Source organism: Rhamphochromis longiceps, linkage group LG16, assembly GCF_057381845.1.
Source record: "Rhamphochromis longiceps isolate RC_006_pf linkage group LG16, R_longiceps_female_GT1.1, whole genome shotgun sequence".
Taxonomy (NCBI): Eukaryota; Metazoa; Chordata; class Actinopteri; order Cichliformes; family Cichlidae; genus Rhamphochromis; species Rhamphochromis longiceps.
In genome coordinates, this window is record NC_140572.1 from 15,658,385 (window position 1) to 15,936,958 (window position 278,574).

Here is a 278,574-nt window from a genome sequence, read left to right on the forward strand (position 1 = left end):
AAACGACAAATTAAAACGCATGGTATCAGACGTCCAACTGTCCCGCCACACTGTTGAACACAGAATATCGGACATTAACACGGCTATTGAATCACAGTTGCACTCTGACCTTCAAGCATGTGAGTATTTTAGTGTCGCATTGGATGAGAGTTGTGATATACAAGACAAGCCTCAGTTGGCAATATTTGCACGGTCTGTTTCAAACGATTGTGTGATCAAAGAAGAACTCCTGGATATTGTGCCATTAAAAGACAGAACCCGTGGCATAGATGTGAAAGAAACCATGATGGCTGCATTTGAAAAAGCAAATCTGCCCATAACGAAATTAACTGCAATAGCCACGGATGGAGCACCAGCCATGATGGGATCTGTGAACGGGCTTGTGGGGCTGTGCAAAGCTGACCAAACTATTCCTGACTTTTGGAATTTCCACTGGACAGACTGAACCTGACCCTGCAGGGTAAGTTAAAAATGCTCCCTGACCTAGTGCAAAGTGTGTTTGCGTTTGTCAACAAACTGAAGCTGTTCAAGACACATATTCAAAAGGGAGATTTAACGCATTTTCCCACTCTGCTAAAAGCCAGCGGGCAAGTCGCCAGTGCTGCCCTGAGTAAGCAAAGAGCCAGATATGCAACGCTGATTGAAAACTTGCACGAAAGCAAAAGTAAATGCTATTGTAGATTATTATATTCTTGTTTGTGGACTTGGTTGAACTGAGAGTTTGTGTGTGTGAGACAGTGCACACAATGTTCATTGTTGAAAATGACTGGCCTGTGGTTTTAGTACTGTAGGTGTCCATTTCTGTCATTATCATGTTGGTGTGTGACATTTACAATAAATCTGGCTGAGCAGAGATGTGTGTGTGTGTGAGTGAGTGAGTGAGTGAGTGAGAGAGAGAGAGAGAGAGAGAGAGAGAGAGAGAGGAAAGGATGGGTGATGTTCATGTGTGCCCATGCGTATGATGTGGCTCTTTGCGGTAACACAGTAAAAAAAAAAAAGTGGCTCTTGGTCTCTGACTGGTTGGCCACCCCTGGTCTAGTAGTTCACAGATGTCGAAAAACTGAGTGTGGTAAAGCCACTGATTTTTTTTATGTATATTTCTGCAATCTGCACATTGTACTGACTTTCATTTTAATGTTTACACCAGGGTTCCTTGTCAGCACTTTATGCTCAGATGTTTGTAAGCTAAAAATAAACTATTGTGTATGTTCAAATATACTGTTGTGATTGAAGAAGTTAAATAAAAATGTCAGTCATCAATTCATGCATCACCTCATGTCATCATAACAGAGGTCTGTCTTCCAGGAAAGAACAGTTTAAAATTAATGTAATATAGTATTGGCCATACTATATGATGTATTGCTTGTCTTTGTTTAATAATACAGAAGACAAAGACCTTAAAAAATAATCGCATATCGCATCGCAATCGCAATATTGGGGCAAAAAATCGCAATTAGATTATTTTCCATAATCGTTCAGCCCTAAACAGTGTCCACAGATGTAAGGTCTAATGGAAGCGAGTGCCACAACATGTAGTTCTATGTAAAATAAATTTGGGCAAGACAGCCACCACACTTATCAAAACTGAACGCCTGATCAAAACTATCACAGAGATTTCTCACAATTTAGAAACCTAAAGATGAATCAGATACAAGATTATCAGTTTGTGTGGAAACGCAGTTGTCTGGGACAATATTTACAGACAGATAATTATTTAGCATCCAGTTCTTTATACCACGAATGCCGTCCTGAAGAACAGACAGTAACAGTTTCACGATGTGTCCAAGCAGAAGCTTATACAAGGCAAGCAAAATGGAGCCCGGGACTGAACCTTGAGGCACACCGTGACATAAAGCAGCAGAAGAAATCACAAAAATTAGCAGAAGGAAGTAAAAAAGTGAGGAGAATCAATCCTGAGCCGACCCAGAGATGTCCATTCAACGTCTAAGTCTCTGAATCAGGATCCTATAATCGAAGGCAGCAAAGATCCAATAGTCCAGCGCTGAATTGTCTTTTTTAGTTTTACTCTAAATTATTCTCATAATTTGCTAAATGAACCTCATGCAATATCAAATAAAGCTAGAAATCTAGTGATTATTAGCATAAGCTCATTGGGAAGATGTTTACAGGTGAGAAGTAGGGTCATCGTTTCCTCATAGATTTGTGGTCACTCAAACATCTTTTGCAATCAGACCAGTCGCCCCCTGCTGGCTGTTAGAAGACTGTAGCCTTAAGGCACTTTTACACATTACTTCACTTTTCACACATGTGAGATATGCGCATGTTTTATCTACAGCCGGTAACTGTGGCAACAGAAATATTACAATAATTTAAAAAATTGTAAAATGCAATTATATATTGCATTTATGTCCGTCTATCAGCACAGTACAGACTTCCTCAATGAAAAGTCCTACAGTGCTGTAGACAATTTCAAATTCCACCACAAGACTCCACATAGCACCGAGGTCAAACTTTTAAAGAAAGAAACTTACAATTAGATCTTTTGCCCTTGCTTCACCTTTTTGTAATATCTTGCTGACAAGCAGCACACAGCAGTGCTGATGACATGTAGCATCCTGTGTCTCCCCAGAAGGGCGAGACCAAAAGTACCACCATGCAAGGCTTCAGCTGATACTGGATAAACATCCTAATGCTGGTGTCACCAACGCTGTTGATATATTTTGTTAAACTCGATTTTGATTTAGCGGTAAAAACAAAGCAGAGTATGTTCTGATGTTATCACACCGTAGGGGCAAACTTAAGGGTTTATCAAAGTTAGACACAGAGATCATCATGATACTTTAACTGTGGAGCCACCAGGCCCTGAGGTGAGATCTATCAGAAAAGCACAATGTCTACAGCCTGGATGTCAAACTCTCAAATAGCTCTTGAGATATTTTACCCTGGAGACTGACGCTGCAAATTTTGCAAAATAACTATTTGATGTGACGCGTGCGCATTTTAGACATCTGGAAAAAGTGACCCACACATCACAGACAGAATGAATAGAAAAGGATCTTTCCTGTTCATTTATTAAAACTATTTCTTTCTGAGCGTGTGCCTTCACAGGTGGATAATATGGATGAATGCAGGGAGGAGAAAGCAGTCTGGTACGACAGGAAAGTTCAGAGACTGTTGCTGCTTGTGGAGAAGTGCAAACATCAGCATGTTGTGAGCTGACAATACGAGAGGGAGATGTTTATTGTAAACACAAATACTGCTCTCCCTCTTAAAAAACGTTTGGTTCTGTTGCCTTTTTCTTTTTATAACAGGTTACATGTCAGCTAAAAAAAAAAAAGACGAATGAAATAAAGTAAAATAAAAAAGCCCTCAGTGCTCTCGGTGTTACTGAGGTTTCGTTTGCTCCGAGGGCTAGAACGTGTGTAAATGCTTCATCAATCCTGTTGTGCTAGTTATGAGATTGACCTGCAAACGTGCACGGCAGCACAGAGAAAACATAGTTTGGTCTTTTGCGTTTTGAGAGTGAAAAAATGAGGACAGTAAAAGTGTTGAGCGATGGGTCACAAGTCAAAAGAGTTCAAACAGGTACAGGTTATAAAAAACATCGAATGCAACTTTAATGGGCTTTTTTTTCATTAAGTATTTCATTAAAAACAACAAAAATCAATAATAAACAGACAGAATGGAGAATGGGGTCAGATCCACAGCACCACAGTTTGGGCTGAGGTACAGAGGGGTCACAGAGGGGTCACAGAGGGAAAAGACTTAAAGTCATTAGTCCATCACTGCTCCCGCGATGAAGACTTATCTCCTCCTCCTCCTCTCATCTCTCTCTCTGTTCCGGTCTCTGTTCTCTTTATTCCTCTCTTTGTCCCTCTCCCTATCCCTCTCCCTTTCTCTCTCCCGCTGCTTCTCGCGCTCCCTCTCTCTCTCTGCCTCATTCTCTCTCTCCCTCGCTCGCTCCCTCTCTCTCTCTGCCTCATTCTCTCTCTCCCTCGCTCGCTCCCTCTCTCTCTCTGCCTCATTCTCTCTCTCCCTCTCTCTCTCCCTCCCTCTGTCTCTCTCCCGTCCGTCATCTCTTTGCCTGTCCGTTTTTCGTCTCCTGTCCTCCACCGCCGCTTCCTCCTCCTCTTCCGATCTGTCGTCTCGTCTGTTCCGCCGGGCGCCGTCGCGTTCACGCCCCTCCGGGTCATGTGCGCGCCCCCTGTCGTCTTTCTTCGCCCGCTTCTCGCTGTCGCTGTCCTCATCTTTGTCTGCTCCGCGTCCAGCTCGCTTCTTGTCTGAAGATTTCTTCTTCTTGTCCTTCTCTCTCGTTTTCTTCCTCCCCTCATCACTTTGTCCTTTCCTCTTCTTCTGCTTCCTGTGTTTAGAGTCCGAGTCTGGAGGACAAAAAGTAGAAAGAAAAAAAACAAACAAATCACACGTTGTCTTTTCTGAAGCAGCAGCTCACATAAATGAAAAACTGTAAAAATTCAGACATTCAACTGAACACAAACATGGGTTTAATAAAACAGAAGGAGACACTCCTGACTACGTTGTTTTATAACAGGAATATTATATTAATGTTACAATATTAAACCTCCCAACTACTGCAGCACTGCTGTGAGCTAGAACAACAAACTGACAATAACACAATGTGCCTGCGTATAAAAGTGAAATAATGTGATTTTCTGAAAGTAAATCTTTAGGTTTCAGTCAGGCGTACCCGAGCTGCTTGAGGAGTCTGACGAGTCTGAATCTGACTCGCTGGATGAGTCGGAGGAGGAGGAATCTGACGAAGAAGAAGACGAGGACGATGTCGAGGAGTCCGATGATTCGACTTCCTGGTTCTGAGTCATGATCATCTTTGGCGCGTTTTTCAAATGTTCCCTCAGCTCATCACTAGGAGAGAAAACGATGTGGGAGAAATGTGAGAGTTCAGTGTTTCTGTGTGAACGTAAACTGCTACATTCATCATCCAATGACATTTTAGATGCAGCGAGAGTCCCACACTTTGAGGCCAGCAGAATTTAACAGAATAAACAACCATTATTTATTGCATATATTAGGAAAGCACTTTACAGTGCAGTTTATTCCAAACCTAACACAGTTAAGCTAAAAGTTTTCTGATTCTGTTTGTAAAAAAATGTGACAGCCATGTTTCTGTGTTTATGCTGTTTCTTGAAGTGTGGCCCTTACGTGAGTCCTCCCAGTCCAATAGAAGTGAAGAAGTTGATGGCGAAGCGAGTGTTTCTGGGATTATCACGAGGAAAGAGACCTTCAAAGAACGGCTGCAGGGTCCTGTAACACACGCAGAGGTCATGATTTATTGTTACGTCCTACTTCATTTATGGGCTCTTTAATTATCACTAGGAGCAACAGTAGCCAAATAAGAGCAAGAAGTCGCATTTTTCTAATTACGTTTCCTTAAATTTGATTTATTACCTCACTCGACTATATCATTAACATTTAAATGTTTTCTGAGTAAAAACTTTGGCTGCCTCTGCAGCAGCTTTAGTAAAGTACAGTTTGAGTGTTGTGCGTGGCTGTGGTGGGAGTGTGGGTTTTCGTACTGGTCTTTCAGCCTCTGGTTAAGTTTTGGCAGACCCATGTAGGCACAGAGCTCTTGGAATAGGATCTTTACAAAGATCCTGCTGGACGACGTTGTGGTGTCCTCGCTCATCTTGATGCACTCCAACACCTGTGTGAGACACATTCAAAAGACAGAGAGACAGTCTAACCAGAGTGGAATGAGTTTCATGGTCACGCTGGGGAGGATCTTTTTTTGTGTCCTTACACTCCACGGCACAGAATCTGTGTAGAGCAGGTGAGCGAACAGTCGCGCCACGTTCCTCAGTTTGTTGGTCTCCAGTCGGTGAATCGTGTCATACTGCTCCGAAAATATCGCCTCGAAACTCTCCATGTACTCCTTCTTCAAGAGACAGAACCTCTACACACACACACACACACACACACACACACACACACACACACACACACACACACACACACACACACACACACACACACACACACACACACACAGTTAACAGATAGAAGCAGTGCTTCGCATCAAAATCAGGTTGAATGCTCTCTTTAGTTAAATTAACTACAGTGAAACTTAAGATAACAATAACAAAAAAGATCTGAGGTAAACATGACACATGGCCAATAAACATAAAAAGCTTGAGCACTTTCTTTTAGTTGTTCTTTTCTTTTAAAAAGTGCACAACAAGATTTATATGCACCTCAGTGAAATGGTGACATTCATCGTGCAGAGAATAGAAATACCTAACAAATATCTATGAAGGGAAGATGGAAAACAACCGACTCTTTGAAGCAGGTTTCCCTAAAGCACCACTGTTCGCACGATTGTGGAGATGAAGAGTGTGTGTGTGTGTGTGTGCGTGTGTGTGTGTGTGTGTGTCTGCGTGTGTGTCTGCGTGTGTGTCTCACCCCAGCCAGCAGGCCAAAAAACTTCTCGTAGGTCCTCTGCTGAGCGCAGCAGTCCAGGATCATGTTGCACAGCTCCTTCTGTTCATACAAACACAACTCTTTCATTAACTACAGTCAAACTACGGCAGTCACATCAACTTGCAGGCTGCGGCCAAGCTGTCAGTGGTCCTATTAGGAGTTCATTTAACATTTGTAGACTTTTGATAGTGTAGTCAGAAGGTCTCTGTGCACTCTGATGTTTCTTATTATTTATGACCGCACTGTTTCAGAGACACAGAGGAGACACATCTAAAGATAACATCCGTCAATAACAACTCGTTACATTACTGTAAGTGTTTTATTGCTGGATGATTTTCATTAAATGGCCTGCATTTGTATAGCGCTTTTCTAGTCCATAGGACCCCAAAGCGCTTTACACTACATTCAGTCATCCACCCATTCACACACACATTCACACACTGGCGATAGCAAGCTACATTGTAGCCACAGCTGCCCTGGGGCGCACTGACAGAGGCGAGGCTGCCGGACACAGGCGCCACCGGGCCCTCTGACCACCACCAGTAGGCAAACACGGGGTTAGTATCTTGCCCAAGGATATTTGGCATGCAGCCAGGATGCAGCCTGGGATCGAACCACCGACCTTCTGATTAGTGGCTGACCTGCTCTGCCACCTGAGCTACAGCCACCCCATTAGTGAAATTTTGTTTAGTTTCATCTGCTACCACTTTTCCAGCGTGCTCTTAGGCAGTGTAGATATTTTTATGCCTTTTTCTCTCCTCTGTCTCACCAGAACAGCACCTCCTCTTTGTTCCAGACTTCCCGTCATACAAATTACAGCTTTCCTCTCCTGATTAACAAAACACACACTTTAGCAGTGTGAAATGGTGCAGTGTCTCTCTCCATGTAGCATCAGAGCTTGTGAGTGAGTGGGGTTAGGCTGTCATGCTGCATTTAAGCCATTGTAAGGGAACAAATGCTTATTTATAGGGTTTCAAAAATTACGTTTACCTCCTATAGTGGTTCTTACACCTGTATGGCCTGCTAGTAATGCAGTTCTAGAGACTGCCCTACTAATCCACCACGATGTAAACAACACAGACCAGCTGAGAATTATCATCTGGGTTTTTGTTCAGATCAATTTACAAATGATGCCTTTAGACTTCTAATTCTGCCATGAAAGCTGTGAAATTGAATGGAAATATGTTTTTTTCTTCAACAGTGAACTGAGTCAGTGCTTAATATCTCGGTTAGTTTAGGTCCAGACTTATATTCCATCAGCAGCTCAGTCACGTTTCACCTTCACCTTACTCTGGATATGAGATCGAACATTTCAGCCTGCATGCCAAAAATATACTTTTGGTGGAAAGGGGAGCAAACCACATTCGTCAAGTTTCAAAGTATTAACATTCTTAGGCTGGTAGGCTGACTGAAAATAACAATCTTTAACACTGGACCAAAGGCAGCCAAACAAAAGGTAATTTTTAACCTTTGGACTGTATACCATCTACAGTATGTTAACTACCATCAAAAGCTCCTTGATGCTGTCAGGTTCAATCTCATGTCCAGCTTCTTACTATTAAAACAATAAAAGACAAGAATGCTGCCTAAGACACAAGTACATATAAACACACTGTCATCACTTTCATTACATGACTAACAGAACGAGACGCTTCTTTTTCAGTCTCTTACAGGTTTCGACCACCAAAACACTGGTTGTGACAGTGATACAAACAAACACACACACAGCTGATTGTCCTCTGTAAGAGTTTCTCACCACATCCACACACACAGCTGACCTGCACCTGTCACCCTATGAAACCTACTACACGTAATTATCAGCTCAACCTCCATTACAGGAACACAAAAACGATTACAGTGGTCCCTCGAGTTGCGTTCCAAAATTAACCCGCGATAGGTGAAATCCACAAAGTGGCCAACTTATTTTTTTCTTTTTACAATTATTATAGATGTTTTAAGGCTGTAAAACCCCTCACTACACACTTTAAACATTTTTCTGACAGGCATGAACATTTTCACACTTTTCTCTCTTATTTAAACACAAAGTTCAAACCCTCGTAGAAAAAAAAAGTCCAGTATTATAGAAAGAAACCCGCGGCTGCCTTTGACGGTGCAAAACCCCACGGTTTCAGCTCAATTCTCATTTTTGATGGCTAGCTGAGTGTTCAACAGCTAGCCATCAAAGGATGCACGCCAAGTTTTCACCCAAACTTCAGTATCACGATAGTTTTAGATTAATCCTCTGTGGACAAACTCACAGCGATGAAACTTTACAATTGTGCGTTTTCAGTGTAAGTCTGTTTGTGGACTCACCGTTTGGCTTTCCGGGAAATCCATCTTAATCAGTTTGTGAGCACACTCCTCAAAGTCCAAGCTGCAAAAACAATCAATCTATTAATCAATCAAACAATCGATCACAGGTGTACAATTGTGAGCTCATGCTGGTGTGTTTCTGTTTGTGTCGTTTAATCAATCGGCTTCACTTTTTCATCCTGTTGTCCAAGCTTGTGAACCGTTCTTCAGTGAAACCATGGTAACGAGGTTGCTCATACACAGGTTTCTATAGCTGTCTTTGTGAGCGCACTCTGTGGCCTAATACATTTCCTAGCACTAAACTCTTAACCAGCCTTGAACAGGCTTTTTGAAGGGAGGATTAGTCAGAGTCCTCCCTCCTAAGGTTTTAAATTCAAACAGGTCCTCAGAAAGACACACGCACGCACACGCACACACGCACGCACGCACACACGCATGCACAGCCTTAATTATCAGTCCAACTCCATCAAATATAGTGGGAGCTGTAAATAACTGCCAACACCCGCAGAGAAAACTACGTCACTCACTGTATGAATGTGTATTTTTAGGAGTGTGTTCCACCGTGTTTGTGTACCTGGACTGGATAGCGAGGTAGATGGTTCTTCTGAAAGCAACCAGGTTGACTTCTGTCTTATCAAAGATGGTGACTTTCTCGTCTTAGAGGGAGACAAACACAAAGGTCATCTTTAAAAGGGAGCTGATTGGATGTGTTAAATGTGTTAAAATCAGAACAGGAAAAATGTTTAAAAATCAAAATAGTTCAATGTAAACACAATCAGTTCTTAATGAAATGTCACCTGAGTAATTATCGTTCATTAGTGCAATATAGGATTTACATGAACCAATGATGCAAGTAATCTAGTTTAATTGGGGTCACACAGCATGCACTTCACTTTTAATTATACTCAAACTTAGTAATTACTTGCTTATTACTTGTCTTGATGTAACGGCATTAGTTACATCAAAGGTGCCACCAAAAGTGAGTCAGTGACTCATGTTAAAATGGCCACATTCACACATGAAAACGACATATTTACAGTGTGGTACAATAACGGTTCATATATAGGTTACGTATTATTTTTGTAACTCATACATTTGGATAAAGTCCAGGCTAAAAATTTGTGGTCTGGTTCTTCAGTTTGATAGTCAGCTGCAGTTTGCTTTCTTTTAACAACTTTTGCTAATCGGAGCTGAAATTAATTTAACCAAATTAACTAGCAGGTATTTCTGTTTGTGTAACACCCATACAGTTTATGGATGAAGGTTGCTAGCACACTCTTGTTTAGATATAGTCACTCCTGGGCAGGAAAAAAACGACAGCATAGCAGCGCCTAAAATGCTCATTGACTCATTGATGTTATGTTTTTAAATGCTTTACTGTCCGTTCTCCTGTAGCTGCTGTACTCAGAACTATATTTAGTTAGTGCTAATGCTTTTAGTGTAATGCAGTCACAGGAAAAAAATGTATTAAAAAAATTACTCCGCTGCTTTTACTGGCAGCTAATTGTTTTAAATATTCCAAGAGGTAATGAGCCATTCGATGAAAGTCTGGAGGCAAAAAACTCCAAACAAATTTCTCAGCAAGCTGGCCAACTCCTTTTACAGAGCTCTGCTGTGTTTGGAGAAAAAAAGCCTTAAAAGTGAAAATAATCTGGACTGTCCAAGGCATGACAGATAATTGGAAATTACAGAAAGATCCTCAGTACAACAGTTCTGTTAGCTGGTTACACTAAAGCTGAATCTGGGCTGAACATCAAGCTATATTGCCCTAGATATTTGTCTTTGCTTACAGCCCTGGAGTCAGAATCTCCCTCCATTTTCAAGCTTATAAATTATATTTCTGAAAATGTAAAAATAATTTATTATGGAACAGACTTGGGGGTTATTTCATGATACCATCTCTCAAAAAAGTCTTTAGTCTAACTATTTATTATTTGTGATGTTTAAAATAAATATCACTGTGTTATTTTGTCAGATATCAATACAACTGTTTTCACAGGCCAAGTGTTTAAAAAACAATCAAAAAAAGCAGACTGACTCTTTTAGGCAAGAAAGCCTCAGCAGATTAACGTATTTGTCTCACCATCTCCTTCCTCCTCATTCTCATCTTCCTCATCATCGTCGTCATCATCACTGCCATCTCCCTCCTCCCCTGAATCGCTGCTACCCTCATCCAGGATATCTGAAATGATGCACCATCAAACTTTGGTTAAGCTGTAAACGAGCAGACAGGTGATTGGACAGTTCAGAGTGTGATGATTTCTTACCTCTTTTAAGAGTTTTATATTTTTCCTCATTCTCCAGGAAGTCTGGATCCATCTTAAATACATCTAAGTGAACAAACACACAAAGACTGTGTAAACATTTCTGAAAAGTCCCATGACTCCTCCCTTCCTCCCACTCTCCCTCAGGTCTTACTGAGGATGTCCTCGGGGTTGTATTCGTCATCTAGCGGCAGCATGTGAGTGAACTGGTCATCCTCATCCACCAGATCCAGGCCTTCTGGGATTACTGGATGATCTTTGAAACCATCCTTCCTGATAGCAAACATCACCTCTATCATGTACTGGACCCTTTTGTCAATGGTCGACTCATGGAGGACATTCCTAAGACGCTCAAATATGGCTGGAAAGAGAAACAGGGAGAATGTGCATAAACTTTCTGAATTCTGAAATTCAGAAAAATTAATTCTCACAAGTATTTCAAGAGAAAAGAGATGACAACGCGAGGAGAAATAAAGTCTCTTAGCAGTTAATACTGTTGTAATGAAGCAAGAAAACGCCACTTTTTTGTGTGAAATCACAAAGGCAAAAGTAAATTCTCCAGTTTTCAGGGCTCAGCCATGTTTGAAATGGCTGCAATTTAAAGTTTTAAGTTGTTATCATTTGTTGTTCTAATTAAAGAGCTCAGCCTACACCATCACCTCCCACCATGAAGAAAGAGACAGTTATAAAGCTGCTGCTTCAGCGTACCGTTGATTCCTCGAGGGGACACTTCGGTCAGCTTGAGACCACATTCCTTCAAGAAGGAAATGGCGACCTCCACACTGTCATCAGTTGGACGCTCGAGCAGCAGAGTGAGCATCTCCAGACACAAAACCTCGTGGGCCTGAAGGCGAGTGACATCAGAGCAGAAAGGGACAGAAAAAGCACGCACCCAATTAGAATCTGGACGTCAACCCTCGAGCCCTCGGTCAGTATTTAACTTTGAAATCGGGACCTACCACGTTCTGGTTGATGAGATGAGCCACGAACTTCGACGCGGTCAGGCACTGTTGCTAGAAAACAAGATGAAGATTTTAATGCATGACTACTGCTGATAATTACTCAAACACATTTAATATCAGTGTCATAAAAAAGACATTTCTGCCTGTATTTGTTACAGACAATTTAATTTTGTACAGATTGTTCAAGCCTTCAAGAGATCATACTAAAATTATCCACAGCAGGTAGAAACACACTCTGGACTGCGTTCACAAGCTTCCAGCACTGCCAGTTATTTCTCTTATTTAGATCCAGTTTCTTTTTTATCTCAGTAATTTGGACACATGCGGCATCAGTCTGCTCAAATTGGAACATTTCCACCTCTGTCACTTGAGAAAGGACTTTTAGATTCAGACTGATTCTCATTCAAAACCTATTCTCAAATTAATAAACAGAAAAGGAGGCCTATTTTTAGCCTCTTACTCCAGTAATACGCAAAAACAAGCATAAAAAGTAGAATATGCAAAGTCCAACTGATGAAGGTCAAACAGACATTTGAACTGCCTCATGTCCCACCATAACACACATGCTCACAGCGCTTGCTGTTTGTTATAATACTGTAGACAGAAGTTTCCAAAGTAATCAATTTTAGTCATTAATATGCAAATGAAAGCAGCAAGGTGCTCTAATATCTAATCAGATCATCTCCTCCACATGCAGCATCTGTGATTTATATATGATATGCTATTCATGAGTCACTGTGTTTAGCAGTGGCAAGATATAAAAAGTTATATTTTTAATACCAGAATGACAGGTGCATCATTTGGAGGCATCTTATTCTTTGTCTTTATGAGAAGAATGACATGAAGATGACTGTTAAGTGTTATTAATGTTTTGTCTTCTGCTGTAATTTTCCTAAAGTCACCGTCCTTCAAAACACAAAAGTGAGCCTTTGGAAGTTAAACAGACTGCGCACAGGGTCATCCAGCCTCAATAAGTTTCTAAAGTGCTGCAGTGTGTATTGGTCAGATGATCTTGTTTACAATGTTCAGATGTTATAAGTATCTGGGCGTCTACGTGTGACAGTAACACTTCACTATCACTGTTTGTGGATCACTAATCAACGGCGACAGACAGATGGGTACCTTGAGGTTGCGGCGGTAGCTTCTCCTGAAAGTCAGGATGAGACGTTTAAGGATCAGCTCTCCGATCTGAGGGAACTTTGAGTTGATGATGGCAACGACAGCAGCGTAGACATGAGTGAAAATGGGAGAGGCCGTCTGAGCCTGCAGTATCGAGCGAGCCAGCAGTCCCCTGACAGGCAAAGAAGCAGTTACAGGGAGTGCGTCAGTCACGAAGGTCTTTTTTCACTCTCTTTAATCAATCACGCTAATCTGGAAACTTGAAACTAATAAGGTGTTTGATGTCTGTGCAAAAATTACAGGCCTCTGCTGCACAAAGCCTTATCGTAAAATGTACACGAATGAATGCATTTTCACTCTCATCCGACAGATACAACAAACTCCATTTGACTTCAAAGGTCATTGAAAATCTAACACTGACGTCTCATTGGTGTGTGTGTGTGTGTGTGTGTGTGTGTGTGTGTTCACCTTCCCCTGACGATATTTTCCTGCAGCAGCTCCTGGATGATGTTGATAATGTTGGATACGTTGACTTTGTTGATAAGACCGTTGATGGACTTCTTTAGAGCTTCCCAGCTCATCCTCTGATAGGCCAGGCTGTATAACAGACAGGGTGTCATCAATTACATGCAGTTCTTTAAATAAACAGCTTTTTTTTTTTTTTAAACTGCAGTTTTACTGCAGGTACATTTGTAATGAATGCAACTAATCTGATTTGTTTTACTACTGTCTGTTATGCAGTTAGGTGCAGGAACAGTTTATAGTTTGGCATGGTGATGTGTCCAAGTATCACAACAGAATAAAAAGAAAAAAAGTGTTTGAACACTTCTAGTGTATAAACATTTCAAAACATTCACACCTGGACTTGGACTGCAGCTTCCAGTGACACTTTCTAATCTTAGTGTATAGGATTAAAGTACTGAAATGCTCTCTTACCTGCTCTTGTCAGTGATTTGCTGCTGCATCAAGCGCAGCTTAGCGGGAGGAATATAAGCGCCTCCAGTCCTCGTCAGGATTGGATCAAGCTCCTCCTTTTTCTTTTTGACTGGCGGCTCATTGGCCGCAGCTGGTCCCCTGTCAGCCAGAGGGGAAGCGGAGCGACCCCGCCTCCTGTGATCTGAATCAGCCTCTCGATTGGCTCGTCGGTCAAAACGGCCATCTCTGTCATCGCGCCGATCATCATAGCGATCCCTGCAGCAAAGAAGAAACAAAGGAGCAGGTTACTTATTTAAGTAACACTTTTCCTTAAAAGAAAAAACTCTCAGGTCTGAATATGACTTGATTAATCCAGAGAAACCAAATCATATCAACACCGTTATGCTGAATTGGATTTTTAAAGTTTTCGTTTTAGCAGGATTTATAAAAGTTGCCAAGCAGCTGGGAATCTAATGTCTAATAGGGCTGTGCGATCTGACCAAAATCTCATATCCCGATATAAGACATCCATCGTCCGATATCGAATATAAATCACAAAAATTTAACATTTTCTGTCAGTTCTGTGAATCTCGGGCAGCTCGACATGCGTGAAGTGTTTCCAGCTGGGCGTCGTGTAGTCGAGTGTTTTAACTGATTCATGAAACTATACATTTTTAGACATAAGTTGTAACGGCCACCGTTTTCTTTGTGAGCATTTATTACACGGCGTGCTGCGAGGAAAAGCCTGTTCTAACGTTTGAGTCTAAGGTTTATTTTTTAGCACCTGGCGGCTCTTTTTTACTTCTCATCCGTAAAAACGCTCTACATACTCTTTCATGTTATTCCGTTTATTTTGAAATGTCTCAACAGGATCTTGAGCTTTATTGTGAAAGGTTTATGTGGAAAATAAACAACCAGACGTGCTACCGTTGTTGTTGCTAACGACAACGCATAAAAACAGCCGCTTGTCCGTCCGTAGTGTGGTTATATTAAATATAAGAGAAGGAGAGAACTTTAAGAAATTAATATAGCCACTACAGTGACCATCAAAACCATGAAAAAATATTGCCGTAAACTTTGTTTTGTGACACCACGAAACAAACGATAGTGTAAAATGAAACAATAGATGCTTTTATATCGTCATCCGATATATATCGTACAGCCCTAATATGTATGTATGTATATATATATAACTTGTTAACCCATATGGACTAAGGGCCACATCGGTGCTAAAATGAACACAAGCCAATCACAAAAGCTGCCTTTACCGTGCATAACGTCTTCTGTCATAACGGTCCCTCTCCCTGGATCGGGATCTGTCACGTCCTCTTGACCTCGACCTCTCTCTTCCTCTGGATCTCGACCTGTCCTGTCCTCTGGATCTTGATCTTGATCTCGCCCTCCCTCTAGATGTAGATCTGTCCTTTTCCCTGGATCTGTTTCTGTCTCTTTCTCTGGATCTATTTTTCTCTCTGGATCTGGATCTGTCCGTATCCCTGGATCTGGACCGATCTTCTTCCTTGGACCTGGATCTGTCTTGCTCTTTGGATCTTGATCTTGATCTCTGGAACAACAAATAAGCCCAGTGACAGCATTATTTTTTTTAAGTTTTCATGTGTTAAAATGATTTGGAACAATCTGAATGCAAGAATGATTTGGACAACACGGAGAACACCAGAGCAGCACAAAACCAAGCTGTCATTTTTAAAAGTTTGAGTTGAGCTGAAAAAGAGAGACAACCCAGCAATGTGAAGTCGGTCTGCCTCAGGTCCTGCATCAAGTAAAAGCCTGTATGCACCTGGGGAGCTCGTGTCTAAGCTGACAGTAATGGAAACAAAGTCCTCTTTGATTTGTGATTCTGTCAGTCAACAAGTTAAATCTTTATTCAGTGTCTTCTTCACTGGATGCACTCATAAATCAGGCCAGCTGACACTAAACATGCTACTGTGTCTTACATCGGTGCCTCAAGCTTAAACTGGGTCCTGTTCTCATGGTAACCATCTCTTCAGACCAAGCAGTTTTTCACACCAGCTGTCCAGAACTGCAGCCTGAATAATCTACTGTGCAACGTGCAGACTAATGCACAGCCACATTTTCAAATGCAACATAATCAAGTAAATAAGCCTCTTCTTCAGGTACTTTATTCAAAACTATTCTGACATTCAAGATCACTTTTAGGCAAGAATAGTAACAAAATGCTTCAGTTCCCATTTCCACACAAAAATACACCAACTGAATAAATACTGTCAGTTCCTGAACTCTTCTTTGGACAGTATCTAAAACATAACATGGATCACTAAACTCCGTTGACCAAAGCATCTGACTGCATTAACTTTTTAAGATTTTGGTGTTTCTGAATTTCTTGTTTTGGCTGGATAATTTTTATTACTGCCGTGAATCTCAACTATTGTTCGGTATAGTTGGGGAAATCAACTTACTTACTCCACCTACTACTAATGGCGTTTCTCACTCCAAACTCAACATTTTTGATTGATGAGGAATTATAATATACAATATATATATTTAGAAATATAAAAAAAGGCTTTCAGCATATGTTTCACCCTCTGTAACTGTCTGAAAGCACCCGATTCTTCCATTTCTACCGTAGTAGTCTGTACATTATGAAATGTGACAGACTAGTAAAAGCCACATTTCTTACTTTGATCTGAGCCACGCTGCTTCGAATCTTTCTCAGTGCTGATGAATGATGTTCATCCTCATCACTGCTGCTGCTGCTGTCTGAACTGCTTGAGGATGGGCTCCTGGAGGGCCTGCGGTCCACAGGACTTGGCTGAGGGGACCGTCGCTCATTGGGGCTTCTTTCAACTGAGCCAGCCTGCTGGGGTCTGCCCGATGCTGGACTAGACTCATTCTCTGAAGGTCCTGCAAAGAGAAAAACAGATCAAGAGCAGTATTAGTATATCCATTCAATATATCCTTCTTCTTCCACTTACCCAATTTAGGGATACTTTGGGGCAGAAGGCAGGGTAGACATCGAACAGGTCACCAGTCTCTCACAGGGCTAACCGGAGACCTATGCTTTGGACTATGACTATTCAATAGCTACGTCATAACCGCAAACTTTGCGAAACTTGTTAATCCATATGTCTGGTGGCCACGTAGGTGAAGGACACTCAAACAACTAAACAAATAAAATGGACACCAGCTAACCACAAAAACGCACATCTATCTGTTACCATTCGTACCATGCACCCTACAGCGCAACCTAATTACATGTTGCACCAATAGATTCTTCTCATGCATTTCAGGCTACTTTTTCACTGCAGTTTTTGAATTTATCAGTGAGAGAATAACAATCATCATCTCAACATAACAGATAATAATTATAGCATCAATATAAGGACTCACAAATGTCAGCAAATTCCTGATGGGAAATTGCCAAAACTTTTAAAATGGACGTGTAGGAATGTACAAAGAAGATGAAAAACTTGAGACAAATATATTTGCCTTTAAAAAAAATGACCACTACAAAACTGGAGGGAAAAGGTCCGTGTATTTTATTTGTTTCTATCAACTGGTACCGAATGAAAAACATGTACACACACCCACACATTAATTTAGACTTAATGTACCAGCACAAACACAACACGTAAATTATGTCGTTAGCGCTACAAAGGTTCACCGCAGAAATCTAAATCAGGTCTAACGGGTGGAAGTACACCAGAGTTCCCAGCAAGGGGTACAGAGAAAATATACAGAAAGACCCAGCTGCTGGATTCAAACCCAGGACCTTCTTGCTGTGAGGTGACAGCTAATGATTGCAGCACCGTATTGCTCAAGTATAACGGATGGAGATTAAAGCGACTCTTATTACAAGAACATTAAGTGTAGGGTTCACAGCAGCATTTACTCACCACTGTTTTCTCTCTGTGCAGGACTGGGACTTCGACTTCTGTCTGCAGAGTCCATACCTGGAAGGGAGGAAAAAAGACAACTAAGACATTCACTTTGATAGGAAAAATGCAGGTTTTAATTAAAGAAACATTTTTTTCTACAAACCCCGTTACATTAGGAAAAAAACATGTTGATGAGTTAATAAGATTTTATGAGACTTTCTGACATAGTACTCTGACACGATTAACGTATTTCTACGAAAGACTCTGTTTACAGACTTGTTGATCTGACATTAGTCTGCTCCAGATAAACTTTACATGAAATCACCAATACTCAATGCAGAACAAAGGATACATTTACTGTATATTAGCCGTTTTGTAAGTGATTAACGATAAAATAAGAGGGACGATGACTTCCTGGTAATGTTTAATCGCCGTACTGAGAGTCAAAAAATTTCATTGCCAACGGACGGAAGAGGTAACAATATGATAACTGGGCATTTCCTGAGGTAAATATTACCAAATGATAAAGTTTGTACGTCTTAATAGCCGATTAAACACATTTTGGGAAGTTTTCTTGAAACGGCAACACCACGCGTTACTAAAACGTCTTTTCAAATCAACTCCTCAGTTTTATCGCCATGTGTGTTAAGCTGAGCTAAAGTTAGCTTGTGTGCTAATGCTGTCTCGGCTACTGCGATCTAAGCTTCTCGCTACTATTTGCTGTCACTAAAACCTTTAAGATTTTATTTCCTTAACACTTTGACAGAAGGTCTGTCCAGCTAAATTGCTTTGTTTGGGTTTTAATGTCCTTACCATGCAATTTCCCGGCTTTCCTTAAATCACTGTCGTTCGTCTGGCGGAAAACTTCCTATAATAACCAACATTACTTCCGGGTGACAGATCGCTTCCGGATTTCACAATAAACGCAGCTTGTGAAGTTTGGTTTACTGTTTTTGTTGTTGTTATTTTTCTTTTCCAGTTTAACTTTGTTTCAGGATTTAACATTTATAAATAAAGTTGTAACACAAGAAATAAAGTGTATAAAATAAAATAAACACACATGGCCTTTTGTACACATGAAATTTGTTCATTTATTGTTTCATTTTGTTGTTGTTTTTTAATTTTCATGTCCTCAATTGTACACACACAAACTTCTTTTGTGTGTGTACAATTGAGTAAGTACGGGCCAGTTGCTTGAAAACAAGACAACAACTGTAAACAGTTGACTTTTTTCCTCAGAATTCTGGAAAAGAAGAAAAAAAGACGTGCGCACTTTTTTTCCCAGTGGCCCCAATCCTATTAAATAAATATTTTAAACCTTATGTTTAAAATATTTGAAGGAAGTTTATATTCTCCAGCACAGGCCTTCAGACATCAAAACGATTTGAGCCTAAACGGAGGGAATAATAACACATAAAATACAACCCTGTTGGTGTATCCATCACTCTATTGCATACAGAGATGAAAGAGGAAAAAACACATAGTTTCTGAGTTATTTATAGCAGTGTGCTCGGGTTTAAAAGGCCCCCGACGATGACGTAGTCTCCGCGGTACTTAAGCATCTAGCTAGCGCTACTAAAGAGGAGCATAAAAGGAGTAACGTGTTTCAGTTCAAACACAAAATTTATAAAAGCTCAACACGCAAACACACACTTGCTAACGGTAAAACTGGCAGAGAAAATAATAAGAGTTAAGTTCACTCAGAGATGGAGAGCAATGTAAGGAAGAGAAGACAGGAAGAATACCAAAAGGCAAGTACTGCTCAGCGGTATTTGATAAAGTGGAAATTTTAAAACCTGCATGTAATGCCCTCTTTTTTTTTTTTGAATGGCATATTAGCTTTGTATATGATATGAAGTTGTGAAACAGTCCAGGAAAACAAACTTAAGTATACTAACTTTGTGTTAGCAGTTGAGTGCAGGATAAACATGTTAGCTAGCAGTAATGGGATTTAAAGTAAAGAACAGTGTGTGTGACTGGGGCACAGAGGCTGTGGTGCTCATGGTCATATTTACGTTACATAAAAGGTAGCAGAGATTCATCTAAATGTAAGTTTATGATTGATTCACAGAATTCCACTAACTTTATACTGTCTATAAAGACGGTATAATAGGGAATGGAAGTCAACTAGGATATCTCATGAAACATCTTACATTTTGTGGGATTCAGTTGTGTAAATTCACAAAGAGCAGCAGGTCAGCTGGTCGCAGCTTGTACGCAAGGAAAATCTATTGAAGCTCACATTAGAAATGATTGTGAGTAGTGATTCTTTTTCCCTCTGAACTGAGCCACGTCACTACAACCACAGCATTAGAGTTCCTCCACTTGCTGAATCCCACTTAGTCCCTCACATTCAGGTAAACAAAAAACAAAAAATGTGTTGAGTTGTGTTCACATTATTTTACTGTTATATATTAACATAGCATGAGATTTAGTTAGCTTTGCACAACAGTAGCTGGTAGAAATGTCCTTCAAAGAGCTAGTTTTTTCTTTCTTACACGGAGTACATTTCACAGCCTGATTTTACTGATTTTCTTTTATTTGAGTAAAACAATTGATCGGTACTTAACTTTAACACAAGTATCTGTATTTTTAACTAAAGAATGTCTTTGCTTTTGCCACATCTGTTTATTTCCCAACCAAGGCCTGTGCTTTGGTGAGGGAGCTCTTCAAGATTAGAAGATATACAATCTTGTGGTTTCTAACAAAACCAACTTTTGGTCATGTTTCTTTACTTCTTGCTGTTTTTATACACCCATATAAACTGATGACTCAACAGAAGCTTGATTCCAGATGTGTTTACAGCGATGGTGGTATAGTGGTAAGCATAGCTGCCTTCCAAGCAGTTGACCCGGGTTCGATTCCCGGCCATCGCAGCTTCATTTTGTGACAGAGCAATTAGGGAGGAAAACAAACCTGTTTAATGTCAGAAAGAAGACGATAGTATACAATAAATGGGTATTCAAAGTAAAATAACAATTTATTGTAAAAAGATTTTATTGATTTTCTTTTACTTGAGCAGAGAAGTTGAATCAGTACTTTTTAAACAAAACTATCTGTACTTGTGCTTAAGTAAATCCTCTCAATATCACCAGATGCCGTGTTTCCTCCTTTGAGAAGCTCTGCTCAGCCTTTACTGCAGTCTCCTCCAGTTGTTTCTTATTTTTGGGTCCTTCTGCATTTAGTTTTGTATTTAATAACTAAATAGCACAATCTGCTTAGCTGATATCAGGTGATTGAGTTGGCCATGGAAAGATTAAGGTGGAAAAAAGGTGTTTTACTAAGTGTGCAGAACCTGATGATCTGTGAGTAATACTTCTTACTGGCCAGTAATATTGAGAGCCTAAAAAGAAGGCAATTTGACTTCTTTAGATATTTTGAGGATGTTTCACTTATCATCCAAGAGGCTTTGTCATTTATAGATCAACTGTCTAGTTTTGTCTAGTTTTCTAGGGAGGGCTGTCCCTTTGGAGGTGTCATAACCCACAAAGATGGTCGATCATAGTGGACATACACGGCCTCATTTACTGTTCTCTTAAACCAATTGTCATTGTCCAAAATGTGAACACTGGGATCCTGGGAAGCGTGTCCTTTCTTAGGTGTTGCAGGTGTGCCTCTGAGTCTTGTCCTCCTGTGTTGCATTTGTGGACACGTCTACGGCATCCACTGTTTAAGTCTATTCACATTTATGTGACATCAACAGCTCACATGATGGCGGGGTGGGGCAAGGTCTCACAGAGGTTTCAGTTGTCGGCCAGGTGATGGGAATGACTCACATATTTTTCACACCTTTGCTCATGTGATGACTCACATTACCAATAGCAGGTTAACATCCCTAGGAAGTACATCGATTTTTATATACACAGCACCCAGTTTCAGTCTCAAATTAAACAGACTAACGTCATTTTAAACATAAGGATAGGAATCCTTTGCAGTCAATGACTACTTGAAGTCAAGAACCCATGGACATCAGAGGTGGGAAGCAACGAAATACAAATACTTAGTTACTGTACTTAAGTAGAATTTTCAGGTACCTACACATTGACTTTTTATTTTTCTGATAACTTCTAACTTTTACTCCTTAAATGTTAACATGGATATCTGTACTTTTTACTCCTTTCATTTTCACAGCAGGCCCGTTACCTTATGTTTAACATATTTGAGGGAAGTTTAAATTCCCCAGCACTGCAGGCCTTAAGACATCAAAGTGATTTGAACCTAAACGCCTGGTCGCAGCTTGTATGCAAAGAAAATCTCTTGAAGCTCACATTAGAAATGATTGAGTAGTGATTCTTTTCCCCTCTGAGCTGAGCCACTACAACCAACCTTTGAGTTCCTCCACCTGCTGAATCCCAATTAATTCCTCACATTCAGGCAAAAAAAAAAAAACAAAAACAAAAAAAACCCAAAACTTTGGTGAGGGAGCTCTGCAAGATTAGTAGGATTTGACAGAAGATAAACAATCTTGTGGTTTCTAACAAAACACATTTTTGGTCATGCTTCTTCTCTTCCTGCTGTTTGTATACACCCATATAAACTGACGACTCAACAGAAGCCTGATTCCAGATGTGTTTACAGCGATGGTGGTATAGTGGTAAGCATAGCTGCCTTCCAAGCAGTTGACCCGGGTTCGATTCCCGGCCATCGCAGCCTCGTTTTGTGATGGAGGAAAGAAAGTAATTTTATATCAGAAAGAATACGATGGTATGTAATTAATGGGTATTCAAATTTAAAAAAAAGTTTGCGTTGCCTTGAAGTAGTATTACTTTATAATTATCATATTAAAATAATATGACGTTCAGTTAGTTTGCACAGAAACAGCTGGTAGAAATGTCTGTCAAAGACCTACTTTTTACTTTCCTACTCAGATTACATTTCACAGCCTGATTTTATTGATTTTCTTCTACTTGATTAAAGAAGTTGAATCAATACTTTTAAACACAATCTTTTAAACAAAACTATCTGTCCTTTAGTAAATCCTCTCGATATCACCAGATGCTGCGTTTCTTCCTTTGAGAAGCTCTGCTCAGCCTTTACTGCAGTCTCCTCCAGTTGTTTCTTATTTTTGGGTCTTTCTGCATTTAGTTTTGTATTTAATAAATAAATAGCACAATCCGAGTTGAGATCAGGTGACTGACTTGGGCATTAAAGAATATCCCATTGCTTTCCACTGAGAAACTTGGTTTTTTTTTCAGCATGCTTTGGGTCATCATCCATTTACACTGAAGTGCTGTCTATAGAGTTTGGCTGAATCTGAGCACAGGGTTTAGCCCTGTACACTTCAGAATTTATCCTGCTTCTTCTATCAGCAGTCACAGTGTTAGTAAACACAAGTTGCCTGGTTCCAACTGGAATTCCCAAGCATAATTCCCAAACAATTTATGCAAATCTTAAAAAACAATCCCCAAAGTAAAGCTGATTTCCTACACTTCAATCACATCTTAATTGTTTGTTTTCAAATCCACTGTGCTGGTGGCAAAATTACAAAAATATTGTCTTTGTCAGGCAAATTTTCAGCTTGTCTGTCTAAATATCGAGTATTTATGGGATCCTTCTGAGGTCCACACACAAACACACGGTACACCACTCCTCTGTACTGAAAATAAATACATCTTTATTTTCTCATCTCTATAGAGTGTCCCCTCCTTGCATCCCATTTAAGACATCAGTACAAAATACACATAATCATTATTAGACATTAACAGAAATGAGTAGACACCCACAGTCCGACATTAAAATGAATTAGAAGTGTGTGAAGGATTTCTCATCAGCGAGCACAGAGAGAACGTTTTCTGCAAACACAAATTCAGTAAAGTCTGAAGAGAATCAAAGGACAAATACCAGTTTAATTCATACCAGTTTGGACTGGACTAAATATTTATGCCACATGACAACATCTGAGCCACGTGCTCAATGATTATGTTGATGCTAAATGTTGCTGAAAGCTTCACATGACTAGGGAGTGCACCTTGGACCTTAGATATATTGTTTCCAAAGACAAAGGACGTACGTCCATACACACAAAGATCAGCTTTCAGGACGTAAGTTCAGTCCTAATGCAAGTATGCGTGGAAGTTCAAAGTAATCACGACAAGATCATAAAGCCAACGACATGACTTAAAAATAAAATAAAACCTAATGTTTAGGCCGTGGATGCCTTAAACACATTCAGCTCCCACATTTACATTTGTATTCATCAATAACTAATGGTACATGCAGAAAGCTGAGCGACCACATAAACAAAGGCTTTAATGCTAAAGAAAACAGGTTTGCCAACTGGTTATTAATGCTTCTGTGATCAAGCAGAAGATTCAAATTTCCCAGAATAAAAGCAGCAAGTTTCAGGTTTATCTGTATTAAGACATGCGGTTTGCATTGATCACAACAAGATATCCACAGATGAGCTCCGTATGATCAAAAATATGTTTACATTATTGCACAAGTGAAACTAACATGCCAACGCAGCTAAATCTCGCTAAGCTCTTCCCTCTGACTTGCCAATACATCATCATCCACATCATCATCACGGTCCCCATGACAACTTACAGAAATCTCTGTCATCTAGAACGTAAGCATCTCATGACTTTGCACGCTGACTCCACCTGCTCGAGCATGATCGACATAAAGAAATAAACCCAAACAAAAACACTTGAAGCAAAGACTCCTCGATTTTACAGGATGCTTTAGCTTAGCTTTGCACAAAGACTGGAAAAAGGGGCTAGCTGCTGGTGTCTCATCCAAAGAGAAACAAAACACCTTTTCTCGCAGCTCCATAGCTGTCAAATACAAATGCTTGTTTTGTGTTTTTTGTTTGTGTTTTGTTAAATAGCTGGAGGCCATGACAGCAAGGTTATCCATATAAACAAAACTTAGTGTACTCTAACATAAAATGGGTTATTATTAAAAGTACTGTGATTGGAGTTAGGTTGTTCAATATCTTTGATGATCTGATGAGCAGGAGGCAACACACAACCAGAAAAAGAAGAGCAGCAGGAGGACTATGACGACGATGATGGAGGCGATGATGATGCATCAGAAACTCTTAAATGTCTACTTAAACCCTTTTTAAGCAATTAAGGTGAAATGTGCATGGAATGAGTCATTTTAAGGTGGAAAGAATTCAGCACTATTATTAAAGATTAAGGAATGCAGATCTTTACAGTCTCTAACAGTGTACAGCCTAATAGTTGTTAGGGCATTTTCCTTGTTTTTAAGGCTCAATTCTGCCTAATTCAATAATAGAAAAAAGTCTCCTTGAGGATAAATATCCACTTTCTGGCTCCACCCCAACATTGTGTAGGACCAAAGAGTTTCACCTGTGGCGTTCATACCATAAAGAAATGTTTCAAATGTTTGTTTAGGGGGCTTAGAAGCAGCTGCTTCATGTTTAAAGCGTCCAGCTGATTTAAAAAAAAACAAAGCAGCTCCACGATGTGACAAAGTGAAACAGAGTTGAAGTCAGAAGCAACTGCTCTTCAGACATGAATTATTTTATATACTGCTGAACAGCCCGGGACTAAAATGCTTCAAGCGCCCCTGTTGTTCTTGTTTTTCCCCACCTTTCCTTTAGGTCTGTTGTATAGCTTATGTGTGAACTTGTAAGGTTTGGAAAGTTACTAAGATTAAAGTTCACATGTTTGTTGCTCATACGGTTCTTCTGTTACTGTCTAACACACTGGCCTCCCTGACAGCTGTCAGAGGACAAGTAGCTGGAAACAGTTTAGACAGTGGAAAGAGAAGCTGCAGGAATGTGCAGAATGAGTAAATACGATGTCATCTATAATATATAAAAATTTGTATGTGTTTTAAGTAAAAAAAAAACAAAAAAACAAAAAAAAACACACTATGTAAACATATTCTAATAGATCCCCCAAAATAAAATTATGAGTCTATATTATGAGCATAACATGGGCTCTTTGAAATTGAAAACTTTAAAAATACTCAGATACATAATGCCCAGAAACAGTTTTCACTGCTTTTTTTGTTTTTAAACAACTAAAAATATTCCCAATAAAGGTCCAGGGAGAATTCAGAGTAACCAAGGTGCCGTTTCACTTTCAGATTTATTAAATTTCATTTTTCACTGCTGTGATCAGCAGAAAATTAAGTTAAATTAATGCTCATCGTGGAACAGAAGCAAAAATTTCAGACGTTCTAGAAAATTCAAGAGCTTTAAAAAAATAAAAATAAAGCAGGAAGAGAGGAAATATACCCAACGGCCACTTCATTAAACCCATCTGCATAACACTGCTTTAGGTGCCCATCATTGTAATTAAAACAGCTCTGACCCACGGGGGCATGAACTCCGGGATGTTCTGTGGTATCTGGCACCAGGACACTGACACCAAATCCTTTTCTGCTGTTGTTGTTTGGCTGTGGAGTGCAGCCTAGTTTATCCTGGCAGTGTTTGCAGTGCACTTGTCACAACGTCCTCGCTGCACCGAGATGAGCGGTGGTTCTAATGTTGTGGCCGACTGGGCTGAACTAACGCTTTAACTGCTGAGGTTTTGAACACTGATGCCACAGTTGGTTACATTCAGTAATCTTACATTGTTCTTTGAAGGTGATCACGGACAAGATCATTGTGATTAGTATTATGTGCAGCTGCACAGTTCAGCTCTATGATTTCTTTAAATACAATTATCCAAACATGTCTTCTGCTAGTGTCATCTGATTTCCTGCTGGGATCAGAGGAGATTTGACAGAACTGGGATTAGTAGTGGTCATACTGGCAGGTGTGAGCAAACTAGTATACTAGTATAACTAGCATAACTAGCAAAAGTGGCAGTGGTTGTAGTTAGGTGCGTCTGCTGTTTGGTCACAACAGTTTGGGAAGGGAAGAAGGGATGTCGTTGATGTCTCTGGGTGCCATAGCCAAGAAGCATCAGACCACCACAGTAGATGCAACCAGGTGGGGGCGGGGCTATTCACATACAGGTGATGTTTCATCATCAGTGTTAGAGACGTACAGTGTACCAGACACACATTGTGTTCCACAGTGTTACGCAGCTATACAGTGATACAGACAGACAGTGGTGTCTCTCAGGCTGTGATTGAAAGGGGCGGTGCTCTGCTGTTGCTGTGACTACACGGGGGGTTGCCTGGCGGGTAGCGGTGACGGCCGTGGTGAAACGGCAGCCAAGAGCTCGCTGAAGATCTCCCGTCGCACCTCTTGCGCCACACTCTCTCGAATCTGGAAAACAAGAATCAGAAGAGGTGAAAGTGCTTAAAAACTTGACCTGATCCCTCAGATTGTTGTGGAGAATCCTCCTTTAATTTAAGCTTTTAATGCAAAGACACCTTATATAATCAGAAAACTGAGTACAACATTTTATTGTTATCTAGCTTTTATATCTCTGGAAATGTTGAGCACAGGGGGATAAGATAAGGTGTGAAAAGAACTGACGATTTTAAAAGAATCTCCTAAAAATGAGAAGAAATATGAAATGAAAGATAAGACGAGTCAAACTTAGGGAATAACTCTTGGTGGAGCCACTGTAAAGAAAGGGTTTATAGGACAACTCCACCCACTGCAATCAGCAACTAGCAGCAGATTATCTGCCATGCTAACGCTGTTGGAAATCAAATGAAAATGACTCAGTTTTTATATACGGTGTTTTATATGTAGTGCAAAGATTTATGATTTTAGCGTATTGATGGGCAGTAGGTAGGAACCTGATGGTGTCATAGTATCTGATCTAGATAGGAACCTACAAGGTGAGTGAAGGAGAAACGCTCAGTGTATCTAAGAGACACAGTGTAACTAAGAGAAGTTTCACCCGATCCAGCTTTATTAAAAATAGAAGTTTTAAGCCTAATATTCAAAATAGAGAGTATTTCTGTCTCCTGAATCCAAACTGGGAGCTGGTTCCACAGACGAGGGGCCTTAAAACTGAAGGCTCTCCCTCCCATTCTACTTTTAAATATACCAGGAACCACAAGTAACCCTGCAGTGAGAGAGTGAAGTGCTCTTTTGGGGTGATACAGTGATATGATCTTTAAGATAAGATAGAGCCTGAATACTCAAGACCTTGTATGTGAGGAGCAGGATTTTGAATTAGATTCTGGATTTAATAGGGAGCCAATGGTTGCTCAACTCTTGACTGTGTAGCCAGAAACAAAGGAAACAAACAAACAAACAAACATCTTTTGTTCGTGGTCTTTGGTTCCATGGACAAAAAATGTTTTATGGATATTTGCTGCTTTTCTCTGTAAACTGAATAGTTGGAGACAGAAAACGAAAGACTTTTGTTTAAATTTACATCTACTATTGTAGCCTGACTCCCGGATTCCTTGTTACCGGATGTGAAGATACAGGACACGTGTGTAGTCCAGAATGCCTGCTCGATGTTAAAGGACTATTTAAACCGCCTTCTATGGATTTGTGACTACTCCGCCTCCAATCCACGCGCTGCTTTGTTTGTTTTGTTGTCGTTGTCATTTGGTTTGGTTTTCCATGTACAACACACACACGTCACACTTGCTAATGCATTCATGCATCACTTCACACCCCTTGCTACTGACTTATTATTGACTTTAATAAATATTTATTAATCATTGTTAAGCCGAGAGTGCAATTACAGTCTCTGGTGAGACCTACGAGCATCTGTAACTTCATTTGTAAATGTTTTTTCCTCTATAAACATAATAACAGAAGCAGCAACACTGAGTCAACAACATTGTTTGGGCAGCTGGTCCTCGCGCTTAACAAAGAGGAAAGCTACGATATGTCGGGCAGGAATTCCAGAGTGTGATCCCAAAAAGTTGAGCTGCAAATGAATTTCCTGACCTCAATTTTGGCTTCGAATAAATTGCTTTAAACCATTACCTCTTTGATGAGCTGCTGCAGGCTATCCACTCTGACTTCCCCCGCTGCTCCTTCCTCCACCTCTGGTGCTTCTCCTCTGCCACCTCCTCCTGCTGCTAATGCTGCTCCATCACTGGCTCTCTCCTCCTCCTCAGTTTCCTCAGTGTGTACGTTGGGTCGAGGAGGGGGCGCAGGGGTTATATTAATCGATGCCCGATACATTCCTTGCTTCTGTTTGCCATCTCCTCCTCCTTGATCTTCTCTCACTGGACTGACTGACCTCGGGGAGGGGTTTGTGTAGGAGGAGTGGCGGTCAGAGCTGATCTCTGACTGCAGGAAGAGCTGCTCTCTGAGGAGGTCTGACACCTGGACAGATAGGAAAGACGGGCAGGAAAAGGTTAAGACATTAGTATTTTCAGCTTTATGTAACAAAAACATTGCGCGTGTGTGTGTGTGTGTGTGTGTGTGTGTGTGTGTGTGTGTGTGTGTGTGCGTGCGCGCGCTGACCGGCTCCATGGCTCTCAACGCAGAGGCGGTGGACAGACTTTCAACACTGAAGTCTCTGTGAAGACCCTGAGGAAAAGAACAATGGCAGTATTACAACAAACTAATATAACAGGCCTTCTGCCTTTTCTCTCAGAATCAGTTGACAATTTTTGTACAAAATTATTTAGCAAAAACATAAAATATTATGTTTATGCTTCAGTATCATGGAATATATCGTAGTTTCAGTAGCAAAACTGCACTGATTTAATGACTTTTAATGGGGTAAACTTTGAAGTGCTGTATCCTCATGTGGCTTAGGTGGCTGGTGAAAACAAGTCACAGCATATGAAAGGCCTCCTTTTTAACTATATATTTATACCAGCCTAGCTAATTCTGAGGGGGCCGGTGGGGACTTTTTAGCCCCACGTCCTTTGTTGTGTCGCTGTACTTTAGTACTCTTCCATTACACTTTTCTTTTACATATATTTGTGCCATTTTACAGATCTGATGTTTCAGGTGTTTTTTCCCCCAGAATTTAACACAAAAAGCATGACAATAGCTGTTTTACACAAATCCTCTGGTGTGCATTTACTCTGTGCTGCGTGCGGTGCGTCAGCTCCAGTCTGTCTTCCAGCTGCTGTTCGAGCTCCTGCAGTTCCTCTCTGACCGCTGACCTCAGAGATTGAAGCTGCTCCAACTCCAGCCTGCAAACAAACACACACAAACACACTCTCCAGGTTTGCTTTGCATTGCGGTGTCACGGCACCGTCACATTTCTGTTTGCTTTTGTGAGTCACCTGTCAGCAGGGCTCAGGTGATTGTAGACCGGAGCCTGCTGTCGGATGATTGCCAGCTCCAGATCCATCATCTGACTGCGGAACAAGTTCAGGCTCCGCCTCTTCTGCTGAAACTCTGCCAAAGTCTAAAACCAGAGACGGGCGCACAGTGAATCACACATTTACTGATAGTGACAACGGTCTGCTCCAGCGCTTTCTGGTTGGAAGAACAAGCACTGAAAACTAAGAGTGTGTAGGTTTTCAGTCATGCAATGGAAAATATGTAAATATGGAACACAAGGTTCTTACATGTAAATAATGAGCCAGTAAAAAAAAAAACCAAAAAACACTTGCTGCTTTCAGTGGAATCGAAAAGCAACATTTAAATACTGAAGGCTATATCCGGGAACAAACACTGTTTTATTGATTTAACATACAAACGTTCTATGTGGCCAAAATAGAGAAAGCTACGCAGGCATCAGAGGAGATGACGGTACCTGGTGATTAGGCAGAGTTGCTCTGGGCTCACTGAACATGTCTGGAGTATCGGCTCGGTTCTAGATGAGGAGAACAGCGATAACAACATAAGAAGGGAAACTCCGAATAAGAAGAAGAACTACAAACTCCAGACTAAACCTTAATTAACAGGGTGATAAGACAGTGTGACTGAGGAGGACTGACCAGACTCTGAACTGTTCCCCGGATCTCATGCAGGACTCTCCTTAGCTGCATCTCTGTGCTAGATGGGCTCTGGCCGGGTCCTGGACCTGGAGCATTAGCATCACGAAGCCCTGGATGGAGGTTGTGACCTGGGCTAAGGGCCAAACCCATGCCTATGTGGAAGCCAGGAGGAGGAGCCAGCCCTGGATGCAGACTGTGTTCTGGGGACACTGTCGGATGGAGATGGGTGTGGTGGGGAAATGACAGGTACGGGTTGTAGCCTTGATGACTAAAGTAGGGCGAGCCAAACTGTGAGCCTTGAGGAGGGAGCTGGTAGGGTTGCTGGTGACTGTATTGATGGTTATAGACCGGGTGATACATTCCAGAAGGTCCAGGATGCAAGTGACCCGAAGGGATGTGGTGAGGAGATGTGGGAGTTGAAAGAGGATGCAAGTTGGAGATGCTGTCATGCTGGGGGCCTGGGGAAGTTGAAGGCTGAAGGAGACTGGTTAGACTACAACGGTGGTTCACTGAAGGGCTGTGGTGATGGTGGAGGTTAGGAAGACTACCGTGTAGATGAGGAGGGGTGTACTGCAAAGCAGGGTTCGACATGAAGGGATGTGAGCTGGAGTTAGATCTTTGATTAAGATTTGGACTGGGACAGGGGTATTGAGCTGAACGGTGAGAATCAGAGAACAGATTCTCCTCTGGATTCAAACTTTGCTGGTTTCGGTAGGCATTCATGTTTTGCTGGAAGTGGCCAGGCTGCTGCGGATTGGACGACAAATCTGGAACACTCTGGGTGCTCCAAGATTCGGCATTTACTCCTGATGGCCAATCAGGAGGAGGGCTGGGGCTTTGTAGGGAATAGGATGGCCGCATCAGATACCGAGGTATGGGCTTAGGTGGAAAGACAGCTGGTGATTTTTTTTTGGAGCTAGATGAGCAGGCAGGATTTATGATCAGAGTTGACAGGCAGTTGGTTGGTTCTTCCTCCACTTCTTCCTCTTCCTTCTCCTCTCTTCCGTCTTCTTCTTCTTCCTTGTCCTCAGGCTCAGGGGTGTATTTAAAGGAGTACTTGGGCTGGGTGCAGGACGCCAGGCCTTGCCCAAACTGGATCCTGACAGATGATACAATCTTGCAGGGCGAAAGGAGTGAAGAGGGCAAGGAAGAGGACCTCTGCATGGAGATGCCACGTCTCTGGGAGGCTGTACGGTTCGACTGTTTGGCTCGGTCTAAAGCACTATGGACCAGAGAAGCTGGAGCCACAGGACAATGTGATTCAGCTTCATCCAAGAACACAGGCTCTACTTTGACTTTGTTCTCACCACTCGTTTTCTCTGTGGATGTATCTGTGTCTCCTTCAGTTTCTGTCGGGTTCTGAGTGTGCTCTGGTCCTTGCTCTGAATCATGTTGGGGTTCCTTTGACTCTGGCTGTGCTTGTTGTTCTGCAGCAGGCATACTCTGAGCAGACTCAGGCTCTGGATCAGGATCAGGATCAGTCCGGTCACATCTCTCAACATTCTCCTTACCCAAAGTTTCATCTTGCTGTACTTCTACTGGCCTGCTCCTGGGCAGATGGTGAGCTGTGTACTGTGGAATCTGCTCTGAAGTCTCTGTATCCATGTGCTCTTCCCTGGAGCCGTTACTTCGATCCGACTCTGCAGCTTCACCTGGCCTCGCCTCTTCCTCTCTACCATCTGGCAGGTCAAATGCTGGCTTGTCCATTGCAAGGGGAGTAGCCACGTCTTGTGAAGGGTGCGAGGTCACAGTGGTCTCGCTGTCACAGCTGTCACTACTCACCTGCACCTGATTACAATTAATTCAAATTATACTTAAATCCCAAATAATCATAAATATTGAAAAATATATAACTAATAGTGAAAGGGTATAGTATTTCCCCACAATGAAGAGGAGTAGAAACATAAAATACAGCATTACAAAATCAAATTCTCAGGTTACAGTGACTAAATTTTTGTGGTTGCAATTTTCTGATGGTTGCACTTTTGAAATGTGCTCTGCAGTAATCTTTGTAATCCAAAATTCCCATGTGCGACCAAAAGACGTATTACTTGCACACGTTTTAGTCTCCAATTAGAGTCAAAGTCATTAGAGCTGCTATTTTATTCAATCAGGACACCTTGATTTATATTGGTGCTTTCTTACCACTGAATGCTCAGTTCCTACTTGCTAAATCTGATTTATGTTAGATTACATAGGAGTACTTTTTTTTTCTTTAAATAAGAGAATAAAATAAGCGTTCTAGGCCACATTTGATTACGCTGCTTGTGATTCTTCTCCTGCTTTGACTAAGTTTTGTCTGGTTTTTCATGATTCATTTCAAATAAGTCTGAAGGTGACGGTCATGAAAAAGAAAAATAGGAGGGATGCACAGAAGAGACTTAAAAAAAAAAGAATGAGAAACAAACAAACAGACCTTAAGGTGGCTGTTGAGATCAGCAGAAGGCTCCTCAGCATAGCCGCTGCTGTCAGACTGTAGGCTGTCTCTCCTCGAGAGGTCTACTAGAAAGAGAGAAAGGGGAAATAAACAGCTTTATTTCTTCCTGCATTACCCGATCTGTCCTGCAGGTGGCAGAGCAGAATCATTCATAGAAAACATGTTAGCGTGCAACAAGAAGCTGTGTAGAAATTCTATGTCTAAAGGAAACGAGATTCTTAGTACATACCGAATAAAAACACATTAAGATGGAAAGAAAGACAAGGCTTTTAAGTGGATCAAAGCAGATAAAGAAGGGCTGCAGGAAGCTGCTGAACTCTGAATTTTAATTGGGGGAAAAAAACGACACTCCACTGGTTTGTTGCATGATTTACTACCAAGCAGTTAAAGAATTTAAAACAAAACTTTCTGACGTTCTGTTAGAAATCCTATAAATAAAAAAGCCCCACCAATTTTTTCCCCCCATTTATAATGAAAGAGTTCTTTTAAGATTTCAACAATGTTTTTCTATGAGATCTTATCATGTTGCATATTTAAAGCATCATCAGATTCAAGCATCAATAGGAGTGTTTGATTTGGAACTCCAGTGAACTATATATAGTTTTATGTACTCGATCTGGCTAGTTAAGGATTAAAAGATGGGCTCGCACTTCTTACAAACAATGGTGTGACTATATGGACAATGAAGATAAACAACAATGTTCATAACGGGCTCTAACAGAATCCACCTTAACAGGGAGTCGGTGTTAATGACAGAAAAGTCCACAGATATTTAGACAATAAAATGTTAAGAAGTGAAATTTCAGCCGTGGATTTCTTCAAAACGTCATTTTCAAGTAAAACGATCTAAACCAGGGGTCTCGAACTCCAGGCCTCAAGGGCCGGTGTCCTGCAGGTTTTAGATCTCACCCTGGGTCAACACACCTGAATCAAATGATTAGTTCATTACCAGGCCTCTGGAGAACTTCAAGACATGTTGAGGAGGTAATTTAGCCATTTAAATCAGCCGTGTTGGATCAAGGACACATCTAAAACCTGCAGGACACCGGCCCTCGAGGCCTGGAGTTCGAGACCCCTGATCTAAACAATGAAATTTTTGTATTATTCAAACGTATCTTGGTGAGTGTTCCACAAGGAATGAAATGCATTCAGTCAGTCAGCCCTCACAGACACAGTACACATTTGCATTTTACTGAAAAGCACTGAATACAAACATGACCATCTGCTTGCTTAAAGGAAAAATGCAAGTGAAACGATAAGGTCACGCAGAAACTCAAGTCAGCGCTCACCTCCCGATCTAGACGTCCTGTGTGGGTTAGCCTCGTCTTCGTTAATCTACAGGACAAAAACAGGCTGAGTTTTAGGAGAAAGAAAGAACTGAACAGAGTCCTTCCCCTAAATAAAAGCTCAGGCTTTTTACCAACTACTCCGCTTCACTGAGCAGATTCAGGCAACGTGTGTCAACAAGCTCGTTTTTCTAAAGCTGCAAAGACCAGTGGACACGGGTTCTCATCTACCTGACACCCATGTGTCCCTTTTCTGTCTTCAAGAGTTTTTTTGTTTTTTTACCCCCCCCCCCCCGATGACGTAAGCTGTTGTGAACAGCTGGTTCTGAGGTCTAAAGTATAGCCTAAATATGCATAAAATTTCACTTCTGCCAGCGTATTACAGTAAGTAGAGGATTTTTGTCTTTATTTGCATGAATTTGAATCCTAGAGTATCGTTCCAAGCCATGCCCACTGGCTAACAGCCTACAAGGGAACCAGTCTGTGAGAACCGACAGCATACATGTAAATGTGAAATGGCTTTGGTAACCTGGGACTAGGGCTGGGCCATATTATACCGTTCACGGTAATACCGGTATAATGTTAGGCAACGATAGGAAAATGAAATATCGCGATAGAATGGGAGTAAAACGCGCATGCGCAGTGCCTTTGTTTTCATACGCACATGGCCGATTGTTGAGTGAAACAGATGAACCAGAATTGGTTTGTAAAAATGGTGCAACTTCCGTGATGTGGAACTGGTTTGGTGTTTGTCCGTCAGATACACAACAAAGCACATTTTTTTGCAGAACATGCAAGCGGCCGTTCTAAGATGCTCTTAAATCTGGGAGTAATCTGGGTCCTAAACTCCGTAATCTTCAGGTCAAACAACACTGCAGCATCACTTAGAGTTAAAAACTGTCTAAATTCTTTCATCTTTAATAAAACGATCAGCATTGCTGCTTTACCAGGTGTAACTATAAAGTTTAACTTCCAGGCATCCATGAAAACAAAAGTTATTACATTTAACGGAGTTAGAAGTTAGCAGGAAGCTAGCGGAAGTTAGCTCGCTAGTTTCGCTAGTTACCTAAGCATGATATTGCATGTTCTGACTGAGAGATTTCTGAAAAAAATCAAACGTACAGCTCTGCTATCACTTCCAACATAAATGAAGACAGGAAACTAAACAGCAGTGACGTTTGTAGGGTTACTGAAGTTTGGCTAGCTGGTATATAATGATGTGCTACGTGATCGCTAGCGACACAGCTATGTTAGCATAACATAAACAGTGAAGCTGGAGGACGAACACTAACACTTTTCCACTTATAAAAGTTAACGTGAAGGTTCTTCATGGTTAGAGACAAATGCAATCGCATGGCAGGATGCTGTAAACGGACCAAACTTCAGTCAGGAGAACAACTGAGATAATCCATCCACAATACGAGGTTAGTCATTAATATACTGCAACAACATGGGAATAGAGCAGCTACCAGAGAATTCAACATTAATGAATCAATGGTACAGAAGTGGAGGAAGCAAGAAGAATGAGTTTAATAAAGTTTGATTTATCTGACTGCTTTGTTTCGCTTAATGTGCCTTATAATCCCGTGCACCTTATGGTCCGAAAAATGCGTACTGCACACTGCAGTTTAATGTTGCAAAGCACCTCTTTTTAACTTCAGTGGATATTATACATGGTTATGCTCAGGATATGTCAGCCCATTTCTACTGGAAATGCCTTTTGGTTAAACTTTCAGCAAGGAATTTGCATTTGCACTGTTACATTTTTATAAAGCTTTAATGTACATAAAAACCAGCTTCTTGTTTAAGTGAAAATAAATGGAAGGTTGTCTTTTTGCGCTAGTAATGTTGTGGAGTTGTATTTTGTCTCGCATCAATTATATCGTCGGTTATATCGTTATCGCAAATTTTCAAATATATATCGTGATAAATATTTTTGGCCATATCGCCCTGCTCTACCTGGGACACCATCACAAACACAGGAACAGCTAAATAGTAGTTGGTGACAACATTGTAACATGCCCATGGAAAGAGGTCACCCACTAATTTGACCAAGGAGTATGAAGCCCCCAGAGAAACCCGTACCTCCTCTATTTCAAAAGAGTCTGCGTTTTCTGTGCGAAGATGTGCCGGCCGTGGCGGAGCCAGGGTGTGAGGAGCTTTCTCTGGGGTGGAGTTTCTTTTCTCCACCTCTTTAACCACCTGAGTGCCTTCCCCTGTTCCCTGGTTGGTTGACTGAAGGTCTGGGTCGGTGGTGTGCTGTTCAGGTCTGATGGGAAGTAGAAGTTAGTCAACTGAGAAGTAACTGGTAGAATATTTTGTTATTCAGTTATTTATATAACCTTAGCTTGACGTCTGAGCAAACTGGGACAGTGGGAGCTTATGTATGAGTACTGCAGCTTTGGATGCATGGATTCAAGCTGGCAGTGAAGTTTCATACTTCATGAAGAGTCTGATATCGGTTATTAATAAATACATGAGAGAGATTAACAGCAGCTTACGTGTTTTGAATTAAAACACTGATGCTATGAGTAGCACCAGGATGCTAATATGACAAAAATTACATCCCAAATTTGAGGTACTTTACAAATATTTTTCTTCTGTGTGATTCAGTGAATAATACATTTTAAGTCATTCAGAGGAATAGTTTTAAATGGAAACTTTCTTGTTAGTCATTCTAGTCACTTCTATTTATAAACCCAATTACAAAAAGGGTTCATACTCTGTATGTAAATAAAAGTAGAATACGTTGACTCACAAATCTCAAACTCATATTTTATTCACTGTAGAAGATAGCTAATGTTTGCACTGAGAAATTGTGGCATTTTAGAAAAAATACTAGCTCTTTTTTTTTTTTTAAATCTGATTCTCAGAAGTAAAAAATAAGCACAGGCTAATTCTGATAATCTGCAGGAGTCTCTGTGGGCAAGGGATAAGGCCACGAGTCAATACTGAATCATGAATACCAGAAATACCAGATGTGAAATGATGCCTGCATCATCATCCAGCGCGATTATGATGGTTAATGATGGTCTTTGGAAGCCTATTCTTGGAGAGTGGTACAGATCTTTACATGCTAGCTAGGAGTACTCTGACTGCAGTTATGTGCGGGGATGCAATCCTCACATCTATTACCTGAGATGATTCAGTGACACCTGGGTTACTCCTTGTACAGGACAATGCCCAGCCTCATGTCTGCAATTCCTGAATGACAGTAACTGATGGCACTGACTAGCCGTCACATTCCTCAGACCTGAATCCAATTGAGAACATCTGAGATGTTATGGTGCATCTGAAACCAGAGACAGACCGTCTAGGAGCTCACTAATGCTCTGATCCAGATCTGGAAAGAGATCCCCAGGACACCATCTAATATCTTATTTGCTACAGGATTAACGGTAGCAAAAAGCAAAACTAGAAATGGTCTGTGGGCACCACTTGCTAAGTATTTCCCTTTTGTCTCATTTGTTGCCTCTCCATCACACCTGCTGTCACTGTTCTTTGTACTAAAGCAGGTGAAATGGATTCACAATGTAATATGATTCCTAACTGGACAGACCGATATTACTGAGGTCTGACAAAGTTTGAGAACCACTGGCTTCAATATCGATCTATATGTGTCATCCACAACTTCAAACTGGTTTATATGCATTAAGTAATGATACCTGTTGTCTGTTAGGGAACCTGTCTCTCCATCCCCACTGGTTTCCTCTGTAACTGTCGCGAGGGGACAGTTGTCTTTCTTGCGCATGTGTTTTGGGCTAACCACCTCTGCCTGGTGGTGAGAGTTGGTACTGGATCCGTCCTGTTCTGCTGACGCTGGTGCGTCAGCAGGAGCTTCATGTCCATTGGTTAGCATTTGCTGGTTAGGCGTTTGGGCTTCCGTCGACTCTGAGTTGGACGAGAACAAGTTGCGTCTGCTAATGCTTCTCGTGAGGATTTTGGCAGCGTTTATTACTGGGTCCCTCTTCTTCAGAGGAGAAGACTGCTCGTCTCCTCCTCCCTTTCGTCCTCCTTTTGCTCCTCCCTCTACTTCTCAGACGCAATTATAAAAAGTTAGAAAAAAGCCAAATCACTAACACTTTGGAGTAACACAAATATTGGTCAAACAACTACTAAAATAACTATTAAACTATTAAAAACTATTAAAAAAAAAACCCAAAAAAAACCAAACAAAAAACCACCTGTCAGGAGTAGGGATGGGTATCGTTTAGGTTTTATCCGATATCGGTGCCAAACTGGTATTTTTGAAACAGTGACGGTGCTTAAACGGTGCTTAAACCGGTGCTTAAAGAATGGAAAACACAAACTTTGTCCAAAAACCTCTCATGTTCAGCTGTTTTTTTGTAAAAAGATAACAATGTTAGCCTTTTCTGCAGCTATAGAGCATATACGGCATCACTCTTGGCTGGAAGCAGTGCTTAAACAATGGAAAAAACATAAACTTTGTCCTAAACCTCTCATGTTTAACTGTTTTCCACTTTTTCTTTGGTCATTTTAGCCTTTTTGGCCAGGGTGAAGGGAGTATCTGCCATCAAACAAGAAGACAGCTGCATGTAACTACGACGGTGTTTGCTAGTTCACCTTACATGCATTAATGTAATAACGTGGTTAGCCTACTCAGCGTAAATTACACACGAACAACATTAAGCTACTCACGCAGAGAAGAACGGCTGCTGCTGCCATCATCATCCTCATCATTTCTGCTACACTGGCAGGGCTAGGGGCCAGGACTCTACTCTTCGTGTTTTTGGGGGATGTTGCTAACTCCGGGTCCGATAACAGGCAACCCACCCGCAGTAGATGTGCTCGGTGTGAGGTCTTGCAGCAAGCTATCAAATACGGCGCATTTCTCGGCTTTTAAAAAAAACGTTATGCGTCGCCAGGTGTTTCATCAGATTTGAGGTGTTACCTCCTTTGACAGTATCACAGTATCAGCTTAAAGCACTTGTTGCAGGCTGCCGAGTTTGCATATTTTGCTGTGAAGTACAGCCATACTTTTGACCGCTTTGCCTTGGTCATTTTTAACCTGTAGCTCTGCTCTAAAAGAACGTACGTACCTGGCCCCGCCTACTATCCTCGGAAACGTAAAATGATTGGCTAGAATCCAAAGTGTATCACAGCTCAGGAAAAAAAAGCACCGAAATAAAGCACCGAAATGTGCGGTGCTTTTCGGTCTGGTTACTACCGTTTATGTCAGAACCGGATACCGGTACCCATCCCTAGTCAGGAGGCAAGGGTGCTGATCATGTCTTATTTAAAAATGTCTGTTCATCGTCTATTATGTAAAGTGATCCTTGTTAAAACATCAAGTTGACCAGATATGAATAAAAACCATATGGACTTTGCTTTCAGTATCAAGTATAGGGCTACCCAACTATTCAGCTAGTGATTTTTATCAGTGTTTTTCTAGTCTGATGACTTCAGTTAAATAAGCCCACTGTAATATATTAAGTACATTTTATTGTAAACATCCTCCACAGCAGTAAAAGTCAGATTAGTGTTTGTGCACGACTCTCTGCGCCGCTCAGCCGGTCCAGACTAAAACAGTCCTTCAATGGACTTTCTGTTGTTGTTGTCGTCATTACCTTGATCCGTAGTGCTGATCCGCTGGACCGGCTGCCCAGAAACTTGACTGTAGAGCTGGAAGAACTCGTTCGCTACTGTTGTCAAGACCTCGATCTGACGGAAACGACCTGAGAAAGAAGGCAGACAAGACGGTCATAACTAGGGATGGGTACCGGTATCGTTCTGACATAAACGGTAGTAACCAGACCGAAAAGCAGCGCACATTTCGGTGCTTTTTTTTCCTGAGCTGTGATACACTTTAGATTCTAGCCAATCTGTCTGTGAAGGTTCTCAGTCATCCAGGTCATCGTAGTCAAAGGAGCTTGCAAAGAAAAGCGTCTGGACTTCTTTAAGTTGCTTGAAGACGTTTCACCTCTCATCCGAGAAGCTTCTTTAGTTCTAAGGTCAAATGGTGGAGAGTCCCAGATATAAACCTAGTGGGAGTGACCCCTCCCCTCTGTCCCTCTGTGGGGGGTCACTCCCACTAGGTTTATATCTGGGACTCTCCACCATTTGACCTTAGAACTGAAGAAGCTTCTCGGATGAGAGGTGAAACGTCTTCAAGCAACTTAAAGAAGTCCAGACGCTTTTCTTTGCAAGCTCCTTTGACATTCTAGCCAATCATTTTACGTTTCCGAGGATAGTAGGCGGGGCCAGGTACGTACGTTCTTTTAGAGCAGAGCTACAGGTTAAAAATGACCAAGGCAAAGCGGTCAAAAGTCTGGCTGTACTTCACAGCAAAATATGCAAACTCGGCAGCCTGCAACAAGTGCTTTAAGCTGATACTGTGATACTGTCAAAGGAGGTAACACCTCGAATCCGATGAAACACCTGGCGACGCATAACGTTTTTTTTAAAAGCCGAGAAATGCGCCGTATTTGATAGCTTGCTGCAAGACCTCACACCGAGCACATCTACTGCGGGTGTGGTGCCTGTTATCGGACCCGGAGTTAGCAACATCCCCCAAAAACACGAAGAGTAGAGTCCTGGCCCCTAGCCCTGCCAGTGTAGCAGAAATGATGAGGATGATGATGGCAGCAGCAGCCGTTCTTCTCTGCGTGAGTAGCTTAATGTTGTTCGTGTGTAATTTACGCTGAGTAGGCTAACCACGTTATTACATTAATGCATGTAAGGTGAACTAGCAAACACCGTCGTAGTTACATGCAGCTGTCTTCTTGTTTGATGGCAGATACTCCCTTCACCCTGGCCAAAAAGGCTAAAGTGACCAAAGAAAAAGTGGAAAACAGTTAAACATGAGAGGTTTTTGGACAAAGTTTGTGTTTTTTCCATTGTTTAAGCACTGCTTCCAGCCAAGAGTGATGCCGTATATGCTCTATAGCTGCAGAAAAGGCTAACATTGTTATCTTTTTACAAAAAAAAAAAAACAGCTGAACATGAGAGGTTCTTGGACAAAGTTTGTGTTTTCCATTCTTTAAGCACCGGTTTAAGCACCGTTTAAGCACCGGCACTGTTTCAAAAATACCGGTTTGGCACCGATATCGGATAAAACCTAAACGATACCCATCCCTACTCCTGACAGGTGGTTTTTTTGTTTTTTTTTTAATAGTTTTTAATAGTTTAATAGTTATTTTAGTAGTTGTTTGACCAATATTTGCGTTACTCCAAAGTGTTAGTGATTTGGCTTTTTTCTAACTTTTTATAATTGCGTCTGAGAAGTAGAGGGAGGAGCAAAAGGAGGACGAAAGGGAGGAGGAGACGAGCAGTCTTCTCCTCTGAAGAAGAGGGACCCAGTAATAAACGCTGGTATCGGATAAAACCTAAACGATACCCATCCCTAGTCATAACACACCGCTCCAGAGAGAGAGAACAGCAGGAAAACAAAGAAAGAAAAGGACATGTGCAAGGCTTCCAGCCTGGACTGCTGGCACAGGACAGACTGTAGCCATGAATTTATGCTGACCCTGTTCAACAGAACAAACCACTTTTTTTTTTAAGGGCGTAAAGCATCAACCAACTACAAAGCAATGACCAATTTGCTTTTTTAAGTGAAAAAGATCTTAAAGTATAGATTTCTGTATCCTGCATAGTGCTGAGTAAAATAAAAAAAAAAAAATCATCTCAGGAGATTCACAGTTTCAGAAAACCAGACACCAGAGCTGTGACACTGCAGGAGACCAGAGACACGAACAGCAACTGCCAGAAACTATGGATTTTTTTTCAGTTTCCCCTGCTTTTGTATTGTTACAAGCTAAATGTGTGCTCTAGGCTCTAAAAATGAAACGGACATGTTTTCATCAGATTCTCAGTAAAGCTCCATAAATGTAATTTCAGCCTGTTACAGATGAAAGTTGACAGTCATGAGTTTGGCCTTTGCTCTAAAATAGAGCTCACTATACAAGTGTTTATTAGATGAGCAGAAATAAAGAAGTGAATGGTGGAGTGATTCCACAGCAGGACTTCATTCTTCAGAGAAATTGCTATTGTTAAAAATCTGGTTTTAAACAAAATGAATGTTTTGAATTGAAGAACTATTCTGAGAAATGAAAAACATCAAAAAGCTGAACACGGACGTCAGCTCCGCCACTCCTCCCTCCTCCTCCCTCCTCTTGGGGTTGTGTAAGTCGAGCTGTCAGTCTTATTTCTAACAGGATGATGACTTGCATACTTTCCTGTCTTCCCTGCTCCCCCTGCCTGTCTCTCACTGTTTAAATACTCATCAGTCTGTTATAAAAACACCGACTTCTGTCTCCTGTCTTTATGTGAACATGTTGTTTCTCGCTTTTATGTAACAACCTGAAACACAGATCTGCTAACTTATATTTCCCTCACCTCTGACTTGCAAAGCCAAAACAACAACAACATTTATTTATACTGCATCAGAGGTAAAAGTAAACACATCATAACTGGATGTGTACATTTGATGGTGCTCTCACATAAAAAGTTAAAAGCAAAAGCCAAGTTGTAGCTTAGAGTTTACTCAGCATCTCTGATGTTTTAGCTTGCTTTAGCTCCTGGGTTCTGTTTCAGTGTGCTTTCACACCTACAGTTTATTTAATCTGGTTTGAATCAGTGCATGTTCTGGACGAGTGGATAACAATGATAATTTTACTCCAAACATCCAGCCAATATTTCAGGCAAAACCATACATAGCAGGCTAGTTGCTACAGTTTCTGTACTCTGTAGTCAACCACAAAGTATACAAGGCTACTGGAAGACGTTTAGCTTGAGTCAGTCAAGGTTAGCATAAACTAACTAAGCAAAAAGACCCTATGCAATGATGCAGATGTGGACGTCGGCCTTTCCTAAAATTTGTTTTTACCCCAAAGTGGCCCAAAAAACCCAAAACCAATTAATGCACCTTTAACCTCCTAAGACCCGAACTCTTTCACGACATGCATTTTTAATTTCTCTTTGATATTTTTTTTAACCTTATTTTTGTTTTTAAGAAAAATAAGAGCCACATATGAGGATTTGTTTAAAATTTTGATAGAACAGTAGCAGTATAATGTCCTCGTAAGTGGATATCAGGCCCATGTAGAGCAAAATTGAGTATTTTAGTCTAAATAACCCAAATTGTGATGTCCACATATGTGGATACAGGGTCCGAGGAGGTTAAAATAAGCTGCAGATCAGGCTGTCACTCACAACTCATGAGTATAGAACATCCTATTACACATACAGCTGTGTGTGATGATAGTAATACTGTGCGAGTGAGTTTCCTGCTCACTGCTGACTCTGCGTTAATGCTCATTCTGAGGATCCTAATACAGGAAGTGAGGATTAAGTGAAAACGGCACACACTCTTTTTCTGTATCCATCCCTGGAGATTTCTTTCTGATGGTGAGAACGGAGCTTACATAACAAACAACAACACACGCATGTATGTCTGGGATCTAGGGAACCAGTGGACGAGTATGAGAATGTTCTGGAAAAGAAGAAAGCCTCCAGGAACCTGAGACGGGCCAGAAACTGTTAAAGGAGCAGTTCATCTTAGACACCCATCTGTAACTTTCATACATTTAGCTTTGAAATAAACATCTACTTAATCTTTTAGCTTTGGAGACCTGGACTGTCTTTTACTGTTACCATGTGCAAGTGTCCAGGTATGTGGAGGTTAAAAAAAAAAAAGGAAACGCTCCTCTGAAGTTTCATCTGTGCCTGTCATTTACAACCCTGGTCCACAAAAGTTGACATGTTGTATACAGTGAGTACATCAGCAAGGCAAAATATCAAATGTTGAGACAATACAATACACTTCCTTTAAATTTAATGCAAGGATGTTTCAAAAAACGTTGAGGGCAGAGGGACGTTTACCATTGTGTTGCATGACCTCCTTTTGCTTGATATGAGGTTTCAACAGTTCAGGGCGTTCTTTGTTGCATTTTTCCACTTCGCAATGCTCCAAATGTTTTCAGTTCATCCGTTGTGACCTTCAGAATGTAGTTTGTATCATCTTACAAAATTAAGCAAGGAAATACTTGAAAAACACCGCCAGATATGTAGCACATATCATAACATTTCCCCCATTTTCACAGGCTTAAAAGTAATTGATACAGTTTGAGGGCCATGTGAGGCCTGTCCCCTTCTTATTTAATGTCAGAATGAAGCAGACATAATATTTGAATTTGATTCAAAGGTTTTCAATCTAATTTCAAATGGGGCCCAAAGAGCTATCAGTGCAAGTGAAGGCAGGTTATCGTTAAGCTGAAAAACCAACCTATCAGAGACAGCAAAAAATTTAGGAGTGGCCAAAACAACAATCGTGAAATAAAGGAACTGATCAGCTCAGCAACACTAAAAAGACCTGAAAGATCTCAGGAGAAAAATAGCTGATGATCCGAGACAAACCTCATAAAATACATCTGCCAAACACGGTGGAGGAAATGTTATAGCATGGACGTGTATGGCTGTGAGTGGAACCAGATCACTAGTATTTATCGCCCATAGAGCAGCTATTCTCTCCTCAAATTCAGATTCAATGCTGGAAAACTTCATTTCCAAAATGAATGAATGAGCTAAAGCATAACATCGCAGAATATTTTCATCCAAATATTTAAAATAATTATGAAATTTGAAATTCTGTTTGTCCAATCACTTCGGAGTCTCTAGAAATGGGGGACCATGTATAAAAACGCTCGCAATTTCCAAACAGTTCAAGCAAAATTTGTGTTAAACCCTTCACTGGTCTAAAATCCGCTAAAAACTATAGACTTTCTATATTCATCCAATAAACTACAGCTCTAAGTGTACCGTCATGGATGCTGACTTTTGAACAAAGGGCTGATAACAGGCTCAATAGTCCATCTTTTCTTTATTTTAAAAACCCACCATCCATGATTTGAAAAAGACTTTCACACACACACACACACACACACACAAGTACAGCTAGCAGTGCCGCATGAGGGAACAGAACCGCATGGCTGGATTATGTCGAAAAAATATCATTAAACTGTTTGCCTATGCAGGATTTCATGGTCTGATAAATAATAAGCTTCAGCCGCTCTCAAATACTCTATAATGATTTCTTCACATTCTAATCTCTAATAATCATGTTGCTGATCCACTGACAGTTAATGCAGCTAATTGTGGGATGTTAATTCAGGTCTTTCCAAGTAATGTATGACTTTTTTCATTTGTTTTGTGGCAACATTTAAATTGAGAATGCACATCACTTTCTAATTCTATCGTTTTTTTTTTGCACCAGTTCAAGGCAAATACAAGCTTTTCTTTCCATTTGTATGTTGTTTTTGTATGTTACTAAAATTGTCAACGTTTCTCATTACATCGGTTTGATCTGCAGAATAATATCAGTCAGTAATAACAGTCAAAAGCTGTGACTTCTTTGTGAACTCTTAACACCTGAGAGCGTAAGCCTGGAAGAGTTGCATGATTTGTAGAGAGTCAACAGGTCTTCTGTTGACTCTCAGTCAGGGTGATGTCATGTTCACTTCTTCGCATTCATCTGAAGCGTTCAACACGTCTGATTGTGACGATTAAACTGAAATCATACTGAACTTGAGAGACTGCTGTCAGTACATTTGTGCTCTCCATTTCCACAATGAAGGCAGTGCAAGTGTCCAGCCAAGGTTCGCTGGGCTCTGATGTGTGTAATAAACAAACATTGATAAGAGAGCCACTGCAGACCTTTGGATAGTGTGTGAGAGCATTGCTAGAGTTTGTAGCAATGGACTCAATATAAAAAGCATTAGAGCAATGTAGACCGTGCTTGTGGCTGAAGAGGCACAGCTGCTCAGTCAAGACAGCTGGAGATTTCAGCGAAACAGGAAGAAGCCACTTGAAGTTGTTTGTCATATGAAATTCAATGGAAGCCAGCGGGGCCGAAATTAAATATGAGAAATAGGACTGCGCCTTTCCAAACAACACAAGTCAAGAGACAAGGTCAAAGGATTTTTATCATTAATAAATACAAAGAGGTTTTCTTTCCTGTGATATTCCCGGGACAAGTTAAGGTGCAATTATTTCTTTGCACACATAAAAGCTCACAACAATCAGCAACAACATTAAAACAAGAGCGAGTTGAATAACAATCAATCACGCCTTTATAACTTTTTTAAATATCCTGCTTGGAAACAGCGGTGTATGGCATTTATGCAGATGCTCCTTTGATTCGGATCAACTAAACAGTGTCGCAGAGCAAGCATACCCTCTTTCGTGGAAATGGTACTCCCCCAGAAAGCTATCACACCAAACCACACCATAACCCTGCTGAGGGTTGACCCGAGGACCACAGCAAAGAGCCAAAGGTGATGACTTTTATCTGCCCACCACAACTTTGGCTTTGACTCGGTTGAGTCAAGGAGCTTCAGTTTGCGTGCCATCAAACATCTTGTGACTCATATAGTTATTACTGGGAGCTAACAAGAAAATGCGGTCGTGACCCTGAGATATGCAGACAGAAATAATATATGTACACGAGCAGCCACACCCACTCTTGGTGTCCATAATGACCTGCATTAGTGTTTTAGAAAATAAACATCCAGGCCTGGGACCTTTGGTAAACTAAATGTCAGGATTTCTATTTGTTGGTGATAGAGATTACTTCATTGGCTACTGTCTGCAGCTCACACTCACAATATTAACCTTTCACACCACAACGCTCTATGTAGAAAAATCCAACAGCTGTTGAGATTAACTTTTGTTAAATTTAGTTAATTCTGCAACACACACACACACACACACACACACACACACACACACACACACACACACACACACACACACACACACACACAAAGAACAACCTTGAATGACAAGAAGAACATTGAGTCCTGCAACAGATGGCATGGCTCTCACAGAGCCCTGATCAACATCACAGAGTCAGACTGAGATCACATGATGAGACACCAGGCGCCGACATGGACTCAATTCAAAGTGTGGCATTATTCTGCAAAATGCCAAAGCCTGCATTGGCATACTGATGAGTCGGGATCAATTTAAACCAGTAATCTAAATTCCAAAGAAGTTAGGGCGCTGTATAAAATGTTTAAAAAGAAAACAAACCCAGAATGCAATGATTTGCAAACCAGATTTTACTCACAGAAGAACATAAAAACATTCAAATATTTAAAATGAGATGCACCATTTTAAGAGGAAAAATTTTGGCTCAGTTTGTATTTTGTGGCAGCAACAAATTAAAAATAAATAAATAAATAAAAGCAGGCCATGTTTACCACTGTGTAACATCTCTTCTTCTTTTAACAGCAGTCTACAAACTACAAACTGAAGAGAACAGCTGCTGGACTTTCAGAGAAAGAGTGTTGTCCCATTTTTGTCTGCTATCTAGCTGCTTAACAGTCCTGGGTCTTCTTTGTCATATTTTTTAATTTAGTGATGTTCCAAATGTTAATGCTAAACTGCCCTGCCTGCAATACAGACCTTTTCACCAAAGAGTTAAGGTCAGTGATCCTAACACTGGTTTTCAGCTTTGTCCCTTACACACAGGGATTTCTCCAATTTCTCCAAATGTGTAGGTGATATCATGCTCTGTAGATGAGTCTCTGCAATTTGACTTTTGGGACAATTATTCTGAAATTGCAGCACAGTTTGTAGATGCAGTTTTTTTTTGCAGACTGGTGAACCTCTGCACAGCTTTGCTTCTGAGAAACTACCTCTCTAAGATGCTCTTACAGTCCCAGTTACTTTTCCAGCCTTTCGTTGCCTTCTCCCAACTTTTGAGACGTATCGCTGCCATCAAATTCAAACTAAGCCAATATTTTTAATTAAATACTGAAATGTGTCAGTTTAAACATCTTATATATTTTCTATGTACTAAAATAGGGGCTTTGGAAATGCAAATCAGTGCATTCTGTTTATATTTACATTTACACAGCATCCAAACAGTTTTGGACCTGGGTTTATATTTGGCTTTTATGCAGTTGAGACAGTTGTTCATTTATCATAGTTGACACCACAAATCCGCATCTTATGTTAGCCGTTGACAAGGGTATGGCTGGTTGTGTGAAGTGATCGTGACAACAACTTACTTGCAGGTAAAAAAAAAACAAAAACAAAACTAAAACTAAAAAGACAAGACCAAAAAAGAAAACAAGGCAGAGCTCGATCGGCCGTATGAAAATATAAATCTGTTGCCTTCAACGAGCACAACAGCAACAAAGAACAGCAAACAAGAAGAAGTGAGACTTTATCATCAATAAACTGGAGCAACTAAAAAGTAGAAAAGTGACCAAAGACTCAGTTAAAGTATTCTAGAGCTGAACTAATTTCACCTCTGAAGTGATTCATCTTCAGACACACACACACACACACACACACACACACACACACACACACACACACACACACACACAGCTGACTGTCTTCTTCTTGACAGTTTAACAGTGTAAGTGCAGTAAAAAAAAAAAAAAGAAATGCTTTGCCAGATCCTGTGTGTGTGCGTGTGTCTGTTCGGTAGTGAGCCAGTACCTTCATGCAAAAACGCATTTGAAAACAAAAAGAGGCCAGGATGTTAGCGGAGCAGGTCTGTGTGCACGTGTGCGTGCGTGCGAGTGTGTGTGAGTTTGGGACAAACAGACCTTTGTCTTTGCTGGCAGTGTTGTCCAGGCAGTTGGCAGAACAGCTAAAAAAGCTGAAGGACCCCACAAAACACCACAATAATACTGGGAACAGGACACACACAGTCACCGAGCTTCACTTCCTCTGCCTACAGTTTCAGGACGTGAACCTCTGAGCTTCTCATCACTATCATGGTTAACCCTCCACCTGCAGCACTGAGGCTGTAGAAAGTAAACCCAAACACCAGAAGAGATGCAGCAGCGTTAAAAGCATGGAGGTACATACTTGTCAGGGCGTAGTTGGGGTTCTCCACCTCCATCCGCTGCAGCTGAGCTGCCAGGTAGACCTGTATATGTAACACAGGAAATAATGCCATTACAAACATTATCTGTGACTGATGGTAATACGGCAGCAGGTTTTCCCCTGCTGATAATGTTTACTTAATATAGAGGTAACTAAGAGTCACTGTGGGAATTTTTTTCCCTTTATGTTTGCATTCTGTCTGATCAATAGAGAAAGGCAGAGCTTCACTGTAACAACAGTATGAGTCACTGCACCTCGAGCTGTGGGCGCAGGTCTGTACCAATACACCTGGAAAAGTAACTAGAGGAGCTGGTTCACCAGCCCTCTCCCCGAGCACCACCAGGGCTGATCAAGACAGGCCATAACTCTGCTTAGCTATGGCTGTGCTTTGGTTGTAAAGTCTATGGCTGTGATACATTATCTTGTAATTTGGGGAAGACAAATTGCTTTGATTTGTTGCAAGTGTGCGGTAAATGTAATTTAAGCTACTCCTTAGTAAGCATCTCCGTCACTGTATCGAAGCAACACAAGTGAAATAGAGTAGAGCTTAGTTACGTGCATAACTTAAACCTCAAACGCAGCTGAAGTTTTAGCAGTAAGCAAGTCTGTAGCCACTACTTTGCCGCTCTCATTGACCACATACTGCCTTAGATTATGCTTGAAAAGAAGGACCGAGCATTGTGAGGTCTCACATTTGCCAACACACAACTTTGTGGACCACAGGAAATCCAATAATGATTCCTTGGGAATGTAAGACTTTCAGCGAGGGAATGCCAACGGGTTTTAAAAAAATTATTTTACACTCAACATCTATACAAGCCACAATTCTGCACAGTGTGAAGATCCTTGGTTCCTTGGTTCAGCGTTCCTCATTAGCACGCACATGGTAACACTGTAGATCAAGTTTTGCACACTAGTATCATGGCTGAACATCTTGTTCTGGTTTTTAGAAACCCCAATAAGAAAAAGCTTACTGCTATTTGGAGAGCTCCAATAAAAACTGGCCTACTGCTAAAAGCCAGAAATAGTATTATGCTCATGCCTACAGAGGTATTAATGATAAAATAAAAAGATAAAACATACCAAAGATATAAAAAAATATGAATAGGAATCTTTTTTTAAAAAAAAGCCAACGATAACAGTTTGACAGGGATTAAATTGTATTTTTGCACCAAGAAGGTGATTCAAGGAGATATTAGACAAAAACTTGGAATATCTCAAAATGGTCATCTTAAAAAAAAAGAGATAACGGGGCAAGAAGAAGTGGCAGAGCTAAAAACTATGTACAGCAGATGAACTGTAGCTGAAAGTCACGTCTTTAAGAAATAAAAAAACTCCAGCAGAGAGAGCGATGCATGATGATTTCCAATTTCAATAAAACACTGCACCGATTTCCCATTTTCCTGGCAAAATGTAAAGAAACGAAGGGTGGCTCAAAACATTTGCACAATACTATGTGTCAAAAAACTTTACGTCCCTGAATATGGCTAGTGTATGACTTAAAAAAAAAAAAAAAAAAAAAACCCTGAAAAATGTGAATGCTTAACGTTTTCTAATAAACCGCAAAAATATAAAGTAATCATGCAAATAAAGAAGATTTCATTGTTTTTGGAAGTATCTGGTCACGAGAGTATTAAAAAAACATTTAAATTTGGAGCAAAATAAATTTAATTCACGTTAAAGTTATTAAAAATCGTCCTGCATGAGTGAGTGTCAGAAGAATTTGCACCAGACCATCAAGTAGACTGTGAAACATTTCACTGAGTAAGTTGAAAGTTGGATCTGCTTGTGCCATTAAATGCAAAGTCAAGGATCACTGAAGTGACTTGGACGTATCCTCTGTGCTCCTGGTTCTGTGAAAGTGTTTGCAATGTACGGCCAGCGACCTTCTGATCATTCACAAGTGTGCATTATAAAAGTGCTAAACAAACTACAACGATGAACTTAAAAAAAAATCAAAACAAAAACAAATCCATTTCTTTTGCTCTGTCTGTACCTTGATGTCGATGCCTCGCGCCGAGGAGCTGCTGTTGAAGAACCTGGAGGGAATCTTTGAGGACAGGTCGGGTTCTTCTCGACCAAAGCCAAGGTTTAACAGGATTTCCTCAGGATCCTCCTCGTATAGGTCCAGCAGTTCTGACACACTGCGGAGAGACACACGTTAGAGAGAAAGTTCAGAATTAGTCTGAACTTTCTCTCTAACTGCAGAGTGACGACTGCAAATCTGAACCGCTATGAAAACACACAGCCAGCAAGCAGAGTCCTGCTCTTCAACCATTTTACTGAGACCTGAATCCTGACTAGCAGCAGAAGACTAATCCATCCCACATTTTCACCTCAGGTTTTGCCAACACAACAAGTTGCTATTTGCGTAGAGCAGACAGTGTAAAGTAGTTATGCAAAATAGTGTATTTTATATTGTATTTGGGTGATTCTAACACAGTGATACCTGCATTTAGATGAGGCTGCTGTGGTTTCTTTTTCTACCCGCTGATAACTCAGCGAGATAATCGTCTGCACTGTAAGGTGATGATGCTACTCATCTTCATAATACAGTTTCTATTTTTATGTACTTGTGAAATCGTGAGAAGCCACTATACATCATTTACCACATTTAACACCAGCTAATAACGTCAGCCGCCAGACACGCCTGCTGCTCCGACCTCATCGCCTTATCCTGTCCACTCACCACAACCACAATCATCCTGATAATTTACCCACCACATGTGTTTATAGGTAAAGGATGTGGACAGTAGATATTTCTGATAGAGCAGTGACACTGCAAGCCATTATTACTCCAACCAAAAACAATTAACCTACATTTATTTCAACACTAGAGGTTCCTGATTCTTTACTTTGGCTCACAACTTTTAAAAAGAATTAAATTTAAGTGTCTGCTCATGGCTAGTGCCCAATCAGAATTACCCTGATGGGTCTGGGAGGAGGAGTTGGCCGTCCGATTGGGGTCTGGAATGTGGGGCCTCCCTGCTGCTGCCGAGCCGGGGCAGTCTGCTTCTCCCCACCCCAGGGAAAAGGGTAACACCACCTGGGTCTGGGTGCAGTTCCCCCTCCAGGGGCAAGGGTACCTAGACCCAGGGCTTAGAGTACGCTTGGGGAGTGTGATTGTGTGTACAGCGTCTCTTTATGTCTGTCTCCACGTTGGTTGCGTGTTGAGTAATTGCATATGAGAGCATGAGGGTGGGAATGGATGTTTGTATCTGTGTGTGCCTGTATGTCTGTGTCTATATGTCAGGTTGGGTATCAGACGCCACCTCTCTGGGGACATCTCAGGCCCTCCAAGGTTTGGAGGTCTATCTCCCCCCACCACCACTTCCCCTGCCAGTGGCGGACTCCCTCAGACATCGGTGCGTTGGTGGTTCTTTGTGTCTGGGGATGGGCGTCCAGGTACACACCGGCTCACTCCTTGGCGGCCACTTATCGGGGCCTGGAGCCTGGGGCTCGCTCGGGCCACTTTGGGGGTGGGGTGCCCTCGGCCTGGGGCTCGGTCACTCAGGCACGGCTGGCTGCCGGCGGAGCTCACGGGCGCGTCACTGCAACTCCCCCTGGCTTCTGCTCCACGGCTGCTGAGTGAGCCCTCATCTGGGACTCTCCTCAGCTCTTTCCGGGACAGTGGCGCAGCTGCCCCTCTGTTGGTCTTCCTTGGTCTCTTGTGTTCTGGGGGCCTCTGGATGTCTGGAGTTTCGATCTAGGGAATCTCCTAACTACTGCTCGACATCCAAGGAATTTAAAATAAGATGGTTTTTGGACAAAAACTCTTGCACTCCTCTTGAATAGATAACACTTCCTCTTAGAAATACACCCTGACTTTGACCTTTATGGACAGTAATTTTGTTTGGCTACAAATGAAAAACCTGAAGTACCAGACTGTTTCTTAAAGTTCACCATCGGGACACTTCTTCTGAGAAACTAGTTTGAGAAATGCTGTCACTTCATTACTTGGCAGACGATTGGATGAACCATCCGTTTATCACCATCTACCATGGGCAAACTTCAACTAATCAGGTCATCAATTCACAGGATGCCGAGCGTGCAAAAGAGGACATGCTACCATATAGTTACAGCATGCAGCTGCCTATGTACTTAGAATATTACAAGATTTATTTACATTTAATTTATTTATTACTGCACTTAGGTGGTAATAAATAAATAAATTCATTGGCATGTGATTGGATGAAGCATCTGGCTAAAATAAATGCATAACTGCAGTCGCACTGGCTAGGTGCTTATTGGTCAGACTTACGTTTAACTAACAGCACAACTTAAAACCTTGCAATGCAGATACTCTACTGATTAAAATCTTCAACTCCCTTGCAAGGTAAACTAAAGAGTTCTCTGGTTTGAGATTTAATATCAGCATCTCTGAGAGTTACTTTCTGCAGATCCCTGCACAAATCTGAGTGAGAAGTGAGCAAATGAACTGACCTGGACACGGTGCTGCTTTTCCCAGATCCTGTGGAGTTCATACTCTTTCCTTTCTCTTTATATTGGCTCCTTTTCTGATCCGCCGCAAGATCAAAACTGCATATGAAGCATTAACATACAGAGAGGCATTAAATCACGCACGTGCATGTGAGAGAAGGGAGAATCTAAAGCTGTTTTTAAACATGAACTCTGGAAAACATCAGGAGAATCAAATCAAATCAAATCAAATGATTCACCACATCTGCTGCTTTACATGTTTCACATGTGTTCTCAACACTTGAAATAAACTGGTTTATGCAAGCTGCATGAGTCAAGCATGCAGGAGGCAGGGCACAGGACCACTGCTGCTTACTGTGAATTCATAGTAAGCATTCAATTACTTACTCTTTTCCTCACATGGGTGAAATTATGCATTTCATGACTCTGACAGAGCTGGATGAGACATCAAATGGCCTTTCTCGTGCCAACTCTTTAGTACAGAGTCCATCTACGTCAGGTAATGTCTAGAAAAGCTTCAGGCTTAATGCACCAACCAGCTGCCACTTTATTTACTGAATGTAGAGAGTAAAACAAATGAACTCACCAGGCTTTGGTTTGAGGATAGTTGGCTGCAAAAGAAGAACATGAAAATATTAAGTATACATCCAAATACAGAATGCTGAGCAGCATTACTGTGTCACTGCTCTGTGCCTTTAATCAATAATCTATCAGAAACTTTCCCCCTGACCAAATCAACATAACGAAAAACACAGAACAGGACAAAAAGGAAACCATAAAGTCCCAATAAATCAGCTATATAAACAAGTTTTGACTTGACCACAATCCCAGGGGACTAGAGGTTGGACAAAACTAGCCTTAAAAATGAAGAGAAAAAAAAAGAAAAAGAAAAAAGGAGTCAGGATGTGAAAGTCATAAATAAAATGAAAACACTGCATTAAAAATGGCAACAACCAAACAACAGCACATTAAAACGCACCATCAGAACATTTAAGAAACAAAACAAAACAAAAAAAGCATGACATGAGTGCACTTAAACCAAACAGCAAACCAGGGGAATATATGTGGATCTTTCAAAAGGATGAAGTATTGTCAACAACAGGGCGGTACTTAATGTGGGTGGCTGATTTTTTTTTTTTCCTGGAGTCTGGCAGCAGCAAGTGGGAAATATTTTGGTTTTAAAGGCGAGAGTAGGCGACTACGAGGAGTTAACGGGAGGATGATGCAAGTCACCTTGAGGCGGATTATGGCATTAGAAGCCTCTTTAGAGCTGCTCTGCAAAGAACAAACAGCTGCACTGGTTACCAAAGAAATACATGACTGATGTAATATGATCTGGAATTTTACTAAGCCAATACAGGAGTGATGTCTTGTCTTTTCTTTGTAGCAGCTGCATCTTGGACAAATACTAGTCAAGAAGGGGTGTAATGAGACAACTAAGTACAGGGAGCTGTCGAGTAGTCTAGTCAAGAGGTGATAAAACAAATACTGGATGAGTCATTGTGAGATAAAACTGGTTTTAATTAAGCTAAAATTCCTAAGCTGATAAAAGCTATCATTCACAGAGACCGCTAATTTGAAGAAGACATTAAAGAAAAAGATTTTTGTGTTCGTCGTGAGTAGAAGAGGAACCTTTTAAAAGGTTAGTAACTAAGCTGATTTCACTTTTGCCCGAGTTTAGCTGAAATATGTCTTTGAATATGACAACATTTGGACGGTCAAAGAGGTTCTTCAGTGAACAAACTGTTTCCACAGACTTCAGGGGAAGTAAAATTACACTTGGGGGTTGCCATATAAATTGGGGGCATCACGTAAAAAATGGTTTCCTATTGTAACAGAAGATTCCCTCTCTCTGTCCCTCAGACAGAAAGACGACAACTTTAAATTTTAGGCTCTGCAAGAAGACTTTACTCTTTAATGTGACACACAAACCTGAATAGAAAGAAAGCAGGCACTGTACATCCTGACTACAGCAACCACTACAGACAAAAATAAAAAAAACTTTTAGATAGGAGAACAAGTTTTTCTAAGACCTTTTCCAATAGGCCGTTACAACAACGTACAACAGTTATTAAGAAGGTTCAAGATGACATTTTTTTAATGAGATGCACAGCTGAATGCTTGAAACTAAATAATCAAGCAACTATTAATTATAGATTAAAAAGGATAGGAACAGTGAGTGGAACTTCAGTACAGGATACTAGTTCAGTTGGTTGAACTTGCTCGCCATTAGCCTCTCCTTTACAATTCTGTCAACCATTTGCTATAAATCTCCCAGAAAATGTAAAGGCTAAGGTCTTCCTCAAGGTCTTTTTAAAATCACCGAGAAGGACAAAAAATAAAAATCTGTGACCATGTCTTAAGAAACTAACACTAGCCTTAATCTATACCTAGCTACAGCAGAGAATATCTGCCAAGTTTTTATTTCGTAACACTTCAAAATAAAAAACTGCTTTTGCCCAACTTGGTCGGAATCAAACCAGCTGTCCTAAAAACGTTGAAGTTTAATTAATGTGCCGTTTACCACGGTTTGCTTGTACTGAGCGCTGATGTAGGTAAACTTTCATTTTGTCAAGCAACTTTAAAAAAAAACGTCATCACTTGCTGCAGGTCTGACTGCTTTTTTTTTTCCATTTAACAAGAACTTGCTGAGACATGTCGCCGTCTGTGTGAGAGCGTCTTTCTATTCCAGCTCATTTCAGATGAACTTCTTGGAATCAACAATGTTTTTCTTCTCTAACAGACCGCTGGATTAAAGCAGCCAAACGTGACAACAGTGACATCCACACGCTAATTCACCGATTCAGTTCCACACCATTCACCCCGAACTATTTAATTCACTAATTCACTTCTATCCCATTCACCCCTTAGCACTTTAATCCCTTCCTATCCTGTCCTCCTAATGTTAAACAGCATAAGAGCCAATTAGGATCTGTCCATACCTGACATCTGGAAAATCCTCCACAGAGGACATCAGCTACTCCTGTCAAATATCACTCTCAACATAATTAAGGCACATACTGTCAGGATATAACATGAAGCAGACAGAGACACTCAGACTAAAGAATCCTAATGTCACCTCTGTATAAACACAGACAGCTTATACAAAATCAAATGGTGAACACAGGCAGGCTGAGTCCTTGATGCTCAGGAAATGTTTAGTGACGCTAAACTAAATATCCTTAGACATGAAATATTTGATGCAGGTATTTTTAGTCAAATATGCATTTCCCATTTCCCAAATGTTTTATGAATTTGGTAATTTAATCAACCAAATCCTTCAAACTCATGCTAGCGTAACATTTTGAAAGTTTCACATTTGTGAAAGTGAATAGCTGCACAAACAACTGAGATTTTACTTTTAAAGACATGAGCCAATCGGTGGGAGGAGCTTATCAGGTTGGAATGTGTCACAAAAATTATCTTCAAAGAGTTCAGACTCGACCAATCCAAAGTCAGAAAGGCTGTGTGCAAACAAAAGAAAGTGTCATTAGCCTCCACAGGAGTGGTTGACTGATAAAACTCTCTTCCTGTGCAACACAGGGCAACTTCTGAGGGTTTTCAGAGTCCAGCATCAGGAGCGTAATGAAAAAATGCCAGGCATGGCTGGCCTGAGAAAACTAGGCTGCTGCTCTACAAAAACATTGCTGCTTGATGCCTTTGACTAAAGATCACATTAGAAAGCCAGAAGGCTGCAAAAACAATGCTTTGATGAGTGAGAAGAATGAATAGACTGTTTTGGTTTAACTGAGAAGCATTATGGAGAATGTAAAGGATACATGAACTGTTATTTATATAGTGCTTTTTTTACTGTGACTGAGCATGCATATTTTCACCCATTAACACACTCATACCAGCACCTTTTATCGATCACACTTGGGAGCGCTGCACAAAGCAGGGATCAAGCCATGGAGGTGGTAGCATCTGGGCCAGAACAGTTTGTGATCTTTGAACAACAAATTCTGACTTACTCCAGTAATTGCTAAAGAAACTTTTCGAGCTTGGTCCATGACTAGAATCTCAAGACAGGATGGGTCAAGCAGCTTAATAACAATGTAAAAACAAAAGTCATCAAGGGTCCAAAAAGAATAAATATCACATTTCAAAATGACCAGGTCCTAATCCTAAGCTGACAGAAGGGTTGTCGAATAGCCTGAAGTTCAACCCCCACCCTTGATACGCTATATTAGGTCATTTTCCTCAATAAATAAAACAACCAGATTTCACTGAGTGGTACAAATTGTCCTATTTGGACATCAGTGCTCAGAAAACTAAATTGATGGTTGTGGATTTTACAGAGAATTTTACGATTACCTGCCTTCAATGGAAAAAAGATGAGGCTACTGAGTTTGTGCAGCACTATAAGTGATAACAAGCTGACCTTTGAGTTTCAGGTGGAAGCCATGTGTAGAAAAGCTTACCAGCACAAGTGTACTTTTATCACAAGCTTTGAGGTTTCCATGTCAGCAGCACGTTTATGAGAAGGTTTTATTGAATCTGTACTTACATACTCATTTATTAGCTAGCACGGGCCACTGAACCTCAACAGCAAAAGCAGGCTGCAAAGTACTGTCTAATATGGAGAGACAGTCTAATATGTAGGAAAGTAGGACATGCGCGCCTTTATGACCTTCCTCATCTGTACAAAGTTAGGACTCTGAAGAAGACCCAGTCAGTTCTGGTTGATCCTAGCCACCACTTGTCTAAGATGTTCAAGTAGCTTCCATCTGGCCGGATACAGTATATCAACATGCAGGAGAGACTATGCAAACTCGGTTGTTGTCTTTTTTGTATATTTGTTGTGCGCTTTCTGCTGATACAAGGTAAAAACTTGTAGAATTAACCAATTAACACCTATTCAGCGCCAGATTCCCCCAACTGATCTCCAACACACACACACCATACATGACATTTCAACAGAAAGTCATTACAGGCTATTGTTCAGTTGGTAACATATACACTCTGCCGTCCTTACAAGATCACAAATATGATGAACACGCACACTCAGTCATGCGTGCAGCGTGTTCCCACACCTCTGCCACTGTTGACTTTTCCTTCAAGAAGAAACAAGACTGGAATGAAGATGATGAGGTATCACAAGATACTCTGTTGATTTAAGCACCGTTTTGTCAGACCTTCATCCTTCATTTAAAACACATGATCAAAAGACACGTGGGTCAAAATAAATAGTTTTATCTATATTCATTATTATTAAATAAAAAAGAAATGTCAAAAAGTCAACTGCCTTTCTCTTCTATGGGACTCCTTAGGAAGCTCTATGGGATATGCAGTCCTGTGAAAATCAAAGTATTCCCAGGACTATACAGTCCTGTAAAAACACCAAATTACACTCAATGATTAAATAAATTGCTGTGGAAATTTTTTTGGCCGACTCTTCTTCACTGAATTGCTTCGATTAATTGATGTTTGTTGGCATTTCATTTGATTTTGACTGGGCCACTGCAAGACTAGATTTCCTGCTGTGCTTTAGCTTTTCACGCTTTAGCCGTCTCACATTTGACTCTTTAATCCTTTGGTATACAAAGGAGTACAGTTGACTCAATGACTGCAACATGCCCAGATTCTTTGGTTGAAAGTCCAAATCATCACATTTCCACCACCATGCTTGACAGTTAGTATGATATGTTGTGTTTGGTTTACATTTAACATTATAGCCATACATTTCCACTTTGGTCTCATCTGTCCAAAGGACATTGTTCCAGAAGTCTTGTAGTTTGTTAAGATGCAGCTTTCCAAACCTAAACTGTGCTGCTGTGTTCTTTTTAAAGAGAAGAGGCCAAGCCAACTTGTTCCTTCTTAGAAATTTCACAGTCATGATGTCAATTAAGATTTAACATGCCAATAGGTTGCAACACTCTGCTAACACAACCTCTGAATAACTTCTGCTTTTACAGAGGTGCTCACATTTGCTGATGATCAACTAATCGAATGTATCTGAGTAGCAGCACCTGGCTCCTACTTACCTCTTATTTCCTATAGAAGCATAATGGTGCACTTAGTTTTTTCAGAAAGTTTTTTTTTTCAGTTCTCTACAATGCGCTTTGTAATAGTTTGCTGATCGTTATAGGTCATTGTTTATCCTTCTAAAAGTTGGTTTTGGACTACTGAAGTTTGTATCCAAATTTCTCTCATGACCAAGCACAAAATAACTCATACTATGTTGATGACACTACACTTTACCTCCATTTAGTTTCCTTACACAGACTTTCCACTGACAGATCCGTAATGGGAAAAAAACCAAACCTCCCACACACACTAGATAAAACTCTCAATGGACATAGACCGTGTCTATGTATTTGTGGCTTGTACACTACACAATGCAACACATTACATGATGACTGCATGACCCAAAAATTGATTCCATTGAACTAACTGAAAGTGTTGGGATAACTAGAGGGTGTTCAAAATATCAACTATTCACTTCTCAGCTCAGTAGTGATTTAGGAGCGAGATGCAACAAATCTGTTCCTGACTACAACTCATCCAAATCTAAATAACCTGGTGTCCGCTGCCTCTGTGTATGGAGTCACAGAAAACTGAGAACTAAATCCAGTTCATAAAGCCTCTAAAGACAACTATGTCATTCAGCAAAGTACTACAATTCAGAAGCTTTGTTTTTAGGCTTTGGTATCATAGATTTGAGGTGCTTTTGCCTGTCCAAATAATAGTAAACCAGATCAGACCAGAGCAACCCTTAGTGGTAATATGAGTAATTCAACTCAGGATTACGCAATTTCCTAATCAGCAGTAATCCAAGCCAGGGAATCTGGAAGCATATATCGATTTTTCCTGAAGTGACCAATGATAACTTCACATAACATTTTATAAAAGCTTTTGTAATGTTTTTTTTTTCCACAGAAGTCAAAAATGAACCACAGATGTGGTTAGAACAGAATCCAGTTTCCATCAGGTCAGAGTCAAGAACTACAGGGAGATAACAGGAAAAAAAACAACAAAAACAAAAACACAACAACTTTATTTAAACACTCCAGGAAACCAGAAGGATTTTTTCCTGGACCCTTGGCAGGCTAGCCAATGTAGGACTTCATATTATTGAACAGTAACTATGACCATTAGGATTCTGTTTGCATTAGAATTATACAAAATAAATATATTCCTGGCAACAGAAGTTTGACATCAGTCTTGATTAGTTTTCTTAACTTATGGACCATTAAGGTTTTGCGTTGGGGGCAGCTCTGCTATTATCAGCTTTCAAACTCGGGCGGAGAACACGTTACCAAAATGTCAGTGTTTCTATTTTTAATATGCCATTTAAATCAGGATTCAATTACACAATTAGCAGAAAATGGAGGGAAACCGTTAACAATGAGAAGAAATTGTAAATCTTGCGAACTGACCTTCAGCCCCCAGTGAAAGGTCATCTTCAAAGCTGCAGCCGTTCTTCAGAGGCCCTGTTCTCTCACACACACACACACACACACACACACACACACACACACACACACACACACACACACACACACACACACACACACACACACACACACACACACGGCGTGAAATGCCGTCAGTGACAACAGTGCTAAACGAAAACAAATTCAGATTTGATAGTTGTAATGACGCGGCAAATATATTCTGATGCAATAAAGTCTAGAGAGTAGAGGAGCTGTCGCCATCACAAGTTTGACGTTCTCACTGTGCTGCACATAAACAACAAAAATATGGATTACCTCTGCTTGGAGAAGCACTCTGGTCATCTAGAGAGGCTCCAAGGGGAGTTCTGGAAAACAGAGAGATGATGAGTGAAATAAACTGAACACGCACACAAAATCCAACATCAGCCACCAGTTAGGTGTGCTGCGATTAACATGCACTAAAAAGGAAATAAGAAAGTAGCATGATGTATCCACATGCTCTCTCTCTATTGGTAGTCTGTGTGCAGATTTGTACTGTGTGGCTGAAGCCACCTACCCTTAGACTACATCGTAGTAAATTCAAGACAAATCCAAGGTTAAATACCCATCTCACAAATATCCTAGATAACTGATAATAATGCTGTATGCCTTTGTATAGCAAGATATTTCCTAACTTGACCGAGCGAACTGGCTGCTTGTCTGAGGCTGAGTGCCAACTTTAAGATCTCTCAAGTCAGTAGTAGTCAGTAGTCTGGGTAACCCAGACTAACTGGCAGTCAAATAAAGGCCAATATTTCCAGTCTAAGTCAGGTCAAGATACTTATTCTGGTCAATCACATCCTATACCAATTATTCTAGGGTAAATTCTGGTTTTAGAAGCTTTCGCGGTTGTACTGACAAGACTAGTTGCTCCAGGCTAACTGGCTGACAGATTAGGCTAGTTGACAGTAGTACTGAGGTAGCGGGTCTGAGCTGCTGTCTGCAGCAGGATGCTGGAGAGACTGCTGTTACACAACCTGCAGCTTTTATCAATGGCACAAGTTCATGGCACCAAATAAAACACACACACACACACACACACACACACACACACACACACACACGGACAATTGTGTAATAGTGCGCAGTCGCAGTGTTTACTATTCCTCCCACTTGCCAAAATCAGCCATGTTGGCCCCAAGTCCCTACCCTGCGACTGTAGCTATAGTAACCTGCTTGCCATGGTGCCGTGTCATGCTGTAGACGTTTCTGAGTGACAGCGGTTAAAACTGTGCTTGTGTGATAACAATGTTGACTCAGCAGGAGGAACCCCTCCTCTGTTTGCTCTTTCTTTTTCTGCTTTTCTTTCCGTCTTCTGTCAGCTTCTTCCTGCATCTTTCTCTCCTTACTCCACTTCAGCCGCTCTGTGCACCCTATCTCTGGGCGTGGGTCTGCTGTCTTTGTCTGTGTTTGTTCCCTGTGGTTCTGTGTGTTCTATGTCTAGGCGTTGGCTGCGCTTCGGCGCTACGTCAGCAGCTGATAAAAACACCTTTAAACACACACCTCTAGACATCAGAAAACCATATCAATAACCCACCAAGCGACAAAACCAGTTAGCAAGCGTTTAACTCATGAGTCAGGCTCTAAAAGACCATAGCTCCAGCTGTTCATATTTACATTAATGACTATGTTAATCTTTCTGTACCCTCACACTGATTGTCTTATCCTTTTGATTGTAGTTAATTATTTCAGCAAAGCTTTTATCTCAAGCATCTTAGATGCACTTTATTAAAGTGCTCAAATGCCCATTTCCCAATCTTTGATTCTAAAATAATATTAAGACATATTTGTGTTCTTTAATATAGTGACAAAAACTAGGGTGATTCCCATTCCCATTTAAATAATCCCATAATCAAACAACCCTCAGCACTCATTAACTTAATTTTACTGTAATGCATGGCCTAATTAAATTCAGTAATTATCAGTCATATTTTGACTTGCATTCAAATTCATAATTCATGTATTTTTACTGTAAGTACAGGCATGAAAAAGCTTTGTGAACTATCCAGAACTTGCAAAAGTTAACAGCATGTCATGTCCGAGCCTTCAGCGTCCCATATGTGGGTCTTTTTACCTGGCTAAATCACCATGGGAACTTGGTGAGCACACAATCTGTTTGGGGATTGTTTTAGTTACAATATCCTTTAAGTGCAATACAAATGCTGTGCGGAAGGAAAACATTTTATATGTGGTCAAATGTAGCCCAGCTGTATATTTAGAGCAGCACAAACTGCATCGTCACTGGAATTTTCTTGCATTCAGATTGTTATGTTTGGTGCTAATCAGCTGCCAGGTATCTTATACAGATTGTGATAAGAACATACAGAAAAATATCTATTCAGTCAGTAAATTAATCTCACTTTCATTGGGCAACAAACCAAAAGTGATTTCCACGTTTCTGTTACTGTTTAAACATCCTTTAATTCTGAATAACCTTTAATGTGCCTGCAGTTTAAAGTTTCAGCGCTCAGATACGCAGAATCAATCCCCCTTTCAAGTAAGTGTGCAAACACACTTAAGCAGATAGCCTGGGTTAACAAAGAAAGTTGATAACCACCATCTTACTCGTAATCGCCAACTGAGGTTTTAGGTTTTGTCAAGCCAGCTAACGCAAAGAAAGCCCAGCTAATGTTGAACTTTCTTCATAGCATGCCCCTCAAAACTAGATTAGCACAGATGCACAGTTACTTTTAACCAGTCGAAGTGTCTGTACAGGTGAAGTTGTTTGTAGGAAAAATTAACAATGATAACGGCAATAAAACACAATCCAGTTTATATATAATGGAAACGTTTCCAATAATTTTTCCTGCAATGCCCCACTTCAGAAGCAGAAGAAAAAGCTCATAATGCCATAATTTTAATAAATCATTAACAATAAAAAAAAAATAAAAATACAAGTGCAATTTTAGTCAAACAAAGCTTGGAAAACAATATCCACAAACTCTTGTTTATTTTCCCTAAAAATAAGAAAGAAAATGCTGTTTTTCTAAGCCTTTCAGCTTCAGGAAGTTACAGCACACAGTTCGGTTAGCTGACCACAGCATGAGCCAAAATGACCAAAAACTGCAAAGCACTCTGTTCTCCAATGTTTGCCTTTTCTCTTGTTTTGTATATATTCCTTTTGATTGCATCCATTTCTTTTATTTGTTATTTATTCCTGCTCTCTTGCCATTTATATTTTATTCCTGCACAGTTGAAGGAATTAAATTTCTTTGTAAATGTGCAATGACAATAAGGGGCTTTTCTATTCTATTCTATTCTATAGTGTATGTCCAAGGGACTCAAAGTGTTTTTCTAAAAAGAACTCACTACAACAAAAACAGAGAAGAGCACATTTTGGTCATTATGAAGAAAAATGTGAATAACATAATAAAAGGACCTGTGGGATATGATACAAAGCAAACCTATTTTTTTTAAACTTCTTGCTTAAAAACATTCATTTTAAACTGGCATCATTAAATTATTGGACTGAATCATCTAGCATGTGTGCACTGCTTTAGCACGTGAGACATTTACTGAAAACAGGATATTTAATCAGGTGGTGAATGAATACTGTACCTGCAGTCATTCAGCCAGCTGGCGATCTTGTTGTTAGGAACTTGTCCTAGTAGAAAGAAACGAGTATGTTAAAGCAATAAAACAGCGCGTGCTGTACTGTGCAGTGATTACAACATGCTATAAAACTATTATAGTGGTGCCAGACATCAGGATATGTCAACATTACAGTAATTTGGTCTGCAGTTTGTGTTTCCACTGTTTTAGATGTAAGTGGTCCACGTCCAACTTTTCTTCACAATGCTCTGACCACAAATAATGATTCATTTTATGGTTTCCCTAACTTTACATTTTACATGTATAATGATTAAATGTCACATTATTTTAAATGTGGGCAAAAGTGCATAAAAAGTAATCCCTGTGGCCCAAAACTTTGGTGCTTTACACTCTAAATAATATGTTTTGCTGTGTTTGTTTTTTTGCAATAAGAAGGCAATCAGGCTTTTTTATATGCCTGTAAAGTGATTTGATGGTTACACTTATTAGGGCTACAAACCAAAACCTGTGAAACACAACACACACCCGACAATACTTACTGAATGAGAATTCATTTCACTTTGATCTTCTGACAAATTAAAGTGATCTCCACGTCTCCTTTAGACTGTAGGACAGTAACGTGTTTAAATGTATCCAGTTAAAAGCTGCAAAAAGACCTTGAATCCAACAGAAATCTATGGATAGAAGTCTTTGGGAAAAGTCTTTGGCTTTCTATCCTGACCTCTGCAGACGTTATTCCTGCTTTTTTCCGGCTCAGTCACATTTTGTGTCATCTCGAATAAGAATTTGGGTTTAATCTGTAACTCTCAGTCACACCATGTTTTAGAACAGAGGCTTATCTATAACCTTTTCTATTTCAAAGGTTCATAAACAAATAAAAGCATATCATTAAGTCAGCAAATGTAAAACCTTGGATACACGGGTATTTTAGGTAAAGTATTTAGCAAAAGAGGCTAAACAGTTAAGTTCAACTAACCCTGTGCTGTGGGTCCCTGTGTGTTCCCATTACTCTGGCTCGGCTGGGGCTCCTGGGGACCAAAGAGGTGTTCTGAGTTTGAATCTTGCCAGACGGATTCTCTGGTTTTGGCCCAGGCCTGACGCCTTGATGTGGGATCTACGGATCAATCAAGCATACCGTCTGTCAACATGATGGCTATTAAAAGGTTGTTAAACCAGAATTACTCACAAATGTGCGTGAACGGTTCTATAACTATATTTTCAAATTGTCAACAGTACCACATTTGTAAGAGTGTAACGGAGTCTCTGAATGCAAAGTAAGACTTGCAAATGTGTCCAGTAATCTGAAAATCTGCTTTCAAAATCAGTGTGTGTTATCAGATGACATATTTGTAAATATGTCTAGATTTTCAGCACACTTTTTATCCATTTATTTTAGCATTTTGTTCAACTACTAAGTGATCCCCTTAACTAATTAGTTCAAATGTTTATTTATTTTGGAGGTAAGATAAAAAAAAATTTATTCACCTCTAACCAATTTGAAATGATTTATTATTATTGCTTGTTATTTCAAGCGTTTAATTGATAGTCCAGTATTTCAGCTGCTTTCCCCATTATTACAGTATATTCATTCTGAATCTAAAGAAAGGTGACGCACCTAGACCAGCACTGACTTCCATTGCCAGAGCTCCACTCTCCATTTCTCTGGTTGGTTTGATGCGGTCAGTCAAAGAAGACTGACGACTTTACAGCAACATCAGCAAAAGACAACATTCACCTGCAAACACAGAAGAACACTTTTATATTTAATATGCACTTAACTCGTTCACTGCCATTGACGTCTATAGATGTCAATTATGTTTTCAATGGGAGGGGCTAGAATACAACCTCGGGCAGCTTGTCAGTGAACATCAGACTGCTTGAAATGTATTTTTCACAAAAAGCTCGTTTTCTCCCTTTTTTTGGTCAAAACAGGCATTTTTGGTGGAACCCACCCCTCTTCTACAGCTGATTACTAAAGAACGGAAAATGGTAGAAACAAGCTTTTTTTTTTGGATGGAAGAAGAGAGTCTGTTCTTCATTTTGGTAGGTTCAGCATTTATGTGATCATAACACACAGTTTTCTGTGGCTCTTCAAAAATGAGTAAAAATGCTCAAAAACCCTGGCAGTGAATGAGTTAAAACATGAATACGAATCGTTGAAAACAAAGCAACTATATAAAGAAAAGATGAATGATGTTAGTAGATAAAGGATCTGAATCACTAGTACAACTATCACTTTTGGACAGTATAAAGCACGTGTACACACAGATACTAATCCTGATTTGGTGTCAATAGGAAACAAGGGACAAGTCTCAGCAAACATCTACATCTATAAAACTAAATGGCATCATTACATCACAAAATTTGTTGTAAACTCCTAGCACGTAGCAAACAACGGTGTAGTTTAACAACAATTCTTACCTTTACTGGTTACATTTGGTCTTTGTGACTGAAATGTTAAAACTCTTATGCAAACACAAGTGACTTTGCATCTTTACTTTAATGTGCTTCCTGATAATTACTATTTGTGCAGTAAAGACCAGTTCTGGAGGAGTAAAGTTGCTTTGTAGTTAGATGAGAAGAAGAGAAGTGGCCTTTATTATTGATGAACAAGTTATCCACACTGAGACCAGCTGAGCTGAGACACACACCCACACACGCACACGTCTAAGCAGCAGAGATGCAGTGCTGACGCAGTGCAATAGTGCACTTTTTTTTTTATTCCAAGAGAGAAAATATAATATTCACAGTTAGCTTAATTGGTTGAAACTGAGTTTTCAGGGTATTAACTTTGGTTAAGAAAGAAAAAATGAGAAGTTAAAGCTGTTATCATGATATTTAGGGCCCATGCAAAAATCTACTGTCAGGGTTCACCAAAGAAGTGTAGTGTCAGTTCTGCTGACACAGGGCAAACTAATGTGATGATTCATCTGCAAAAATGTACCCAGAGGTGTAAAAAGTTCTTTGGGTGATCTACTGACTCTCTTTCAAAAATGATGAGGGACTGAGGGATTGAGTTACTTCCTAACAAAAATGATACAGTATGAAGAGAAATGAGAGGACACTGAAAAAGAATCAATATGATTTTCTATAAGGGAAATTGCAGGGACAGGGATTGCAGGAAATGGTGAGGACTGAGATTCCATCAGAGCACAGAATTTACCCAGAGCAGCTCCTCTGCACTTAACAGCCAACGCATACAAAGTGTAGAAGAACACCAGACGTTATTTGCCATGGGAGCCCAAGTCGTTTGTCTGTTAATCAAGGTAAGTTACTGCGCTAGGATGTGTAAATGGGTGCATCCGTCTGTTTTTTTCCTGCAAGCAGTGTGAGGCTGCTTGTATTTATTAAAGTCTGACACACTAACACAATCAAATTAACAGCTGCATTTTGACAGACATTTGAATATGGTATACAGTGGGGCAAAAAAGTATTTAGTCAGCCACCGATTGTCATCATTTTAGGTGGGGGAAATTGCACAGAGGTCAGTAATTTGCACCAGAGGTACACTTCAACTGTGAGAGACAGAATGTGAAAAAAAAATAAATCCATGAATCCACATGGTAGGATTTGTAAAGAATTTATTCGTAAATCAGGGTGGAAAATAAGTATTTGGTCAATAACAAAAATACAACTCAATACTTTGTAACATAACCTTTGTTGGCAATAACAGAGGTCAAACGTTTACTATAGGTCTTTACCAGGTTTGCACACACAGTAGCTGGTATTTTGGCCCATTCCTCCATGCAGATCTTCTCGAGAGCAGTGATGTTTTGGGGCTGTCGCCGAGCAACACGGACTTTCAACTCCCGCCACAGATTTTCTATGGGGTTGAGGTCTGGAGACTGGCTAGGCCACTCCAGGACTTTCAAATGCTTCTTACGGAGCCACTCCTTTGTTGCCCGGGCGGTGTGTTTTGGATCATTGTCATGTTGGAAGACCCAGCCTCGTTTCATCTTCAAAGTTCTCACTGATGGAAGGAGGTTTTGGCTCAAAATCTCACGATACATGGCCCCATTCATTCTGTCCTTAACACGGATCAGTCGTCCTGTCCCCTTGGCAGAAAAACAGCCCCATAGCGTGATGTTTCCACCCCCATGCTTCACAGTAGGTATGGTGTTCTTGGGATGCAACTCAGTATCTTCTTCCTCCAAACACGACGAGTTGAGTTTATACCAAAAAGTTCTACTTTGGTTTCATCTGACCACATGACATTCTCCCAATCCTCTGCTGTATCATCCATGTGCTCTCTGGCAAACTTCAGACGGGCCTGGACATGCACTGGCTTCAGCAGCGGAACACGTCTGGCACTGCGGGATTTGATTCCCTGCCGTTGTAGTGTGTTACTGATGGTGACCTTTGTTACTTTGGTCCCAGCTCTCTGCAGGTCATTCACCAGGTCCCCCCGTGTGGTTCTGGGATCTTTGCTCACCGTTCTCATGATCATTTTGACCCCACGGGATGAGATCTTGCGTGGAGCCCCAGATCGAGGGAGATTATCAGTGGTCTTGTATGTCTTCCATTTTCTGATGATTGCTCCCACAGTTGATTTTTTCACACCAAGCAGCTTGCCTATTGTAGATTCACTCTTCCCAGTCTGGTGCAGGTCTACAATACTTTTCCTGGTGTCCTTCGAAAGCTCTTTGGTCTTGGCCATGGCGGAGTTTGGAGTCTGACTGTTTGAGGCTGTGGACAGTAGGGGTGCAACGATATTCGTATCGATATTGAACCGTTCGATACAGTGCTTTCGGTTCGGTACGCATATGTATCGAACAATGCAACATTTGTAATTTATTTGATCAACTTTCCTTCTGACGATGCTGTCTGTGTTGAGCGCTCAGTGAATCTGCGTTCGACTACTCCGCCTAGGCTGCACTGTCGAGCGCAGATCCACTGAGCGCTCAACACAGACAGCATAGTCAGAAGGAAGAGCACAGGGCAAGCTAGCAAGACAGAAGTTAAGCTCTCCAGATCTGGCGTTTGGAATTATTTTGGTTTTCATGTGACGTATGACCCTGAAGGTAAGCGAGTCATGGACTAAAGTAAAACAGTATGTTGGATGTGCCATGCAATGCTCAATTACATGGGTGGGAGCTAGTGTGTTAGCGCAGTTAGCTCGTTAACGTGTTGGCCGTCTAGCCCCATGCACGGGGCGATCGGCGGTAGCTCGTTAACGGAGATTTGCCGTGTTGTGGCGTTAAGGTCATTTCAACGAGATTAACCTGAAAGCACTAGTGGGAACACAACGAATATGACTGCACATTTACGCCGACATCATCCTAGTGCAAAGACAAAAACAACAAGCATGCTACTAACTTTAGCCGAGTCATTTAGACAGCTGTTAGCACATGATTCTCCTTATGCTGCTGAGAATATAGCCCAGAAGAAGCGGATAGTATAGCTTTTATTTTGGAAAGAGTCATTTCTCTGTAATAAACTCTCTTTTCCAAAGATGAGTGATTCCTCAATCAGATACAGGGCTTGCAATATCGCTAGCCTGACGTCCTGGGGCTAGCGATTTTTTTCAGTCGGGCTACCAAAATCTATCTCTTCCCTGCCCGTCGGGCTATTGTAGGAAGAAAAATATATGTCAATGCTTTTGCATTCTTTCAGAAATGTAGCTGGGTAATTATGTCATTAGCATCGGTGAGCCACTGTCAATATGTGACATATTGAAATCGCGTTTGAATTTGCGCTTGTTTCTTTGCTTTCACTTTGCAATCGTGCGAACTGTGTATAGAGAGCGACAGCACTGATCTGTGAGTGATGATCATTTGTGCACCAATTCCTCTGACATAGTCTTATTAATCGTTAGCTCACTATGCAAACATGACAAGTGAAATCTCCCGCAGCAAGCTTAAACATGTGAGAGGTTGATCGCGCAGAGAATCGCTGAGCTTATGTGAGTGCGTAAAAGCAGGAGGATATATATTTCATTTCTGCTGAGCCAAATAAGACAGGTCAGGGTGAAGAAGTGACAGCCAAAGAAAAGCTTACCACAAAACGGAGAAGTTATGACAAATCAGACTATAAGGCAAAAAGAAAGTGCAGCTTCATGGTTTCATGGACAAAAGAATTTCTGTGGCTGCAATATGACGAGCTAAATAACCAGGGCTGCACATAAGTGGTCCGCAGGTGCGCATTCGCTGTCAAAATAAAAAACACGCACAAGGGTTAGGGTTAAATTTAAAAACTGTACTTTTGAGTTAAAATATATATTTATAATTTTAATAAATGACAAATTAAAAAGGCATGAACATTTTTTTGTATCGAAAAAATATCGAACCGTGACACCAAAGTATCGAACCGAACCGAACCGTGAATTTTGTGTATCGTTGCACCCCTAGTGGACAGGTGTCTTTTATACAGATGATGAGTTCAAACAGGTGCCATTCATACAGGTAACGAGTGGGGGACAGAAAAGCTTCTTACGGAAGACGTTACAGGTCTGTGAGAGCCAGAGATTTTCCTTGTTTGAGGTGACCAAATACTTATTTTCCACCCTAATTTACGAATAAATTCTTTACAAATCCTACCATGTGGATTCATGGATTTTTTTTTTCACATTCTGTCTCTCACAGTTGAAGTGTACCTCTGGTGCAAATTACTGACCTCAGTCATCATTTTAAGTGGGGGAACTTGCACAATCGGTGGCTGACTAAATACTCTTTTGCCCCACTGTATGTGCACTGTTACAAGAATATTTTTGTTCTATTGCTTTCTATTAATTTATATAATTTCAAGTTAAGCAGGACAGAGTTCTTTTAAAGAAAGATTTACTTATATTCTCAAAAGTTAAGCATGACAGGCTTCTGTTTAAGAAAGAGACCTGTTTTACTGTGTTAATGTTGTCATTTTGAGCTAAAAATAAATGGCTAAATGATCATTTGTTTCCCATATGGTCATATCACAAAGAATATGCATCTGCTTAAATCAAATTCAAGTCAAATGGTTAAAAAATAATTTCACACACAAAAAAAAGAGCTACCACACTGGGAAGGGTGAAGACAACTGGGTTGCCCGGCCCTGGCCACGATGTGTCCCTTATTTATTTTTCAGGGAGTTGGCAACCCTAGAAGAGATATAAGACGAAAGATCACAGCTTTGAGCCATCAACCTGTTACAGTTTCCCACTCGGTTGCAAATAAATGAAGAGTTCAACTGGCACAAATCCCTCAACCAACTACTTTTCAGTAGTAAAACAGACATTGCACCTCGTTGAATCAAAAAAAAAAAAAAGCCAAAAGAGGGTTTTCCTATTAAGTATTAGTAAATCTGTCCTGTTATTTAAGCATTTGACCTCATTACATGTGTATTTGTAGGATTTTCCTTTTCAGAGCTCATAAACACCCTGAAAGACAATCAAAACCTTTTTAAAGTGAGTCAATGGATTTGCAAGTTTAAGAGTTTTAGTCCAATTACAGAAATGAGCACAAGTGAAGATATGCAGCTGTGCAACAACACAAATGATTTTCATTGAGTTTGTAGATCTGAGAAGAAAACAATTTAAAAAATAAAATCTGTTAAAATGCTGCAGTTACTGGGACCCAACAATCAAAAGCATCTTAGATTAATATATGAATTTCTTAATGTATAATACTGACTTTGATAAACACCTAGCATTACATGGCATACAAAAAAAGAAAAAACAACAATGTGCACATGACATAGTTACTGTTCTACCTCAATACACGGCAGATTGGTATCTGATGGCAAATAATGTTTTGTGTTTTGTGCATACCGTACAGGTCAACTGTAACACAGATTTCAGGTTTGCAATAAAGACAGCTGCGGGAATCCTGCCGCCACACCAGCTGTCACATGACTTTAACTCTGTGAAAAGTTGCAGAATTCAAAATTCACCAGAGAATATGTAAGGAAGACAAAAGCATCAACATTATGAGCGAGCAGGCAACTATCCTGCAGGAAAGCATTAAAAAGAGGGAGGCAAGACACATCCCAAGAGAAGAGAGCTGTAAGCAGTTAGTAAGAACTGATGAAGATGATCGGACTGGTGACTATAAAAGTTTTTAAGCTCAGTTAAATAAATTCAACTTGCCAATGTGGTGAAATAGCCTTAGAAACAATTACAAATCCAAAAGTACATGTGACTGCGCACACTCAAACACTTCTTAAACAAATAGGAGTCAAACCCAAACAGCGAGTCAAAACGGATGTTGTAAAATTCTCTTTTAGTTAATTAGATCATTATCAAGCAAAATGAACACACACCGATTGTTTCTGTACTCTATGGTGCCACTTAAAAGTCACACAATAATTTGATTAAGAAGTAGACTGAATGCAGGAGTCGCTCTGGAGTTGATGTTTTGTCTACTAAAAATATATGGATGTGTGTATAGGTGGACCCGGGCCTTTCATTTTCCATTCCACGTTAGAGCAGAATCCAAAGCAAGTATGAAAATAAAACTATGCAAATTTAACTTTTCTGTGTGACACTTTGTTTTCACTTTTTGCAGCTATGTAACTATTAATATTAAAATGACCCTATAACATTTCAGCTTTTAGCCATTTCTACATGAAGGAATGGGTGAAAAACGTGACTTGCACAGCAGAATATTACATTTCTTAAAACGCTGTTTTAAAAGCTTCCAGACAATAAAGAACTAAACACATTAAAACTCTGGGTGCCAATTTAGTTGTGTTGTAAATCTTAAGGGCTTCACTAAGTGCTTTATTTGTTAGCTAGCCTACTTAGCAAAACAGCTATAACACCCAGAATGCTAACAGGCAGGTGTGCAGTTTGCTAGCAATGTGGCTAATCATCAACATAGGCAAGTTAATGAACAGCTACCTCTACATTTCACAGTAAATAATACAGCTTCAAAAGGAATTTACTGACTTTCAGAATGTAACTGCATGGTATATGTATCCTGCTGCGCAGCTATTCATTTTTTATTCCAAATACTGACCTGACTTTACTTACAAGAGCCGAGTATTCACAATTTTAACACCTAGGACTAAATTTCTAACAGTTCTTGTGCTGAGTCACTTTTACTGATAAAGTCCACTGTGTAAAAAGTTACCCACTAAAAACTAAAGCTCTGAGGTAAAAGTCAAATAGTGCTCATGGAGTTATTGAAGGGAGGAGGAGAGTGATGGAGAGGAAGAGGCAGAAGCCTGGAGGAGCATGAAGCCAAATCTAAAAGAGAACGTGTGAAACAGGAAACGAGTGTTTAGAATGAAGAACAGAACAACTTCCTGTCCGAGAGAGAGACAGACGGAGAGAGAAAGAAAGATGAGGGGTGAGCGAGGGACAACTATTTTTAGAATGCTCTTGTAAATGCAAAACAAAGTGGACAATCTGAAAACAGCTGCAAGCACACAGACAGCACAGACAGAATGAATCAGCTGCTTTAAAACACATCAGTGACACAGCAAGAGTGACACAGGAGCAGTGGCTAGCAGGTCAACCACTCTTCATCCTCCAAGTCATCTTTAACTCAGAGTGCCCTCAGTTCCTCATAATTTAAAGAAGGTCATGAAGAAATTTTAGCGTTGCCCTTTAGAGATAACAGCAGTCATTACAGAATTCAGCTTTGACATTCGCAACACTTCCAGCGACAGGCTCTTTTGAATTAAGACTTTTCTGCAAATATAAAACAATTCCATTTAAAACTCAAGACAAGCTGATGCTGTGGTCACAGAGCTTCCATTAAAGCAAGTCATACATCAGACTGAACCAGCAGAGCAGGAGTTACTGTTGGCCTAAGCCTGCAGCAGCATTTATGAAGCTCCGTCAAGTCAACAATGCAGTGATCATGACAAAAAAAAAACTAGTAAATGCTGATGCAGGAGTGCGAAGTCTACATTTTCATACACCGCATGTTGACACTTAAGATGCAGAGAAAAGGACTCTGCATCCAATTTGGAATATTAATCACTAAACACAATTTTCTACCTAGAAATGCCAACGTTTTAAAGATTCCAATATCTGACATGGTTAATTAATAAAAACTGAAATGTTTCAAAACGCTTACTTTTCCTCATATGAGAGGTTATTTAGTTGGTCCACAGTCTTAAACAAGCCATTGTAGCTCTAAGAGTCACAGCATTTTCCTCATATGACCATATTTGAAATATCGGCTCTCTGTGACATCATACAGATCCAGGAGCAGAAAAAAAAAGGCCACACATAAGCAAAGGAGGTCAACCAGCGCACACCTCACGCTTATAGACAAAAGACGATCGAGAGTTTGCATGATTGCCGCCTTTTGACGGTCTTCTTTTAAATCGCTGCTGATGACTGATTGTGAAACGTTTTTGTACGTTTTAGCATAGATTTTATATATAAACATCTTTGGCTTAACTCCATCTTTTCTTTTACCTTACAGATTGTTATTGTTGTCTTTAAGATATTCATTATACTGGAATCACACTGTATCTTATTTACATTTTGATGTCTTGACTGTCCCATCTGAATTTAGATGCAAATCCTTTTTATAATTTCCTCCCACCTTGTTTTTTTTTTTTTTTTATTCCGTGTTTCTGTGAAGCCCTTTGTAACACTGGTTTCGAGAAGTGCCGTACAAAGAGATGTTATTGCTACTTATTAACATTTACACTTCATTTCTCCCTTTGTCCAAACTAAAGATTTTTTTGGTCAACACATAAAACAAAGAAAAGCAGAGGACGACCATAAGTGAGAATCATCTGGTCATTCTGCTTAAAAAACAGCATTATCAATTAATAACGAAATCATTCAAATGGCTTTATTTCAGCTCTATGTCGAGTTTAAATACGACACTTCTTTCGCATCTGCTTCACTGTTGAGAAGTGACTGCAGCGCAGATATTAATATCTAGTCTTCAAGATCTAGTTTTGAACAGGAATTTTATGTTTTAAAAAATGACTCAAGCACAGGAAAACTGTGAATGAGGAGCTAATGAAATACTTAACACACTTAAAAATACTTTAAAAATATAATTAAGTTATTCTGGGATTTATTATCTCTATAATAAAAGTCATTTCAGTTAATATTATTTTAGGGTATTACAAGATCTGAGCTGGCCCTGGAAAAGGACGTTCTGGAAATCAAAACAATGCAGGCGACTGAATAATATATGTAAATTTATTATTGGAGAAAGGAAAAAAGACACATTTAGCTTTAAGAAATGACTCCTCTTTGAGTTGTATTACATTTCAGCAAGGGTAAATCTTGGTTGTCCAATAATCCGTTTAAAATATCAACTTTTTCTGGCTTTTCTGTTTTATCTGAAAGTAAACTAGTCATCTCTGAGAGAAGAGGATGACCCACTGACTGCAGGAATATCGGGCCTCAGTGTTAAGTTAACCTGTCGACTCTGACAGAAGCCAGACTCAGAGGTCGAACTGCAAAACGCAACACAAGCCTCCACTTTTTCCAGGATCGGCGTGGTCAGCGTACACGGCGCAATGATAACAGAAGCATTACTCTGTGGAACGCTCGTGAAGCATGTGAGGCGACAAATAAAGTCGCCATGTTCAAATTGACATATCTGTACAAGGGACAGTTGAGCATTTGGATTTCATAGACATATTCTGTAATTACTTCACTATATTTAACACTAGTTTTAATGCAAATTCAAATACTGAATACAAACTTCACAATAGTTTTAATATATACTTTTAAAAAATGATGACTGTGGTCATTTTCATGCAAAAATATCAAACATTTTATAAATCGGGGATTTACTGCTTGCCCTGAAATAGATTTACTGAATAATTTCAAGGTTTAATGCAGTGCAGGTGAGAAACTGCCATTTCTTACATGTTACCAAGCAATCGGTGAATGCATTTGGATATTAACCAGCAGCCTGACATTCAACAATGCAGAACCAGAACAGAAACCAGCTCCAACTTAACCACCTGAGTTGGAGCATAATGTGTTTAAACATGAATGCATCACTGCTAATAATAGCACGTCATACCGCCACAGGTACTTTGCCTGCTTTAGACATCTCTAGTTTTGGCACTTAAAAATCTTTTACTCAGGAAGCTTCCACCACTTGTAGCTTTGGTACTTTTACATAACTGTGAAAGCATTTCCATTTTCTAAACTAAATCACATATTTCAACCTGAAGAGCATGATGGTGAGGTTTGGTCTTTTCAACATTATTACTACTATTTGTTAATAAGTTACTATATTAGCCTGACCAACAGCATTTACAGTAATGTGGACATTTAAAAACACAAGATACATTTTTACAAACAAACCCTGAAGTTATTAACATTAAAATGATTATTAGTAGAAAAAGATAAGCTTGGTTTTTTTATATATTGCAAAAAAGTAAGTAGGTAAACCAAAGATCATTTTGGTTTAACTAAACAAAAAGGAACTTTTCATAGATAAGACTTCAACAAGGAGGCTGATGATCAGTTGGTAAACTTTTCTGCTGTGTCATGTCATAGTGAATTCTGTTATTTTGATTTTAGACTGATTGCATTTCCCAAGGTTCAAAAACACACCCGAAACTAAAACTTATTGATCAGCTCCCTGCAGGCTGACTAACAAAAACATCTGATGCTAAAGTTTCCTTCAGAAATATAAGCGTGCATTCAGCTATGTGGATTAGGTACACCTTTAAGTGATCACAAACAGCAGCAGCAGCATTTCAGAGCCCGCAATTCACTGCACAGCCCGACAGCTTGTTAGTCAATAAGCATTTTTAACACGCCACAGTTTGCAACACACTCACGCACAGATGAAGACCTATCTGTAACCCACTGAAGGGTCACTTTTCTTCAGATATGTGCGGTTTGAACACCATCCAACCGACTTTAAACTCACTTTTCAAGCCTGCGCAGCCTCTCTTCTAAATCGTCAGCAAACTTTCTTCTCCTGCTGTAAAATCAAGCCCCCTTTCTGATCCCGTTCACTCGTTCCTGCTCTGTTATGACACGAAGGACGGGGCTGACAGCAGCCTCACCAAAACTCTCAAACAGCCGCAGAGCAGTGGGCAGCGGCGCCGTGAGCGCCCCGGTCACTCACCTTCATGTTCCTCCGCAGTTTGCGCCTCAAATCCCAAAGTGTCAAAGTTGACCAAACTTTTCTAATAAACACTCCAACATTCCCGCTTCCGCTTCCTGAAACCTGCTGAAGCAGTGACAAGTAGCGTGCGAGGAGGAGGAGGACGGCGACGGGGAGGGCAGGAGGAAGGAGGTGTGTCCTCAGAAGGGTACGGCGGAGGAACAGCGACCCCTGCCGGACTCCCTTTTTCTTCACATATCCTAGCTTGTTGTCGTCTGGCTACTGTTGTCTTTAATATTTACTGACTGCACACATAATGTAATATCAGCTAGAATCCAGTGAGGTTACAAGAATCAAATGCCTTGTTTTTGAAGTACAAACACACACACACACACACACACACACACACACACACACACACACACACATATATATATATAAAATTATTTTTTAATTAAAAATATCCCCATTGCTTTCTCATATTTCTTGCTTTGCCCTCCAAAGTGTTATGCAGTCTAATCGCTATTGATTTTTTCCCCCCAGGTTTAGTTTGAAATGTAGTTTTAGTTCACTGTAGATGTGTAGCAGCAATTGAAAGGTTGCTGGTTCGATTCCATCTCAAGATAGCACTCACCTTTGAGGGTGCATTAATAAGTGCACCTGGTGTATAACCCTGCCAAATCAAACATGGAGAGCTACCTGCTGTCGTGACCCTTCGGGGTTGCCAACTGACAAACACTCCAACAGAGAGAAAACCCGTTGGTGATACCAGTAAAATTTGTATTATTTTAGCTTAATGACTGTGAACATTTAAATCAAAACAAAGTGCTTTTATTTTAATTAATCAGCTGACCACTTCATCTCAATTTTTTAAAAGGCTAATAGCAAAAACACCTGCATAATTCTTTCTAACTTCCTAAGATTTTGGTTTATGTATCCAGAAGAAAAATACAACTTTTCCTAACTGTGACTTTGGGCTGCTCCTTCTGGCATGAACACCTTGCATCCACTGAGTAAACGTGCAAAATATCAGGATAATTTCAAGGTGGCAGTTTTATGACACGAGATTTGGGTCATGAAACAAGACAAGGACCCAAAGCATGTACGCAACCAGCAACAGAATGACTGAAAGAAGGAGAAAAAGCAGATTTTCCAGACTTTACTGGAAGAATTTTGCTTTAACTATTTCTGTGACATGACCTGAATATAAGCATTTGCTTATATTACCCAGCTGGTGCTGTGACTGATCACTTAGTGTGGTGAAAAAGAGCTATGAGAAGTACACTTTAATCAGAAAGCATTTGTCAATAATTAGACTTGGCTCAAGATCAGATTGATGAGAAATCAATTCAGATACTTCTCAAGTGTTTAGATTTTTTTTGTATAAAAGTCAGTGTAGAGGCTAAATGTTCACTTCTTGTTTTTATAATTCATAGATATTCTGAAGAATTCAAAGAAATATTTGAACTTTTTAATCTGCAGTACCAACATATGAGCACCAGATGGAAACCAAACACTATTGCAGTGCAGCTGATCTGCACTGAGAGGCTTTGTTGCTGCCTGTTTTCAAGTTCTAACACGTCCCCTCACACGTGATAAGGATCCTAGATTATTTGCATTAAACTATACAGATCAGATGGAGCACACCTACGCCCATTTTAGTAACCATTAGGGTCCGACCAGGTGGGGCATTGTCACCTGTTCTCATCAATTTGTATATTGATGACCTTTCTAACAAACATGAAACAAGCATGATGCTGGATGGATGGTTATTAATGATCCTTAGAGCACTTTTTTTTTCTCTCATGGAGACTAAAGTCAGATATTTGGGTCACATAATCAGGAATGAGCTTTGTAATAATGATGATGATGATGTGCAATGCACGAGCACTTTAAAACACCTGTTTTTAGAGCTTGCTGTATTTGTGTTAAAAGCAAATGCTTCAGGTGGCATGTGATGACACTTTGAGGATCTTGCTCAAGCTTCAAAGATGAATAAATGGAGTCTGAGTATTTATAACTATACTGTTCCCAACTGTAATGCCATGCTGAGTTATTGTTTGTATAAACATACATGTCGAAGTGATTCTAAAAACACGGCCTATGCTTTAACTGGCACAAGATATTCCTCCTGCCCCTGGAAACACTGTAAACATTGCCCGTTTGTGCAGTGATCGCTTGTGATTGCATTTTTGCATTGCTGTATTCATACTGTTACTTTTTGTGTATTGAGATGCATCAGAAGTAAAGTTTCCCTATTTAAAGTTTTTAAAAATGTCAAGAATTTTTCAGCTACGCCTCCAGCAGGAATCTGCTGTTACTTTGAACGTCATGTGGGAACACGTTGAGTTATGACAGTTTGAGTCACACCTGCCAAAAGAATGAGAAAGAAAAAAACTTTTTAAAAAAATAGTGTAGGGGACTGACTGTGATTGGATGTTTGTTCTGCAGCTACTTCCTGTGGTGCTTCTGCTTTATGTCGCAACATGTTTCTAAAAACCAGTCTTCTTCCTCTTGGTGTCACGTGTAAATATGGAGCGGCCTTCAGTTTGCTTATTTATGACCATCATATTATTTTCAAATGCATTTTAACTACATTAAAGCTGAATGCAGTTCTGCTCTTGCAGAGCTGTTTGTCTTGTTTCTAGAGTTGTGCGATAATTTTATTCTCTATAATTTCTTCATTTCTTTTTTTTAAGGGGTGAACTTCTTCTTTGTTGTTATGTGTTCTAATGAATCTTTGTTGTCTGTTTACTTCTCTGTTTATTAATTCAAGTGTGGCCTGGATACTAGATACTATTGTGTGCGTTTTTTGCATGAATAAGGCAATCTGACCTTCTACATACACGCACAGACGCCCACACACACCTGGCAGTATGGAATATTGATGATTATTCAACAGTGAGTTTCTGTGCTGTTTGTGAGCTTTGCTCCAAAGAGAAAATTCATTCATTTCGGTCGCTTCTGCGTCCTGTGAACATGTCAGGTAAACATAGTACACCTTCTGCATTTAAAATGCAATAAAACTCTAAGCGCGGACCTCACTAAAATACATTTAAAGCAATAAAAATCCATCAAGCAGAAAAAGAGAAAACTTTGATTCTTTTTTTCATTATTATCACTGCTATAAATCTGATCGGATAAAGTTTCATATTTATTTAAAGCTGAACTAAGCAGCAGACAGACTGAAGCATTGATTGTGTGTTAACCATTACCTGTCAGATGGTTCAAACCGGTGGACAGACACAGGTCCTCCACAGTTACTGGGTAACCACCTAGCAACCATTCTATCATCACCATAGCAGCATCTTTACCGCACAGCAGCCTGGTCCAAAGTCCTCTGCTTTTTTCTTATTGGCCTACTGGTTTCCTCCAGCTCTTCTTCTGTTCTCTATTGACTTTGTCAAGCATGTAGTGGAAACATTCCCTATGATTATGTTTGACCAAGACTGACCTAATGCTAGAAGATACTTTTATGGGCCACCTTTGAAGAAAAAGGTGGCCCATAAAAGTTGGTCTTAAGAACATTGTTCTTAAGACAAAGAGGGGAGACGCAGTAACTGTTTAAAACAGGGATAAAGGCAGAAATTTTTAAAGACATTTCTAATGTTGCTCCAGATTGTTCAAGTGACAAGACAATTCCTCCAACCTCAATACCCGACATCTTGGGGGGCGATTGTCCCTCAAGAGTTGGGAGTTCACCATGTAATCGGAAGGTTGCTGGTTCGAGCCCCGGCTTGGACAGTCTCGGTCGTTGTGTCCTTGGGCCGTTGTCTACTGGTGGTGGCCAGGGGGCCCGGTGGCGCCAGTGTCCGACAGCCTTGCCTCTGTCAGTGCGCCCCAGGGTGGCTGTGGCTGCAATGTAGCTTGCCATCACCAGTGTGTGTGAATGGGTGGATGACTGGATGTGTAAAGCGCCTTGGGGTCCTTAGGGACTAGTAAGGTGCTATACAAATACAGGCCATTTACCATCTCAGCCTCCTCATGTCCTTCTAAGCTCTCATTAAGACTGTTGCATTCGAAAGCACTATCACTAGCCATGAGTCATAATAAACCTCTGACATCGTAGATGAACATGGCAATATTATTATGTTATATTATATTTCTGTAGAGAGTCACGGTCATGTACGTCTGATCAAGCCTCATCATTAAGGCCCTGAAGAACTAGTATAACATGTTGTCCTGATTGAACTGATTGGATCAAGTTCATGTGCCACAGTTGCAGGTCTGTACACACGCCTTTTAAAAAACAATTTTAAAAGATTTCCATTTATACTGAGTTGTATCGCGTTCACTTAGCTCTACAAACTAACTGGCTTTATAGAGTAAGACGTTGACTATGTTACTGAACAGTAATGTGGGTCTGTTGTGGAGAAGAAAGAATGTAAAGTGAACTTGTTGAATGACTCGTTGTGTGACCAAAGGAATGAGTTTACAGATACAAGTGGCAAAGAGGCCCTTTGTTACTTCAGAGGGGTTTAGAGGAGAGCTGCTACTTTTCCACACTGAGCATCTTACCAGGATGCTTCCTGGATGCTTCCCAGGTGTTTCAGGGATCTCCGGCTGCGTGGAGACCCAGGGGCAAATCCAAGGCATGCTGTAGGGAAGGTCTGAGCTGGCCTGGAAGTGCCGCGATGCCCCTCAGTGCAAAGAGCTGAAGGAGATAACTGGGGGGAGGAAATCCCAGATCTGGATAAGTGGCACAAAATGGATGAATGGATGGAAAAGGACAGAAAATTTAAACTCAACAGTAATCTGAATACAAGTAATCCAGGTACAGACAAAATATTTACAGGCACACAAGCTTTGTTCGTTCTTACAGCTATTGAGTCTTTCCTCTACATGTTTATTATATACATAAAGAATCAAACAGCACTAGGACCCATCTATGAGTATCTCCTCAGCAGGAGATTGGAAGTATTTTTGTTAATTATTCATGAGAAAGAGACGGGGTCAGTCACATTTCAACAGCTCAAGATGTTGTTACCTGTCAGACAAGTAAGCTGTGATTCAGAGCCACAGGTGAGAAGCTGTCGCCTAATCATTTACAAATCATTTACATTTAAAAACAGACAGCAATGATAAGTCTTTGAGGCCTATAGTGACCTCAATCATCACATGCAACACTTGCCTTCCAGCAGTAAGTTTAAATCTACGCATGCGTAGATGTTGTGGCGACAGATGGTCAACTCACCTCACAAAAGACAGAGAGAGGGAGAAAGAGAGAGACTGGATGGCACAAATGGAAGATTTGTCACGTGATCCCCGAGGCCGTTTTAATGACGCAAGCACCATATGGCGCGTGCCAGGAGGGCGGGGCCTCAATATGCTAATTACCCCCACCAAACCCCGCTGCGTGTGTGTACTGAGTATAAAACGAGCAGCATCCCACACACACCTCAGAAACCTCATAGCAGATCACGCACAATCACGCACGGACACGCAGACAGAGCGCGCGGGATGTGTGCGATCTGACATACAGCGGCTCATTACAGCAGGTAGGTTCATAACTGAATAATAATCAATATGCGAATTCCTCTGGTTGCTGGGTCTCGGCGTTGTCTGACCTTGGGAATGATGAATATGGTTTCTTATTTGTGATTAATTTTTTTAAATTATTTTTTAATTAATTATTAGAACGTTAATGATCACTTCACTCACCAATGAATAAAATAGCCTATTTCCTCTCATCTAATGTATAGACAATTAGAAAGGACAGTTTAAAAAAACAAAAGCAAAAGCCTGTAATTTTTGTTTTGTAATAATTAAAAACAGTTTCCTTTTTTCTTTTTTTTTGGTTTATATATTATATATTTGAGTTTTTATCCTGTTTGTTGACCAATCTGTTACACACTTTTTCCTAAAATAAAAAACGTAATTTAATTATTAATCCTTTGAGTTTCGATTGTATTTTATATTCGTGTTAGTACCGAATGTCTGCTCACCTGCAGCCGTCTGTCGGTCTGTTAAACTAAATAATTTCCCCCAGGGATCAATAAAGTATTCTGATTCTGATTCTGATTAACGGAACCAGTCAGCAGAAAGAAAGTCTTAGTATTATTATTATTTTATCACTATTATTATTGTAACTTCGCCTTATAAAAAACTACACTTTTTATCAATAAGCTGTAACACAATGCCTTTCGCATTTCGCACACTTTGTTAAATACTTTAAATGTTTTTTTAATATATATATTTATTTAGAGTTTCGATATATTTTAAACGCTTTCTGTTAAATCATTAAAAAAAATTCTGAACAGAGACGTGATTGCGTCTCTCTGGAGGCAGTTTGCGATCCTTTGCGCGGGTGTTACCGACACATTCTAATATCTAAATATGAAAACACGCCTTGTAGCTAATTGTGCAGCCATTCTTAACACCGCAGTTTTCTTTTATTACATTCTTTTTTCTTCTGTAGAGATGGTACCTTTGTCTGCACATTTTATGTTTATATTTGGCATTTATATTTAATATTGGATTCGGTTCAATAGAGGATCTTTCTTTGTGTCTTTCAGCGGGTAAATTAAAATGTCCAATTGCTCCTTTAATTTCATCGTCTTTGTTCTGTTTTATTTAAATAAAGACCGTCTAAATAAAATTCTACCCAAATGTTCTAAAGTCAGGGACTAAATCTTAAAATCCCAAACTGTTAATTGTTCTCCGTTCTGTTAAGCTTAAGTGTGACAGCAAACTTGCAGGAGTGTTTTATTATTCTTTAATATCAGCTAAAATTGTTTTCCATCAGAAATCAGCATTATGACGAGGTCTGTGCTGGAGGAGCAGATGTCAGTGGAGTCGGATGAGCAGCAGGAGCTCTGCAGCCCTGCAGAAAGAGAGAGGAGTGCAGAAGGAGTTACAGGTGGAGGAGGGGAGGAGGAGGAGGACCGCCTCCATCATCTAGAGGAGGATGAGGAGGATGATGAAGAGGAGGAAGAGGAGGAAGAAGAAGAAGACGGGGAGAGCAAACCCAAAAGGCGAGGGCCCAAGAAGAAGAAGATGACAAAGGCTCGTCTGCAGAGGTAGATTCTCTTTTCCTCTGCTTGCTCTCAGTGTGATGTGAAAGCAACACTTTCAAGTTAAACATTAAAAATCCAAAGTTGCACTAGCGGAAGTCTCACAAGGTTCAACCTCTGTAAAGCAGGACCCATTCAGTAGAAATCACTTGCATTGGATTAAACTATTAAAAAGACACAAAACCGCTTAACAGGAATAAAAATATTCAAAGGATGGTTGAAATTCTAGTTTTAATTTTGTAGTTTTCTGCATTTTTTTATGATCACACTTGTAGAGATCGATAGATAGATTTATGCTTTATAATGAAGGTCAGTGTTTTGGCTCACATACATGTAATTTTCTTTTAAAGCTCTAACTTAGTCTTAGCTCTAAATGCAGGAAATTATAGACATGAACAGGATTCATCTTTAACCAAAGAATTTTTTTTTTTTTATCACATAGTATTAACATTTACTTTGCAGACACAAACACGGCACCGGGAAACTAAGAACATTGGCGTCCTAAAAGTGTGTCTGTGTACAGTGACATCTAATAGAAAATACTTCAAATTTTTCAAACTATAAGGAAAGAAAATGAAATAAGACTCACAAATTTAGTGACTAAACTGTGCTCATTTAAAATGTCCTTTGTAAGGCAACTTTCCAAACGAATGCCGATTCTGCGTTTTCAGTCAAGAGACGTTTCTGTCATTTTGTGCAGTGCTGTTTAGGAGTAAGATAGATGTGGGCATTTGTTAAAACTTACAGGGCCTGTCAATCATCAACATTCATTCTGTATGCACAATAATTGCTTTAGCATGTACTTAGTCTCATCCTCAGCACACACACAGCTGATGTCAAAAGGCTCTGTGTGTGTGTGCTGAATCATTGAAGAAATAGCAACTTATAGCTTACAAATTAAATAGAAACATAACTGGATACATAAATAAATAGGGGGAACAAAGAAATGTGCTGAGGGTCATTTTCACAGGTTCCTCCCACAGTTTAATGAAGTCCCTCACTGAACCTGTCACTACAGGCGGCTCTGTGTTGGAGCTCATATTGAATCAAGCCATCTGCCACAATTTTCTCTGGAAACATGTTTTTGTTCAGATTTTGATTAGCAGAAAATTGTTACGTACATTTGATCAGTAAGTGCTTGCAAAATACCAGAACACAGAGTAAAATCAATGTGAGACAACATGCAACATTTTACATCTACATACAATTGTTTGCAAACTTATGCAAAAGGTTACTGAATAAAAACGAACACTACTAAGATGTTTCAGAGGAAATGAGAGATAACCCAGCTAACAATGAATCTGCTTCATGTATTTTGGAGGTTTAAGGTCCGTCGGATGAAGGCTAACGCCCGGGAAAGAAACCGCATGCACGGCCTGAACGATGCCCTGGAGAGTCTGCGAAAAGTCGTCCCCTGTTACTCCAAAACGCAGAAACTATCAAAAATTGAGACACTGCGCCTCGCCAAGAACTACATCTGGGCCCTGAGCGAGATACTGCGCTCTGGAAAGGCACCTGACCTCATGAGCTTCGTCCAGGCACTCTGCAAAGGTAAATCCCACCTAACATTAACAGACTACAATGGACTGGACCGAAGGCTGACCCAGTCTGGTCTCTGATTATGAAACATAAAGGGACAACAAGGATTTTTACCCAGGAAGCGTTTTCCCATTGGGCACAATGAGCATGTGTACTCCTTACACTCTTTAGTGTGACAGTTTAGCTGATGGTTGAGACTGTAATACAGCTTTTTTACAACAGATATTTATAAGCGTCACAGTAGGAGCAGCACAGGTAAAATTAATGATGTCTCATGAGTAGGTAGTTTTTCTAATGAATGAGTGTGGTTCAACGAGGTGAAGTCGTCAATACGTGTAATGCAAAATAACAAAATTCCTGAAAAGTTTTCATAAAGAAATTAGTTCGATAAATGTATAATGTCTCGGGTGAATGTGTTTCGTGAGGTTTGAGGTTTTTTTACAAGCCACATTTAGCTCATTGGTTCATCTACTTATTCATAGTTTACTGGTGGATGCATGCAGATTTTTCTGGGATGAGGTCATCTGATTTCATGTATAAGATTATGTCTATTAAACTAGCCCTGTATGTGTTTAAAAAAAGAGAAATTACTTGACTGCAAACAGCAGTACTAATTAGATTTTTTTAAAATAACCTTGTAGGTGTCATTATGGAACTAAATTTTGGCATAACATCTCTGCGTTTTGTTTGCTTGTGGGTTTTTTTTTACATAAAATAATAAAATTAGTTAATTAGTCACAATTTTAAGATTCTCAAAAAATAGCATTAATTATTATGTACTGGCATTTATTAACAGCTATTACAGCATACAGTTATAATATTTAAAAACAACTTAATAAAAAACAATATTACAGTACATGGATGATTAGTTAACTAGTGCTTCTATTACATTTAATAGCAGGTTAATAGCAGGTTTTATTTATTAACATGTATAAATGAACCTCGTGACAATAGACTGATACCAATAAACTGTGTTTATAGTCATTAACAAGTATTGACAAGCACTAATTATTAACTATTTAATGCTATAAAGAAACAATGACCAGCATGTATTGATCAGTATTAACTAATCATTGTCCTTCTATTGTCAGGTCTGTCTCAGCCGACCACTAATCTGGTGGCGGGCTGCCTGCAGCTTAACCCTCGGACGTTCCTGCCAGAGCAGACTCCAGACCTACCGGCTCACCTTCCCCCTGTCGGTGCCAGTTCCTACCCCGGACATTTTCCCTACCAGAGCCCCGGGCTTACGGCCGGCCTGCCCAGCCCTCCCTACGGCACCATGGACCCCTCTCACATCTTCCACCAGGTCAAAGGTCAACCCTACGGCCCACTGGAGCCCTTCTTTGATGGCGTCCTCGTGTCGGACGGCCCGGCGTTTGACCCGCCGCTCAGCCCACCGCTCAGCATCAACGGGAACTTCTCTTCGTCCTTCAAGCACGAGGCCGTCGCAGCCACCGATTACGACAAGAGCTTCTCCTTCAGTGTGCACTATGGAGGCGGGGGAGCTGGAGGACACCCTGCCATCTATGGCAGCGGGGGTTCCAACCCACGCTGTGGTGACCTACAAGTGGACGGGCTGATGGGCTTTGACGGACACTCACACCACGAGCGGCTGATGAACGCCCAGCTGAACGCCATCTTCCATGACTCCTGAGGAAGAAGAGGACGAAGGACTGAGAGACTGATGAAGACAGAGAGACCTTTGTATGGAAAGACAGTCTTGTGTACTTCTATCGTTTTAAAGCTGTCTTTCTGTCTGTCCTTGCTTTTTTTCTTTCTGTCTGCGTCAGGCTCTGCGACTCATCCTGACAACGGCGACGTCGCAAAGATGTCACCTTGATGTAACCTTCTTTGTAGCACTTCATCCTGCGGGAGACGCTCTCTGAATGTCTCGTTATTATCCATATTATCACTTAAAAATAATCAATAATCAATGAGCAATAATCTGGAGTAAACTATGCAATTTTGTTAAAAATCTGAGTGACCCTCAGTATAATAATTCCAAATGTTGAAAGAATAAAGATTTCTCTATTTTTGGGTCAGTGTGTGAGGCAGTGTTGGGCCGGTGATGGGCCGGTGATGAGCTGAAGTGTTTATGTGATTTTTACTTTTTGCTTTTTATAACATTCCTGTAGTGTTCTGTTAACATTTCATGTGACTCTTGTTCATATTTTATAAGATAGATGTTTATAAATACCTTTTATTAAAAGGGATTCAATGTGATCCGTCTCAGAGACTCTCATTATGTGCAGAAAGACAACAAAACAAATAAACACAATGTCATTAGATACAAATAACATGCCAGTTTTGGTCCTGCTGTTGTTTTAGAGCAGTATATAATACTTAGTGGTTACTTTATAAGGTATATACTGTTAAACTGCTCGTTAATGGAAATATCAGCCATATTAGCAGCAACTCCATGCATCTAGCAATTTAGACATTTTCAAGATGACCTGCTAAAGTTCAAACCAAGCATCAGCATGGCCACCACAGTCACCAGATCTCAATCTAACAGAGCACCTTTAGGATGTGCTGGATCGGGAGATTAATGTCATAAAGATGGATCTGACAAATCTGCTGCAAATGTATGATGCTGTCCTGCCAACATGGGCTAATATCTCTGAGGAGTTTTTACATATTTGTGCCAGTCCTGAAGATAAAAGGGGGGTCCAACACAGTACTAGCAATACATACCTAATAAAAGTGGCTAGTGGGTAGATACCTCAAATGAAATACATCATTATATATATATTGATGTATTTTTAAGAATTTATTCAGCCTAATTAATGTGAATAATCTTTTGTTTTCTTAGTCTTTTCTGTTGGAAACACCCTTCAGTTTCAGAAAGTCTAGACCAGGGGTGCCAAACATAAGATCAGGCAAAAGACTACAACCCAGGCCACTGGACAGGTTTATAAAATGTGTAGAAGTGCATAGATTTGGGACTTTTAACAGTATTTTCACAAGTTATACACATTTTCCTATTGACAAATACTTCCATCCCCCATTGTATCTATACTACATCAAAGTACAAGGCTTCTGTAAATTACTGAAAACTTTATATTTAAAAATTTGGAATTACAGGACTGTCTGAGCAATGACTAACCAGAACCTTCTCTGTAAGGTTATACGTTTACTGTAGTTTCACTGGTTTAACCAACTTTGATGTGAAGTGGCCCACATTTTTAAAGAGTTTGACATCCTTGGTCTAGACAAAAACACTGAAGGTTAAATTTTGGAAACCAAATCAACATCCCGAAATCTGAGTTCTTATAAGGTTGCTGTTTAAGGGGTTTAAACTGAGGTTAGGTGTTTTTTCAATGCAATGTAATGAGTGCTTAGCCTGAAGAGGAAGAAATTGGCTGCTCGCAGCTATGCGAGTATTCTTGAAAAATTCCCACAAGATCTGATGTCATAATAACGTCACAAATTTTGCATTGACCGCTGTGTTTAGGCTCCTTGCACAACACTAAACACACAAGGGAGAAATTCATATCTCCTTCAAGAGGAAATCGTGCTAATGACATTATCATGCCAAATAAAGGACAAAACTCAGATTACAGTCTCTCTCTCTCTCTCTGTGTTTGTGTGTGTGTGTGCATGTGTGTGTGTGAAGGGCACAGATGTTCGTTCTGCAAGCAAGATTTTAATTTATGAAAATGATCTTGTTTATGCATGAGAGCCCCCCTCCACACACTGCTGTCCTGCTGAGTATTGGTGTGTGTGTGTGTGTGTGTGTGTGTAAGTCAACAGGGACAATATGGTGGCCATATCCCACCATTTAGCCTTCCTGTTGGTGGAATAAATGGAATAATAATGAGAGAAACTTCAACTAAAGCATGAATAAATCCTGGTCAGAACTACAGAATTTAAACCACAAAGAAAAGATTATATAAGTAAAAAATATGTTTGGTTTTTTTTTTTACTTTCATTAGACAGGACGATGTAAAAGCAGGTAGAAAATCAGAGAAAGGGTAAAAACATGTGGCAAAGGCTCTTTTCAACAGTCAAACAGTGGAAGCTGTAATTATTGGTACGGATCCTAAATATCTGGAAGCTCTGAAAACCTCACTTCAAAATAATCATGCTTCCAGTAAAGGGACATTGTGAAGGCAAATGTGGAGCTCTGGAAAAAACCTCAATGACGGCTGCTTGTGTAAGTTGCTCACAGTGAAACTACAAATGCGTTATTACACTCAGAAGGTAGCTTTCGCTTTAGCAGCAGCAGCTGTATTATCAGTATTATTAATTAATAGTATTAGCACAAGTCTTTGTGATAGTGGTTTTGAGTTTCAGTCTGTTGGCTGATCATAACACTGATTAATGCAGCTTTAACTCAGCCATCTGTCAGCAACACACACACACGTTTGTGTTGTGGCTCATAATATGGTGTTTATACCAGAGTCACTTTCCTCTTTGATTGGCCGTCTATTATAGCATATAGGGGGACTCATGCCTTGACTATAATTAATTGGATGGATGGATGGATCAAAATGCAGCCAGTCATTTCAAAAGTATTGATGCTTTATGTTCTGTTTGCTGTTAACTGGCTTTTGCTAAATATACTATTTGTCTCTTAGTATGAGGGAGGATCTAAACGCAGCTTTTATTTGTGTCTTTAGTTACTGGAGAAGATGACAGAGTGAAAGCATCTATTAAGAGACGAATCACTTCCACTGGTTCCATTATACATGAAAGTTATATTATCATACCATATTGTGGTCAGAAATTAGCTGCAAATCTATGTTTGTGTATAGATTAAATTAGCAAGATATGCTAATATACATATTAATTAGTGAGTTTTAGAGGTGCTAGAATGTCTGTGTTTTCTCCAAGTGAACTCCAAGTCTGTAACTACAAACACATGAGAATGTTTAGTTGGCTTATTGGCCAGATGTATCACCTGTTTTGGAACAGATTAAACACCTATAGATGTGAAAACACAATAGATTAAAATGCTAACTTTACATAAAATAAAAGTTTAAATCCTCCTTAACTGTCATGTAGTACATTACAATTGCAATCAGTCTAGCTAGCCTGCGACAGTGCTAGCTTACTGATTCCCAGTTTTAAAAACAGTGAAAAATAAAAATCGAAAAATAAAACAACATGGAAACATAAAATACCAAACTCTTGAAATATCTTAACGCTATTTAAGGTGTCAAAGGTAAGGTCTACCTTTTTTAAATAATTGTTCTGCTGTTTAGCCTGCAATGTTAATTATATTTTGGTCTCCAGTGACTCCTATAAATATAATTAAAAAATTTGGACTGCCAATCACATTCACACTAAAATGCAGCAATAAACAAACCTGAGTTTTGAAGCTCACACAGGTGCGCGCGCGCGCTTGTTGATTACACACCAGTGAATCTGCCGCGTGCTCGAACTGTGCCAGTCCGCTAAACTAAAGCCGCTGCCTGTTGCCATAGCGACAAGACCCGGAAATACACCGTCATCAGCTTACTGCGTGTTTATCAGAGGGTATCAAACTCATAACGGTAGAGTTTTTGTTGTTATTGTTTGTTTGTTTTTTGTTTATTTGCTCGTGCGTAAATAAACAGTAGATATGTCGGAGCCCGAGGAGCTGCCGCAGAGAGAACAGCGAGAGAGTACGAAGAAGAAGAAGAAAACGAAGCGGAGTGGGAAAAAGAAGAAGGAGCAGCGGGAAGGAGAGGAGCAGGTGGAGTTTGAGCAGGAGGTGCAGAGGTGAGTGGTTCTTGTGGGTTTCCTCCAGGGTCGCGTTATACACAGAACCCGTTTTGGACCCACACGTGTCTCGGTTCATACAATAAAGTGACATAGCAGAGGAGAGAAAGAGCCGACTACTCGTAGTCAAAACCCGTCTCTTCAGGAAGCTTTTCAAAGTAAAAGCACAGCAGTTAAATCCTTACAAAGTCAATAAATAAATAAACGATTGTGCCAACGTGCAACTGTTACTCTTCCGGTTTAGACATGTTATTGAGGTACTATTTCCCGCAACCCAAATGATACATATTAAACATAAAAAACAATTTAAAATGGACTAATTGACCTTGCAAAGCACATGGCTGTGCACTGTGGTTATGAACAGACTCTAAACTGTTTATGCTCAATAAAATAAATGAAAATAAATTTCTATGAAGAAAAGCGAAATTGCATGCAAGTGACACATTTTAATCCTGCTAGCAAGCTATGATTGATGGACAGCAATTGGTACACTCCCACTATGTTTCATAAAGGGAGATGAAGTATGTCGACATAAATAATAATTGTTTGGCTCACAACTTCATACCAAACTAATTCTTGTTTTCAAAACGTCTTGGTACTTGGTGCATATCTTTGGTTTTCACCACAGACTTGTTTTTTCTTAGTTTTTATTCATTATTGAATCAATTTAGCTTAAGGATTCAAAGAGGAGCTAGAGAGGAAGTTTGATATTAGAGCACTTTTCAGAGAAAGTCTGATAATCAGTCCCCTTGTTTGCATATTTAATCAGGTTACTTCCTCAAACAGATAACATAGAATTAGCAAACACAAAGAAAGACTAAAGAGTAGCTCCTGTCTGTATATACACTCAGCGGGTTATTAAATTAGAAAAGCTATTTTAAAGCAGAGCAGAATGCCTGAGAGTCACACTGCATTATCTTCCATTATATTCTGAACCTTGCCTGATGTTTGTGTTGTCATTTGTAGAAATAAAGAATAAATAATGATGAAAAGGTACAAATAAGGTTGATGAAAAGGTTGATGAGCATTCATCAGAATTTACAAAAATGATGTACAATTCACAATTTCCCGGGGAAGGATCTAGAACGCATTAACAATAAAGTTACAGAATTAATATTGCATTGAAATAGACTTTTTTCTGTCTTTCTTTCTTTTATTTAACAGGGACAAAAATCTAAACATGCCAGATTATAGTAAAACTGCTAATTCACATCTGTATTCCTGGGGCAGATCACATAAAACTTTATTATAAACAATAAAAATACAGATATGTGACAAACACTTATAGAGTAAAATGATATGAAGTGTGCTGTTATGTTTACTAAACATAAACATGTTTTATATTAGAGGTGACACATCTAAGAAAAAAAAAAAGAAAGTGCAGTGACACTAGTAGCTCTTCACACTCTGTTCATACATCGTGCAGTTTATTCCCTGGAAGTTGTGTCGTCAGGTAAAAGTCCAGTATGAAGTATGGTTTATACTTCATACTTTGCGACTGGTTCTACGTGACAAATGTAATACATACAAGTAAACTCTATCCAAGATTATTGAAAAAGGTGTATCATAGGGAGGATTGCTTGGCTGTCATGCAGTTCAAATGAACAGAATTTGGGATTGCAGATGTTTAGTTCCTGTAAGGACAGCAAGACATCTGAGCAGAAACATGCTCAGAGATCTGTAGCAGTAGTAATTCTTTTTGGAACCCCGCCCCCAAAAAAACATTTTTCTGTGTCAAATATGAGAATTTTAGGTCTGTGTCTATATACTTAATATCTCTGTGTTCATACTAAAGTTGTCCCAATACTTGAATTTCAAGACAAAAAGACAAAACATTTAGATGCATTTTTAAAAAATAAAGGTTAGAAAAATACAAACAATAATATCGGTGACAACAGTACTTGTAGTGCAAAAAAATATAAACACCACTGTACTGTTATGTATATATATTTTTAGGTATTGGGTTTTTAGTGATTTGGCTCCATGTTTTGGTTGTTGAAGAAATTGTTAGTAAGATAGGTTGCCACTGTTTCTAACTCAATGTATACTTTTCTCAGCTTCAAACTTTATAATAATAATAATAATAAACTTTATTTATAAAGCACACTTAAAAACCAAGGGTATGCCAAGGTGCTTAACAAGTAAATAGAGTATAGGAGGAGGATAATAGAAATAGGACCAAAGCAAGTACTAAATATGCAAGCAGATAACTGTCACTAATACATAGGAAAGCAACAGGTACAGAGCAAACAAGAATTTAAATGAGCATAAAAGTGCATGATATAAAATCATAAAAGAAATATTAACTAGAGGGAAAGGCAAGATTGAATAAGTGGGTTTTTAATCGTGATTTGAACAGTGCAATGGAATCAGATGCGCGGAGGTCGAGAGGAAGGGTATTCCACAGTACCGGGGCAGCCAGAGCAAACGCACGGTCACCCCGGGACTTCAGTCGAGATCTGGGTTGGGTCAGAAGTAGTTGAGTGGCAGATCTGAGTGTTCTAGCAGGAGTATGTGGTTTGAGAAGTTCACTAAGATAACTTGGCGCTAATTTATTAATAGTTTTGAAAGTAAGGAGTAATATTTTAAATTGAATACGGTACTTTATGGGCAGCCAATGCAGGCTAGCTAGGACAGGGGTAATATGGCAAAATTTCCTGGTACCAGTCAAAAGGCGGGCTGCTGCATTTTGGACTGTTTGCAGTTTAAGAAGAAGAGAAGAGGGAAGACCATAGTACAAGGAGTTACAATAATCCAACCTGGAGGTCACAAAAGCGTGAATAAGCTTCTCCAGGTCCTCATGCGGAATATAATGCCTAGCCTTAGAGATAAGGCGCAGTTGGTGGAAGCTAGATCTCACTACAGCAGACACTTGCTTATCGAGTTTGAGCGAGCTATCCAGCAGTACACCCAAGTTACTGACATAGTCACAAGAAAATGACTAACATAACAGTTTTTAGACACAAATATTATCCTGTTAGAATAAGACCATCTTTTATAAAGTTATAAATGGTCAAGACTGATCATTTCTGCTCCTACATTAATGTTACCATTTTGCGATTAGCCACAGCGGCTAGCTGCTACCTTAATGATAATAGTGGTAGCAGCTAGCTAATAATGGATAATGTGGCTATCGGACAAAAGTACCTTCGGCTGCTCTCTCATTTTACAGAGGTTGCCACAGCAGATAGGTCCGCATGTTTGATTTGGTCCTGACACAGCTCTCCCGACTATTCAGGCTTGGGACCAATGTCATGCCAAAAAGTGATCATCTGCTAGCAAGCAGTTGCCAGTTTTTGCCAAAAAATTATTTTCTGTAACTGCTGTAAAAGACTTGTTGAAGACTTGTTATAATTTATCAAATATTTCTGTCTTGAATGATATAAAATAATTTTGAGTCCAGAAAGAACATTTCTGTTTCAAGCAAAAGCTGCAGCCAGTTTTTTGGCAAAGTGCAAAACAGGTATTTAAAAAAAAAAATTTAACTAGTAAACCCCCGTGCTACATGCAGGAGACAGGAAGCATACAAGCATACTTACATATGCCACGATCATTATAGTATGATATATTATATTGTGACACACCATTCTACTCTGACATTACATTCAGTGCTCAGTTGAACAGTGAAATGTACAAATATCTAAAATTGTGGGATTTATATAAAACATTTGTAAACGCAAGACAGATGTTGTCACTCATGGTGCCTGAGGCAATGTGTATGCAAAGTTTCATCAAGTTTTGTTACTTGTCTAAGAGGAGAAAGGGAACGTACAATCAGACATACAGAGATACATCTGCAATAATCACTATAGTGTTATATATAACCTCTTCATAAATCCTGTTTACACAGCCTATTTACCGATATATAAAGAAGGTTATTAGACATAGAAAACATATACAAATTGTCAGACGTTAGTAATCATCTTTTGGCGTGACATCGTGTTTGGAGTGCACTTGCTTGAGACCCCCTAAGGTTGGGTTTGTGGCTATCAGGTAACTGCTGATGAAACTAGCTAACAGTGATGTGTGTGTGTGTGCCAGGTTAACGTTTACGATAACTGTTCGGTACCTAAATTTTGTTGAAACGGGAGCCTTACTGACCTTTAAAGTCCCCAAAGTGTTGTTCAGTGTTGTGAACTTCAGCTAGGGGACAGGCTGTGTGATGGATGGATGGACAGTTGGATGAAGTTGTGTGTCAGCTGGAGGAGCCAAAGATGACAATGTTTGTATCAATAGTGTTGCAAAAGTGTCTAATCCAATAGTAATTTTTGGTATCAATTATAGTCTGGGAATCGACTTTTTTTTTTTTTTTTTTTTGGACAACCTCATTTTGAGTTATTGGCCATAGAAACCTTTACCTGGGCTATCGTAAACTCTTGTATTCACCATTTTCACTAATTTCCATTTATTTTCTGACATTTTAAAGCCTAACAGACTAAGCCGTAAAATGATGAATCAACTTGTTCTTCACTTTGCCAATTATAAACATTTGTTATATATATTTATTGACATGATTGATATCTATGACTTCCTATTGGACAAAGTAAACTGTGTGTGTTTATTGTGTGTCAGTGTCAGTGAGTGCGTTGTGCTGCACGGGATCTTCAAACTGGGCAAGAAGAGTCACGACGTCCTGCTCACCCGAACCAAACTGACCTGGACGCCTATCATCCCGGAGAACCCCACAGGTCAGTGTCCATGGTGATGGGTTGTCATGGTGTTGAGTAGACGTGGTGGTGGTGTCAGACAGACAGACTGTGGGTGTTTTTCTTTCTGTATCTAGAAGCAGCTGGTGTTGTAATGGAGAAGTTATCTTGTGTTGAGACCACCTAAAACTTGACATCACACACACGCACACACACACACGCACACACAGTTCCATTGTGACACAATTAACCCCACACCCCCACCCCGGGTACGCTCCCTAATGCTGCAGTGTGCGTTTTTTTTTTTATTTGGAGGAAAAAGTAACATGTCATGCTAACAGACTAAAGCTTTATCTTTTCAGAATTTCGTTTTTTTTTTCAGTGTGAAATTGGCTCTTGTAGTTGACTGTGGAGTATGACTACATCTTATCAGGACACTGATAAATCCAATACAGTTTGCCAGACTGAAATCTGCTGTCTGGACAAGCCTGTGTAAAATCATCAGATGTGTTTTTTGTGTATCTAACCCCTGTTTGAGCCGTTTATGTTTTAGCTTACATGTGGGTGAGAAAACAAATGAAAAAAAGACCAAAAAAGTTTTTTTTTAAATGTTTACATTTTATTCTGTTTAATTCTGTTTCCTGTGATCTTTTTGCGGCCCAATAGTTGTAGTAGGCTCTTTGTTCTGATTCTGCATTTCAAAGCTTTGAATCTTTAAGGAGTAAACATGACTTGGGATCTGATGATTTTTTTACATATCTACAGATCAGAAATTATTTTAATCAAAACTTAAAAGTGAACCTAAACGAATTACAATTTGTAGAAACATTCTTATTACTAACCAAATCTGAAGTGCAAAGTAAAATTATTTCTAAATTATATAACAGCATCCGGTGGTGTAAAAACGACAGAACTCTGTATATTAAAGCGAAGTGGGAAAAGGAGGGTAATTTGACAATTACAGAGAAGTGTTGGGCTCACGCATGCAAGATACAGTGGGCTACCACTGGGTCTAATGTTTGGCGTGAATTTTGCTGGAAAAGCATTATGAGATTTTTCATTACCCCTGCTCAACAAAGATATCAAGGAATTGGTGATAAATGTTAGAGATGTGGGGGAGATGGAGCCAACCGTTTCCACATCTTTTGGGACTGTAAAGATATTCGCCAGTATTGGTCTCTAATCCATGATCATTTACAAAATGTTTTTTCATTTGTTTTTCCTTCAACTTTTGAGACCATGTTTTTGTGCAATGCACCAGTGGATAAACTGAATTCCAACGACAGAAGACTCCTGTATGTCCTTCTGGCCGCAAGTAAAAAGCCTCTTACGAGAAGATGGCTTAAGCCTGAACCACCAACGATAGAAGACTGGATACATTCTGTACAAGAGATCTATACGATGGAAAAAGTGTCATTTTCTCTTAAACTTCAGAGGGATACATTCTACGGAATATGGTCTAAATGGACAGACTATGTTAAGCATATGAGGTGTGATTTTGTGTATGATGTTACAACCCTGAGTTCTACGTAAACCTACCTGCCCTGCTGCCTCCTAACCCTAGTTTTTTTTTGTTTGTTTGTTTGTTTTTGTTTTTTTGTTTGTTTGTTGTTGTTTTGTTTTTTTGGGGGGGGGGTGTTTTTGTTTGTTTTTGTTTTTTTCTTCTTTTCTTTTCTCTTCTTTTTCCGTCTTCTTCATTTTTCTATTATAAGTTAAAATGTGACAGCAAAGAAAATGTAAAAAGGCAAATTACGTGTTATGTTCAACAGCTGTCCCAATAAAAGAGATAATAATAAAAAAAACAATAAATGGAAGGACACTGCATTTCCCAATGAGAAACTGGAGACGTTATCTAATATATGGTATAATGAAGATAAAAGATCATAATTATACATCATGCCCTGTAACAGGAGACATTTTTAGCTTGTATTTATTTACATTTAAGTAAATTAACTATAGCACTTTAGCTATTAGGAATTGACAGCCATAATTAGAAGATTATGATTGATTATGAGATGAAGTGTATCAGACTAATAGGGCAAGAATTGATATTCACACCTATACGAGGTAGCGTCATCGTCCTGTTTGCTTAATTGTAGAGCTGATTAACCATCTTTATCTCACCTTTAATGATGAAATGGGGTTTTATTTATTTATTTATTGTGAATGCAGTTTGTCTTTAGGAGTTCTGTGTCTTCAAATGACTTTCACTGGGCTTTACACATCACTTGTTAATTCACATTTGACTCTGGCTAGAGTGATTGGATTTGTTGTCCTTCTTGTTCATAAATTCTTGAGGTTTTGAGTGAATTTTACCTTTTTTAGACAGTAGCAGTAGCAGAAAAGAGGAAATCTAGGAAAGGGAGCAGTGGAATGAAATGCAGCAAGCTCACAGGCTCAGAGTCGAATGAAGGACTCATTTACTGAGGGCATTTTTGACTCTGGGGTATGCACGCTACCCACTCTAGTAATCATGCTGTCTTTAACCTTCAGCTTGCATAGCTAAATAAATTAAATGCACCTCAACACTTGACTTAGTAGAAGATCTCTTGCCTCTTTACCCTTCCCCCCCCCCCCCCATCTTCACCTGTCCTTATATCTACCATCTATACATCCAGGCATCAGCGCTCCATATCTCAGCTACATCTCCAGTATGCAAAACCAAAAGCCAGCCCTGTGATGGCTTTAAAGCTTAAACGACTCTGCTTTATTCTTGTGTAATATGGTGGTATCATTTTGCTGTGAGATTTCTGGTTGAAAACCGTTCAAACAGAACTGGTTAGTGAAGCAGGATGAAGGTGTAATTTAAATGTGCGTGTGTTGTTGAAGCCAATCTGTTTTGCTGTATTTCATCCAAGCTAATGTCATTAAGCCAGCACTGTGTGTGTGTGTGTGTGTGTGTGTGTTGGCAGTAGTAGAGAGCAGTTGGTTCAGCCCGTGGGGGGTTATTAGAGTCTCTCAGTGTGAGATTAACACACACACACACACACACACACACACACACATATAGTCAGCCTGTCAGCATGCTCTGTGTGTGTTGATTAGATATTTCTATATAAATGGATCAGCTGTTATTGTTTGTTTCTACACATAAATCCATCCTGTCTGTCTCTCCGTGTGTCAGGGAGGTGAGATCTGAGCGATCAGACAGTTGTGTTGTGTCAAAGCAGGAACTTGCAGCTGTGCTGAAGAATTTAAAGCCCAAAATGCAGTTAGCGCACAAGAAATCAATGCACTGTTGGGAATCATTATACTGTCAAACACCCATTTTTTGTAATATTAGAAACATGTTTACCTCAAGTTGTGTTTCATGTCGTAAGCAGTGAAGTATTCGCTGGAGTCAATCCTGTGCTTCTAAAGCAAGAAAAACAAAAAAATATTCACATGAAGAAACTGAAACAATAGTGTCCAAATGATGGATGTGGTTTTTATTTTAAACAGAGGGAGGATCGCTATTGTTTTGTTTTGTCTTTACAGTGATAAGCGTAGTACGTTCAGTCAATATTACTTATACTTTATTATTGTTGATTTAACTCTTCTTTGAACTTTTTCTGTCTTTGTATAGGAAAACTGTAAATAATAGCCTTTTATAACATCATAATTATTAATTTTACCAATTATTATATTATCTAGGTCTCCATTTGTTTGCAGGAAAAGAACAGTATCTGGTTTTAAATAAATCTGTACAGTGATATGATGATACACACAGTTTAAGCACAGATTTATGTGTTCCCACTGTTTGTGAATGTGGCCCAATAATGGGATGACCTGTGTTTGACCTGATGTCAGATGTAATTTGTGTATTGGTAGAATTTAGAGTCTGTCCAGCAAATAACAAAAATAATGAAAAACTAAAAACTAATTTGAATATTATCCAGATAATATTAGGGATGGACCGATCTGATATCACGTATCGGTATCGCTCTGATACTGACCTAAATTACTGGATCGGATATCGGAGAGAAATAAAAAATGTAATCCGATCCATTAAGTATCACGAAAGCACCTCACAAAACTTGCGACATGGGGTAACTCAGCTCATAACCTCAGTACGTCAGAGCAGTATGCATCACGTGATAGAGCGGCTGTGGCGTGCGAGACCTGTCGGTGGTCTGATTGAGCATTTGGAGCCTCGCTACCAACCCGGCATTTCATCTCAGAGAAAGTTATCACAGAGAGAAGTAAAGCAAGCGTGTAAGTTCATCTCTGAATGTTTGTAAAGCATTCCTGCGTTAAGCTTAACAACCGATATATGGAGAGGCTGCCTCTTCTCTCCCCCTCCCTCTCCTGCTGCTACTTCAATCATGAAACTGATCAATGATCAGCTGATCGGCTTTTCTGTCGCAAGTCCCGTCTCTCTTGTTTGTTTTTGGCCCACTTTGCACCAGAAAGAGGAAACCAGCGGCTGAACAACAGCAGCACGTTTAAGCTTGATAAGCTGTTGTTAGAATTAGAAAAGTTGAATCAAAACGTGACAGTGAAAACAAACTTTTTGAAATCATGAAGCACAATTTACCAAAGGGGAGACAAAAACGTTAGAAGTTAACACGAGACGTGTAGAGTATTGCAATCTGATTTTGTAGACACTTCCAGAAACAAATGCAATCTTTTAATCACGTCGCCTCATTCTACTCACTTTTTTTTTTGCAAAGGTCAAATTACTCCTGACTGAGCAATCAAAGTAACTCCCTGCTTATCCCAGTACACCCAACAGTAGTAAAAATGTGGCAAAAACAGTGGTAAAAATGCACATTAATTTCCACTTCTTAAAATTGGTGGAAAACTTGTTTAAAATTTGTTGTAATTTGACTGGAAAAACACTTTAACTCTTCCCATGATACTGAAATGTCAGTTGACCAGAAGAAAGAAGATTGTAGCTGTTTAGGATTATCAAATTCGATGGTGGAGTAATGTATATTGTAGGACTCCAGGAAATGAATGTAAGTCAGTGTAATGTTCTCTGAAGTGATGGAAGCATGACTCCGATCCATAACTCCCCACAGTTACCACATGGCCTGGTCACCATGAGACTGAACTGCCACTGAGAGTGTTTGTATGTGTGTGTTTGGGCCACGCACAGGTGCTAACAATTCATTTTTCCCCATTTAAAATTATTTTAAGAATCAAATGATAGAATCCTCTGGGAAGTGAGTGGATAAATGGTTATTAAAATTAAAAGTAAAAGGAATAATTACATGACTAATGGCACATAATTTTTATATAAATATATCTGCGACTGTGTGTGTGTGCGTGTGTGTGTGTGTGTGTGTGTGTGTGTATGTGTGTGTGTGTGTGTGTGTGTGTGTGTGTGTGTGTGTGTGTGTGTGTGTGTGTGTGCGTGCGTGCGTGTGTGTGTGTGTGTGTGTGTGTGCGTGCGTGCGTGTGTGTGTGTGTTAGCACAGCAGGATGTGAGGACCTGATGGGAATCTCATCTCCATCTGGGAATGAACCAACGTGTGCGTGCGTGTTCACAGTGACTCTGTAGGTCCTGTCAGCTCAGATCAGAGTCATCTTTATCGGGTTAGATGGAAAATCATCTTCCTACCCCTGACAGTGTTCTGCTGTATGTTTTTCTATCCAGGTATGCTTTTACTGCGTCGGCAGTATGTTTGGGATCATTGTCATGCTGAAAAATTTAACCGTTTCCAATCACATGCCTTCCAGGTCATATTGCATGGTGGAACAAAATCTGATGGTACTTTTCTGTGTTGATAATTAATCAATTGAGACACAATCTCCAACACTATTGACTGACACAAATCATGACAGAGCCTCCACTGTGTTTTACAGATGGTTGTAGACAAGAACTCGACTGAAAATGAGTGAAAAAGCAGCCAATGTCCAAAGAAAAACTTTGAAAGACCTTCAGAAAGCCTGTTGCTCAAGACCACTTTAAAAATTACTGACTCTGTGGAAGTAAAATCTAAAGAAATGAGTGGTTACTTCTGTATGTATTTTAAAGTTATATGTTATGTTGCTATTTTTTTTAAAATTTATTAAATGTCTGTCTTTCTTAGATGTGAAGGAAACCGAGGATAGAGGGTGCTTGCTAATATGTTAAAGCCCCTTTGAAATAATTTACGATAATAAAGTAATTTGCCTTGACTTACTTTTCTGCTTTCAAAATCCACTTGTGTTTTTTCTCAAATTTAAAATGCATAAATGATAAAAATGGTTTTGATTCCTCACCTTTAACCTCTCGTTTGACTCAGAAGACAAATACTTTAAACGCAAATAATATTAATTGGACACAATGAATGAAGACTGAGCAACAACAACCAGATAGACTGTTGTTACACACAATGACCCTGACATATGGATGCTGGTCTCTCTGGGGAACAGGGGAGGGTGGCGTGGGCATATTTGGTGTTTGATAACAGCAGGAGGTATTTCATAGAGAAGGGGGTTAATCAGCTATCATTTATAAGCTTTATGAGCTGTTTACACTGTACTGTACAGGTGCTTTGCATCAAGTTAATATCTCTTTTTGTCTCTTTGAGCACAGAATTGATTTTCCTACTCTGGGTTTGTTATGGGGCTGCACATTTTCCTTCATGTTCCTTAACCTGTTTGAGTTCAAATTAAATGAGATGCCAAGAGGCCCCTGTTTTGCGATTGTTAGATTATAACAGTATTAAATGAATACTGTTTAAGTGCACCATTATAGGTTTTAAATCTGGGAGGATTAAAATATTCTTTTTTTGAAAATATCTCTGTAGATCTGAATGTTTCTGGTGATTAAAGTGGAGTTTGTTTTTGTTTATGTACATCTACCAGCTGTGCCATGCGTTTGTCTCTAAAGCTACACATCTAATATGGCCATTTTCATTATTCTCCCCCCAAAGGGAGGGAGTATGTAATTGGTTGTGTTTGTCTGTCTGTTTGTAAGCACAGACTCTCTCTGTGAATTATTACAAAGGTCTTCAAGTAAACTTTTATAATTCAGGCTGATAAAATGTCTATAAATTTTCTCTGATGTGATGACTTTTGAAAATTTAAATGATGCTTAATTTTAAGAAAACTAGCCTTAGTAACTGACAAAATTGGTACTGTAAATATTGGATTTTGTTTTGGACATGTCGATTGTTCTTATTTCATTTAAAAAGTTTGTTATTTTGAATTAAATATCAGTATAGACAATAAATTCTCATCAACAAGTGTGCAGTTGTTGAGAAGTTATTAAAATTCCTGCTATAAGTTCCAAAAAAAACCTTCTGGATGTGCTTGAGTTCTACTTTTGTGGAAGAAGAAAGATGTTTTAGTGAGGTGTTGCCAGAGCAGCTTTACTGCACTGTGACACTGTATCTCATCTCTGGACGTCTGCTGAAGTGAGGGAACACAATCCTTTAAAAGATAATTCCCCATTTGCTGTTTTGATGATGGTGGTGGTGTTTAACGCAGGTGTATACATGATCAGTCCTAATATTATGATCACTGACAGGTGAAGTGAATGACACTGAATATCTCTTCATTGTGGATGGAATATATTGGGTAGCAAGTGAGGATTTTGTTCACACAAAAGGAAGGAACAGTGGTGAAACAGCGACAGGGTCATTGCCGGCCAAGGCTCACTGATGCATGTAAGGAGCGAATGCTGGCTCGTGTTGTCTGATCCAACAGACTTTTCTGATAGAGAGGTACTAGAACACACAATGTGTCACAGTTTCCATGTTTGTTGTTTGAGTATGCATAGACGTAGGCTAGTAGTCCTGGAAGTGACCACTTACATCAGGATAGAAATATTTTATCATAGGATGAAGGTGATCACATCTTCTTTTAACACTAAGTATAAAAGGAGGGCTGAATCGATCATGAAAAAGGTGTTCCTTATATCCTCATCTCTTATCTGATAAATCAGAATCCAGGGAAATTGGCAAATTCTCACATTTTTTAAACTGAAACCAACCAGTTTAATTTGGTGTGAAAGCAAAAGTTTCCATAAGTTTGTTTAGAAGTTTACATACTGTAAAAGGTATTTACATTTAAGTCAAAAGCTCCTTGTGAAAAAACAACAACAAAAAAAGCACAAAAAAACTCCAAAGTACTTGCACTACTGTCATCTGCAAATGAGCCACGCACAAGCTCACTCAGACACAAAGTATTTTCTTTGTGTCTGAGTAAAATGTGATGTAACTCTGAATGGACTGTCTGAGCTATGCTAATATTATCCTCGGAGGATTAGAAGATTAATATGATGCTGGCCAATCAGGTTTCAGAATTCTTTCACGATTGTACTTGTTGATGCTGTACTTTACATTCTGCTGACAGCAGCAATGTGCAGCGTTCATATTTGATTGACTATTCAAAAGAATTTAAACATACAGTAAAACATCAATCAGACAAACTAATCACAGAGTTTGTTGTTAATGGTAGTATCCTTTTATACACTTACTTTTTCGCAGTGGATTTGAATGTTTTATTTAATAAGACTTTAGTCTTAATGTTTATAAAAAGAAAAAATGGCATTTTGACATTTTGGGTAAATCTCAGCATTTCATCTGTTCACACTGGTCAAGGATGTTTTTAGCTTAGCTTAGCACAGAGACTGGAAGCAGAGGGAAACTGTTAGCCTGGATGACTGAGAACCTTCACAGACATACAGCCTGGTCCCTTTCAAAACGTACCCAAACCTCTCAGATGTCCATCATGTACCTTGTTCATTAAACAGTGTGCTGTGTTCAAGTGCTGTTTGTTAACTACTTTTTTCTCTGCAGGTGAGACTGGTGTCCCACAGTCAGGTGAGGTGCTGCTGCAAGACATATTTGCAGTGAAGGTGAAGCGGAGGCGAGCTGCGGGCCAGGAGTCAGGGGGACCCGTGCTTGGTGTGGCTCTCTTCTGGTGTAGGAGGAATGGGAGAAGGCTGGAGGAGGACACGCTGCACCTCCACAATGCCTCCTCAGAACACACACACACCTGGTACAACACCCTGAAGGAGCTGCTCACAGGTAACACAGACATTCAGACTGTCATGCAGTTCAAGCAGCAAGCACACAAAAGCAAACCAGGAGTTTAAAGTATTTTTGTCAGTATTCAGCATCTTTGTCTTAGATGGTGGAGCTGGTCAGCCATTAACCATTTGGGGTTCATGGTTTCTGTTGTTATCCTGTTAAAATGTTGAAAGTAACACCCAGATGCTGTGAAATTGCTATGGACAAAACAGTGGAATGTAAATTTGACCAAGCTAATGGATGAGACCCAGTGTGGAGGTTCCTTGGGCCCACATTGAACATCCAACTGTGACGGACTCACTGAAAATGTGACTGGCAGTTTGTGTTACATAAGAGCTGAAACAGGAGAAACGTGAGTCAGTGCTTCAGTGAGTGTCATACTCTAAGATGATTAAACTGTACACACACACTGCTGAGTAATACTGTTATAAGTAGCACGCTTAGCATCTGTCCATTAGATGGTTTGATGAATGGAGACTTATTTAAATGGAGTTTGTCATTAAATTCACACATTACAAATTTAAACTCATATTTTTATTTACGTCATAGCTAATACAACTGTTAAATGAACGAATAAATACATGGATTCTTACTAGACATACAACATCTGTATTACTACATGTTTTTGTGCAAATGTTGTCAGTAAGGTATCCTAAAAATTGCCACACCCACAACTGTAAATAAAAGGCAACACTTTTTGTAGCATAACAAAATTCTGATGCTGGACTGTATTCTGGGCTCTGATTATTTGGTATTTTTGCTGATGACATGCTACCATAGCAAATAGTTGATTTTGGAGTCATAAAGTCTTGTTTTTGATGTTCACTTTCATTAACAAGAATGTTCTGTTTGGAAAAGCTGAAAAAGAAAAATCAAGTAGTAAAGTGTTGGAAATGTTTGCATTGTTGGAAGATTGAATTATAATACATTTTTCATTAGGCCAGAATTTTAATTTGTTATAATATCTAAAAAACGGTCATCCCCATCAGCCTCAGCTGTTCTTTGTGTTGAGTGCTCATTCAGTGAAGTCCCATTGTAACACTTCAAGCTTAGCTTCAAGCTAAGATCTTAGCTTTTTAAAACCAGACGTTGCCTTTGTTGGGTGTCTGACTTTGAAACCAAACAGTGGAGGATTCTTGTCATGTTAATCACAAGTCATTACCAAGTGAGATAACCGTGCTTCATGCTCCTTTCTGATAATAATGGGGATCATAATTTACAAAATCAATGTTTTATTGAATAAGACTTGAAACTAGCTCGTAAAATCATCAGTGTTCACAGAGGTTTCAGATCATGGAAACAGAGCTCCCCCCCCCCCCCCCCCCCCCAGAAACTTCTGTATAACTTAAAGTGTTTCTGCAACCACAGGATTTGTCCCTTGCTTGGGGGGGATCCAGGGTTAAAACACTTGTGTGTTGCCTACAATTGTCAAGTCCAAAAGCTACAAAAGCTTTTATATACAATCTGTTTTGCTAATTAACAAATGTTAGCATGCTAACACACTTAACTAAAATACTAAACATAGTAATTAAACATGTGGTTTACTGCAAGTGATTGCATTAAAACTTTGGCTTGCAAGTTAGTCTGGACCATAAACTGTTTAGATTGATAAAGCAGTTTTTTCTACAGTCTGTGGAAAGGTTGCAGTTTATTTTACTGGTTGTTCTGCTTAGATGTGCTGACACCCTGCCATTATTATAGTTCAGGGGCTTTAATGTATAACATTTCAAAACCTTATGTTATTTGGAACAAAACTGAGCTGAAATCTGTGCTGATATTTTTCTAAGCCAACGTGGTCAGTCAGCACTGCAGCTGCCCAAGATATACCAGGATTTAAAACGCACACCTTTGTGTTTTGTACGTCTGCAGATGATTTGCATGATGATGCAGTGCTAGCTGCTCAGATTAAAATTTCATTGTTTTCTATCTGTTCATCACTCAGTTTAATGAGGTGAGTCACAGTTACATCAGACCAGAGAACTAATCTGCTAATCCACAGGAACAAAGGATTACACACACACACACACACACACACACACACACACACACACACACACACACACACACACACACACACACACATTTAGCAGTACTCAGTAAAGTGCTGTCAGCAGTTAAATCATGTTGTCTGCAGGAGAGATTAGTTACTGTCTGCATGAACACGTGTGTATACAACCACTTCATATTTAGTGCATAAGAAATATCTCTGAGGCTTGGAGCTTTAGACAACACACACTGCAAGGCTGAAAGCATGGAGACATGACTTTTTTCTAGTTTCAAATTTTCAGCAATATTTCTGAATCTGCAGCTGCAATAGCTTTAGCGTGGTCTTGTTTAGGGGCTGGGCTGTTGTTGGTGTTCAAGTTCAACCAATGGTGTGCAATGTGTTTGACGTCCGAGCCTTGAGTTCAGTTCTTCTTCACCACGCTAGGAAACCCCCCCCAAAAAACAATCTTATGTCTCTGACTCAGTCTCAAGTATCAAATAAAGTGCAGAAGATGTCACAGTTGTTTAGTTTCTTTAGACATCAGTATATTTTTTCTATAGAGCATAAAGTTTTCAGAAGAATAACCTCTTCATTGCCCAACCACCTGCTGCTAAAGCTCTGGATGTTGCTGCAGTCGGACGTTCCCAGACGCTGATTTCCCAGGTGCACTGTAGTGGGCGGTGCGTGGCTGACAGTTAACACACAATAGAAATGTTGAAGTGCTTGTTGTGTGGATTTAACTCACATGGACACATTTTACATTTCAGTTCTTCTCTATTTGTCCAACCACGCCAACTGCAACAGAGACATTACAAGCTATCCATAAATGAAGAGGTCAGAGGTCACACACACATTACTGTCCTTTTATCACCATGGCATCAGTCTGACATGTTATCGCTGGTCACCTGTCTGTCTGTCCATCTGTCTGTCTATCAAACCAGATTACCCATGAGGCCCTGCAGCAAAGTCACAACTTCTTCAAGTCTTTGTCTTATGGGCTCGCACTCACACTCACAGACATGAATGGCCCGCAGGTCGTGTGTCAGCTCAAGTGGTCACACTGCACATCAAGCTGTGACGGCTTTTGTGACTTTACACACCGCAGCAGTGGAGTCTGTGTGCCTGTGTGTGTGTGAAAGGTAAACACAGTCAGTAGCTCTGCCGCTGTGCGGACATTAAGCCTATTTTCCAGCCAGAGGTCAGTGTGAAAAGCGTATTGTTGTGCGAATCATGGCGTCACCGAGCGGGCAGTCCCGCCGCAGCCGACGCCGGCACCACTTCTTAACCTTCGGGTCTGAACAGTCATCTGCACAATGGTGAGCACAGCGCAGACACTTCCTGTTTCTGGAACCTCATTTTTTGTTGTTTGCTGTGTGAAGCAGCTGCAGAATGCTGTTCAGAAAGTGAATGGTAGTCAGTGACAAAAGGCGAGAACTGCTGCTGTATAGACTCCAATTCCATACTCACAGTCAGTCTGCAGGATCGACTGACTGCAGTTGTTTAACACCACAACAGACTGACAGGTCGGTGGAAATTGCAGGACAACTGAAGTGAGCGTTCATAGGTCACCAGATGCCACAGCGACCCCTCCCAGATCTTTTGTCTTGCAGTTGCTGCTTGCTTACAGAAACCTCGGGGTCACAGTATCAGAGTAAAATGGGTGTTGTTAGTCCAGTGGTACTGTCTACTGTCATATGGTCAAAAGGACAACATCAAAATGCAAGGTTTTACCTCTAGAAATGGAGTATAGTTGTGTTTTATTAAATTCAGGAACCTGCTACCCATGCACTGTATTTTCCATCGCCTTTTATTTACATATAAGAGCTCCAGGGACTCCCAGGAGGATGAGTGTTTACCATCTGAGGTGGCTTTCCTTACACTCTTTTAGAAAGGTGTTGTCTAGATTGTTCCTCCTCAAATCCAAAATCTTGAACTAGTGAAGCATGTCATCGTGGTGGACAACCAGATATGTGAGCGTTTGAGCTGCATACTCCATGGGTGCAAATGCTCTGAGCACCATGTCACTAATAGTTTGATATTGATACCCTTCCTCCCTTTTCCTATAACCTCTGTCAGCCCGCACTGTCCACTGTGACTATCATTTATAATTAAAACCCCCTTAATTGCAAAATGTTTCAACTTGCAGTGTTTTAAAAAAAAAAGTGTAAAGTAGCACATTTTCACACTAGAGAAACTGATACAGACTGAGACTGATCTAATGACTGCATGTTAAATGCTTCGCAGAAAACTTGTGTAGGTAATGAAGCTGTGAACTAATTAAAAATGATCTAAGGATGGAAAGATTTGGATTTCCTTGAGTTTGCGATGACCTGGATGACTGAGAACATACACAGACAGGAAAAATGATGTTTGAAAGCTATAATAAGATGGAGTCTGTTTGTAAACAACATGCAGCAGTCCAGTCTTAAGTGCTCAGTCAGAAACTCAACACTACTCCTTGATGACACGGGGATTGTTTACCATGGTAACATTTCAGCAGCGCCATAGCAACCTGTCACTGGTCAAGGCTCGGAGATGATCTGATGGATACTTGACCTCTTTATATCTGTGAGTCTGTCGTCTTCTTACATTTGTTGTGAAGATAGTTCCTTTATGACAGAAAGCATCTGTTTATGCATCAACAGTGTGAGTGATTTCTGTCATTTTTAACACATTATTAGCTTTTATAAGCAAGTTGCCAGTATACACTCTCTAAAAGAAGTGTAACTGGTCTAAGTGTTAAGTCTTTATTTTTCAACATTCTGGAAAACCCACTCATTTTCAAATGCACAGATCCTTGTTTTAACCACGCCTTTGCATGGTCAAAACAGCTGCTCCTGTGTTTTAAATGCTCAGTTTAAGAAACACTGGTCAAAAGAGATTTCACAAGTGTGAGACAGAGGATACTGCAACAATCCCAGTTTAGGGTTTCCTGGTATTGAACTTACTGAACGAAATACTGACCTGATAGGCAGTTTCATAAGCCACTTTAAAAGTACTGCCAATCCCACCAAAGAATACTTCCAGATTTCAAAATAAAGGTTTGTTTGGTTTCCATTTCTCTTGTTATTAGCAGTTAAAGAGCAGAATAATCCATGCTCGTTAAACTGAAGGAGAATCAATTACAGCACACATGAATAAATATTGAAAACTAAGCAATCCAACTTTGCTCCTGATGATAGTAATGAGACCCTCTGTTATCATCACAAGGTCCTTTCTTATAATTATAAGATCAGTAAGAGATAAGGTGTCTTTTGAGGCCTTTTTTAATTGATTGCAATTTCCACATAAAACCAAAAAGAAATGTAGGTTTATTCAGGCTTGTTTGTTTAGTGCTGCAGCACAGATGTGTTGCTTAGAATGGAAATAGGCCTGAGATTTGTGGGACAACGACAGGGTGGAGATTCTGGTATTTGATGGGGGACCACTAGAGAGATGTGGAGGTGTCGGGTAGCTCCTCACAGGAGCTCCGGAGAACCTGGTCAGAGCCGTGGGGTGGAGTGATGGCAGGAGGTGCACATTGTGTATATGTGTGTGGGGGTCATTAACAGGGCGAGGTCACGGCCTTTTGGGAGCAGATTATAGTAATGAGAGGGATAATGGAGCTGGTGTGTGTGTATTGATCTGAGATGGTCCAGAGGGATTCATAATGCGGTCTCTAAATCTGCCTAATGATGCGTCATACAGGGGGTCTGTGTATGTGTGTAGTGTGTCGATATTATAAAACAACACACACACACCCATCAACCAGTGTTGTAGATGTAAACAATATTCTGATGTATCAAACAGGCCACCTCCACATATACTGAAGCAGGTGTACAGACACGTGTTATCTGTTTATTTATATATATATCTCTGGGTTAATACTTTAAATTTAGGGCATGTGGAAGTCAGTTTCTGATCCATGCAGAATTTTAAGTGAAGATGTTCTTCAGTTTGTTCAGATACTTAATGTCAGCCACGATAACAAAGTGTGTTGTGATCAGCGTTCAAGTAAGGACAGTTAGCTGTTGGGCTGTTTGTCATCACTTGGTAAGTTGATTGTTGTTTTAATTAACGCATTCAGAGCTCATATTAAAATTTTAGTATTTTTAGAAAAATATTTGCAGTCTTCCAAATCTTATTGTCCAAAATGAAAAGTTATTTAACTTCTTGAGTACACATAAATAAACATACAAAACTGCTTCATCTATCAGAACACAGCTGCAGAGGAACGTGAAGTGGAACGCTCAGCTGGCTATGATGAAAGATAGTTCATAGACATTTTATAATCCAGAACTTTATGTAATCAGCAGCAGTAATTTTTCTATTTTATCTTTTTTGTTCACTAAAAGTGGCACATGAACACATTTTTTTTCTTTCATTTTTGACTTTTAAGGGCACTATATTGTGGACCAAAACACACAGTGGCATGTGGTGTAGTTGGAAATATTACCTACAGCCAAGGAGCTATGCTAGTAGCAGTGTAAAGCCGCCAGTGTATCCCACTGCAATGGTTGCTTCACATGCTGCCGGTAACGTTATCACACAGCCACTCCTGAAAAGCAGGTGTCACTACTCAGATATTTGTTAAATGCTAATAAACATGAAGTGCAACTGAGTCTCAATAAAGGAGACTCAAAGGATCAAAAACTCATGACTGTGAACCAGTTTGCCACCAACTGGTTTGCACATCTGGGCAAAATCTCTTAGTAATGCATGGAGTCGTTTTTGATCCTCTGAAAATGGGGGGACTCTGCATGAAAATCACTGTAATTACTGAAGTGTTAATGGAGCGCTTTTGAATTAAAGCTGTGTCTACTTCACATCTACATTGTTTTGTTTAAAATTCACTGTTGTGGTATTACTGTGCTAAGATGTATGGACCTAACTATCTTTCAGTCTGTTGAACAATAACTGGCTCATAGCCCATCACTAGTGTAGCTAACCAACCATTGCAGGGTTTCATTTTCTTTCAAAATCCAACCTATGATGCACCTGCTAAATGTGTGTGTGTGCATGTGTGCATGTTTTCAGGGTTCAGCAACCGTCCTACAAATCTGAAGGTCTTCATCAACCCTAGCAGCCACAAGAAGGAGGCCGTTCACATCTACAGAGACCACGTGGCTCCTCTATTCAAGATGGCTGACATCCGAACTGACATCACAGGTTAGTCCATCCAAGTGTTTATTTTTCTGCTCAGTAGAAACACTGAAAAATTATAATTATAAAAATATAAATAAATGTACGTATTTTTGTGTGTTTATTTTTAAATATAAAACTATGTGAGGCAGGGTTTTAACAACTTGATCTTTACTGACACCAGACATGATACTGAAATCTGTGTGCGCGCGTGTGTGTGGAGGGAGTCCAAAGGTCAGAGTTAATGGCAGCTTCTGGTCGCTAGGTAACCTGATATAGGGGGCGGAGCTTAGCCCATCTGTTGTGACAGAGGGAGACAGCCTCCTCTGCACTCCTCCCCTCATCTTCTCCATCTTTTTTCCTCTCCTTTCCTGTCTCCTCCTGTTTCCAATCATTTGCTCTTGTCTCATTTCCAGTCCTTCTCCTCTCTGCTGTTTTCTTGTTTTCTTTCCACCTGTCCTCTTTTCACCTTTCTGTTTTCCTCTCCTGCCTCATATCCTTGTGTCCTCTTTCCTTCTCATTTCCTATCTTCTTGTCTCATCACTTTTCCCATGTTTCCTTTTTCTCCTCCTTTTTTCTTGATTCCTCCTGTTTGCTTCTACTCTCCCCCTCTCAGCAGATGGTGTGATATCCGCTGTCCCACTTTTTTTTTTTGGCAGTCATCAAACACACACTTCATCTGACCACACATATGCACGAACACTTTATCTCTGTCCATCTCAATGTCTCTCCATCTGCTTACTTATTTTTTCCCCCTCTCTCTGTCTTTACCTGTCTTTCTCTCTCCAGTAACAGAGAGGAAGGGTCATGCTCTCTCAGTGATAAAGGAATGCAAACTGGATGAATATGATGGGTTAGTCATCTATATCTTTTTTGCTTTCAAAATCATTGCTTGGTTGGGATTCATCAGGATTTTTCCATTAAAAAATCCAGAGTAAGAAATTATTGTAAAAATAATTTACAGTTTAAATGTAGTTTTGTTATTATTCATCCATAGATGTTCAGTATCATAATATGTTGCTTTCTGAACCAATGTGTGACTGATTACAGACAGGTGGAGCCACCTTTAATTGTGCTGAAAGTAGTCAACGCACTTGAAGATGATCAGATGATCTGCTGTATCGTGTGTAGAGGTTTCTGTTTGTTAAGCTTAAAGCAATCCGCTGTCAGCACTGTGAGATCGATGAAACTGTCTGTAGCTTTTAAACTGGATGAGTCTAAAATATGCACTTGAAGGCAAGATAAATGATCTCAGGTCCAGGTTAAAAGAAAGCCAGCTGACGATCAGCTGGTCCCTATTCCTCAAGAGGACAGGTGATAGTGGAATCTTACAGTTGGAAATAGTTGACTGTTTAATGGTAAGTGCGTTGACATGAAAGTTACCATGTTTAAATTGTGACATCATCCTGCTGCTGAACTGAGGTGAACTGGATAATCAAATAGCAGTTTACTGTCAAAGGCGGACACTGAAACACACTGACCATGACTGATCTCACACACCTCATGCACACACACACACACACACACACACACACACACACACACACACACACACACACACACACACACACACACACACACACACACACACAGGTAAGATGATCAAATACCAAACATTAACTGTTCACTTTGTTGTTAAAGTTAAAATAACTTTTCATTCCAATGATAGAACAGCAGCTACAAGTACAGAAACAGCTATCAAATTCTCATCAGTCTTTTTCTGATGGTGTGTGTGTGTGCGTGTAAGCAGCTTTTGTGCTCAGCCCTCATAAAGCTTAATGTGCTTAGAGAAGATTAGCTCCGCGTTGCTAAGCTAGCTGCTGAGTGTGGGTAGGTGGTTGGGTGTGTGTGTGTGTGTGTGTGTGTGTGTGTGTGTGTGATTTGGTTGAAACCTACATTTGCCAATTAGGTTGGCTGTCACCGTGGCGACTACAGCTCCAGGTAATCCCATACTCAGGAAGAGGGGGAGGGGGCGGAGACTGTTCACCTCCCATTTACTGCAAATAAAGACTCGGAAGATGAACCTTCTCACTTTCTCACTTTTTTTTTATTACTTTTTTTCATTAATACTAACAAACAATAACTGCCTCCCACCCTACCCTAAAATAAAATACAACTTTTTTTTTCAAAAGCGATCAAAATATGAGTTTTATCTTTCGTGTGACTCTGTATGGGTCATTAGTAGAAATGTGACTGTAAATGATTCCCTCTCTGTCTCTTTGAGCTTACCATATGATAGACTGTCCAGAGTGTATCCTTTTTCTCACCCTGTGATTGTGAGTTCTTTCTTTTTTTTTTCTCTCCATCTGTTATGGTTAAAATATTGCTCGAAAGCATTTCACACCATGAGTTAAATATAATATATTTGTTTTAGTTTTATAGTCAACTTTATTCTAAACTTACGATTTTAACACTTAACTTAAGATTCTAAAACAAGACATGGATTATACTGCTGCCTGTTAGTGTGTAGACCTTTACAAAACCCCAGCAATCATAAATATTAAAGAGTTTATGAACTTTGGTGACTGTAGGAGAGCAATTCACTGGAGCTTTTCAAAATAAAACCCATCACAGTCATTCTGAAATCCAGTTTCTGTGTGTCTACTAGTTTAGTTGTAGTCTAATTCTAGTATCAAAACTTTGGTACTGATGTTTTTCTACTGAACAAGAAATGTTGAGAAATATTTGTGCTTAATTAAAATACAAACCTTTGCAGTGAAAATACAACCTAGAGTATTTATAAATATCCATTCACCATCCTTCGCTATTCATCTATAGTACTCAGCATCACACATTCAGGACCACCCTGCACAAACATTTTAGTTAGTGCCCAAAAACATTGAGGTTACTTACCCTGTTGTATTATAAAACAAATTGTCAATTTTACTAGAAAAGCCACATCCTCTGCTGGATGGTTTTCCTTTAAATCATCAGGAGTTTGAGATCTGTGAAATGTCTTCTAGGTGTATTATACTTTTTGTGGCTGTGAGTTTGTTAAGTCCGCTTGGGTCCAAATAATGTAAATGTTGTCATTAGGTGCCAAGATTGAGTCTGTGACAATTTTTTGTGACCATGCGTTTATGGAGACTTCACATTTCAATGAGCCAACAATGGATCAACACTTCAAGCAGACCTCAAAAGTGCTATAGAGGACTATAATGTCAATGAAGTCTGTGTCCTTGACTTAGTATAACCACCTCATTTAGCGTCACAATAAACCCTTATTTAGATTTGGATGATTGAGACTGACTTGTCTAAATGTCTACCTGTCCTCACACTAGTTTTTTTCCACCTGTCCATCAGGGTGGTGTGCGTCGGTGGAGATGGTTCAGTTGCAGAGTTGTGTCATGCTCTGGTCCTCAGAGCCCAGCTGGATGCAGATTCCCCAGAAAAACCAGTGAGAGCCACACTGCCACTGGGAATCATCCCAGCTGGTAAGCAAGGGCATTCTCATATAGAACCACTGCTTTAAGGTCTCATAAGGTTTGGTATGCTGGTATGCAAAAACACGACATGAAGTACTTTTATTAACGGTCTGTCTTCACATGTTTGCAGGTTCCACAGATGTGGTTTCCTGTTCTGTTCATGGAGTCAGAGATCCAGTCACTGCAGCCCTCCACATCGTCTTGGGTAAAGCTTACATGTTGTAGATCTGTTACATAGATTGGGGTTGGTTGGAATTGTCTTTAGTAAATCTATATTTGGATCACCTAATGTCGTCTATGCCTTTTTATAAATCAGTCCAAGATTTTACATTTTCAAGGACAAAAATCTGTTCTGTTTTAATATTAAATCTGTGGCAATCATAGCCAGGTTCTTTGTGTAACAGACTAATTTCCTTAAAGCATATCACACCAAAGCTCAGCTTTTGCTAAGCTTTGGTGTGATTGGCTGAATGTCAGTCCGGCAGCAGGGACAGTGTTTAAGAACAAACAAACATGCAGACAGACGGTGAGACTGGACTCTGGAGGGAGTGAACAGACAGATGTCTAACAACAGGGTCTGTTTCACTTGAAATCACTAAATCACAGGTTTACACTGCTCGCAGCAGCCCCGCCCCCTTTGTCTCTGACCACCACACTGTCAGGTAAACACGGTAACCAATCACCCAGCAGCAGGGCGGGCAGCTGTGTTTGATTGACAGCTTATCGTGTGATGATGTTTCATTGTCACTAATTAATACTGCAAGCTGAGTTTGTATGTGTGTGAGACAGATGGGAAAATTCAATAGCCCTAATGAGACTACTTCCTGAACAATAGAAAACTGTTAAAATTCCCAGGTAGGAAGCTGTTCCCACGGACACCAGGTGACTGCAGGTGAATTTTCCTGTCTTCATAACACTGAGGTGTGCTCATTCACAATCACATGATCTCCTTGCTGGACGTTAAACTACTAACAGGGGCGGAAGCATCAGTGCTGTTGCTACGGTTACCCGAGCCTGAGCATCCCTTGAAAATAGCGGCTTAACTGTTGACCTTTTATCAACTTATGTTTGGGAGTTGCAGCTGACACTGAAAATTTTCTGTATGTGAAATGGCCTTAGCTTGTTTATAGGTGTGTGTCAGACCTTTTGTATTTCTGGCTGTTTTTTTGTATCTAAAAAAGCATTTCAGCTGTAGAGATCTACAGGCGAAAACTACAACAAATGGCTGCAGGCTGCTATCCAACAAAATAAGCATCCAAAATTAAACTAATGTTTGGAAAAGCTGTTTTTAAAATTCATTGCTCTGTTTAACAGAGGCTGGAAAATCCTTCATAAGGGGGCCAATTCTGTCCTGATCTCTAAACATAAATATATAAAAGCATGACATGGAAGTCACCACCTTGACCACTTTACAATAATCTCATCAATGATCACCTTACCTGTTTAAAGCAGTTTGCCTCGTTCATTGTTGTACGAAAAACTACTTGCTCACAGAGTTTAAATTTTTTTCCAGAAGTTCAAAACCTGCTGAGTCTTTTCTAGCCTGGCTTGTTAGAAACCTTCACTGCAACAATGAGTGGGACAAAAATAGAGACAATTTTAGCAATATGTGAATTTCTCTTTTCTGATATAGGAAAAACCAAAGCAATGCAATAGCCTATACACTGAAACTTCAGCATACTGTATCTCTAGACTCACAAACAGATTCAATATGATATTGATTAATACTCAACGGTTGGCCCTCCTGGTGTTTGGAGGGGTATCTTTGTTGGCACCGTCATCATAGCAGTAACGAACAACCAGAAGGCAAGCTGGTCGAGGTTCAAATAGCAATTAGGATTAGCCAAGCTAGCTGTCTGGGAGTAACAACGACCTGATGTAACTCATATACAACAGTCTGAATAATTCGATTTTTAACATTTTGATGCCAGAAGTACAAGCAATACGGCCCATTTACAAGTGCATAAATGAAGCATGAAACTGGTACATGTAAACCCTGCTTTACAAAAATGTGAGTCTGCATTTTTACCTGCATTTATCCACAAACCAGTAATTTTTGTGCAGGTCATCTACTAATTAGTACTGGGCAGTGTAGAAATGTTGTAGAAAGTGTAGAAAGTTTTTTGTTTTGTTTTTTCATTATGAACACTCTGTTCACTTCAGGCACATTACAGTGATTTCTGCCTTGGCACAGAATGACTATAAATCTACCTTCATTAATGATTTACTCAAGAACTTGAACATTGGAAGTTATAAGAACTTCCACAAGTCCTGAAAAAGTCTCCAAGCTTTCTCCATGAGGATGTTTCACAGCGTCAACAAACTCAACTCACAAAGCAGATGCACTAACCAGCTCCTCAGACACTGAGTCGACTCCCTGCTCGCTGTTTGCTCACATGAACTCAATAAAATAAACAAATCATTCAACTCTTCTAGAGTTTTTAAATGTTAATAGAATGAATGTTTCAAATTCTGATGATAATAGTAATTAGAGTCATTTCACTGTGACATATTACATGACAGTAATAATTTGATTTCTATGCTATCAATCCAAAAAGCCCAGCAGCCTTCTCATACAGTGACATAACAACATCTCCACAGAGAGTTGGGGTATTTTCAAAGTATGTTTTAGAAAAGCTCGTTTCAAGAGGGGGGAAATTATGGTTTAATTCAATAAAAAACAAAGTTTAAAGTTACAGCCTTGGAGCTGAGCAGCAGCCCTAAATCCTCCTACTGGTGGTTTCATGTGTCCATTTTTAGCGGTGCCCTTAAAAACGAGATGCTGCATCTCAAGGGGCTATCCTTTAAATAAATTAAAATTCATTCATGTTGCAGTTGTGCAGCAGTCTGTTACAGGTGCCATTTTAGATATATGACTTCTGACGGATGTCTTTTGTCTCCTCCCTAAATCCTTGTGTGGGATAATTATTGGTTGATTTGCATTTATTTCAGCATTTTTTAAAAATGACTTGTGTGAGCATTTTACTGCTAACAGAAACAGTCATCCAGCTCATGTGATGCTAACACAACTTTCTAATAATCAGTTGGTTTACTGTTGAATTAACTCAGTCATTTTGGTGTTTTTACTTTCACTGATTATTATATTTGTACTTAATATATATAGGATATATTAGGTACAAATATTTTTTTTACATTCAACCACTTCATCCACTATATTTTTGAATAAGAGCTACCAATATGGTATGGAAATAAATCCTAAAGGTGGATTAGGAGCCAAACAGAAAGATAATGACTTTGTGATGTAAATGAATATTGGTTGGACCTTTTAAGAAGCGCCGCAGGTTTGATCTCGGTGACACACTGACCGTCTCAGCTTTAATCCTGCGCAACACACACTGACACACAAACACACTGACAACACGCCATATGGTGAGGAAATCAGATTCTGTCCAGAGAGACAGACAGGCAGTCAGACAGACAGGTGCGGAGACAGCAGTTCAGTTCAGTAGGTTACAGCAGGTATGTGGCCAGATGGCCCGCTTAGTGCGTGTGCCTTTGTGTGTATCCATCTAAAAGCTGGTGGAGCATCTCAGTAAAGGAGCTTGATGGAAAAATCTGGTTATTTTAAAAATTATTTTAGTTATTTCTATGGTTTGTGCTGCGTTCAAAGGCTGTAGAAAAATAAAACCGTAAGCAGTGTTTAGCGTGGAAGCCATTTTTTACCACATACATAAAAAGAATCTGAGGAAACGTTGATAATGTTTCCTCAGATTCATTTCAATCCTCTGAGTTATTAATCGGCTTCACACATTCTGTTAATTAGCCGTATTTTAGACTGTGTGTATTTGTATGTCTCATTTTGTATGGATAAAAACCACAAAATGTACAAACGCATAGTAAGGTTACAAAATTATTCATTTTCAGTGTGAAGGCTTGGAGCAAGAGTTGTGTGATGTCCTCTGAAGTGATGGAAACACAGCTGTGTGTGTGCTGCATCCTAACTGTTTCTAATGAATCGTTTAAAGGGTCTTCTCTCAGTGTGCTGGTGTCTCTCTGCCTGCAGGTCACCTGCAGCAGGTGGACATGTGCAGCTTCTCGTCTCATGGCCAGTTGGTGTGCTTCGGTTTCTCTGCCATGTTTGGCTTTGGCGGGCGGAGTTTAGCGAGGGCAGAAAAGAAGAGATGGATGCCATCGTCACGGCGGCGAGAGTATGCTCTGGTTAAGACGCTGGCTAGGCTGAGGTGACACACACACATATATAATTTTTACTTTTAAATGTAAATGTGCGTTCCTAAGGCCTCAGTCACACAGACATGACTGACTGACCTCAGTGACCCCATAGCAACCACTAGTCACTAAGGAAAACTGTATTCCATGACTGTTTGGTTGCTGGAGGTTGTTAGCTGTTGCTGAGTGAAACTGGTCACAGTGCTTGTGAAGCTTTTGATTGCTGGAAGGTTGCTGAGGTCACTCGTAGTATGTATGGATGACACTGATTTGTCTGCAAAAAAATTGTCTGTTTCCTATTAGCATCCCATTTTTATCATTTCGCTAAAGCTAGAGTCTGTGTCTTCCATGTGGCAATCTGATAGCAACACAAGTAATCACAAGGTGATTTTTGGTGCATCACTTTCTTTGCCACCATTTTCACATGCTTAAAGCAAGCATCCTCCAGCAACCACTCATCACTCATAAAATACATATTTTTCCTTAGTGACCGGAGGTTGCCAACGGGTTGCCAACTGGTCTCTAAGTGTGACTGAGGTCTAGCTAGGTCTAGGACTAGCTGGTTTCTTATTTCTTTTTTTCTCTGTCTCCCTCAGACCGGAGGACTGTCAGCTCTCCTTTTTATCAGCAAGGAAGTCAAACAGCAATTTGTTTGTACAGCGGTGAGAAACACGCGCACACACAAACACGCACATACGCTCTGTGATGTTGGATGGTACATCCAAAGTGTCTTCAGACCACCATAAAAAACAATATGCATTTGTTTAAACAGGTTACAAGCACTCAGAGGAGACTGTAATTGTTCCACATCAACAGTGTTTGTTAGTTTGCTGCGCTGTTACATTTACTCAGCAGCTGAACCAGAAAGGCAAACACACCACGTAACAGCTTGTCTACTACAGAGACTTGCAGCACAAATCTACCAGAAACAAACTCAACGCAAATTTATTAAGAACAGTGTGGAGGAGAGCCTGTTTGAGTCAAAGCTGTTGTTTTACCATGATTAGTTTAATAACTGGCTCTGTGTTTGATGATATTGGTCCGTTATATAAATTTTCTCTTCTGTCATGTTTGAAAAATTAACTTGATTTCTTGCTTCTCAGAGATAAGGACCAGGACCAAGACCAGGACCCAAAGTCCGGTAAAACCACTACTTCTCTATTAAAATGGACAAATCAGATTTTAATCGCTACCAGCTACTCTCTGTCTTACTTTTTCTTTCTTTGATTTGTGTGTACAGAGGGGGAGGAGTCCTGGGTGACCAATCAGGGCCTGTATCTGAGCATCAGCATCATGTCTATCCCTTGCCTGAGTCCACACGCACCTCAAGGACTAGCTCCAAACACCAGGTACACAGTGTACGAAGATTAGCTCGATCTTCTGCTCTTTGGCCTTGAATGCATCACAGTGCACGTTAATACATGATGATGTTTCTAATAATGCTAACAGTCTCCACCACTTCCTGTTTTTGACAGTTTGGCAAATGGCAGTGCAGCGCTGATTGCGGTCGGAAACACCTCCAGGTCCGAGTTTATTAAACACCTAAAGAGATACAGCAGCTCTACTGGACAGGTGAGAACACCTGCCAGAGGTGAAAATAACATGAATCAATTTATTCCATTCAAATCCTCACTAAAACCTTTAGCAGATCTTTTAAGGCTCAGGAACTGAACATTTGCAATCTAAAATCTAAAATATTCACAACTAAGGAATGTCGGAGTACGATAGCAACCTTTTTTTCTTTACAAACTCCCAGTTTACTCAAACAAATATCCATTTTTTTCTGTCTGGTGCAGTTAAAGTTCAAGTGTTTGCAATTTCTCATTGTGAAATTGCAAATGATTTATGGATTTCATCATCTACAGTACATATTACTATTAAAAGAATTTTTAAAAATGGGGCAAATCTTTGTACACAAGAAAATAAACTAAAAACACAGAAAAACCTGCAGAAATCAACACTTCCAAGACTGTTCTGAGTGGACATTGTGCGTCAGTTAAACTCTACTGTGCAAGAAAAGCAAAGACGACATGTTGATGTTATCATGATGGGCTTAGTTTAATTGCACAGAGCTGGTGCAGTGTGTAGATTATGGTGATGACAGCCTCAGCTGTTATATATGTTTCCACCCAGATGTTTTCTACCGAAGAGAGCAATTTATTGTCGTGGGAACTCACTCTTGACTTCAGGGTCACACAAGCACTTTGACTCGGGACAATTTTGTGATTGTGTTACAGTCGATTAATGGCTGTTGATTATACCACAATCCCTCAACGTTCACAACACCTAAAGACTCTAGAAGATGGGAAAGTAGGTCCCAGTTTTAAAAATACCGCAGTTTTCCTTGAAGTTAGTGAGTAGATTAGCCTGGTTCAGCATGACCTGGTCTGGGCAGAGAGACTGCACACTAACCCACTTACTAAATATACGGGCAGTGTGGTGTTCAGACTTGGAGTAAACAGGCTGTTTACTGACTGGCCTACATCCTGCTAGCGTCCGTCCTGACATCTCAGCAGAAAGCACAGCAAAAGTGGATGCTCAAGTGGAGCTGCCCACATGTGACCCTTACAGTTTATGTCCTACTGTGGACTTTAAACCTCTCCTGTCACTTGTGTGATGTAGAGTGTGTGAAAAACTGAATACACCTTTATTAATCTGATGATTTTATCAAAATAATTTTAAAGTTTCAGTGCTTTTTGGTGCAAATCCTCCTGTGTGTTGGTATTGAAGCAGCATTAAATTGAAGTGGAGCTGCAATTATACATTAAGCTGCTGGATATTTCCATGATCAATTAATCATATCCTTTGTTTGCTTTGATCTATTAAAAAAAGCTGAAAATGTAGGTCTCCCTCTTTAATGAGATGCAATAAATTCAAATTCATATGATCAAATAGACAAAATATTAGAAACTGCTAGAGGAAAATTTTAAGCCATCAATTAGGCGTAGTGGAGTTGTAAAATATTTCTCTCTACAATTCACAGTCTCGTGAAGTTAAATCAAGTGTGTATTTAAGGACAGTACTGGAATCCTCTGGGCTCTTGTTTTAAGATAGATGTTAATCTGTCCTATAAGAACGGCTTTACTTTATGAAAGCGCAAACCTGCAGGAGAGGACAGCAGACAGACAGACAGACAGACAGTGGGACAGTCAGCTGGTCTTTGCTGCCCCCTGTTGGAGCCTCACAGCAGAGGACAGTGGACCGGAAGAACCACAGACAGATCCTGCTGCTCTCTAACAAGCTGCTTAACGGAGATCTTAATGGCTCTTTCTGACCTCATCAGCTCAGCTTTAACACACACACACACACACACACACACACACACACACACACACACACACACACACACACACACACACAGACAAAGCTCTGACTGATTATCTGTGTGCAGTTCAACTTCTCCTTCGTGGAGACGCATGCTGTGTCAGCAGTGAAGATCCGCCCCTGCTCACTGATTGGCTGTTCTGAGGATGAGAGTGAAGAGGAGGGTGACTTGAAAACCACACCCTTCATCCACGCAGAAGGAACAACCTTCCCCTGGAACATCGACGGAGAGCTGGTGGAAATTGCTAATGAAGTGCTCATCAGGTGGGACGCTCACGCCTTCGTTATTAAAAATATATCCAGATAATACAATCATTACAGACAGAGGAATTACTCTGAATTGATTAATTCAAGCACTGATTATTGATGATCAAGGCACTATTTTTCCTTTTAGTTCAGATCAATAAAATACAGCAAGAAGAGGTAAATATAGAGGATAATAATAATGATAATTATTATTAATATTATTTTGGACAATGGCTGCTCTTTCATTTATTTTCAGTCCAGTCCTTGTACCTCATCCTTTTCAGAGGTATCTTGTTTTGTTTATTAAAACATTAACAGTGATTTATGAATCTTTCAAACATAAAAAGGGACCTAACACAAGGGCTGAACCCATGTTGTGTCTACACATAACAGACAACTTAGCACGAAATAATATTTTTGCACCAACATGATGATTGTCAAAGACATATTAGCCACAAACTTGGTATGATTGGAAGAGGATTAGGGAAACTGGAAAAAATGAGGCACTTTTTTTCCCCAGAATTCTGAAATTAAAGTCAGAATTCAGAAAAAAAAAGAAGAAAAAAAGACGAGCCTACTTTTTTTTTTTTTCCAGTCGTCCTAATCCTCTTCCGTAATCTCAGTATGATGTTCAGTGAGTTCTTAAAAGATTTGAGGAAACTGGACAAACGGAAGACAAAAGAAGAAGTGACCGGCCTAAAAAACAGATAACATGATCTGAAAGTCATGTTGAAATTCTTCGAAAGAAATGGAAAAATTTAGCAAAGACCTGAAAATGCATCCGATCCATCTGCTGCTCACTGAAGCCTCATTTGAAATGGTCTCAGTTTAAGTGTGGTTGTTAAGAAGCCATTCTTCGTGAATGGAAACGTGGCTGAGTTGTGCCAAATTACACAAGAACTGGATTAAAAATCAGTGACAATAGATATTATAGGGGGATGAATTCATATTTGAATATTTGGATCAAATTTTTTTTTGTGTGTGTGTGTGGAGCAGGTCAGGAGAGAGGTACAACAGTGAGTGTCAACAGCCATCACTAAAGCAGGTGGAGGCTCTGTCATGTTTTGGTGCTGCTTTTCATCCAGTAGTGCAAAAATTGATGAAATAATGAAGAAAAGTACCAGCAGATTTTGATCCACGATGCAATTGGTTTCATTTTTCACAGTACCAAGCGACTGACTGGTCTCCTTGTCCTGGAGCTCACACTGTGTTTGTTTTTTTACATTCTGTGACATTTACATCAATACCAATCAGGCCATGCTCCTGCAACCATAGCAACATGTCTGAGGTCCTTAATATCCACCTGACTGTGTGTCTGTGTTTCTGTATGTCTTTGTGGTGCATTCAGAGTCCACCCAAGACTCATCACTCTGTACGGCGAGGAGGTGGAAGAGGCCGAGTCATCTGTCTCCTGCAGCTGCATCTGAGAACAACAAGGGGGCGCTGATCTGTGTGACACTCACCACGGTAACCAAAATGACTCAACAGTGCTCTTTGTACAGACTCTGAACTCACAATTTGAAACTTTGGTCATCAGCCCATGATTTTAACGATATATTCATAGAGGAAAAATAAATAAAATAAAAAAGCTCCTTTACTTTAAAGCCGTATTAATTTTATATTCTTTTTATCAAAGTATAATGTGAATATTTTGTAATTTTTATTCATGTATCAGCTGCAGAACTGACCAATGCACATAAAAATGGTTTAATGTTTACAATTTACTACAGTTTCATTACCCATTTCTCTCAGATCATGCGACTTTAATTTCATATGTTGCTTTTTTACATCCAGTTTTTGTTTCTGTGGCAGAGAACAAACTTGTTTAATTTGTGTTCAAAATCCAGTTTATTTCACTTCCCAAAGGGTTCATGTTTGAATAAAGGTATTAATAGGTGACTTTTCTATCTGTGCAGACGATGGTGAAGCAAAAACAGACCTGATGTATGCATGTAGATTCTCATTTTGACTCAAATCATACTGCGACTGGAATAAAGTATAAAAATCAAGATGTTTAAATAGAAAATCCTTTATTTTAATAGAAAAGTGTTGCTAAAAGCAGTGAGACTCTCCAGTGCAGAACAACTTCACATAAGAACATCAAAGTCACTTATTAAAATATTAAAACACTCTGTGTGAATCTGTGAGGTGCATTTGTATTAAACACACACCAGAGTGGAGGGCAGCAGCTAAGTGAACAGTCTAAATGGAGACCGTTAACACAATGCTTTTTTTTTTTTTAATGTATTACTTGAACCAACAAGTTATCAGTTTAAAAAGCCCAGGTGTCAATTTTAGGAAGTATGACTGAGAAAACTGACCACATCAAACATGTTTACTTAGTGTTTGTGATGTGTTTGTTCAGAAGATCATTAGGCCTCCCACCTACCTCACACTGGTAGGAGTGGTTAACCTTAAATGTGCTTTATTTAAAATGCATCACGTTTATGTTTTTTTCCTCTCTTGTTTTATTTGTATTAATTTTAATTTAAAGAACTCCCACAGGACAAACTTTTTCATGGGCATCACATTGTGATTGTTACCACATTAAAAGAGCCTTCATGCCTCATTATGTTTGATTCTGTGTGTTTGACCCTCCTGGGCCCAAAAGGAGGAGGAGTGGAGGAGAAATGCTCATTTCTAGCTGCCCTGCGTGGTGCACTTGTGCTGATCTGGCTGTACATTGTTTTCATTGTTTTTCCCTCCACATACCAGCATGGCTTCCTGTTTTCTTCTTCCCTGAATGGCTTCCAAAGCGTCAGAGAAACTGTAAACAAGTGTGAAATCAGGCTCACGGGAAGGTTAAGGAACCATAGCACCAGGAGGCAGCACAGTGGAGGATTCACTGTAGAAAGATCCTGCATTCTGCTCATTTTTCAATCCTCTGCCCTGAAATTTCTATTAATCCTACATCAAAACTGCCCTCAGGTTCCTCTATTGTGAAGCAGTTTGCAAAAGCAAAAGGGTAGGTAAAAACAGATAGCGCTAATAAGCTGATCATGTCCTCCACGTTGGAGTATCCAGCCAGTGGTCAACATTGCTGGCTCAGTGAACTAACTTTGTGCAAAACAAAAATGTGTGGATTTGCATCAGATGAGCTGATTGTGCCATAAAAATTTGCTGGTTTAAGCAGAGGAGACACATCCCAAAACAAATAGTGGGAGCCAAAAAACGGAGTGATCACCCCTGTTACCAGCAAATCCCAGCAGCCATCACCTTCTTCCTCCAGCTGGACGACATCCAGTGTGTGCCACAGGCGTCAAATGATGCAGCACTGCCAGTGAGTTAGCTCTTTGTGTGTTTGTGTGTGTGTGTGTGTGTGTGTGTTGGTCAGCAGGTGAACAAAATTCAGAAAATAAGTTACACAGACAAAAGGAAGGTTTCCCAGAGCTACGAGCCAATCAGAGGCAAAGTTTAAATCACCTGAGATCATAGAAAGTGATGTTCTTTGTTTTGTTTTCTCCTAAAAAGAAGAGTCAAAATGAAGGTCATTAATCCCAGGAAGCTCCGAGGCTTTCCAATTGGTTCAGATTTGATGACTTCCGGTTCACTTTCCTTTTAATTAATCCTCTATCCATCGAACGCTGCAGTCTTTTTTCTTTCAGGTCTTTGGATTTCTCTGGTTCCTTTTTGTGAAAGCATGTCGGCAAAATAGTTTAAAAGGTCACAGTCAGATTCAGGAGGCGTTCACTGTCACGTGTTAGACTCAAACCCTCGGAGCGTAGGCGGATTTCACTGACCGATGACGTTCACAGTGCTGCAGTAAGACCGAGGCATGATGAACACTCTTTCATAGGTACAATGTGAACTCCACCTTGGGGTCAGATCACGGGCAGAGAGAACAATCTGGGTTAGGTAGTGCTTTCTCTTTTGCTGTGCTTGGGAACGAAGTCCCAGCTGTCTCTGTTGAACTCATCCTCCTTATGATGTAATTCTCTCTTGAAGAATCCAGCCTGACGGACAAAGAGAAGAAGAAAAGGTGAAGCCTGTGTATCAACTGCAAACATTAAACTGTAACATAATGTGGTTGGTCAGTACCGCAGAACTGAGCCATGATATTTTACAAGATGGTAGATTGTTAAAATACACCAGTTATTGCTGGGAGAATTGTCACAAAAATGAGTTTATGTTGAAAGACAAAAATTGAGTACCTTCCACAGACACCAGATGAGAGCTGCCAGGATTGTTAACCCCACGGCTAAACTGACAACGACAATGAAGATTTTCACCATCGCTGAGGGTTTCTGGGTAAAAACTGCTTCCACCAATACCTGGAAATGTGCAACATACATCTTTAACATTGCTGCACCACGGCAACTGTGAAGCCCAGACTCTCGGATCACACAGCAGTGTGTTCTGATTGGCTGCAGGGGAGTTTTACCTGTGCTACAGGATGATCCTGGATCAGGATGGTGTTATTATCTTGTTTAGGTGATGACATCACTGCCATGCTTTCCAGGATCATGATCCCATGGCGACCCTGAGACACAGAGAAAGGCATCAGGGACCAGAAACTCTGGCAAAATGCAGTGAAATCAGTCGCCTGCGTGCGAGTGTGTTACCGGAGCTTGCCGTAGTACGGCAGGATTCAGGTTGGCTTCCAGTTGGATGGTGACCTCTCTCCCCGCCTCCAAATTACCAAGGCGACACACTAACCACTCACAAGCCTTATCGGTGCGGCCACAAAACTGAACATAGAGAACAAAATTAAAGTTTGCACCCTTGCATAAGCTATATCTGAGAGACTACATTTTATGTGTGTGTGTGTCTGTGTTTGAGTACCATTCTACGGGTGGAGGTGGGCGAAAAGAAGAAGATGAGTTGTTTGATGAAGGAAGCTTGAGGGGCGTTGCAGTCGTCGATGACTGAAACAGTTGTGTCACTGATGTAACACACGCCTTGAGACGACTGCAGAGAGAATTCATGTGTTAGTACGGTCTGTTCTGTCGCCATTTACGAATAACTTTTCTCACGCTCTTGGCTTGTTTCACCTCAATTCCAGCCATGACACATGAGAAATCACACAGAACCTAAGTGTCAAACCCACTGCCGATGTTTGTGTTGATGTACCTGCCAATCGACCACTTGCAACAGCCTGTGACGGTAAGGTGTGAGGATCTTCGGCAGCGCAATTTCAACCACAGTGTTGACTGACCTGCTGGGACCGGAGTTTAACACCTGCAAGGAGATGGAACAAGATGCTGAGACTCTCTAAGGCAAGGACGTGTTCATATCAAGAGCCCTGTTTATTTACCTTGCGCTTTTTCACCTTTTGATGTGTGCGCACCAGTGAAAGTAAACCAAATGAGCACAAACATAGCAACAACTTCCTGTTTGGTTCTGAACACTTCCCTTTAAAGAGTTGCTAAAAAATTGTTGATTGGCTCCAGTTTTATGATGTGCTACTACTACTAAGACCAAAGGTTCCTAATTGAAACCAGAAATGACCAACTTACAGATGACCACTTTCCTAAACTCTCCAACCAGTGTTGATGAAATTGGACTTGCTGTGAAGTTTTAGCTTCACATATGAAATTGTATTTTTGGACAGCTGCATATATTTTTTATTTTGGCCAAACTAGTCATTCTTCTATTCCATTTTCTTTGACTATATGCTGTTGAAAGTGCCGTGACACACAGAACTCGCACCGTGATCTCTGTGTTTCCTCATTTGCTGACCTACATTCTTAAATAAATAAGTTTGGTCATGCAACTAATGTCGTGACACTTCTGTGTGTCACAACATCCCACCTTGACACATCTAACTCTTCATAAACTCAGTACATAAGTCCATCCATCCTTTTCCGCTTATCAGGGTTGTGTGTGTGTGTGGGTGGAGATGGTGGAGTCAAACTCAGGACCTTCTTGCTCTTCTTCTTGGCATCAGTGCTAACCATTATGCCACCGTGCTGCCAGTACACATATAATATGTCATATTTATATAGTTTTTTTAAATATATTTATATATATAATATTTACAATATTTCTGCTAAGTTCTGCTATGTTATTGTATTTCTGCCAATATTATGTTTTCTTTACGTTATTGCAGTTCTGCTAAGTAATTACATTTTTGCTAAGTTCTTATGCTTCTGCAAAGTTATTACAATGTTTTGCTACTTTTCAGCTTTTTCGGCTATTTTTAGCAGACAGCTTCAGCGTTACAGCATCCACACAGCATTTTTGCAGGAAATGCAAATTTTTCTAGTTCTCTTTAAACTTTGCGTTTGTGATCAGCAATAAAGCTTGTCATGGTGTAGTGGTTTAAATTTGCTTAAAAAAAGATCATTGTTTGCTCTCACGAGAAGATCCGGCATTAAAAATCTGCCTAAATCAAATACACAGAGCTGCACTGTGTGACGATCCCTTGTGAATATGGGAGCAGCCGAAAGTAGCTTTTTATTGTCCTGGTCACAAAATCAAATTTTGACATAAACAGTATCATTTATGTGCTCTCTGTTGTTTAATCAGGATAAAATGGAAAAAAATTGGAAAATATCGTATTATAATGTTATACTGCCTCAGCTCAGTGACATGTTTTAACAGAACACACTCAATATTTTTAGTATTACTATAACATACATACAGGCAGACATACACATAAATCAAACTGTCTGCAAATGTGTACAAGTCTACCAAAGTCAAATGTTAAATTTAACCTCAATGAGCTCCATCTGTTACTGTTTTGCTTGTTTGGTATTTAAAGCATCCAGAAGTGTGTTTGCATCCTGTCTGATCACATATGAAAAAAAAAAAACCCTCTGAATCAGGCTGACCTACCTTGTATGTGTAATTGAAGCTTTCTGAATAGCAGTTAGTGGAAATCAAGTCTTCATCTCTAACTTCAAAAGAGGAGGGAGTCACAAAACTGTAAACAGGCAGACAGAAAGCATTGGGATTAGTTCTCCGGAGTTAAAGATATCCTTTATTTCTGCACTCTGAGGAAAAAATGTTGTTCACATGAATTTCACTGACATGGTTAAAAAAAACACCCCAAAAAAGCCTTTGACAAAGCAAATAATAGTAATGCACAACAAGGTGAGCTCACCCGTGGATGTTCACATTGACTCCATATTTGAGAGGAAGGGTGAGGCTGATGGAGTTGTCATGGAGATATTCCCTCCTCTCATAGTTATCACTGCAGAGAAAATAAATTTCACATATTTTTACTCCCTGATGGTTTGATTCAAGGTTTAAAAGTCTATAAAGCTATTTCATATTCATTATTGTTTCTTCTTCTTCTTAAATGTTCACATTAACCTGCATTCTGCATACTCCTTTTTCAATAACACTTTATCTTCATACATTTGTTTGCTTTACTGTCATAGGTGAGGTGCCCACTCACCTCAGAAAAATGATGAGGTGAGCGGAGGAGATTTACCTGCTGGTGTTGACGTGAATGAGGTTTTGTCCAGGTGTGCTGTTCTGGTTGACATCCAACAGAAAGCTGATATTCAGCTACAAGAAAAAAACATTACTTAACATCTTCCTTCTTTATGATTTTTGCTGCTAGAACTTTTTTACACAATACAGGAATCTCTACTCAGCTGCGGTCCGTTTCACCAGATCGTTTTGCAATATTTTAAACAGATAAGTCGAGGAAAAATAGAGAACTGAAAGCACAAGAACCCGCTTTGACCTTTGATATGTGGACCACAGGAAGTTGAGGACCCATAATAGCTGGCTGGAGCACGACATTCAGGTTCCTCATAATTTTAGTAAGTGATCAGTGTGTGATTACCTCCAATTAGCTCGGGCTTACCTGGGTGTGCGCTGGAAGGAGGAAGCTGGTCACACTGCAGTCAACACCCACTGTTGTAGCGTTGACTTCCTGTGTGACATCACATCTGACCACATTGTCCTCCTGGTTGAAGAGAAGCAGACTTGTTTTGGTTTTGTTATGTATTATAATTTTGACAATGATCATTTAACAGTTGTGTGACTACCTGTTTACACAGCAGTTTTAACTGTAAGACCAGCCATGAAACATACTGCTGTCCATTGTATCTGCCTATGGTTGCTGATGACACTATCTAAGAGAGCAGCAGTCTGCTGTTCATCTTCATGTAGGTTCTCAAATAGAGTTCTGTTTTTCTAAGAATGATGGCACTTTTTTCTCATTTTACCCAATCAGCATCCACCTCTGGCAGCTCACTCAGCCAGGACCATTTAGGAGTACATACATGACGGTAGGTATGTTTTTCTGCCCTAAAAACAGCCCTGAAAATGACCCTGAAACACACAAGCTACACACCATTTTATCTATTGATTCAGTTTAGTTTTATTTATATAGCTTCAAATCACAACAATGGTTGCCTCAAGGCTCTTTGTGAGGTAAAGACCCTACAGTAATAGAGAGAAAACCGAACAATCAGAACAAGAAATCAGACTTGGCGACAGTGGGAAGGAAAAACTCCCCTTTAACAGGAAGAAACCAGGCATAAGAGATTAAAATTAGTAACCGATGCAAAATTGTGTATAAACACATAAAGAGTGAGAGAGGTGAGGTGTGTAAAGAAAAACACTTGGTGCATTATGGGAACCCCTCCCTAAACCTATTGGAATTTAACTAAGGGAGTATTCAGGGTCACCTGATCCAGCCCTTACTATAAGCTTTGTTAAAAAGGAAACATTTAAGCCAAATCTTAAAAGTAGAGAGGGTATCTGAAAGTCTGACTCACATTTTGCAGTACTTTAATGTAGTGGATGTTGCTGGGCAACCGTAGCGTCAGTCGTGGCAGGAAGGCGTCATCTCCAGAGTTCAGCAGTGAGGCTTTCAACATGATAGTCTGCCCGGATCCCAGCGCAAAGTACTCCTGCTGACTGAAGACAAACACGACAAACAACAAGCATCGCTCAGAATCAAACTTTCTCTACTGTTGAAATACTTTTGATTTCTTTTTTGGTTTTAACTTGCAGATTTTTACAGTTTGATCTCAGGAGCCCAAAGTGTGAAGCTGAATATAACCAGCAACTCTGGCACTTACTAATTACAACAGCATACAGCACACATTCATTCTCTACACAAAAATATGCAAACACAACAGCTTGATATCCTTTTTTCTTCCTTTTTTTTCACGTATATTCCGGTTGTTTCCCTGTTGTTGTTTTTTTTTTGTCATTCACACACAGCTCCCTGCAGTGTGTGTGTGTGAGAGATCTTACTGTGGGAGCACTAGATGAGCTGACAGCTGCATGTTTGTCGAACAGTTCACCAGGGAGCAGGAACGAGCAAAACGAGTCTGAGAGAAAGAAAAGAAGCAGCGGGTTAGCGGCAGCCGTGAGAATAAATAAACATTTCGATCGTGTTACTTCAGTGATAAATGGTAAATGGCCTGCATTTGTATAGCGCTTTACTCAGTCCTTAAGGACCCCAAAGCGCTTTACACTACATTCAGTCATTCACCCATTCACACACACATTCACACACTGGTGACGGCAAGCTACATTGTAGCCACAGCTGCCCTGGGGCGCACTGACAAATAACATCAAACAACTTGAGAGGTTCAATAAAAACCCTCTGATGACTAACTCCACCTGTGAATTCCTACTTGTAAACTGTTCCTGCACTGCTTTATGAGTGTGAGCAACATGTGGGGGACGCACACAGCAGGAGGGTGTTAATGTGCTGAGATGCAGCTGAAAGCACATCTGGATAGGCGATACACAAAGTTTGTTGATACACAAAGGTCGAACAAAGATAAAAAATAATAATTTGCAGATGGCTTAATGTGTTAGTTTAGCAGTATGCTAAACCTATGCGTCTATGCTTTTATAGCTGATTAAGCTAATTCATTGTGTTGTAACTGCAAGTAGAAATTTTTCATTTTTATTTAGAGCAGATTTATAAATATAGATATTGATTACTGTGTGCATGATGGGCTGTTCTAGCTGTTATTTGCTGGGTCTTTGTACGTTAGCTTGATACCTGGCTGGTGATGGTGTTGCGGTGTCCTGCGCTCCGCTGCAGAATGGGTTTTAACGGAGGGAAGGATGTGGAAGAGGCTCTGCGGCTGTTTGTCTCCCTGAGACTGTAAGAAACCACAAACTGAACCGGAGTAAAAATGTCCCTCACATCTTTCTGTTGGAGGAAAGAAAAAGGGTTCAGAGGAGGAAAGATGAACATTTTAGCATCACTGCTGTTAATCCAATCAGTGCATCATATGTTAATATGACCAAAATAGACAGTGGGTGAGTATATTACCCTTTGGTAAGCCACATGGGCCACACAAGTGAGATGCCCCTGTCGTGCTCGTACACGCTCATTTGTGATATTGGACGATCCGTTACCGTGGAAATAGAACCGAGGTGGGAAGGACGGTTTATGGAGGAGGTCAGAGGTCAGATTATATTGAAGATCTGAAAAAGAGAAGAGAGAAACAACCTTCAAAAATCAGGCTGTACACTTTATGCAAAACAAATGTTGCCATTTGGAGAAGCTATCATCCAATCCCAGCACTGAAACTGCAATTAGGCACATTGCTGTTGTAGAAGAGGATAGAGGGAGAAAGAGAAAACGGCTGGAAGGTTGCATTTATGTATTTTACGATAAGGACAGTAGGAGTGTGACTCTGCAGCTTTGGCTGACCGATTACATAAAGCTGACCACTACATTCTTTTATGAGATGTTCAGATGAGTGGAAAAGCAAAGCTGTCAATTTACCAGTTAATCTATGTCCCCACCCTCACCAATGGTCACAAGGGCTGCACAGTGAAGGAGACGTGACGAAAATGAGACTGGCCTCTCCCTTAAAGATAAGGTCAGGAATTCAGGCACTCGACAGTGGCTCAGAGTAGAGCTGCTTCTCCTCCACACTGAAAGGAGGCAGTTGAGGTGGATTGGACATTTGACTAAGAGGCCTCCTCAGCGCCTCCCGGGAGAGGTGTTGCAGGCATGTTCTTCCAGGAGGAGGCCCAGGGGTAGCCTTAGGGCATGCTGCACAATTATTAATTTAAAAACTGTAAGGTAAAGACTCTACAATAATAAAGAGAAAACCCCAGCTATCAGATGCACTTGGCGACAGTGGGAAGGAAAAAATCCTTTTTAACAGGAAGAAACCTCCAGTAGAACCAGGCTCAGGGTGTGGCAAGCATTTGCTGTGACCAGTTGGGGGTGTGGGGACTAAAGACACGCTGCGGAAGAGAGCCAGAGATTAATGTACAGTTTATATCTCTCAGCTGGGCTGGGAAACCCTCGACGTTTCCCTGGATGAGCTGGGGGAGGTGGCTGGGGAGAGGGGACATTTGGATTTCTCTGCTTAGGCTTTGGGTGCCACTGGGGACAGTTGCTGCTGTGGAGTGTTTCGGTGAGTAACATCCACCTGCTGTCACTGACTCTAATGATGTGCTTGATTGGTGTTTACTTTTAAACATAGGTAGCTTTTAAATTTTATAAATTAACAGATAATACACTAAAGAAGTGCAATTAGGGCAGTACCTATGTGCCCCCTGAAATGTCTGGACTGGACACTGAAGCAGATGGTAACGTTAAAGCAGGGAGCTGGATGCTTGAGCTCTCGGCACAGCACCATCCGATCGTCGATCTGCTCCGGCAGGATCAAAGACGCGTTCACTTGAATCACTGGACGGGTCCTGCAGCACAAGCACACAGTCAGAGAAATTATCACAGCATGCAGACTGGGGTTTATGAATCACTGAAAACAACTGAAAACAAATAAAGCAGGAGGATTTTGTTATTTTCACCTTATTTTCCACAGATGTTGGGACACTTTTGGTTCTCTTGCACACTACATACATTAAAAAAACATTCCTGTTCACTACTATGAGAAGACGGTAACTACAGATGGAGTCTTTTTGGGTAAAGTTTCAACAGGAAGCTTCAGTGACGACTTACCTGAGAACCACGGCTGAGTCAGAAAGGAACGCACCAACTGCCACATCTGCAGAGACAGAGCGGGTTCAGCCTGCTTAAAACGATCTAATGAAACAAATATGGCAGAAGTTTTGGCACAGAATTGTTTACCCTTGTAACCATTATCGTCAATGTCAATGCCAGAGCTCAGTGACTGCCCGAACATCCTGAGGTCATGGCCAAGGGTGGATCCAGTAATCCTCTGAAAGCACAATGTTAGGTATACCATGGTAAATGGTAAATGGCCTGTATTTATATATGAACCATATATACCATGAAAGCTGGTGTAATGATATTACTTAAAAGCACAGGAGGATATAAGTACTAATGTAAGCATGTGCAGGCAAGTATGCCAAAAGGCCAAATATAGCAGCCAGTGGCTCTTTGCTGCATTTCTTCCCCTAATCCATTTCTGTGTCTGTTTTCCCGTCTATTCTCCTCTGTGCTATTAAAAAGGCCAAAAAATGTCTCGTAATATTCTTATACTTTGGGGGGAATTTATCATTAGTATAACTCCCACACTGGTTATTATTCTGTTAATATCTTTTCTGATTTTTTACTGATCTCAGTCTTAAAGAAAGAATAGATCATTTGTCTTGGTTTGATTTGTCCAAATTCATAGCTTTAACTCTTGGATCTGTGCTACTTTTCTCTTCTATTTTTTTATCTATTGTATTTAATTATTTATGAATCTCTCTTTGAGCTATGACTGCAAGGGGATCAGGTCAGATTTTGCATTTTTGTTAGACGTGTTATTGCACTGGTAAGTAAAAAGTAAGTAAGTGACATTTTTACCTGCACGTCATCCTCATTTATAGCCCTTGCCTGTCACTTAAAGACAGGTAAGTCCCCCACATACACGTTATTCTCTAAATTAAACAGGTGAGTTATATAACAATTTGCCCAGATATATCTTGGGGGAATTACATTTAGAGAACAAAACCTTGCTTTGTACCAAGCTGAAAACATGTTTACTTCTGTTGTAAAATTGGGACATTCATATCTTGTTTCATTTGAGAACCTGCAGTTTTTCTTTTTTTCAGCCCTGGAGGTTTTTGCTCAGTTTGTACCTGGGATGGAGTTGATGAGATGCCCTCTTTTCTGCCGTTGTAGATGTACACAGCTCCTTTAAGGTCGTCTTCATGTGGAGCACCAATCACCACATCTATACACACACACACACACACACACACACACACACACACACACACACACACACACACACACACACACACACACACACACACACACACACACAATTTTGTATTTATATACTTGAAAGGATTCTTGTTTTCACTTGTCACCAACCTACAGTGCCATGAAAAAGTGTTCATCCCCTTCCTGATTTCTGTCTTTTTTATTTTTACACTTTTGTACTTAACTTTTTCAGATCATCAAAGAGATTGTAATATTAGTCAGAGAAAACCTGAATAAACCTAAAATATAGTTTGTTTTTAACATAAATTATGATTTAATTTAATAAAGGAAAAAATTTATCCAAACTTACTTTATGTGAACAAGTAATTGCTCCCTAAGCCTTATAACTGGGTGTGCCACCCTTGGCAGCAAGAACTGCAGTCAAGCAATTGGCAATGAGTCTTTCACATCAATGTGGAGGAATTTCGATCCACTCTTCTTTGCAGAACCTCAAAGTGTCAGATTTATTCAGAATACACTGCAGGGTTTTGAAGCACGAACAGCCAAAGCATCTCAATCAGATTTGAGTCCAGATTTTGGCTTGGCCACTCCAAAAAGCCTCGTTTTGTACTTTTTGGGTTTGGTTTAACCAGAGCTGGACTTCCTGCATGTAACCGATCGTTGTCAGGCTGTGAAATGAACCATATTTTAAAATCTGCATTTGTATTTACTCTGGTTATCTTTAGGATGGGACAAATTGTTTTTCACAGCACTGTTTCAGCCTAACCTCATCTTTGATTTCTTTTCTTCAAAGTAGTCGTTGGTTCTTGTGACTTTTTACATAAAATTTTCACACGTTTTAACAAACTAATTTTTAAATTCACAGGGTAATTTTTGTCCTTTCTTGTTTTTTCAGATGGATAAAAGTATGCAAGAGTATATAAACATGAGTAAACACTAGTATGGTCTTTTAATATTTAACTAAAGTATCCTTAAAATATTGAGGTCATGGACACACTAATGCAGTCAGAGATACTTCCATTGTTTCAGCCATCAGCACACTGATTTACATTTATTTCTTGCCTTACAATATTTCCAAGTTTACTGTAACGCTAAACTTGAAATCAGTCTTCATAGTAAAATTTCATGACTATAACTTTTCCTTTTTTCTCCAAAAGTTAGGTGGGTCCACCGTGTGTGTGTGTGTGTGTTAGTGAACAGATACAGTGTGTCCCCAGACCATGGGTACACACACACCCTTTTATCTAGCTGTGGCAGATTAGAGGGCATGTTCAGTTACAGAGCAACAACAGTATGTCATTAACGTTTAATGAACATAATAACACCCTCCACCCCTCTCACAAACACACACACGTACAAACACACACACAGACACACACAAACACACAGAAGGTAGGGGTCTTGATGTATGTGTTAGGGCGTTGTGTTACTTATCAGGAAGTCTCAAGTAGTTGGTTGGCTTGTAAGGCACCTAAAATACATCATCACTACATGCATGTTTTTCTGTTATGTAGCTCAACAGCCAGTTAAGTAATGTAGTAGCATTTCTAATGTTTGTTCTAATGCAGTAGATCTGTGCAGAAAGTAAAGAGAGCAGCTCTCTAATTACCACTCTCAAGGTGCCCTGGAGCACACAAGTGAACCCACAGCTGCTCACTGTGGGTTTTTGTGCTACTGTGACAGCTACTGAAGCAACGGCAGAGCATGTGCTGTTAGCAGTAGCTAGAGCAGAAACAGTAAAAGCAGGAGTCGTTTAAGTATAGTACTTATTTGCAGTACAAAATCTTCTGTTATTTGTAGTACTAGGAATAGTTATAGTACTTGCAGGCAGGTTCACCAGCAGTAATATTAGCAGTGGGACTAGTAGTATCTGAAGCAACAGTTACTTAGACTTCACGTTTTTTGCACTAAGACAGTTAAGGGGATATTTACATTTTGCAATAGTACTGCCATCAGGATTTATCTTTATTTTTACTGGTATATATATTTCCTTTAATGTATTTTTAATACTAAAAGTATTTATAGGAGAAGTAGTCTTCAGAAGCATAAGAAGGAAGATTTTATAAACTTCTAGCATTAACTGTCACATATTCAGTACTTCTGGTTGTAGTAGTATCAGCAGTGTTGTGTATACCAAAGCTTGCTCCAATAAAAAAAAAAACAACAACTTCTAGATCAGTCGGCGTGTGATCCCTACCAGGGTAACCATCGTCATCCAGGTCTCCCAGGTCTGCGATGCTCTCTCCAAATCGGGCGGCGTAGGCGTTGCTGCCAGTCAACTGAAACTGCTCCTCTAGCTTTGCCTGAGAAAGGACACAGGACACGTTAACAGGTCATCTCAGAAAGTTTAAAGAAAGAAGAAAATAAAGTCTGTGTTCACGATCAGGTTCTTTTATTTTTAATTCACAAAGACCCGTCCTCATAGCGTCACATAAATCAGATGTTTTCATCTCTTCAGGGAAAGTTTTACTCGTTATACATGGATGTATGGAACTGTGAAATTAGGATCGACAGCAGAAACAATCAACACATCAGAGCATCACAGTAAAATAATACCATGCTCAGTGTTCCTGCCTACCTGCCCCTGGTTGATGTACACGTGGACTCTCCCTTCTTCTCTCACGTTGCCCGTTGCCATCGGAGCACCGACCAACAGGTCTGACAATCCATCGGCATTTAGGTCCACCGCACAAACACTGGAGCCGAAGTAGGATCCCAGCTACACAAAGACATGAGCTAAGTGCTAAGCAGGCGGTTGCTTTGAATGGGGAGCATTAATGCTAAGGAGCTTCATACCTCTTTTCCAGAGACTTGGGCGACAATCTGTAGCACACTGTTGTCTACTGTAAAGATGAAGACCTGCACAGTGTATACACACAGTCACTGAATTTAACATCACATCTGCTGTACATAACACAATTAAGAAATCTTTACATCACTGCACCAAAGATGCGCCGAAGGCTGGCGGTGCAGCCCTTGCAAGTCAGGTAGGTCTTACCTTTCCCTTCTGATTGTATTGTGGAGCTCCACCCACCACCTCCACACTTGCAGGACTCAGGAAGTGACCAGCTCCAACAGAATAGCCTGAACAACAGCATGGCACATGATTAATTTAGGTAAACTTTAATTTGGGTAAAGTTTCCATTCATTCTCATCTGCTTATCCTTATCAGAGTCGCAGTGGGGCTAGAGCCTATCCCAGCTACAGGTCACCAGTCTGACACAGGGCTAACACAGAGAGAGAGTGCCTGGGTGAAGTTTACTTTAATATTAATACTCCACTAAGTTTAAAAAATGTTGATATTCTTATGTTTGTCATACTCTGCCTGATAATAACAATTCTGTCCTTTTACTTAAACTGCTATTTGCACAGTGTGGCGCTTTTTCACATGACTGAGGCGTAGCTGTGGGCACAAGGATCCACACGAGTATGCAGGCATGTCACATAATTCACAAGTACACTTGTACAAGTACACATTCACTTGGTAAGTGATTCTAGAGCAACCGATTCAGGAAATGTCTTGTGAAGCAGGGAAGGAACCATTAGAGCTCTGCTCATTCATTTGGCACAAGCCTGTGTTCACAGCTAACCTATGTTGTTACGTATTTCCACCGCACAGGTGGCTGCTGGACTTCCCAGTTGAAAACTTTTACCAGATACTGTGCTTCCTGACTAAAATGTTTTCAGTATGGATCTTTAGAGAAAACTGGATATTTCTTTTACTTGTGAATAGACCTCAGCTAGCTCCTACCCCATTTATAGACTTAAATGCTAAGCTAATCTTCTGCTTCTCAGTGTAAATAAATAAATCCTTATGTCATTCATATTATTAACACTGTATAAAAACTGTTTACAAAGTGTACATCAACCTGAAACAGCAAAATAAGGTAGAAACTAGTCTGTTGGTTGACACAATTTTACCAGCAGTGGTGAAAATTTGATTTATTGGTTAAGGTTTCAGATCAGGTTTGGCATGTGGTCGATCTATACTGAGGTAAACCATTTGTGTGTGGCAATGCACAGACACGAAAAAGTCAAAAACAACCACAGGCTTAAAAAAAAAAAAAATTCCTGAAACTGTTTCCTGTGTACACACACACACACACATAACCACATACACCAGTGGCCTGAAGACAAAACTCAGTAAAGTTTCTACCCCCATCATAAGTGAGAAGAAACCATTTTGCAGTCTGAGCTTGTATAATTGTCATTTCAGCAGCTCCTCACCACTGGTAATTGTGGTTTTTACGTCCCGTGAGAACCTTGAAGATGCTTTCACCTACAGTTTTCAGAACATAGCACCTCTCTGCTTGGCTTCCTGTTTCTCATGAACGCTGAGAGGTGATGCATATGCTAAAATGCGTTCGTATAGTTTTTTCGAAGTTTTTTCTCTTGGTTTCTTAAATGAAAACACGAATAAATATGACTTATGCCATGTCTATATGTACCCTTTATCCTCCTTAACACATGGGCCAATCTGCACCAACATCCTTACAGATTAAGATCTATATGTTATTAGAAAAATATATAGATCTCAGTTCCTTTGATTTTTGTATTTACTATGTTCATCTAATCACCCCCTGCAAATGCAAATGCGATGTTATGATCTCCGTTTTCAGTTGTTTCACCTGTCAGTTTCAACATGCGTAACTTATATTGTATATTTGTATATAATCTTGTGTGCGAGTGTGTGTGTGTTTAAGTTTTCGTCATCAGACTATATACACACCTAAATTGCTCAAGGATTAATAAAGTATAGTGATTCGGCGGTATAAGGCACATATTCAGAATAACAAGATAAACTAACCATACATGTCTGTGCCATACAGGAATGATGCTACAAAGTGCAAAACAATGCATCAACACGGGATGTAAATGTGTACATGCAGGTGTCATGACACGTATTCCTGCCAATGTTTTTGGATAAGTCTGCTGATCTAAGAGGCACAAACAAAAGGAGGAGTCTACCAGCAAAGGCACTCAAGTTATTAAGCCAACATCAATGTAATAATTAGACTTTAAATTTGCTTTGCAAATATTTTACAATAAAGAACAATCAATAAATAAAATAACGTTTGGACTATGCACACTTTTTTTATACAAGAAAACTCCACAGGGCAAGTTCTCAGTTTCTCCAAAAACATGTTCACTGTGAAGCCGTGAGCTTTTTTTAGTTCCTGCAGCTATCAGCAGTGACAATGTTTGCTTTAAGTCAGATAACGTGGCGTGCCGATAATTTAGCGCCAAAATGCAAAATCAAGACTTTAAAACGAGACTCTGCAAACCAATGGGTGGCGACAGCGTGGTTATCTCTGTCGTTTATGATTATGAGGATGAGAGCACACTGTATATATATATATATATATATATATATATATATATATATATATATATATATATATACATATATATATATATATATTAGGGGTGCAACGATATTCATATTGATATTGAACCGTTCGATACAGTGCTTTCGGTTCGGTACGCATATGTATCGAACAATACAAAATTTGTAATTTATTTTATCAACTTTCCTTCTGACGATGCTGTCTGTGTTGAGCGCTCAGTGAATCTGCGTTCGACTACTCCGCCTAGGGTCGACAGTGCAGCCTAGGCGGAGTAGTCAAACGCAGATTCACTGAGCGCTCAACACAGACAGCATCGTCAGAAGGAAGAGCGCAGGGCAAGCTAGCGAGACAGAAGTTAAGCTCTTCTTGCAACATGGACCTCCCCCACCCTCATTCAGATCTGGCGTTTGGAATTATTTTGGTTTTCATGTGACGTATGACCCTGAAGGTAAGCGAGTCATGGACTAAAGTAAAACAGTATGTTGGATGTGACATGCAATGCTCAATTACATGGGTGGGAACTAGTGTGTTAGCGCAGTTAACTCGTTAACGTGCCCCATGCACGGAGCGATCGGCGGTAGCTCGTTAACGGAGATTTGCTGTGTTGTGGCGTTAAGGTCATTTCAACGAGATTAACCTGAAAGCACTAGTGGGAACACAACGAATATGACTGCACATTTACGCTGACATCATCCTAGTGCAAAGACAAGTGGAAGCAGAAAAAAAAGCAAGCATGCTACTAACTTTAGCCGAGTCATTTAGACAGCTGTTAGCACATGATTCTCCTTATATATGTTTAATATGCTGCTGAGAATATAGCCCAGAAGAAGCGGATAGTATAGCTTTTATTTTGGAAAGAGACATTTCTCTGTAATAAACTCTCTTTTCCAAAGATGAGTGATTCCTCAATCAGATACAGGGCTCGCTAGCCCGACGTCCTGGGGCTAGCGATTTTTTCAGTCGGGCTACCAAAATCTATCTCTTTCCTGCCTGTCGGGCTATTGTAGGAAGGAAAAATATATGTCAATGCTTTTGCATTCTTTCAGAAATGTAGCTGGGTAATTATGTCATTGGCATCGGTGAGCCACTGTCAATATGTGACATATTGCAATCGCGTTTGAATTTGCGCTTGTTTTTTTGCTTTCACTTTGCAATCTTGCGAACTGTGTATAGAGAGCGACAGCACTGATCTGTGAGTGATGATAATTTGTGCACCAATTCCTCTGACATCGTCTTATTAATCGTTAGCTTACTATGCAAACATGACAAGTGAAATCTCCTGCAGCAAGCTTAAACATGTGAGAGGTTGATCGCGCAGAGAATCACTGAGCTTATGTGAGTGAGTGTGTAAAAGCATTTCAGTTCTGCTGAGCCAAATAAGACAGGTCAGGGTGAAGAAGTGACAGCCAAAGAAAAGCTTACCACAAAACGGAAAAGTTATGACAAATCAGACTATAAGGCAAAAAGAAAGTGCAGCTTTATGGTTTCATGGACAAAATAATTTCTGTGGCTGCAATATGACGAGCTAAATAACCAGGGGTGCACATAAGTGGTCCGCAGGTGCGCATTCGCTGTCAAAATAAAAAACACGCACAAGGGTTAGGGTTAAATTTAAAAACTGTACTTTTGAGTTAAAATATATATTTATAATTTTAATAAATGACAAATTAAAAAGGCATGAACATTTTTTTGTATCGAAAAAATATCGAACCGTGACACCAAAGTATCGAACCGAACCGAACCGTGAATTTTGTGTATCGTTGCACCCCTAATATTAACATATATATATATATATATATATATATATATATATATATATATATATATATATATATATATATATATATATATATATATATATATATATGTAGGGCCCAAAACGCATATAACCAGATGACGTTGAAACCAAAGCTACGTGTTTGTCCCCAAATACTTAACAAAGCTTAAACTTGGTTCTCCCGGGAAGCAAAATACTGAACGCATAAAGTCTGTTTATATCAACTTACTTACATTTCCAAATTTAACTTCCACCTGGAATACTTTTATTGACTTTAGCAAAGCTAGTTCGACATTTTAATGAATGTGCAGGTTAAGTGAACTCACACTAAACTACGGTTTGTGTTTTAATCAGCTTTTGCTGTTTGGCCACTTCCTTTGCTAAAGCTGTTTACACCAACTTCAGATCTCACAAGAGAAAGAGAAAAAGCCAGTGTTCCTCTCTCTTAAAGCCAAAAATGCTTTAATTGTTAGTTTAATTTAATGGTGTTTTCTTATTGGTAGTAAGGAGGAATCATTTTAACAGGTACAGTAAAATAATGACCAGATAGAGTCTTCTCAATGTTTTTGTTTCTATTATTCACGTCTCTGTGAAAGCTCCATAAATGATGGAAGGAAATCTATGACAGTAGCTGTAACTAAAATTAAGTTGGACACTGAAGTGAAACTAAGGTGAGTATCATATTCACAGACAGAAAAAGTGCTACCTCTGTGTGACCTGTTATGATGTCTCCACAGCACACAGCATAGCCATGAGCAGCTGTACTAGTGATAGCATATCCTGGAAGCTGCTTCTTCTTGCTTTTTTTTATTTAAAACTTATCCTTAAATCTGTATAGGTTTGTCTCTTATAGACCAGATCAGACTATATTTAACAAAGCACAGAACATTTCCTTTGTTTGAGTCTCACAGCAAGGAATGAATCCCGGTGTTCAGCGGCGTTGGTGTGAAGTGGCAGGAAATGTTTGCATGAACAGGAACTAAGGTAGTCTTCTGACCAACATCAGCTTTATGTGAACACCTGTCAGTGAATCTCCTTTTGGGCGTGAGACTTTTTACCCCCACATGGTGGCTACAGCATGTGAGTGAACAGCAATCAAAGAGCTTCACCTTCACATTTTGTCAATCCAAGCCGCAGAAGGAGAATTGTGTTTAAAGGAAGGGACAGAAGCACAGACCGACTCTCTCTGATGAGGCTTGTGGTGAAAGCACAACACCGGTAGGTAACAGCTGTATTCTGGAAGCGGGCTAACATCAGCAGTGCTGGTGGAGGGCCGCGTGGACTACGTACCCAGGTAGCTTCCAAATTTGACGGCTTCAGTGTTGTCATTATCGAGGTAGGCTGAAATCTTCCCGCTGGTGCTGTTATAGACCAGAACTGAACCAGTCCAGTAAGATGTCCCTGGTGCCCCCATGATGACCAGATCCTGAGAAAGAGAGAGCCTCTATATTATAATGTGATGACTTTATTTAAGCTGCATTATATGTATAGCTGAATATCTTAGATTGACTCTTACATATGTTGCTTTAAAATTGTACTTCTGATTTGATCATGTCACAGTTTTGCTCTTTTTTAAAAAAAACTTGAATTTATACATTTTCATAGCCTGAGGAGCAGCAAGAGGAGAGCAGATGGCTTTTTAAAACATGGATGGACCACATTCAGTCTGCAAGAGGAAACGGGGATGACACGATTTTAACAAAACGTGTTGTTTATGTTACTAACCTCTGTCAGGAAGTTGGAAATACCCGCCTGACATGATCCATAATCCTCCCCAAACTTCCTTTGGTGGTCTGTAGGAGACACACAGACATGTCAAAAGGTGAAGGTGAACAAACGAATAAATCCCTCTGCAGCTGAACAGCTGCTGGTTTCACATGCACACACATTCATATCGCTACAGTCACGGTCATGGTTTTACATATCAGGACATTATTTAAAAATAACAAGCAAAATAAAAAATAGTCCTTACCAGATGTTAAAATTGGGTACGTATAACCTGAGATGTACAATAACACAACATACTGGACTGTCACATTACTTATTTAACAAAAAATGAAGACAAAATGCAGAAGCAGTGTGTGAAAAACTAAGTAAAAAAGACTTCATGAGTCTTTTTGTCTCACTCTGCTTTATAAGATGTTTCCCTTCATTGAGGTTTGGGGCGGCTGTTCATGCACAGCTCTCTTAAAGTCCTGCTACAGCGTTTCAGTCGGCTTGAGGTTTGAACATTTGGATATTGTAACACTATGATTCTTCTCCTCTGTCAGCCATGAAGCTGCAGATTTCTGTTGCGTTTGGGACACTACATGATCCAGTTTGGTACAGGCTTTAAATATAGGACAGAGGTCCACACGTTTGACTCTAGAATACTCCTACGACGTGTTTGGGCTGAAATGCTGTTTGTTTTTGCCAAACTCAGCACTGTCCCATTTTCTCTCCCTCCAAATAAGTCATCCTTGTTCAGTCTTTTTTTAATTGCACTGTTATGAACTTTTAACATACTAACTGAGGCCTGCATAGTCTGACATGTAGCTCTTGGTGTTTTTTGTAATTTCTTTGAGCATTGCACAGTCTGACCTTGGAGTGCATTTGCTGGAACGTCCACTCCTGGGAAGTCTGACAGCTGTCATGAATGTTTTCCACTTGTGAATAAACTCTCTCAGTGTAATAATAAATGAACCCTTCCCTGACTGATGGGCAGCTTCTCTAAAATCATTGTGATGTCTTTTCTCCTGAGCATTGTGTTAACACACACCTCAAAGCTCCAGACCAGCAAACTGCCGACGTCTGATGCATCTGGCTCTTAATTACCTTCTGAATTCCTATAAAATCAGGACTGTGTCTGTTTTGACTTAATAGCTGTTAAATAATTAATATCACTGTGTAATTTTAAGACGTGCCACTTTATTTGTATTATGTCCTGATATGTAAAACCACAGAAATGTCAGCAGGTGAGTTTCGTTTTACTATGACAACTGTATGTTTGTGACCTTTATTGACATCATGTAATTTGTAGTTCTTTACCCTGTTCTACAAAAGGTTGCTAGGTCAAAAAGTTGTTCTCTCTAGTAGGAAGAGAGGAATAAGTGTAACCATTAGAGCAGCATGTGTGCGTGTGTGTGTACCTCTGTAACAGGGGGTCATAGCCTTGTAAGTTTTCATGTCGCTGCCAAAACGATAACACACCCCATTCGGAAGCTTGTTGTTCTGACCATCTTTCTTTGAGTAGAAGACGTTCTTCCAGCGGTGACCACAGGCCTGAAAACACACAAACACACACACACACAAACAACATGTGACATGCACTCATTACTAAGTCACACGTTGGCAGCAAAGTGTTGTTGTTCCCATGACCTAAGTCACTGTAACAAAAACTGTGTGTGTGTGTGTGTGTGTTGAACATTATCATTTTCCTGTATGTTTCTTTGCTTCTTTCCCCCCCTGTGCTACACAGACGATCACAGTGAGGAGACATTTGGTGCTGTAAATACTTTCTCAATCACATCACTGCCTCCATTGTGTGTAACAGAAATGCCTTCAGGCTTTTCAAATGTTGCTGTCTGTTGTGCAAATGTTTCAGGCTTTCTAAGTGACTGACCTGCTGTTTAATGACTGCTGACTCTTTGTCATAAAGCTGGATGTAAAATGGATTTTTGTTTAAAAAAATAAGAGTCCATAACCTCTGAGTTTGTTTATGATACTGTTCTAACGTGCGTTGACGGTTTCTCTACAGTGACCCTGCACCTTGGATTAGTTTCTCTGAGTTCTCTAACTCCCTCTTTTTGCTTCATGTTGTGAATCATAATAGAGTAAAACAGGGAGTGCAAAGGATATTCATTTGTCACTATAATAAAAAAGAGACACATCCCTAAGTGTGCAGGATCTGCTAATAGCTCAGTGAGCGCTGAATTGTGGACATCATTGGTAATGTTACTAATCTAGTCTGACTACCTACCACTTTCCCAGCATCAAACAAACCTAACAGCACAATGGCTCCTCTGAAATGCTGAATGATACAGCGAAGTTATTTTACATAACCAGCACTAAAAGGGATTTCCATAAAAATTGTTAAAAAATACCTTTTTTATATAATTATATGATGTGCACCATGCCTTCAAAGCACACCACCAACCATCGCTAGCCCTGAAATGTTAAGCACTGCGAACTCTTATCTGCTGGCATTTGCAGTCTTTTAGATGGTGTCTGTTTTATGGCATGCTGCCCTACCTCACTGGAAATACCAAAAGTTTACAGCCTTTCTGAACAGCCACACTAAAAACCACTCTTCACCCAGAATGGTGAACAGCATTTTGTTAAAACTCGAGGTTTGTCTGACAGAACTGCCACAGGCCACGTGTTTTATGTCCAAATGGTGTTTCAGAAAGTCCACCAAGAACACCAAAGTCACAACAACGATCATGTTGAGGAAACTGCTGAACCAACGAAGATGATAAAACTAAGAAAAACGTGTTTAGTGTCGCTCATTGAGCATCAATAACATGGGGGAAAAACCTAAGTAGCACAGAGAGAGTGTGTGTGCGTTACCAGGATGTGTCCCCCTTCCTTTTCAGGTTGTCTGGATAAACTGACTCCCATCCACTGGTGATCTTGCTCGGCTTCACACGTCTTTCCACACCAAGACACATCTGCATACACATGGATACGTGGTTGACTGTCAGCATATCACCTTCACTCACCTTATATAGCATCTACAGTACATCCAGACTTATTAAATATATGTGTTTATAACACTAGCACAATAAAGGATGTTTTGGCTGAACTTGCATCTCTCATCTGAGTTTCATCTCCATCAACAGCTGGAGTAACGCAGGGGGAAAAGACTAAACCCAAAGGCTGACAAAAACACACACCAGCAGTCATGTGGTGGCATTTCCGGGGTCCAGCAGCAGCGATGCTGCAGCGGAGAACAGCTCCTGGAGACACTGAATGATCGGAGGATGTGTTTGCGACTGGCGCTCCAACTACTAACCTAAAAGAGGGAAAGAGAGGCATTTAGCACTGGTTTTGTCTTTGTCTCAAGTATCTAAATCGCATCTGTGTGTGAAGCATCAAAGAGCTGCTCTCATTGGCAAGAACTGGCTAACTGGTGTGGGCACACACACACAAAGTGATACTGTGTGAAGATGGCAGCTTACGGAGCGTTACTATGGCAATTAAATCAATTAGAATAAGACTGTAAAAACAGCTGTGAGTTATTTTACAATTTAAACTGCATGAGTGAGGTACTAGCATGTAGCATTCTTTGAAATGTAGTTTACGATGAGCAACGGCACATCAGTGGACAATCAGTAGTAGATAAACAGATCAAAAGTCAGGGTTAGGGTTGGAGGGGGCTGGTGAGTTGTTAGTAGACCAATAATGTGAATACTAGTAGTGATCCAGACCAGCTCTCTGTGTTGTGGCGATACAGCAGGACTGAGTATCCGAACATGGAGGAAGGCGGGCCTTTAAACTCCAGACTGTGGTCCTGATCCAGACTGTATCCTGCAGCAGGAGGAACCAGGGTCTGAACTAAGACCATGACCAGTGCAGACACACTGGCCGCGGAGACCTTCATGATGGAGGGCAAACTGCGAGAAGAAAACAGAGGTTATGCTGAATGAGTACGGCAATTTACATTTTATCGCTACACAGTTGGTCATTGAAGCAAATCTTTAAAGTTTCCTTTAGATTTTTCCCAGATTTTTCTTTTCACAGTTTAGTTGTGTCTGAGTGGGATTTATGTGACGATTGCCCAAAATGTGGCATTCCACAAGTGTGAGGTTATTACCAGCGTTTCCACTGTAGGACATCAGTAATTCATTTAACTGGACTTTATTGAAAAAAGGGGAAATTGCACAGGTTCATCCTCTCACTCACTTCAAATGACTTGTTTGTTGTTGTAATTTCCCAACAAATAACAGAAAATGTATTAAAAAAAATAATAAAATCAGCTTCAATTTACTTAATTCATGAGCAGTTAATCAATCAATACCTTAGATGAGAACAAAGTATGTTTAATTCGAGCATGCATCACTTTACTTAACACCACAGTACACAGACTATTAGCACGCTAAGTATGTCAGCCTGAGTTTTGGCATATGTAAATAACAAAATGCACTCTAATTAAAGGATGAGTTTTTGATGTTTAAATGTTTCACTGAGTCTAGACATGAGATAACCGGATGATTAAACCAAAAAAAAACCCCATGCTGATATATATCTACTGTCAGACAGTCTCAGAGTTACTTAGGAGACACACCCTTGTGAAGTACTCTGGTGTCTGGTTTTATAAAAAACCACAGCAAGTGGTTGCTTATATCCAACCACAGACTGAAAGCAGAGGAAATCACTTAATTTGTTCAGGTTAAATTAAAGAAAAGTTACATCTACTTTTCCATCAGTGCAAAAAATCTAAGTGTTTCTGCTGTCTGCTCTGGCTATGAGTTTCCCCCTGCTTCCAGCCCATATGCAAAGCTCAACTAACTGTCATCTGGCTGTTTCCTAATCTATACAGCAGGAGAAAGAGTGAGTGAGAGTGCTGCCAATCTTTCTTCCTGTCTAAAAGTGAACAAAAAAATTCAATCAAGTCGATTTTCCAAAATTGGAAAACTGCAAAATCTATTTTTCATTGTGCTTTTGTTTCTCTGGATTTGTTTATTCATCTTAATTTGCTTATTTTAGCCTGTTTGAATCATGCTGGGCTGTGGTTGCTCTTACAGAGTAAAGTACAAAGTTACGCTTTTCTAAATAAACATGAGCTTAATAACAGCTAGTTAAAAACTATAAGTAATGGTCCCAGACATTCAAACACACTGTTGTCAAGTTTCCAATGTCGAGGACCCCCAAACTTTTGGGTCATATGAAGAGTTATGACTTTACCGACTGCTGCCATTATTACCAGTTTATTTACAGACTCATTGAACCGTTAACAAAGAAATATTTTTTTCAGCCTGACTCCTCAGCATTGTTTGATTCTTCATCAGCTCTATCAGTCATTCACTGTATAAACGGTCCACATTTCGCTTACTGTACCGCTCAGACAGCAGAAAGCCTACCCCGGGTCAGACAGCTGTTATCCCGGGTCAGACAGGTCCAGGGGCTGACAGACTCAGGAGAACCGCAGCGCGTGAAAGACGTCTCCGTTAAATCCACTTTATTATTCCCCGCGGGTCTCGCTCGTGCGTAAATCCTCCTGTTGCTCCCCAAGTCTCCTAAAGAGTCTCGTGCGTGGACCGGCTTCGCACGAGACTTGTGTGTTCTTATTCGGGCAAACACGTGCAGTACGAAAGAAGAACTAAGACGAGAGAGTTTGAATGTTAAAAACAGAAAACAGAGTGAAAACTTGAGCTGAGCAGAGTTTCACATGGAGTCAATGAAACTGAGAGATGAGCGCGCGGAGACCCTCCCCTCTCTATTTGCGCGCGTGCGTGTGCAACGGTGTTTCTTCTTCTAAGCCACGCCTGAGCGCGCGCGGTGTGTGAGTGTGTTAGAGTCGTTTCGTCTTCAGTTGTCACTGAAGTGTGAATGAAGTTAGCGTTGATCTAATGTGACTGTCTGAACCGTGCAATGCGCGCAGGAAATATTCAGAAACAACAAATATGAGAAGTCCTTCTCTTAAAGTGTGAAGACAGAAAACACAGCAGTCGTGGCTCTAAAGTTTAAAAAACTCCTTTATTCTAAAAAAAATCCATCCTCACAACGGATGTTTCTATTGTTTTCATTTGTGAAACACGTGAAGCTTTAAGAATAAAGCATTATGCGGCCTGCAAATTCATATTCATAAAAGGTTGAATTTGAATTTTTTTTTAATTCAAAATTCTGAAAATATAAATGAACAGATACTAGAAATTGTTTAATTAAGTATAAAAGTATAAAGTACAAAAATTAAGTATAAAAAATAAAATATCCACAATATGCATTGTTTCAAGTGCTATTAAAACCCGACTGAATCCAATGTGATGTTCGTAAGACTCACAATAATAAGGCAAAAAATAAAAAATAAAAAATCACTATTTGGAATTTGGATCATTTTTGCAGTACAGGTTGTTTTCCTGCCAGAAAATATAACTAAATTATTTAAAAAAAATAAAATAACATTTTCACACTTTAAAATGCAGTAATATAATTGTGAAACAATTTCTACAATACTAATTTTACTTTATAGATCTGAGTATTTCTTACTCTGCTACTGAATTATAACCTCGTATAGTTTCCTCCAGGACTCTAACTTAGTCTTGAGAATTATAATGAAGCAACATAGCGAGTGCAGTGGATGCAAAACTCCTTGTTGTTGTGACATTTTTCACCAGACACAGAAAAAAAGACCTGATCTGCTGATCACTCAGAGTACAGCAAGAAATCATCTAGTGGACATCATTGCTAATATTAACAAGCTTATCTGAATATGTTTCACTTTCCCAGAAGCTTACAAACGCATGGAAAGAGGATGTTACATTTTCCTAATGTACTTTTTGCTTCTATTTAAAGTAGTTTATGTCTGCAGTGTGAGCACGGTGGAATGTCTCAGCCATCATGTGGTCTCTAATTCTGGTCAGCTGACCATCTAAAGTATTGTTAACGCTGTGTTCAGAGAAGCAGCACTTCAGGCAGTGTCCAATTTTTTTAAAACAACAACAAACAAACAAACAAACAGGTTGATGGTTGATGGCTGTGGTAGTTTTGCAGGATCTTGGTTACAACTAAAATATGGATCCAATGTAGGATAACCAGGATTCACCCTCGGGGAACTCTGTAACAACTTTTATCTGGATTAGCTGTTGGAAATCTGTTATGCTTGACCAAAATGGTGTTTGGAGCCAGCAAAAGCAAAAAATGTGTGCAAAAGAACGCACAAAGTCCATCTGTATTCAGGTAACTTACAACAGTACAGATTCTGGTGGTCAGATTTGGATACATAACGAGGGATTCCTTTAAATAGCAGCCGGTTATAGCCTGCTGTTTATAGCATGTGTATATTACAATGATAAGTGGATGATAGAAAAGGTCTCTTGACAAGAACCTTGTGAAATCATTAGCATAGTTCCTTCTTCAGTAAAGGTCACTATTTTTGCACTGGGAGAGCATTAACATGCGGATAATAGTGTGTAGCACTTCTGTAATTCCCCTTTCCAGATTTTTAGCACATCTGTAGACTTTCGGCTTTGTAGTGTTGCCTGTTGGTCACCAAGGGGACAAAAAAGCTCTTCTAAAAAGCAGCCTTTCATCTGATCCATCCGGCTACTCGCTAAAAATAAATAACTACATCAGAAGTACTTTGTGTGACTCCAACTGTTTAATTCACTGTTACTGGACTCAGTAAACAATGACTGCATAAGTAGTGTGAAGTAGTTTGTAGTGATGAACAGCTGGTGTTAGCCATGTTTAGGTGGAGATTGGGTAGTGGTGGGGGGGTAGATTTCCTAGCAAAGTCACTGAAGATCTCCAGCCAGTCTGTGATTCAATCCAGACTTTCAGCCAGTCGTGATTAAATAAACCAAAGAAAAGATGAGAGGATATGTTTGCAGAAAGTCATAAACATGAGCAAAAGGCAGCACAAACGTTTTAAGGGAGTACATTAAAACTCATCCTTTAAGTTTCTTTAAGTAACAAACTTCTCCCGTTCAGCAGAAAAGAGGACTCGGAAAAACTCGCATAAAATCAGCCTGATTTTGGCCATTCAGATAAAAATAGCTACAGCATGAAAGACAGTTATGGAGCAGACAAGCTGCTTTGGTGAATGTCAGACAGGAACTCGGCTTCACGCACACATACACATTCACTCAGTGTGTTTGTTGGTATTTCCTGTTAATGACCCTGCAGTTATTATGTAGCTTCTGTTCCCACTATTCTGCACACTCTGAGAGTCCATATGTTTAAAAAGTAAGAAAGAAAGAAAGTCATGCAAGCTTAACACAGAATAATAAGGTTAGCTAACCTCTACTGGTGGCTGAAGCACTGTTACTGTGGTCACACAAAGTTTTATATACATTTAACACTAGTTTGATCTCAAATGCTTATATACTGGTGCATGCTATTTTATGTGCAAATGTGCATTTAAAGTAGGTTGTGTTAGTGCTTTGGCAGACTGGCAAACTGTCTCAATTGAACATCACAAAAGCTGGATGGATGGATGTGGATTCATACTGACAAGAGTATGGCTACATGTAGTACACTATGGTGTAACTATAACAGCTAAAAGAAAAGGAACTTTGTGCACTCCTCACCAATCTTCACCCTGTGAACACTGTAGCAACCAATTTTCTGGCAGCGGATATGCCTAGCACCAGAGAGGATGTTGGCTGCTAACAACAGAAGATTGTTATTAGTCACTGAAAGCATGTGGTTTGGGGTTTATCTTCTTTGCTAGAGAAGCTTGTGGCTTTATTGTAAAAATTGCAGAATCACAATCAAATGCTGAACCTGCTTGAGCGGACACAAAACCACTCTGGGAATTAACACTGAATAGGTTAATATCCAGCACACAGAGTAAATTGTGGAGCTAAGTGAAAGTAGCGACAGTAAATAACTTTAACCACATAACTCCAAGGATGTATCATGTTCTCACTTTCTTGAAACTTATCAGGGGAAATACTTTGTGCCCGTAGGTGTGTTTTCAAATGTGTGCACTTATTCTTTTCTTATTTGTATTGTTGTCTCAGCCTGATTTCCTTGAGAAGCCTTCATATTTTCTAGGCTGCCTTTGCAAATAAAAACATGTGAATGTCATCGATGCCATTGAATCGTTACCGTCTTGGGCTACAAATTGATGCTACAGAAAAGTGCGGCCCTGCTACATTTTAACTTGAGTAAATATCTCGTCAGCTCAGTGTTTTTTTGACAGTGGTTTTGTTGTATTGGTTGTCTCTTTAACCTCTGTTGATAGCTTACGTTAATTTTGCTCAGTTTGAGACAGTAGCTAAACAAAAATTTACAATATGTACCTTTAAGTCCAACCTGAAGACAAAGCCACTGATTAGCATAAAGTATCACGTTCCTTAAGGACAAACTGAACTAATGCTCTTTTTTTTCCCGCAGAGTGTCCATGTGAGGGAAAAAATATCTTAGGAATGTTTTGCCTTCTGGCTGTTGTAGATTAAGACTCATTAGGCACTTTCACCCATACTGTTTTCATTTTAAACAACAACTTATAAATAGGCAGTAGAGTCCTCTGTAGGGCTGTTTAGTAATCCGTACATGGTTGGGGTCACATTAGGGTCCATGTTACACAATATTTCTGTCAGATAAAGCTGGGAAATCTCACATAGATTTTTCAAATATCTCAGTAAAACCACAGAAATCTTTATTGTAAGCCAGACTGTCTGATAAATGGAGTGGAGTAGTTAACTAGTTGCTTTATTTTGAACCGATTCATGTTCTTTTGAGCTCGGGAAGTCATGAAATTAATGACACTGGTTACATTTAAATCATATTTATGCCCAAAATGATTACTATCAAAAGTAATTTGATAACATGTAAATTGTCCATATAATTTTGTTACATGGAATATAAAATGTTACATTTAATGGAATCTGTAAATGGTATTTACCAAGCAGTGATTCATGAATCATTAACGTAATCATTACATTCATTTAAATAAATGAACTTTTGAAGAATAAATTTTTGAGTTTTAGTTTATATAAAAGATACTTAAGGTTTGGGTTTGTTTCGTTTTTTTTATTATTATTATTATTACATCAGCAGTGCAGGTGTCACTCTTGTGACTTTTGTCAGCTTCAGCTAAAATCTCGCAATCACTGTCATTGTTTTCTGCACAACACCAACTTCCCGAAAAGTTGGGGTGTTGTGCAAAAAAAATAAAAGAAGAACATTTTATTCACAATAGTACATATCAAGTGTTTAAACTGAGTCAATGTACAATTAGAGAGGCAGAGTTTCTCAGAAGTAAACGAAGATAGAGTTTCATCAATCTGCAAAAATCATCAACACATTGTAGAACAATTTTACAATAATGTTTGATAAATTGAAGAAGAACAAACTGCAGCTTTGGGGTGGGGGTCTGAATAACCAGTGTTTGTGAGTTGTACTGTGCAAATATGAGAAATTCAGGGCTCAACATACCTGCTGTACCAGGGGTGGATCTACAGGGGGGCAGGGTTGGGCAACTGCCCACCTGTTGTAGAGCCGTGGATATTTTGTTGACTCTGTTTACATGTAGGAGATTTCCACATACTTCACTTGAAGAGGGATGTGCCACCCTGCCTAGATCCCTCGCCCCTCCTTTGCTCCCACATCTGAATTTTTTAGATCTGCCACTGTGCTGTACCTAGTTTGATTGTTGCAACGTATATCTCTAAAAAACATTTATATACTGCTGGCTCTCACGTGACTGATAGACACAAGTAACAGCTTTCTGTGAGAAGTTTAAAGCTGTTATTCCAACAGTATCTGAGGAGGTGGATTGTTCTGATACTTCTCAGAAGATGAGGACGAAGAGCAAAATCAGATGTGAATGAAGCAATAATGTGTTATCAATTTGACAAAAATGCACTGCAAACACACGCAACACATCCAAATACGGAAACTCACAACACAACAGGAAGGCACTTCATTCAGCCCAGAGGACAACACAACGTCCTTCCAGGGGTCACAACAAAGTGATGAACCTGGCTGGAGTTCAGTGCTTTGTGACGATAACACAGCCACTGGTGAGCAGTGTGTTTAACTTAACGTTTTTTTTGTGTTGCCTGAAAATGTTTCAATTGTCATTTGTGCAACTTCTTTTTGGTTGTGTTTATTTGAACCACATGTGTTCACAGAAGAGGTTTTCCTGATTCACTTTGTGTTTGGTTGTGTTGCAGTGCAATGAGCTCTCTGGCTCTCTGTGTTTCAGTACTCTTTACTGAAACGGGGTCTGACATACTTGCTCTACCAGGGGCCTGAATGGCCTTTTAATCATTTCTAACTCACTTTTAGCATATTTTAGCATACCACAGCACTGCTTTTGATACCATAGATCAGTGGTGTCCAAACCCAGGCCTCGAGGACCAGTGGTCCTGCAGGTTTTAGCTGTGTCCTTGATCCATCACAGCTGATTTAAATGGCTAAATGACCTCCTAAACATGTCTTGAAGTTCTCCAGAGGCCTGGCAATGAACTAATCATTTGATTCAGGTGTGTAGACCCAGGGTGAGATCTAAAACCTCGAGGCCTGCAGTTGTCCAAGGCTGCCATAGATCATGGTGCCCTCACCTCAGTTAGACCACTTGGTCAGAAACAAAGGAATTTCTTTCCTGTGGTTTAAATCTTATTTAACCAACAGAGGCTTTACAGTTAAGATTGGAGAACCATCGTCCTTTAAAAAAAATCCACTCACATGAGGGGTCATTTGGGGATCCACTGTTGGCTCTTGATACTTGCTATGCTCCCGATGGTTTTACTTTTTTTTTTTTATAAAAAGCCATGCTTCATAATGCTGATGATTTAGCTGACTGTCTAGAAGATTTTAAGATACGGATGACTTTGAATTCTCCTAAACTGACTAATGATAAGAATACATGACTCATATTGTTTGGAATCACTGACTTGCATGACCTCAGCTCTGTATGCAAAACAAAACAACCAGGAAGAGATATTTTTTGGAAAAAAAACAACAACAACAGCAACATCATTTTGGTGTCATTTTTACCTGTATTTGTAAGGACAGTGAAGACTTTTCACACAGGAGACTAAAGATAAAGATTGGCACGGACATTCAGCAGGGGACGATTTAATACTAACAGCAATTAAGATCCTCTTAGTGATTTGTGAGTACAAAGAGGGCTGAAGAAGGCAACTGAACTTCTTTAGGTTTCTGAAGATGTTTAATTTTTGTGGTTGCACAAACATTTCCTAAGAAGTACTTAGCAGAAAAACTACAGCTAGCATACTGTAAGCCTCTTTTAGCATCTTGATGATGGTGACAAATAAACTGCTGCAGAGAAAAATCCCGTTTGAAAACAAAACAGGGCAAAGACAGAGAGCCCATACACACACAGCCAGTAAGCATATAGGTTCTCTTTGTCATATAGAGAGCAACAATACTGGTTGTCATGCAGATACAGTATGATGGTGGTTTTGTGCTACATGTGAATGTGCTGACAGCCCACTGCTCCGACACTTCCTCTGTTCTCTTTCGTTTCCTCTTTCTTTTCACTCACTGTCACAGTTCTCACAGTTTCTGGGGTATGTGAGACCCTTTACCTCCTGATTTTTGTCCCCCTTACCCTACGTAAAGCAAAAAGGAGGAACAAGAAGAGGCTTGGTTGTTGTTGTGATTTTTTTATGGTCGTCAGGTGTTTCACTGAGTGATACAATGACCTGAATGGCACAGAGAGGTGAGCTTGTAACAATGCAGGAGTAATCAGACTGTTAAAACTTAAAACTCAGCTCAACATTTGCCAGAATTACAAAAGACAAGTCTTCACTAACTAATGAAGTGTCAGCACACTTAATTCTCATTTAATTCTCACTAATTTCCTTTCAGAGCAGTGTGCTGCAGGCGGGTGTCCCTACTTTTCAGAGAAGCCCAGAAACAAGCCAAAGAATTAAAGATAGTTAATCACTTTATTGCTTTTAGAGCATTCTTCAAAAACAGTTCACAAAGTCAAAAAGCCAACATGCACAATCATCATAACTGCCTCTCTGGCATTAAAATGTGCCACACTGACAGTGATGTGAACATGAATGTTAACTTGTAGTTTTGAGGATTTGGCAGCACTTCATTAAATTGCACTGGCGTGAAGTGGAAACAGTGTGTGCAGCAGTGCAGGCTATGCTGCTGTGCAACTCTGAGCCAAACTCCATCAAGTAAAGTCTTCATCCAGTGAATTTGATAAGTGAGCGGCCTTTCAACGCTGCTTTCTCTCTTCTGCTTCCTGAAGCTGTGACATGTCTCAGTGTTTACAGATACAGAAAAGTGATTTGGTATAATAGCAACAAAGAAGAAGATAAAAGACCTACCGGTAGTTTCTTCATGCAGCAGCAGCAGTGCAGAAGTTATCTGCAGTTAGCATTCAGCATTTTTAAGCAACCATCAGATCAGGGAGTCATGGCAACAGGAAAGCAAACATCAGCAAGAAAATCTGTGTAACATTATACTGAAGCACGAATTCAGAGGCCTTACCTCACTAACAATCGAAAGCAAATGTGTGAGTTCATCAAATGCTGCTCAAAGTAAATGTTTTCTGAAGGATTTTGATCGTTCCTATTCATGATCCATCACGAGGCAGCTCCAGTTTACTTTGAGTTATATTAAGCTCAGCTGTTTAGCTGTTTAATTGGGTGTACATGCTCATTTTATTTAGTTTTAATCAGCATTTTTTTATTTATCCTAATTTAGTTTTGATGTTTGTTTCTTTATTTTCAGTTGAATATTTAGTTCCAATTTTACACATCTCTTTAGTCTTTTAGTTGATTTTTCATGTTCTGCCAAATAAAGACCAAAACCTGCAGGTCTATAAAAAATTTTTTTTTTTTGTTCGCCGGCTCTCTCCACACAAAGACAAAAACAGTCACAGATTAAAGTTCTGCATGCGCGCGTGTGTGTGTGTGCGTGTGTGTGTGTGCGTGCGTGTGTGTGTGTTATCTGTGGTATGCTAATGACAGCAAATTCCTGCTGCGTTCACATGAATTGATCACAGATCAGTCGAATAAGAGCCAGATACAGAGCTTTCATCTCAACGACTCTGTGTGTGTGTGTGTGTGTGTGTGTGTGTGTGTGTGTGTGTGTGTGTGTGTGTGTGTGTGTGTGTGTGTGTGTGTGTGTGTGTGTGTGTGTGTGCAGACTGCATACAGTCAGGGTGGAGGTGGGTGCAGCTGCTGACATTACTGAAAATAGAAGGAAATGACTGTTTATTCCTCCTGTACATACTGAACTACTGTCTGCATCCATCCACATTTCCCTCAACACTGACACAGTTTAGAGAAAAAGACACAGAGAGCTATAAATAGTCATGGCTTAAACTGTTTATTTAATCTAAAGAAGTTCTGCTTTGCTGCTTCGTTGTTGCTGTAGTTAATAAAGAATGATTACATAGCAGCTGAAGTCAGTCAAAATCATATACAGCAGAATTTGCTGTATGTGAAGTTGCATGGTGTGTTTTTATTTGTATTTTACCCATAATTAGACACTCACAGAATATTTAAGCCTGGTCTGACCCTCTCTTATAGAAAGGTAATGTGGGAGTTAGAGTAAACCTCAATCAGAGGAGTCGATTGTGGAGATACAGAAATTCTTTTATTGCTGCCATATAATCTGCATCATTATAACTGCATTGATAACATTCTTTACAGCATTGTTTCATCTAATAATATTTCTCACAGTATTGATATTGCATTAAAGTTGTTTATTGAAGATGTTCATTTGAGGATCCTTCCATCATGTTAACAGAAGTATTTCATACACATTGCATAGTATTTGTGCTCATTAAGAGTTGTTGCTTAGTCTACAGAGGGTCTTAAGCTTTGTGAAGCGCGACGTCTTCACAATCTATTGTGTTAGAGACTAGAGCATAGAAGGATAACTGCAATACATGCTTACAATACATATAACACATATAATCTAGGAATGTGTCAGGCCTGAGGCCTTAACTCATTTAGCTTCTAACTATATTTTAGTCAACTTGGCAACAGATGACCAGAGTCAATAATTAGCCCCAGAGACCCTGAGGGCTTGAAGTTTATTACCTTGTATGGAAGGTGTTATAGAAAAGAGAAGTTCTATGTCTGTTTATAGCCATTAAAGATGTACAAGATGTACCATTCACTGTAACTAATGTCTTTAACCTATTTTAATCTGTAATTGACGCCATGGGGGGGCTTATACCCCACTGCTTTATAAGTGTTCTCCATATGTATTTTTGTCAGAAGACATATGCTGATGTTTTCTCCTGGCTGTTAATAAACTCACCGTTTGATTGCACTTTTCTGGGGCCTCCGTGGTTTGTCTCACTGCTCTACATTGATCGATTTCGCGACACGATATTCTGGGATAGAGTTAACAGAATCAAAAAGCAGACGGCGCTGAATTATTTCCAGCAGGTTGCTGACATGACACCAAATCCATGAAGCTGCTCATGAGCAATGACGAATAAATGATAATCAAATAGGCACTTACAGCTTTCATTACACAGACTGTTGTGTATGGAAATGCTGTGGGTCACCTTAGTGTCTCAGGGTTTTAGAATTTGAATCTTGAATCCATGCTTTTGTTCCCCATGTCTTTAAAGTTGAATGGGGCACTTATTACATTTTCCATTTTCAGAGGCGGTTCCACGGTAATTCAGACCATGCATGTTAGTCATATGTACTGATGACTGAACCGGAAAGGATGTGCTCCGACAGTGAGTCATGGAGCATTTTGGTGGGAAAAAAGTGACATTTCGAGTCTGTGTGATTTTTAATGCCCACGCAGCCTCAACTCTCACTGAGCAGCTCATGGATGCAGTGAGATGTAGATTTGGTGTGGATGGAGGGCTTTAATGTGGGAGACAAATGTAGCTGAGTGTGAGGAACCTCTCAGACAGAAAACTGCCTGATGTTAAACATGAGGACACACAGAGTATTGTGAAGTGTGTTTCCAGCCAAATATGGTGATGTTCCTGTGACTGAGGTCATTGACAGATAGCCATGACATCAGACGCACACACACACAGATTAATGTAGGTCAGTAATATAAACCGTAACACACAGAGGACTGTAAATATTTTAGGAGTGATGTATGTGCTGTGACACACCCGCACCCGCACACACACACACACACACACACACAAACACACCCGCACACACACACACACACAAACACACCCGCACACACACACACACACACACACACACAGAGACCCCCCGGCGGGAGGAGGGGAGGATGGGGGTGTGTGAACAGCTTGTGACGTCTCCAGGCCATGATAACGTCTGCTAATTGGTTCCATCAGGCTTCAGTGTGTGTGTGTGTGTGTGTGTGTGTGTGTGTGTGTGTGTGTGTGTGTGAGAGAGAGAGAGAGAGAGAGAGAGAGAGAGCGAGTGTTCCAGTCAGTCACATACATCATGCCAGTTTGTTTCAGTTTTAAGCTACTTTTTCACGTCTTTCAAAAGAACTATGACAAAAAAAATCCAACATCTTTACACTCAATACAGTCTGAAAGCACATCAAATCTGATTTTCAAGTAAACCTGGAAATAATCAAATGGTTTAAGGATGTGGAAACTAGAAGAGGTGAAATGTAAAATAAATATTTGGGAGCAACAAATCTGAAGCCTTCACCTTGCTAACTTTTTTTGCACACAAGATTGCAATTCCTAAAATATTCCTAAAATCTTCTGTTGATCCAGATGTCACTCGGGTGGATTGAGTGGACAAACCAGAAGTGAGTTCAATTAATAAATGAACTTGTAGTTTACATTATGTCATAAGTAGGATGTGATGGTGGAAAACATGGGAACCTGAAGTTAGTTTATTAATTACAGCAAAGAGATCATTCCTCAGCATGAAATCATGATCCGACTGAAGGTTTCTAAGGGAGCAGTGCACACAAAAGTGAACACACACTCTGCTCATTGAGAGATTAAAGAAACCCAACATTTACTTAATAAGCACAAGAGTCAAAATGTAACTCAAGACTGAAAATGCTTTGTCAAAAGAAGTCTGTCTGATAGTAACCTCAGTTTTTGGGTTGGGCTAAGGAATAAAGGGTTTTTGAAGTGGAAGTGAAACACGGTGGTGAAATATTCAAGTCTGGGTTGGGGTTTTTTGATACCTTGGAGATGGACAACTCCACCAAATGGACCCCACCCTGATCAAGATGAAGTGCTTCTCCATTCTTCAGAGATGTGCTCCACCCTCGTCTTTGTATCTTCATGGGGATTCATATTGTACGAGGTTTGTGAGCTCAAGAACAGCTCAAAGCTTTTCAAGACCTACTCAAGGAAGGTCTGACCGTCATCGACGCACCTGTCATGGACCATCTGTTACACTGACATTATAATACAAAGTTGGAAGCAAATGCAAAAGAAGTGGAAGTAGAGGGCATAGAAGTAGAAGTATAATAAATTGGTCTTCCGGACGCTGATGGAAGAAAATCTGTGAAGAGCAACATTTGCTGTCAGCTTGTACAGTGGGGCAAAAAAGTATTTAGTCAGCCACCGATTGTGCAAGTTCCCCCACCTAAAATGATGACAGAGTTCAGTAATTTGCACCAGAGGTACACTTCAACTGTGAGAGACAGAATGTGAAAAAAAAATCCATGAATCCACATGGTAGGATTTGTAAAGAATTTATTCGTAAATCAGGGTGGAAAATAAGTATTTGGTCAATAACAAAAATACAACTCAATACTTTGTAACATAACCTTTGTTGGCAATAACAGAGGTCAAACGTTTACTATAGGTCTTTACCAGGTTTGCACACACAGTAGCTGGTATTTTGGCCCATTCCTCCATGCAGATCTTCTCGAGAGCAGTGATGTTTTGGGGCTGTCGCCGAGCAACACGGACTTTCAACTCCCGCCACAGATTTTCTATGGGGTTGAGGTCTGGAGACTGGCTAGGCCACCCCAGGACTTTCAAATGCTTCTTACGGAGCCACTCCTTTGTTGCCCAGGCGGTGTGTTTTGGATCATTGTCATGTTGGAAGACCCAGCCTCGTTTCATCTTCAAAGTTCTCACTGATGGAAGGAGGTTTTGGCTCAAAATCTCACGATACATGGCCCCATTCATTCTGTCCTTAACACGGATCAGTCGTCCTGTCCCCTTGGCAGAAAAACAGCCCCATAGCATGATGTTTCCACCCCCATGCTTCACAGTGGTGTTCTTGGGATGCAACTCAGTATTCTTCTTCCTCCAAACACGACGAGTTGAGTTTATACCAAAAAGTTCTACTTTGGTTTCATCTGACCACATGACATTCTCCCAATCCTCTGCTGTATCATCCATGTGCTCTCTGGCAAACTTCAGACGGGCCTGGACATGCACTGGCTTCAGCAGCGGAACACGTCTGGCACTGCGGGATTTGATTCCCTGCCGTTGTAGTGTGTTACTGATGGTGACCTTTGTTGCTTTGGCCCCAGCTCTCTGCAGGTCATCCCCCCGTGTGGTTCTGGGATCTTTGCTCACCGTTCTCATGATCATTTTGACCCCACGGGATGAGATCTTGCGTGGAGCCCCAGATGGAGGGAGATTATCAGTGGTCTTGTATGTCTTCCATTTTCTGATGATTGCTCCCACAGTTGATTTTTTCACACCAAGCTGCTTGCCTATTGTAGATTCACTCTTCCCAGTCTGGTGCAGGTCTACCATACTTTTCCTGGTGTCCTTCGAAAGCTCTTTGGTCTTGGCCATGGCGGAGTTTGGAGTCTGACTGTTTGAGGCTGTGGACAGGTGTCTTTTATACAGATGATGAGTTCAAACAGGTGCCATTCATACAGGTAACGAGTGGGGGACAGAAAACCTTCTTACAGAAGACGTTACAGGTCTGTGAGAGCCAGAGATTTTCCTTGTTTGAGGTGACCAAATACTTATTTTCCACCCTGATTTACGAATAAATTCTTTACAAATCCTACCATGTGGATTCATGGATTTTTTTTTTCACATTCTGTCTCTCACAGTTGAAGTGTACCTCTGGTGCAAATTACTGACCTCTGTCATCATTTTAAGTGGGGGAACTTGCACAATCGGTGGCTGACTAAATACTTTTTGCCCCACTGTAGATGACAGCAGAGAGGATTGCGCCTCACCACACGAGGAAGGACGATACTCTGACACCACATCCTGAAATCACTTCATACTTTTGTGTGTGATGACACATGCATGTGACCTCACACGTCCTTCAAAGTGTGAAGGACACAAAAGCCCCTTTTCCATTAGTACCTATTTGGATCAACTCAACACAGCTCGACTCGGATTGGCTGGTTGTCCTTTACAATCAAGTACCTCCTAGTGTGCGTGGTTGTCAATATAGCCACACGGCCCATTATCCCGTGACGTAATTAGTATGTGAAACAAACGCTACAACAAAGGTGGACGTTGAGGAGAGAATATACCTGCTCCTCGATCTGTGGCTTTTCATCAGACCCGGGAATACAAAAACGTGGTTTTTGTAGCCATTTCCCTCATTAATGGGTTTCAAAAAAGGCTGATTTTTGATATTTGTAAACGAGACGCTTTGATGACCAGTGTTGGTCAAGTTACTTGAAAAAAGTAATCAGTAACTAAATACCGATTACTTCCCAAAAAAAGTAATCCCGTTAATTTACTGATTACTTATTTTCAAAAGTAATTAATTACTTAGTTACTTAGTTACTTTTTAAAAACATGACTTACAACCTGAAGAGGTGATAAAGCGATAGATCTTTCAGCCCAATTCTACTTTTTCTGCATAATCCATCATACAAAATGTAATCAAATGGAAAAGTCCCTTTTTAAAACTTCTTTTTATTCGTTTTAATCTTTTAAAAAATATAATTATATGCAACATTCTCTGACTGGAAGAAATTTGTTTAACATTTAAACCTATTTTCTGCACATTCCAGCACACAAAATATTTTTTTTGTGTGTGTGTTTACACTCACTCTTTCAAATAGAGGCAAGTAAAACACAGCAGAATATAAATAAAATCAAAGACTAGCGGTCCTGTTGCTCTATTTTCACCTGTAAAGCAGGAGTGGGGTAGGCGGAGGTTTACCCTGGTGCAGGTGTGCCGCAGCGGTCAGTGGAAGAATCCACGAGTTTCTCTGTGAATTTCCCATTACCTCGTAGCGCACTCGGTGCTTGCTTGGAAGTTTAGGGGGTTTTTTCGCTGTAAAAAGAAGTTTTCTTCCCACGCACAACGGACGCTAATGTTTTTGTCACTTTTTATGGAATCAAACTCAAAGTAAGGTCAGTACTTCCACGCTTTAAACGCTGCATGCTCATACTCTCGCCCGCACTCGATATATGATCCATTGTTGATCTGCACACAGCTGTTGTCACTAACGGCGCACTCGCTTACTTCACTTTCATGAGACATTCTCGCAAAAAAATCACGGTTTTAGTAACGCAGTAACGCAGCGTTCCTACGGGAAGGTAACGGTAATCTAATTACCATTTTTGTAACAGTAATCCCTTACTTTATTCGTTACCTGAAAAAAGTAATCAGATTACAGTAACGCGTTACTGCCCATCTCTGCTGATGACTCATCGCTACTGACCAGCCAATCAGTGGCATGCATTCTGATTATATTTCATTGCCTTGTATCAGGTACTATGACCAAATGGAAAACCCTGAAAACTGTGATGACCCGTGGTGAGTTGATCTGAGTAGATGCTAATGAAAAAGGGGCTAAACACGATCATGGAGGTTCATGGAAGGGTCCAGTGATGCTCCCAGCATTGGTCGATTTGCATTCAAACAGTGCAGTCCTGCACGTTTTATCGACCTTTCATAGGAGTGAGTACTTGTTGCAGTGTTCCCCTGGATGAAACATGCCGCCACTCAAATAAAACCTCTTTCCAAACAGTTTAAGCATCCTTTCCGTATAGTCTGTCCAAGCTTCTTTTCTGATATAACATAAAAATAGCAGTAAAAACCACCACGATCTCTTATCTAAAACCCAGCTGTGGGGACAGGGGGATTCACACAAAGTTAGGCCAGTCTGTGCCAGCAGATGTGACCTCACTTGTAGTACACTGCTCCTTTTCCCCCAGATGTCAAACTGTCTGATCTAGGAGTGACGCAACAGCATACTGGCTGTTTCTTGTTATTTTAAGGGGGTTTTGTTTTGTTTTGTTTCTCAGATTCACAGTACCTGGTCTCTGTATGGCCTATTTAACAAGTCACAAATACACAGTAGTGGTTGTAAAGGTTTGCTGCGCTGGCTCTTCCATGTGTTACCAACTTAGAAGTCTGACTCGAGGAAGCGTTCCAGCTGAAATATCACACCGGAAAGTTTTCAAATGGAAGACAGCCTGTGACTACATGCAGTGCACCAATGGGGTAAAGGAGAATTACTACTGTGCAGAAATATGAGTCCAAGTAAGGCATTAAACATTTTGCAAAGCATCTTGACATCCTCCAAGGATCAGTTGGTCATAATAACCGATTCATCAGTGTGGAAAGATCATTTTGCTGTTGCAGACATGAATTCAAAGATGAATGTTAATTGTCTTGTGACCAGAGCATATTTCAGGGTCTGTCCTGAATCATCTCAGTGCATGTCAGGGTCTTAACCTGGGCGAGGACTGCAGCGAGAGAGGACTGGATGTTACAGACTGGGCGGAAACATGGCAAAAAGGCCAAAAATAGTTGGACAAGAATAGTTGGGCTATAATTGAACTGAAGAAGAGAAACATCTTCAGGAATAAACCAAAGAGGATCCAGCTGTCTTTGACTCAATGCTGCGAGCGGAACGACGCAGGAGTCCCAACTGTGACACACAACGTAAATAAACTCGGTCCAGCAAAAGTGGGTCAGAGTTCATACCATCTGTCCGTCTGTCTCATTTTAATACAATAATACAGTAATTAATAACAAGATCACAAGAGTTCAAGTGTTTACTGTGTGTGTTTGTGTATGCATGGCCATGTGTTTAATTTTTAATGAGCTACAGGCCTGAAGCAGAAGCACTGTGTGTGTGTGTGTGTGTGTGTGTGTGTGTGTGTGTGTGTGTGTGTGTGTGTGTGTGTGTGAGTGCGGATGGGTGAGTGTTGTCCCACAGGCAACACAAGCTGTTACTGAAGAAGATGCCTTCGGACACACACACACACACACACACACACACACACACACACACACGTATGACTTCGTCAGTTTCAACTGAAACAATTTCAGTGTTTCAAACTATTCCAGGGTTTTTAGTTCACCATTTATGAGGTTTCAAGAAGAAAAAAAAACAGAAAGATTCAAATGTTTGAAAATGTTTTGGAAAAATTCTGTAAAGATTAGATGAAAATACTCAAAGGATCAATTGGTTGGTAAACAAAGAAACAAGTAAATAGAGGAACAAGCTAAAAACCAAAAGTTAAACAAGTAAATAGAGGAACAAGATTAGGTGATGGTGTCCCTGTTTTGTTTGTCAAAGCAGGCGAAGAACTGGTTTAGGGCGTCAGGTAAGGTGATGTCTTTTGTACCCAGTGAGTGTCTTGATCCCCTGCCACATGTTTCAGGAGTTGTTTGCGTTAAAGTGTTCCTCGATGCACTGATTGTATTTGCACTTGGCTTGTTTTATGCCCTTCAGCAGAGATTGGCGTGCCTCTTTGTAGACTTGCTGGTCTCCTGATTTGAAGGCTTTGTCACATAGAGCATGTGACAATGTGTTCATGTGTTCAGTATGTGGGTCGGAGTGACTGTGGATAGACAAAACATACGATGACTTGTGAAGGCAAAACGGGTTAAATATTTGTGGTACATTTAAATTAAGTACCAAAGACAAATGGTCGGGCATGAAATCCTCACAATAAATCAGGTAAAATACTGCAAACAATTATTTCTGCATTTGTGCGATTGAAATGAATTAAAAATGTGTATGCAGTGACACCGTTTGAAAGATTTGGCTGAAATAAATTTGGAGTGAATGAGCCTAAACATGATGACCTGACTAGTGACACCGTGTCACCTGTGACAGAAGAGTGTACACAGTAAAATCTCTCCTGGCGTGAAATGATATTCATAATTAACTTTATCAAAAAAAAAGTATAAAAATATTCAAGGACATATTTTAGTCCCATAACTCCAACTGGACAAAGCACAAATGTAAGCAATCAGTGTCAGACTGAATGACATCAGTTGTCACAGTTTGCCGAGGCAAACTGCGTGGAGTGAAGAGTGGACCCAGGTGCAGACATTCTAAAACTCAAACTTAACTGATGAGCTGTTTATTAAGGCAGACAGAACAGTACAAAATAAAAGGGCAACAACAATGCGAACTAAGCAATAACCTAAACTGGGTAAACTAGAAAGGAAACACGAACTATGAAAAACCCTGGCAAACAGAAAAACAAACAAAACTCTAAACATGGCAATGATGATGAGCACATATATATGAAAACCTGAACGCAGGACTTGGCATGGGAACAACACAGACGATCCGACCAAGACTGAATGAGAACGCACAGACTAAATACACACAGGAGGCTAATGAGAGAAGTGGGAACACACGGGGGACAGCTGACACACATGAACACAACGACGTCACAGTGGAAGAGTAAAACTAAACACAATGAACACAGGAACACCAGACCTCTTCAAAATAAAACAGGAAACATAAGACGCAGACATGACAACCTGAACTTGAAAACGTAAGACACAGACATGAAACACATGAAGGGGAAGGGAGACTTGACATGGGTGGAAGACACAAGGGGAATCTAATAACAAAGAACTAGAACAACCTAGGCATGATAAAAAATGCACTTAGAAAACCTGAAGGGCTTAAACATAAACTAAACTCAAAACGCTGGGTCAAAAGACCCAGGATCGTGACATCAGTCTCAGGGAAAGACCATCACTTTATAGGATCTTTATTTCATGATCACAGTGGTTGAAAAAAAAATCACAATGACGTCATTGGGGGAAAAAAAAAATACTATCAGCCAAATTAATCTGATTTCATTGCACGTGAATCGTTTTTGGCACATTCAACAAACTAAAGACACATATGTGCATGGAGACTGAAAGAGTTTCCAACCACAAGTGTACCAAAACCTAAGAAAAAGAACAATTACGCAACATTTTTGTGATTATCTTAAGTGTAATCAATCTAAACTAGTGACACACAAATACCCATGCAAAAATTACGTATACATAAATAAAATACAGATACAGATTTAAAACATAATCCACATATCCTCCTGATGAACCGAGGGGGGAAAAGTCAGTTGACCTTTTATGTGATTGGACAGAAGCGAATGGGAGTTTCAGGAGGGTAAGCACTGCAAGGATGCATGCATCACATCCAACACAGACGTAAAGGTCGAAGGACTTGATTCTAAACTAAAAACCCAGCGTTACGTTTAGTTTTCTCCCAAGTTTTGCAAAAGAGAGACGTCAAACTGTGTATTAAATTTCTGGTAATTTTCAAGCCCTACAAAAAGAGTCCAAAGAAAACTAATCAGCCAGCGTGACCTGTCTGCAGTTACTCTTCAAAGCTCCTGCAAATAAACAAGGTTTTGGCCACAGTGGTGAAAGTAAATACTTAAAAAAATAACAATCATCATTCATTGAATTTTTGAAGGTTTTGCTTTAGGACACTTCCTCCTGAACACTCAGAGAGAGAAAAATATAAACTTTCAATAACATAGTCTGATATCAGACTGCAGCGGACCCACAACAATGAACAAACGCCACTCTGAGACCTCTGCTGTAACAACAGTGCACATCAGGACACAGATGGGCAGATACGCTGCCTCCATGTTACAGGAGACGCAGAGTTTCAACCACATCCTCTGGCAAAGTCCTTGGTTATGATGTTACATTCTGTCTGAAACAACTGCCATTGTGATCTCCAGGAAGTAAGCTTCCCGTGCGGAGCTTGTTCTTCCCATTTTGGGGAATCAGTTCAGTCTCACACTCATGATGCTGCTGGACAGGAAGAGCATGCAAGGCAGTGTTTATGCAGTTTTAGGTCAGTCAGACCTTTTTCCCATTCAGAAGCTGGACAAGTTCATGGCCTACATTTCACATCAATAACAAAAAACAAGCTTTTCAACTGATATTTACTTATTTGACTAAAAATCAGAAGTCATTCACCTCAGAACCGCTGACTGAAGAAAGAACAGTTATCTCATGGTCTGATGTGCACATGGATGCTACCTAAGATTAACTCTGTGCTTTTCAAACATTCTGGTTTACAAGTTAAAAAAACAAACGTGTGGGAGATTTACAAGTCATTAACAGTTCTACTAAACAGTGATTTCCCCTCTAAACCTCCGTTTCCTTCCACTTAAACAACTGTAATTACAGTGAGGGAAATAATTATTTGAGCCGCTGTTGAATTTGTAAGTTTGCTCACTTAAAAAGAAACAAACTCAAGGCATTAGCTCCCTCCACTGATTTTTAATAGGACTAAGGTCTGCTATAGAGGACACTTTATAACCTTAATGGGCTTCTTCTTTAACCACTCCTATTATCGGTATCTTTTGGGTCATTGTCTTCGGTGTCTTCAGTGTTCTTGCTAAAGGAAGGAGGTTCCTGATTTTACAGTACATTGCCCCATCAATGCAGTGATGTCATCCTGCACCCTTAGCAGAAAAACAGCCCCACATCATAATGTTTCCACCACCGTGCGTGACTGTGCGTACGGTGTTCTTTGAGTTATACAGCAGTGATGGAGAAACTGGCATCCAGGTGCTGAGAAAGTTTGCCGCTGCATTTATCTGATTATTCTGTTGCAAGATGTTTATGTTAAGTGTTGTGAAACTGTGATTTAATTATGGTTTCATTTATATAAAGGATATGAGTACTTTTTCTAGCTGACAGTAACAGCTGCACGCTGGTCTTCTGAAAGCAAATGGAAAAGCAAAGCATTCTTGTAGCTGGGTAACATGCAGAGCTCACAGGGGTGATGCGGTGATGATGGATATGATCAGCAGACTGCCTGCAGCACCAGAGCCTCGGGGTCCATTCCTATTTCTCATTTTCCCATCCTCCCGCTACATTTCCTGTCTGTGTCTACTGTTAACAGCAAATTAAAGCCATAAATGTCTTTAAATATAAGGACACAAAATTTTAAAAATAAAAATCCTGTTAATCTTTTGTTTCCATTCTCTTCAGTGGTAATGTCAGCGAAATCAAATCTAATAGAGAAAAAATGCTTATGTCTGCCCTTGTAACTACACATTTTCTCACACACGATTACCCGAAATTAAGATGAAGTTACCTTTATATTTAGTTCATGTTTTTTGCTGTTGGCAGAGAATCTCAGCGGTTTTCTTATTCAGCAGTTTATCACTGTAGGCGAATTTGGGATTTTTTTTTTAGCCACAGAGTAAAAAAAGATCCTTTTCTGTGAAAGTCACTCAGAATTTGAGCATCAGTGTTTAACCCTCATTAAATAATGAGGGAGTTGTTTGTTTTACAGTCACACACCAATATGTGACTGAATTAGCGTTGCTGACTTTCAGATGCACTTTCCCCGACAACTGACCATGTCCTGTTGAGTCCATTTGGATAGGATGAAATAAACTAGATACCAGTTACTAAGTGTTTACATTGGAAACAATGGAGGGAGCAGCAGCCACCTTAATAGACAAAACATTCCCCTTTCTTGTTATTACACTGCACATGAAATGATTCTGCATATGGGAAACTTTCATCTTATACAGGGGTTTTTCCCAAGTGTTAACCTGCTCTGGAGCCAGTTATATTCAAGATAAGGCAAAACAGTCTGTGTACAAAATCAGCGCTCACTGACCAAACGGTTTCCTGTAAAGGTCTGTGGACTTCAGTACACAGGGAGGTGGGGGTCTGTGGGTTTTTGTTTTTCTCTGATGAGCATCGATCAAAGAAAAAAAAAGTTAGGAGCAGATTGTCTACCAACATGAAGGTGGATGGGGCGATCCCTGATGCAAACATTGGTGTGTGATTGTTAGATACATATATAAAAGCACCGTGTAAGTACTGGTCATTTACTTGATGGTGCCATTTCCTGATTGACTCCAACAAGTTTAAACCAATGTTATTGTTCTGTAAGCTTTAATACAGTAATATGATCCTAAAACAGACACCCAAGATTTATACATTATACAAAAAACTGCCAGTAACTTCTTCTCAGACCATCTTTTTTTTAATTAACAGAAGATGTTATTCTAAATCTATTCGTACCCCAGCTCCTTCTTTGCTAACACAGCAGTCATACAGCAACTTTTAATCCTTTACTTACTGGATAATCTCACACACTGCCACTGTTGCATTCAGCCTGTATTACCTGTTTAACCTCTCCATGTTTTTGTTGTTTGATCATCTCTGCTATATGTCCTGCGAGCAGACCTGCTCATGTTTCTGACTGGCCGTGTGCTGCTAACACTGACTCTTTCTTGTGGACATGCTCTTGATTGCGAAACCCCGGTTTGACTTATCCAGCTGATAACTTATCCTTCATGTGAGCCTTAGCCAGATTGCTGATGTTAGGAGAAGTGGAGCCAGATAAGGAAAATCTATGCTGGGCATCCTGAACCTGATTCATAGCACAGGCTCCTGGCACAACGCTGCATTGTTCGCTCTCTAATATTGCAGCATATTTGCTAGTATGTTCAGCCAGAACAAGACAGGCTCATGGCCGTGCAACAGCATTGTCAATTATACAAAGTGAATAACATGTTCCTTATTACATTCATACTACTTTCTGTTTTATTGTTCATTCAATTTGTAGACTCCACCTGCCATGCATCTCTTTTAATAACAGCAAAGCGCAGGAGCCTTAAATGAACACCAAGGACTTTGTTCTGTCTGTTAGCCTGCAGTTTCATTAAGCTAACGAGCCTCAATTAATTATGTTAATGAGCTACAGTTAAAATCTCTCCTGGAGGGAAACAGATAGTCTGTTAACGAGCTGATGGCTGGTTTAAGCAGTCGTTAGCGGCTCTGTGTGTGGTGTGTGTTTGTGTGTGTGTTTGTGTAGTAGTAGTAGTGCGAGATAAGCAGGTCAGGGCTACAGAGAGATAAAATTCAGGATGAAGCCCCCCTCCTCATTCACAAACACACGCGCACAAACACACAGACCTCTTCCTGTCTGGCAGGAGACAAGGTCTTGGGTGTGTGTCTGTGTGCTGGATCCAGCTGTTGGCTTCATTTCTGTGGCCTCCTGCGGTGGGCGTGCGTGCGTGTGGGGGTGTTGAGGGAAGGAAGCGATGAGCGGCTCCCACCAACATCGTCTCTAATGAAGGCTGAGCGTGTGCGTCTGAGCGAAGGTCTGGCAGATGGAGGACATTTACCAAACAGGTTAAGCGAAGTCAGATTTGTGTTGACAAAATGCACAATTTAAACCATTTATTTTATCGCTCATTTTCTAAAACCATGTAAATCCTTTTCTGTATGGGACCTCACTTTTCTAATTTAGTCTTTTTCTGAAAATGGTCACAGATATACCCCTTTTTTAATTAGTCTCATGCCTCCCCCCCCCCCCCCCCCCCCCCCTCCCTTCTCTTATTTTATGGCCCTTTGAATAGTCTTTAATAACTTTAATTACATTCCTTTGACATGGCTCAGTGGCACTTCACAAGAACTAGGTGTAACAGATCACTAGGTGTGTCTTATGTAGACTCTGTGCTCAGGAAGTAAGACTTATTCACTGGCAACAAAGAGGGAAGTTGCCTGTCATTATAATACATCAGTAGAAGCTGGAGGTCAGGGTGGAGGGATGGGTCAGCAAAACAGCAGACCTTGACAGCAGTTGGAATATTCCTCTAGGGAAGTGGTGCTCAGGGGAAGCTAAACCCTAACCTTTGTTCACATCGTGAAACTGATTTATTTTTCAACAATTTCTAATCATTTGTGGCTGACTGAATGTTAATAAAAACACTATTCCTCTAACTGTGTGGGCCACAACAATGCAAAAACCTAAAAATTCATACACTGTTGAGACATCAACAGCAATGTAAAGCGCCTTGAGGTGGGTGTTGCTCTAACTTGGCACTATACAAATAAAACTGAAGAGAACTTTTGATGAAGAGACGTCAGTGTTAAATTTAGACATTTTAGCGTTCACTCTGGTAAAGTATACTAACTTAGTTAAAGAAGTTGGTATAACTTGCCCATCTTAAGCTGACATTATTTAGGTTTTTATAGGACACATGTTTGCATATTTTTAAAGTAATATCTGTTTTCCAAATTTTACATTGGTCTGGGTGAGGTTTTATGAAAAGTACCTGAGTATCTGTTTGCTCTATGCACAGTGTGCACATACTTTCCAAAAGGTATTTCTGCTGAACCCTCTAAAAGTCACATTTTTGTGGTGTCACTAAAAATAAAAAAGGGAGGTGAAATATTTGAATTTTCAGGAGCATCGTGTCCACAGGAGCTGAGTGAAGATTTTGCATCCCTGCGTCCTCTGGCATCATGCAAACATTTATAAGCACCGATAGCCTATCAGCTCATTGGTGGCTGCATGTTTTGAAGACAGTCAGCTAAGCTGCTCTCCACTAACTGCATATCTACCCCTTTTCAATAATTTAAGTTTAAATCAGTCTTTTGATATCTTTCATTGAATTTTGACAAAAATAATAATCAAAAACAGTAATAACTAACCTTTTTTTAATCTATAACATGCCAGCAAGTTGATTAATAACTACTATGTTATCACATCCAAGGCATTTTATTATCCAGTGGTGGACGTAAAACTGGATTGTAATCCAAACCAAATGTATAAGAATATTCCAGTGTATAAAAAGGTAATAGTAAAAATAATAGCCGCTCCATAGCAAAACAAAAGTATTGTTTTGCTATACAGTGAGCAGCTGTTTGATGGTGTAGCTTGTCTAAGGATTTTTAATATTGTTGTGTATATTAATCGTATCAGTATATTGTAATGTGGAAGACATGTTTTAGATCTCATGCTTTAAATCTGACCTGAAAAATCAACTTAAACAAGCTGAAAATTGGACTCAAGCTATGTAAATTAAGCACTCAACACAAAACCTCAAACTTATTGTTTTTATCCTCATCTCAGTTCATCCTGGAGCGAGGTATTAAGTCACTTGAGGATTTAAAGAAGAATATACCAGTTATAGTTTAGGTTTTTCTGATTTGGGGGATTCATGAAGGTGTGATGTCTAATCTAACAAACCTTTTCTTCCACAGCTAGTATATAATTGTCGAAGCCTTTTCTCTTGTCTAGTTAAGAGGAAGCAAAGATGGGGCTTTACTCATTAACTTCTGCTTTGAAGAAGAAAGATAAAACAATGAGCGGCTGCTTAGGAGAGATTGAGGGAGGCAGGAAAACAGAGATACAGGAATGTGTGTGTTTTAGTAAAGCATGTTCAGGATGTTGTTTTTCTCACTGACAAAAAGATGAAGAGTTCAACTCTTATTCTGACCCAAGGTCGGCATGTCGTGCTTTTATTTTGATGTTGTTACAAAGGGAAGACCTTGACATAGACGAACATCCTGTGACAACGGGAAGAGGGCGAGGCACAAACATGAGCCATCAGCTGTCCAGTGTTGCACCAAAACCTCCATCCCTGCTGTGGAAGAGCACAGAGGAAGTTTGGTGCAGTCGCCATGGTTACCGAGGTATTTACAACCAAAATCAGCTGAGGGGAAACAGTGGTTAGTGTCGTGAACTTTGACCTTGGGTTACTATGTAATCACAGACCTTTTACTGGGAGTTTCTCTGAAAGAACTAAAAGTGCTTTAAAAACAACTCCCAGAATGAGTAAGACTGAGTAAAAATAAGTAAAACTAACCAGTCACTATGGTCTGCCAGAAGTACGTACCTGACAAGTTATTGGACACGGACATAAACAAAAATGTTTTTGTTTATGGAACAACCACACTGGTGAAGACAAGGAAAACTGTCTGATGGGGTTAAAGACAATTCTAAGGCTTCCTCATTCCTCAGAGTCACATGACTCTCAAAGCACCCTAAAGAGGGACCAGGGCAGCGAGATCTCTGGAGGATTTTGACTGAACTGGTTCGACACTGAGGAAAAAGATATCTCAGATTCCTGCTCACACTACATGAAACACAGACCATAGCCATATACTGTGTCATACGGGTACTATCATTATTAGCAGTAGATGTGCTTGGACAAGACACTTCACCTGTTGCCTACTGATGGTGGTCAGAGGGCCTGGTGGCGCCAGTGTCCGGCAGCCTCGCCTCTGTCAGTGCGCCCCAGGGCAGCTGTGGCTACAATGTAGCTTGCCATCACCAGTGTGTGAATGGGTGGGTGACTGAATGTAGTGTAAAGCGCTTTGGGGTCCATTGAGACTAAGTAAAGCGCTATACAAATACAGGCCATTTACCATATTTGTATTAAAAATGCTCCCAAAGGCACCAAACACCACAGAAGTTGAGTGACACACCTGTCAATCAAAGTGCCCACGCCCCTAACGCCAGTATATGGATATAAAAACAGTTTTTATCCCTTTGTAATGCTGTAATGTGGAGCATTTTAACACAGGAGTCTTAGGTGACTGACTGCCTTTTGGTTTGGGAGCCAGCCTCTAGTGGCCAATAAAGTAACTGCAGGTTTTGGGGTTTTTTGTTTGCTTTTGTTTTGTTTTTGTTATCTTCAGGTTTAAGTAGATTTTTTCAGCCCCAGGGCCCTATTTCAGGAAGCCGGTTTAGAAAACTCAGAGTGAAAAACGATACTCAGGGTTGAGTAACCCCGAACTGTCCAACTCGGAATATTCGGTTTCAGAAAGGCTGATAACAAGTAGTTCAATCAACGCGGAGTTGCTCTAACCCCAAGTGAAGCGCGCGGACGAGGATACTAGGGGTGCAACGATATTCGTATCGATATTGAACCGTTCGATACAGTGCTTTCGGTTCGGTACTCATATGTATGAACAATACAACATTTGTAATTTATTTTATCAACTTTCCTTCTGACGATGCTGTCTGTGTTGAGCGCTCAGTGAATCTGCGTTCGACTACTCCGCCTAGGCTGCACTGTCGAGCACAGATCCACTGAGTGCTCAACACAGACAGCATAGTCAGAAGGAAGAGCGCAGGGCAAGCTAGCAAGACAGAAGTTGCAACATGGACCTCCCCCACCCTCATTCAGATCTGGCGTTTGGAATTATTTTGGTTTTCATGTGACGTATGACCCTGAAGGTAAGCGAGTCATGGACTAAAGTAAAACAGTATGTTGGATGTGACATGCAATGCTCAATTACATGGGTGGGAGCTAGTGTGTTAGCGCAGTTAGCTCGTTAACGTGTTGGCCGTCTAGCCCCATGCACGGGGCAATCGGCGGTAGCTCGTTAACGGAGATTTGCCGTGTTGTGGCGTTAAGGTCATTTCAACGAGATTAACCTGAAATCACTAGTGGGAACACAACGAATATGACTGCACATTTACGCCGACATCATCCTAGTGCAAAGACAAAAACAACAAGCATGTTACTAACTTTAGCCGAGTCATTTAGACAGCTGTTAGCACATGATTCTCCTTATGCTGCTGAGAATATAGCCCGGAAGAAGCGGATAGTATAGCTTTTATTTTGGAAAGAGACATTTCTCTGTAATAAACTCTCTTTTCCAAAGATGAGTGATTCCTCAATCAGATACAGGGCTCGCAATATCGCTAGCCCGACTCCTGGGGCTAGCGATTTTTTTCAGTCGGGCTACCAAAATCTATCTCTTCCCTGCCCGTCGGGCTATTGTAGGAAGAAAAATATATGTCAATGCTTTTGCATTCTTTCAGAAATGTAGCTGGGTAATTATGTCATTGGCATCGGTGAGCCACTGTCAATATGTGACATATTGAAATCGCGTTTGAATTTGCGCTTGTTTTTTTTGCTTTCACTTTGCAATGTGCGAACTGTGTATGGAGAGCGACAGCACTGATCTGTGAGTGATGAAAATTTGTGCACCAATTCCTCTGACATCGTCTTATTAATCGTTAGCTCACTATGCAAACATGACAAGTGAAATCTCCCGCAGCTTAAACATGTGAGAGGTTGATCGAGCAGAGAATCGCTGAGCTTATGTGTGTGTGTGTGTAAAAGCAGCAGGATATATATTTCATTTCTTCTGAGCCAAATAAGACAGGTCAGGGTGAAGAAGTGACAGCCAAAGAAAAGCTTACCACAAAACGGAGAAGTTATGACAAATCAGACTATAAGGCAAAAAGAAAGTGCAGCTTCATGGTTTCATGGACAAAAGAATTTCTGTGGCTGCAATATGATGAGCTAAATAACCAGGGCTGCACATAAGTGGTCCGCAGGTGCGCATTCGCTGTCAAAATAAAAAACGCGCACAAGGGTTAGGGTTAAATTTAAAAACTGTACTTTTGAGTTAAAATATATATTTATAATTTTAATAAATGACAAATTAAAAAGGCATGAACATTTTTTTTGTATCGAAAAAATATCGAACCGTGACACCAAAGTATCGAACCGAACCGAACCGTGAATTTTGTGTATCGTTGCACCCCTAGAGGATACATAAAGCCCTGATAAGAGGAGCACAGAGTAAGCGAGTCACCATGGAGACGGAGGGAAAGAAGGCGCGGTCAATGTATTTTACAGCGCTTGAGGCCGAAATTCTGATGGCAGCATATGCCGATAACATGCAAATTTTGCAGAAAAAAAGGTAACACAGCCTCAGCTGCAAAAGAAAGGGAGCATGCATGGCAAAACATAGCCGACAGAGTCAATGCGTGAGTGTTAATTTAAACATTGATCTAGGGATTTCCACCCATTTAACACGTTATTTTATCATATGTTATTTTATTTGTTATTTTATACATTTTATGTTGTGATGTGATGTGAGCGCAGGTGCAACCCAACAGGCCCCAAACGTGCCTGGCAGCAAGTAAAAATGAAATATAAAAATATAGTCCAAACAGGTAAGGTGTAATTGTATTATGAGCCATAGTGCTTGGTCTGTTTGTCCCATGTAAATCAATTGCAGTTAGAGGCTACATTAATTTTCTTTCTGTAAGCACTTGCTCTGTATGCTCAAATGTGACCCCGTTATAGCCAACAGAAAAAAAGCGGAGGCCCGAAAAACAGGTGGGGGTCCTCCACCACCACCACTCACAGAGGCTGAGCAGTTGGCCCTCAGCCAAAACAGTGGGCGCCCTGTGGCTGAAGGCATCTCTGTGGGGACATCCTCTGAGTCAATAACCCCGCAAGACACAAGTGCCTACATAGGGGGTAAATTCAAAATAATACATGATGTGCATACATCCTTTCTTCACAGTCACCTTTGCAGTGCTGCTCATTCATTTGATAAACTCTTTACCATAATGAATTTGTTTGTAGTGAAGTAATTTTCCAACTGATTTTGCCTTCCCTCAGTCTTGGTTGTCTTTGAGAGCATAATGACAATGAAGTGTAAGCTGAGTGCTATATGTTTGTTAATTGCCATTTGGTCCCTTGTAAGTTATAAGTGACCTGTGTAAACCTCATATTCTATCAGTTGATGGTGGTGGTGTACTGCATCTGGTGCAGCCTCCTGTTGAGCCAGACCAACATGCAGTTGTGAGTACTCTTAATACTCCACAGATTATATGAGTTTACAGTAGAACAGCAATGTTGTTTATTTCTTTACTACAGGAAAATAATGAAGAAACATTGACAGCTGTTACAGAGGAGGAAGCAACAGAGACACTTTATGAGGTTTACATCTTTTAATACTTTGTGTACAGGAAATACAGGCGACCAATAAAGCCAGTTGAACAGAAAATCTGTTTATTCGTCTTTCAACATGTTGAGGTGATGGGTCAAAAGAAATGATTGTGACATATGGTGTCTCTGACTGCTCTTCCATCTTGTATGTCCGTGGGAGGGTCAGGATGTTCATGGTTTGGATCACTGCTGATGTTTGGTTCAGAAGGACAGTGTTCTCCTCTAATTGTGGCAATGTTGTGAAGAATCACACATGCCACAATAATGTCACATGCCCTTTCTGGGGTGACCCTGAGTCTTTGCAGGCACTGGAACCGGGCCTTAAGCATTCCGATAGTCATTTCAATTCTGGCTCTTGTCCTGCAATTAGCCAGATTATATCGCTGCTGTGGGCCCGGTTCAGGGTCAGGGTAAGGGGTAAGCAAATAGGGTAAACATGGATACCCCCTATCACCAAGCAAGTAGCCAGTGAACTCTCCTAAGACAGAAGGATACACTTCAGTTCAAATGTCCCTGTAGCAATTGGTCTTTATATATTTTAAAGTATTTTCAACTCACCATGTCCAAATTTTGTGCTCAGTGTACATTCACGGAATATTTGTGAGTCATGGACAGAGCCTGGCCACTTGGCTTCCACATTTGTGATAATGTTGGCAGCATCACATATGATCTTCACAGTGCAGAGAACACAAATTAGCATCCATTACTATAATGAAATAATTTGTTAGTTTGAAATGCTACAGGGAACTATGTACCTGTACATTAATGCTGTGGAAAGACTTCCTGTTCACATAGTCTCCTTCATTTACTGAAGGAGCAATGATTGGAATGTGAGTACCATCTATACAGCCAATCACGCCTGGGAACCCTGAAAATAAATGTAATATTTAAGTAGTAGTTCAAGTATCACCACATCATATATTAAGTTTTGTTCATCCTGATACCTGCAATTTTGTGGCATCCCTCTTTGATAAATCTTGTGGGTCTATGACCGGGGAACACCACAAACCAGTACAGGAGACGTTTCAGTGCAACTGTAACATTCCTGACTGCCCGACAGACGGTAGCCTTGGAAACGTGCTCAGCGTCACCAATATTATACAGAAAGCTCCCGTTTGCAAAAAACCGAAGTGCAATACAAATAATATGTAATGAACTGAGAGCATGTCCGCGATGTGTCACATGCGTAATATATGGCCTGAGGATGTTATCCAAATAACTTATAGATTGTGCTGAGAAACGGTAACGTTCGCACAGAAAATCATCAGGAAATGATAAAATGTCCAAACGCGCTCTGATCACTCTCTCCCGGCGGAGAGCTCTGCGGAGAATTTGGGCTTCACGATCTACTGGCTCTTCAAGGAAGGGACACGCCATGTCCGACACTTCCTACTGTCAGGTTTCCGACAAAGGGGCGGAGACAGTCAGGGTTAGTTGTAGTAAACCTGCTAGGGGGCAGGTTAGCTTCACGGAGTGTGTCGTCATAGTGACTCACTGAGGCTTCATCTGAACTCGCTTTGTGAAACTGAAAACCCAGAGTTTTCGTTAACTCAGGGTATACTTACTCAGTTTTTCCACTAAACCGGCTTCCTGAAATAGGGCCCTGATGTTTCCCTTTGATAGTTTTACTTTTGAATTGCTTCATGACACAGAATTACCCGAAGTTTGTGTTCAGTTAAGGGTTACAAGTCCTTGAAGTAGTTGAAACCTACCAGAAAAAAAACGATATAACCAGACTGATTCTGTCTCTAATGTAAAAGTCTTAAAAGTAACCAACCTGCTGTTCAGCCTCTGTTCAGTAAATAAACAAATGATCAATTGTGTGCTGGACAATGAATCTAATTGTACTAGCAAAGCATGGCAGGAGGAATGCGTGTGCTTGACAGGTTAAGTGATACATGAAGCTATTAGACATGCAGTCATGATGGCTGCCAGGAACATGAACAGATAGATGGTTAAAATTAAAAAAACATAAGTCTCTACGTTTTGCTGTTGAGCTCTAAACCTTCAAATCAAAAGCACAAAAACTGTATGTTGCCCTGCCAACAGCGGTATCGTGCCGCAGGTCATTTACTCATTTACTAACTCACTGTGGTGGATTTGGAAATATGGAGAGTAGTTAGACTCTTAAAAAGCAAAAAAATAGCCAAAGCAAAAACGGTCTAAGATGAGCTGTGTGATGTGGCCAGAAGCCTCGTGGCACTTCCTCTGACTTAGATCAGATTTCCTGATGAAGTATAGCTGTGCGCATCTCTGTGTGACAGTACGCGACGACCACAGCGTAGAGGACAAACAGTTCTCCAACACAACGCTTCGCATCAGGAGAGAGAGAGAGCGCTCCATCTCCAGCGGAGCGTGTTAATGAATCAACAGTTGGAAACCTGTCTGTGGGAGACGACACAGCTGCTAACGTGAGAGTGTTTTTGCAGTGAAAACATCCCACTGCAGTGTCTTTAATACCTTTAACGCTGACATAATCATTTTCCACCCCAAGAAAGCTGTAGGTTGAAGGAATAGAAGAGGGTCCCAGTCAGTGACGAGACCCTCTAATTTGTCAAAGTGAAGGTTAATTTAATGCACCGTGTTCCCGTCCCCACTCTACATACTGACACTGTAATCTGCACGCTGCGTAGCGTGGCAGTTAATTAACATCTTGTCCTATGTGGGTTGTTTTTTTTTTGTAAATCAGCAGATTATACAAGATGTCAAACTGTGGAGTGACAATTTAAAAATGTAACCCCTATCATACAGGAAGAAAAAAATAATCAATCAGTGTCAAGACATTAAACAAGAGGCAGGTTTAAGTTGAGTGCTGAATCAGTATTCGTCAATGTGATTGGTATACACTCAACATTCAACACGGGGCTTATGTTGCTTTAAACTAAATGGACCTGACTGGGAAGCAGCCTAGAGGAGGCAGGTCGGAGACAAAAAACCGGAGTCCATGTGGACGGTCATCAATGAGCTTCAACCCTGTTTAATCCGTATTTATACTTCACTCCTTGCTAGTAGTGGGTTGAATCCCCCTTTGACTTCAAAATTGTTTTAAGTTTTCATGGCTTGCATTAAACTAGGTGCTGGAAACACTCCTTAAAGATTTTGGTCCATCACACAGTTGCTGCAGATTTGTTAGCTGCACATCCTTGATGGAATTCTCTTATTTGAGCACAATTTTCACATCAAGAAACCAATTTTAGATGATTTGAGCTTTGTGAGTTCAAGATGGATACACTGTGATCATACAGGACATGGGCAACTACAATACTCAGGCTGTGGAAATAAAAACAAATGCACAGGTAGTAAGAGGCCAAAGTGTGAGAGAAGCATCTTGATCATGTGTACATGAGTAAATGGACTGAGTTGCTGTCCTGCGATTGGCTGCTTAGATATTTGCCCTAACAAGGAGATAAACAGGTGTATTCAACAAAGTGGTTGGTGAGTGTATAGTTTTTCTATAATACACCCTAATATAATTATATACTTGTAGAACACTATTTTCTAGTTCACCTACCCTGGGGATTTGCTGGCCTGCTGCTCTGACACTAAAAAACACGGATCTCTCAAAGTGAAGCTATAACTGGTCATAATCATCTCTAATTACAGCTCGTGTGGCTCTTTCCACTTTATTGTCTGCGGATGAATATGCAGGTTTCTATTTACCCCTCATTTCAGTCCAAAAGACAAGTGTTTAAAATGATTTCATTTAGAAGACTCCTGTCCAGAATGTTATATCACAGCAGCACAATTTAGTTACAGTTTGAGGTCCATGGGTGGGTGCTGGGTTGGTGGAGGGGCTGAAACAGCAGACGGGGATGCAGGACAGGAAAAGCACTGACATGTCAGAGGAAGGGATGGAAAATTCTGCAGTTTAAATAGACTCCCAAACCGGGAGGTTGTGCTTGGTGTGTCGTGTGAGGAGAGAGGCATGCTATGTGTGTATGACACACAGCATCTTGACTTGTCTGCAGGCTTTTCTCCATCCATGGAAAAATTCACGTTTGTTGCAGTGCTGCAGGGAGCTTGTGCTAGTTTTGTGCCATTTTGTCTGACTCTTTGTTTTCCTGTGTCTCCAGAGTGCAAAGTTGGCTAAACTCACAGTCATGATTGACAGGCACATTAATGGGAAATAAGGTAAATTGAAATAAACAAGAATTATCCTTTGAATGTTATGTTTACTTGATTGTTTTCTTGACAATATCTCCAGTGTTCATTCATCTCTCCCAAACAAGGAGGAAGTCTTCTCAACCAGCTGACAGCTGCACTCAGAGAGAGAGAGAGAGAGAGAGAGAGCGAACAGAGTCTCCATAGTAACCACTTTGCACAATCTCCATCACGCTGTTTGTCTTCTCGGCTAAACCCCCTCAAAACAAACAGGAAGTGAGACAGGATGGGGGGAATGGGATGTCCTGTAAGAGGACAGCCTCAGTATTAATCCAATCCAATCGGAGACGGGAGCTGCAGTGAGGTCACTTCCTGTCAGGTCAGTGCCGTCACATGGTAAACTCTGAAACAGCTTTGTGAAGTCAGCGTGTATAAATGCTGCAGCAAGCAGAGAGGAAGGCACACACCACACACACACATCCTCTGTTTGTCCTAATGAAATTGTGTTGTTGTTTTTTAGCTTCGTGGCCACTGTGTTATTATTTTCTTTGGTGTTGCCAGTAGCGATATTGACATAAGGAAATAGAACATCTGCCATAACTGGAGGCATCGCCACAGCAACCCAGACCCACAATGCCTCTGGAGCAAAGCAGCTGTTCTGTCCAGGGGCGAGAGACCCAGAAAAAGACAGAGACTGTGCGAATGAGAGAGACAGAGAGAGACACAGTTTTACTAATATGGGGGCTGACATTGGGGCGCACGAGTTCCCACACACAGTGGAATGCTGACAGCATCACTATCTGAATTCCTCGAACTTCACTCTGTCCCAAACTGTGAGTTTCACTTCATTAAAGGCAGCTTCAGTGGACCTTTAGTTTATTTAGCTACACTTAGCCTGAAAGCTCATCTATCAGTTCTCACAAACATTCATACTTTTGTTTTGACTATTGTCATGTTACATCAGGTAAATTTGGGGTTCAGCAACCTGTCCACCCCCGTGCAGACTGTCAGAGCTGGGAATCAAAAGAACTTTTTTAAGGAAACCTTTATTAAAGCAGAAACTGTTTCACGAGGTTAGAACGATGAAGCAAGGGGAAATGATGAAACTACCCATTTTTATTGGAAGAAGGATGGATGCCAGAATTTATTTTATAATTCACTCACACCAGCCGCTCATTAAAAGCCATGTCAGACAACCGCGCCACCCACCAGCATGTCTCCTGATGTGACACCATGAAGAAGAAAGATATGAAAAACCTTATTTAGACCTTTACTTTGATAGGAAAGCAGAGAGGAAACTGGAAAGTAGCGAGAAAGCTAGATTTACTAGCAAACAGGAAATGTTCCAGGGCGGTTTCAAACTCAACTCTGCTCTATTGGAAACAAGCTTTTTTCCCTATTCAAACAGCAACCTGCAGGCTGGGAAATTCAATTATGTACCAAAAACTGCAGTTCCTCTAAAGGCCACTTGAGGCCGGGTCCAAAAGTAAGTCAGTCTAAAGCAGGGATGGGCAACTCCAGGCCTCAAGGGCCGGTGTCCTGCAGGTTTTAGATATCACCCTGGGTCAACACACCTGAATCAAATGATGAATTCATTAGCAGGTCTCTGGAGAACTACAGTCGTGTTCAAATTTATTGGCTGCATCCTCCTGAGGACCCGGCCTTCGTGGTCTACGTGGGTCGGGTCCTCAGAAGGTCGGGTAGGCCGAAAGTAAACGGCTGTGAAATTGGACGGTCTAGCCTTCAGATTTGCGTCACCGCTGTCTCGGTGGAGTTTAATAAACTCAGCTGTCTGCTCCTTGCTATCTAGAATATAACAGGACACTGGTGTAAATTCTCGACTGTCTCATACTTCTGTTTAATCAGTTTTCTGTTTGAAGTTTATTCAGCTGTGTGAAAACCAAGGAGGAACCCACCCGGGGGATTAATAAAGTTTTATTTTATCTAATCTAATAACTTTAATCTCAGCCAAACCGATTTACTCACGAACAAATAAAACACTGAAAAAAGCCCAACAATAACATTTTTAGATTATCTAAGTGATTTATATATTACGTTTAACCTGAGTAGCGAAAGACCGCGGTGATCTGAAAATGATGTGCCGAGAGTTTGCCGCTCTCGCCGGCTCTAGTGACCCTCGAGCTCCCGGCTAGCTATCGAGCTGGTGGATAACAGACATCTCCGACAACATCGGAGCACTTTTGCAAATATCCGATGTCTTGATAAACCAAGCAGATATTTGAAGTTTACACAGCTACATTCTCGCCTGAAAATATGTTAAAAGTCTATTTTGTGACCCAGAAAGAGTAATAAGAGTAATATTAAAAACTTAGTAGCGGCCGCCATTGTTGAAAACTGGAATTGGCTGGTCCGCGCTATGAATTCTGGGATATGGTGGGCCACGAAGGACACACCCGGCACATCCTTCAAATTCGGGGAAAAGGAGGACACATTTGTCAGTTGCATTCGGAGGAGTCTACAAGTTTGGACAGCCTTCATTGCGTCGCTGTGACGTGATCGGCCTCAAATACACAGTTTTGTTTATAACTTAGTTCATAAATCTTAATATGCTCACTTCTGGCTCCAAAATCCTAACCACGAGGCTTCAGAACAGAGCTTCACAAACCAGTGGGTGACGTGAATGTCACTACCTCCATCTTTTATATACAGGCAATGTTTCTGCTGTGATTTCTGTTTTTTCTGTGATTGGGACCACCAACAGCTCAAGCATAAACAGAACAATGTGTGACAGAGTTCTAAGAAGAAATATTGTTATATGTTATTTGATGTTAACCCTTGAAGTCCAAAATGTTCAGTTTAGTTTATTTTTGGGGGAGAAATGGATTATTAAATTCAGAATATTGACACTGGCAGAGGTCTGCGCTGTCGTAGTGCACGTCCAGTTTTATTAAGTTAAAGGGCAGCTGATTCCACTAAATTCCTCTAATATTTTATTCATTATTTGTTGATCTACTGGTTGAGAAACATTTCAGTACCCTCTGCAAAACTGCAGAGCATTTACAAAGAAACAGTGGCAACACTGACATCCGACCTGAAATATGAATCACAACCATGTGTGTGTGTTTGTATGCATGCACATGTGTGTTTTAAAGTTAATTAAAGTTTAAATTTGTACTTCCTGTCTGTAGTTCCCATGGAGACTGTGGGAGAGACCGAGGATGTGTTTGATTGTATAGCAACGCACAAATACACACAAACGTCCATACGCAGAGTGAGCAGATATGAACTCCACAGGACAATAGGAGCCTCCTTGGTGTGCAGCAGTATACAGGGACGCATAACTGTGCAGCTGCAGTGGAGGAGGAGAACCACTGCTGGACATTTTCTGATTAAATTGGAGAGAAACAGGACAGCAAACAGTAGAATATACAGAAGAGTCTATGTATGTTATTGGGGTTTTAGCTCTATTGTTCTGTTTTGTCCCAGATCTGACAAAGCTAACTGTATTAATGATGAAGAGGCTAATATACACACACGCACGCCGAGGCAGTGCAGTGTTTAGTTGTTGGACAGCAGAATGGAGCTCTGTTGTCACATCTGCAGCTGTGTGCATTTTCCTTCATACAGAGGCCGAAGGTTATTCCACCACTGGGAGGTCAGAAGTCAGAGGTCACCTCCTCCTCCTCGTACCCGCAGCCGCTCCCTCCGTTTCGGATGTCCTGAACCTTGCTTTTTATGAGGAAGCAGTTCATTTTCATTAGCAAACAACATGCTACAAGGATCAACTACAGTCACGGACAGTTTATTAAGCACACCTTACTTTTCCCTACTTTTGCCTTCAGAACTGTCTTAGCTGCCTTCTTCATGGCATAGACTCAGCAAGGTGCTGGAAACATCCCTTGGAGATTTGGGTCCACACACACATAGCATTATGGGAGATTCCCTGATGTCAATCTCCTGTTCCAGCACATCCCAGAGGTGCTCGACTGGATTGAGATGTGGTGACTGTGGAGGCCATTTGAGTACCGTGAAGCTATCGTCGTGTTCAGGAAACAAGTATGAGCTGATTTGTGCTTTGACATGGGTACACTGTGGTCATAAAGGGGGTGAAATGGTCAGCAGCAATTCTCAGGTAAGCTGTGAGGTTTAAATGATTATCAGTTATTACTGAAGGGCCCAAAGTGTGCCAAGAAAATATCCCCCCCACCATCCTACTGAGCAGAATAGATCCATACTTTTATGTTGTTCATCCCAATCTCTGACCATACCATCCAAATGTGACTGCAGAAATCGAGGCACATTAAACTTGCAGCGTTTTTACAATCTTTTCTTGTCCAGTTTGTGGTCTTGCGTGAATTGTAGCCTCGGTTGCCTGTTCTTAGCTGATAAGAGAAGCACCAAGTGTGGTCTTCTGCTTCAAGGTTTGACTTCTGCATACCTTGGTTGCAATGAGTCGTTATCTTAGCTACTGTTACATTCCTAACAGGTCAATGCAGTCTGGCCATTCTCCTCTGACCGCTGACCTCTGGATATTTTCTCTTTGTCATACCATTGTCTCTAACCCCATAGATAGTTGTGACGAAAAACCCAGTAGATCAGCATTTTCTGAAATATTCATACCAGCCCGTCTGACACCAACAACCAAATTCAAAGTCACTTAAATCATAGTTTTTCGCCTGTTGATGCTCGGCTTGAACTTCAGCAGGTAGTCTTGACCACGTGAGCTGCTGCCGTGTGATTGGCTAGTTAGATAGTCAAAAAAACAAGCAGTTGAAAGGGTGTACCCAATAAAGTGGCAGATGAGAGTATAATGTAGAGTGTATTAATTAGATACCAATGAGGAGCAGTGAAGATCAGCAGGTATGTGAAAAGTTGGGTTTTAAATGCAAAACCACAGGTTCTTTCTTTTATTTAATGGGCAGGGCTTCTTTCTACTTCCACTCTTTCCACCTAAAAAATGTAGCAGCCTTTAAATCTGTAGCATTTAGAGTAGAGAAGTAAAAAGGTTTAAACACAACATTACCACCTCATAAAGCTCAGACATCTGCGTCCACCAGATGATTACGAGTCCGCACTCACTCTTTAGCTTAATTCTTTTGTCTCTGTGGTGTTGATCCTGTGTGCTGCTGAATGCTGAACAGGCAGTTCTGGTGTTCACCGCTGTTCCTCCACTGCTGCGGATCAAACGATGAATATTTTGACAGTTTTAAAGTTCATGGAAAAACTTCTGCGTTTGGATTGCCACCAAGCTCAACAACGCCATCTGGCGGTCAGGTGTATTAAATTCTGATTGTAGAGGTTGCGGAATTTGTCGCAGGTCCCTGGTGGTCTAGTGGTTAGGATTCGGCGCTCTCACCGCCGCGGCCCGGGTTCGATTCCCGGTCAGGGAACATCCTTTTCTACCAACAGTTAGAATTTTTCCCTCTGTCTTTTTATTTTTATTTTTTAAAGATTTTTTATATTTTCTTAATTTCTATTCTAGCATCTATAAGTACTAAGCATGGATTTTCATCATTTGTTATTACATCAATGTTTTTGTACCAATGCCTATATTATATGATATATTTCATTTCTGTATCACAGGTTTTTGCACAATGACATCAGGACAAATTCCTCATTTGTGTACAAACTTAGGGATAAGTCAAATTCTGATTCTGATTAAGACACATCAAGTAAAAACCTTGGTGTATGTATCCTTATGATTGGTGAACCATTCTTGCACAAACAGTTACCGTGAGTGGCAACATCTATATGGCGTATTTTGTACAAATACCACAATCGTATATATTTGTGTATCTATATTTGACAGTTCAGTTCAGCAGTTGACGAATGTCAGGTTAGACTGGAGTGTCACAATATAATGTATCATAGCATCATACTGTAATGATCATATGTATGTATGTACTTTCCCTGCCTCCCACACATAGCTTGTGAATTTGTTAGTATATATAAATATAATAAAATAAGGATAGGTTTTATCTTTTAGTGACACACATAGATACAGATTTTATTAGCAGAAGCCTCAAGCAAGGTAACCTTGCAACCCTCTTACTGTAGATGAAGCCATGAGAAGTGTGATTGAATGATATTTTTCTTACCTTTTTCTTATTGTTGTCAGGGTTGCGTGGCTCCAGCCAGGTGGTTGAATTGAACTGTTCTTGCTTTGAGACGGTGCTAATCACCGTGTTGCTGTGCTGCCTGGAGTTTCTTACCAGTGATGATAAATATTCTTTCATCATCTTTCTCACTTTAGCATCCAGGTAACACAATAATACAGAAAGGAATGCTTTGTTTCTGAGCTTGTATGAACTCGCTTCTCGCTTTTGTTACAACAATTTAAAGTGACTGCTTTATTTCAATGCATTAAACAGTGAACAGAAACAATGAAACACGGATGTGACTGGTAAAGACTAGAGATGGACCGATCCGATATTACGTATCGGTATCGGTCCGATACTGACCTAAATTACTGGATCGGATATCGGAGAAAAATAAAAAATGTAATCCGATCCATTAAATATCACGAAAGCACCTCACAAAACTAGCAAAACGCCGTAACTCACCTCAGAATGTTAGCACGTCGGAGCAGTATGCATCACGTGATAGAGCGGCTGTGGCATGCGGGACCTGTCGGTGGTCTGGATAGCATGTGGAGCTTCGCTAGCAACCCGGCATTTCATCTCCGACAAAGTTATCCCCGAGAGAAGTAAAGCAAGTGTGTAAGTCCATCTCTGAATGTTTGTAAAGCATTCCTGCGTTAAGCTTAACAAGCGACTGCCTCTCGCTCTCCGGCTGCTACTTCAATCGTGAAACTGCTAATGATCAGCTGATCGGCTTTTCTGTCACGAGTCCGTCTCTCTGGTTTGTTTTTGGCCCACTTTGCACCAGAAAGAGGAAACCAGCGGCTGAACAACAGCAGCACGTTTAAGCTTGATCAGCTGTTGTTAGAATTTATTTAATATTACTTTCTACACCAGGATCTTTTTCTACGTAGCTGACGGCTGTAACTGTGCAGGGGCGGATCTAGCAAAGTTTAGCCAGAGGGGGCCGATAGGGCATGAACAGGGAAAAGGGGGTACAAAGACATACTTTTCTTTCTTATTCTCATTTAAAATGTCGAGCTTTTAATAAATAATTATCTGACACCCAAAGTTTTAATTTGATGTAAAATGAATAGAAGTCAATTACTGTATATAGTGACTATTAAGTCTAATATATACCCTAGTAAGCTATAGTACTTTTCACTTTGGGAAGGTACCATCTGTGCAGTCTGCAATTTTGTTGAAGAAAGATGTTGAATCTATTTAATATTTCTTGAAAAATAATTGATTTCTGTGCATTTTTTTTCACACTGCATCAAATTAAGGTTGATTACGTCGATTAAGCATCATGAGGTGGCGCGTGAGGGGTGGTTCCCTATTTTTTATTTATTTATTTTTGTTGTTGCTGGGAGTTGGAACCCTATTAGTTAGGTTGCTTAATATTTACGCTAAGTACTCTTTAAAATACCAGAATAGGGAGGATGGTGTAGGTCTAACTTTATTAGATTGATCAGTATTGCTGAACTATGAAATATTTTTTTTGTATACAGGTATAACAGAATAGCTTTAGTGTAGTTGTTGTTTTAAACTTGAGTATGAACTTGCAGACTTGCAAAATGCAGCAAGATATTTTAAAAAACAGTTTTGTTGATTAAAAAACACTATATCGGATTCATATCGGTATCGGCAGATATCCAAATTTATGATATCGGTATCGGACATAAAAAAGTGGTATCGTGCCATCTCTAGTAAAGACATGAAGATCTGAGACTGCAGTGTATTAAACAAACATCTGCAGGGTCATTTGGAGGATCTTAATTAGGATGACTCCTGTGTCCTCAGAAGAAACAAAAACACAGTAACGTGTAAAACCTGTGTGCATGTGTGCAGCATTTATTCATGTTAAGCCTGTGGGACTTTATAAAACAATGCAGCATCACAATAAGTGAACCACCTATTTATCATGGACACTGTCAGCTCTGTGGGTGTGTGCATGCCCCCATTAATCACAGTGGATTGGTTCCACCAACGGGACACTCGGATCTCAGAAGGGGAGCCAACTGTTGCTCTCACATCTTCTTCTGTGGTGAGAAAAATCACAGGGGACTTGAGGTGAATTTTGACTTTTGCACTAAATTTACACTTCCTGCTAATTTTCCCATTAAGAGTTAGTGCATCTCGATTTCAGCTGTCCGGAGGTATGCGCTAATGCACTAATACCACCCTGCTGACTTTCAATGGTGAAGCTAGAGGACAAAATAACAGAATCCCAGAGTCCAGTGGCATTACTTCAGGGGCCACATGATCTTTTAGAACTGGGATGACTTTACCAAACATCACTAGAATGACAGTGCAAGCACATTTCACACTAAAAGTACTGATAATATCCCTAAAACATAATTACCAACATCATTTAACGCAGGCCAAAAATTCTGCTTAGTAGTTCACATGTCACAAATGTCACGATTCTGCTTTAGCAAGCTTTGCTTATATGCAAATTCATATTTAATATGTTTTTTAAATTGTCAGAAGCTTTAATTTTCAAAAATATTTCAGGCAATTATTTCATGGTTGAGCATAAAAACCACTCTGACATTATTTTGCTGCCATCTCCTGGAGTTCATTTATTCCCACAGTCTTTCTTTTTCTTTTTTTCTTTTTCTTTTTTTTAAGAGGGCTGTTCTTCTGTCATCATACTCCTCAGTAAAGACTCAAAGATCCCTGTATACTTTTTTTGTGTAATGCTCAGCTACATTTAGAAAGAAACTCATTATAGGCTACTATAAACATCCTTATAGCCCCCCCAAAATGTTTCTTTTTGTTATTTTTCTATCTTCTATCATTCAATGTGTGAAAATGTTTGTAATCCAAATTGCTTAAAGGTAGCGTTTAGGTTTATTTATTCTGTATTTATGCTAAGATTGTGCTCCCATCATTTAACACATATAGAGTTTTAATACCTCAGTGCTGCGATTCTTCTATTTGCGACAATCGCTGCTTACTTCCGAGTTAAACTAAGAAAACGAGGACGAAGCCTACATTTCCCGTCGGCCCCCGCGGTGATTTCTCCGGAAGAAAACCTTGGCTTTTTCCTTTGCACTTCCTCTTTCCGTCAACGGAGTTTAGGTAGGATGTCTACTTTCTGATCCCCGTCCTAAAAATCTGTTCTAAATCCAGATTTAATTAGGCCATCCGCTTTAAAAAGACATGTCTAAATACGGAACAAGTGTATAAGACTAAGACCTAACGAGCATTTTAACGACAGACTTTTGATTTTAAGTTTTTTTTTCGTGCTTGTGTGTCCCTGTTGGGCGACATGGCGCACTTACAGCGGTGTGCTGGTAGCTAAAAGGCCGGCAGCCTTTCATATGAGCAAATTTGGCAAGCTGCTAATAATTAAATTTGTATATACTCGTGTAAGTGTTGGAATAAAGGAAATTTGTGTTAAACCTGAACCGTTACTTTAACAAATTGACTTAACGGAGGCTAGCTTGGCGGGCTAACGACAGCTAGCATTATGAGAGATGTATTACTGCATATGAGAAGCCAAACTCGCTTTGTGCAGTGTTTCAGCCACTATACCGACAAACATACATAAGCTTTAAGTTAAAGTTCCCATAAAGGAAAACTTAATGTGACTTTACATTAGTAGCAGCCCTGTTAGCATTTCATATGTCAAGCCGACAGATACGTGTCTGTTTCAAGCTTTTAAAAACCAGTGGAACTCATTAAATCCTCACATTTAAACTCAGGCCTTTGAAACGTTTTCTTTAACTTGCTACTGGTTAAATGTTTGCTTTAAAGTGTTTTTATGTATCATAAGTTAAGGTTGGATCCATTCAATGAGGTTTAGCTTTAGTAATTACTACACAGGTCTGCTTAGAGGGGTAGCCACATGTTTCTCTCTGTTTTGACCTGTTTGATGGAGATGCTGGATTTAATTTTATCCTGTATTAAACAAGACACTAGAATGTAACTTTTTTTTTTTTTCATTAAATGCTCTGTTTTTCAGTACACGATGGGACGTGTAATCAGGGGACAGAGAAAAGGTGCGGGCTCTGTGTTTAAAGCCCACGTCAAGCACAGGAAAGGTGCTGCTAAACTCCGTCACATTGACTTCGCTGAACGCCATGGTTACATCAAGGGGATTGTGAAGGTAATTTGATGATAAATCCGAGCTGTTTTGGGCAGTGGTGAGGGTGGACGGATTTGTAATGTCTTTCCTGCTGGTTTCCCCTTGCAGGACATTATCCACGACCCTGGCCGTGGTGCCCCCCTGGCCAAAGTGGCCTTCCGTGACCCATACCGGTTCAAGAAGAGGACGGAGCTCTTCATTGCTGCCGAGGGCATCCACACCGGACAGTTCATCTACTGTGGCAAGAAGGGTAAGACGCTGAGCAAGGGTGTATGAGCTGCTCTTAGATTTTCATCTGTTGCCATGGATCTTTCCACAACGTGACGCTAATGCATGAATTATATTTCTGCGTCCGATCTTACACCATAGCTGGATCCCCATTTTAACCTTACGCCACAACCTGCTACATAATCTGGCATCCATCTCCTGAGAAATGTAACTAAACATCAGGTCGACACATAAAAAGATGACTTGAATGGCGTGGAAAGTTGAGGTGTACGGATGAAAGTAGTTTCCGGTTACTGTGCAAGTTATGACATAGATTTCCCACAGAAGTCTAAATCAAGCTTGAGAAGGAATTTTGGACCTCTGTCTCACTCAGACTCTCTTTTAAAGTTCCTGTTAAGATTGAGTGGCTTCAGAGGTGGCAGTAGTTCCAGGGAGCCATGTAATGATATGATTTAATGTTTTCCTGTCATAAAGTTAGTCACAGGAGTAATGATCATATATGATATAGGAGCTGATAGAATATGCAACATACAGAGCAACTCGACAAGAAGCTGCCTGAATGTTTTCTGCTCTTTCATAGTTTGGGTTAGTGCTGGACACACTTGAGATCTCAACTTCACTCTCTGTGTTTTCACTCATAAGTCTTAAAGTCCTTGCAGGATGTAGCTGTTAAAGTTGTTTTTTAGCTTTAGTCAAAGTGTAATTACACTACTTGATTACTTTTATTTGTATTTCCTTCTACATGAATAAAAATCAGCATTTCCTTCATTGATAATGGTGCTGTTGTGCAGAGAGTCAGCTGTTTGGGACTGCCGTGATGTTTTTTATTTTAATATCTGCTGACAGAAACTCAACAGTTTGAAGGCATTTACACACTTTTTTTTTAAACTTGGTATCTGTAGTTTTGGGGCTGTGGTCCACACTTGTGCTTTGTGGGGACAGAAGAAGCACCCAGTACCATGTGTTTGGTAGTAGAAGATGGCGACAGTTGCCCTCCTGTACTTGTTATGGGGTTGGAACCAGCAGCTCTATTCTGATATATAGGTCAGGACTTCAGCTGTCCTCAGCCACACTGCCCACTTCAGGGGGATCTCTGTTTTCCCCTGAGACTTTTAAGTTGTGGTTGTTAAATGACAAACATGATAACAGCAATTTTAACCATGAAGTGTGTAATGTTTGAGCTTTCATCTGCATGGTTAAATATTTTCTGGTCTAAAAATAAATCTGTTCCATTGGTGGTCCTTGATGGAGAAGATGGATAAAGTTATCTGAATGAACCACAAGATGTTTTAATAATAATTTTCAGTCTCAGTGTTGGTTCTAATTGAACTATTGTCTTATTTAGCTCATTAAGCAAAGATGAGCATCCGTGAAAATAGCAGAAGAATTCTAGGGTGTAATCAGAGGGCGATTATTTGCTTTTGTGCTGTGCAGCACCTGCTTATCTGCTGCCTCGTGTTTCTGTTACATTTTTTGATTACCTGTCTTCAGTCAGCCTCCAATGAAACGCGAACAGAGCTGTTGCTTAGGTGACACTGTTTTCAGATTGTCAGATGGAAGTTTGAAGCTTGTCCTCTCATCCCTTGTCCCACAGCTCAGCTGAACATTGGTAATGTCTTGCCCGTTGGCACAATGCCTGAGGGAACCATCATCTGCTGCCTTGAGGAGAAGCCCGGTGACAGAGGCAAGCTGGCCCGTGCTTCAGGAAACTACGCCACAGTCATCTCCCACAACCCCGAGACCAAGAAGTCCAGAGTCAAGCTGCCCTCAGGCGCCAAGAAGGTCATTGCCTCTGCCAACAGAGCCGTCGTTGGTAAGAAAGCGTAACGAAACAGCCGCGCATTTGATCTAGTCTTTGGACTGAGGAAAGCATTTAAACGTGTCTGCCCTCCTTCTGTGGTGAAGGTGTCGTTGCTGGAGGTGGACGTATTGACAAGCCCATCCTGAAGGCCGGTCGTGCCTACCACAAGTACAAGGCCAAGAGGAACTGCTGGCCACGTGTCCGTGGTGTGGCTATGAACGTAAGTGAACATGAGCGTACCGGCACTGTGCTGCGATTAGAAACGCATACAGGACTGCAGGCAGAGCAGCAGACAGATGCATGTATTTATGCATTGAACTGAAAGACATGTCATGTAGGCAGATAATCAGATTGTGTTATTTTGGGCATTGAATCTTTAGAAAAGTTTACTATGGAGCCCCATAAAAAGTCTCAGCACTGATGCAGATGATTGCCTATTCTCAGAGGTGGTGAAGATAATAGCTAATCACTCAGTATTACAGTTACCCTAATGGGTTTCCAGAAGAGTCTGCAGAACTCACACACACTGCAATGAGTCTGTGGGCGGGCGAATCTCAAAACGTTTAGAGGAACAACCTGCTTTGAGGTTTTAGATGGTGCTGCCTGTGTTGTCAGAGCACCAACCACATGAAGAAAGTCCATGTTTGAGCCTTTCTGGTCACAAAGAAAACAATCTTTATTGAACATATGAAATAAAGGCCTGTTGGTTCTGATTCTCAGAGCTAAGAGGCTGGTGAAAGGATGTTTATCACAATACCTGGTTGTGTGCTTGCTGTTAAATTAGTCAGTGAGGAAGAAAAGAGTAGAGGATGGATTCCCTTTTGAAAGTCCTCATACTAAAGATGCTTCTCCCCCCCCTCTCCTGTCCTCCTGCAGCCTGTTGAGCATCCCTTCGGTGGTGGTAACCATCAGCACATCGGCAAACCCTCAACAATCAGGAGGGATGCACCTGCTGGTCGCAAGGTCGGTCTTATTGCTGCCCGTCGTACAGGCAGACTGCGCGGAACAAAGACCGTCCAGGAGAAGGAGAACTAAATCTGACCGTGTTGATAATAAAAACCTGTTCCAAAACATTTGATTGGCTGAAGTCATTCCGGAGTCCACACCACATACAAAACAATGAACCCCATTTCAGTGAGGTGGTTAGATGAGCAGGTTTTCCTTGTGTGAAACTGAGTAGTTGCAGAATTTTAAAGGTGAAGCTGTGATATTATAATCTGAAGTTAAATTTGACAGTGTTGACTTTGCTCAACAAGCTTTCAACAAAAAGGAATATAGTGGGGGGGGGGTTCTTCCTGAGTTGTGATAATCAGGAGCAGGTGTTTCAGCTGTCACACCAGCAAAGCTTTAACACAATTTAAAAAAATACTCAACAGATGTTTTTTAACCCTGTTAAGGCTAATTAGTTTTTAATTTGAAACAATTTGTATACAAGTTAGAATTTGCATCAGGTTTTAAAGATTTAGTCAGATTTACTGGGGGAAAACAAATCACACTGAGGTCACCAGTTATTATTTTACTGTTTGGTGACAGGAATAACTTGTTATACCAAATCCCTTTGTCTTAATCTTTGTTTTTAGGTTATGGTCTTTGAGGAGCGAGGGTCGGAGTGTTTCCCTTATCTGAAAGATTTCAAAAGTTCTTTGGGGTTTTTTGGAAAACAAAATCAATTTTAGCTGCTTTAGTGTAGTGACCACTTCTAAACACTAGAGGGCATCTTATTGGGCAGGTGATTGAACTTTCAATGCATTGAAGTATATAAGCAATAAAATAGCCTGACCTTAGTAATTCATCCCTGCTCTCAGCCTTCTGAGTGTGACCCAGAAATCAGTAATAGTGAAGGGTACGTGGAAAACAGACTGGAGACTTGATGGAGGCGAAACAGCCACCCTCTTTGTTAAAGAGACTTAATTATTTTGCTCTTGTGGCCACTATGTAAGATTCACACTTTCAACAAATACTATGTGCTTTTCAAAGTATGACTCCCTTGAAGTTGGGCCTTTATTAAGGCACAGATTCAGTAAAAGTCACACTGCACACACAAGTTGTTTGTGGCAGTTGTTTGAAGAGCTAGTCTTTTTTTATTAAGTTTTGTTAAACAGTTTAGTTTTTAGTCAAACATATTTAATTGACATTGTAAAAGGAAAAAAAGTCATTTTACTACATGGCTGCTACCTCGCATCTTCGGTGGGAGGTACCAAAGGGGAAGGGGAGGAATTGAGGATGTGCAGTTCAGGAAATGAGTGTGAGTGTCTCTGATAGACAGAGATTTGAGACATTTTCACAGCAGTCAGGTTTTGGCCATCAAAGCAGGAGCACCACAGCTGTAATTTATTAGTGGTGGATTCCATTTAGTGGAGACCCGTCCAGGGACAAATTGATGTACATTTATCAATTAACCAATCGCTCAACAGAACAGTTCATGCAGAATCGAAAACAAGTCAAGTATCTTCTGAACTGTCCAACGCTTAAAAATGACACGCAGGCAAGATTCCATGTTCTTTATTTGCTAAGGGCGCAATGCTTTTTTTTTTTTGTTATATTTCTGTGCACAAAAAACCTCACAAAGTGAAAGTCCACATCGCGACTGTAGCTCCAGAATTCAACGTCACACCATGGCCAAAACAAAAGTCGGCAAAAAACAGGGCGCAGAACTCTGTACAGTCAAATATCTTCTTTAAAAATAACACAAGGACAAAAATGTTCCTCTTAAATCAAATTCTATTTTTTTAGTGAAATACAACAAAATAAATTCTATAAAATAAGAGCAAAATATTTAAATATAATACGGTGGGCAGAATATTTTCATTTGCAGGAGTATTTGGTATGTTTTTGACAAAATAAAAGAAAAAAAATGAATAAAAAAAAGAAAATTACACGCATTCAAGTTACCAATTAAATACAGTATTTACTGATGTTTACCTTTACTCCTACATAATCACAAGTTAGCTCAAGTTGCAACATGACTAACCAGCCGCTATTCTTACGGTAAAACCCTGCTGTGGGACCTACTCTCAAAGGTGGGGATGGGTGGGGTTAGGTGGGGTGGGTGCTCGCTGCTGCTCAGGATCAGTCACATCATCCCAAACCGCAGCCAGATGCCAAACCTGACCAGCTCCACGGCAGAAAGGAGGCCGATGGGCAACAAAGTCTGTCTACGACTAGGCTCTATTGAAGAGACAGAAGCAAACCACACAGTCTATTATACACCAGAAAGCCCAGTACAGCAGTTCTGTTGCATATGTGTTCATTTTCCTATAGATGAAAGCTAAAGTTGTCTAACCCACCGAAACTGACTGCCAAATGTGAAGTTGGAGGATTATAATGTGCAATTGAAAAGCCACTTATTCATACATTGGTTCCAAAAAAACAAAAAAAGTATCGCCCTCTTTGTAGACAGGGTAGATGAGTAGAAAAAAAGACAACCTAAAGGGAAACAACACCCCTCTGGAGATGTGGATTAAGAACAGCTTTTAGGTTGTTATGATCACAAGTCTTCCCATGGGCTACACTATTCTGGTGAGAAGCCATGCTAAATGTTACAGCATATTAACTAGAGCTTCAGAAAGGATTGAATTAATTACCAGAACCAAAAAAAAAAAGAAAAAAAAAAGACAAAAGTGAGAGAAAGGCAATGAGTTTCAGAGCAATGTTGCATCAATGCTGTTTCACATCAACCAAACACCATTAAAGTCCACCCAACCATTCCACGTCTCGCAGTAAAACCCAACCACAGCTCGGGGGTTGATTTGGCGTGGGTCGTAAGGTTGCCAAGGAGCTTAAGAAGAATATAATTATGATGATAACAATGCGTCCTTCTACAGGTGAATGACCAGAAACCGTCCGATGGCAGAACAAAGTTTTACTGCTGAGCATGGGTGATAAAACAAAGGAGTTGTTGTCTTCTTACAGTTTTTTTTTCTGGGGGGGAATTTTTATTATTTATAATATCCATTTTGTTTTTCATAACATCTGCAACATCTCCCAACAGCAAACCACACAGAGTTATGCTACTGGGGAATCTGAACAGTCAAAAACATTAACATACTATGTACACCTTTTCGTCGTGTAGACAAGCGCATCAGCATCGTCAGCTCCAGGTAAATTTGTTTTTTTCGTTATTAGAACTCTTGTCCACTCCCTCGCCTCTGCAGCCGAGAACGGGCCCCTGTCACACAGTCAGGCGGCCTCAGGTCAGGGGAGAGCGTCTCCCGCAGGCTGTCGGGGGGAGTGGGGACAGTGGAGAGAGAAGTGGCCAGGCTCTACCCTGCCCTGGGGCCAGAGAGAGGGAAAGAGAAAGGTGGGACCCGGCGAGAGGAGAGAGTGGGACGATGGAGGCTCGAGGCACAGCAGAGGAAGGGAGGGGGAGGTTACTCCTTAGGCGGGGCGGGCGCTGGGGTGGAGGTGGGGGCGGGAGCGACCTCCTCTGTGCCCTCCCAGTTCTCTTGTGCTCGCGGGCCTGTTCCTGGAGTGGTACCGGGGGCAGGGGCGGGGGCGGAAGTCTGGGTCGGGGCTGGAGTCGGAGCGGAGGCCGGACCGGGGCGCTGGGGGTTGTTCATGTGCTGAGCAGCAGGCCCGGTGTACGGCTGCCCATGAGGGTGGTTGTTCTGTTCGGGGGGAGAGCGTGGAGAAAAATCAGCACATCATATAAGAAATGCACTCAAATGAAAACATGACATGCTTTAATTGCATCCACAGCCACGTGTTTTATGCACGTGCAACGCTGCTGGGGCCAATAACTCCAAACTAATCTAAACTGACAGACCTCACCTCTGCTGCTGAATCAGTAAAAACATCAGAGCCACATTTCTTCACTACAGTCAACATGTGCACCACAGATTGTTTTTAGTCCGTGTTTGCTTGCTGTAAATGCACTAAACAGGAAATTACCCTGCCTTTCACGAAGCAGAACCTATAAAATTTTTTAAAAAAATCCCCATCTATGACTAGTAATGTATGTCTTCAGTAGGGATAAATGCCCTGACAGCCACAGAGTCACTCAAGGTGAAGCCACATGCCGCTTCCTGTCTACATTTTACTTGCACTTGACCTCAAAGACGGATGAAGTGTTTCTGATGAAAGAAATGAGCCTGGTGTGGTAAATTACTGAATACACAGACAAAACGTGCCAAAATCAGTGTAAAGGGATGAACTCAAGTACAGTTTGTACTCGGGGAAGGACACAAAGTTGTCTGCAGTACAGCATTATCACAAACTGACAAACCTGAGTCACTGATTGTGTGAGTGCTTGGGCACGAAATAATACTCAGGAAAAAACACTTTTCACCATGGTTACCAGCATCATTAACAGATAATACAAGACTCGCTACGGGGATGGAAACCACTGTCTAAGACTGCGTTCTTTTACCTGTGCAATATGAAAACTCGAGAACATCCTGTCTCAGAGTGACACTGAAAAAACACTTCACAAGCTCCGCACTTCTGGGATGGATTTATTTATTTATTTTTGTAAAATCAGGTGTCGTAACCCCTCCCTGAAAAGTTTCCAGTTAAGCAAAAGTTGTTGGCAAACAGAAACTAGGAGATGTCATATTTCTATGTCCCTGTTAAATCCAGAATTCATCTTAAAGTCTTTCCTCTCACACACCAAAGTTCAGAAACCCCATGTTCAGCTAGCAGGCCCCTCTGCTGTGGACCGAGCTCCCAGTTTGAGTATGGGAGACAAATACTTGAACTGTACTATAAGATTATCCTTTTTTCTTTAGTAAAGAGCTGGATACTCTCTTAGTTATGCTGCTAAAAGCTTAGGCTGCTTTCTATTGCAAGTTCTTTTCCTCACATGTTATGATTTAGAAAGATAGAACATCCTTTCATGGGAATGGGCAGTAAGCTGTCCTCTGAGACACTACCTGCTGAAACTGGGTTGTTCCGGGAGAATGTGGGTACAGAGACGTATCCTCAGGTGGGGAGGAGTCCTGATCATCGGGTGCTTCCTGTTCATCTGGCTCCTAGAATAAAAGAGATGAATATATGTTTGTAATCACATATCAAGACAAAAACTGGAAATGTGCTCATCTATTTGAACAAAGTATAATAGTCTGACATCAGAGAGTAGCTTGTGTGGGAAAGTCAAACTTCCTACTGTGTTGTCAAGTAAATAAGGTTTAGGAGATTGAATTATGTGTGTGGGTGGCGTCTACAGCTGAGAGCATGAAAAAATGGAGCTAACAGAAGGTGCACATGAACCTCTACTGTGGAGGCAATTTCAGTGCGTCGTTTTTAAAGGACAAGGCTCATTGGCATTTGTACTTTTATCATGCTATATCGAATAACATCAGCCTCATCGTTTTACAGTCTTATCTCTGAGGCAAGGTCAAGTACACATCAACATTACAACATGATGTAACGGACAGGACCTGAAAGCTATCTGAAACATCACGAGTTTATAAACTTTTCAATTTAGCTTTTGTTCATTATTTTGTCACAGATTAAAACTTAATACTATGAATATGATAAGTTCTGGCTTTTGATTTGATCCAAATAACAAAACTGACAGCTTCACATTAGGGGCTGCTTACGCCTTTAAGAGTAATGTGCAACCTTTGAGATCTAGAAATGTACAAATCTGCAAAACAGCGGCTAAAAAAGCACAACGGCTTAACAGTTAAAATACTGTAACTAGCATTGAATGCTCAAGTACAGCTGAGGCTAGGAGATGCAGGTGGCTGGCCGTACCACACTGCAAGTTGGGGAGGAAGCAAAAACTGGCAAAAGAGCACTAGACTGAGATTGAAGACTGGCTATGTCAGTGCTGCTGAGACTGGGCAACAGGACAGGAAGAGAACAAAGATCTGTTCACTGTGTGCAGCTGCGTAACATGACTTCTCATGCTTAGTTACACTACATAGCATCTCATATCTCACCAGTGGCCAGTACACCTTGCCTTTTACTTGAACAGCCAAGAAATGATTTATTTTTTTTTTTTTTTTTAAATAAAATATCATGTACGCTCACAATCTGCTTTACCTACGCAGAGTGGACATGTACAAAATTGGAGTAGTTTACTCTAACTGCACATCCTAAATTATTTACATGACATTTATATTGAAAATACATGCAAAAGGCTCATCGTCATAGTGTTTCAAGCCTCTGATTAATCTACAAGAAACTCAAAGCTGTGCAATTCGATTTAAACTAGTGTTAAATGTGATGGAAGCTAAAACTGTTGTTTCTCTGCTGATTCTTTTGGTAGGTTTTGTCTCACTTCCTTCTTTTATGTCGTGGTGCCTGGAATACTGACCTTCCCTGGGCTTCCCTGAGTACACTTGAGCTGTGTATGGAATATTACAGGAGAAGTGTGTCATTTGACTGGATTTTCCATTCATAAAAAAATATATACAAGTAACGCATTTTAAGTGAAAACAACACAATCATATCTGTGTGTATTGTGAACTGCAGCCATGTAAACAACACAGAGTCAAACATGGTAAGCTGTACTTTAATCAAGCTCAGTTTCTTTTAGCTGAGCACTTAGATTCCAGATAATTTACTCTCTGTATGTTTAAAAAAAAATCAGGATACAAAGCTAAAAATACACAACACATTTCGTGCGTAACTACAAGAGGTAGAGAAAATGGTAAATTACAAATTTTCTGATCGGCTTAATATTCGATTAATCGCCGTGTTAGTACTCATACATATCCACATGTTAAATGCTGGTCATGTTAGACCATTCATTTGGGCTATTTGTGTTGAAGTGATGTGATACACATTCACATTCAGCCTCAGTCTTACAATATTTTTTCTGTTACCTCTCCCTAAGACTGCAAGATAGTGTTAAAGAGAATCTGTGGGTGTGTACAGTACAAGGTTAATGGTATTACCTCCTCGGGACAGAGCTCACAGGCCTTGGCCAGTGTCATACGTGCACTGTGAGAGCGCTCCAGGAAATATCCGTTGGAGGTCTCGTTGCTCTGAACAGGAGGTGACCAGTTGTTGTAGGTGTACTGTGGATTTCCTGTGTATGGCCTCCTTTCCAGCTCATCGCCCAGCCACTCCACTGCCCACGTCCACTTTCGCTTCAGGTCACCGTTACTCTGTACAGACAAGCACAGAAATGTAACAAACGTTTAAATGTTTTAAAGCTTCCAGTCTTTTCACATGCCAAAGCACATCAATATACCTCTTTCTTGTTGTTATGTTACTTAGTGCTTACTTTGGTCTGCATTAGTTAAAGAGAGACAGCCTGTTTACCTGTAAGATCTGGTAAGCCACAGAGCAGTTGCTGAAAAGGGCCACCATGCACTTAATGCACTGATAAGCTCGTTTCTGATAGTGGTTCTTGGAGCGCTGGATGGTGTCAAAAAGCCCATCTCTGTCATCGGGAATGCCCTTCAGCGCATTGTGAATCCTACACACACAAAAAGAAGCAAAGGAGAAATTTAAAACCACGTTCAAGTTTAAAAATTGTAACTTTCTGCACTCAGCAATCAAGTCTGACCTGTGTGTTTGCCAGGAGTCCTCGATGAGCAGGATTTGTAGCAGCAAGTCCAGGTAAGGCCTCAGCTCATAGGTGTACGAGTATGCCACCTGCAGACAATGTGTACAGTCTAATTACAAGCACTTGTAGACGTTTATAAGTAAGAAACCTATGGAGTTCTGAATATCATGTTGCTCTGAAGAAGCATTAGATGTTTACCTGCCAGAGCAGCTCACTGAGCACAGTGGAGGAGAACTGAGGGTTCTCCCAACAGCTGAAGCGAAGCAGCTTCACTGTCTCTTCAGAGTTGCTGCAGTCCTCAATGATCTTCTTCACGTAGCTCGTCCTCACAAACAGGATCTCTGCCACCAGCTGCTGCACAGGCATCACTGGAGCCGTCAGGTTGGTGTCCCCATATGGGTTAGGAAGAGGGGGATTACCTGCAGGAAATACAAAACAAAAGTTAAGATGGACTATCCTACAAATGCAGGCGGATATTAGCAAAGTCCCTCATTCATCATCTTTGAGAGCCCTCAGCTCCAAGCTGTGCCTACACAGCACAGAGGCTCAGAGTGGCTGTTTGTCAGTCACTAGATCCTGAGCAAGGATGAAAATCCTCACTGGGCTCTCACTAACCCTTTTCACACAATCACTTGTTCACTTTAACTGAGCTCATACAACTTGTGCCTAAAAGGAGAAGGGGGGGGGGGGGAACCCCAACAACTCACCATTGATGGAGGACTGCATGCGTGAAGAGACGTCACAACAGCGAACCAGCTGAGAGACGACAGTGTAGAGCTTGCCCAGTTCAGCATACTGATACTTAATTGGAGGGCCAGGCCCCTCGTCCAGAGCGACCAACATGAACGTGGCAGGAACATTCAGCTTCAGCAGTTGCGTCTTTTCAGCCAGGCCTGCATGTGGCAGGAGTAATGACAGGTCAGAAAAAAGTAAAAGCATTCCAAGCACCAAATAACTTTAATTATTAAAGAACTGAATTATAATTTACATAAAATTTTGTAGAATTCATTGAGGAACAAATGTACATAAAAGCTTAACAATCTCTGTGCGCTCCTTACCCAGATTGGCGTACATGACAAAGAGGTTGAAGTACTGCTGCAGATGACGGCCGTGCTCAGAAACTTCTCGTCTGAGCAGGTTGAGGACAGCTCTCAATAAGTGGTCACTTAGACTGAGGTTATCACAGCCCTAAAACACAAACATGAAATCAGTTGGAGTCCATCAAAGGCATCGTGTTAACATGTGAGGCCAGACAGAGCGAATTAAAGTCGTTTTTCCAGTGCCCAGATGTAAGCCTGGCACCAACCTGAGCTGAGGGTCCAGGCGAGGCAGTGGGGGAGGGGCAGGGGCCATCTTGCAGGGAGAAGTGAGCGATGAAGACAATGAGCTTGGCAAATGCCCCACGGACCTCAGCGCTCGGGCACTCAAGCAGGTACTCAGAGAACCGGTTAGGATAAGCAAACAGAACGTTGTGTGCAAACCAGTAGCGTACATTCTTACTGTGTCTCAGCAGGATGCAAAGGGCATCATACCTAGAGGGGAAAACAAGATAAACATGTGTAAACAAGGGCAGGAACACTTGAGGGGGAAAAAAAAGGAAAAAAGAAACAGCAAGGCTCACCAGTCACTGGCAGGACCCCGTACTACTTTCTTGGTGTGAAAACCTGTGCTGAAGAGAAACCTAGCAGCCAGCTGAGCACTTATCATAGCAATCTCCTCTGCCTCTGGCAAAAGGTGGTCTTGTCCTAAAAGAAAGAGTAGTGGTTACCAAAACAAAGAAAATATTCCATGTAACTGCAGCTAATTCTTCAATGCTTAAACATGCAACTAAGGCTTCACGCAACTACTTCTCCTTAAAGTAACTACTGCACATCAACAGAGCTGGCTAAGAAACACACAAAGGAAGTGAAATATGCAACTCCACTGGAGTGTGTAAATAGCAAACAGACATTTCCTTTGTTTGGAGTTAGATGAAACATGAAATGCACATAATGAAACAGCAGATGGGAAGTTGTCGGCTCACAAAATGAGGCAGCAGCTTAAAGGCTCAGAGCAAGCTCAAATAAAATGCGAAACTACCTAAACTGACACAGTTTTCTTATTTTCTTATGATCAGAACAAATTCTGTGTTTTTGGGGTTATGGCATCACTGGGCTCTGGTTCAAATAATAATGCATCAGAGCTTTGTAATGCCTAACACAGAGGTAGTGCAGTATTAAGCAGTCTGTGCTGACCTACTAAACATCAATTTTTTTTTCCCCTCCATGAGAATTTTATTTATAACATTGAGTTGAGTGAGATATAATATATACATATAATTTTTTTTTAGGCATAGATTAGTGATACAAATATTTTTGGCAGCAGCTGTATCTTTAAGAGAGAAGCTTTGAAACCCACAGATCAGATACAATGAGGAATTAATCAAAAAGATCAAAGTAGGTTTCAGGGGGAATTTAAGAGCACGGCCATTACTGGAGGAACAACACAATCTGTGCATCAGTAATGAAATACATGCTATTATTTTTCATACAACCTGTCAACATGAGTGGATGGTTGGACTGTCTTATCTGAGTATTGTTTATTTTATTCTCGCTGGTATCATTTTATCGATTGCCTGTTTTCATTGCCATCTTGTTCAGGTCTCCCTCTCTTAAGAGGCTTTCCAGATTACATGGACCTTACCTTGATTAATAAAATGATCAAACACAGCTATATTAGCTGGTGTTTGCAACCATGATTTACCAACATGATATCTGGCAGCAGATGGCTTTGTAAACATCTGCTACAGTTAATGTTTCCAGTATTGGAACCATGTCTCAAAAGGTCTGAGCAAACATAAAGCAAAAAGAAACTAGCACTAAACTAAACTCTAGCTAAAAAGAGTCATTCGTTTTTTCGGATCCAAAGAGTTAGCTCTGAATTTACCCGCACACACAAAACTGATGCATACCTGGAGGAGGGTTTAAATAGACACTGTTACAGGTCAGAAGTTTCTTAATGAACTGGAAATATTCCAGGCTGTATTGCATTCGGTTGTGCATGAATTGGACGTTCTGTTTGCGGACGCTGCACTCGATAACACCAGGCATCTTGACCTGATGCGGCTTAGTGGAGGAGATATTCAAGTCCGAGATGTATTTGACAAGCTCGCTGTCCTTGTCCATTGAGTCCATACGTTCGTAGAACAGGATGTAGGCATTCCACCAGCGTTTCTGCCTCCTGTACGACATCCTTTTCATCATATGATCAAAAACCTCGCCCATGTATTCCCCTCCAAAGCACTGGTTCTTCATTTCCTCCTCATCGTCCATCTTGCACTCAGTCACATCACCATCATCAAATTTATACCAGCGGTTCTTCTCACCATCACCCCCATTCCTCTGGATTATATACGAATAGTAGTGTCCGCCACTGGCCTGGCCTGAGTGGACCAGCACTCCCACCAGGCGATACTTGGAGCTGCCTGGTGGCGTCGGTTCAGAGGGCTCATTCTGTTGGATAACCTGGTTTTCCGGATTTACGTCGTCGCCTTCTAGCTTGGCCACACCTGCTACCGTGTACGGCTCCATGTCGAGCTCCCTAGGGAACTCAAAATAGTCATTAAACTTGATGGCACACTCCCTCTCCCAGTCGTAGTCGAAGCGCTTCAGCTGGATAGCGAGGACAGGAGGCAGCTTCTTGATCAGCAGACGTTTCACTGTGTCCACCTGACAGGGAGAACAAGCATCACAGATTATCTACGGCTCCTTTAAAGCAAAAAGCATAAAAACAGGTGAGGAAAAGGGAACTGGTGAGAAGTTAAACAGAGGACAACAAAGTTTGTTTAGATTCAGTGTGAAAATGATGGTAAAAGTTGGCGTGAATTTCCCATGAGCAGTTACAAGTAGAGGTGGGAATCACCATACATCCCACGATATGATATTATCACAATATTTAACTCACGATACTATCACAATATTTAACTCACAATATGATATTATCACAATATTTAACTCACGATACGATATTATTGCAATTTTTTAAAATATTTTGCGATATTCAGATTCTGTACATAAAGGTAAACGTTTTCAATATTCATTTTATCTAATATCAAAGTCTCACACTCAGTCTTTCTCTCATTTCAGTCAGTTTTATTGTTGACAAACTGAACGGTTTGTATTACAGTCTAGTCCAACTTAACTGAATGCAACCATCTGGTACAATTATAGCTATTCTGAACTATGCAATATGAAAACTATGCAGCCCCTTCAGCAACTGAAGAATTTGAAAGTAAATTAAAACAAAATATAATTTTACATTAAATAAAAAAGTTTTAAACTTAATTAAAATAAAACATGTCTTAAATTAAAATAAGTACACTGTCATGTTTATTGCTGCCAAAAAAAGAAGTTAAACACATTTGGACAGTGTCAGGATTCTTGCTTAGAAAAAGGATTAACATGCTCTGAAGTCAGAGCAGTTCCAGTCCACAAAAACCTTTTTTGTAACAAGATATCGATTTCTGCTGTCCCTGTATCGATACATTATTAGCAAACAAAATATCACGATACTACACAGTATCGATTTTTCCCCCCACCCCTAGTTACGAGCATCACATACTAAACAGAAGGACACCAACTTCTCACCTTTTTGTTACACTTCTCACAGTGGTAGGCGTTTGCTCCTTCCAGCAGATCTCCTTTTACATACTGCTCCATTGAGTCCAACAGGTTCTGATGGTTTCTGATGTCTACATTGAGTGTTGTGAACGACTCTTCACACTCATATCTGACAACACATTTTTTGTGGGTTAAGTATACAGTGTCTTAAACTGCTGCCCATATTCAGTCACCAAACACAAAGTATGTGTACTTACCTGTGTGGGCATCCTTGACAGATTTTCTGGTCAGCAAAAGATCCTCCCAGCACCTTACTGAGCATGGCAGGGTGGCCCAGTGCTTTTAAAGCCTCGTCTAAACTGTCCACCAAAGAGTTGAAAAACTCCAGTGCATCATGCTGTTCCCTCAAGTTAACTGGCTCACCCCATAACCTAAAACAGGAAGACACGGATACATTATGGTTGCTACGTTGGTCGCCTTGCTAGCAAACATTGACACCACCACAGCTCTGAAAGCATTTATAGCAGTGCTGAGGGCACAGGCACTCAGATACAACATCAACTTCGACGCTGGTGTAGGAGTAAAAGACGTTGAAGCTGGAAGCAAAGAAATCAACAAGTTTCTTTTTCCCCCCTTTCGACATCTTTTTCTTTTCAGAATAACTGTATAATCTGGGACACACTAAGCTTCTATATTGATGTGGCATTGACATTGTGGTAAAAACGGACATGATCATAGACTGCGTCTTCAACTCAACCGCTGTGGTACCCACGGCTGGCTGAAAACAACACAAAAATGCCGCCTGTGGCAGGAGATCTGACATAACTTCTGGAATCCCCCATTCGCAAGGACGAGAACATTTGGTATAAGAGCCCGCTAGACTTCAGGAACAGGTAACTAGGCAAACTGCTGATGCTCAAAACAAATGAGTCTTTGCAATACCTGAACTGTTTCCAGAATCCCCTAGGGACGTAATACTGCAGTCTGGATGCAGCCAGGTGGCCAAAGATGACCTGCAGGTGACGCAGGACCCCGATGTTGTACTCTTTCCTGTCTTCTGACTTACTGGAAGGTTTGTCATCAAACTGGTGATGATAGCTGAACACCTCATCACGAGGATCTACATTGCTCTGTGGAAACAAAATACGCAGGTGAAATATTGATATCCACATGTGTCATTAAATCTAAAATTGTTTATCATTTTTAACTGCTGCTGTTTAGTTGGGAAAACAAATCATAGCAGCTAAATGACAACTGGGAGGGAAAGTCACTGTGTGAAGTGATTTGCTATTTGGTCTTGTAATTATGCTGCCCTCAGCTCCAAGCTCTACCTACATGACCTCCATGCTTATAGTTGGCCAGTCTGTCAGTCACTGGATGCTGATAAAGGATGAAAACTGGGACTAAATCTCTTGCAACACAAACTCTCACTGTACCTCATTCTCCTGCTTCTCATCCCCCGACATGTCATCATCCACATCGGTCCCCGTGCCCTCAATGGCAAGGATGCCATTGCGGATAGGAGGGATCATGTATAGCTGCTGAATGACAGAGTTCATGTAACAAGTGGCCCCAGCGTTCTTCAGACCTACAAATCCTTTGTTGGGCCGTGGCCCCACTGGAGGCAAGTACTCCCACTCTGTCAGCGTCTCACAACCTAGATGGAGAACAAAGTAAAAACACCCTCATGTATACTGTAATTTACAAGCTGCTTGGGCGGCGTCATCTCTAAAGCCAAAGCAATCTCCATACCTAAATAGTACATGTCAGTCAGAGTGTCGACTATCTGTTTCAAGTTGCGGACACAGCCAACAGCCAGCGCCACGAGGAGCTCAAAACCAGCATTGATGGAAGCAGGAGTGCTGCACACTGGGATGGCCTGCTCTGTGGGGAACTCGCCAGTCTTCATGTACTGCAGGTAAACATTAGATGCTGGGAAGATGAAGTCATCAATCAGCTCCTAAATCAAGCAGGAAAAAAAGGAGAAGAAGAAGATATGGTTTCTTAGTGATGTTATGTGAAACAAGAAAAATACAGGATGGACATATTCTCATTATAGTAGCACTGTTTTCATGAATGTGTGTTTCACCTTAATGAGGTTTGCTCCTCCCTTCTCGCAGCCGATGTAATACTTCTTCTCTGGGGTTTGGAAGGCAAGCAGCTCTTTGGTGACTCCAAGGTGGCCCTCCAAGATCGTCTCCTCCACTCCAGTTTCCCCTGTCCTCTTCACTTCGTCCTGGCAAATGAAAACATACAGTACAGCCTCACTTCTGCCTTAAATAACTAGTTGAACAACAGCATATATTATGATTCCTTACACATTTTGCACAGCTAAAACAAATCATTAACAATGATTAAAAGGCTCTTTTACCCGTATTCGTTTCAGCCAGTCGATCTCATTGTTGAGCAGCACCTCAGCGTTTGGCAGGTTGATGTTGCTATTGTAGGCATAGTTTAATAAGTGTCTGAGCAACGTGAAGTAGTCCCCAGCATGCTTGGCTCGCTCTTTGGCCGTACTCTAGAAACAGACATGGATTAAGTTAGGATTCTGTTGTGTGGACTGCAGTGATGTTATGGTATTAAAATACAAAAGAAATATAGCCACTCACCCCTAGTACAGTAAAGAGGAGGGTGATAAAAAAGAGAAGGGGTCGATGGCCCATACAGCACCTAGTTGCCATAAGGAAGAACTGCTCCTGGGCCATTTGCCGCACCGATCTGTTGAAAACAGATTTCAAAATCAGCATCATGTCTCCCCCACCCAAAGCTTAAATCTCATTACTCAGAAGGTGGCTAGAATGCAAACTGGTATCCTTACTTGCTGTGGCAGTGTAGCAGCAAGTCTATGATGAAGGTCTGCCACGCCTTCTCTTTACTGAGTGTGTCCAGAGCTGTGGGCATGAGGGCAAAACACAGTGTCATCACCTCCAGGGCCTCACAGCACACCTGCTCATCCTCTCCATCTGGTTCCTTTGCTGCATTCGTCTACAAAAACAAAGACAGATAAAGGTCACCAGGCTGATCAAAACCTCATATAGATTTAGACTTTTGCTGATCAAGCTTTAGCATTCTTTCCTCATACATCAAACACCTGATGGCAGACAGTTTAAAGTGCTGCTGGAACACAGTCAACAAAACACATCAGCATTCAGAGTCATTTTTACCTTCTCATAGATTTTGCTGATTTCCTCATTGGAACTGAAAACAAGCTGCACTGTACCACAGCCTGATGCCCACACAATTTTCTGTATAGCACGGATCACACAAATGTCCGGGATGTACTTCGATGCCTGGAAGAAATTCTAGTGAAAAAAACAGTTCCAGAAAATCTACTGTTACAGACATAATAGCTCAAATGGGTCTACTCATCCAGTGTTTGCTTGAATATATTTTATGCTTTTCATATCAACATATAATAATTATAACTATATATCAACCTACTTATGTCAGCCCTTAATCGCAGCCCTTTTAATGCTTATAAACACATTTGCCTTTATCATAAAAAATAATTATTTATTTTATTTTTTTATTTTTAAAGGTAAGATACCGTGACCTCCCTAAAAAACCAAACAAAAAACAATTTAAAGAAATCAGTTCCTTTAACTTATCTCACTAAAATTTACCTCATCAGAAATCTGCTGGGCCAAGCGAATGGCTACATTTCGTAGCATGCATTCTGAGGCAGGGTTGGGGATGTTTTGCAGGGCACTCTGGAGGACCAGTGCCTGGTCATGAGTAGCCTGATTTATCTGCAGAGAGGTGTTGAGAAAGAAGCAGGCACGTAAGAGTATGGCAAGCATATGTGCTAGTGTCAAACAAGTAATACAGGTTTGTCTATGTGTGCATCATGAGTGTGACCTAACCGGAGAGACAGGAATATTTCCCTCTGCATTAGGCTGGCAGGCCTCAGCAACAGCCTTCACGTGTCCAAAGCCTACTGCAGTCAGGAGGAGCTTGGCGATCTTGAGCGCATTGAGGTAAGCTCCACGCCGTGTCTCCATGTCAGCAGATGGGAGGAAGTTGTTTCTGGTGAGCATGCTTAAAACCAGGGGCAGACCACCGCTTTTCAAGAAATTATACTGGAAGTCGCTGGCATCCTCGCCCAGAGTGGCACTGGCTGGCATCAGCAAAGCATACACAACCTGGAACGCACACAAGAAAAAAAATCAATCTTACATTTTTCTAGCACGCCCCACATCCAAGAATCAAACAGGTTCAAAAGCCACACCCCACAGCCTTTGTCAATTGTTGGGACTGAAAGTTTAATCTGGATGAAACAACCAGCATGGCAGCTTCAGCAAACTCATTTTTAAAAACACATTCTCAGCAAAAATCATATTCATCCAATGTATGTTTATTTCATTTTTCTCCCTTGCTTGTCAACTCCCCATAGGCAGTGACTGCATGCCCTATTAGTGGAGGAAAAAAAGTTCTTTAAAAACATAATGAGGGCTGGGAAGAAAAAAAAAAACCCTAACAAAACTCACTCCTGTGTAATATTCCTATTAAATACAGATTACACTATAAAATTACAGGTGCCATTGGGGTTGTTCCACTGCTGGTCAATGTACAGCAGCATACATTATGCAAATCTGATAATGAAGGGTATATAGATAAAAGGGAACACAATGTATAACAAGGCAGGGCACAGTGACACTCACCTCAATGAGGTAGAGCACTTGTGAGGGTGAGGGGCCAAAGAAGCGTGAGTCCAGAGAAGGACTCAGGCTGTTCTCACCAAGCTTGGCATGGTCCAGACAAACAGCTCTCAGATTCTCCACTGTAGTGTTATCTAAGGACAAAGAAACCGCACAAACAAGACCACTTAAAATAACACCGTCTGTGTGCATTAGCATAGGAGTACATTATCACCAAGCAACCTAGGTGTGTAATATTGTGAGCACAGGTGTGTGTAATACCCGGGGGCATGAGTTTCATGAGATCTCGAGCTCCATCTCTAAGCAGGGGCATGTTAAGGTTACACCCCAGGTCGGCCACTTGCCACAGGAAGGAAATGTAGCGCAGATGCAGCGACATAATCTAAAAGAGAGCAGAGGGTGTTACAGTACGTCTGCTTACATACTGAGCAGCACATAATTGCATTACTGCATCATATTTAGAGGGGTCTGATTAACTATCAACTAGCACTTGTTAGTGCTGTACAAGTATATGGAATATATATGGAACATGGAAACTGCATGTGCAGCTTATGCAGAATCTATTCACTTTACTTACCACACCCGGAAGACAGCTCTCCACCTCAGGGTTGGGGCCATCACTGTAGTGGTTACCGTGGTTACCAGGAGAGCCAGTGGATGAGTCAGATGAGCTGTCTGGACTCGAGGGCATATTGGCACTCACCTGGGTCAGCTTGGCTGTGATAAGCTGTATAAAAACAGTTACCGTGCAAGGAAACATTTTTATTTCAAAGTCTTAATATTGGTATAGGCAGCGTTAATGCATTATTAATAAAGAGCAAAAATAAATATATTAGTACATATATTAGTACAAAAAAAATAATCACAGTACAGCAGCTTCATCAGAGTGATTCTTTTGTCAGTCCAACAGAATATCACTCTCTCACCGTTTTGTCCTTCAAATTGAGCTGTCCAATCAGCTTCCTGTCGTCAGCTGGATCAACAACCTCTCCACCAATAAAGAGCTCGATCTTGGTATGGGCAGCATTTGCTTTTATCCTGTTTAGAATACCACGCCGAACCGAGCCAATTGTGTCATTTGTGTGTGACCAGATATCCAAATCATCCACCTGTCGACCTTGGTTGGGGAAACGTACAATCAATGTGATATGCTTCCCACGGAAAGCTCTGCAAGAAGAAAAGAGTAAAGAGGTTCAAATAACTGAAATATAGTAAAAGTAATGTCAACACCTTACTTATCTCATGAAGAGAAATGTTGCAAAATGTTTGTGCTGTAGTTTTGTTTTCATGTCTCATGTTTTTATTTGTCAATCGGATGACATTCGACAAATGAGATATGGGCATTTATGATAACTGAATCAATGATGTAATTGCGACAGTACCTTGACATGGGCAGTATAGTCCTCTCTTCATGATAGTCACTGTCACACTCATTGATGTACTCCTTAAGCACAGTGAGAACTCGTACCATGCGGATGGCCTCCTGACGGGCACAGTTAATGCTGTCTTTATCTCCATCTAACACACAAAGGGTGTCGTAGGATGCCTTCAGGCGGTCAAAACATGACTGGATGAAGTCTTCGTGAATTTCAACCTAAAAGGGGAGACAAGAAAAAAAATGGTCAAAGACTTCGATATTACTAATGTATATAGTACTGAAACATGCGAACTAACAATTTGGAACAGCAGATGAAACAGTTTCTCTAACTGAGAGAAGTCACAGTACCTGGTTAACTTGTAGTTTTGGTCCCAGATTGGTATAGATTTCTTTCAGCAGGTCTATGGCTCGGTTTGCAATGTCGTCACTTCCTTGAATCACCACCTGGGAGAAAACAGAAGAGCTGCAAGTCAGTCTTTAATACATTCATGTGTGTGGATGTCTGAGATAAGTGCACAGCAGCCTCATCTTTAAAGGCCATGTGAAAACATTAACAACCCAAACATCAGGTAGTTGTGTGAAGCTTCAAAGCTGCAGAGCATGCACAGTAAATCTTTATTAAAGCACCTAAACAGAGAATTTGTAAGTTAGACATCTTAGCTCTGGGGCACTAAAGTGGCAAGAAAGGTGAAAAAAAAAGAGAACGTGATTACAATCTTCAAGGTACAATTTTTTTTCTCCTAAATCAAATTCTCATGACCTTAAAAAATAAATGTTAAAGAAAAATAAAATGTTCATGTGTGCCTGTTGCAACTTCTCTCCTCACCCTCCAGAGATAGTCCAAGCCTATTAGTTCCAGGTCATCCATCATGTAGGCCCTGCGCTTTGCTACCAATTTCCCCTCCCTGCAGTTGACAGCCTTGAAGAACCTCTCAAAGCACTTCATCCCATTCTCTGTCAGCAGAGAGGGATCCAACTGCAAAACATTGTTCTCAAAGAAGTCCTTATTGATGTCTGGGTCCAGATCTGGCTCGTCACCCATCAGTTTGGAGTACCTATTAAGTGATGGGAAAGAAACACATCGTTCAGAAAGCATACTTTGTGATTATCAAATTTCAATTAAGAAACTAATTATGCCATAGGCAAGGAGAAATAGAGCCATACCATTTAAAGCAAGCCTCACGGTCACAGAGAAACACTGCGTTCTCAGCCAGACACTTCCAGATCTGCTTGGCCTGCGGGGCACACAGCCACAGCTGGCCATCTTTTAGCAGAAACCTGGTACATACAAATTTAAATTTAAATGGACCCTGGTGGCCAGAAGGTCAGAGTGATGTTGACGCAATATGTGGACTTGTATCATATTTGCACATTTTTACACAGGATCCTACCTTGTTTCTTTCTTTTTCCCTCCAAGGAGTACTACTTTACTACTACATTTTATATATTTAACTATGCAATGTCCAATGTAATGTACCTCAGGAAGTTGAGCCTTTCCTGGACTTCCTGGACATGGCTATAGCGGCTTCCTGGTCTAACTGTCTGTGGGTCGAACTCTGCTTGTTCCTCTGAAAAAGAGACATGTTGAGTCACACAGCAGGTTGTACACAATTCAACTGACACAACTAATATAGAGGACCATATCTGGTCTGACCAAAGTACCTTTAGACAACTGCCTCATGGTCTCCATGTAGGCTGAGAGGTTCTCAGCCACAAGCGTCACCAGTGCGTGGTTATGCTGCAGCTGGTTGATCAGGTCATGGCGGTAAAAAACATGGGGACTTCTCTGAGTTTGACTGAAGAGAGAACAGCAGGATGATTGGTGGATATAGGCGGTTTTAAAGCAGTGAGTAAAAACACAAGACTGTTGACCAGCCTGAAATTGAATCTACATACTTTTAGTGATACAACTGTGATTGAGAAAACATAGCAAGACTGATTTCTCATATGTCTGTATTAGGGGCATAAATAAAGCAGCTTTTATTGCATCTCTGTGTGTATGTATGCTATAGAATAACCAGCAAAGAAAGTCATATCAATAAAGGCCATTTCATGCCTTATTTCCACAAGAATGTTTTGGTCTGAAAATGAATAAGCCTGCAAACCTGTACTTTTGAGAGCCAGTATAAACCATAAAGAGTCCTGCGAGAATCAGCAGATACTTAAAAATCATTTTAATATTTTTTCTTTTCCCCCATCCCATTATACTCATCAGCTATATTGTCTTATAAGAACAACTTAAAAAAAAAAAAACAGTACAGTGATGACACCAATTATCAATTTGAATTCATAAAAAAATATAACATTTAAAAAATATATATAACACTAAAAAAAGGGGGAAAAAAAACATGTTAACATAAATGAGACATGTGGATCCAAGGCATGAAATACCCCTGATATTTTTGCATTGAATGATTTGAGCTGAAAGGCATCAGGAAGAGCTGGGCTCCATCTCAAAGGACCTTTCATTGAGCTGTGCAACTCACTACTAGATTAAATGCTGTGTATGCACCATGGCTCCCACCAAGAAACTCCCACCAAGCGTCTCTAGAGAAATTAAACACACTAGAGTTTATCCAGTGATGGCTGTTCTTCACCTATTAAATAACTACATTTTACATCATTGAGTAACCGCTTTGAAAGAATCAACCACACCCTGAATGTATTAATGTCACCATAAATACCGAGATTACCCTGATTCTGTTCAAATCTGAGAGCACAACATTAGTTACTCATGTAAGCAGTCCACAGACCTGTCACACTTAAGTTGTTAGAAGCCTCATGTGACTTCAAAACAAAAATCCTTACTAAAGACAGTCATCAATTACAATTATGAAACAAACTGATGCAACTTTGGTATATAAGCTATAATTCTCTGTAGGACTCATTTTTGCTCTTAAGGGGAATTGCTCCTATAAACAACCTGACAGCTAAGCAAACACTTGCCACCTGGGTCACCAAGGTTTCAAACAACACAACATTAATGATAAAAGTTAATGCAATTTAGAGCTGTCCTAATCTTGCCTGACCTACACATGCACAAACTTTAAGGAATTTGAATAAGCAGTAAGTCATTTGAGATGAAACCCATGAAGGAATTGCTTAAGCGTATTCACGGCAGGGATTTTGCATTTTTTATACATTTTAATATGTCAAAGAGAAAGTTAGACTTGACGTAACACAGAAATAGGAAGAGCCCTGGAATTAGCATTAAACTTACCCCGCTAAGCTCGTTTGTATGTAAATTGGCATTTTCTTTCTGAAAAACAACAGGCATGTGTGCTACATATTTTCTACAGTTACTATTAAAGAAAAACACTACTCCAAGTCTAAACAATTTAATGTTGCACAATCAAACTTAAAATTATTTATTATAGTAACTTTAAATCAATGCTACTCTGGGGCCTGAAGACCCTGAGTTGCTAGAGTACACAGCTTAAAAAAAAAAAGAAAAGAAAAGAAAAAAGAAAAAAGAAAGGGGGGGGGCTGCACGATAACCTGATTCACTCGCAGAACAAGCTTTAATGTATGCTTGACTTACACTTTGGGAAAAAGCCAAGTGTTAATAATTAAATTGATAATGGCTGAATTCCATTAAGGTATATTTGTGATCTGTAAAGTTGCTCAGATGAACTTAATTAACTAATATTATTTACTGGACAGAACTAGTATCGTGTCTATAAAGTATTGTGTATTTTGACTGGCATGATGCGATCTTATGTAAAAGCTTTTGGTCCGAATTAAAGCGGAAAGTGCAGCTTTTCAGCTCTTTCCAGTGTATTCAAAACAAAACAATGCTCACCAACCCATGCTGCTTGACTGATTTACTGAGAGATATTGAACAAATAAGGAAGAAAAAAAAAAAAAAGGTTGTCCAGCTTTGTTGGTTAGTGCTGATGGATAATTAGTGCACTGGAATGAGTTGCAGACAAAAAATGTTATCTTACAGCGGTGTAATAAAATGTAAACTGCAATGCCATTAATTTTCTGAAATGCAAAATTGACACGCCTCAGCCATTGGGATAAATGCTCAGCTCAAACACAGAAAATTATGTTTTCTTTATGAGTGTTCAGGCATTCTGTGCAAAATAAATATAAATAATTCATTATAAAGCATTAAAAGTACAGTAAATGATACCTTTAAAAAAAAATAATAATTGCCAGTATTAGAACTGTGCTTTTTGTGCATTTATGTAGGAATATATTTCCACCATGACCTTACCTGAGGTTTTGAGGAGCTTCTCCAAAGAGGCTACAGATTTCTCTGATTTGCTTAAGGGCAGGGATCACCCATTTGTCATTGGTTCGTAGCTCCTCTATGAAGCGATCTATCCATTGAATCTTCTGGGTGTCTCTGTCCTGTGAATGAAAATTAAACATCATCAGTATAGAGTTAAGAAAGACCAGCCTATTATTTTCATATTTTTGGAGTCAAACATAAACCGCAGCATGTACCTGTGAGCAACTATAGTCCAATATCTTGATGTGAGCACTGAGAGCCTGGTCCATGATGTCTACAGGCACATCATCGCTGTGTGCTAGGTTCCACAGCAAGTTAAGGACCTTGTGGGCCATCACACCATCCTTATCATCCTCAGCCAAGCGGCGAATAAGTTCCAACAGTTTTTCACGCTGCTTCTTGCTGGCATTGGTCCAGCTTGCCTATAGAAGTTGGGGGGGGGTTACAGTAGTATCAGTGGAACAATTACACTGCAGCACGATTCAGCTGAAAGCAAATGAAAAATATACATTGTGGACAAAAATCCTTTATCGCCTGTAACTACTGAGGACAAGTCTTACTCACCTTGAAACAGTCAAAAAGGTGATCCAGCTGCTCAGGCGAGAAGTCCCACGCCAGCTTAGCCAACAGGTCGTGGACATTTTTAACGATGGCCTCGTGTTTACCAGCCTGCAGACATACACAGAACAGTTCAGCTGTCAGGGTCACAATATTTATATTCTACCAGAAACTTTGTGATAAAGGGTTTACTCTGGCTATTATAAAGACACTACAAAAAGTATATTCTAATTTGCTTGTTTAAATGAGAGAAAATTCCCTATTAACAGTGGATCATTTTAAGTCAATTTACTAGAATGTTGAAAGTGCGTGAAGTCTGGTCCAGAGAAGTTTACTTTCCAAATCACGTCCTTTTCTTGGTGATGACAGTGTGCTACATGCTTCAGGCTCCACCCCAGCTCAGCCCTGACTCACCTTCCATCTCATACTTTCTATCTAACCTTTTTGCTAAGAATAAAAGGATGTCTGTATTTTGCCAGCTTAAAAAAATATCATGCAGTCCAACCTTCATGTCTGTCCTTGACTATGTGCATACATTTTAGTGTCCTGCTGCAAAACAAAACTACATCAGTATCTACCATAGAATACAACACTTCAAAAGTTATGAAAAACTTTAAACTTATGTATTGAAAAGGTTGGATTCAATTGCTTTTAGCCAATAAGTAGTGGTGCTTTGTACATGTCATCCATTTATAAGAGACTATTACTGCTCCCAATCCTCCTCATATTTCTCATCTCTTTAAATTTTCTAACTACAATTCAAAACCCAGTAAAAACATAACCTTCAATATTCCCCAATGCAAGCAGCAAACTTGGCATGTCAAGTACATACGCACTCTTCAACTAGAATAAAGTCGAACCTGTCCTTAAATTAAAGTTGTGATCATTGCTAACAGGTTTAATTATCCTTGCAATTGTTTTTAATGATTCGTTGATTATTGTTCTGTTCTGTCAGCTGATTGTATTCTTTTGAATCTTTGCCAGCTCTTTCTTGTAAGACAGATTTGAAAGATGACGTATACATTCTCAGCGATTTATAGGTGTGAGCACTGCAGAAATCTAGAGCTGTGTGCCATGATCACACCATGGAGGCACAGTTTGTACAGATACTGCACAAACAGGGTTGAGGTTAGAAAAAAAACAAATCTATAAAACATACCTGGGCAAGGACACATCTTTTTATTTATTTATTATTTGTTCCGCACTACTGACAAGAATGTGGCAATCTTTAAAATCTTAAAATTGTAAAACATAGTCCAATAAAGCTGGCGCCAGTGCAAAACAATTATAATCTTCAGGATTCTTAGAAACCACTAGTAAAATCTCTCTCTAAAAAAGAAAAAGACAAAACAAAACCACACATTTAAAAGGTGCTTTCACGCTGCAATCTGAAAGCCATCGTTTTTAATGACTTGTACTGTGCAATGGCAGTCTGTCGCCATGCAGAGCAAAGCCCAAACATAGACCTCAGGAGCTCTTGTGAAGAATGAAGTTGCCTTTGCTACAGCAAATACAAAAGGGAGGAAAATTTGATATTGTGCGTTGGTGCATGTATGCTTGTACCATTGTACTGCATTTACTGCATTCTTTTCTTGGAAAGAGCTGCACCAGGTATGCATTTTAACAGTGACATAGCTTGCTGCATATCCGCAATAAGGGTTAATAGTTTAGATGACTGACATCTTGCACAAGTTTTTGAAAGTGCCCATTTTGCTCCTTTGGCCACAGGTCCCTGAAACAGTGCACTGAACGCAAACGTCAAGCACAGTGCGTACCACGTCCTGGATCAAAGCCCCATAAAACATGTTTTGTAATCTTGCAACAATGCCGTACTGTGCTGTATTGCTGCATCTGTTCAACCATCTGCAAGGTTTTATCTAACTTTGATTTTTGCCTCCGTATGAAAATAAGAGTAGTTGATAAAACCACGAGTAAGGGCTCTTAGGCTATAATTTTTTATTTTTTTTAAATGATCAATTGCAGAGTACCTGTGCAGCCCAGATGTTGTCCAGATCCTGCATGGTAAGAGCTTTCTCTTTGATAACAAAGCGAAGGATCTTCTCCAGTTTCTCGACATACTGTGGTTGATGCAAACTGTCCCTCAGCACAATGGACAGGATGTGGTTCTGTTGGATCCATTCCTGAAGCACCATAATGAGATGTGTAAAGGAGAAATGAATTTCACAGACATTAAAATCCCTGATGTAAAACACAAATGTTAAGAGCTGAGCGTACCGCCATACGCTCTGCAGTCAGCCATTCCTCCTCCTCAGGGTTATGCCGATGAGTGTAGTAGGACACACTGGAGATGACCTTGTTAACTTCATTTAGTGCATTCATTTTGCCATTAAAAGAAGAAATTTGCAATAACCTGGTGGTAAAAAACAAAAATAAAATGTTTAAAACCTGATCAAACTTAAAGTTAAACAAAATCTTTATCAGAGAAGACTGAATTTGATATTTACCTAAGAATCATTTTTAACCTAAAAATCTCTAAATTCTTCACGGTCTCCTCCTGCCCTGGTACACGAGAAGCCAGATTCTTCAGAGACTTGATTATCATGGACAGTGCGTCATTTTTGGCTTCATTCTTGGCCTCTTTCTTTAGCTCCTCATCTGTGAGATTCTCTAGAAACTGGGGAACCATCTCGATGACTGGAAGGAAGTACTTCTTTACTGTGTGCAATGTGAGAAACTCATAACACTGGCCAAAAGGCCTGTAAAACAGAAAGTAGAAACAGAAAGTCAGTTCCAGAAACAAGACCATTGCACCAAAAGCACTTTGCAACGTGGTGTAAAACCTTGTGCTGTGTCAGCACTTACTTGATAAGTGCAGCGATGATCTGGACATTCAGTGCTTGGCCGCTCATGAAGCGATCGTGCAAAATTTGAAACCCGTTTAACGTGCCAAATTTGTTTATTAAGTCCACCAACCAACCCTGTGATCAGAATAAACAAGGGACAAAAACAAACTGTATAAGCACCCTTTAATGTGAAGTCAGGTTGGTTACACAGGCTAAACTATCATCAGCTTCCATTCAGAGACTTTAGGTTGAAACTACAACAGAAATTGTTTTCTCTGTGTAAATGAACAACTTCTCAAACTAAATTCCTATTGGCAAGCTTGAAGAAACATATCTATTCTTTGGTTTTCTATATTTATTCTCAGTTGAGATGCATGGCTTGTGAAAGAGGCACACTGCTAAGGAGAACAAGCTTCAAACTTCAACTCTTATTTTAATGTAGCTGGTCTTCCTTTGGTCTTCCACTGCCTCTGTCAGTGCCCCCCAGGGTGGCTGTGGCTACAATGTAGCTTGCCATCACCAGTGTGTGAATGTGTGTGTGGATGGGTGGATGACTGGATATGTAAAGCGCTTTGGGGTCCTTAGGGACTAGTAAAGCGCTATATAAATACATTTCCTTTAGCTAAAAATTAACTTTAAATTTGGCACTGCTGTTAAATATTTAGTAATGAGTAATTTGATTTAAATTTCCTAAAAATAATAGTAATAATAATAATAATAATAATAATCTCTGACGTAACAGCACAGTAAAACACTAAGTAGTCCTGGGCCCCCTGCCAATAGACAGCCAGACAGGCAAGCAATACTGCAGTACTGCTTCTACTGACCCTGTGCCCACACTGCATTCATCACTCCTTTACTGTACAATTCTTATTCTCTGGTGTATCCACCTTCCCTTTTATACAATCTGCTTTCTGACATAAGCATTAAATGTCTTAGGGACAGTGAAGTCCATGTTATTTTTTATCAGGCAGCTCCAGAGAGGGATTCTTTATTTCAAAAGGGTCTTCAGGGCGAGACTAAAATGTCACTTGATGGAGTTTGTCTTGAGGAAGAAAGACGAGCTAACTCTCCTCAAAAGAAAGAAAACTCAAAGCTCATCTTCTGCATGACATATCTTGACAATTTTCCATACACCTAAGGATTTGTTATACAATACAAAACGCATGACTGGATCAGTCTGGATCACTTAATGCGAATCAGATTATAAACTAGTCATTTTACAGTTTTTATGGTCAACTGTTGTACTGAGTCACCTTGGGAGATCGAGGGTCTGGTGGTCGAGCGTAGAGTTCATCATCAGCCAGCTGTGCTCCAGCAGGGACGGTCTCAGAGGGCCGTGTGCCATTGTAGATGTGGAACTTGCAGTGAGGGTTGGTGGCCATGGCCAACAGCTCCAGTAGAGGAAACCAGTCCTGAGAGAGCTTGGCCACACATAGCTCCACCAACCGGTGTGTGTTATTTATGATACACCTCTGTGGAATAAAACCCGAGTTTAAAAGAAAGAAAGGCAGGATCACAAGAACAATATCAAGAACTGGAAAAAGCCCAGCCTCGACGCTGCTGTGATTAACTTCTGGTCAGCCTTACAACACACATTTTACTATTCATGGTTTCTCCCCAGTAACCCTGAAGTCTGACAGGCTTAACTCTTCAGCTCCCAAGCTAGAGAAAAATTGCACATTTCACTCATTACACCCACATTTTGTTGCCTTTAATGAGGATTCCACATTGTCAACAAAAGAAATTACACTTCCACACAAACAAAGGAAGAGCACTCCTGCTAGTCACGCCATTGGTCAAATTCCAGCAACCAGGCTGTTCTGCATGGCTCCTGGCTAGTTCACATGTCTGTAGAAACCAGATATGAGCAATCAATACAGGACTGACTCATCACAGCATTCCCAGCAAGCTTTTAGACTTTACAAGTCTCTGACTGCTTCATCTTCTCAGTGTCTCATTTTAAAAGGAGCTGCAGGTGACAAGCATGATGATGTATAATATACTGAAAAAGATTAGATTTTTAAAAAAGAATCCACAGTGAGGAAGAGAAACAAAAACCCCTTTTCCGCCTTTAAATCCTCACACATCTGTCTTACTGGTTTATTTCAAGTACGTTCCACAGATCAATTTCAAGAACAAGAGCTTAAGAAAAAAAGAAAAAAGATCACTGATCACTGCTGGAAATGCCTCTTTCTATTAAATCTACAAAAACTACATAACAACTCACTTTGCAGACCAACCTAAGATCTGAACAATGGATGTATCTAATGAGATAAAGGCAAAGAATGAAGAAACAGGTTTTACAGACCGCCATCCCTCATCAGGACAATCTGGACCTTTAAATCAAATTTTAGAAAAGCATCTAACATACAAGAACGATTTTGTATCTCATAAAAATGTGAATTTGCTTTTAAATATACTATATAGGTTCTTTATTGTGATTATTTGAAAGCATGGTCATCTTAAAAAAAATCAAACCAAACTGTAAGGCAGAAGCAAAAAAAACTCACATGGATTTCAAACTTCCAACCACTGACTGCCTCGTCTGTGAGGATTTTTGTGAAGGAAATAGTCAAACCATCTCGGAAAAACCTCTGACATGCTTCACACTTCACATCCAGTCCTGCAAGAAAAGTCACCCATTAGATAATAATAATAATAATAATAATAATAATAATAATAATAATAATAATAGCAAGGTAAAGGAGATGAAAAATAAGAATGAGAGGCACAACAACAACAACAAAGCATTCATATAGTGAAAAACATATTTGAGTTGACTATCTTCTGATTGGGTGCCTCTAATAAACAGAACGTTTGGAGAGTCAAGGATTTCCTTTCTTTCTGACATTATCCAGGGCAAACAGTAGAAAAAGAAAAACACTTGGAAAAAGTGTTTAGAGGAGTCTGAAGCCTAAGAATAATAAACTTGTTCAGTTAACATAAACATAAAATAAGAACCTAACTAAGGACCCGTGTCCATATGCAGTTTTATGTGCTGTCAGCACATCTTTTCTATAGAAATCCTATGAAGCTGAGCACTGATACCACTCATAGTCCTCAGAGAAAAAATGCCCTCAGGCACACAGCAGTTTTCCGCTGCGCTTTACAGGCCTCTCAGCTGAACACAGGTCAGTTTTGGGAATACTCCTGCTCTCATCAATGTCACTTCTCTCTTAGAGACCAATCAGAAGGGGCATAACTTACAGTAGCAACACTAAAAATAATGACAGAGGAGAAAACTTTAAAGAAGACGGTTTTGTAACCTAGCAACAACAAGCACCTGAGAGAAGCCTCTGTTAAGGAGGTCATGGGCACTTCCAGTACAAAAAATGTCTCTGTATACAACTCGCTCTTTTTGATTCCTCACTGACTTTGGTGGATTTCATCAAAAGAGACAACTGCCCTATATGCACGAGATTAATATCATCACTGATGCAATTTAAAAGTTAAGTCCTTTTGGTATACTTCATATAAGAAATACAAAACATATGTTAACAACATATTTTGATTGCATAACTGTAAATCTTGGATCAATTTAAAGAACATTTAAAAGGTAATTGTTAGCAATGTTATAGGCAGCACAGAGCTGAACACCTACACTGCAATAGCAAGGCCAGTTCTTCACTGTTCTCTTTACATAATTATGTCAATATTGCAGATTAAGTAAAAAGTAAAGGTTATGTGTATTTAACAAAAAGTACAAAACCAAGTACCAAATGGGAAAATGTTTGAGTTTAGTGCTAATCTTTTTAATCAATTAATCAATATGATGAAGTTCTAAAAAAGTTACAAAAACACTTGCATCTGAAATTTACAACTACACATGAAGATTTTGTAATATTCCATTTTATGTCTTTGTAAATTATTTAAGTATTTTTACACATCCAGGAACTCTTGATGTGCAAAGCACGCAAGGAAAATTAAGTAAAACAGGCAAAAGAAATCACTGACTATTTTATATTCTACTGAGTGTTTCATTATTTAACAAGCTCAAAGGAAAGAGATTTCCTACATCTGTTAGATGTTTCACATTATATTATATTGACAAAAAACTAGCCAGTGAAAGCCATAAGCACAGACTGCAGGATGTCAGTGCCACAAAGCTCCTCTATGAAAAAGAACATTCTGTGCACTCCCACCTTTTTTACTCAGGTCTATAGCAGCTTCCAAGAGGACTTCTAACTCTCCTTTTGGCAAAACTGGAACAACCCAACGAGGCCTAGGAGAACAGAAAGACATGAATCGCCAGAAAAAAAGAGGAAAAGGATACTGTGCAATATTTGTAATATTCACCTGTGTAAAATGCATAAATATTACATTGATATTGTCTAACTGCACCCCAAAGAGCTATATTTACTTTGCTGTTAGGCAACTCTGCTGTGAGAGTGTGAATGGTGTGATGTGTTCAGACTGAACACGAAGCAAACTTTAAATGGACTCCGCAGAGTATGCCAGGAGACATGGGTCCTCCCATCCCCCCAATTTAAAAAATGTTTTTAACCAAGTTATGTATGCTTACAAAACAATTTGAGTTTACTCTCTGTCATAGCTGAGATTTAAATGTGACCTACCTGTTGATCATGTCATCGAGCTTGGCTAGGTCAGTGTGAGGAAAAGCTGGCTCTTCCTCTTCCAGCTGAGGGGGACCATCCCCCTGGCCCTGCTCATCTGGTGGGCTCACTGGAGAGTTCTCATTAGATGAGTTAGGAGATGACGTCTAGAAAAAATGCAGACCATCAAAATCAGATCTCATGTAATAATCTTTCTGGATTTCAGGTCTATGCTGCTATGAAAGGAAAAAAATGCAATGGCAGACCAAGTATCAAAAGCAAATGTAGCTTAAAATCCAAACTAAAAACCTAATGATATATATGTGGTTAATTACGAATGCAGAAACAAATTGAAAAAAAATGCACTCACACATTAACAATTCCTAGCTTCTACAAATCCAAATAAATTCACCAATTCCAAAAAAGTGCACCAAACAATAAGTTGATGTAAAGAAAATGCCTGAACCAGCTTACAAACACACGACAGCACGGCCCTCGATGTGCAGTATGCCTCATTTCAAAAGACCTGCACCTGGGCAGCATTTTGGAAAACAATGGCTTTATTCCAGCACACTCACTCCTTTGTTTTTACTAAAACATCTAACTAGTGTTAGTGGCCAACTAATTATATTTTCATTTTTCCTCAGTTTATTTAAACTTTAATACCCTAACCTTTAAAAGCAGCATTGTCTAACAATTTCACTGTTCTCATCTTTTCTGACAATTACCTCCATTAAATCCAGTTCACTTAACAGTCAGTTATCTTTCATTTTTTTAGCTCAGTGGGCAAAAGACATAAGTCATAAAATATCACCCCTATCTTTTTTTTCTTCTTTTTTTAAACACATCCACATGCCTTTGATTAAAAAAAAAAAAAAAAAAAAAAAAAAAAAAAAACCTCTCTCTTTATGACCAATTTCACAGAGTGTCTGCTAACATCACCCAGGAACCACTAGCTAACCAGTGAAGGAATAATGCTTTTTTTCCTTTGTAACTTGGGATTACCACTGACTGACTGATTTCTAGGCCTGTATGACTGGGGCTTTAGCAATCAATTTTACAGTGACTGCCTACAACCACTTCCCGACCGGTCACACAGCACACTCTCCCCCCCCCCCCCCTAATGAGCAACGGTTGACAGAGGCCACCAACTGGTCTCTAGGCATGCTTAACTCAAGCCTTAGCTTGTATAGCTGAAGGTCACACTATCACTCAGGATCATTTACTTTTTCAGGCAAGTGTAAATCTGTTTTGTTTTTTTGTATTTTTGACTGGGTTGAGGTTTAGAGCTTAATTTTCAACCACAAAAAGCAAGTAAAGAGGGAATTTACCAAAATATAGAAACAAATCACTGAATGCGTTACGTCTCACAAAGGAAGCTCATTTATTGCATAGCTTACTTAGTCACATTTATAACTTTATCAAAAAATAAAAACCCACAAAATGGTAGATTTACACATCACCTGTGAGGTACTGCTAGAAAGCATAACAATGGGCGGGAATGTGTCAACCAGGTACATTCAAGAACCAAAAGCAAGGCTGGAGATGCACCAGAAGACCTGCTCAAAACAGGGGCTTTTTGTTTCTGCTTTTAGAAAAGGAAATATGTTCTGCTCTAATGCTGGTTGTACCGCTACTGATATCACATTAGTGTGTGTCTCAGAGTTTCATCACTGATGAGGTGAAACAGGTGCAGGTTGTTCCTTTACAGACACAGTGGCCAAGTCAAGACAATATGTTAGTTCAGGCTAAAGCCGTTGGACAAGAAGTCCCACATTTTGTTTAAAAATCTGTCCTAACAACAAAAACACTTACAGCTAACTTAAAACAAATAAACTAAAGATACAAAAACCAGTGTGTTAGGGACTGAATGATTTACCTCATGTGATGATAAATATTTAAGAGAATTTTCCCACAAGCCAAAACAGCCATTTTATTCGTTTTGGACTGTGGTTTGATAACACAAGTTTTTTTGTTTGTTTGTTTGTTTTAAGATATATTCTGTGTACTCCTGGCAGCAGAATACAGCCGCTATAAACCTACATAAAAGCCAACTTTCAACTTCTGTAATCTGCATGGCTTTTACATAGTCAACAAAATATCAACAAGTGGAATATGTTCAGAGAGGCTTATGGCAAAGCCTAACAATGTCATGACAAAGATGCTTGTTAGTAGATATGGGACTAGCACAGCCATGATCCTACACTAAACAAACAACTAGGGTCAGCTTTGGAGAGGCTGCATAAGGATCTCCCAGTAGGGGTGCAATTAAAAGAAACTGCACTACATACAGTTTCCAAGAGAACTGACTGAAACAAAAGCTTTCAACCGACAAACAGATTTTAAACTGTTTGGCTTGATGAGATAGTGTCAATAGGCAATAAATACTGAAGTTTGCATGCATTGTCATGAGAGAAGATTGGATTCCCAAAAATAAGGTAGGACTGAAAAAAAACATTAACCTTTCACATGTAAAGGGATTTTTTTCCTCCAAATTAGGTCCTATAGTTACCAAACAGCTAGGACAGGATCTGCTAGTTTGTGACCACCTGCTCCTATTATAGACATTTTCTAACTTCCTGCTTACGCTAGTTTTGGTGAAAAGCTTGATTTAAAACAAAAGAAAAAAGAAAGGTCATTCAAGTGATCATAACTCTGATACTTTAAATATGAAGTATTACTCATTTCACCATACAGGAAATATAATAAGAGTTGACATGGGTCACGTATAAATGTGTTAGTATGTGGGTGAATCTTAGGGCTACACTGGAAGTAAGAGTATTTGAGAAATACAATCAAAAATGTACATCGATGAATATGCATTTAACCACTTTATTTTTTCTTTCATCTTTTGAGTGCGCATCAACAGTGGTGGTGGTGTGAGCAGCTGTGTATAAGAGTAAAGGAGGGATACTCAACGTGGAAAGAGATGCATAACTGAGAAATATAAAATGTGGGGGTGTGTGGTGAAGGCTCCTTCTGCTTGGCTGACCTACATAGGCAGCTTGCCTCTCACGTCTCACCACAGCTCATCTCTAACCAACACAGGCCTGCACACGCACAAAGACACGCACACACACACCCTTTATCCATCACTCAGGAGGCTCTGTTCATTGATGCTTCGCCTTCTCTCCCTTTCTCCCTCCTTTTCCGCCCCCACCTCCCCTCTCTCTTCATCTCCCTGGGCATCTGTGTGTGGTTAGGTACGAGCAATATCAGCAAAAGAAAAAGAAAAAAAACTGTGCTGTGTTGACTGAAAAAAGCAAAACAAAACAAAAACAAATATCTTTTTTCATTCCTATAACCGTTTTTGGGTTTTTTTCTTTTCTTCATTTCACCCATCTAAAACGAGTGTTAGAAAGATGATGCTGACCTGGTTTTGTGGCAGTGGGGGTTGGCTCTGAGCATCAGGAGCCTGGCCCTGGCCCTGACTGTCATTGCCCCCCACCGGAGAGCCACGCGTGGTGGCCGTCATGCTCGCCACGGGGCAGATCTTGGCAATCTTGGCCTCTTAGGGAGCGCTGGCCAGGAGGGAAATCACAGCCACCTCAGCTGTAGAGCAGAGGGAAGAGAGCCGGAACACACGAGAGAGGGACACAAGCACCTGGAGATCTGGGTGTGCTGCTGAGACCATTGCATAACCTGGAGCAGAGAAGAGGGGGCAAAGGTCAGAATTATCAGCTGACTGCTTAACATGTAAAAGCTGAATGGGTTAGGAGACTTTGTAATATCTAAAATACATGTTTAAATCTAAAATAAAATAAACTGAACTGAGCTGTGCCTGTCAGCTCAGTTCAGCTTGTATCACTCAGTTTTTCAGTGACTGCCTACATGTTCTTTTCTCTTTTATTCAGAAAGGAAGATGATTTGCCAAAAAGGACAAAACTGGAGAGTTCAGTCTCAGCCCATCAAGCCTTAAAGTAATAACACTACCCCTTACTAACTTAATAAGAAAAGAAAGATAAAGAACAATAAACTACTATTGTAACACTTTGATATATGTCCCTGGGATTAGCCAATATGAGGCAAACCATAAGTCATCATCCAAAAGCCAGTTTTCATTTTAATTCTAATATTTAACCCAGAAGATGCTGTCTGCCTGAATCCCACAACAAGAAAAATAATAATCTCAAATGCCGACATAAACATCCGATTGTATATGAAGGAACGGGTTAACAATGGACTGTATAGGAAAAAACAGATTTAGTGCTACTGCATTAGTTATCAGCTAATTGATCCCTTGTTTTAAACTATACTCCCATTTAAGACTGAAAATTATAGCTTTTACACCATCATGAAACGCCTTTTGAGCACTGTCATGTATTAGCTCACAATACCTTAGTTCACATTTATTCTGTTTCTTACTCTTCAGCAATCATTTTTTAGATTACAATACAAGTGTGCCTGCCAAAGTAATTTCTGAGATTTAACGACCTTGGTGATACTGCTAAATGGTACAGTTCAATGGGACAAGAACCCCAAGCAGCTCATGATTAGACAGTAAGGCAGTCTGGCCTGATTATTTAATCACGTTGCTTTACTTGAACGGAAAACCTGTTATGTCAGTAAAATTCTCTCACTGCACTGCAAAACTATGTGTCCATGTGCAACTGTGATGAGAAGAGCAGGTCAAAGTTAAGCCAGGAAGTTTTCCTGTAAACTGTCAAGGATGTCTAACAAATAGAGCTTGGGTAATACAATTTTCATTCACATTTTAAATCAAATTCCCTGACCAATTTGAGTTATTTTGTTCAGTACCATAGACTGAACACATCACAGCAATGAATTTAATGAGAACCACAAAATAAATGGACCATATATTCCCTTTAAGGTCAGATATGCTCATCAGTAAGCAATTTTAGACACCAGTTTAGCACTGGCACTGTGTGTGGGGTCACCGATAACCACATATTTCTGAAAATAAATGTCATTTAACCTTCTCCCTGGATTTCAGTTCTAAACCATCAGACCTTTAGATCACTTTCATTACATCAAATAGTCTAAAGCTCATCACTTTTTCATATTCAAAAGAATACAGAAAGAAAACCAATTTCAATTGTTAATTTAAATATTTTGTATTTATCACATTGCCTAAAACCACCACTAGAAAGTCTTCCCATTACAATAGTCAAAAAATAAGTGAAAATTCAAATTACCAAAATAAAATGTTATGTTGCTGGAGCAAACCTTCTAGGTTTTCAGTTATTAAAATGAGCACTTAGGATATATTCTTATTCAGAGTGAACATGTTTTCCATTTAATTTCTTTCCCCACACAAATCAAGAAGGAGCATATATGAGAGATTTACTGACAAGGTCTGAACCCAGAACCTTAGTCCCTTCTGCAATGCCCTTGTAATAAAGAGGGAATATCAACATATTCTCTACACCATTTTACCAGCTGAAAGCAGCTGGCGTGGTATAAAATCTAACAAAGCAAATACTCAAACCGCAGCTCAACTTAGAAACATCATTTAGCAGCTCAATATAAGACTAGAACTAAGAACATAATTGAAACAGAGTGCTGGTTGTACATTATACAAAAAACAAACAAGCAAAACGAGATACACATAAACTGCAGCTGTTCTGCTCCCTTGTATCATACCAACTATCTGAAAGAAAGTTAACATGGGTGTGGAAAAATAGCTGATTTAATATTTATTGGTTTAACAGAGGTGAAACTAGCGCAAATTCCACTTTACATGCTACCTGCTGCACCACCAACATTTTGATGGTGCAGCAGGTAGCATAACATGCAGTCCATAACAGTTATTAATAAAGGCAAAACGTTAGGAGTATCTTTAGCTTGCAGAGAACTAAATGTCACAGCATTTAGCCAAGTGTGCTATCTGTAAAGCCAGCCATTATTAACTAACTATCTGCCAAAACAGGGACGGTGGGTTACTTTCATGACGCACGAAGAAAAAAAAAAAACATACTATCATGTTTTGTTTGTTTTTTAACCACAGTCAACAAAGTGATATACAAATTTAACAACAGCCATAACTAACGCTAGCTCTCTATGCTAGGTGCAACTGGGGCCTTTTGGAGCGCCCGGCTTTGAAATAATAGTGTTATTTAGCGACATTATTAACGGGTAAATCGGTCATGTAATGTCATATGCTCTAAGATGGAATATCTTCAAAATGACACACAGCCCAGATGCAGATGAAGTAAACGGTGACATTACGTAACTGTCGTCGCAAACTAGCGCCGTCAACTACTACTAACAGCTGGTGGTCTAGTTAGTTAATAACCCTGGCTGCTAGCTAGCTGCGGCAACTAACGATGGTTAGCCTGCAAGGCGATCCGCCCAGACAGCACAGCAGTGAAGGCCTGGTCGTCCAAAGCCCACTGCGCTGAGAAACACAGGCCTCATCATTCGCTCAGGCCTGACGTTATAGTTGTCCTGCAAACCTCTGCTGCATAGCCGATGAGCCTAAATACGTAGATAATTTGGTTAAATAGCTAAAACCAATACTGAGAGAATATCGCGTTTCTCCTCACTACTGTCGACCATCTGTGTTACCATAACGCCATTTGCAAAGTACATTAGTCGAGCTAATAAGAAGTAATCTAAACAGTTAATGTTAGCCAGCCGTTAGCTTCTGTTTAAGTAAATGTATTCACCGTAGCTAACCTTTCTGTTTTGACAAGCGGCTTGCTGAGATGACTCGACAAGTAATTAGTGTTCAACCCATAAAATTATAATTTTCCTATTCAACTCAATGCCACTTCGTGGCCATTTTAGCTTTCTGGGATAACGCATAAAATGTCAGTGACAGTGGAGGCGTCTATTTCCTGAAATTTAACTCACTGTTCTGACCCGTATCGCCTAACGCTAAGTTCTAACTTAGCTAAAACAAACTGAAAATAACATATCAGAGGCCCGGGTTATAGAACAGGTTAGCTGCAATGTAGTTTTGATAAAGCCGCTGTAATAAAACAATTAACAACTCTGGGTGGATGAAATTTAAATTCGCCAACATGTAAACATTAGACGTTTAAAGGAAATGTTCCTTCTCAGTCTTTAAACAGGACCAATCGCAGGTAGCTAGCGCTAGCTTGACTTCAGTGAATCTAGCGGGATGAGCTAGGCAGCCTGCACGTACTGTCAGGACTATGAATTGCAATTTAATCGCATTGACATTGTCAAAGATTCAGTAAGCAGTAGCTAACAGAGAAAACTCCATCAGCAAGTGAATAACACCAACAACCCAAAATGCTATAATGTTACCTTTCATACACCAACAGCTGACGCTAGTACTAGCAGTAGCCAGCTAACAATCACCAGCCAGCACAGCGAGCTAGTTGGCTAACAACTCACCAGGAATTTGATATGACTTCCCCTCTATTCACGGGCTACGTCCAGCCTTGAACGATGGTGTCGTCGTGTATTACATAAACGTGGCCTATATCAGTGACAGTTTCACAGGACACAAACCTGTTACTAGAATGATCTAATTCCTACGTTTTTTTCCTCTGCTTCTGGGTGTTTTTCCTGCGTCACCGGCGCGGTAACAGCCCCCCTAACTCTATCTAGTCCGATTTCTGGGGCTTGTCACTTCGGTCCCAGCAGTCAGTCACAACTTGATTCAGTTCAACATGGCGGAAGCGCAGTCGGACACAAATGCAGCTCACTAAAACAGACTAGACGACTGTGTGAACTCCAACAGTCAGCGATGTCTGTAAGCTAGTTTGCACCACAACCGAGCACAGCTCAGCTAACACAACACCCGCTGAATGGAAAGCGAATAAAACCCCTTCTCGATTCTGATAACTCACTCCAGCTCCGGCATTGATATCCGATCCATAGTTTGAACAAAACCAGGCGGAAAAAAGCCGAGCGGTACGATGCACTTGACTATATCGCCTCCTATCGCTTGGGGTGGTCATCAATTAAAAAGTAATGACAATGAATAACAGAATGCGAGCAAATTCAAACTTGAGCACTTACCAAAGAAGGTACAGTACTGTGCAAAAGTCTTGAACCACCCCTCATTTCTTTAGATTTTTCAGTTTGTTCAGTTCTAACAAGCTTGAAAGTCGATATTTGGTGTGATCACTTTTATTCTTCGACACAGTCTGAACTGTCTAAGGCAAGCTTTCATGTCATTTCTGTCTTTTCTGGAGACCTAGTCCCAAAAACTACTTCGGGAATAGTTCTTCAGGCATCTTGAAGGACATTCAAAGCTCTTTTTTTAGATGCTAACTGCCTTTTCTTCTGTTCTCTGTCAAGATGATCCCACACTGCTTCAATACTGTTGAGGTCTGATAGTGTTCTGTTGTTCCTTTGTCTATGTAGGTATGCTTTTACTGCATTGGGAGTGTGTTTGGGATCACTGTCATGCTAATAAAATTAAGCCAATTAGATATTGCATGGCGGATCAAAATCTAATAGTACTTTTCTTCATTATCCCATCAATTGCAACAAGCTCTTTAAGCACACTGGCTAAAATGCAGTCTCCAAACCATGACAGAGCCTCCACCCTGTTTTACAGTTGGCTGTAGACACTCAGTCTCTCCTGACCTCTTCTGTACATACTGGTGATGAGTTCAAGCAAAAGTTTCACATTTGGATTCATCGCTGCATACAACCCACTGCCACTGATTTCTAGTTGTAGTGTAATTTTTCTTCCTGTTTCCATTCATGAAGAATGGCTTCTTGATAGCCACACATAAACTGAGATCATTTCTCATGAGGCTCCAATAAACAGTAGACAGATCAACTGAAAGGTCAGATGCATCTCTCACGCCCTGTGTCAGATCTTTGCTGGATCTTTTTCTTAGATATTTTTAGGCCTGCCACTTCTTCTTTTGTACTCCACTTGTCCATTTCCCCCAGATTTTTTGAAGGACGCACTGCATAGCAAGCTTAGATATGGCAAGTTTTAGAACTACAAACATTGAAAGGCTTTCAGAATGCCTGGGGAACTATTGCTTAAGACCACTTTAAAAATGACAAGGCTCTTTGGAAGGACAATATGTGGAGTGGCTCAAGACTTATACACAGTACACTGTGACTGAAGAGAATTCAAATCAAGAAACATTTTTGCAAATGCATACTTCATATATTAAAGTATATTCAGGCCTGGTTCCAGGATCTTTTAAATGTTATGGCAATGGTAGGGACCAAGAACCAGTGAAAAGGAGTCTGAAGGAAATTTAAACAAAAAATCTATCAGAAATTAATACAGGACTGAAAATTGAGTTGGAAAACACTGAACAGGTTTTTTCATACACCTTTACAGTGCCCTGCATCGTAAATGTGTACGTGAACAACACATTAGCACAAGACAAGATTTCTTGTGAAAGCTCCACTGAAGAATGAAGCTTGATTGTGTATAAGTTAACAGCCCGCATTGTGAGCAAAACAGGGATTACATTTGTTGAAATGTCATCTTTAAACCCTTGGTCTAATAACAATATGGCTGTTTAATTATCTGGCCAGTCTTTCAAAGGTCAAGGCAGCAGACCAGCCGATGAATTCTCTGATTACCTCCACCCCAGTACACATGATGTCACGTTAAATAGCATGAGAGATGGAAAATTACAAATTTAGAAGAAAAATTCAGATCCCTCACATAAGTAAAAGTTATATTATAGCTATATTACAATGTAAAATCATAATAGCAACATTTGCAGGCAGTAGAAAGGTTTCTTCCTTGAACTTATAATTTTAAATGTTAGCCTCGAATATGCAGGATAGTAATTTGAATAAACAAATTAATTTATCAATATAAGCACCACATTCGTCACAGTTTTACTGTTGCATTCGAGTGCCAATAATGGGATAGCAAGATATACTCCAAACAAGCACCGCATGGTATTTTTCCATGGTGAGGGTCAACCTTGTTAACATCTTAACCTTAACTAAAACAGCAAACAAATCTCACAGGTTTGTTTCCAGTTTGATCAACAGCACACTTCTTTCTGTTTTGTCAGTGTGCACTAATGCAGCATTCTGACCACACTGGTGCTGCATGCAAAAGAGGTCCTGGTAAGAGAGATGTAGATGCAAGTAGGTGGGGAGAGGTAACAGTAAATTACAGAGACAGCTTATAAAATTATCAATATAGCTGTAAGCAGCAGTGAGGGGTAAAAGCAGTTCAGCAGGGCCCAGTTGCCATGGCAGCTTGACTGTGTAGCTGTAAGCACTAACTGAAAAAAAAGGGGGTAATTTTTTATCATGCTGTACAGGCCAAGTGATGAAAGATGTGTTGACAACTACAGGAAGATGCTGCTCTCTGGCAGGTAGCTCCAAGCCCTCCTGGGTTTTAAATGCACCTTAGAACACACATGCATCAACATTACAATGAGCGGGTGGAGGGAGGTTCGGAGTCTTCTCTCACCCCCGTTCTCTGCGACCTGCTGGAGCAGGGGGGCTAGGACTAGGAGGAGGAGTTGGCCGTCCGACTGCGGTCTCGAGTGTGGAGCCTTCCTGCTGCTGCGGAGTCGGGGCGGTCTGCCTCCCCCCACCGCAGGGAAAAGGGATACACCACCTGGGTCTGGGTGCAGTTCCCCCCTCCAGGGGCGGGGGCACCTAGACCCGGTTTGTAGAGTACGCTTGGGGAGTGTGATCGTGTGTACAACGTCTCTTTATGTCTGTCTCCACGTTGGTTGAGTGTGGAGTAAGTGCATATGAGAGCATGAGGGTGGGAATGGATGTTTGTATCTGTGTGTGCCTGTATGTCTGTGTCTATATGTCAGGTTGGGTGTCAGGCGCCACCTCTCTGGGGACATCTCAGGCCCTCCAAGGTTTGGAGGCCTATCTCCCCCTACCACCACTTCCCCTGCCAGTGGCGGACCCCCTCAGACATCGGTGCGTTGGTGGTTCTTTGTGTCCGGGGATGGGCGTCCAGGTACACACCGGCTCACTCCTTGGCGGCCGCTTATCGGGGCCTGGAGCCTGGGGCTCGCTCGGGCCACTTCGGAGGTGGGGTGCCCCCGGCCTCTCGGCCTGGGGCTCGGTCACTCAGGCGCAGCTGGCTGCCGGCGGAGCTCACGGGCGCGTCACTGCAACTCCCCCTGGCTTCTGCTCCGCGGCTGCTGAGTGAGCCCTCATCTGGGACTCTCCTCAGCTCTTTCCGGGACAGTGGCGCAGCTGCCCCTCTGTTGATCTTCCTTGGTCTCTTGTGTTCTGGGGGCCTCTGGATGTCTGGAGTTTTGATGTCCTCCACACCTGCTTCACGCCCTGGAGGACGGGGCTGTGGCCCCCCCCACACCCTCTAGCAGATTATTACATGAAGGAACCTTTTAAAAAAACAAAAAACAAGCGCGTCCATGCTCACAGGTGTACACACGGGTGATCACACCCACAAACTACACCCTTTTTGGCTCCTACCTCAAAGCACACTGTGTTCTGTTGATCTTATGTGCTGCACAATAATGTTTAACATTTAGTATTTACTGTCATATTCCCATATATCATTGTGATGTTGTTTATTCTATTACTCTTGTTCTCTTCTGCTTGTTTTCTTTTTTCTTTCTCAGCAGGTGATCCAGGTGATTGATATATGCATTTTTTTTTCTCTGCCCGTTCTGTTGGTTTTTGTCTTTTGCCCTTCTCCCCCGTCCCTCTTCTCAGCTGTTTCTCTTTCCCTCTTTCTTTCTCCCCTTCTTTCCCCCAGTCAAGTCTGTCCCGTATTCAGTAAGTGAAAATAAAATAAACAATAAAAGGTGAATCAAATGGACCATTACGGCAAGGCTGGGATGGTCAGTTTGGTAAAGTAAATCCGTTGGGCATCTTTCTTTGCCTTTAGACAACAATTCTGATGGCAAAAGAGCCAAACGGGACAGGCCAAAAAAAAAAAAAAAAGAAGATGTTGAGAGAAAACACAGAAATCAAAGCACGAAACAGCTTAAATTACCCCACCTCCAACGTGACTGCTTCACTGCTGTTTAAGCTGGCTTTCACAGACAAGGCGTCTTGAAGACTCACCTGATAACATTTGTGTGCTTTATATGTAAATTGTCTGTGTGTGGCTTAATGCAAGGGATAAGGTAAATGGCCTGCATTTGTATAGCGCTTTTCTAGTCCATAGGACCCCAAAGCGCTTTACACTACATTCAGTCATCCACCCATTCACACACACATTCACACACTGGCGATAGCAAGCTACATTGTAGCCACAGCTGCCCTGGGGCGCACTGACAGAGGCGAGGCTGCCGGACACAGGTGCCACCGGGCCCTCTGACCACCACCAGTAGGCAAACATGGGGTTAGTATCTTGCCCAAGGATATTTGGCATGCAGCCAGGATGCAGCCTGGGATCGAACCACCGACCTTCTGATTAGTGGCTGACCTGCTCTGCTGACCTGAGCTACAGCCACCCCATATAAGGCATATAAGGTTCAATAGCTACATGCATATGCACCTCAAACTTTGATGCAGAGTGCTCATACAGTGCTACCTGTTTGTTATAAACAAACAGACTAAATTGCAAAGTAGAACAGAGTATATTAAATATGCGATCCAACTTCTTCAGATTCTTTATTCTGTATTTAGTGATGAGTTAAAGAAAACGTCATTGTGGATACAAATTTTGGTGACCATTAATTTATATAGGGGCTGTATGCATGTGAGAGAGTATAAATAACAGTTATACTCAATTAGATGGTGCACAAAATAGAAGAACAGATAAATATACTGACATTTATAAAATGTTTATAAGTATAACATATACATGTATATTATCCATATACAATTATATGATCAGACATCCCCTGATGTTGTTCCTACTTCATCACAGCATTGTTGTTTGTCTGGCCATTCGGTTAGCATTAGCCAAGAAGTAAGCTAATGCTATTAAAAACTAGAAAAGCTACAGGATTAACCTAAATTTGGCTAACAGCAAATTGATAATATATTTGTTAAATTGCATACATTGATAAATATAACGCTTTAAATTTTGTACATTTTGTTTCAGAAGATAGTTTTACGTAAACAAAGCTTCTTTCTTTTTTTTTTTTTTTAATTTTCCCACCACATTTCAAAGCTATGACATCACAACAACACGATTGGTCAGTTGTAACGTTGATCCTGGACCAACATTTTATATGATGATGTAGGAACAACAACAACATGGAGATAACAGATACACCTATACTGCATATGCGTACATATGTATAAAAGTGCTTTTGCGTTTAAAGGATGTAAACAATAAGATTGTAAATGAGGACATTGCACATTAGCACATCTGCAGACTATGAAATGTACAGGAAAAATGGTGATTATATAAACATCTGGATATGTAAACATTTAGAGTTAAACAGGAGAATATTGCACATTACCTAAAACATTTAAAGACTGTGAAATGTTCATAACGTAGAATATATAAATACATTTATAAATATGAGATTATTTAGGTTATGTAAATATATTTATATTTCTGAGGGGTGTAAACAAGGAGAATTGAGCAGAATAATTTTGGCATTACCGCTATAAATAAGCTATTGACAGATCAAGTTCATGTAATAGATATTAGGAAGACTCTATTTATCAATCAGATATTACGAGTTTAATAGGTTAAATGAGTAGTATTAAACAGCGTTGTTTTAGTAGAATTTGTCGGAAACAGAAAAGGGAGACTTGTTCAGAATGCGTTTCTTTGTCATTAATATTTTTTTATTATTATTATTAATTATAATAATTTGAGACAAAGAATTGCTTTCAAGTTGAGCCTGTTAACACGAAACATTGTGCACAGTTTTCACAGTATTGTAGCAGATGTCAAACTCGTGCTTTTGCTCTGGAAACAAACGCATAGACTGTGCGGTGTCCCTGTTTGTCGTTCCTCTAAGGTCTTGTCGGGGTTTTCTGTCCGACCGCCTTCTAGGCGATCAGACCCGACAGAAAAGATGGCGGCCGAGCGGCACTAACTGTTCTCTATAATGAGTTACCAAATTTTGTCTATTTGTTGAGTTTTCTTCTGGACAAGAAAAACGAGTCCGTGCGGAGAACCTCATCTGGGAAAGGACATTTTGACGGACAGAAAAGCTTCTTTTCTGAAGCAGTTAGCTGCTACAGCAGTTTGGTGTAGCAGCTCTGGCTTCGGCGTAGCTAACGAGTCTGTCTCGTCATTGTAAAATGGCTCCGGTGCAGATCGGCTCAGACGGGCCGCTCGTTCACGTCGGAGGTATGATTGTTTCGGGTCCACAGGCACCAGCGCTCGGTGCCCCGGGTACACCGGGGGTCCGACTCAGCATGCTTATTGAGTTTCTTCTCCAAAGGACCTACCAGGAAATCACCACACTGGCGGAACTGTGAGTAGCATTTACTGCTGCAGGCCTCAGAGCTAAGTGATGTTGACCTGGCGGGCTAACCTTCTAACTTGAGTAAACTGTGAGGATGTTCGTCTTCCAGATGCTAAAAGAAAGCCTAACAGGCTCATCAAACTGGGACCAACAGTTTTATATTTATATTCAAAGGAGCAAAAAGCTTTAACAGTAAAGACGATTAGCACAGCAGCACAGGTAACTGCTGATATGTTAAGGGCGTACATGTAAACAATACATGACTATAGGAATATAGAGCCAGGATCGGTGATTATGTTTGGAGATGAATATCTGATTGCTCCCATAGAGTTAATATATTAGTACCCTTTGACCGAAATACTATTATGAATAATGTTTTCATTGTAAAGAGCAAGGATACATAATTTGATCATTTGACAGGACATAGGTCTTGAGTTCAAGAGCTTAATAAATGATGCTTAAAGATCTTTTGTTGCTCTTCCAGGCTGCCCAGAAAAACAGACATGGAGAGGTATGTTTGTTTTCTCACATTTCATTCATTCATTCTCCTTTATCCACTCACACATTTAGTTACTGTGTCATATTTTAAAACCCATAACAAAAGACTGCTGTTCCCACCTTAGGAAAATCGAAATCGTTCAGTTCGCCAGCCGGACTAGGCAGCTGTTCGTCCGTCTCCTGGCGCTGGTGAAGTGGGCGAGCAATGCAGGAAAAGTGGAGAAGTGTGCGGTATGTTGTGTGTGTGGATTAGTTAGTACAATTATTATTAACATTCATTCTGGTCATCAGAGCACTACATTAAGTTATGCTGAACTCTCCATGGTAACAGATGATCTCCAGCTTCCTGGACCAGCAGACCATCTTGTTTGTAGACACAGCTGATAGACTGGCATCACTGGCCAGAGAGGCCCTGGTGCATGCTCGTTTGCCCAGCTTTGCCATCCCCTTTGCCATCGATGTGCTCACCACTGGGTCGTACCCGCGTCTGCCCACCTGCATAAGAGTAAGTCTTGGACTTCTTTCCCTGCATGAAATGATGGATGTAGCTAAAACTTGTTCTCTTGAAGCTTTTTGGTATGTGAGCTCAACTGTTTCTGTGTCTATTTGCTTAGGATAAGATCATTCCTCCAGACCCCATCACCAAGGCAGAGAAGCAGACCACTCTGAACCAGCTTAATCAGATTCTACGACACCGCCTTGTCACCACAGACTTGCCACCTCAGCTAGCAAATCTCACAGTCGGTAAGCAGTTTGTGTGGTGTTTTAACTGGCACCATTCTCATGTCTTAATCAGATTATTTTCATCTGTGCTGAAAAGATCTTGTGTGTGTGTTTATGTAGCTAATGGGCGCGTAAAGTTTCGTGTGGAAGGAGAGTTCGAGGCCACCTTGACCGTGATGGGGGATGACCCTGATATTCCCTGGAGGCTGCTGAAGTTAGATATTCTGGTGGAGGACAAAGAAACTGGAGGTAAAGGGACAGGGGGGCACTCACTCACTCCAACACAAACTGATTGATAATGTACTCGAGTGCTAATGGACTCAACTGGTTTGTCTTTCTGTCACATCCCCCTTCCCGCTCTATTGTAACAGATGGCCGAGCCTTGGTCCACAGTTTGCAGGTGAACTTCATCCACGAGTTGGTCCAGGCACGTCTTTGTGCTGATGAAAAGCCTCTTCAAGACATGTACAACTGCTTGCGTATCCTTTTTTTCCTTTGTATTTAACCACACACATGCACATTTACACATACAGAAAATGTGTTTGCGTGTGTATGTCCTGCCTGCATCCACTTGGCTTTTATCCCAGTCTGCTCTCAACTGCTGCAGTAGGGCGGGAGTGTGTGTCGGAGCATATAGAGTATTGACCGGTCAAGCAGATGAGTGTAGAATTCCAATGAGAAACACAGCTGCAGGAGTGAATCCTGTGTAGTCCCCCCTTCACTAAAACAGCCTTTTGTTAATGACAAGGAAAGAGCAGCACTGTTCTGACTATAGCGAGGTCACCCATCCAGGTCAGGTGCTTCAGTATTTTAACCTCCCTGAGAGATGTGGGCTTGTTAAAGTCACAGTGAAGAAAATAGTCCTTTTCTTTGTTCAGTTTTCTGCAAAATACAAGTATTATGTTGTCAACCTGAAAATCACTTGAGCGAGCATATGTGTAGATGATATCTTGTAATAGTGCCGATTTGTTCCCATGTGTCAGACAGTTGTAAGTCTTTGGTTAAGTGTAGCTTAAATGCAGAGAGAGGTAAAAAAAAAACTGTTAGTGAGCAGTATTCACTTTAATCAGAGTCCTTAATCAAGCATGCGAGCTGAGCACAACTGTGCTTATCACAATGCTAATCAGTACATCTCTGCTCCGCCTTTTCCCCCCAGCATGTCAAAGAGCAGTCTGTATGAGGCACAGATACCTCTTTTACTACTGGACTGTGTGTTTTGAATTTTAATGGGAAGATGGGTACATCACTCTACCTCTACCCACCTGGCCCGGTATTTTCCCACGGTGTGTTTTCTTTAACCTCATTGTTGCCAGACTCCTTCTGTTTGTCGCTACAGCTAGAAGTGCTCCACTCTCAGACTCTGATGCTGATCAGAGAGCGCTGGGGAGACCTGGTGCAGGAGGAGAGATACGTGCCAGCGAAATACCTCACACTCTCTGTTTGGAAGTAAGAGCTTATAAGCGGCCCTCACATGCGTGAACACATGAACAGTCACACAGAGAGAGGCTCAAGCTGACTTTTTTTTTTTTTTTTACTGTTTCTCCAGTCAGCAGGTTTTGGGTAGGAAAACGGGTACAGCATCAGTACATAAGGTCACTATCAGGATCGATGAGTCAGATGGATCGAAGCCATTACAAATTTCTCATGAGCCCCCTCTCCCTGTCTGTGACTCCAAATTAATGGACAGAGCAATGAAGGTGAAATTCACACAAATATCAGGATTTTCACTGTTTTACAGTACAATTACCTTCCAGTTTAGTATAACTTTTCCCCCTCTCTACTTTTTTTTTTTTTTTTTTACATTTTAGATTGATCACCTGTCAGTGGAGAAGCTTTTGATTGACAGTGTGCATGCCCGGTCACATCAGAAGCTGCAGGAACTGAAGGCAATTCTAAAGACCAGCAATCCCAGCGACAACTGTATGCATCCACTCCTCATTTTTTATTTATTTATTTATTTTTAATCCCTTCAAACGTGTTTATTTAGCAAAGCCTTTCAAACTTCTGTTTCCTTCTATCAACTGCAGCCAGACTTAATCAGCAGGCTGCAGATAAGACTGATGAGTGTTTGTGGTCATGAGTTAAAAAAAACTTAGAGATGTTGTCGTTCACACATACTTCATTCTCCTTCTGTCAACTAGTATCTGCAACCAGTCCTTTGAGTCATTCGCAGTGAAAAGACGTACACTTAAATGTTTGTTTGTTTATTTCAGCATTCATCGAGACTGCTTTACCTACACTTGTTATTCCAATACTTGAGCCCTGCGGCCGCTCAGAGTGTCTACACATTTTCGTAGACCTGCACTCGGGCATGTTCCAGCCAATGCTGTATGGGTTAGGTAAGCTTGTGTTTGTGTTGTATTACAATAGGAACATGTATTTATTTAATGGTAATGTGGATCACATTATTAGAATGAGCCTACACCTTCAACCCTTTGTTGAAGATAAAACCCTAGGTGTGCTTTCTCTCTCTCTCTATAGATCAGTCCATATTGGATGACATTGAAAAGACCATCAACGATGATATGAAGCGCATCATCTCATGGCTTCAGCAACTGAAGTAAGTCCACATCAAACAGAGATACAAGTCAGAGCAGTATATCTTTACAGCTAACAGAACAAAGTGTTGTTAGCACACATTAAAGATGCAAATGCACAAAGGAGTCAGTAGTAGGAGATGGAGTCTGACGGCTGACTGTAGCTTGTCAGAGTTGACTAATTGCAGTCAGTAGCAACACTTGGCTCAGCTGGTGGGCTCTCATGAAGACTGACACTTTCTTTCTTTCTGGCCAGGTTCTGGTTGGGAGAGCAGCGCTGCCGGCAGTCTGTGAAACACCTTCCCACTGTGTGCACCGATGTCCTTCACCTCTCCAACTCAGCTTCTCACCCCATCGGCAGCCTGTCAAAACACAGGCTCTTCATCAAGCTCACGCGGCTACCGCAGTACTACATAGTGAGTTTTTCAGCCAGTACATTACCGACAAACGTTGAGCTCGAACAACTCTGTTACTTAGATTTTTATATCCTCCTTCCAACTCTGAATCTTTTCCTCACATCTATTTTTTTTGTTTTGTTTTTAGATAGTGGAGATGCTTGAAGTGCCTAGCACTCCCACAGCGTTGCAGTACAAGTACTCTTTCCTGTCAGTGTCTCAGCTGGAAGGAGATGATGGACCGATGTGCGCGCAGCTTCTGCAGCATTTCAAACCCAATCTAGAGCACCTTGTGCAGGACTCGACAACAGGGAGAGGGGCTCAGCCTGGGACTAAGAGAAAGGTAGCTGCACAGACTGCTTTCATCACCCACTCACACACTCATTTTCTTATGTGTGGCATGGCATTGCTAGGGAAAAACATTTGTGGTCAGTTGGACACTTAAAACTGCAATTATGTCCTTTCAGTGTGGGCTATTTATTTATTTTTTTTTGTTTCTGTTATTCTGTAGATTGTTGGAGACCAAGGGGAGCCAGAGCCAAAAAAGCCTAAACGGTCTGGAGAAATGTGTGCCTTCAACAAAGAGCTGGCTCACCTAGTTGCAATGTGTGATATCAACATGCCTTTTATTGGCCTTAGAGCAGAGGTACTTCAGAGTGCTTGGATACTTTGAATCATTCCCACATGTGGTGATTAGACAAGCCCAGTTTAGTGTTTTCTGGTTGATGCTGGATCCCTTTCTCTGCCTTTTAGATGTCCAACATGGAGATTCCAAATCAGGGCGTCCAAGTGGAAGGAGATGGCAGCAGTCATGCAATACGTCTAATAAAGTAATTATAATAGAGACACATATTGACACAATTTATTTTAATTAAAGTGTTATAAACTGTAGGAAAAGTGAAAACTCCACAGTGACTCCACGGTTTATTGGGCTTTCTTTTACAGGATTCCTCCCTGTAAAGGTGTAGGAGAGGAGACCAGGAGAGCTTTAGAGCGTTCCCTACTGGACTGCACCTTCCGCCTGCAGGGCAGGAACAACAGAACCTGGGTGGCTGAACTGGTGCTGGCTAACTGTCCTCTTAACAGCACCCATAGTAAGGAGCAAGGTGCACAGCATTTACAAAGTCTTATTTATATACTTTGATTTAGTCTTGAAACAACTGTAGTATTAGTGTTTTTATGGATGTTGTGTCCAAATTAGATGGCAAAGACAGCAGCTGTAACTCCATAAAAGGCTCTAAACTGGAGCAAAAAAGAATAAAATGCGTTTAGTGTTTGAGAGCAAGGAATCTGTATTTTCTTCATATACCAGCTTCTAAACAACCCCATGTTTTTTGCTGTATTAGCCTCCACGCGACACGTGTATCTGACCTATGAGAACCCTCTGTCGGAGCCAGTGGGCGGGCGGAAAGTGGTTGAGATGTTCCTTAACGACTGGAATGCCATTAGTCAGCTCTACCAGTGTGTCCTCACCTTCTCTCGTGCACTGCCAGGTGAGTGCATGTTTTTTTCCGAAAAGTAAATCCCAGATTTGTATTGTCACATGTACACCTGTTTAACGTAGCTGCACATTATGATTCCCCCCCTCTAGAGATGCCATCTCATTTGAGTACCTTCTCAGAGGTGCGGCTGTATAACTACCGTAAGCTGGTGCTGTGCTACGGCACCACCAAGGGCAGCTCTGTCACCATCCAGTGGAACTCCAGCACTCAGCGTTTCCACCTCGCCCTGGGAACTGTGGGGCCTAACTCTGGCTGCTCCAACTGCCATAATATCATCCTCCATCAGCTTCAAGAGATGTTCAACAAAAACCCACAAGTGATGCAGCTGCTACAGGTACACTGTGACCCAGTTACAAAATGTAACCACGGAATGAACACATGCACTTTTTGGAGCTGGATTAAGGGACGATTTGAAATTAAATAAAATCAAAAGGATGTGATTGGATTGCTTCAAACATTGGGTGTGGCTTAGTGAATGCAGCAGTGTCGTATTACATGCAGCACTGTGGTGCCGTTGAGTTGCAGTGCTTTACCCAGACCTTCAAAAGCTGTGCGTTTAGTCCAGGTGGAGGAGAAATACATCAGACTGAACCATATTTATTTCTTCTATCAGTCGTACCCGATTAAAATCCAAACCCACACTGCCCACTGTGACACTGCTTTGCTTATGGAATTGTATTCAAGTTAAAGATCTGTGCGATAAGCCTCCGCACTCCTGAACCATTAGGCTGTAGTACAATATCTCACACTTTATTATACTTAATTAAAAAAATAGAACAGAAACTGAGGATCCGGAGAGTAAGGGTGGATCAGTATCTAGGATTTTAGAATAACAGCCAAAACAAAGGCATATTTACCTACCAAAAAAAGTTGCCCAGTCTTCAGCGAGGTAACTGCATGCACTGTGACTGGATGGGGCTGCTTCAAAACGTGCCTATTAGGATCCTCTAATTTATTTATTATTTTAAGATTTCTTCAGCATTAAAGTAATCCACTGCCAGTTCTCAGTACTTTGGCTGATACACCTTTAAATAAATCAGCCGTTGATTCTCCAAACTTTTTTTTCCAAATTGTAATCCTATACTGTATAAAACAGTGCCCACGTTGCTGACATGGTGTAACTGAATTTAGCAGTTAAAACTCAACCTGCCAATCAGAGAACACTTACTTTGAAAGTGACCACTCACATTACTTCCCTTCCTTCTTTGAGCGACGCCCCTCAAACTGTCAGGTGAGAGTCATTGACGAGGAGAATTCAGGTTTGAGAGCAGAGCTGCTGGTGAAAGTGAAACCTGCAGCACAAGCCAAGTAGACACTCTCGTGAGTGTAATACTTGCTTTGCGTCCTGATTTTACGTGTGAGGAACTGAATTTTGCGAGTGGCAGCGGATGAATAATTACCTGAAATTAATGTATTTGCTTTTTGTTTAAATGAAAAAATGTTTTTAATTTTTACATTTTCTTTCTCTCCAGGTCCTTTCAGACACACAGGCTCCTCTGAATGCAATCAACAAGCTACCTACGGTGCCCATGTTGGGCCTCACCCAGCGCACCAACACTGCCTACCAGTGCTTCTCCATCCTGCCCCAGTCACCCACACACATCCGACTGGCGTTCCGAAACATGTACTGCATCGACATCTACTGCCGAAGCCGCGGAGTGGTTGCTATCCGAGATGGAGCCTACAGTCTCTTTGACAACACTAAGATTGTAGAGGGCTTTCATCCTGCTCCAGGATTAAAGGTATGCCAGACACACTGGCACAGTAATAATGTAACAGACAATATGCAGCAGAAGTCCTTTAAGCTTAAATTATTAGTTGAACTTCCACACAAAAAGTCATTACACTTGAAGCTGTCATTACAAGCATTGTGACCTCTTGAAAGGACACTAAATATTGGGTGCTAAATATTAAACCACTTCCTGGACCATATTAGCTTTCCTTACTGTAAAGACTAGAGAAAAGGATGCCCAGCCCAGCTCTGCTGCAGGGATACGCTAAATTATCACTGTTTTTGTCTGACTCTTGCCAAGCACACAAATAAGCCAGTTTCCCAGATGTTGAATGACTTTAAAATAGATTGAGACATTAAAATGGATCCAATTCAGTGTACAGGTACTTACTTCTTAATTTATTCTCTCTCTTCTTTCTAGACATTCCTAAACATGTTTGTAGACAGCAATCAGGATGCTCGCAGGCGATCGGTCAATGAAGATGACAACCCGCCTTCACCTGTGGGTGTAGATGTTATGGACAGTCTTATGAACCAGTTGCAGCCTCAACCACAACCACAGACTATGAGAGGTGGTCCGGGAGGGGTATATCCTCCCCTAACTTCACCGCCACCCAATTATTATGCTAACGTTACTCCCTCACCATCCATGATGCCCACCCCATCACCAGGTATTTGGACCTATCGTACACTGATTGCTTAATTGTGCCTGTGTGAATGTTGCAGTAAAGTGTTTGTGTCATATAAGCTTGTTAAGCTGCCATACAGCATTGTTTTCTCACCACACATTGTGTCATCAGCCACCCCCGCTGACTTATGCATTTGTTGCAATAGCAAATTATGCAAAAAGAATGCGATTGCACAACCATGTGTGCCCATTTTAATTTTGTGAAACCATGCGATCAGTTGTTTCTCTTGCAACATGCACACCTCGCAGCCAAAAGGGAACAAAGCATGCGTTTAGTCATGCTCCTTCCATTCCCCTCCATCTCAGCCCGCCAGCCAGAGTCTACAGCCCTTCCGCCCAGCTTTAGCTTGTGTGCACATGGAGTGAGTGTGTGTAAAGAGTACTTGTCATCTTTAGTCTGATGAGCCCTTTGATGTGTGTGCGTGTGTGTGTTGTGCGGATGTGTTCAGGGAACATCCATGCCTCTGGCTCCCCTAGTGGAGCTCTAAGGGCACCTTCTCCTTTCGGGCCAACCCCGTCCCCGTCTTCTTTGGGCATAGCCATGGGCCAGACCAGCTTTGCCAGTCCCCACGGTAAGCAGCAGGATAAATACTGGCCTGGTAGTAATTTTGTTCTGCTGGGCATGGGCTGGAGCGGGCTGGACTGAATATCTTTTCTAGGCTGCAGACATTAACAGACATATGACAAATGGTCTACACAGCACGGGCACACAGTGGTTTATTTTTCATTCATCTGATTATGTTTATTGTTGTATGAGAAGTGTTAATGTGATGGTGATGACTGACTCTCCTTTAACCTAGGTGTTTTAGACCCCAGCTCTCCATATGCCATGGTGTCTCCCACCAATAGGAACCAGTGGCCAGGTTCACCCCAGGTCTCAGGGCCTTCTCCTGGGGCAAGGATCCACGGCATGTCCCCTGGCAACCCTTCGTTGAATTCACCCATTCCTGACCCGAATTCTCCACGTGCTGGGTCCAGTAAGTACTGCCTCACATTGTCTTTGTATCCTTGTATTTAAAGACAAACACTTTGTAAAAATAGAGTTTAAATATATATATTATTTTTATTTTTATTTTATTTTTTTTTGTAACATGTGTCTCTGTCTTTGATTTAGGTTCACAAGTCATGCCTACCAGTATGCCTCCACCCCGCAAGCTACCTCAGCGCCCCTGGGCTGCCTCCATTCCTACTATCCTCACCCACAATGCCTTGCATGTGCTTCTGCTCCCTTCCCCCACTCCCTGCCATGTGCCCGGCCTGGCAGGAAGCTACCTCTGCTCACCTCTGGAGCGCTTTTTGGGTTCAGTTATTATGAGACGGCACCTACAGAGGATCATCCAGCAGGAAGCCAATGTGAGTGACAAGCAGAGCCAAAAATCAGTCTGTTGTCTTTCATTTCCTAAATGATATCCTTTCTGCACTGTGCACTGAGTTATGGAAGCACGCAGCAAGGCCATGTTAGCCAACATGAGTTTTCTCAGTTGTAATTGGATCATTTTCATTTTATAGATTAACATGAGTCTTTATGTTAAATTAACATTTTCTGTAAAGTGTTTTGGTATACCTAAGGATTGTAATAGATTAAACATCCTTAAATATAGGATGACACGTAAAAGACTAAACTGAAATATGAATTCAGTCATGTTGGCTATAAGAAGTCTGTATATGCAAATTCACCAACTGCCCGATTGGCTTTTTTGTTTTTGTTTGGGGGTTTTTTCCCCTCCCCAGTGCAGTAATCACTGTGTCATCTTTCCTCTCCTCCAGTTAACTATCGTGAACTCTAACGAGCCGGGGGTGATCATGTTTAAAACTGAAGTGCTCAAGTGCCGTGTGGCTCTCAACCCAAATAACTACCAGACGCTGCAGCTCAAAGTCACTCCAGAAAACACAGGTCCCTGGTCCCAGGAAGAACTTCAGGTGCTGGAGAGATTCTTCGAGACCCGTGTAAGTCTTCATGTTTTTATTTATTGATTTTTCCTGAACTGATCATAAAAATGGGTAAACAATCCCTTGCTATTTTGTATCCATTAAAACATAGTTTGAATATTATATGATATATGACTAGTAACAGACACCAGCATTAATCATTAATCCATCTACTGCTGTCCTCCCTTCTAGGTTGCTGGTCCTCCCTTTAAGTACAACACTCTGAATGCCTTCACTAAGCTGCTGGGTGCACCCACTAATATCCTTAGAGATTGTGTGCGCATCATGAAGCTTGAATTGGTGAGGAACTTCTTTTATATGGAGTGTTGTTGCACATTTGGACCGCCCCTTTAACCCCCACTTAATAGTCTTTGCGTTTGAAAGGTAATGCATGAATAAGCCTTTTCTTCTCCTGCAGTTCCCTGACCAGGCTGCACAGCTGAAGTGGAATGTCCAGTTCTGCCTCACCATCCCCCCCAGCGCTCCACCCATCGCTCCTCCTGGAACCATTGCCGTGGTGCTCAAATCTAAAATGCTTTTCTTTGTAAGTCACTGCAGTGCTTTACCTTTTTGAAACATGTACTTCATTTTCATTTGATGGAAAAGAGAAAAAAAAACATGAATATGTTGAAGCCACCTCACCCTTTGTATTTGGTCTGTTTTGTCCCACAGCTGCAGCTGACCCAGCGCATCCCGGTACCCCAGGAACCAGTGAGCATTATCGTACCCATTGTGTACGACATGGCCACAGGCCTCACTCAGCAGGCTGACATCCCCAGACAGCACAGCTCCTCTGGAGCCGCAGCACTCTTGGTCTCTAATATCCTCAAGAGGTTCAATGAGCTGCATCCTGCCAGACAGGGTGAGACTCTGGCCTCCCTCAGCTGACGAGCACTGAATAATTTACTGTACCTAAACCTTTTCCAACTGAATATTCTAATTAGATGTAAAACAGCTTTGCTAACACTGACTGTATTCTTTTCCTCCCAGGCGAGTGCACCATATTTGCATCTGTTCACGACCTGATGGCCAGCCTCACCCTTCCCCCTGGCACCCGTCAGTAGAAACGATGACGTCAAACCCAGAGCGGAAATTCAACCCAAGTCCCTTTAAAGACAGAAGACGAGCCTCACCCTTAAGCTTACTCGACGCATGAGTGTAAAAGCTGTGGTCCCGAGAGGTCAAAATCCAGCTTGCGTCCCCTTTGATACAGCCACTGGACTTTGATGTGATGGATGATTTCAAAGGGGATTCAATTTTGACAGTCTTGGAGACGGTCTTTAAGATTTGCCATTCAGGTAGACCTTAAAACAAGGACGACATTGGATGCAAATGGATATAAATGTTCGTTTGTTCTTCCTCCAGGTGCACTTGTAAACAAAACTTATGTATTGAGTTTTTTTTTTTTTTACAGAAATATGTATATTTAAGTGTTTAAAAGAATGAGGTGAGAGATTTTTCTTTTTGCTAGACCGCTGACTTGCTTTTTTTTTTTTTTTTTGGGTAAAAACTGATATTGTTGTAGTATCAGGAGATATTTTCCTTAGCACACTATTTAACTGGCTTCTTGCCTTTACCTTGTCATTCCTCTGCAATCTAATTTCAGACGTACACTTTGGATACTGTAAAAACTGTGATAAACTTTATAAGCCAGTTGTATTTTATTAAGAACCATTTGGAGTCCTGATTAAAGGATTTGAGACATCTTTTCTGACTTTTGGTATTTTATTTAACCAAATTCTGAGTTGGTTTGTGGTTTGAGGATTTTGCACCAGAAATGGAAAAGAATCGGGTAAGTTACCAAACAAACAAAACAACAACAAAAAAACGGTGTTAAAAGAAAAACTTTGCATTATTTATTCTTTTTCCTCCATTTGGTGTTTTTTCATGGTGACAGAGAGCACGGTCTTAAAAAATCTGTCCCAAATCTCCCCAAAAGTGTCATTCCTGCTCATCAAGCCATTCAGTGACCCTGAGTCACTGAGAGATCACTTCCACTGAGGGAGAAAATTCTCATTGTAGGATAAAAGTTCAATGGACCCAAACAACACCAAAAAATGACCCACAGTAAGTAAAAGAGCCACTGGATGGCCTACTTAAATATAAAAGGCCAAGGCTTTGCTTTCCATCCAATGTCTCCCAGCTGGAGCATACCCCAGCTGTCAAAGGTGGAGTACACTTAACCTGTCATAGAAAAACACCCATTCACACCATTTAACCTAACCCCGCTGTGGGAGGAAGCTGGAGTACCCAGAGAGAACCCATGTATACGGCACACAATAAGAAGAGACAGAGGATTTAAACCCCTGATGTTCTCACTGTGAGGCAGCAGGACTAACCACTGCTCCACCATGTTGCGGTTTTGTTTTCAGTCCTTTATTTTCCAAAATTATTCTGCAATCTCATTATGTTGTGAAGATTAGTTACATGTTATGGGATTTATGAACTGATTATTATCAGTTTATGGCCTGTTGGACTCCTCACGTTTTAGGAAGTGTTTTTTTTTGTTTTTTTTACATCATTTATCACTTGCAAAAATACAATAATTATATAGATTTTTTAGTGTGCAATAACCTCTTCTGAACATTGATTGTGAATATAAATAACACAAATACTCAATCCAGGTCGTGAAAGGAGGTTTGTTTCCCAGGGGAAAAAAACGCTGTTTTCTGCCTGCATCCTCACTAAAGTGATGCTGTGCTCCTCATCCCTAAAGCATGACATCATTGTGAAAGGCTGGTCCTCTGCGCGCGTGCCGCTTGAGGGGCGTTCCCTGCCGCAAATCACGGGCTGTGACTGCGCCGCCGTTGTTGCAAAAGGGGCGCGGGCTTTTTATTGTTACCGTCGTTGCATCAACCTTTCAGCGGCTGCATGAACGAGGCTCTATTGATCAGTGCGCGGTTGCGTGGGGGCATCGTCATCTAAGAGGAAGCGGCGAATCAGGGATGAAGAAACAGTGTTTCACCTGAACGTTTGACACTCGAACGCACCACCTGCGAAAGAGACTTCCGACCAAATGCAATAAAATAAACCGACAGATCTGATCTGTTATTATCTAGTCCCACTCTAGCAAGTTGTCATCGCGTTCATTGTCTTCATATGGCTTTAATTAGCGGGACCGAATCAGGAGAATAGGAGTGATATAACACAGCCGGTCCGAGCCATGGCAGTGAGGATATCGGAGCCGCTCTGTCAGCCCTGCGGTTACCATGAAGCATTTAAAGGTAAGTCCCAGCATCACGCTTTTTAGTCGGGTTCATGCAGCGTTTTGAGGCGTTTCAAGTTCACTTCGGAGGAGTGCGCCCTGCAGGCTCCGACTCCTTACAGCCCACTGACCACTCCCCTTCAGTCCTCATCAACCATCCTTCCTTGGACCTGTAGAATAGACAGCGTGTGCGCACTGATTTATAGTCTGCAATGGTGCACCCGTGTGCTTGTGTGTGTTAAGAGATTATTTTTTCCGGCAAATGTGAGAAATGTCATGGAGTGATGTGACTGCTCTGTGGTCAGTGGAGTTACAGGTGAAGAGACCTCTGATGCCTGTCCAGCTGAGTCCTGAGCAGGTGGGCCTGGAGATGCTGTGTCTTTGTGGGCAGCTGGACCTCCTCATCAGGGCACAGATGCAGCAGGTATATGTATGTCTCCTCAACTTTGTGTTAGTTTTCATCAATTTTCAAGTGAAACTTCAGTCAGATGTTCCATCAAACATTTCATTATTCAAATGTGAATCTGGTGAGAATATGGAGGGCCAAAAGTGCCAAAATGAAATAATAAAATAAAACACACACATCATTAAACACAAAAGTAAATGTGTCATCAATTAATCTAAATGGGAAAAAATATGACTTATACATGTTGGTATGTGGTAAGGACTTGAGGAGGTCAGGGATCCCAGAATATATTTTGAAAAACATTACAAGCAGCAGTTCCCAAACTGTAAGTAAAGGTTTGTGATACTACTTTTTCTGTGTCACCAAATAAATTTTTTAGGATTTTTAGGTGAGACCACTGTGGCATAATCTTAAAAATCTGGTTGATTTGTCAAGATAGAGTCAGTTTGCAAAAGTGCTCCTATGCTGGTGACACAGAAACTGCAGTACTTTAAAACTTCACTTAATTTTCACTTCACAAGTTGTTGTTGTTTTTTTTTTTTTATGTTGGTGCTCTTGGATCCCCATAGTCTACAGCAAATAAACAGTCATTTTGGATGCACAGCTAATGTTCCTACACACCTAATAAATCAGTCAATTAGCTTTGGGTGGGTAGCTGGTTAATTACTCTGTACTGTCACACACAGACCTTAGATCATTGTATTAAGAGAACAGGAAGTGCACTGGATAGGACCTAATGAGCAAATTAATGCCCATACACATATTGTGACCTAATTTGGGACGTGCACATAGATTTTTTTCCATCATCGTCATTTCTTTCCAGCAGCTTTTCTCGAGCTTAAAACTAAATAACAATGTATAATTACGATGTTTATTATGTTAATGATGATGTTTATAACACAATAAATAACACCAGGAAATAGTAATTATGGTGTAACATTGTTCAGTCTGTACTGCTTTGATGTTTAATCACTGTTACTCTGTCACAGTTCCAGGAGCAGTTAGGACAAGGGTGTAGTCCAGAGGAGTCAGACACATTCCAGGCTCAAGGTATGTGTGATGAAATCTAAGAACAAAAGATGTCTTGGATATTTTCTGATCTTCTGTATATATATATATTTTGTTTATGGCTTAAAGGATCTGAGATTCTTGACCAGATGCTGCAGTGCCTTGAACATCTACCAAAGCCTATGCCACAGTTAGAGGTATGACCTTAAACCGTTCTGTCCTAATGAAACAGTAACATTAGAAACAACTGAGCACTTCACATATTATCCGCCCCCAACCCCTAAAACAGTGAGTTGTAACTGTCAATATCAAGGATCAAGTGGTGCATGTGTTTCCTCAGGACTACCTGGACATGGTGGGACTGTCAGCAATGTTTCCTCGAGTTGAGGTGTTCCTTATTCAAGGTAGTCCTGTTGACATGCTGGAAAGGCCACCAATGGATGGTGAGAGGAACGTGTTTCCAATTCATACACACAAACACGTAACTTTTCTTGTATGTTGACAGTAACATTATTAATTTATTGTTAAATCTTTGAGCATAAGGCATCTTTAATGTGTTTGTAGACTGACAGTATATTGAGAAAAGACCATCCCCTTGTTACTTTCCTTTCCTTGTGGTCATGGTCAAGTCTCTGTGAACACGTCCTACTAGTGGTGCAACGGATCAAAAATCTCACAGTTCGGATCGGATCACGGTTTCAAGTCACAGATCGGATCAATTTTCGGATCAGCAAAAAAAGAAAAAAAAAGACAAAAATTTTACATTTACTTATTGAATTATTTTTGCCTGTTAAAAACATTCAACTCAAGACTCATTCCACGCAATTAGTTAAAAAAAAAAAAATGATACAATATAGGGCAGTATAGGGCTTTGTATCTCAATTCAGTTCAATTCAATTTTATTTATAAAGAGCCAAATCACAACAACAGTCGCCTCAAGGCGATTTATATTGTAAGGTAGACCCTACATTAACACATGCCGCTAATTATATCGCACACCGCTGTGATATAATGAGCTGTCACGGTCACGTAGCTTTCCGTTGCCCTGGACGTCCAACCATTTGTAGTAGTTAGGGCAACAGAAGATGCCTGGGACAGTTCAGCCATAACTTAAATCTTTTCCTGCTCATACATGCTTGGAACGATCTTGCCACTAAAGTGGACGTGCAACGGGATATCATTGCCCCTTGTTAAACCCCTTGTTTTGCACAACGGAATATGGCCTCAAGTCTGCAGCTAAACACCCCAATAGCTTTTGTAATAGCTTTAGCCCGGTTGGACTGGGCAGCAAAGGGCTGCTTAAATATCGCAAACTCCTCTGCTCCTCCACTTGGACCGCTAGCGCGGGCCATAACTATCGCTTGACAGACCCACCACGCGCACCATACACATACTTTTTTTTCTTCTTTTTCAAATCTTCAGATCACGTGCGTACCGAACCGTGGAGTGGGATCGGTTCGGATTACGGATCAACCGTGATCCATTGCACCACTACGTGGATGCTTCTTAACTAACAATGTCTATAAAACAAAAAAAACAAGCATGTGAGAGTTTCTTTGTAGGACTTTTCCTTTTATTGCAGTTTTTGACTCTTAAGTTCTGCTGCCTTGATACTTCTGTTGCAGAATACTACTTCCACATTGCCAAACTGAACCAGCTCCTTGTGCTGAGTCAACAGCTAGAAGAGGATATCAGGCACCTTGGAAGTCATAAGTACATTGCCCACCAGCTCTCAGTTATATATGTAAGAGTGATGAACTATAACCATCCTCTGTTTAGCTGTGCCTTTTGCAAAATGTGTGCATTTTGTTTCATTCCACAAAAAATTGCTTTGTGCTATTTAATGTCTCTGTTTTACAGCAAGTCCTCAGCTCTTTCAGGGGAATTCAGGTCTTCTCAGAAATAAAGAAGGATATTGAGGCCAACTTCAAACAGATGAAACAGTCTCTGGTGGTAGAGGAAGGCTCAAGGCATGAGCCTCAGCTGGCTGTTCATTATATCAACTGGTGGGTTTACATTGAAATAATTAGCTGTGAATGAGGTGATGATTAATTCAGCAAGAATCTGATGGCAAACATGTTCTGTTCTCTGTGCAGGATATTAGAAATAACTCAAAGCTTAACATCGATGGTGCTGTTACTGCCAGACGAGCTGACAGATGATGTTCACCAGGCCGTGACCTTCGTGTCTCAGTTCCTGTCCTGACTCACGCTGAGGAACGCCTCTGTATTTATGAATCCTTCTCCAGGGCTCTCCCGCTTCAAAAGCAACTGATTATGTTACGACCATTAAAAGGTGCTACACAATACGATTCTACAGAATAATAGTGGGGTTGAATAGCCCACCTGTTTAGAACCACATAGGTTTTTTGTACATCGTCTTTTGGAGTGCGGCCCTTGTTAGTCCCTGTGCTGAATCGGTTGGTTGGAGCTGAATGTAAGCTTATTGAATCCCATCTTGCACTAATGTTACATTTTTTAAACCTAAAGCAGAATAATAAAACTGAATGCAATGAACGCAAGTTGTATGACATGTTTGCTCTTTGTGGCTGATAAACTCATTGATGAATGAGTGTCAGAGTCAAAAAACAGCTATAAAGGGACACCAGGTAACATAAAATCACAAATTGATACAATTTGACACAAAATAACCACAAAGTCACACCACACAACCACACATCTACAGTGACTACAAAGTAGCGTTAGACTACACATGCAAAATGACCCTAAAGTAACAAAAATTCCTGAAAAAAAGGCAAAGGTAACAAAAATAGCATGAGACGCTACCTTGAACTCATGGGCCAGATACCAGGACATGGGCCATCACATAATATGTCCTATTAGGAGACCATCTCTCCTGGTATGAGGAGAGATAGGCGGGCAGTAGAGGGGCATCACCACTCTCTTCATACATGGGAGCAAGTTCCCACAGAGCACATGGTGGTGAATGTTACATTGCTTACATCATCCAGCATAACAGATTTGGCAGTGGGTCATTCAATATCTGGGACCACATGCTCTCCATGTATTCACCAACACCAAAATATGTAAAAACTTCACGGATGATGAAGACACAGATGTCAGTGACAGGTCCTTGCGTTCCCCAGACTTGAATCCAATTGAGAACCTCTGATATGTTATGTGTCAGTGCATCCAATGCTGCCAACAGACAGTCCAGGAGCTCACTGATGCCCTGAAGGTCTGTGAGGTCCACGAGAACAATATCGTCTGTCTCAGTAGAAGCATGCCCAGACATTGTTGAGAGTGTATGCAGACATGTGGAGGCCACACACACACACACACACACACACACACACACACACACACACACACACACTGAGCTACATTATGATTCACGTTGGATGAGCGTGTGATTTCAGTTTTTATTAACAGCATGAAAATGAAAAAGACGGAAAAACCTTCAAAACCCTCATTTCACTTCAGTCATTGGTGCGCCCTGAGGATTGTTATTGTTTTGAATATCAGGCCACATAACCCCAACTAATTAGGTAAATTGGCAACAGGAAAGTAACATGAGCTGCTGTAAAAAGAGCATGACTCCATTAAAAGAGGTCCCGAACTAGCGAGCAGATGAAATCCTATCTCAAGCAAGAGTGGGAGGACATTTGGCTTTCAAAACCACAGCATCTGCTCTCTCGAGTACCCAAACACAAAGTGTTGCTGTATGAAAAGCTTTAAAAACAAAAACAAAAAACCAGCATCAAACAATAACATAAAACTATCTTTAGTTACATGCAGGCTTTAAATTATTGCATTTTGCTTTTGAGTTACATTTTACACAATGTCAGAACTTCAAGTTCAAAAACAAGTGAAGAGGTCGCGTTATATTCACATTAATCTTGCATCTGTTTCACTTCTGTCGATGATGCCAGGAATGTGAATGTGGGACGACTGCATCCATCAATAATTAAGTTTATTAATTACACCTATGCTTTCTAGCTACTATGTGTCATCAGATCTGCGGCGGAGAGAGTTGTCATGCTTATAATGTTATTGGTTACACCTCAGCTTTTGTGCTAAGACATAATCATGTGTACAGGTCCACTGAATGCTTTGTTCATTGTTCGTTGGGAGCTCATTTTGATCTTAAGTGGGCTGGACCAGCGAAACTGCGAGATAAATGTTTAAATTTGGACAAAAAGGTATGAAAGTCAAACAGTTTTCGTCAATTTACAAAAAAAATCTTTATGCACTGCTTCACATTTTCCAAATCCGTCCCTTGGGCCGGATTGGAGTCGTGCCAGGCCGATTCTGGCCCCCAGGCCTTATATTTGGCACTCTTGACCTAAAGGTTCTTCAACCAAATTGTGTTTAAGATCATGGTCAAGGTCACATTTTTTGTTTTGTACAGGAAATGACCTGTAAATTGTCATGGATCGTGAGCTGAAGTAGCTACTTACATTCTGGTTCTGGTGACTTCCCCTCAGTCTGGCATCTATCCACTATGTTTGGACAACAGTTACTCATATTACAAGTATAAAATACTTGGGACTAACAGAAAGAAGTTGTCAAAATACACAAATGCCAAAGGTGCCCCATTAAAAACTCACCAGGAATACACCAGTCAGAGCACATACAGAACAATCAGTCTACATCTTTTAAATTGAGAATGAGATAGAGCGTGAGCTCAGACTTTCAAACCAGTATTTCACATTTACTAATTGGAAACATGTTTACTTACACTAAACGTGAGCTGTAACAATGGAAAAGTGGTTAACTGTGCATATTTTAGAGTGTTTTTGACTGACTTTGTCTCTGGTGGAGACTGGCTTTCAGCATTTAGCTGCAGCAGCTTTTATTCTCCCCATCTGTTGACTAATGTCACGTGTATATAAGCAGGTATCGCTTACTGGGAGGGAGAGAGAGAAAGAGAGGCAGGTGTGCGCTACAGTCTGTAGGTGAGAGATGTCAAGCAAATACAGCCCACGCTAAATGGGCCACACCAATGAAAACTCACATTTCTATCAGAAGTAAGGAAGTCTAAGTACACATTTAACCTCTGAGATATCTTAATATAAGAAAAAGAAAGTGTAGTTTCAATAATACATACAGTTTTTCAACGTGACAAAGAAATGCTGATGTACTAAAGGAAAGAAATCTGTCACCAAAACTTTAAATTGTAAGTAATAAATGTGTCATGCCAGACTGTCATGCAATTATAAAACAGAAGGTTTTTGTTAATTGACAGAAACTCATTTCCCCCCATTTCTGTAGTAGATAGTGAAAAAACCCAGCAACATTTGTGCTATTTAATTATTAATTATTTGGTGTAATATCTTTGTCATGAGGAAACCGCAGTGTTTCTGGCCTTCAGGCCTTATGTTTGATACTGCAGCTGTAGGTGATGCAGGGGTTCTGAGAGGCCTTTCTATTCTTTCCTGCATTTATAACATTGCTTCTCAAATCCTTCCCGTCCTTAAACCTTTGCCTGCGGGCTAAGCTGCTCGCATAAGATGAGTGAATAGCTCCCCCTGCTGGTCAGCTCATTCAAATAGTTAAAATCAGGAAATGCCATGACATCTCCCTTCTGAATTGACTGCTGCTACTGTGCTTAATTAAATTACACGGGAAGCGCTTTTGGGACCGAGGTGTGCAGGATACATTGCATTAAAAATCACAGCAGGACCAGCGAGATAGCTAAATGTGCTGCATTATTTTTGTGGTAGCACAAAAAGGCACAATCTTCCTGTTATTCACTCGCTAACAGTTCATACGTCGACGAGGCTCTTCTTACAGATGTTTACAGCGCTGTGGCCTGACGAAAACCGCTCCGTACAGCAAGCCTTCTGTCACCGCCGCCGGAGGAGGGACTCAATTCACACTGACGTTTCCCGCCAGCCAATCGCATCATTCTATTCGGGCTCGTTAGCCAATCACGACCCGTTAGGCTGTCTGTCAACTTGACTGTGAGAGCTGGGGCTAAAGACGGAGGATATCAGTGGAAATACTTGAATTAAATGAGTCTGACAAGCTTCCAATTCAAAGGCATACACTGACAAACATCGAGGCGTATGCGTTTATGCGAAGAGGGTAAGTTTGAAAAGTTTAGCAGCGACCTTTGAGTCTTTGTCTTACCTTTTAGTTTTAATCCGTGCTTGTTATATTCTGCAAGCCGAGGCACTGCTAATTAGGCTAGCTGTAAATTATTACTTATATATTTTTTGATTTAGTAAAAGAAAGTGCTCTGTTCAACTTTCATGGGGGCCAAAGCGGCCACTATGCCCAAGTGTCTTTAACTTACCCTTTAAAGCACCGCGGTAGCTCCTCCCAGCGGAGGGGGCACGCAGAAAATCAGTTAAACGCAAGCCTCTGCCCCCACCCTCCAATGCATTGCTTAGTTTTGGTAGCACAGACTGTCGGGTACTGTGTTTGCAGATGCAGAGTCACACAGCTGAGCCCTGCGTGAACGTCTGAGGGGATCATGATACCAGAGGCCACAGCTGCAGCTGCATCCAGGTCCTCAGAGCAGAAGTAAGTTAGCAAAGTTAGTCGTTATTTGACAGTGCCTGCTATAACAACCCAGCTTCCCTCTGTTAACCAGTTCTCCTGTTTCTGAATTCCCAGTAAGAGCTCTTGTGCCAAGGCGGACACCTCTGAAGCCGTCAGTCACTCAGAGGAGGACTCTGGGAATGAGAACAGGCGAAAGAGTGTGGTATGTGTTATCCACTGATGCTCATGCAGGCTTACACAAGAAAAACGCTTCTTCTGCTTCTTTTTCTTCTTCTTCTTCTAGCTGCTCCCTTTAGGGGTTGTCATATCTGATCCCCTGCTTCCACCTCCACCTATCCCTAGCATCCTTTTCTATCACATCAACCCCCCACATGTGAGGTCTTCCTCTTTTCCTTCTGCCTGGCAGCTCTATATTCTACAGCCTTTGTCCAATATATCCATTAGTCCTCCTCTTCACATCTCCAAACCATCTCCTAACTTTGTCTCATAAATGCTAAACCTGAGCTCATTTGTAATCTTGTCCATCCTTGCACCAGCTGGTGGAAGCCGCCATGTTGACCCACAACATGAATACAGTGGCCCAAGTGGATATCAGTGTTCTGCCTAATTGAGTTTAGTGTATGTGGCTACAAACCAGCCACATACGTAGTCCGGAGAAGAGAAGTCGTAGGCGTTCTAATGCTGTGGAGGCAAATTTGTGTCTGCGCCTTCAGACTGATTTTCACTCGACCTCGACTGGAAATCGTTGCACATTATTTCAGCCGGCTGTATTTTCTTCACCTGTCACGTTTTCAATCCCGGCAGAGACGAAGGAGGCGAACACACGAGAGCTCCGAGAATGTCAAGTGCAAAAGTCCCAAGGCCAGCTGCAGCGGCACGAGGAGAGCAGGAAGAGGACACGGCAAACAGAAGCACGTGGAGGCCGTCACCTTGTTTGAAGTGATCACCATGGGCAGGAGTGCCATGCAGGTAACTTCGTACACATTGTGTTGCTTTGTTGAATTTAAAAAGGGAAGCGTTGTAATCTCTGCTATCTGTCAGAGCTGCTGATTTCACCCTGGCTATTGAGCAGTTATAACAGGCTATTAAAAATCCCACATCCTCAGTGTAGAAATGGAAGATTCTTAATTGTGTACAATAATATTATGATTCACCGGGTCTTCTTTGATGCCTGAGCAGGCGGTGATAGATGACTGGATTGAGGCGTATGGGTCAGACAGAGACTCCTCTCTCCTCGACCTCATCAGCTTCTTCATCCAGTGCTCTGGGTGCAAAGGCAAGCAGACCTGCCAGCGCGCACATACGTGCAGCATACCAACAAAGGGCTTTGTCTTTAGCGTGCTTTCTGGGTTTTTTTTTAAGGTGTCGTCACAGCGGAGATGTGTCAGAGCAAAGAGGACAGCGAAGTCATGAGCAAGATGGTCGAGGAGCTGGATGAGGTAAGAGGATTTCAGCTCGGCACTCTGTCGTGTTATTATGTGAAGCATGTTTTGGATGTTGTGGAAGAGAAACTGTATTTGAGTGTTTCAGACTGCTGGTCTGCAGTATAAGAAGTTTCTGGCTTTTCCGTGGATCCTCACAGTCACGTGGCCCATGGATACAGTAAGTACCCACTCACTGCACTTTAAGCACTTCATGTCAGCAATGGCCAGTTACTGCTCTTCCATTGTTTTGTAAATGAACTTTTATTTTCTTTTATCAGCTTTAAACACAAAGTGACAAACAAAGTAGTGTGGTATATAGAGATATTTGTGGCATCTTGGTGTTTTTTACTTTGCTTTTTCTTCTGTTTCCAATATATTTGTTGTTATTTCAGCTACATTCACACGTTTGAAATAAAACGGTCAATCAATCAGTCAAGTAAAGCCGATGGTTCAGTAGCTTGTAGAACCACCTTTAGTTGCAGTAACTTGAAGTAGGAGTTATATGTATGATTTTATTAGTCTCTCACATCACTTTGGAGGAATTTTGGCTTGCTCATCTTTACAGTGTTGCTTCAGGTCATTGAGGGTTGCAGGTATTCGTTAACGGACAGCTCTCTTAAGGTCCTGCCATTTTAATCAGATTGAGGTCTCAGTGACAGGGCCACTGCAGCACTTTGATTCTTTTCTTTTTCAGCCATTCTGTTGTAGATTTTCACAGGTTCTTGGGATCATTGTCCTACTGCGTCACCCAACTATAGCTATGTTTTAGCCTGGCAGACAGGTGGCGTTATATTTGAGTCTAGAGTACTTTGGTATACGGTTCCAGGCCACTCAGTGACTGCAAGGCGTCTGTTTCCTGTGGCTGCACGACAAACCAAATTCATCACGCCTCCACCACTGTGCTGACAGCTGCTATGAGGTGTTTGTGCTGATATGCTGAGTTTGGTGTTCATCGAATGTAGTGCTGTGCATTACATCTCCACTTTGGTACACTTATACTTAGTCTGGTGGTTTGTTCGGATGGAACTTTGCAAACCTAAGCTGTGTTGACATGTTATTTTTTAGAGAGAACAGCTTTCTCTTGGTGTTCATTAAAAGAAAAACAGAATGACAAGGATGCTGTTTTTTATTTTTAATGTAGGAATCTTTGAAGTTGAAGTCTTGGGATTCAGACAGACACCGACAATAAACCTGCAAAATGTGGAAGTTTTGAGTTCAGTGTTGCTGTTCGTTTGTTCACACGTGGTGGATTGACTGAGCATGAATCCTGTTTTGCAATAACATACTGTTTACATGTCAGGCTGAGTTACTTTCATTTTCACATATAATTCACTGAGCGGTTCCACCACAGCAGCAGGGCAGGGTTACAGTTGTGGTCAAAGGTTTACTTTCACTCATCATGAGCATGAATGTCAGGGCAATTTGGCCTTTAGTGATTTATTTCAACTTACAGTACAGTATGCATCTTTAATGACTTTAAACAACAAGAACTGGATGCACTAATTTGAATTTGTTTAGGATTTTCTTGAATATACACAGGGTCAAAAGCATATTTACAGACAAATTTTGTCTCATTTGAGGGTCACAATTTAAGTCTTCTTCTAGACTTTGGCAAAGTACTTACGTACAGTTTGAAGTGATGATCTTGGAATCTACAGTTGTTTAGAAATGCTTGAAGAGATTGTAGAACCTTCAGCACCACTCATTAAAAGATTTTAGTAAGTGTAGGTATATACTTGAGGCTCTGTGTATACTTATGCACTTGTGCATAAGTATACATTTGATAAAATTCAAACTTGTGCACCCAGTTCTTGTTTTTGAATCATGAGTGTATTTAAACTTCTAAGCACAACTGCAAACTGGTTTTGCTTAAAAGTGGCGTATACCCGTGTTTAAAATGAAAAGTCTTGTAGTAGTAGTAGGGGTGATGCAGTACGGCTGTATGGCACTGAGATTAGCCGGTCTGCCGGGACTGTGGCTGAGCTTGACTTCCTAAGCTAATGCTCTGCTCAATTAGCCAAAAAAGAGACAAAAAAGCACAATAAAAATGTTTGACTCCTTGCACAAATGTAGCTTTTACATGATTTTCTATACATGTTGCAAAATTATTAGCATTAATTTTCTTGTTCATGAAAACCTTCAGTACGAATCTGATATACTGTATGATACTAATCACCTGGAAAAAAGCATTTCAGTAACTTCAAAGGTCTTAAACTTGCTAAACCTGCTGTCTCTTTCTCTCCTCCGCTGTAGGACAGTGTTGAGTATCCTCTGGTGCAGTCTGGACCGTACGGCCGCTGGTTCCACTCCGAGTTCTGCGACTTTGTGTCTGTGCTGGTGGCTCAGTGTCAGCACGGCATCATCTTCGACGGCTACCTGATGAACACCCTCATCTCGCTGCTCACCGAGCTGTCAAACTCTTGCGTGCGAGCGTTCAGACACACCTGCACACTAGCGGGTAAGAGCGAAACTACGTGAATCAGCATTCAGACACACTTGCGGATAAACTAACCCGTACTTTCGATGTGGACTTCTCTAATCAGCGGTGAAGCTGCTGAGCTCTCTGGTGGGCGTGGCTCTCAGCTTGAGCGCTGGCATCGAAAACAGTCAGAAGCTGTATGAGGTGCAAAAAACGAAGACGATGAGGCAGAAGAGCGCACAGCAGCTGGAGAAAGTACAGAGGAAGATCGCAGAGGTACACAGAGAATGAGCAGGACGAAACTGAAAGGACTTTTCCTTTTATTGACGGTGTGGCTTCTGTGTAACCTTCCTGTTGCTCCTCTAGTTGCAGGAGAAGCGAGCAGAGATCGAGAGCATGATGGACATCATCTTCAAGGGAGTTTTCCTTAAGCGATACCGGTACAGTTTTCTCTGACATGCTTCATTATTTAAATGTTTAATCTATACTGCATTATTATTTTAACTCAACTCGGGTTTGTGGGTGTTTGCGTGCTCGTGCAGTGATGTGCTTCCAGAGATCCGCTGCGTCTGTATGGAAGAGTTGGGTTTGTGGATGAAGCTCTACAGTTCTGTGTTTCTCAGCGACAGTTACCTCAAATACATGGGCTGGATGATGCACGACAAGGTAGCCAGCAGCAAAATAACAACAAAAAAATCATCATGGGATGATTTTTACAACGCCGCCTGGCTGCTGTTTATCTTTCAGGTGCCAGATGTGCGTCTCAAGTGTGTGTTAGCTCTGCAGGGTCTGTACGGAGATCCCCTCTTCCTGCCTAAACTAGACCTGTTCACCAGCCGCTTTAAGGTAATCCAGCCTCCATCAGGACCGGTGAAATCTGAATTACCTACACTGCCTTCAAATATCACTGGCTTGTCATGTCATGTTCGAGCCTTAAGAGCTCAATATAGCTGGAGATCTGGACAAGACTTTTAATAAAGCGCTGCTCATAATACTGCAACTACTTCTACTACTGATAATAATAGTAATAGTAACTGATAGGGTTTTTTGTATAGCTCTGATTAAAACAAGCATCACAAAGTGCTTTAATGCTCTTGTACTGTTGTGTTCCAGGACCGGATCATCTCCATGACCCTGGATAAGGACAGTGAAGTGGCAGTGCAGACCATGAAACTCCTGGTGCTCATCTCCAAGTGAGTCTGTTTGATCTGTCATCTAATCTTCTCACTCATGTCTTCATTCTGTTCCTCTTCACATCCACTTCCTTCCTCACTCCTCAGGACATCTGACGATGTGCTCACTCCAGAAGACTACAAACACCTCCTCCAGTTTGTTTACTCTTCACAGCGCCCTCTTGCGGCCACTGCGGGGGAGCTGCTCTTCTCAAGGTATGTCTTCCTATGTCACTTGAAAAACAACTTAGCGGTTTATTAGTGCTTCCATATGATATAGATTGTCTCGGTCAGGCTTCTCAATGCTGTAGCCCCTGCATCTGATACTCAGGATGGATCGAATGAAGACGAAGCGTGTAAGCAGCAAACATTTGCCAGACTGAAGGCTCTGCTGCACTTCTACCAGGAATCTGAGGTGAACACAGACTGGCTGTTTCAAGTCGAAGCTCCAGTCTGAGCTAAGAAAGGACTTTCTTCTCTATTGTGTTATCACCTAGTTTACATCTGTGATGTTGTGAATCATGTAAAGCTTATGCTTTCAGCTGCACAACCACGTGGTGTACTTGGTGGACAGTCTATGGGACTGCGGTGGAGCTTTGCTGAAGGACTGGCCCTCCTTCACGTCTGCACTGCTACAGGACTCTTCCTCATGCAGTCCAGGTAGGGAAATATGTGTGCTGTCAGTTCCTAATAATCTTCCCTCACCAAAGATTTTTTTGTGGCTTAAAAGGACCGTTTAAAATCATCCACAACCTTCATCTTCCTCATTCTGGTTTTCAGTTGTTTCCTCCACAAAAAAACATGTTAGATCCTCTGTGAACTCCTGCTTTTCTAAGTATGTGTGTGCGTATGTAGGTTTCACCCTTGCTGAACAAGCAGTGCTTGTAGAGATCCTGGTAGCGTCGGTGCGTCAGGCCTCAGAGGGACCTGTGCTGGCAGGGAGGAGTGGAGCGAAGAAGGTCAGTGGAAGATGTCTGTCCTCTCTTTGTATGTGAGATAGCACACTGATAACTCATCATTTAAAAGACATAAGTGTTTATTTTGTTGTGTTTCAGGTAATGAGTGCCAGAGATAAGAAGATTCAGAACGATGACTGTTTGAAGCTCACTGAACATCTCCTGACGGTGCTTCCAAAGCTGCTGTCTAAGGTGTTTATTCCACATGTAGCTGTTGCTATATAAATCAGTGTGATTCTGTATCCAGGCATCTGTGCTGCACTATTGAATTCTGGTTGTTATATTGTAATGTCTCTATTCTCTCTGCAGTTTTCAAGTAGCAGTGACATCCTTGCCTACCTGATGAGGATTCCCCCGTACTTCCTCCCAGAGTGTCTGCACGCTGAAAACACACAGGTATGCACACCTGCACTCAGTTTACACTATTTAGTCATACAGAAATGGGAATGTGGTAATGTGCTTTCCTTATCCTGAAAGGAGGCCTATTCCGCTCATTTCCATCCATGTGTTTTTATTCACGGACTAGAGCAGCGGTCCCCAACCCCTGGGCCGAGTCGCTTGCTACCGGGCCGTGAGAGTCGAGGGTCGGGTGTGAAATTTATGGTTTTCAGGGTTTTTGTCGTTAACTTGGTTTCCCTGGGTCTTTTCCCGTGTTGTAGTTGTGTCTTATTTTGAAAGAAATATTTACACGTTACCTTAGCAACCAGAGAGCATTAAGTGGCAGAGAGGAGGATGTTACTCTCAGTGTTGTCAGGATGCTGCTAATAAAGTTACACAATTACACAGTGAATTTGCATTTATTATTATATTTACAAAATACCATCGTTTTTGTCTTAGTCGTATTAATTTACTTTGTTGTATTTATCTGCGACACCTTAAAGGCCGGTTCGTGAAATATTGTCTGACATTAAACCGGTCCGTGATCCAAAAAAGGTTGGGCACCGCTGTACTAGAATATCTTCAAATGATTCATAATAGAAGATAACTTTCAAGTGGTTTTTTAACAGAGCGAGGGATTTTCAACACACAATTTCTCAACATACTACTACTAGTTCTGTTTGGTAAACTTAATGGTGAAATGACACTACTCCAATACTCAGCTGGGCTATCGTCTTAGCTTTTTACTTTCATTATACATCACAAAGCCTGCAAATGAGTTTTGCTACCAAATGCGATGTTTTCAAACGTGAGTCGTGTCGCTCCTGTAGGCGGTGTCCAGCCTGTTGACAGAACTGGAAGCTGTTTTAGACGTCCACTCAGGCCCGGCTGTTCTGGAGGGAGGGGCCCGCGTGTTCCTCTCTCTCTGTCGCGAGGAGACAGCTTGGTGCTCCCCCGCCCGAGCTGCTAGAGACTCTCTGGTCCAGCGTTGGGTGGACCGGCTGACAGCACTGCTGGGGGAATCACTCAAGGTGAGTACTGCTGGATTTATGTGGACGCAATTATTGTGTGTCAGGCTTGTATTCATGTATCCTGAAAAAAAAGAGTGATTACCTTGTACTTCTATTCTGATTTTACTTTTACTCATCACACCTGAAATCCTCGAAATGTTAGAGACTGAAAGCAACTCTCATGAAGTCTGACTTCTCTTACACAGGGTGAAAGTTTCTCTGCTGATGAGGAGAAAATCAGAGAGATTTTAGCCATGCTGAAGAAACTTAGAGCTTTCAACAAGTAAGACTTGACAGTCGTTTAAAGTCAAGCGTGAGTATGGTGCTGCTGATGTGGATTTATGTGGCTGTTTCTCTTCGTGTTTCCATAGTTGCCATGACCTGAGCCAGTGGGGTCTGTTTGATGTGCTGTCTCCTCTCCTGTCAGTAGAGAGCAGCCTGGAAGGAGCTCCACCTGAGGTATCATCCCCGCCTGCTGTGTAGACAAATGTGGTCTTTGTACTGCGCACACGTCTTCAGTGTATTTCCACTTCACTGTGTTTGCAGGTGTTGCTGGAAGTACTGCAGTGTTTGTCCTTTTCCATGATGTGGTCGCTCAGCACCAGCAGTCAAACTCTGACCTGCAGGGTGAGCTACATCCGCTTTACAGCTCAGTCTTTAACCTGTGTGAATGTAGTGATATAGAGATGAGGTGTTAGCAGCGATGTATGTGCACTTACACAGAAAACACTCTATGTGTTCCCAACATTTTAATCATTTTTGATAATTAAAAAGACCGCGTTTTATTTTAAAGTCATATGTAGTGTTTCTTTTTTGCTTTTGTTTGTTTTTTTTGAGTCTGGATGCTTGGGTCAGAGTAAAATTCTCACTCAAAATTAAAAGACATCCCCTCTGAACAGCTGTATTAAAAGTGAAGGAAGATAAACTGCAAATAAAAGTATACTACTGTTCAGAGGTTTTGGGTTCTTTTCCCTGTAAATTAAGGATTTCAATTTTACTGTTTAAGCTAAAATAACATAAAAATTATATAAAACCGGTTGTTATTGTGTCCATGGGGTACCCTTCCTCCCATCTTATTACAGCTGGAATAGGCTCCAATCGCCCTGTGAGCCTGAATTGGACAAATGGAACAAGATTGATGGATCTACCTAGGCTTACAGAGGCTCATTTTCTGTGTTTCTGTGCTGTTTTGTGTTCCCTAATTCAGGATTATCTTTTGAAAGGCTGATTTATCAGTTGGAAACAGTTTTACTGATCACAAAATAATAAAATCTGCATTGTTGAGACTCTGTAGCATCAAACTCTGTGGGTTTAATACACTTCTGAGGGTTTGAAGGGTATACCATGCAGGAAACTGCTGAAAAAAGAAGTTTCTGTACAACCGTGTGTACTACTTTCTGGCTTGTATGAGTAAAATGTGATGAAGCAGCCAGCTGAGGAACTGTAATGTGTCAGTTGCTCAAGCCCTAATATACTTGTGAGCTGATCGTTTTACCTACTGCTAATAAGGCAAAATGCTAATGCTATAAAAGGAGCAGTACACACTGTAGCAGTCTAGTAGCAATCTCGCAGATGTAATGATCTATTTCCTAGAAATGTTCTTTCAAAAAATGACATTTTTAAATGAACCTGAACCTTTAAACAGTAATGCTAATTTCTTGACAAAAACAGGAACAAATTTAATTTGACAGTTTCACATCTTAACAACACCTTAGGAAGTTTTCATTAATTATTACTGTATTATTATGCAAGTCAATAGAAGTTTTTAAATCATATTTACAAGTTACTACAAGCAGCCAGAAACAGAAGAATTAGAGCTGAAATGATCAGTCAGTTAATCAGTCAACACTGTTTGTGTTTAGGAGAAGGCGCAAGCCCAGAGGCTCCAGCTGCGTCTCTTCTGCGAGAGAAGTCATCACTGTCTGTCCCACGGTGACCTCAGTGTGAGGCAGCAGGTACGCCTGCTAACCATTTCGACACTTTCTTCTTCTTCTTCTTCTTCTTCTTCTTCTTCTTCTTCTTCTTCTTCTTCTTCTTCTTCTTCAGGCCTTTCTTACGTCTTCTCATTTTTTCCAATTTCAGGCCTTCCTGGGTGTGTGTGACGTCCTGACGGCTCACTCCTACCAGCTACGCGTGTGGGATCCCACCTCTTTCGGTCCACTGCTCTACACGCCCAGCCCCAAACTGCAGAGGGCGCTGTTGAACTTTGTGTGCGTGCACGTCTTTGTCGGCTCAGACTATGACAGCCAGAGCAGGGGTGAGACGCCAGCCTGTTTAAGTGGCTTTATTTTTTCTTATCCTTACCTCACTTTAAAGGATGTTTTAGCCTCTCTGTTCAGAATGATGTAAGTCCACAGGCAGTGGGTGGCTCTCTCTGTGCTCACCTTAAATCAGGCTTTAAGATTTCTGTGTATGTTTGATTGTGAGCAGAGAGGAAATAAGAGAGAAGGGGAATGAAGAAGTACGAGAAGTGAAAGCAAAAAGTCCTGCATTAAAAATTGTGACCCGAGCAGAGGAATAAAAGTATCATTAGCAAAATGAGCTTAAGTACTCTCCCGGTGATGGAGTATTATTTATGGCATGATTGGATTGTTAATACTAATGCATCAAAGCCTGAGCAGCATTAGCTGGTCGAAGTTTACTTTTAATCAGGCCTCCTCTGAAGGCTCGCAGCATGAATCTTTGGGGATCGTAAAAAAAAGGATTAATGGGTCAGGAAAGAGGAGAAAACAAAAATCCGATGCTACAAATTTGTATTCATTTCTCTTTAATCCTTCGATGCAGCGGATGGAAGGCAATGGATAATTTGACCTCTTTGGGTCTCAAACATGTAGTTAAGTGAAACCATCTGAGAAGTTTAAAGGGGAAATGACTCTCTGGTGAAACGGCTCAGCAACTCATGGATATCTGAAACACGACAAGGGGGCCAGCGGCAGGGGGGCACAAAAAGCCAAAAAAGTGTCTAAGGCATTGGTTTTCATTTTTATTTTAACTTCTTTTTTTTTTCTAACCAATGCAAAGTATTAGGATTTAATGTTCGTTTTTATGGCAAGAAAAGTAACTACAGCTGGTTTTTGGAATAAAGAACAGAATACTGAAGCGTGCTCATTGCAGCGCCGCGCGGTAGATGGCACTCTCACTCTGCCGCTGCTCTGAGCGAGCCGCTGATTGAGTGTGCCGGCCCCGCTGTGGTAAAAACATGTAGATATTAAATGCACAGCCACACATTTGGCTTAATAAGTCGCTGCAGAGCCACCTGCTGACTGTAAATGGGGTCTGATTTCCAACCTGACCTGACAATTGACCCTCAATTACAAAAGAAGCCTTGTTAATGTCCTCAGACTGAAACAGGGTTGACTAATTTGTAAGAAGGGATGTTAGACTTTGTTATGCAAAGCAATGCAGCTTGTAAGCGGATGACGGTGACACGCTCCTGTCTGCTGTGAAATGAAAAAAACAAGATTGACATCTTGGAAATACATCGTTTTTTTTCCCCTTTTATAAAGTCCTTCAAGTAAACTTATGAATTCATCCACAGCTCACTATATCTAAAACATTTTATTATCTTTAGTATAGCGTCTGCTTTCAGAGACATATTGCATCCAAATATGGGGATAGTCTAGAGAAGTCAATAACTGTCCTGGTGGGAATCTCTTAAATGTTCAACCAAATACGATACAGGATTATTGGTTTTTGAACATGTAATAAAAAGCTATTGTTTTATTGGATTTGCCTGGTAACGATTTTGTTCTATAGACAGTGTTTTCTATTAGCTGCTGGATCAGAGATCACTCGGAGGGCAAGGGCACTGAGTTAAATCATAAAATCATGGCAATCTCTTTCCGTGAGAAAATTCCATTAACTCTGGCTCACCTCCGAGCCTATTTTATTAGCCTTGTGAAAGATTGAAGCCACATGGTGTCACAACCATAACTCCAGCGTTATGTTATCTTTGATATCCACCTGCTAAAGCCATTGTCCTGAAACCAACTAAAACACTCTTTCCTGTGTCTGCTTTGTTCTTTTCTTTCTGTTATATGACTTCTCATCATTAATCACTCTTTGGCGTTCCACCACTTCGCGACCGATCGCACGCCCTGCCTGCTTTTGGGCTCTCAGTCAGTGAAAACTCTCAAGTGGAGAAACTGGAGGACCTTCACAAATGGAGAAATGTGCTCGCAGCCTACTGCAAACTGATAATACACGGAGTGCTGGAGATGAGCATGGCAGCAGAGGTCTTCATGTACTACATGAAGGTAAAGGTGAACTCCTCAAATGAGTAGTGTGACATTATGGGGAAGAGCACTAATAAGCTTTTGAGTAGCGAGGAGTGATTCTTCCTGTTCTGTCCTTTCAAAATAAAGGTTGTTAATATATACACTATTTGATTTTAAACATTCTGATAGTTGCATGAGCTATTATTATTTAGACACACACACACACACACACACACACACACACACACACACACACACACACACACACACACACACACAAAGAGATTGGTAATATAATTAAGTTAGATTATTTTTTTTGTATAAACAAGCAAAAAAAATGACATGTATATTTCTTTGTAATATTTATATTGATGTGAACATAATATACAGGTGTCTTTGAACAAAAGTGCAGCAGCTTTAATCCAACACTAGCAAGAAGACAACTTCTTATAATGTGTTGTGGTGACAGGAAGTACACATGCGTAAAACAAATCGAGTTTCCGTGTACATATCTGGCAGTGATGGGCCTTCAGAAACCAGTGAAAACCTAAAGATGTTTCATTAAACTCTCTTAAATTATGGTTAATGTTATAATCTTGTGTTGTTTAGGTTGCGTGTGGAAATAAAGTCTTGTTTTATAATATCTGTGGTTTGTTTGGCCTTGTTCAGCATCCAGTTGGGTTTAAAACCCTCTAAAGGACCTTTTCAGTTTCTTCAGTTAGTTTTGTGTTAAGCCTGTTTCATATTAGCCAAAATAAGCATTTCATTTAATATCACAGGGAATCATCTGCTGACAAAGCTAACTAGCCAGTGGCAGCATTAGGCAATAACTCCCTTGCTTTACCCTCTTGGGCAAATTTGGTTGGGAAAAAAAATGGTGCTAGCCAAAATTTCTAACTTTGATACATCAAAACAGTGATGATCCACAAACCAATGGGTGGCATCCATCTTTTATATACAGTCTAGACTTTGTAAGAAGATTTTTCTACTAACTTATCCAAGAAGTAGTTTAGCACATAACTAGAAAAAAACACAAATCGTTGTGGGTATTGAACTAACATGATATAACATGTTAAACAGAGACTTTTAAGGGTGCTGCTGGGTGGATTTTATTGCCTTTGAACCACACCAAGGCTGTTCCCTCTGTTTTTGTGCTAAGATATTCAACTCAGCCTCAGTTTGTGTTCCTAATGCATGATCAATAAATCCCCAAAATACTATTTTAACCATCTAGCTTCATGTGGTTTTGTGACTTACAAAAGATGAATATGGTTGGGTACTTGAATCAGGACATAAAGGTGCACTTAAAAACCATTTTTATTTATGGAGGGATGTTTGGGTTGCCTTAATCAAATGTAGCGCTTTAATGCTGCTGCTGTTGCTTCACTAAAGATCTTTGGATTAAACGTCAAGTGTCATCGTCTCCCTCTTTGTCCGCAGTATTACAATGACTTTGGAGACATCATCAAGGAGACTGTGTATCGCACCAGGCAGATGGATAAAATAGAGAGTGCTCGCACACTGGTGCTCTGTTTGCAGCAGGTATTGTCACTGAAAAATATAAACTTCAGCCCCAAACTGTCACTAGAAGGCAGCGAGATACTGATGTGCTGTCGTGTGCACCTGCCAGCTGTTTGTGCGCCTTAAGCAGGAGCAAGAGAGCGGCGGCAGGCCTCACCCAGGAGTCCAGACTTTCACCAGCATTAAAGAGCTAGCCAGGCGATTCGCCCTCACCTTTGGGGACCTTGTCAAGTTTCGTGAGTGTGTCGTCCTGGTCCACAGGTGGGCACGTGACCTAATTTCTCTTTTTGTGTTACTTTTTGCTGATATTTTTCCTTTTTGTTCCTAAAGTCTGTGTGTATACATGTTTAGGAACGGCATCGAGTTTGTGTTCCAAGACTTTACTCAGACTCCAGACTCATCTACACCACTGTACCTCTCCTACCTGACCATCCTCAGCGAGTTCTCCAGCAAACTGCTCAGACCAGACAAGAAAGCAGTGTGAGTGCTGAAAGCAACAAGCAGGAGTTTAAATGGTTTTTAAAGAAAAACAAAAACCTCTGAAGGCTGCTCATGTCTGTGCAGGTTCTCCTACCTTCAAAAACACACTGCTGAGCACATTATTGACCTCAGGGAGGAGTGCTGGCAGCCTCTCATCTACTATCGCGCATCCCTGTTGGCTGTAGCCGAGGGGGAGGACGCCATATCCTACGTAAGCTCGGACAGGAAGGCCAACCTGCCCAATCGCTTGCCCTTCTCCAAACAAAAATGGGAAGGTAGGAGAGCCGAGTTCAGTCAAGCACAGAGTGATTTCCTCACCATCACCAGCTGCTTCAGGTGTGTATCCTTTTTTATTTTCAGGAAGAAAGTCCCCCAGTCTGTTTAGCCCTGGTGAGTCCAAAGTCAGCAAGGTGCACAAACCGAGCTGCAGCCCAAGGTGAGCCCAAGTGAAGTGTTTTCAAACCAGCTACGAAGCAGGTCTCACATGAATCACTGTAACCTGACCTCTCTCATCAGCCATCAGGAGAAAGCAGCTGATACAGATCCATTTTCTGTCCCTCTGGATCCTCCACCCAAAAGACTGCACGCTGAGGGATCTGTAATCTGTGTCACCAAGGAGCCAGATGATGGTGATGGTACCGTGGAGGTTGAGCTCTGAGTGTGAGGTCGTCGGGAGAATCGGTGCTGCCGTCTGCATGACGAGACCTCAACAGATGTTTTACTTATGATGCACCTTGTTACCAGTGTCCTCTGTGTGTGGATAGAAACTGGTGGGGTTTTTTTGTACAGTGATCATGCAGCATGTCATGTTTTCAGAAGGATGTGATCAGAAAGGATAAAGGTGGCCATATTCTGCCATGCAAAGACCAAAACCACAACAAATGTGTTTTAATCCACAGCTGAAAATAGTTCCTTATATTATTACCAACAAACTGCTGTTTCAGTAAAGTTTCCCCAACACTGGACTTCCCAGATGTTTAAGTAAGTAAGTAAGTAAAATTTATTTATATAGCGCTATAGTAAACAACTGAGGTTGTCTTACAAAAAAAAAAAAAGATAATCCAATTTGGGATCATTTAAAAAAAGATGGAACATTTTCTGAAACTGTACATGCGATTTGAGTGGAGTGATACAAACTGGCTGATTCAGGGACCAGAAGTACAAATTGTTGGTTTTGGCCTTTTAATGGAAAAATAATGACCAACACCAGGATTAATCTGGTGTTATGATTTACAGACCACTTTAATTTGAGGACCATTTGTATCAGTATGTGCATAGATTATTATTATTATTTTTTTAAACATACAGCTTTACTGTAAAAAATACTTGATTTTTAAAAATGACACTAAATACTTTCTCTTTTAGTTTTCCTATTGGACACAGGGTCAGTTAAGAATTGTAGTTTTTATTTTGATACCTGCTACTTATGTATTTAATATCAATTAATGTAAATTAAAAAAAAATATTGCCTTCAAGTTAATAATATATTCTATACTTGGAATAAGTAACAAGCACTTTGTTACTTTTTGAAACAGCTGTACATTTATGTATTGTTGTGCACAGAAACATTGGTTAATCTAGTAAATGATATTCTCTTATCACTAACAAACAGCGCAAACACTTGAAATGTGATATAGATAATTTTCAGCTGGTACAGATACACTTACCAGCCACTGTGTTAGCTACATCTTTTTCACCGCACGTTAATTCAAATTTCCAAATCAGCAATTCGGTGTGTACAGGACCTGGACAAGATAACCTGCTGAAGTTCAAATTGGGTATAAGAATGGGAAGGATTTAAGTGACTTTGAGTGTGGCGTGGTTGTTGGTGCCAGACAGGCTGGTGCCAGTATTAGCTGGTCTCTATGGTTTACAGATGGTCTTAAAAAGATGAAATCTTCAGTGAGTCACAGTTCTCTGGGCGAAACTTCCTTGTTGATATCGGAGGTCAGAAGAGAATGACCACACTGCTTTGAATAGGAAGGCAACAGTAA

At 40.6% G+C, this 278,574-nt stretch overlaps 10 protein-coding genes, 1 long non-coding RNA gene and 3 other non-coding genes across 31 annotated transcripts; 9 read left to right on the plus strand and 5 right to left on the minus strand.

Annotated features, from left to right (window-relative positions):
* Positions 1 to 3,547: 3,547 nt before the first annotated feature.
* On the minus strand, positions 3,548 to 18,758 carry cwc22 (CWC22 spliceosome associated protein). The gene is made up of 20 exons (XM_085384473.1): positions 18,658 to 18,758; positions 17,863 to 17,919; positions 16,647 to 16,870; positions 15,256 to 15,551; positions 14,009 to 14,263; positions 13,541 to 13,669; positions 13,076 to 13,244; positions 11,951 to 12,004; positions 11,700 to 11,835; positions 11,146 to 11,352; positions 10,995 to 11,057; positions 10,811 to 10,909; positions 9,302 to 9,383; positions 8,728 to 8,788; positions 6,397 to 6,474; positions 5,738 to 5,890; positions 5,514 to 5,641; positions 5,140 to 5,241; positions 4,667 to 4,842; positions 3,548 to 4,340 (listed from the first exon to the last, which is right to left on the minus strand). Exons 2-20 carry the CDS (start codon positions 17,915 to 17,917, stop codon positions 3,766 to 3,768), a joined length of 3,042 nt encoding a protein of 1,013 aa, XP_085240599.1. The 5' UTR covers positions 17,918 to 17,919; positions 18,658 to 18,758; the 3' UTR covers positions 3,548 to 3,765.
* Positions 18,759 to 20,648: 1,890 nt separating this feature from the next.
* Positions 20,649 to 20,720, plus strand: trnag-ucc (transfer RNA glycine (anticodon UCC)). The gene has a single exon. It is a non-coding gene; the product is annotated as a tRNA-Gly (tRNA).
* Positions 20,721 to 22,421: 1,701 nt separating this feature from the next.
* Positions 22,422 to 22,493, plus strand: trnag-ucc (transfer RNA glycine (anticodon UCC)). Its single transcript has one exon. It is a non-coding gene; the product is annotated as a tRNA-Gly (tRNA).
* Positions 22,494 to 25,545: 3,052 nt separating this feature from the next.
* On the minus strand, positions 25,546 to 77,723 carry itprid2 (ITPR interacting domain containing 2). 5 transcript variants are annotated; one of them, XM_085383454.1, is made up of 22 exons: positions 77,600 to 77,723; positions 66,226 to 66,345; positions 65,587 to 65,724; positions 64,617 to 64,662; positions 61,335 to 61,384; positions 61,002 to 61,055; positions 54,209 to 54,233; positions 53,626 to 53,721; positions 51,179 to 51,326; positions 49,165 to 49,225; positions 39,906 to 40,013; positions 37,983 to 38,208; positions 36,403 to 36,586; positions 34,321 to 34,366; positions 33,011 to 33,096; positions 30,595 to 32,382; positions 30,411 to 30,470; positions 29,935 to 30,059; positions 29,730 to 29,841; positions 29,159 to 29,224; positions 28,673 to 29,017; positions 25,546 to 27,037 (listed from the first exon to the last, which is right to left on the minus strand). In XM_085383454.1, exons 2-22 carry the CDS (start codon positions 66,266 to 66,268, stop codon positions 26,930 to 26,932), a joined length of 3,915 nt encoding a protein of 1,304 aa, XP_085239580.1. In that variant the 5' UTR covers positions 66,269 to 66,345; positions 77,600 to 77,723; the 3' UTR covers positions 25,546 to 26,929. The 5 variants fall into 5 exon arrangements, with proteins under 5 accessions (XP_085239580.1, XP_085239579.1, XP_085239577.1 ...); XM_085383453.1 differs by having other exon boundaries at positions 33,011 to 33,093; positions 37,983 to 38,349; XM_085383451.1 differs by having other exon boundaries at positions 37,983 to 38,349.
* Positions 77,724 to 82,963: 5,240 nt separating this feature from the next.
* Positions 82,964 to 88,371, plus strand: neurod1 (neuronal differentiation 1). Its single transcript, XM_085385328.1, has 4 exons — positions 82,964 to 83,076; positions 84,324 to 84,597; positions 85,913 to 86,142; positions 87,222 to 88,371. Exons 2-4 carry the CDS (start codon positions 84,335 to 84,337, stop codon positions 87,782 to 87,784), a joined length of 1,056 nt encoding a protein of 351 aa, XP_085241454.1. The 5' UTR covers positions 82,964 to 83,076; positions 84,324 to 84,334; the 3' UTR covers positions 87,785 to 88,371.
* Positions 88,372 to 91,568: 3,197 nt separating this feature from the next.
* cerkl (CERK like autophagy regulator) lies at positions 91,569 to 125,708 on the plus strand. Its single transcript, XM_085383713.1, has 14 exons — positions 91,569 to 91,836; positions 96,409 to 96,524; positions 105,197 to 105,427; positions 112,434 to 112,565; positions 113,328 to 113,391; positions 115,842 to 115,972; positions 116,094 to 116,168; positions 119,988 to 120,165; positions 120,748 to 120,813; positions 121,255 to 121,292; positions 121,392 to 121,500; positions 121,627 to 121,723; positions 123,543 to 123,739; positions 125,070 to 125,708. The coding sequence occupies exons 1-14, from the start codon at positions 91,697 to 91,699 to the stop codon at positions 125,146 to 125,148; spliced, it is 1,653 nt and encodes a 550-aa protein (XP_085239839.1). The 5' UTR covers positions 91,569 to 91,696; the 3' UTR covers positions 125,149 to 125,708.
* Positions 125,709 to 127,014: 1,306 nt separating this feature from the next.
* Positions 127,015 to 151,293, minus strand: itga4 (integrin alpha 4). Of its 3 annotated transcripts, none has more exons than XM_085383708.1 (29): positions 150,935 to 151,293; positions 149,282 to 149,467; positions 148,748 to 148,866; positions 148,422 to 148,522; positions 147,002 to 147,134; positions 145,599 to 145,666; positions 145,164 to 145,299; positions 139,747 to 139,832; positions 139,545 to 139,607; positions 139,327 to 139,467; positions 138,946 to 139,051; positions 136,661 to 136,755; positions 135,702 to 135,792; positions 135,573 to 135,618; positions 135,156 to 135,310; positions 133,923 to 134,077; positions 133,647 to 133,799; positions 132,884 to 132,960; positions 132,400 to 132,541; positions 131,481 to 131,582; positions 131,100 to 131,176; positions 130,767 to 130,856; positions 130,499 to 130,586; positions 128,792 to 128,899; positions 128,504 to 128,629; positions 128,284 to 128,409; positions 128,103 to 128,201; positions 127,873 to 127,992; positions 127,015 to 127,674 (listed from the first exon to the last, which is right to left on the minus strand). In XM_085383708.1, exons 2-29 carry the CDS (start codon positions 149,452 to 149,454, stop codon positions 127,573 to 127,575), a joined length of 3,078 nt encoding a protein of 1,025 aa, XP_085239834.1. In that variant the 5' UTR covers positions 149,455 to 149,467; positions 150,935 to 151,293; the 3' UTR covers positions 127,015 to 127,572. The 3 variants fall into 3 exon arrangements, with proteins under 3 accessions (XP_085239834.1, XP_085239835.1, XP_085239838.1); XM_085383709.1 differs by having other exon boundaries at positions 150,912 to 151,293; XM_085383712.1 differs by having other exon boundaries at positions 150,907 to 151,293.
* Positions 151,294 to 180,007: 28,714 nt separating this feature from the next.
* LOC146650828 (uncharacterized) lies at positions 180,008 to 181,033 on the minus strand. The gene is made up of 3 exons (XR_014907960.1): positions 180,891 to 181,033; positions 180,694 to 180,805; positions 180,008 to 180,613 (listed from the first exon to the last, which is right to left on the minus strand). It is a non-coding gene; the product is annotated as an uncharacterized LOC146650828 (long non-coding RNA).
* Positions 181,034 to 189,515: 8,482 nt separating this feature from the next.
* trnae-cuc (transfer RNA glutamic acid (anticodon CUC)) lies at positions 189,516 to 189,587 on the plus strand. The gene has a single exon. It is a non-coding gene; the product is annotated as a tRNA-Glu (tRNA).
* A 3,671-nt stretch (positions 189,588 to 193,258) lies between these two features.
* rpl8 (ribosomal protein L8) lies at positions 193,259 to 197,475 on the plus strand. Its single transcript, XM_085384436.1, has 6 exons — positions 193,259 to 193,364; positions 194,251 to 194,394; positions 194,482 to 194,623; positions 196,196 to 196,414; positions 196,507 to 196,622; positions 197,279 to 197,475. Exons 2-6 carry the CDS (start codon positions 194,257 to 194,259, stop codon positions 197,435 to 197,437), a joined length of 774 nt encoding a protein of 257 aa, XP_085240562.1. The 5' UTR covers positions 193,259 to 193,364; positions 194,251 to 194,256; the 3' UTR covers positions 197,438 to 197,475.
* Positions 197,476 to 199,319: 1,844 nt separating this feature from the next.
* Positions 199,320 to 235,481, minus strand: usp9 (ubiquitin specific peptidase 9). Of its 9 annotated transcripts, none has more exons than XM_085385554.1 (48): positions 235,440 to 235,481; positions 231,029 to 231,297; positions 227,677 to 227,822; positions 227,245 to 227,324; positions 225,613 to 225,725; positions 224,356 to 224,574; positions 223,119 to 223,234; positions 222,761 to 223,012; positions 222,531 to 222,666; positions 222,284 to 222,436; positions 220,302 to 220,406; positions 219,953 to 220,159; positions 219,720 to 219,856; positions 218,718 to 218,756; positions 217,160 to 217,293; positions 216,975 to 217,065; positions 216,662 to 216,775; positions 216,324 to 216,552; positions 215,846 to 215,941; positions 215,502 to 215,713; positions 215,046 to 215,286; positions 214,697 to 214,846; positions 214,381 to 214,501; positions 214,123 to 214,253; positions 213,325 to 213,603; positions 213,085 to 213,210; positions 212,626 to 212,763; positions 212,280 to 212,446; positions 212,071 to 212,179; positions 211,833 to 211,979; positions 211,551 to 211,697; positions 211,214 to 211,421; positions 210,898 to 211,118; positions 210,404 to 210,591; positions 209,719 to 209,892; positions 209,489 to 209,630; positions 207,814 to 208,570; positions 206,485 to 206,608; positions 206,170 to 206,395; positions 205,922 to 206,051; positions 205,571 to 205,756; positions 205,062 to 205,282; positions 204,864 to 204,952; positions 204,617 to 204,773; positions 204,247 to 204,459; positions 203,664 to 203,693; positions 202,273 to 202,371; positions 199,320 to 201,009 (listed from the first exon to the last, which is right to left on the minus strand). In XM_085385554.1, the coding sequence occupies exons 2-48, from the start codon at positions 231,128 to 231,130 to the stop codon at positions 200,773 to 200,775; spliced, it is 7,839 nt and encodes a 2,612-aa protein (XP_085241680.1). In that variant the 5' UTR covers positions 231,131 to 231,297; positions 235,440 to 235,481; the 3' UTR covers positions 199,320 to 200,772. The 9 variants fall into 9 exon arrangements, with proteins under 9 accessions (XP_085241680.1, XP_085241681.1, XP_085241683.1 ...); XM_085385555.1 differs by lacking the exon at positions 235,440 to 235,481 and adding an exon at positions 235,099 to 235,433; XM_085385557.1 differs by lacking the exon at positions 235,440 to 235,481 and adding an exon at positions 234,982 to 235,433 and having other exon boundaries at positions 212,626 to 212,751.
* Positions 235,482 to 241,483: 6,002 nt separating this feature from the next.
* Positions 241,484 to 253,621, plus strand: med14 (mediator complex subunit 14). Of its 3 annotated transcripts, XM_085384793.1 has the most exons (29): positions 241,484 to 241,919; positions 242,395 to 242,421; positions 242,534 to 242,639; positions 242,740 to 242,913; positions 243,023 to 243,152; positions 243,252 to 243,380; positions 243,503 to 243,610; positions 244,445 to 244,577; positions 244,678 to 244,828; positions 244,940 to 245,051; positions 245,345 to 245,470; positions 245,613 to 245,691; positions 245,925 to 246,084; positions 246,212 to 246,406; positions 246,575 to 246,709; positions 246,817 to 246,893; positions 247,009 to 247,169; positions 247,410 to 247,556; positions 247,655 to 247,899; positions 249,038 to 249,307; positions 249,719 to 249,968; positions 250,435 to 250,557; positions 250,786 to 250,962; positions 251,100 to 251,338; positions 251,753 to 251,932; positions 252,107 to 252,214; positions 252,333 to 252,458; positions 252,587 to 252,776; positions 252,905 to 253,621. In XM_085384793.1, the coding sequence occupies exons 1-29, from the start codon at positions 241,744 to 241,746 to the stop codon at positions 252,976 to 252,978; spliced, it is 4,308 nt and encodes a 1,435-aa protein (XP_085240919.1). In that variant the 5' UTR covers positions 241,484 to 241,743; the 3' UTR covers positions 252,979 to 253,621. The 3 variants fall into 3 exon arrangements, with proteins under 3 accessions (XP_085240919.1, XP_085240917.1, XP_085240918.1); XM_085384791.1 differs by lacking the exon at positions 250,435 to 250,557; XM_085384792.1 differs by lacking the exon at positions 250,435 to 250,557 and having other exon boundaries at positions 247,009 to 247,157.
* Positions 253,622 to 254,719: 1,098 nt separating this feature from the next.
* Positions 254,720 to 259,046, plus strand: LOC146650833 (uncharacterized). Its single transcript, XM_085384744.1, has 8 exons — positions 254,720 to 255,138; positions 255,425 to 255,543; positions 256,515 to 256,575; positions 256,663 to 256,730; positions 256,874 to 256,976; positions 258,159 to 258,277; positions 258,394 to 258,539; positions 258,630 to 259,046. Exons 1-8 carry the CDS (start codon positions 255,078 to 255,080, stop codon positions 258,736 to 258,738), a joined length of 786 nt encoding a protein of 261 aa, XP_085240870.1. The 5' UTR covers positions 254,720 to 255,077; the 3' UTR covers positions 258,739 to 259,046.
* A 3,017-nt stretch (positions 259,047 to 262,063) lies between these two features.
* Positions 262,064 to 277,640, plus strand: LOC146650834 (cohesin subunit SA-2). 2 transcript variants are annotated; one of them, XM_085383718.1, is made up of 32 exons: positions 262,064 to 262,583; positions 262,929 to 263,024; positions 263,118 to 263,205; positions 263,808 to 263,972; positions 264,183 to 264,279; positions 264,366 to 264,442; positions 264,534 to 264,605; positions 266,681 to 266,885; positions 266,971 to 267,122; positions 267,213 to 267,286; positions 267,389 to 267,512; positions 267,594 to 267,692; positions 267,960 to 268,039; positions 268,127 to 268,234; positions 268,313 to 268,433; positions 268,561 to 268,678; positions 268,874 to 268,977; positions 269,074 to 269,166; positions 269,284 to 269,370; positions 270,183 to 270,383; positions 270,569 to 270,645; positions 270,734 to 270,821; positions 270,909 to 270,989; positions 272,225 to 272,317; positions 272,445 to 272,619; positions 274,482 to 274,618; positions 276,020 to 276,121; positions 276,210 to 276,361; positions 276,452 to 276,580; positions 276,665 to 276,855; positions 276,941 to 277,016; positions 277,097 to 277,640. In XM_085383718.1, exons 2-32 carry the CDS (start codon positions 262,975 to 262,977, stop codon positions 277,236 to 277,238), a joined length of 3,558 nt encoding a protein of 1,185 aa, XP_085239844.1. In that variant the 5' UTR covers positions 262,064 to 262,583; positions 262,929 to 262,974; the 3' UTR covers positions 277,239 to 277,640. The 2 variants fall into 2 exon arrangements, with proteins under 2 accessions (XP_085239844.1, XP_085239845.1); XM_085383719.1 differs by lacking the exons at positions 262,064 to 262,583; positions 262,929 to 263,024; positions 263,118 to 263,205; positions 264,183 to 264,279 and having other exon boundaries at positions 263,834 to 263,972.
* Positions 277,641 to 278,574: the final 934 nt, after the last annotated feature.

Bases quoted from the DNA above. Each gene is read 5' to 3' on its own strand.
- med14 (XM_085384793.1), top strand. From the start codon at position 241,744: ATGGCTCCGGTGCAGATCGGCTCAGACGGGCCGCTCGTTCACGTCGGA. The intron at 246,710-246,816 runs GTACTTCAGAGT...TCTGCCTTTTAG, and splicing joins TTATTGGCCTTAGAGCAGAG to ATGTCCAACATGGAGATTCC. The intron at 252,215-252,332 runs GTGAGGAACTTC...CTTCTCCTGCAG, and splicing joins GCATCATGAAGCTTGAATTG to TTCCCTGACCAGGCTGCACA.
- itga4 (XM_085383708.1), bottom strand. From the start codon at position 149,454: ATGAAGGTCTCCGCGGCCAGTGTGTCTGCACTGGTCATGGTCTTAGTT. The intron at 148,523-148,747 runs GTGTGTGTTTTT...ATGTGTATGCAG, and splicing joins ATGCCACCACATGACTGCTG to ATGTGTCTTGGTGTGGAAAG. The intron at 145,667-147,001 runs GTACACACACAC...TGTCTCCTACAG, and splicing joins TATGACCCCCTGTTACAGAG to ACCACCAAAGGAAGTTTGGG.
- LOC146650833 (XM_085384744.1), top strand. From the start codon at position 255,078: ATGGCAGTGAGGATATCGGAGCCGCTCTGTCAGCCCTGCGGTTACCAT. The intron at 256,977-258,158 runs GTGAGAGGAACG...CTTCTGTTGCAG, and splicing joins GGAAAGGCCACCAATGGATG to AATACTACTTCCACATTGCC. The intron at 258,540-258,629 runs GTGGGTTTACAT...TTCTCTGTGCAG, and splicing joins GCTGTTCATTATATCAACTG to GATATTAGAAATAACTCAAA.
- LOC146650834 (XM_085383718.1), top strand. From the start codon at position 262,975: ATGATACCAGAGGCCACAGCTGCAGCTGCATCCAGGTCCTCAGAGCAG. The intron at 268,679-268,873 runs GTAGGGAAATAT...GTGCGTATGTAG, and splicing joins CTCTTCCTCATGCAGTCCAG to GTTTCACCCTTGCTGAACAA. The intron at 269,167-269,283 runs GTGTTTATTCCA...TTCTCTCTGCAG, and splicing joins TTCCAAAGCTGCTGTCTAAG to TTTTCAAGTAGCAGTGACAT.
- cerkl (XM_085383713.1), top strand. From the start codon at position 91,697: ATGTCGGAGCCCGAGGAGCTGCCGCAGAGAGAACAGCGAGAGAGTACG. The intron at 105,428-112,433 runs GTAACACAGACA...GCATGTTTTCAG, and splicing joins CCTGAAGGAGCTGCTCACAG to GGTTCAGCAACCGTCCTACA. The intron at 115,973-116,093 runs GTAAGCAAGGGC...ACATGTTTGCAG, and splicing joins ACTGGGAATCATCCCAGCTG to GTTCCACAGATGTGGTTTCC.
- rpl8 (XM_085384436.1), top strand. From the start codon at position 194,257: ATGGGACGTGTAATCAGGGGACAGAGAAAAGGTGCGGGCTCTGTGTTT. The intron at 196,415-196,506 runs GTAAGAAAGCGT...TCTGTGGTGAAG, and splicing joins TGCCAACAGAGCCGTCGTTG to GTGTCGTTGCTGGAGGTGGA. The intron at 196,623-197,278 runs GTAAGTGAACAT...GTCCTCCTGCAG, and splicing joins TCCGTGGTGTGGCTATGAAC to CCTGTTGAGCATCCCTTCGG.
- itprid2 (XM_085383451.1), bottom strand. From the start codon at position 66,268: ATGGAGAGTGGAGCTCTGGCAATGGAAGTCAGTGCTGGTCTAG. The intron at 64,663-65,586 runs GTTAGTTGAACT...TCTTTCTACTAG, and splicing joins ACAGGGACCCACAGCACAGG to GACAAGTTCCTAACAACAAG. The intron at 61,056-61,334 runs GTAATCCATATT...GTGAGAGAACAG, and splicing joins GAGTGCTTCTCCAAGCAGAG to GGCCTCTGAAGAACGGCTGC.
- usp9 (XM_085385554.1), bottom strand. From the start codon at position 231,130: ATGACGGCCACCACGCGTGGCTCTCCGGTGGGGGGCAATGACAGTCAG. The intron at 227,325-227,676 runs GTAGGTCACATT...CTGTTCTCCTAG, and splicing joins CTCGATGACATGATCAACAG to GCCTCGTTGGGTTGTTCCAG. The intron at 212,180-212,279 runs GTAAGGATACCA...TGTTTTCAACAG, and splicing joins CTGCTACACTGCCACAGCAA to ATCGGTGCGGCAAATGGCCC.
- cwc22 (XM_085384473.1), bottom strand. From the start codon at position 17,917: ATGGACTCTGCAGACAGAAGTCGAAGTCCCAGTCCTGCACAGAGAGAA. The intron at 16,871-17,862 runs GTGAGTAAATGC...TTCTCTTTGCAG, and splicing joins TGCACAGAGAGAAAACAGTG to GACCTTCAGAGAATGAGTCT. The intron at 12,005-13,075 runs GTACCCATCTGT...CTTGTTTTCTAG, and splicing joins GCTACCGCCGCAACCTCAAG to CAACAGTGCCTGACCGCGTC.
- neurod1 (XM_085385328.1), top strand. From the start codon at position 84,335: ATGACGAGGTCTGTGCTGGAGGAGCAGATGTCAGTGGAGTCGGATGAG. The intron at 84,598-85,912 runs GTAGATTCTCTT...TGTATTTTGGAG, and splicing joins ACAAAGGCTCGTCTGCAGAG to GTTTAAGGTCCGTCGGATGA. The intron at 86,143-87,221 runs GTAAATCCCACC...TTCTATTGTCAG, and splicing joins CGTCCAGGCACTCTGCAAAG to GTCTGTCTCAGCCGACCACT.